A 288,358-nucleotide genomic window follows, 5' to 3' on the forward strand; every position below is an offset into this window, starting at 1 on the left:
AGATCCCTGTCAATAAATAAATGAAAATATCTTCATGGAAATCATTAGTTGCTGTTGTGTAGAAGGCAGTAACAACTGTAACAGAAGTAGCATAGGTAGGAAAATTTGATGCAATTACTGGAACCATTGCTTTGATAGGCTTGACTCATCCTTCTAAATACACAAAAACTTCAGAAATGTGATTCTCCATATAAAACACTAGATATACAGACTCTTCAATTGACCACTCTTTCTCACTGTGAAATCCATAGCCAGATCCCTTTTGACTTCAGTGTCCAGAAGAAAGGATTTACATGTGCAAAATGTCAATGTAACAGCCTTTTTTTGAAAGTGGCAGCTCTTTCATCTTCAGAGAGTAGATGGACAGCACTTGTATATTTGTTCTCCAGTTCAAACAGTTTTAAGTTTGATCCTAAAAGTCTCATTTGAAAGTGTTATTCTGCATTTGTTTGGAACCTTCTTCCAAATGCTCTTTCTTCCTACTTGATGTGAAAACAGCTATTTATGTTCATTAGAAATGGTGATCAAATATAATGACCAAGTAAGAAACCTGGGATTGTTTCATCTGTAGTTTGTAGAACCAGAGTAAAACTTTTTCATTCTAGGGATTTGATCATACCTGTTGAATAGTGGTCAGTTTGAAGTCCTTAAGTTATGGTCAACACTTCCTTGATACAATGATATGCTAGACCTAAAAAAAGGTGCTTACAAGGGAGAAGGTGGAAGTGTGGCTGAGAAGGATTAGGAGACTGGAACAACAATTTTTTTTGTCAAATCAGAGCAGAAATCACTACCTGTACCTAAATATTCATGACAAATCGTATATCTTTATAAGCAAAAGTTAGGTCAAACAGCACAATGTGAAATAAAGATGGGAGTTTTGTTTAGCCTGGCTGTGTTGAAGATGTTTGTTGCTGCTGGTTTGATGGGTAGATCTGCTATATAGGAAGACCTCAGCTGCCTTTGGACTAGACACCTATGTGCAGATTTTTTATGTGTCTGTTTTCTTCCATGAAAGTCTTCTTGTCCCTTATTCTTTCTGCCCTACTATACTTTGAGAATGCAAAGGAAAAAGGAACTCAGCTATTTGAGCATGGGTTTAAGGACACTTATTTTCTTAAAATGATCAACAGGCTGCTTTTTTCCCTAAATTTTATTTGTCCCTTGCCCTATACTGTTTGCTGTCTAGGAGCAGCACATGTGCCTCGTGCCACATGCACAAACCAGATGAAAAGTTAGAGCAGCTGAAATTTTTTCAGTTCCCCAAAAATAATGGAAATAAATATTATACAGAAGGATAATTTCCAGGTATACAATTCATCTGGTTATTGTACAACTCAGTGCATTTCTGGTCTATCTTCCTTCTGCCTGCCTGCCTGGCTGTTAAAAATGAGGCTGGTTTGTACCACTTGGCTTCAGCAGTCCTTGAAACTTGCCTGAGTTGTAAAGCTTTAAACAGTTGCACAAGTCTTTAATTGTAAATTAGTTTTGACAAGACTGCTAGGCAAAGGCCTGGCCCATCCCATCGTGATGCTAGCCGTCAACCCCTTACTGCTCCTGGAGCAAGGAAACATGTGGAAGGAATTGTTCTTTTACATTTCACAGCTTGTCATTTCCTCTGCAGGGCAACCTCTGACCTCCCCGAAAGATCCTGACACCCATAAGGGAAGTATTCCCACTGTTGTAAAGGAAGTGGAAAAGCAGTTTAATGCCACAAAAGGAGGAGAAGTGTGTGTGTCAAAAGAAGCTGGGAGGAAAAGAGAAGAGCTTAAAATGCTTCCAGCAGGTTAGAACTTCTATTGCGTTATTTAATTTACTGAAAGTTTGTAAATATATCTGCTTGGCATATGTGTAAACATCCCCATCTCCCTGCCCCCTCACTCTGTGATTATCATCCCCTCGTTGTTTCCACTAGCCAAAGGAAGTGAAGGAAGAGTTTAAATCACTTGTGAGGAATCAAAAGCAGCTTAGGTGAAAAAGGTATAGAAGTGGTGGGCTCCTCTGTGTCAAAAGTATTGGAAGGCCAAATGTGTTAGTAATTACAAGGTGTGTGTGGAGTGCACTGACAACATTGGATTATGGCTGGTGTTTCTATGACATTTTTACATCCTTTCATTTTATTTGGTCATTTATACCCATGGATCACAACATGTTGCTGTTGGGTGCCTGGCAAGTACTTTTACTTCCTGCAGCATGTTAATAGCAACATCCTTTGTTAATTGTGCTGAGCTAAATTACGTCAGAGTGTCGGTCTGTATTAACATCAGATAGCATTTGCTTCTGGGAAGTGGGGTTTCTTTTGAAGGCAAAGCCCTGCAGGTTGTTTTTTTTTTTGATTTTGTTGTGCGTCTTGTTTTTCGTTTTGTTTTAGTTTGGGTTTGGTTTGTTGGGTTTTGTTTTGTGTGTTTTTGTTTGGGGGTTTTTTTGCATTTTTTAAAAAAATTCACATAAAACATCCAAGTCTGAGAACTTCATAACACAAGCTTGAAATCCTATTCTAAACTCATATACCACCACAATGGACAGAGGCAGATTTATTTTAGGGCATGGATCTGATGGTACCAAGGTTATAGGTAGTCACACACCTTCCCCCCCCAAACACCCCCTTTTCCCTCCCTACCCCTTAAAGACCTGGGCAGTGAACTAGTGAATTGTGCTCTCTGTCCCATGACAGGAAAATGGCTGTGCAGGCACAGAGGCCACTGCTGCCCTTTATCCCCTTTGTGCTCACACCTCTGCACATGCCCTGGGCACCAACCAGGCCTCCTGGTCCTGGTACAGATGGGCAGGATAAATAGACAGACTGAGCAGCTGAGGGTGGTGGTGTGGGCATTGGGAGCTGACCTGAGATATACAGTTGTACCTATTGCTCCCACCCACCACAAGCAAGATGAGGCTCAGCTTTCTTTTTAGGGAAAAGGTGATTCTCACTCCCTTGGCTGGTGTCTAGACAGAGATTGAAGTGGAAGTGAGTATAAATGAATCCCTTCTTTTGAAGAGAAATTGTGGCTCTCCTTCGGTACTATGAGGCTATAGTAGGTCATGTTGAGACATTGAACTGAAAAATATTAGGTTCTAGATAGCTACCTGAAGTCTGATAGCTACCTGAAGTCTGATAGCTACCTCTTACCTGCATAATCAGCAGTTTGTAGTCATCTCCAAGTCTGGGCTTCCTGAAATTAAGCAGTAGAATTTTGGATGCTGATACGAAGCTAACTGGCATGTCAGATTTCCCTTTGCAGCAGCCCATGAAATATGGTTCATAACCCATTTCTTTGAAGCTGTATTTCACTGTTGACTGCCTAAGATGGCTAGGACTATGCATCTGTTATTACAGGTACATTTGTTGAATATTTCATGTTAAGAAGGCACTAATAGAAATGGAAGCTAGTATGGCATTTTTCAGTCAGGATTCATAAACACTGAGTATAGATGACCAACTTAGATGCTTAACAAGCAGAATACAAGAATACAGAATACAATCAAAAATATTGATTTTTATTAAATGGTGTTAGTGATGAAATCATAGAACTTAAGCATTTTTCAGAAAAAAAATAATTCCTGTCTTTCAAAGGTTTTCAGTGTAACTCATCATAATACCAACACTTCATTAACATGTCTTTTCTGGATGTTAGTCCTTCCTAGAATGTAATCACAGCCTTAGCTGAGGCCTACCAATTATGGAAAAAAGGGATAACTACTGAGGAGGAATTTAGGAATATTGTTAAGTCATGTCGAAAGAAAATCAGAGACACAAAAGCACAATGCGAACGGAATCTCGCCACCTCTGTGAAGGATAACAAAAAGTCCTTCTACAGATACATTAGCAGCAAAAGAAGGGGCAAGGAAAATATCCATTCTTTACTGGACACGAGTGGGAATATAGTTGTTAAAGATGAAGAAAAGGCTGAGGTATTTAACACCTTCTTTACCTCAGTTTTCAGCGGAAAGACAGGTTACCCTGAAGACGGATGGCTTCTGGAGCTCATAGAAAGTGACATGAATCTAAACAGCCCCCCTGTAATCCTGAAGGACACAGTCTGTGACCTACTGCGATGCTTGGATCCCCACAAGTCTATGGGACCAGATGGGATCCACCCAAGAGTGATGAGGGAGCTGGCAGAAGAGCTCGCCAAGCCTCTCGCTATCATCTACCAACAGTCCTGGCTCACTGGGGACATCCCAGATGATTGGAAGTTGGCGAATGTCACGCCAATCCACAAAAAGGGCCGGAAAGAGGACCCAGGAAACTACAGGCCCGTCAGCCTGACCTCAGTGCCTGGCAGGGTCATGGAACAGATCATCCTCAGTGCAATCACACAGCACCTGCAGGATGGGCAAGGGATCAGACCCAGCCAGCATGGGTTTAGGAAGGGCAGGTCCTGTCTGACCAACCTGATCTCCTTTTATGATCAGGTGACCCGACTGGTGGATGAGGGGAGGGCTGTGGATGTGGTCTACCTAGACTTCAGCAAGGCCTTTGACACCGTCTCCCACAGCATCCTCCTGAAAAAACTATCAGCCCGCGGCTTGGACAGGAGCACTCTGCGCTGGGTTAGGAACTGGCTGGAGGGCCGGGCTCAGAGAGTGGTGCTGAACGGGGCTGCATCCAGTTGGCGGCCGGTCACTAGTGGTGTCCCCCAGGGATCAGTGTTGGGCCCAGTTCTGTTCAACATCTTCATTGATGATTTAGATGAGGGGATTGAGTCCATCATCAGCAAATTCGCAGACGACACTAAGCTGGGGGGGAGTGTTGATCAACTAGAAGGCAGGAGGGCTCTGCAGAGGGACCTGGACAGACTGGAGAGTTGGGCTGATTCCAACGGGATGAGGTTTAACACGGCCAAGTGCCGGGTCCTGCACTTTGGCCACAACAACCCCATGGGGAGCTCCAGGCTGGGCACAGAGTGGCTGGAGAGCAGCCAGACAGAGAGGGACCTTGGAGTTTGGATTGACAGGAAGCTGAACATGAGCCAGCAGTGTGCCCAGGTGGCCAAGAAAGCCAATGGCATCCTGGCCTGTATCCGGAACAGCATTGCCAGCAGGTCCAAGGAAGTGATTCTGCCCCTGTACTCAGCCCTGGTGAGGCCACACCTTGAGTACTGTGTCCAGTTCTGGGCCCCCCAGTTCAGAAAGGATATCGAGGTCCTGGAGCAGGTCCAAAGGAGGGCAACCAGGCTGGTGAAGGGACTCGAGCACAGACCCTACGAGGAGAGGCTGAGAGAACTGGGGCTGTTCAGCCTAAAGAAGAGGCGGCTCAGGGGAGACCTCATCGCTCTCTACAACTACCTGAAAGGAGGGTGTAGCCAGGGGGGGGTTGGGCTCTTTTCCCAGATGACTTTCAACAAGACAAGAGGGCATGGACTTAAGTTGTGCCAGGGGAAGTTTAGGTTAGATATTAGAAAGAATTTCTTTATGGAAAGAGTGATCCGTCATTGGAATGGGCTGCCCAGGGAAGTAGTGGATTCTCCGTCCCTGGAGATATTTAAAAAAAGACTGGATGTGGCACTCAGTGCCATGGTCTAGCAACCGCAACGGTGGTTCAAGGGTTGGACTCGATGATCTCTGAGGTCCCTTCCAACCCAGCCAATTCTATGATTCTATTCTATGATTCTATAACTCTTATGTTCTCCTTTCTTCCCCTTATCCCCTTATCCCCATCAACAATGCTTATCTAAAACTACCATGTTAAATTTTACTCAAATCAATTATGTTGATTTTGGCAGAGATCCATTGCCAAAAAAAACCTCAAACCAAAACCCCAAAACATTTTAAAGCCCACATTTTCAAGTAAAGAGCATACCCTGAAAAAATGCAGAAGTGGCCTGACTTCAAAAAGTACTGAATTACTGTGACTTTCATCAAAGCAAGGTTAGATTCAAAGGTTTTGCATTGTCAGAGGATCTGAATGAGTATAATCTAAGAAATAATACTATAATCCACTGAGGATTTAAAAACCAGATCTAGTATATTAGGGAGTCTAACAGAACTACAAGATCTCCAGAGCATCCATGGATTTGAGTTAGGTGAAAAGCATTTTTGCTTAACTTTATTCACAAGACAACAGAAGGTCTTCTTGATGAGCTTAGTTTCTGGTAGCTGCTAAATCTATTACATGTTAATTTAATGCAAAACTTTAGTTTCAAAGGGCATGTAACTAAACCACAAGTTTTCTGTGATAGAAAGTTGTCTGTAATATAACCACTAAATTCAGTATCAGCACTCAAAGCCAGGGAAAGAAGCTTTATTTTGAAATCCTCAGATAATTTCTGAAGCACTACATATAAGCTAGGATTCACAGCGTAGCTCATATTTAATTTGGAATTTTAATAGTGTCTGCCTTTTTAATCTCCACGAATGTACATCCCAGCAACCAGCTGGTCCCTATGCTTCCCCTCATAGGAAGCCAATTTCTATTTTCAAAGCATTCAGTTATGCACTACTGAAGAAAATCCATGGAAAGACAGAGTATTTCTCAAAAACACTGTTAGTCAGCCTTTTACAAGTGGCTTGCATTCTGCCCATTTTTGTGGTTTTACACCACTTCTGTTGTTCCTTCAGCCCTCTGCTTTATCTTCTTTCTATGGAACACAGAAGAAATTTTTAGCCTCTGATTTTCAAACCTACCAGCCCAGAAGAATTCTTTTGTCCAATGTCTGTCTTCTGAAATAACTTGGAAATTGAAAATTTAATATTAATATTGACCATATTCTAGATCTTCAATTCACAGCCTTCTCCACATCTGCCAGGAAATATTGGGAAGTGGATAGTATCCTTTTGTGACATAAAAAAACATCTGTCTGAAAAAAGCTTCAGAATAGCATGTAAGCAAAACTGGCTTCCTTGCACTATTTCTCATTATACTACAGGAAGTTCTTCTTTTGACATGCTGTTTGCTTCTACATAACTGTTGTATGCAGACACAAAAATAATTATCTAAACCAGAAAACCCAAAACTGTTCTTATTGGTAGTTCCTCATGGGTGGTGTCACTTTAAAGGGGAAAAAATATGTTATGGATGAGCAATATTTATTTTATAATTTTTCCTACAGGCAGATTGTCAGAGGCTCTAATGTCTGAACATTCTCTTTCTCTGCTGGTCTTTTCCTTCTCTGAGCAGGACTGCACAATGGGTTGGATTGACTCTTGCGGATCAGCTGCAACTCCTGCTTGCAGCTGTTTAAACCACATAATCCAAACTCTTCTTTTTTCTGACTCTTACCATGTAGTTTGATTTCCTACAGGCCCTAGAGTATTACTAGGGAGGGAGTTTATATAGGATTTTCATCTTATTTTCTGTTTCTCTGCTGTAATTTAACAAAGTTGGTGTCTTCTTTGCTGCCTCACTCCTAGATGGCACCACTCTAAAATCCCATTCCTCCTGACTGAAAAAAAGCCATCAGGAGGGAGCACACTTCATCCTTCTCTACTTTGCCTCCATTTAAGTCAGAAGTACTTCTCACTCAACCAATGAAAAGTAATTTCCTAGCTGTGCTGTTTCATTTTGTTAATATTTTTTAGAAAAAACCTTTACATTTTTTCTTCCCCACCTCTCCCCAAAGACAGAAAAAATTCATAGGATAAATCTCTGAAAGTTTCACATCACAGAGAATCTGTTCCCCACCCCTGTCCAATCCCAGCTCTCAAAGGGTGATATCTGCATTAGTGTTAAATTTTTAGGGCACTTGTGACATGAATGCCCTGTCCCACTTGCTGCTCTCTGATTCACATTGAAGAGTGATCTCAGAGGACAAACACTGCACACTTTTAGGGTGAAGCTCAGCCATGGTATTGAGCCTCATGTGTGTGTATCAGGTAATAATGGGCCTCAGCAGCAGTCTAGAGCAACTCTGACATAAAAGTTTTCATAGTGGGGTCACCAGTAATTAGTGGTGTCCTCCAAATCACTGGTGTCACTCACCAGCTCCTCTCCTGTTGCACCACAGTACTTGTCACTGAAGACATAACCAAAGAGGATAACTTCCCAATGAAGCAGCGCTAGTGTTTTAGTTTTCAACCTCTTTCTATCCTTTTTTAAAAACATGTAGGTCCCACGGGACCTGGGGGACTTGGTACAGTTGGCACTTTCTTTGTATCTTATATCAGGTGTGAGCAGTGTAGCATCTAAACAGTTTTTCTGGGACTTAATCTCACCAAGGAATAAGACTGCTCTCAACACTGACAAGGTATGGAAACAAACTTCATCTCACTCTACTTTGCCAAATGGAGGAAATACTTTTCTCAAGACCATGTAAAAAAATGCCATCAATTTGCTTTATGCAAAACGTGCAACATTAAAACTATTCTGATGAACTTCTTATTAATACCTGATCACAGATATATAGCATTGGATTAAAAATCTTATGGTCTTTTTCCAGGATCTGGTGCAATCACATTTTTCTGTTCTTGTGCATATGTTTGTTGACTTCCAAACAAACCTATTAACAGGGATTTTGTGCCTGCCATTGTACCTTTATCATAATTATGTTACCTATCTTTGATCTTTCTTATTTGGTGCTATTTTCTCTTCTCCAAATTGTTCATTTTTATCATGAATGGTATTATGTTTCCCTGTCAGGGAACAAAATGTATTTTGAGTCAATTTACTAAAATAGTCACTGTTGAGTGCTATATCTGGACGAAGTTGACACCTTTGACATTTTCTAAAATGACAAAAATAACTGTATTTAAGGTATGATTTATGGGTACAGCATGTCAAAGGATTTTTTACGTTATTAGAGTTTCTGATGCAGCCATCCCAGCTCCTTCAGTGACCAAATTGCTGATAGGTCAGCTAATTAATGCTTTATTAGTTTTCTGTGGTCAATTATAACAAGTTATAAAAAAGTAAGATGCAATTTAATAATAAAGAACAGTGTGATTCTTGTTTCTTTCTCAGAACTGCTTTGTTTTGTGCATGTGGAAGAAGCAATTTCTACATAGCTCAGTTTTATAAGACACATTCCCCTCACTAACAGCAACTCCTATGATTAAAAAGTAGACTGGAGTCTTTAAATGTCTTTCTGATTGCTGGCCTCTATTAAAAACTTCTTAAAATAATAGATAGGTTTAATTCCTCAAGCCAAAGAAAAATTATATCATGTTAAGTATTTTCCATATTTATTATATTGATGAGACTTGGCTGCAGAGAAAAAAAAGGAAGCAAAATCTCTTGCATTGCAAGTTTTAAATGTACCAGGCTAAGGTTTACTTAATTAGAACCTCCAGGCAATAAAGGAGCCCTCTTTTAAATTCTGTGAATCTTAATATGCTAAATAATGCAAAGCTTCAACTCTTCAAGCATGAGACACACATCTGGCAGCTTAACATTTAAATTACAGAAAAAAAAAACACTTCAGTAATAATTTTCATGAAGAAAAGAATGGGAAATGTATTACAACTAAATTTAATTTCTTTTTAGATTTTTCATCCTTTCTAATTGCAAGCATTTGCCATCTTCTCCTTTATTTATTTATTTTCATGCAGATTTTTTTTTCTGTATTTTTTATTGATCTTTAATTTGAGCAGCTTCTTACTGTTACAGCTATTGAAGAATTGCATCGTGTTTTTACTTAGCAAAAATTGTTTGGAAAAATCTATGAGGAATTAAAGTAATGAGCTCACTTGTACAGAAAGAAAAGAGCATTCAGGGCCTTACAAATAAAATACAAAAAGAGCATGTCATGATCAAATAACAAACTTGAGTTCTTTTTCCCTCCCATTTCTTAAATGTAGAATATTATTGTTTCCCTTATTCTTTTTATTGTGCTGTTTTTTTGGCCAATGCAATAATTGCTTTATTTATTTGTCTCTAAAACCATTTTCAAAGTCTTCATTATTTCAGCAAAGCTATTTGGAAACACATTTCTGTGAGCCGAAATTTTTTAAAAAATTGAACAACAAAGAAAGCTTCATTAACCATATTTACAAAGGTATGTTTATATTTTAACATGCATTTATGGTTCATAAATCAATCACACATATGTGGAGACAATTTGAACTCTTTATAGTGCTTTTCCAATGATATAACCAGCAGCTGTATAATTTACATTTTTCACTGATTTTAGTAGACTTCTTTTTTAACCCTGGATGACATAAATACCTGTAAATACTGAAATGCATGGATGCATTATGAATGCTGAGCATATACCCAACTATGTCAATACATATAAAAAGCAAAAAAGATACCTATAGGTACATATGCAAACACACAGGCTCAAAGCTGTGACATTGTGTATGTGTACATTGCATATCATAGAACTGAAGAATGGTTGGGATTGGAAGAGACCTTAAAAGTCATATAGTTCCAAAATTCATGCATGTGCAGGGATACTTCCCACTGGACCAGGCTGCTCAAAGACTCATCCAATCTGGCCTTCAACACTTCCAGGGAGGGAGCATACAAAATTTCCCTGGGCCATAACACCTAAGAGCAGATCCTGCCTGTACTGTGATTTTACTGCACTTGACTGTCTTTTCCTGAGGGAAAGTGGAATTAACTGAAAAACAAACAAACAAAAAAAGTAAAAAAAAAAAAAAGTGTAAGAATCATTAAGTATATTTTTGGCTTATCTTCCATGTGTTGTTCATTAAGAAGTGTAATAGAGACCTTTATTTCAAAACACCATTGCTTCCTATGATGTGGGAGTATATTTTTCCTCACTCCACAGGTCACTGCTTTTCAGTAGTTTGAGGAATTCACTACTTAAGTAAACACTGTTAAGAAAATGTGAGTACATTGGATCTATGTGCCTCACTCTCAATCCACAGCCATGCCCATACAAGAAAATGAATTTCCTTCTCTTTTCTAAAGAAGACATACTGGAGTGTTTAAAATACCCTTCTTTGTGGTTCTTCTCATGCCTTTTATTTATTAAATTCTACTTCCCCCCCACACTTCTTATCTAAGCAACGTTATTTCCAGCACCACAGTAAATGAAGTCTCTGTATTTATTATCCTAACACTTCTGGAAGGTAGGAGAGAACTGGCCATCTATTTCTAACTAGAATGGAGGGGAAAAGACCACCAGGATCTTGGTAGGAGACAGAACAAAACCCAACTCTTTTCTTCCCAAAGCTTTGTTTTATGCATCGATATAAAAACATTTTGCTTTTCTTTGTTTGCTTGTGGGTTTTTTTGTTTGGTTGGTTGTTTTTTGTCGTTGGTTTGTTTGTTTTGTTTTTTTTTTATACAGAGGAAGATATTTATCAAGATTTCCAAAGCAGTGCAGAGGAGCACTATGGCTTGTTCGGGCTGAAGGAAGACCAAGGAGGACATCACAAGGTACTGGCCTTGGTCTGAATGTCATCATCTCCCTTAAAACACACAGTGTAACCACTGGAGCTTCTTACCTGTGCTGTTTAGCAAGGATTTGTTGGCTCACTTGTTGCTTGTTGTTTTTCTAATCTGTGATTGTGAATTTTGTTACACCTACCATAAGGCTTCACGTGGCCAGGAGTATTGCTGTCTCCTGCATAGATCAATAGGGAGCTAATCTCTCCAGCAAAGGAATGTCAAAGGAGTAGTAGGAAAGACCACACAGTAATCAGACAACAGCTGCAGGATGGTATTATTTTGGTCATGTTTTAACTGAAGATAGATTTCCTACGTATAGAAATACATCAGAAGCCCTTAGTATTTTTATTTTTGGTATCTTGGTCCAGGACATAATTTATTTCTGTCTAAATATTGTGTCATCAGTACAAGTTATGATGAAATAGCATCTGCATCATGACAGCGCTTTCTGTGCGAGAAACTACTTGAGCTTTCCAGTTTAATGTAAATCCTGAGAACTACGACACAAAGAAGACTCTCATTTCCTGAGAATTGTTTCTGCTTGTGTTAACTGTTCTAGATTAGATATTTTCCAATGAAGGATGCAATTTTTCTATCTAAGTGTTGCTCTATTTCCCTTCTTAGATCTCCATGGCTACAGTGAACTGTAACTGCAAACAAGAATTCATTCATATTCAAATTAATCATTCTGGTGATTTGGCTCACCCTGTTCTAGATGTACTAGATATTAATGCTTTTAATTGTGCATGAAAGTAAGTCATCATGGAACGCAGGGTATTCAGAAATTTCTGTACTATGTGTTTGTACTTGTACACTTACTATGGCACAAATAATCAATAGCTGGGAATTACTATTCTACCTTGATGATCCACAGATAAGTATGAGCAAAACCAGACTGCCAACTGTCAATTCCCCCCATTTTAAATGACTGTTTTCAAGTGATTTTTTTCTTTAGGGAGGTAAGGATAACTTTGAGAAACCAGAGTTATATATAAACATAACCACAGACTGATATGTGCATATGCGTATGTGTGTGTGTGTAGCCCTCTATCTATAGGAAGACCAATTTAAGGACTGAGAGAGTGGGTGTTAATGGGTAAAGCAACCCAGCCCATGGGAGTGGCAGAGTTAAATTCATTTCCTGCAATCCCATAATAGTACATTGCCTTTGAACAAAATGCCACGCTCTTATAAGAACCTCACTTGTGGGTGGCTCTCAAAGCCACATTAAAGTGACCTGGTTTCAGTAAGGTGCGTAAGCCCATGTGTAATTCAGCACTGTCTGGTCCCTTTAGACTCAGAGAAATGAGTCATGAGCTTGCAGTTATTGACATGTTTAAATACATTTCTGAACTGAGCCTTTCATGAGAATACTTTTGCACAAAAGAAATGTGAGCTTGTGAAATCTCCCTTCAAAGGTTCTGGGAGCCTCTCTCTTTCAAGGGGATGAATGAACCCTAATGTTCAGAGAAATCCTTGCTTAGGGTGTTCAATGTTTAGACACTTGGTCTGAACTATGGCATTAGGGTCTACTCACATCTTCGCAGTCAAGATACAATTAAAATTATTTTACCCAAGAATCATGTGCTGCAAACAGTTAGAAACTAATGTAAAGAATAGACCAGAGGCAGAAGACAAAATTTTATGTAGTGGATTATTCTCCTCGGCTGTCCCTTTTTTTTGGAAAATAGATTATGTAAATAATAATAATACTTATTTAATCATATTTTTTTTATTTTCTAACAAAAGCAAAAAGCAGATAGACCTTTGGGTATGACCTAGCCTTCTTGGACACTATAGATTATATCAGCAAAACAAAAGCTGTTATTGCTCTGCTCTGCTTCTCTTCCCCCAAACTGATCTATGCTAAGGAGTTCCAAATAGTGTCCCACTGAATATTTTCTGAGTGATGGGCATTCGTGACCACTTAGTTTTTGTTGCAGCGAGTGTGCACAACATTGCGTATATACAAGGTATTGAATGGTGGGGATGAAGGACAGTGCTCCTGGTCAGTGACTTCTGAAGGAAGTAAAATATATTCTGTGGTCTTAATCCCACCCTCATATAGATGACTGAGCTTCTGCTTTTGTACTTCAGAACATATAAAACACATTATTGGAGAAATTCACCCATAATACCCTTTAGCACCTCTGGGATTTATATCTTAATGTTTCTGTATCTACTTTGCATAGGTATCATTTCATGAGGACAATGTCAGGGCAAGCAAAATGCCCTACTTACTCTGAAACCTTGACTTTTTTCCTAACATATTAATTTGGGCAGTTATGTTGCTGGGTGAGACTCAGTTCTGTCTGTAGCTACCTCATCACAGTAATTGAAAAACAGCTTTGAACATGCTACCCACTTCTACTTTGCTTTAACTATTCATATATACATAGAAAAACTTTTGACAATATATCCATTGCTTGTGGAAGCTTTTCCAATGACCTCTTGTTCTGGCTTGATGCAGTGCTGGTTTTGGTAGCAGAGAAGGGGTCCCCTTCTCCAAGGATGGGTCATGTAAGTAACTGGAAAAGCTCTCCCTGCTCCAAGATGCCTGGCCCCACCTTGGGCCATCAGTGAACAAAAAGATTTTTGCTTCTGCAATTAACATATCCAGGAAGGGGAGATACACGGTAGTTAAGAGCAGGGCACAGGAGAAATAAGAGGTGAGAGGAAGAAGCACATGGAGAGAGAGAACACCAAAAGAGAGACCAACACCAGAAGAAATACCAACACCAGAGGAGAACAATGCTAGAGCAGGGAGACCAAGGCCAGAGAGGAAGGAGAGGGAGAAGATGGCTGAAGAGATTTTTCTCTACATCCCATGGTCAGACAGCAGCCTGTCCCCTGCACCCATGGAGAATCAAGGTGGAGGAGCAAACCTTGAAGGACCATGGTGGAGCAGATGTTGTGGACCTGCAACCTTGGAGGGGACTGTTCCTGAAGCAGTCTGTGGCTCTGTTGGAGGCATGTACTGGAGCAGTTTGCTCCTGAGGAACTGTGCCTGCCAGGAGGAATACACATTGGAGGGGTCCTGAAGGACTTTCTCCCATGGGAGAGACCCCACGTTGAAGTAAGGGAATCCTTCTCCCTGAAGAGGAAGAAGAGGCAGAGAACAACATGTGGTGTGTGGACCGTAAACCCCATTCCCTGTGCTACTGTGCTGACTTGGGGGAGGAAGGTAGAGAACAAAGTACTTTGGGTTCTTTGGGCTCAGGAAGAAGGGATGGGGGAAAATTATTTATGCTTTGGTTTGAGTTTTCTCTTTGCCTTGTTTTGATTTGATTAATGATAAATGAATTTTTCCCAAAGTTGAGTCTGTTTTGCCCATGAGTGTAATTGGTGGGTGAAAAACTCATAGCCCTTGTCTTGAACCATTATGTTCTGTGTGGATTTCTCCCTTACCATCCCATACTGGTAGAGGGGGAGTGAGTAGCTGTGTGGTCATTTGTCATTGGCCAGGCTCAGACCATGACACTGCTGAAAATACGATGATTGTATCATGTTTACTGATAACTGTATTTAGCATTATGTAGGTATGGATTTGAACCCCTATCTCTTATGTTTATAAGCCTAAAATTAAAAATGTGGATGAGGTGTATGTAATCCAAGCTTCAGAATACAAATTTGCCTTTTAGAGCCAAATGGTTTACTGAGTTAAAACAAAGAAAAAAAACCCCTGTAGTTTTCATAATTAGCAAAATATACAGTGGTATGACTACATCTAATGTTAATGCTGTGTTTCCTGGAAACTTTTGAGGTGCTTTTGGGGTCTATACAGTGAACTTGGATGTTTTTTTCATTACAGATTTCATAATGGGAAAATCAAAAGGGCCTTAAATCATTTAGGATATCTTCTTGTGGAGGCTAGAAAATTTGAAATGCTTTCTCCATAAAATTGACATCAAGGGATAGAGAATAATTTCCCTTTGTGGTTACCTCTAAACAGTATACTTTCTATCTCCCTGTTCAAAAGGAAGAACAAAAAAGGGAGGATGTAACAGGTTTTAACTTATTTCTCTCTGGGCTCGTTAACAAACCCTTTACAGAATCTGATATTGTGCCTAGGAATCTATTAATAGCTTCACAAAGTCACCTGCACATGTCTGTCTGGTAGGTTGTAACCTCATTATGTCTCTTAGTAGAAGTGATGTTTGGCACTTGGTCCCAGGAGTTCAAGCATGTGAGGAACTTGATGGTCACTCCAGAGACAAGCAAAGCCAGTGCTGAATGGGCATACAAAAATGGTATTCCAGAGATGAGCAGAGATTAGGATTCTGTACTTTGTAGCTCAAGGAATAATTTAAAATAGCATAAACTGGCCACCAAAGCTGAAAAATGCAGTACTGGTACTGTCCTCCCGTGTGCTGGCAGCAGTGCAGGATGGCCTGGATCAGATTGGGTCCAGCTGAGAGCTAACCCAGTTAATAAAAGGAAAAGAAAGAGACTAAAAAGCATTAACTCCCTTCCCAGATCCGTTCCTTCTGTATATTTTACTATGTGGATGTCCAGGTTTTTGCACTGATGGAATGTGGTGTGCAACACAGGAAAATGCAAGCAAGTAGAGGGTGTTTGGATGATGACTTCTGGTGGCATCATGAGCTTAGGCCTTCTTGAGTGTGTTTGTTAAACCCCATCATTGTTGGAGAATAAAGCTATTCACTAAACAACAATCTGTGTGTAATTCTGGGCTTCACAATTTAAGAAGGCCCTTGAATGCATCCTGAGAAGAGCAACAAATCTGGTAAAGGGTCTGGAAGGCTTGTCCTGCGAGTGCCAGCAGAGAACTTTGGGTTTGTCTAGCTTGGCAAGACGAAGGCTGAGGGGTGACCTCACTGCTCTTCACAGCTTCCTGAGGAGGCAGAGTGGAGAGAGAGGTATTGGTCTCTTCTCCCTGCAACACATTGATAGGCTCACGGGAGTGGCTCAGACTCAAAGCTGCATCAGAGGAGGTTTAGACTGAATATTAGGAAGCACTTCTTTGAGAAGAGGGTGATCAAAGCCTGGTACAGGCCCCGGTTGATGCCCCAAGTATGTTTCAGAAGTGTTTGGACAATGACCTTAATAACATGGTTTAATTTGGTCAGCTCTGAATTGGTCAGACAATTGGACTAGATGATTCTTGTATGTCCCTTCCAACAGAAATAGTCTGTTCCAGTCCACATGTGAGAGTTTTGAGGCAGCTTTGCCACTGCTGTTTTCCAGGGTTGTTATAGAATGAAGAGTAAACCTGAGCTAGAAGTTCCATGTACAAGCACAGCTCCTACTTTGCTAGCTGTGCCCAGCTAATTACCTTACTATTCTAACATGGTTTTTCTTTTAATGTAAAGATCAACTGGAGTAACCCACCTGAGCAGTGTTCTCAAGAGAAATCGGGTCCTGGGAATGATGCAAGCCCAGAAGAAGAGAAAGCATCAGCGAAATGTGATTTTTACTTGGAGGACTTAGAAAGCTACACTTTTTCTGTGTGGTAAGTAACCTCAGCATCAAGTAGTGTCACAACCCAAAAGTATGCCTTGTTATTCTTGTATTGTAGCAGTATCTACATTCAGATAAATGTTACTGGGCTGCAAAATCCAACACATATGTTGGCAATTACCTAAGCAAACAGCAGTTTGTCCCCCTTGTGCATGCATGTTATGACATCATATGCTATTTTTCTATAGGATTTATTTTTCTGTGTGTGTGCCATTTATCTGTATAAATATCAAGCATTTTATTTTCTGCTTTTTGGTCACTGTGGTGCCCCTGGCCTTATTTTCAACAGACCCTGCCTGCAATTCAAAATTACTGATTTTGTCATACTTCTCAATAGAACTTTATAAATAAGAGTTATTTTTCTTTGCAAAATCATGGTGAAATAAGACAGAGTTGTTATTTCACTTTCACAGATATATTTTTAGCACTTATAAGTAACCAAAGACTTAGTTTTTCTTTGACTCCCTAGCATTATGTATAATTAAAATGGATTAGAAAAAAATCTGAAGTGTTTTTCACTCAGTTGTCTGAGAATTCAGTTTTGACATTGCTGCATTTCTTTGAAGATGATGTGTCAGGGGAAGAAATGAAAGAGGTTTTCTAGCAGAATGTTTTAAAGAGCATTTTAAGAGCAATATAGTACCTTTCTTGGATGTTATTTTAAATATTATTTCTTTTCTCTGTTACATAATACATATTTAGGGAATGACTTAATACGAAAAGATGAATTCACATGAAATATAAAAGACTGCATCAAAATTAAATCTTTTAATTCGCTTATAATTATTTTTTTATGTGATTTCATCTTCTAAGTAATTGCAAAAGTTGGACAGTTATTTGTAATTAGGAAACAATGAAGACCCAGTCCTTCACTAAATGAAGTAATCTGATTGTCTCTTACATGGCTCTGTATTGTGTTTTGAATGTTAAAACCCCAGCTGTAATGTACATCTCTGGCCTCTAGAGTTTCAAATAAAACATCCAGAAAATGAGCATCAGAATAGGGTGTATGTCTGCAGTGTAACAAGGCAACCAGGTGCCCCTAATTGCCAGGGAGTGGGCATGAGCTTGTGTCAAGCCCACCTGTGCCTGGTTAGGGCGGGCCCCCACTGTGCATGAGCAGAACCAGGGGGCCAATAGAAGGTGAGGCCTGAGACACAGGCTCAGCTCACTCCTGAGCAAGCCAGCAGAGAGACCAGTTGCTCTTGGAGTAGCAGCACTGATCTGGGCTGGTCAACTCTGAGAGCCATAGGCTTAGAGCATTGCTCGTGAGCCTCTGCTGGAACACCTGGTTGGACCTTGAAGCGCCGTTCCCTAAGAGAGGTTTGTCTTGCTACATATGTCTGTGAAAATTTAGTTTAAAATGACTTCCCAATCAAAACATTTAAAAGCAGGATTACCTAATCAAGCAAGCAAAGAAGCCTTCAGTGTCACCATGCCTGTCATTCTATGCTCTCATTTGCTGCATTCACTTTGTGCTTTTAAAGTCTGGCAGAAAGTTAGGTAAAGATCCTACAGACACAAAGTGCATTTTCAATGTAGAAATTTGAACTTGGCCCTAGAGGTGGTCAGCCCTGAGTATTTCAGAAGGCACCAATCAAGTGCAAAAAACTCACACAATTGTATAATTAAACTGCCATAATTTTGCTGAATTAATAGTGTTTATTTTGGACAATTAAGGATTCCCTCATCCTGGCCATAATTTAAGAGTACATTTTAGAGTAGCAGTGTTCATCCAGATATCCTTACTGGCTTCCACTGTTCTATTTTACCTACCTCAATTTTCAAATTATATTAACCAAATTATCATCAGCCCTGTCTGTCTCAAAATGTTTGCTTTCTCTGGCAGTGAACTTCACTGCCTCTCTCTGTGTCTTAGAGATTTATAGTGATACAATTAAAATATGCTGTTTAAAGTCAGCAGCATTTTTCCTTTATCCTTTCCAAAGTTGCTCAGCTTGAAAGTGATGGGAGGGGCCCAAGTCCCCCCTTCCTTAGCACTGAAGCACTCCTGGAGGACATTCTGGTTTTTGCTCACTGTCCCTGCAGCAAACTGGCCCAAAGCTTGGAGGCTCATGGCCTCTGCCATTGCCCAAGGTGCCCAGAGGCACAAGAGGGAACAGGCATTTTTCTAAATTGGCATGGACCTCACTGTCTGAGAAAATGAAGACAGAGGAACCAATAAAAAAAATGCGATTTCTTTCTTTTCCTTTTCCTTTCTGAAGGAAAGCTTTCTTCTTAGGAATTCTTAGGAAGCTCATTTGACTTTGGAGCCCCATGCCTGTGGGGACCCCTGCTACACTAGCATTCCCTGGGGAAACAGAGGTAAATCTGAGCACAGTAAGTTACAGGGCACAAACCATATACTCCTGGTACGAAACAAAAGCTGCAAGGCATACTTCATGGTGACTGTGCTGTCTGTCCTTCTTTGAAGACAGATGAGGATACTATTTTATTATTTCAGTATGCTATTTTCTTTACTGTCTCTGTCATCCTGCTTGAAATAAGGACCAACTTTGCTTTATTTATTACATAAAAGTCCCATGAGGTTAGGGTAAAACAGAAGTTAGAGAGCATTTCTTTGCTTTCTGCTTCACTTGTGATAAAATGTCATCTTTATCAGAAAGAAAAAAACAGAAAAACAAATTACTCCGGTCTTGGACAAGCAATATAGATATTACACTTTGCATGGCATGTAAAGAATTTGTCCTTAATAATATATATCTTTTTAAACTTAGAGTTAATTCAGTTTCCCTCTGTAAATGGAGGAGTATCCTATGCCTTATAAGTTGTTCCATTCCAACATGATGTTTCAGTCCTTACTCACTTCTGTCTGTTTCCTCTCCTTCTCCACTGGTTTCTCCATCAAAGAGCTTCAACTCCTCTTTGTCTGTTTCCAGACCATTCTCTCTGCTAGGATTGCTACCTTTTAAAAAATGCAATGCAAGATAATTAGCTACTACAAAAATTTTTAATAGGACTGTAGATCTGGGGGCAGCTTAGATCTCCATAAACTTCAGAGTTTTAGATGCTCCAAGATGCAATCTGAGCAATTTCCTTGATCTTTTATTGCAGCTGGTAAATCATTTATTGGGCTAGGTTATTTAACAAAAATCCTCTTTAAAAACAAAATCCCATAAAATGTATTTATCATAAAATAGTGCATGACCAACAGTCTTCAAAGTTGTACATAACCTGTATTAATTAAAAGCTGGTGTTGTACTGTGACAAGTTAAAAGTATCTACTCTGTCTCAGTCTTTTTTTTTCTCTCTCTCCCCACCTCTCTCTGTATTTCTTTTTCTCTCCTCTTTCTTCTGTCTCATCTCTTTTCTTGTAGGGATTTCCAAAGCAGAGATTGTCGAGTATGAGCAAAACTGTTCTTTCGTGATCATAAACATTTTTCTAATAATTGTGATATTTTTTGTTTTCCATTGTTACAGCAAACTTTTTCATTACCATTCCTATTAATTAGACATTGTAGGCCACAGCTGAACCTCCTTACAGTGGGCATTATACATATATGTAATAAAAAGATCACTCTGGCTGCAGAAGTCTTCAGCCTTCAGCTTCCATCTTAGAATCACAGAATCATCTGGGTTGGAAGGGACCTCTGAGATCATCCAGTCCAACCCTTAGTCCACCACTACTGTGGTTACCAGACCATGGCACTCAGTGCCAAATCCAGTCTCTTCTTTACCAGCTCCAGGGCTAGAGAATCTACCACCTCCCTGGGCAGCCCATTCCAATGCCTGATCACCCTCTCTGTAAAGATTTCTTCCCAATATTTCACCTAACCCCCCCCTCCCCCCCCGGCAGAGCTTAAGCCCATGCCCTCTTGCCTTACCGATGGCTGCCTATCTTGCAGCCTACATGACTGACTTTCCCACATAGAGCTTTGCTGAAAGCTGCAGGCTTGTGCTTAGGTCCTGTGAACTGGGAAGGATGAGCTCAAAACCGCAGGGTAGGGAGAAGAGACTGGGACAACAGATGAATGTGGTGACATATTACAGGGAAGTGCCCGCTGCTGACGTGGTTACCCATGCTCAGGGCTCTGTAGTTACTAAATAGTCACCAAATGCTTTGCAGACCTTCCTGGAGGGCCAACGCCAGGACCTTGCCTCACATCAAAGTTTCTCTGAACCTCCCTTCTCTCAGAAACTTATGTTTCTGGAAATAAAAGCTTGTGTAACCTGCAGCAGAACATTAATGTTGTTAGTGGTGATTGTCTAAACAAGACAGGTGAAATCTATAACCTTGAGAAAGGAGAAATGTTTAGAGGAATCTTGAACCTTTCTAACCCTTTTATTCTGTCCCTTGAAAGAAGCAAAATTTAAAGAAAAAGTAATCATCATAGATATTGGTCACTATAAAGCCAGATTTTCTAAAAGTGCATAATAAGTACAGATCTGAGAAATAACTTCAACACTTGAATACCTTGTTGCTAGTTTTTATGTGCATTTATATTGGAGATAGGATAAAAACCTTGTATTTCAAAAACTTCTGTCTTAATGTTAATACCGTAATGACATAAACACCTTCTGTGATTCTAGGAATCTTCAGGCTGGAGTTTAAACATAAATAATGAACTAGCAGTTTCACTCAACAACAACTTATCACCAAGCTAGCTCTTAAGGGTTAATATTACACACTAATATAAAAGTAACGATCATCCTTTGTCTCCATGCAATTAGCTTTTTAACAATGTGCCTGTAGCTCATACCCAGGCTAAAAGCTGCTTTGAAACATTTCCTCTTGAACTCCAAACGTGTTAAGCTGACTCAAGACAGCTTCTGTAAAAACAATTTATTGTAGGTTGCTGCCTTTAGTGAGGGAATACCCAGCACTTGGTGCAGTATTGCCACATGATGCCCACGGGAGCTTGGCTGTGGGCTGGGCAGTGCAGCATCCCTGCAGGATCAGGCAGTACCTTGGCAGGAGTTGAGCTGGTGTCCCACTGCAAGCAGGGATCAGTAAGAAATAAATCCTTCTTAGGTTTATGTTCTCACACTTTTGGAATCCAGTGGGATTGCTCAGGCTTTGGTCCTCACTTGCAGCCTTCAGGAGCAGATGTAGCCCCAGTTCAAGAGGGGTAGCAAGTGGAGGGTGAAGAACCAACAGGCTCCTGGCAGCATATGCCAGCCTGGGTAGGGTGGGATGGGGTGAAGACCCCTTTTCAACCTTGCCTCTGTGCATGTAGAATTTGAGATTTTAACTGATGATTATTTTTTTCTCCCCAAAATTGGTGAGGACAGACACTGAGGGGCAGGAAGAGTTAACAGTAAAAAGCACGCTATGTAAAATTGTTTTTTTTAATAAAAACAATAAACCTTTCCTTTATAATACACATGTGATTTGACATTGAAATACATGCATATGCTTCTTTGCTTGGTGTATTCCCTGTTGTGCTTTCTAAAACACCTTCACATATGGTTTGCCTCATTCCTGTGAAACTGCTTGTTGTTTATGTCATACAGACAGAACAGATTGAATTTACACAGACTAAGGAGGATGAATTATATGTAGAAGGAAAATCCTTGTTTAAGTGATTAAAATTTGTTCAAAATGAGTGTTGCCTGTTAAAAAAGTTTCCCTGGATTCACCTTTGAGCTCTTCTAAAGTTTTCATCAAAATAAAAAAAAATAATTCTGCTGCTGCTTATAAATGCAATTTTTTATTCAAATATGTAACATTTACCTAAAATTAAAGGTCAAATTTTACTAGGCTTTTATAGCTGTCCTGGTAGGATCTGCTTCATGCACTATATATAAAATATTGCTATTAAGAGTGAGCATTCAACTTTCTTTGTGAAAAGGTGACTAGGTCTTTATTGATTACTTTAAAAAATGCTAATAATTTCAAAATTGCTCTAGGATACAGTTTCTCAGTAACTTCTGTCAGTCCACCTAAACCCTGTTTCATTGTTTCTAATCATATTTTGAAGTGGAATCTAGTTAATATTTTTCATGATGGAGATTTAAAGGGAGGCTAAGCCTTACCTCTTAGGCTTTTCAGAAGTCCTACTATTTTCCTTGAATGCCTTTAAATGCTTCATGTGGCATTCCTAAAAGTGCTTAAGCTTTGGCTGTGTGAGCAGAGGAGCACCAGGATTGGTCCTGATTCTGTATTCTTTGTGGGAGTTTTGTTTTGCTGGCAAGTCACAGCAGGACACAGATCATGGAATTTTTTTTCCCCCAATGTATTCAGACATTAGATTGGTGTTTATGTTGGTGCATGTCCTCCTGTCTTTGTAGGCTGAATTTTTATAACTGACAGGTACTTATTCCTGTGGAGTTTTTTGCTTTAGTATTAGTTTTGTTGGTTAATTGTCAGTTGCAGGAAAAGTTGACTTTTTGGAAATTTGTCCTGTGGACAAATCATTAAATATAGTTGTGGCATCTTTCCTATACCCTGCAATTTTTCTGAAGCTGTTACTTTTTGTTACATAGTATAATTCATAAGTCAGCAAAGTCCAAATGCATACATTTAGAGAGAATATATTTCTTTGTTTTCTTCTGCAATTGAAGAATTATTCCTGTACTAGTGCGTTGTGGTAAAATGGAGCAAATAAGAAATAAGGTGTATTTCCTGCTGATGATTCAGATGTAGAGATGAACGCTGAAAACAATTTTGGAATTAACAAAAATAATTACATGAAAATTTATCTAAACTGCTGGAAAACACAGGAAGAAAAATTTTAGGTATGCTGAAGAAACATGAGTCTTTATTCAGAACTTTTCTAGGGGTCATTTGCAAAGCCCTTCTGTATCTATTCACACACTTGTGTTTTCCAGAATTTGTTGTTATGGTCTTGGAGAACATTTACTATTGCTAGGACGTGTGGATAATTATGCTTGATAATATTTTTAGTTATATGCTCAGAATGATGAAAATATTGTAGCCACTGCCCTTCTTCCTGCAGGTGCCAGACTTGCAGAACTTCACCAGCTGAGAGCTGGCCTTGACCAACAGATAGAAGAAATTAGTGATAAAAATCACTCAGTTGAGAGTTATCAGTGAGTGATCACTTATTGTAGGTGTTGCGAAGGTGTATTCTTGCTTCTTTTTTTTTTTTTGTTGGTTGTTTGGGTTTTTTTCCCTTTTCCTTACTTTGATTTCAGAAAGGAGCAGTGAGCTCAGTTGCTGAGCAACTTCACTGCAAAAACTGAGTGCTAAGTGATCCTGGGAAGGGACATGTGTGGTTGCCATCAGATTATACGTGGTGGGGCTGAAAGAGCAGGTAAATGCTCCCCAGTGGTGTAGGTATTCACCATTTGACCTAAATCTCTCCAAGAAACTATAATCTCTTCTAAAATGCTTTTTCTGCTCTCTTACCCATTAGAGAATTCCTAACTGGTAAAAATGGAAGAAGATAGTTCAAATTTGGCAAAAGCCAGGGGAAAGCTGGAGATATCTATAGAATGTGGTTCTCATGCAGCTTTTTGACAGAAACTGCTATTTTTTCTTATTCTTAAATGCTGGAAATACTGATTGTTCAGCCACCAGGCGTCATGGGCTCTAAAAGTTGTCGGAGCCTCTGCCACAAGGGCAGTCAAAATGCCTCTAAGAGAGCACTTCTAACCCTTCTCCCTAACAGGCACTTTTCACCATTTGGCCTTGATCCCTGCTCAGTGTGGAAGCACTTTTGACATAGCTCAATTGCTCTTTGGTTTATTTGGACTCATAGGAAGGTAGAAGACTTGGCAAGCTGGCTGTGAAGCGTTGGGTAGAGAAATGGGGTTGTTGTTTGTCATTTAATACACATTTTGTTTTCATGAGCTAGAAAAGATGACATTACTGATGACTAGTGGAGAAAAGCGAGGCTATAAGTGCACCATACACAGTCATCTCTAATGAATAGAATGAATAAAAATAATAAGTGCATTACATAGCTAACTGTCACATCTTCAGGGCACTACAGTAAATAAGTGGGAGTTATACATGTGCATTAGCAGCAAAATGGGTACCACACTTTGTATCCTATTGAGTACAGTGTGGAGAGAAAAATATGATAGATTGCTGCTTTTTATCTGTCACTGCTGTAGCACAGAAGCATAGACATATGTATGTAAAATTTGTTATTTCAGTAAATTCTCTAACTCTTTCTTTTGTAGCCTGTAGCAAAATGAATAAGTAGCTGAAGATCCTGGTGGGGTAGTTCTGAATCTATCAGAATAAAATACCTCTGAAGAGGCATAATTATTATTAAATATACACTGATGTGTGACAAAACAGACAGATAAGTTAGGAGGGTCTCTGCCCTTCCAGGTTTCCAGTACAAACCAAGACATTTTAAACATGGAAACAAGAAGCTGTGATGGTAAACTGCAAAGAGCTGGAGCAAGAAAGCTTTGGCAAATATGGGTCTTGTAACTGCTGACTTTTTTCTTATCTCAGAGGTGATGATAAAGATGTGCATGACCACAAAAATCCTCTTAATCAGTCTTCAATATTTTACCCTACTTATTTTGTCCTTGCTTTTAGGGAAAATTCTTTCTCCTTGGAAATATCAGACTGGGGCAGGGTGGAGAAAAGAAAGGTGGAAAGGAAAGAACAGAGGGTTTCTGCCATTTGCCTGGCCTTGGATCCAGAAATTTGCAGTAGTCATGGTTGAATGTTATGAAGGTGTGGATCATTGTCCTGGGCTTAGTTTTAATCATAGTAGGTAGCTTTCTGGTCTACTTCGTCCTTGTAAACTTCTTGTGCTGGTACCTAGGTCTATCTCAATTTTTAGGTCTAGGTCTTTGCTAAAAGAGGCTGTTTGAAAACATTCCAGACTCTTTCTTTTATGGAATTTGACAGTGAAGAAACTCTTGGCTCATCTATCCTTTCTTGCAGCTGTATTTGCATCAGAGTGCTGTGTAGTTCTTACACAGCAGATGTGCAGAGATGCCATCTCTGTCTACCCATCCTCCAGTCTAAACAATTGCAGGGGAAGAGAGATGGGGGTGGAAATAAAAAAATCTGATTCCTTCATCAGTTCCATGACTCAGAAATAGAAGGCAAGCTATTTTACAGAGCTTTTAACTAACTGCTGATGTAATTTGTTCTGCATTGTTTGCCCATTAATCCAAAAATTACTCTTCCCTTTGAAGCTTGCTTTCTGTAGAGGAAACAATGCTACCCTTAACCACCATGTGTATCATTTTATGCAGGGTAACTGTCTACAGTTGGGTTGCATTTCAGTTAAATGTAGCACAGGAGCCTTCTAGCATCTTTGATTGTTTGGTAAATTATTGTATTTCAAAGTTGAAATAATTTCCATTTCAAAACACTGTACCACGATCCTCATGTTCTAAAAGATGCTCAGATGTTCATGCCTCAAATATTCCGTTTAGCCTTTAGAGGTGGCAGGAATTAAAAGATTCTCTTGTCTCCAAGTGTCTTCCTTTCCCTCTCTGGCTTCAGTGTATGCACATGAGATGCAGAGTTTGATGTACAAAATGTCAGAGGTCGAAAGATGCTTATTCAGTCCAGTTCATCACACAGTCCCACACATTGGTTCTGGAAAAATACTTCTCTGTTTGTACTTGTGTCTGTACATTAAGACAGTCTTCCTGGACATAACTATAAGAACCAGCATCACAACTGTGGTAATGTCTCTTTTATTCCTCACTTCTCAGGTAGAATATGAAAAATGAAAGATTTAAAATCCATAATGCCTTTATTTTTTACTCAAAGGACAACACTGAATATATACCATATTTCTAGATCTGAGGTGCCAAGTGAAGGTCAGTAGCTGGTCCTGGTAACCAAATAATGTTTCAGTGGCTTTAGGTGTAAATATGCTTCCTTTACATTTTTTGTCATTCCCCAAGAAATGAGCAGCTCATATATTAAGATTGTAGCATGACTGTCCAGACTGTGGCCCAAGTAATGGGTCTATCCAGCATCTCAATGGCTTCCAGCAACTCCTTGTGACTGCATATACCCAAAAGCTTAATGCCAGCTGTGCTGCAATCAGAGAAATGTGACTCTGAAATGTGCTGCCACAGATATGTGGAGTCGTGGGAGATTAAAAAACCTAACTCTGGCTCATTGGTAAATTGGCTATTATTTTTAGTTAGTTCCCCAGGTGAAGACATCCATGCTATGCTAATAATCAGTCTGAATTAATTCTGGGAGACAGCTTTCAAAGCAGCATACAGCAGCCTGGTGTCCCAGTGGTAGGTTCTCTCCTGTGTATTTGTGTATAAATGCATTCATTAGAAGTTCTGTTTATTAGACTATCCTGCTTCTCTAAAGCACTGAGTCCATTTAACCTACTGTGCTAGTTATTTTTCTAAATATATCCAGACCTGTACTTTTAAAATAAAAATTAACATTGGGAGAAAAGATGAATGGATGGGAAATTGAGTGAAATCTAACTTGGACCATGTAAGAAATTCTCAGTTATTGAATCAAGTGACCAGAGAAATAATATCCCACCCAACAGTGCAGCCTCTTGTAATCTTTTGCCTTCACTAGGTTTTGGATCAGGCTCTGGAGATACCAGCTGTATTTCAAGGGTTTATGACTATTGCTAACTTTGGAAACAGAGCCAGGCTTCAGGATGGAGGCTGTATTCCACATGCACCAGGAGTAGCCTTTTCCCTACATTGAGTAATGTTACAGGAACAATAAAAAATTCTTGCTACTGGGAACGCAGAGCTCTGTGGGACTCAGATGGGACCTGACATTTATGCAGTTCATCACTACTGTAGATCAAGGAACACTACTTTTAGCAAAGAATGCATATTCATTCCTTTTTGTTAACCTTTGCTTCAGTGCATTCATGACAAGATTGTATGGGTTTGTAGCTGTGTTTTAACAGTTTTTTAATTTCAGTTGTTGCTTGAAGCACTGTGCTGAAAATTAGACACTTTTAGTAGTTCAATTATTGTTGATTTATTCATCCCTCTTGTAGATACAGTGAATGTAGTTACTATAGTAAGGTTATCTAGTTCTGAATGCTAAATGCCAAGTTTCAGAGCTTACATCTTGGCAACTGCAAGACTTATTGGCTTGGAATTTGTCATGCCAGCAGTACTGCTTTGTAGCATTTATTTCACAGATTTTCATTAAATGGGGAAAGACAAGAGATAACAGTGCTGCTGGTGACAAGGTGCATCAAGCTGTTAACTAACATTACAGGGGAAATCAGCTCAAAGTAGCATACTCCAGGCTTCATTCAGCCAGTTTCCTTGACTTTGTTGGAAGAATGGAAGCACTGTACTAAACAGAAAGATATAAAAATGACACATGGGAAAAATATTTTCTTTTTTAAAATTTATTTTGAAAAAAATGGAATGCTTAGGACAGCAAAATAAGCTAAAAATGCCATATAATGCTTTAACATTTGTTAACTTTCTTCTAATATCTCTTTTGGGGCCATGAGTTGTCAGAAACCTGCTTAAGCTCCCCTAGCTTTAGCACCTGCTCTGAGTATTTAGCTCAAGACAACAAATGCTGCAGTAGAACACAAAGGGGCAGCTCCTCAGCTGAGATAAGCTGTTAAAGTGCCATTTCCAGTGGACTGATGACAATTCACTCTGACTGAATTGTAAACTTTTACACTAACCTACTGTAATATTTTCCATCACACTATAGACTGTCTACATGTGAAATATAATGCACCTAATGGCATTTAAATTAGCTATCATTGGAGGCATCTGTCATACTATAATCTTCCCTACTCATTTGTAAGATTCTCCACCACTTAACCTCCCTCTACTTTTCAATTGCATGTCTTGTGGTGATGTTACTCTACATCCAAAGATAGCAGCTCTCATCTCCCCTTGCCCCTACTTCCCCATGCAGCTTTCACATGGCCTTTTTACTGGGGACAACTCCTTATCATACATCTATGAAGTCTTTCCACTAATCCCACCCTCTGCAAAAAGGCAGCCACAAATCACTAACATCAAGCTCTAAGTAGAGTGATGATAACCTGGGACTGCTGTGACTACAGTGATGCTGAATGAAAACACAGCCCTTTTCAACTTACATTTGTGTTTAATTCTCTGCCATGCAGTTTCACTGCTATATTAAAGTCTCTGTGAAGCATGATGTTATTAGTTGAGCAAGCATCTTGGATGCTTCTAGGATAATTAAAGAAAAAAGAAATGCCAATTAATCGTTTGCATTTACCATTTAGCAGCAACAGATCTTTCGCTGAAAGTCAGTGTCATCAAAGTTATTTCAGTGGTTAATACACAGGTTTAGATGTTGATATTGGAATATTTTAGGCAAAAACTGTAGCGGGCATATGAGAATATCTGATCCATAATAAGCTGGTAAATAACATGGGGTGCTGTTATTTTCTCTAAAATAACTGAAACAAAAATTTCAACTGGAAAAAGAAGGTGCATAAACTTTTTTCTACTGTGGTTCTTTCTTTCTAGAGGTTGAGGTTGGTATTCCACACTTTAAATGGGGAGTCTGAACTGAAGTTTTCTTTATAGGGTATTCACAAAAACTTGAAGACTTTGGCTTCATAAAAATGGTGCTTTTTGCACTGACACTGTTGTGTTCTCTGGATGTAAAAAAACCCCAACAAACCGAGCAGCACTATATTTAAGAAACAGCAAACCTAAAAATATATCAAAGTCTTACTTTCTTTTGATCCATATTTGCATTTCCCATTGTCTTTGAATCCTTTCATCAGACCCACTGATTTATTATCTCTTCTTCACTTGGCTAGTTTGTGCATATGAAATATTCCTGGGTTCATTGCTGTCCCCTTTTCCTTGTTAGTAGTTCACAGGTTTTCTCAGGCAGTTGAAAAACACATGCTGTTGCAGGATACTTTATAATCCAGTTTGCCAGTAACTGAATTATACATGGGTGGTATAGCACATATTCAGTCTTTCATCCTTATCTCTTACTTCATCATTACCTTCAAACTGCAGTGAAAAATGTGACTAACATGTTGTGTGGTATAAATAGACACTGCAGGTTGAGATCATTTATGCATGGTTTGAATTTTGATGAAATTTTATACTGCCCTCTGGGCTAAACACTTAACCTAAGTGATTGTCCCAATAATTTTGTTGAATCAAACCTTTTCAGATGGAAGTTTTACCTTTCATTATCTTCTAAATTGTTTACTATAAAGCTTTCCAGGAGTGCTAGGAAGCAAATAAAAAGGACACAGTTGCTGCTTATCAGTGATTCTGTGAATCATTATCTTGACAATATAAATGACTAGAAATAGGACTATAAAATACTTTAACTCAAAAGACTCTGTGTTTAGCTTATTGCAGACCATCCTCAATATGCTTTTTCTTTTATGTCCACAGTATTGGGAGGTATGCAAAATGTGACTTTACCAAGGTAGATCTGTTTCTTTACAAGTATTTGTGTATGAATATATTCGCATTTGGTGCAGTTCAGTATTCTAATTTGTGCTATTCTTTGCTATCCTTTTTTTTTTTTTTTAATTGCTTAATTGCAACAGTTATGTGATCTTCCCATATTTATTTATTTGCTATTAAAATTATTTCAGCTGTATTTCTATTATTTTTAAAAGTTATGCCTTGGGTCTGTATTTGGGGTAATTTTTATTTCAATGGCAAACATTCTCTCCATGTAGTTTTATTGGTTTTGATGTATAATAGTCTAGAATTTATTATTGTGAGCTGAAAGAAATCGTTGAACACTGACATTTGAAGTGTGACAATAATGCAAGTAATTATCATTCACTCAGTTAAGATATTTCTATTTCTTGCAAGAACAAATTACAACACAGTCCTCCCATCTTTTAACTGGAAAAATTATTTGGTTTTCAACTGAGCAGTCTGTAGAGATTTTCACTGTCCATAACCATAGTGAGCTGATGTTCAAACCAACACCCACTACTTTCTGTTAGCCTTTCTTATGCTAACAGCCCTAATTTGTTAACCAAATTTAGGGGAAGGATTTTTTTTTTTTTTTTTTTACTCTCTCCAGAAAACAACAGCTTCTTAATAAAGCAGAATCATCCAGCTCAGAAACAAATGTCTCAGTTCAGAAAGGTTAGCACTTAATTGCATGCCCACTGTGGCATAGGCAGGCCCTATGGTATTCTCCATAGTCCCTGTCTTCTGCTCCACTAGACAGAAATAGGTCCTGGGAAGGTCTCCTACTTTGCCTGTCCTCCTGGGTTTCTTGGTTGGAAACCTGGGTACCTGGGTTGAGGGTGGGAGGGCATTGGGGTTTTAATTAATGAGAAGAAGACCAGGGTGTGCATCTGGGGTCCGTGAGGTTGGTGTTTACCTCTGAAAGCACAAGCTCAGTAGTTTGGCGGTGGCACTGTGTCTTAGCTCCGTGTTTACCTCTAAATCCAAGGCTCCCCAGGTGGGCTGTGTGTGTCCCCCCATGCAGCGGGGTCTCTCAGCCTTTGTGTTGCACACTGTGATGTCTGTCATCGGTATACCCAGGTGAGGTGAGCTGGCAAAAGTGCCTCACGTGGCACTTGGGCTGTGCAAAGGAAGAGCTGGTCACAAATTCTGCTGAGAGGGACTGGTGAAACAAAACAGTTTGTACTTTTCTGCAGAAAAATCTGAATATTTTATTAAAAAAACAAAACAAAACAAAACCCACAGAAAAGGCAGTTTTCTGGCAACCGCTGCTAGTCAGAAGCCTTAGTTCCCTTTCACACAAGAGTTTCAATGGAAAATTTTATGGCTAGCCCTAGTGCAGACTCTTTCAGAGGTGTTGAGCACCCACTGTGCCCATTAATTTAAATAAGCTCATAATGTGGTTTACATTTAATAAAGTTGCAGCCTCCACATGAACCAGGTTTACTGAGTGTTGCTTTCTTTCCTGCTGGGTCTGAATCTGCTGGTCTGGATAGTGTAAGTCTTGGTCTAAGATCACGCCTGCGCCCTTTGTGCCCATTAGAAATCTCCAAGCACAAACTACAGGCTGTGTTTTCACCCAGTAGAGATGACTTGTATTCAGGGATAAACTTGCACAAAAGGGGAAAATGAATAGATTTGTGCTTGGAAGAGCCCTCTTGTTGGTTGCTCTGCCTCTAACTTAGCAGAACTCAACTCTGATAATTCTGGTAAATAAACCCAATGTATTGCTTTAGCACTCACACAGTGCTAGGAAAATAGCTTGCTATTAATTTTGAAGTCTCTAGATACAGTGGTAGAGTGAAAATCTTCAAGTGCATATTAGGAAAATGGGGAAAATGAAAACGGATCACATACGTCACTAGTTGAAATTAGCTTGCAAGTCTGGTGGCTTCAGCAGGGCAGTTGTGTCAGCTGAAAAACTGAAGTTTAGTTGTGCTTTTTTTTTTTTTTTTAGTGTGATTGTGTGCTGAATTGTTCGTGTTTACAGTGAGAGAGCCAAAGTTACTGTAGCTCACAGCAAACGTTCCTCATCTTTGGCATTCTGAATTTCAATAGACTGGTGGTGAATGCTTTTGTAACCAAGTCCAGTCTCGTAGGCTGACTGCACATGTTTCCAACATTGTCATCCAACTCTGCTCATAATAAATGTAACCAGTTTATTGTTCAAGAATCTCCACCAAGCCCTTGTCTACAATCGAGTCATCAGTTATTTGTTACTAAGGAGGAAAAGATGACTTCTGGGAAGAATATTTTTAAAGTCCAGTGCAGACAATTGTCCAGGGGTTTTTGTACTTCAACTTTTCATTTAAATGGATCCATAATCACCTTTTAGCTGGTTGATTTGGGTGGTGAAAATCTGGTTTAGCCTTTCAGTAGCATCCCAGGGGGTGACTTGCTCAGAGCAGAGCTGTCCCCTTCTCTTTCATTCCCAGGACTTGCCAAGCATTCCCCAGTCCTCCCACGCAGTCTCCAGCAGCCCTCTGGCCATGTCAGAACACAAGGAAAGTCCCCAGATAGCTTGGATCACACAATGGAAGATGTATTTTCAGTTTGCACTCCTATTGCACCATGAGTGCAATCTGAATTCTTTTCATGGTCTGCCACGATGCTTGCCAGAGTGGTGCTGGATTGGGTGACACACCAATATTTTACAGTCTGTCTCAAGCTACCCACAGGAATGAAGGAAGCACATGACCATATCAGAACCAAGGATGTGTTGTATTATTGCCATGGTTGAGGTTTGGGTTTTTTTTTGACAAAACACTTTTCACTGAAAAAAAAAAGACTTAAAAAAAAAAAAAAAAAGGAGGAAAATTAAGGAAAGAGCTGATGATAATACTTCTTCCAATTCAGGAAAGGATAACTGCCACAAAGTTCAGAGACTCTTGAAATATTCAATCTTAATATTATGAAAAGAACGTTTGTTTTAAAGTAACTTTTGTTTCACATGCTTTGACATACAGAAGGGTTCATTTTCCATTTAAAAGGTCAAAATAATTTCAAAGCCCTCTAAATGATTAAAAGTTCTTTCATTAACCAAAATATCAGTACACAAACATTTTTGTTTTCAATGTTTTTATCTCAATTTGGGATCAGAATTACCTTTTGAAAACCTTTACATGAAGGGGAAGTTACTTTTCATCCAACTTTATTCTGGAATTAAAAACCTTCATGCATTAGTTAAAGTGAGGTCCCATGCATCCTGAAATAAACAATACAGATTCTCTTTGCCTGCATTGGCAATTACTTTGTGTAACTCCCACATCTCAGCAGCTCAGAATCAGATTCATCATGAAAGAAGAACAAGTGGACAGTAAGGACAGTTTGCCAACATGCTACTTGATTACTTTACTTTGGAGAATATTCTTCCTGTCTGTGCCTCAGCAGTCTCAATCTATTCTTACTGTGATGTGTATCATGGAAAAAATGTTATAGATACAGAGGGTCACACTTGTTCTGCTTCCCATGGATGTTTTTTTACATGACTTTGTTCTTGCTTATGCATACCCTCTGCCATTTTCTGCTCATTCTCTTATTTTCCAGGCTCTCTTGTTTCACTTTCTGTCAAAAATCTACAGAGTTCAAGCCAATAATAGCTATAGTATTCCCTGAATTATTAGTACTGATTGGTTTGAGTGTTCAAAAAGTAATAACTAATAGGAAGACATTCACCCAAATATGTCACTCAGTTTTGTGTTAATTTCTCACCCAGCTCCATAGAACCTCGATTTTTTTAGGTTCTCCCTTTGGGAGATTTTTTCAGCTTCTTGATTTAGGGTTTGAAGAATCTGCTAACGTGAAGTTTTCAAGTGCTGCTTTAATGTTGGGAATCCTATGGACTTCTATGCCAGGCTACAAGCTGTAGATGCAATATATGACCCTTCTTCTCTATGTTTCCTTTTCCTAACTCCATGTAGGACAGATAAACCAACTGATAAAATGTCAGGGGCAGTTTTAAAGATCCATTAAATAAGCTTAGATGAGCCTACATAAAATATAACCATCTTGATCAAAGGATTTGCTGTCAGTCAAAGAGTTGATTAACAGCCAAGTGATTGGAAACAGCTTTTTCCAGCGTGGATTGGGTGGTAATAATATGAAAAGAATGGGAGTGTGAAGAGTAATGCTCTTTCAGTGGCTATGTTGGAGAAAGTGCATAAGATTATCAAAGGACAGAAGAGGCAGTCTCTTCCACAGGAGAGACCCTTGTTGAAAAAGCAGAGGTAGAGAAGATCCTAATGTGCTCAAAGGAACTCTGACCCCAGTCAGAGGAGCACTCAAGATCAGTGCAGACATGCAGAAAGGATGACACATTTAGCCTTTTTTAAGCTTGTGTTTTTACAACCATTCGCCCCAGGACAGATGCATCATTAACACAGATCTGTCGCAAACCAGGAGTACTGTAATCAAGGAGGTTAAATCTGACCTGGAAAGAGGCTAGGCAGGTGGGCTAATGCATCTCTTTTGTTTCTGATGTCTAATACCCTAGCCCAGAAAGTACACTGAGAGAGGCCAAGACAAGAAATGTTAGTTCTCTTTCCTTGCAAAGGGACACAAGATCATCAAGAGAAAGATTGAACGTCAAGGGTAATTTGAGAATTGACACACCAAGGCTTAGAGGCTATATTAAAAGACCTATTAGACATGTCAATTAATTTTTCTTTGCCTCATTAATGAGCATCTTAGCTATGCATCTTCTGTTTGAAGCAGTAAGTAATCATTTTTTCCAGGTTCCTTCATGCTATGACAAGCCACAGCCCTCCCGAGACATACACAAGACAGGGTATAATATAGTATGATTATTATTCCTAATTTCATGAATGACTTTTAACTTTTGAATTGAAGGGAAATTTAATACTTATTTTGAATGTTAAATGATGTCACTGAAAAAAAAAGGAACTTATGCAATTCAACAGTTTTCAAAGCATCAGCTTGTTTCACACTTTTAATTTGATTCTCTTACAGTAAGAGAGTTTTTCCACAAACTCCAGTCTCAGCACCCAATCAAAGCCCCATAAGAAGGAGGGAAAAAAAAAAAAAAAAAAAGGCAACATACACTACAAAACCAAAAGCAGAGCACACTCTTTCTTTTGCTATGGGAACTATGAAGCTGCTGATGACCTTCATTAAATGCCACAGCCAACTTCTGACAGGCTCAGCAGTGAGTCTCATGACCCACAACAGAAAGCCAATCTAAATCACGGAGTGGTTGTATTTGTCTTTTGTGTCGAGAAATCTGCTGCTGGAATTTGCTGAGTACTTCTAAAAATGTAGCAGAAGGTTCACTGACAAAAGGCATTGTCTTTGTCAATTTTACCTCCAGACCTTGATCACAGCAAGCAAAAACTTCAATAAGCAGACAAAAAACCCCAAAACAACACACCCTAAATCTAAACCACCAGATATTCTCTCTCTTTTTTTGTGATGAGTTGAAGTCTTTAAGCTGAAAGAATAACATCAGTTATGACCTGTGAACTAATTTGCCTTCTGTTTAAAACAGAAGCAAAGCAAAAAATGACCCAGTGTGTTAACACAATTCTACGTCTACACAACTTAAATATCACCAATAAGAAACCAGGAGATGTAAAAAATGAAGTTTTAACATAAGAGTAAGTTCTGATGCATTGTGGATCTACTAAATTTTAGGTTGATCCTTAAGGAAATAAAGATTATTAAAGCTACAGAAAAAAAAAGAGACTATAAAATACTGAGAGACTGGGAGAGAGCATTTTTGTCTGAACTGAGGTAGAGATTTTCAAAGCAGTCTGTTATCCTGTAACTCCTTGTAGTTGCATTTCAGCGACTGAGTCCCTTTGGTATCTTTGGAAACCTCACCCTGACAGCCCTGCCTGACATCTTAAGGCTTTTGTATCCACAAAACTGATACCAAACTTATCAGAGCCCATGGGAAGGTGACCAGGCTTCTAAACTAAATTTTTTTAACACTGTGTAAGCATATCTAATTATCAGGCTTTGCAATTAAAAATATCTAGATAGGAAGGAAGGAGTGATAAGGATCCTGCTGCAGAAGGAGCTGTTGGAGGGAAGAGGAGCACCAGATTCTGTAATGCTATTAGCCCATCACCCTGAGTTTTCATAAGAAACAACTTGTCTAGGTGAGGAAGGGATGACTGTCTTGTAGGTGCTTCTAATTGGGGGAGTTATCAACTGTGTTGAGTCAAAGGAGTGCAGCCTACTGCAAGTCAGTGCAATCTTGTCTAAATTCAGATGAGTAGTGGAATACCTTATGGTTTAGACCCTTATGGGTCTAAAATAATGGGATTTTGTCCTCTAGGATTGTGTGGATGTCTTTATCGTAGATCAAAAGGTATTAAACTAGTAAGTGTTAAGGCTGATTGGCAAGCTGACAGCACCTCCCCACCCCAGTAATCCAGACTTTCAACAAGAATAAGTGAACACTGAAGCTTAAATTCAGAATGACCACTGGGGTGACTCTTGAAGGTTATTTAAGTGTTTCATACCTTTATTGTCTCGGTGAAACTGGCTCTTTGAAAAACTGCAGTTATGTCTTCCAGGTATTTGGAGTTCTCTGATGAAAAATCTAAAGCTTCCAAGAAAAAGCAGAATCACATCTTTATAAAAAAGACAGGAAAAATATCCTCTGAGTGTCTTTGCAAAAAAAAAAAAAAAAAAAAAAAAAAAAAGAAATTATCAACAAATGGCATCATTTACAAATACAGAGAAATATACACAAAGAAAAAAACCACAAACATTCAGAGAAATTATTTGTATTATAAGATCAATACCTGCCAACCACCATTTATCAGAAACAGCAAAATAACGAAGCTTTTGCTCTGCCCGAATACATTATTCTTCTTCTTTGGAAGCTTTCCTCCTAAACATCAGTGTTTATTTCTTAGCCAGTTTTTTTGTTTGTTTGTTTGTTTTTGAAAGGCAAGGTATATGCAATAAAGCTACCTGTCACTCTACCTCTAGTAACTTCTGATCCTGCTGGCCAATTTTTGGGAAGAGGGGTAGAGTATAGAGGAACTATCCTTAGTTATTAGCCCTGCAGAGAGAAACACTGAGATGCAACCTAATACAAAGCCAGTTCCCCTGTTCCTGGGAATCCTGATCACACAGGTGAAGTCTCACATCTAAGCCTCTTTTAGAAAGTCACTTCTTAGATGTTGTGTGAGAGAGAAGTAGTATAATACTTCTCTATATTTTAACTGAATGAACAATTTTTTTAACATCCTTAAAAAGTAGGTATTCTTTATTTACTCTTGAACAAAACTGTTTTTTGTTGTTTCTTTGTTTTTCTTATTTTTGTTTTGTGCGTGTGTGGGGTGTTTGTTTAATTGGGGCTTTGGGGTTTTTCTTTGTTTGTTTTTTAATGGGTTTTTTGGTTGTTTGGGTTTTTGTTGGTTTTTTTTGTTGTTGTTGTTGTTAGGAGTGCTAAGTCCAAAATATTCTGCTCCCATTGAAATACTTGACTTTAAAAAATACAGTCTGATGAAATTGCAGTTATCTAGGAATCACACCAAAAGCTCTTAAAAATGGCAAAGATTCACATGGATGTTGATTAGCTATGTATTTTAAAAGTCAATTTTTGTTTTTAAAGGTTTTTATCTTTTCCATGTCCTCTCTTTCTTTCACTCAGTAGATAAGTATTTCTCTGAGGCCAACACACTCTACTGTCTCTCCCTTCTATCTGTGTAGATGGACAAATTAATGTTTTTTGCAGGGACTTGGTTGTAGACATAACCTTGTTTTTGCTTCCCAACATCCTCTACCTACTCCTCTGCTTCTGATTATTCTCTGATGCTGGTGTTTCTCACCGTGACACTGTTTTCTGTTTTGGCTCACACTGGAGGTCATTTAGTCTCACCTGGGATAGCACCTTTGAATGTATCAGCGAGGAAATACCTCCAAAGAAAAACACAGGTCCAGAATACATTTTTAGTTAGAGCACACAGAAAGCACATAATGATTTCTATTGTATTACACTTTTTTATTATGTACTCTCAGTATCTCAAAGGAAAATTTATATCAAGAAAAGGATAGCCCATCTCATTTGAGATTATATCATAGAATCATAGAATCATAGAATCCTAGGGGTTGGAAGGGACCTCGAAAGATCATCTAGTCCAACCCCCCCTGCCAGAGCAGGGCCACCTAGAGTACATCACATAGGAACGTGTCCAAGCGGGTTTTGAATGTCTCCAGTGAAGGAGACTCCACGACCCCCCTGGGCAGCCTGTTCCAGGGCTCTGTCACCCTTACAGTAAAAAAAATTTTTCGAATACTCAACTTGAACCTCCTGTGCTCCAATTTACACCCATTACCCCTTGTCCTATCACTGGTCATCACTGAGAAAAGCCTAACTCCATCTCCCTGACACTCACCCCTTACATATTTGAAAACATTGATGAGGTCACCCCTCAGTCTCCTTTTCTCCAAACTAAAGAGACCCAGCTCCCTCAGCCTTTCCTCATAAGGGAGATGTTCCACTCCCTTAATCATCTTAGTAGCTCTGCGCTGGACTCTTTCAAGCACTTCCCTTATATATTTTTTTTTTACACAGTAAGAGCTATGTATTACCACGATGCTGTGCAGTAGTTAGCAGAAGTTTTCAGGATTTCTTAGCATCAGGCAGAAAGGTTTGCTTCTCATAGCAAATGTCCCCTTGGGAAGGAAATTTCAGTTGAAGAGCATTTCACTGGATCAATAGATGACACCAACAGAAATGGAAGCCTTCATTTGTCTTGCCATGTCTTACATGCAGCTATGGGCAATAGAGGAAAGCATGTTATCTAGAGATTGTCTTTGATAAGGGGGTATCCCTCAAGCTCCCAGAGCAGGTAGCAATTGTACATTGATTTTTGAGAAAGTAACTGTGGCAATGTTTTAATTTCTGTTTTATACTGTGGAACTAGAGGGAAAACAAAACCATCTTTTCACTTTGAAAGAAAATTTGTGAAATTTCTTTCTATGGACAGCCAGGCAGCCTATTATAACACTGCTTGAACACCTTAAATAAAAAGAGTATCCATTATGCCATATAGGATAACAAGTGGGAAGCAGAGCACTGCACAAGAAATTACACAGCTTTCCTTCCTTCCTTCCTTGAGACCTGATTTCTGTAAACAACCCCCTAAAGGTAGTCCCCTACCAATAGTAGTCCACTGTAAAATAGATAAGGTTCTCATTATGTATCTTCCATGTCTTGATCATAATTTCTATCACCGTTGACATTCTGGTCCAGTTATATCAGGTACATTCTGTGTAAGTCCTTTAGAAGACCGGGATAAAACCCTGCTGAATGCAGGATCGTTTTGCCTTGGGGAGAGAGTTAGTCAAAGTGCACATAGTTCAAGGTGGATTTCTAGTCAGATTTTGCAGTACTGGGACATTCTGAAAGAAATATTTTTGAATCAAACATAGCTCAGAAGGAATTAAATTAGTTCTTTAATGCTTGGTCTTTCTCCAGAGCCATCAACACAAATTACTTTCTAAAATAGGCAGCTAAATATAATAACACAGCATTAAACTAAAAAGAAAAGTTAATGCTGTTATTATGTGATGCATTTTGTTTGACTGAATTGTATGGATAATTTCCACCATAATTTCAGTGGTGTCTATAAAGATCTTTTAAAAAAATTTCAGTTTAACATTTCCTATAGCTGTGTTTTTCATAATGTAATTGAATTTAAGATATCTCTACAGTATCTAAGTTTTCTCTTCTTGATAACTGCTTAATGATTTGTCTAATATGATAGTACCCTAGAACATTCTTCATATACATATAACTTCCCTTTTTTTTCCTAAGGCTCTTAAAGATTTAATTAAGCTGGCCTAACATATATACTTTTTTCTTCCAGAAAACAGGTTTTATTAATGCATAAATATTTTTTAAATGTAGTTTTATAACATCAGTCATATGTTCAAACATGAAATTTTTCTTCTTCATCAAAACCTGGAAGATGATTTTTTCTGAAATTTTTCATTATAGCTATGCTTGAACAAAATATGCCTTGTAAATGGTCTAAATATTTCAGGAAATTTTCTGTTTTTTGATGTTTTTTTCCCTGCACTACACTTTCTTCATAGTTCCATGAATTGCCTCATCTGGGCATGTTTAAATATGCAAGGATTTATTTTTAGCTGCATTCTAATTGGTGTTACTTGGGTCACATCATACTTTACTCTCTTCATGGATTGCTATTCCTGTGTCAAACTCTTCTATGCTTGGCCACATTGGTGCACAAAATAATAATAACTTTAAAAATGCAATTGATATAAACTAAAAAAATTAATCCTAATATCAAAATGCTTGAAATACATGTCCCATTGTTCCCTCAGATCCCATCTGTTTTGCCTGCTCAGTTCTTTTCAGTCTCCTAGAATTTTTGTGTACGAGATACAGCCATAGCTTAACTTCTTTTTCTTTCATCTTTATATGCACCTATTCCTATGGTACATGAGTCTTACAAATCTGCACATGAAATGAATGTTGCATTCCATTTAACAATCGACATCACAGCTCCAGAATCTTCACTCAATTTAACTGACTTTAATTTAATTTAAAGTACAATTTAACTGTGGCAAGGGAAACAATGCAAGCATGCAGGAATTCAATTTCTGTTTCAGCCTGTTGCTGAGTAAAACAGATACAGCCAAAGAAGTAAAGCAGCTTTGACTTATGGCTTCTCTGTTTTCAGATAAAAGTAAGTTTCATTGCTCTGCAGCCAGCCAGCAAAGTCTTCCTGAAATGTAGGACCATCCACAGCAACCCATGAGTCTGTCCAGTACTCACTGAAAGAGGGTCACTGGCCCATGCTCCTAGTTTGGTGCTGCTGCAAGTTAAGGCCAATTAAAAATTTTTATTTGTTTGTTTGTTTGTGGGTTTTTTGTTTTGTTTTTTTTTTTTTGTGGGTTTTTTTGGTTTGGTTGGTTGGTTTTTTTCCCCCCCCGTGTATCAGTTTCTTATTTTGAAGCTTCATTGCTCTCCGCTAGAACTTCTGCTGGAAACTCACCTGTTTGCTTGGTGGAGTTTCAGCTGGGTCTGGATTGCCATTTTAACTTGGCAACTTCAGAGTCTTGTTTCCCAGTGGCCTGCCAGCTAAATTGGTGTGTTACAGACGAATGCACAGCTCACAGATGGTGTTTGAGTGTTTAGTGGCTCTCAGAAGTAGATACGTATTTGGTCAGGAAGAAGATTACATTTTTCCTCCAGACAGAGCAAATGTCCTTGGGGATGTTTTCTGTGTCAAGGTAGAAATGCTCCACACAGCAGGTACAGGAGACTCTCTTAGCTTAAGCAGGACTACTACCTACAGATATCTATACATGTTTATATTTTTCTCCCATGTTGCTACTATTAACATAAATAAAAAGTTCTTGACCTTGATTCTCCTGGACTTCTATAGATGTTTTAGGCCTAGCATCTCTCCTCCTTTAGTTTTTATTTTTAACTGAGACGAGTTTGAAGGCTGGTTTATTAGCCTGGTTGCCCTGTAAGCCTCTTCTTCAGGTCCTAAATTTTTTGTTTTACTGTTCATGCACAAGGCTGATAGTTTGTGATAACTTACTGATAGAATAGCTTCAGAAATAGTGCTGTGCTTGTGAGACCTATACCTCCCCTGACATCTCCCATCCTCATGTATATGTGCTGTGTCTTACTCATGCACAGCTATCTCACTTAAAGCAGTAAGAGAGCAAGAAGAAGGGGAGGAGTTCCATGCCTTCTTTTGCCTCTTGACTGGGCTAGTCATGTAGTGAGGATGAATAACAGAGGCTGTCCACTGCCTTTTATTCCTCTCTAGAACGAAATCTAAACCAGAGCTGCTTAGTTCTGAGAGTTGCATTTGAGTTTCCTCATTTTGTGTTTGTTCCCATCCAGAGCTGGAATCAGAGTGTAATATTTTTACAGTCTGTTCTTGTAAGATTTCCAGACTGTTTTGCCAAGCCAATAGGCTCATGAAAATGTAGTTGAGCATGAAATAGCCAAAGTTTTAGTTGCCTACTTAAACTGCTGGCATAATGATAATAGTTTGGGGTTGTTTTTGTCATTTTTGCTTAGTCACTTTCAGATGCTGCTCAAAGCTGTAATGTGCAGAGAGGGGTCTGCCAGCCCCCTACAAGGAACTACATTTTTCTCCAGATCTATTGTCACTCTGCTTAAATTTTGTGAGTCTCCCTTCCTACTCTCCTTCCTTCCCAAGCTTGGTAAGAAACCTATTCTTGTGAATGTCTCAGTGAATTCACTCAGAAAATCCTCTCTTAGCTAAAGGCAGGAGATAAGCTGTTCTGCCAGACTTACACTGCTATGTAAAGGGAGTGCATAGGACAAGAGTCTGCTGTTGTTTGACAATTTTCTGTTGTCATAAGTTCTTTTACAGTGAAAGCTGAATGTCCACCATTTTAAGGCTGGAATGAACGTCTCCAGATGAATAGAAAGCTATCAGCACTTTCTTCCCTTCCTCTTTAATGGACACAACTTGGCCCACTGACCCACAGTGTCCATCCCTCAGTATCAAAGAACATAGTGGTCCCTCCAAGGCAGCAGCTGTGCCAGCATACATCCCCGTGAGCTTCTTGGCATGAGTGGGTTGTGGGAAAAGTTCAGCTGATGTGTGTTTTCTGGCTCCTGGCTATGCATGTGATGCAAACACACCTGGGCTGTTGCTGATCCAGAGCTTCTGTCTGCTGGCCATCTCCTCATGCACTGGCACAGGCTGGACCTCAGGAGGAACTGGGCCACCACCATCCTTCTTCTTTCCAGGCTGGTGGGGCAGCCTGGGTGTTGCCAGGTGCACTCACATACCTGTGTCATATTCTTTGCAGCAACCCAAAAGCAATTTTTGCAGTTATAGGCTGTTTTTCCTGCTTTGCAAGAATATTTAATTCCTAAAGCCTTCCTTCAATGTTTTTTGATTTTGGCATGCTTCTGGCAGTTTCTTTTTTTCTACCACAGGTGCACCTGAAAAATAAACCCATCATGATTTCCAGGATTTCTTTCTGTACCGTGATTTTAGATTTTTCAGAAAGGTGTAGAACAAATTTTGCATTTGTATTTTAAGGAATTGCCTAATGTCCCCTCAGGCTGTCTGCCACCTCTATTACAGCAGATAGCCCCTGGAACTCTTTTGTGGTACTCTTGGTGCTTGCAAACTGAAGAATATGAAGCATAGGTGTGTCCTGGAAAGAGATGAGAGAAAAACAATGTCTTGATCCCTGGCAAATGTTCTCACTGTTTATATTCAATTTGCATACAAATAAACAAAAAAGTAATATTTTATCAGGAATCCAGTGGATAGAATAATGGACTGTAACTCAGCAGAGCTCAGTTCACAGCTCTGCCATTGGCTTATTGGGCAAAGTAATTTGTATTATCACCATACAGTCTGGGATAAAGACAGCCTCTTTGTAATGCTGTATGAGATCTATAAAAGAAAAATATTATGCAGAAGGAATAATACAAAATTCTTCTAATGATCATAAAATTATATGGTTTATATCTATATTTATGTTGTGCACAGCAGAATGAACCAGATTCCACTCTGCCTCTTGCTTCACCGGTAGTGTTTTTAACAGGATTACATTTTAAGGGCTGTATGTGTTAGTGTATTCTTTTTAAATATACCCACAGGTGCAGGTGTGCTTTTGCACTGAATCTGATGTCTGTATTTAATTGTCGTAACACGGGGCAACATTTCCTGCATCTTCATGACTGCTGATATGTCAGAAAGGACTTTATGGCTAAGTTTAAATACCTAGCACTGATGGTGATAATGGGGAAGGGTCTTTTTGTTTGTGAAGTGAGTAAATTCATTACACATATTCTGTGAGGGTTGTGATTCTTGAAAGTAATTTGCATGAAGTAATTTGTGGCTGAATTTGCTCTTTAAGTCATCTCTGGCTGTATGGGTAAAACATTGATTTTGCCTTTATGCAATGTAAATTATAGATATATTCAGAACTAAATCCTGAACCTTAGCTAGTATACACCAGTGTAACTCTGGAGCAAGCAGGGTTGCATGGGCTAAAAAATCTACTCTCAGCACCAGTTGTAAGTGCCAGTCCTGCAGTGCATTATACAAATGTTGGCCGTAGTTTGTCAGCAGCAAAGCTGTCACCCAACAGTACACACAGCCTTCTATCAGCCATTACTTTTCTGTCATCATCATCAAGCCTAGCTTAAGAGAATCCCTGCATCGTTTCTTTTCTTTTGAACAATTTCCACTGAGGTAATTGACCTGGTTTTATGGTAATTCAGTCTCTGCTGTTTGTTACTGCAGCATTTTGCAAAGAAAAATGCAAAACTAATGCCCTAGAACAGAAACATTCAGCCAAATTACTTACCAGTAATCCAAGGAATCATGAATAAATCCATTGCTCAAATGTCTTCTCATCTGGACCCTTACACATTTTACACCCAAGGGGTGAAATTTGTTTTTTTTTTTTGTGGGTGGAGCGGTTGTTTTGTTTTTGAAAGGTAATACTCATGCTCTTTGCCCTAGAGCAACTTTATATAAATCTCTTCTGAAAACTATCTGCCAGCACTGTCACTCCACCCACGAGCTTTCACTAATAGCACCAACTAAAAAAATATTTAAAGGGGCTGTTTCCACTTGTTTGGTGCATTTCATTTCGTGTTAATGCATCTTCCTGTCTTCATTCTTCAAATAAGTCAATAGGACATATTTAAACCCAGTGTTTTTAAGTGACAACCATTAAACAGCCTTATAGCATGATTAGTGAATACTCAGGAACAGTTTGCTGAAACTTATGTGTAAGTTGGAGCCAAATTAATTTGTTTTAAAGTAAAAGAAGAGATTCCATTTATGGGTTGAGACCTTCACTGAGTTAGTAGATATGCTGTATTTTCCACCAGTATCTACCAATGTCTGATGATGTTCACTTAAAGGTGTTACTCAGTCAAAGGGAAGTACAAGCTAGCACATAAGTGACACTCAGTCTGGATAAGGAGGACGTTAATTTCCATTTAAAAGCTAGAAATGATGGTCCAGGTGTGTGATGAAAACCATAAAGTCTTAAAAAGTAATCACTGTTTCAAAAAATCAAAATTAATATTGTTTGGTTCTACCTACTGCTTATATTTTCTTTAGTTTCCTTGACTTCCTGCAAGCTTGGTTTTCTGTGGAGATTCTGGACTGCTATTGAGCTTTTTTGGAGTAGAGATGCACCAAAAATATAGATGTTGCCCTGCAGGTTTAAGCAGGGTCAATGCTGGTGGAAGGCTTCTAGGGTTTGGTAACAGTGAATGTGCTCTGAATTTCTCAAACTTTTCTTTGGAAACTTGTTGAACAGGTGGAATCCTGCAGCTGAGAGCACCAACATCTCAGCAGGGATGACAAAGCTCACAGGTAGAGACATTATCTGTCTTTTGACCTCCTGAAAGTGAAGGTAGTCTGGGGAGTCATGGAATATTGAAGAAACAGGTTCAATGTTTACATTCCTACTGAAGTTTTAGGGAAATTCAATAGCCACAGTTTGCATCTTGTGCTCACAGCACTTACACAAGCAGCTTGCACACAATGAATTACAGAGCTGGAGTAAATATAATCAGGAAACTTTGATGAAAGTAGTGATTGCACTTCCAGATCCTGCCTCCATGAGGAAGACAGTACCTCACCTTCCCAAAGAAGTAATTTGGTCAGTAATGATTCTCAGCATTTCTGGTACTCCAGAACTTCTGTGAATGAAAGAGGATTTGACATTTTTAGCACTCTGGGCTCTGCCCCCTCTTCAATCTCTGTGTTTGGGTTGCAGGAAGGATTTATGTCTTGAAACATTTTACAGATGCTATGTTGAACGTTTCACGCTGGTGTTAGTAGTTCAGAGCTTCATTTAGTAAAATGAGACTAAATAATCTAGTAGCAAATTACTCTTAAAAGAAATAAGGTGGTGATCTCAATCTAGACTTTTGAGGAGAATACATGCTTACTTGTGCTCTCAGCACAGAGGTGAAAGTTGGCAGCAATCCCTGTAGGATGTGGATTTCTGACATGGGTGAGGCTGGGTGGGACATCTATGTAATTCTGCTTGTTTGATGAAGGATGAGAAGAGTATTATGAGCTAAGATAGTATTCCTTTTTCTTTTTTTTTTTTTTTTTTTTTTCTTTCCTTGCCCCCTCAGACAAAAAACTATTCCTTCCAACTAAAATAACAGTGTGCTTAATGTTGCCCTATTAATTATCTTCAAGGACCTAATACTTTAGGAGTAAACTTTGATGAAAGCTATTAAAGATGACAAAGATTTTCTTCATATAAGCGGAAATGTAGTACAATCTAGTTTCAGAGTTTAGAATATCCAGAATGCCCTGTTAATGTAATATAATAACAGTCAATTACATTTCTTATTTTATATTTTCCTTTGTCTCTTTCTCACACAAGCCTAGACCATGATTTCATAATGTTAATGAAATATATTGTGATGTTTCTGTAAGCCACTGCAGGTAAATAATTGTAATATGGGGAAGGTGACTCATGATGTGGTGCTAACCCTGTAGAGTAAGACTTAGTGGCCGATTAGGATATATACAAAAGGGACTTCAGGGTCTCAAAAAGCCCTTCAGAAACCCTGACAGATGAACTTACAGTCACTACAAGAATCACCTGTCTCAGCCTAACAAATGCTTTTGTGAGAATTTTTGGTGATTTGTACTTAAGGACTTCTTAGTGACCCAAAAATTATTTTTTGTGGAGTGTCTCTGACAACTTCTCCTTCTCTTCTTCAGCCAAGTAATTAAAGCTTGAACATTCTCATGAGAAGAGAGGCTTGCTGACAGTGTGTTTCCTCCTACACACACATCCTTCTCAATGCTGAGCATCAGGAGGAACATGATGCCAAGGCTGGTCCCCAAATCCAGACCTATGGCTGGCAAGTTGGGGTTTTTATTTCTCCTGCTCATTCAAACCTAGACCAAATGCAGAATCCTTTTAAGTTCCTCCATTTCTATTTGCAGTTCTTTTTGTGATTGATGAAGCAATAAATGTCCACAGCTACTTAGGAAATTTTTGTGTGTAAGCAGGAAAATGCTTTAAAACTGTATAGAATACATGCAAGTTCTGCTGTCGCTTCTTCTCCAATCATATGCTACTCTTTAAAAAGCCAGCATGTTTTCTGCCACAGAAAGGTCTTTATATTTCTGAACTTTCAGAAGCCTTCGTCAATATAAACAACAGTTTGAGCATGATGACATCATACTTAGTCCTAGAGTTGTGCATCTCAGCTGCTTAGTCATTTAAATCAGTGGAAATAAGCACAGCAGTTAGAAGTTTCAAAAGGTCAAAGAAGCTACTGTCTTTTCAGCTTTGAATCAGCTGAGATACTCCAGTTTCTTGAAAACATAATGCCGAGGCTGCATCTCCATTCCTCCCCTTTGAAGCACTATAGTAATTAGTTTAAAGGGCAAATAACACCACAGTCAGTAGCAGAATACTGTCCAGTGAAAGTTCCTTTCTGCTTTCTCTTTCACTTGAAACTAGTCCACATTGTGTACTGAAATATTTGACTGACAATGTCTTACCCAAGCATCAAAAAGCTCTTCATATTTTTCAGTAAAATGAATATTTTTTTCTGTACAAATTCTGTACATAATTCTTTTACCATTTTCTCAGAAGGAAAATAAGTGATAAAGTGTTCCTCTGAAAGCAATTTGTGAGAAAATTTAAATAAATATGAAAGCAAAATACTTAAAAATCTCAGTTTAAAATGTGATTTTTTTTTTTCTTTCCAAAACTAGCAGCATGACTTCTGGGTGGAAGCCACCTATCATGTAGCCTGCAATGGAAAAAAAATGTTCCTTTTTTTTTTCCTATGAGATGCATAGGTTAATCAAAAGTTACATTTGGAACCTGAGCCACATTTATCTGTATAGCAGGACTCTGCAGTGTTTTAGGGACTGCAATTTCTTGTATATTTTTCTGACTAACTCTTTGTTTTCTTTCCATGTATTTCCAGCCACCATCCTGCTACTGCAGTGACACTGTCCAGGCGGGTTGTTGAGCGTTTCCATTTCGTGGTGTACGCAGCCTTCTCAGAGCTGGGAGCCACGGACTGGCGCTCCTCTGACTTCTGGCTGCTCATGCTGGTGGTATTTTTGCTTTGGTTTGTGAGACTTTACCTGCATTATTTGAGCCAATGGCTCTTCCTTCAGGCCATCTCAGTTCCTGTTACAAAGTAAGTCCCTCTTTCCCTATTGGAATATATCTACAAATGATTCAAATAATTTCCTTTTCACTGCAAAGAGACCTGGTAATAAGACCTGTGCTAGGGATCGGTATGCAAGTCTTGATAGGAGCCTTTGCAGAGACTAGGAGAAAAAGGATTGTATCCAGACTCCAGATGACCTGAGATGTAAATGTGACCCTAACAGAAAGGTAAAGGTTTTAGCAATGTAAATTTTCCTCCCAGAACAAAATGTGCCTAATTGTGCATCTTGTGTCATGCCTACCTCATAGAATCTTAGAACTGGCTGGGTTGGAAGGGACCTCAGAGATCATCAAGTCCAACCCTTGGTCCACTACAGCTGCAGTTACCAGACCATGGCACTGAGTGCCACATCCAGTCTCTTCTTAAGTATCTCCAGGGACAGAGAATCCACTACTTCCCTGGGGAGCCCATTTCAATGCCTGATCACCCTCTCCATAAAGAAATTCTTTCTAATATCTAACCTAAACTTCCCCTGGAACAACTTAAGTCCGTGCCCTCTTGTCTTGTTGAAAGTTGCCTGGGAAAAGAGACCAACTCCCACCTGGCTACCCCCTCCTTTCAGGGAGTTGTAGAGAGCGATGAGGTCTCCTCTGAGCCGCCTCTTCTCCAGGCTGAACAGCCCCAGCTCCCTCAGCCTCTCCTCATAGGGTCTGTGCTCGAGTCCCTTCACCAGCCTGGTTGCCCTCCTTTGGACCTGCTCCAGGACCTCGATATCCTTCCTAAACTGAGGGGCCCAGAACTGGACACAGTACTCGAGGTGTGGTCTCACCAGCACTGAGTACAGGGGCCTCTCTGCCCTTTGAGATACTTAGCTGGTTATGTATCTTCCACAAGAATCATTTATCACATTGGATCAAGTATTTCAAAAGGCTTAGGAATTGCACAAAATTGAAGAAACATTTAAGTCATATTTGATGTTACCAAAGTGATCTATGAGTAAAATGCTTTGAAGAACTTCACTCTGATATATCAGTTTTACTGAGGACCACAATGGGTTGACATATTTTAATTATATGATACATTGTCTTTAGCTCAGGAATCAGAGCTCTCTAAAGAGTTCCTGGAAAATCATTACTTGTCACTATTTGACATTAAAAAAAAAAAAAGAAAAAAAGAAAAAAAAAAGATGGAGAACAAGACCACAAGGTGAAAGATGCCTCATTCCCCACATGTTGCTGTGGGACAGAGAATGTGTTTGCAGAATGGAGAAGATCAGTCATGCTCAGGGGAGATTTCTCCAACAGAAATATTTTATTCTTTTCTTCACTTTAAAGCAAACCTAAATCAGTCAGCAGTAGCCAGTAACATGGTACTCTGTGACCTGTGTCTGCTGTGGTACTGGGATTATTGTCTACAGTTTAGCCAGGGTGTAAAATTTGAATATTTCTGGGCAGCACAGGAAATAGTTAAGGTTGCCTTCTAGGTCTTTAATGGAAAGCCAGCTATCTCTCCCTTCTGGCCTTGTGAAGACCAGGTGTGCTTAACCAGCTGGCATTAAAACTTCTGAGAAGCCAAGCATCAAGAGTCTGTGAAACCAAAGGAACACAGAAGGAAGTAACCTCTGATAGAAAGGTGGCCATGTTCAAAGCCACTAATCACAGCTGTCCCAGGCAGTCAGGTAGATGATGTTCTCAAGCCAAGATGCCCTGGATCACTGTCTCAATCTGTAGCCGTGTGCCTGCAGAACAAGATTGAGCTGAGTGCTCTCTCACCCTGCCAAATACAGTGGTAGCACTCATGAGTGTGCTAGTGAAAATAAAACAGCTTCACCTTTACTTGACTTATTTTTATAATAAATTTCAGCATCTCTATGTAGCTCACAAGACCACACAGTTCCTGTCTCCTACAGTGACAGCAAATTTGTTCATTGTGTAAGATTTTCAAGTCTCACCATCCAATAGTGGCAAGGGGGGCATTTTAAGTCACTTAAAGGGCTACTAAAATCTATGTCTTCTATGTCATATTTTCTGTTTTGTGCAGTGTCCAGAGGTGCTGCATTATGCAGAGAGGGGCCTGTGCTCATACTGGGGTTACTGAGAACTAATGTCTTTCTAATTCCCAGCCTTCATAGTCCCAAGGGCCTGGACATGCATCTACTGAGTTAGAGTCACAGGGGATCAAAGGATGTGGAAGCTGTAGAAAGAAAAAAAAAATTATTTTAGTAGCTTCATACAGGTTTTGGTCAAAGGACTGTGGCCAAGAACAGGGTGCAGCTTTAGAATGCAACATGCAGTATGCATTATTCTATCGCTTTTTAAAAATTGTTTTCCCAGGAGCACATACAAACTCTCTCCTTTTGCTTATTTGCAGATTCCAGCTTTTCCCTCACACTGTCGAGCTATGCTACCAGAACTCCTTGCTGCAAACTGGAGAAGAGTTGGTCATGGTTGTGGTGGGACCCCTAACCTTGAACGCAGTGCTGCTTCTTATGATTCTGATCAGATGGGGCTGTCAGGAGCTGTTTGACTCATTCCCTTCCTTCTTGTCAAAGTTTATCATAGCTCTGGGACTCTGGACAGTGCTAGACCCCTTGGCAGTGTTCATAGTGGATTCAGTCCTGGGGGTAAGTCACTTAAAATAACTTGGACGTGAGACCTTGACGTAGAAGTTTGTTTTATTCAGTGAATCACTGAAAGATATGAAATTTCACCCCTGGCCATGGAACATGAAAGTTAAAAATAAATTAAAAAATAATGTTATACATTACCTTTTTATTAACAAATTCTCATGTAATGAAGTCACTCTGTTTCTGTATAAAATTAAGAGCACTGTACAAGCCATATATGGAGATAAGAAAGTAAATCTACTACTGGAACGATTGTATCTGCTAAGAAAAGGATTGCTGCAATTTTGAATGTTAATGGAGATGGCTTAATGAGAAGTCCTGATTAGTAGCATTAGATTTTTCGAAGAGCTGAAACAGACGAAGTAAAAAAAATAGGAAAATCAAAAGGAGAGTTTATTGTGCACTTCTCTTGACATGCAGCCCAGTTATTATAACTTGCTGGCACACCTAAAATGACTTGTGAGATTGAAAGACATCTTTGAAGAAAGAGCTTCATCACAGAAATCTATGAGAGCAAAACTCCTAACTCTATCCATGCCTATGTATGCATTTTGTAGTCTATCTGTACTTTGATACAAAGCTGGGGGCTTTTATCTCATACAAGGTAATGCCCAGTCTCCCAGAACATGCGTTTCAAATTTGGTTCTCACTGTGCTGGTGATGCAAGGTCCTTTTGATGGGTGCAGGGTGCTGTGAGCTTTTCTTGGGGCAAGGTATTGCTGTTCTGCACTTGTTTGGCTTTCAAGCACATCTTTGGTTCTGTTGCTTGCTCCAGATCAAGCAGCAATTCACAGTCCTTGTTGTGAATCAGGTTTTCTCAGGTCTCTTGGTTCCTCATCCACTAGCCCATGCTCTGCTTTTAAGAAGTCCTGTTTAAAGATGACTTTCCATTGTTTATGTGCTGTTTCCCATTGTTGTGGTTTTTGAAAATTAAAATTCAGCTGTTCAAGAAATACAATTGGAGCTTACCTGGGAGGTAATTGCAATATTTTAAGCATGTGGCAACATACTACTTTTCACTTGGGCAGCCTGCCTTTCAATTTTTATTTTTTAAAATTTCATGGCACATCCCATGTGCAGAATTGAACTTTAATTGTAAGTATTCTGATGAAGATTTTTTTTTTGTTCCTAGGAGAAAAAGAAGTATTTCCTCAATACACAGGCTAGAAATATTAAAGTATTTAAAAGCTTACCCTTGCCACAGTACTTGTGTATTCATAAAAACCAGAGGAGAGGCTGAGGTCTGCCTTGTCTTTCCCACACTTGCTTTCAGAAAATTGTTGCCACTGACTTTAGTGGGACTGTGTTTGATTCTTGTCAGATTGGACTCATTATCTGTTTCAAACAGAGCTTTGCTTGGTCAGAGGGAGACATGAGGTATGCATAAAGTAACTAAGTTTTTCATTACAGCTTAAAAGTGCAACTCTGTACTTCATAGAGAAAATTTGTCAGTTTTACCCACCAAGATTATCTTTGGTAGAAATTAATTTGTTCAGTTATTGTACACTGTGCTGTGCGTATCCTTTCCAAATAGAAACTGCATTTCTTATGTGTGCTGTTATTGCATTTGTAATTTCTTTTTCTCCTAGCGTTGTTTCAGCAACTATTTCAGATTTACTTGCCCGTCTATGTTAGATCAAGCATTTTAAAATGTTGTGTTGTGGTAATACGAGTTATTTTAGTGATGGAATGTATTTTGGTACCCTAAATTGCCTTAATACTTATAAGAGATGACAGATATCCCTGAAGACAGAAGTTCCTCTCTTTAATAATTAATTTTTGTTGTTGTTAAGGGGAGGTTAGAGAGCCAGTTGCATGTTTGGAAGGGTTCAAGACACTGTGTCAAATGTGGGGTTCCAGGCTTGGTTTACTATCCTTTTGTAGAAGGATATTCCAGGGGTGAGGAACTCTCCTATGATTCTGGAGCACCTGGTTCTGGTTGCAGTTCTGCCAGAGCATTCCTGGGACTTAACTGTCTCTTAAGCTTAAAAAGGTAAGGGTAACAGCTCTTTAGCTGCATGGATACATGTCACCAGTAAAAATAATTACAGATTGCAGAGTGTTCACATGACCATCACTTGGTGTTGTGATGATTATCTAAGCCAGCTTGTGACAATTGTTATTTAAACATTTTAAAACTGAGGCAACTTTCTTGATTTGTTTTGTGGAAGACTACAGAAGAATTGATGCAATCTATTTGATAGAAAGGTATGCTTCAATCACACCATTTTTGCCTTGTCAGAAAGAACTGTGTGGATAAGAAAGAAATTTATTCTTATTGTACATTCATAACTCTTCTTCTCTGGAGGGATGTCAGGATGTAACTTCTGAGCAGAGATTCTCTTTAGCAGACAGTCTCTTTGGTAATAAAACAGTGCAGGAAGGCAGCTTTTTTTGCAAGAAGAGAGGATGGAACAGGGAGATAGAACACAACCATAGGACAATGTATTATAATTTTTTATAGGAAATACGGACAGATCTGACCTACTGACTAGTCTTTATATGCCATTACCGGTCTCCCGGGACCTGTAATTTCCATTACAGAAATGTGGCAGTGTTACAAAGAATGAAGAGGGAACAGAAATATATTGAAGATTCTCAGTCCTTGCACAGACCATCATTGGACTTGTAATTCTTTCCTTTACTATGCATGTAACTGCAGAGGATAAAATCGTGGCTCTTCCCAAGGGTTAGTCCAGGCAAGTTGGTCCAAAAGGTGCAGAATATATGAAGCCTAAAGGTCACAGATTCCTCTGATTGATAAATACTTGATTTTTTAGTGGTATAGTTTCACATCCTTGCAAAATATGTTTATGTGATACAGTGTGTATATGGCTGCCACTGTATCACTTCAAAAAGAAAAAAGTGAAGACAAGACTTTATTTGGCTCTAAGCAGCAGAAGACCTATGATACATGGCTGAATTCTTCTAAATTGATCCAGCAGAGGGCAATAATATGTCAATACAGTACCTAGATTTTGAAAATTACACATGGAGAAGAAAAAAAGGAAAATAATAGATTCTTTGGAAAATGTTTTTCCATGCTTTGCTGGAGGTATGATGAAACATAGAGTACTACAAAAACTTCAGATTTCTTTATGAATCTTTACAAAGTACACAAACTACCTTTTTTTCAATTAAATTATTTTTATTCTGTGAATATTAATTCCTTTCTAATATTTAGTACACTAAAGATGTGATTCGTCTGGTAGAATGAAAATCATTATACATGTTTATTTATTTATTTATTATTATTATACATGTTTATTTCTTTCTAAAACATTTGGACAAAAACTACTAATAGCTTAACAAAGCAGGGTATTCAATAGTCATGTGCCTTTGGAGATGCTATTAATGATACAACTTTGTACCATTAATTCCATCCACCCCAGCAGTGGGTTACAGCCAGATCTCGTCAGAGCTATGGGTCTCTTGTGCCTCTGTTTCTTCTCATGAAAGAAAGAAATTGAATGAGAACTGTATCATAAAATAATGCTGATGCTTGTTGGTTTTTCAGTGTTACAGTCTGTCCCTGTGGTTTCCCAGACTTGACTGACTGGACACTAGGAATGAGCTGGAGAGGACTATCTGATTTTTTTTTTTACTTTAAAGTCTGCAGACAGGATTGATAGTGTGCTTATGTGAAATAAAAATGTGCTTCAGAAGAGGCAACTTGTCTCTTTTGCACTGAGGAAAGGTCCAAGACCTTTTGACAAAACTTAACAAAACCTTGCTGGTGTCTCCTGTTGATCTACATAGAGTTGCTTTCTTCATTTTTCTCACCTCATTGGGTCTCAGTGAAGCTTTGTGTCTTTTTTGACTTGTGTTGTTGTGTGCAAGACTAGTGGAAAAGCTATGCTAAGTATCCGCTAACAACACACACAGATGCCTTGATATTTCCATTTGGTATTTCAGATAACATGTTGGTTACATTTGTTTTCCAGTGGAAGCACAAAACATTGACTCGATCTGGACTTGGAAATTGGCATGTACACACCCTTCAAAGTGCACACATTGAAAATGATGAATGGATAACTTGCTGGGTGTAGTGGGAACCAGCACTTTTCCTGTGACAAGGACAAGTCATTGGAAGTTTGGAATTATGCACTGGCACTGGCATTTTCTGCTCACTCAGCACTCTTAACAACAGAAGCATAAATCATTCAAGATTATTCCTCTCTGATCATTGAAATAAGGCAAATTTCAGCCTCCCTGCCTTTCCACTTTCCTTCTAATGTTAGTGAAGCTCACATTGCATACTTGCACTCGATATGGATCTTGTTCTTTAAGTCACTTTAACTGTACTCATTATATACCTCTTGGTTAATTCCAAATCTTGTGTAGCAGACTCCTAAGTCTCAAGTTGTGTGTCCCACAAATTACAGTTAAATCCTTCTTATAAAGAAATTCAAGTTCTTCTGCATCTATAGGTATATAATGTAATCATGTTTGGCATTTTCTTATGTTTATTTTTTTCCTCTTGACAGAGACTTGGGAACAGTGTAGAGAAACCCATTGCTGATGCTGCAAAGCTCTACTGGCTTTTCCTAAGAGCAGAGGACTCGGGCATTCCTGGTGCCTTAATCACTGTGATACTTTATACAGTCCTGTTCATCATCTCATCAACAGTGCTGTATCTGTACTTTTTAAGGTATGTCTCTTTATCTCATTCTCCTCTTAGGAGCTTATGCTCAAGCCTCTTTTCCTGTAACATAAAATAAGGTCACATCAGAAAAGACATGCCAATGGCTCATTTCCAGAGCCCAGAACTGCAGACAAGAGTGGGTTAGCTCCTGCTCAACTTTCAGTGCACTGCTATTCTGTGAGTCAGAGAGGGAGCCACTAATTTCCTCAACAGAAGCACAACATGAACACAATGATTTTTCCTGGAATTGAGAGTCTCTGTTCCTTTGGCTTCAGACAGTGGTGTCTGTGTCAAGGATTAAAGCTCTTAACGGTGTGTACCTTTTATTTAGATACTTTTGAGAGAAATAGGAAAAATTCTGAAAGCTACCTATGGTGTGAAGTGCAAAATCTCTTTCTGAGTCTGCAATGGCACCCAGAGTCTTACAGAATCTTGATGATACCCGATTTTTGTCCTGCTATGACTGAAGCTTTAACCACTGCATGACATGACTTAATACAAATTATATTTCCATTACTTTCTTCCATTATCAATATTCAGTTAATTTTGAAATTTGACCAACTACAGTTCCTGTCACTTTTTTCATAGGCACCTTTAACTGTACTGTCGACAGGGACAGGTATGAGACACTGAAAACGAATGAGAGAGGTTCTCTAATATATTGAAGGAAAGAGTGTCTTTCTTTTTTCTGAGTGACTTATGCATAAAGCAGTATGAATTTTGTAGTGGCCCTCGATCCACCCTGTGATATTGAGTGGTGGCAAGTACGAATAGAAAGCTGCACACAAAGGCAAGATGCCATCAGGTGTAAGAACAGTAAACCTCAGCGTACACCCTCCATCTGACAGAATCATCCCTCAGTCTCCTTTTCATAGCCTCTGCTGCAGCAGGCAGAGAAAGATAAATGGCATTCTAAATTTCTGCAAAGTATTTCAAAGCTCCTGCATTCCTGGAAGCTGTACACAACTCCAGTGTACTGGTAGTCTAGTTAATTAGTTTTTATGATGTTAATGCCTTCTTAATCATTGACTTAATAGTTTTGTATAGCTTCATAAGTTTTAGCTGCTGTCATTTATTACTCAGGAAAATTAATTTAAATTAAAACATTTGTAAGGCAGGTTTTTATGAGAATATTACCAACATCTTCATTGTCTGGGGAACAGGTGCAAGATCATCAAAGGTTCCTTTCCTTCTGTATCAATTTTCCCATAATGTTTTCCAGTAAAGGGGTAGGGGGAAGAATGTTACCAGGGGAAAAAAAGTTGACTTAGTATGACACATTTTAAAATTGATTCATAGCAAAATACAAAAGCAAAAGGAAGGTAACAAAATCTGCTACAGTGCATAAGTTCTTTGAAGTTCTTTGCTTCATAACAACAAGAATAATTCTGAATACTGGAGTCTGTGCAGAATAAAGTTACCTATGAACTTCTGAAACTGGATCACCTTTCACTTCCTTGTACATGCACAGCTATGATTAAGGCTGTTGCTTTCAGTCCACTAATAATAACATTAAAAGCTTTAAAAATGTTTTTAAGGAAAGCATCTCTGAACTTTGTAACATCGTTTTCTGAATATTGATAAAATGGCATTGTTTTCAAGAGAAAATAGTAGTATAACCAAGGCAATAGTATCCTTTTATTTGACTATTTCCTAGGTGTTATATCTCAAAGATATTAAAATGTAATGTAGCTGGACTCAGAAAACATATTATTTACACAGGCATCCACATCCTTCTCTTGTAAGGTAAACCAACTTAAATATTGAGGTATGTCTTCCATGTCCTAAGACACCAGTCTACAAGCTTTGGCTGCTGGGTGGTAGAGTTGGTGCCATTGGTTGGAATTAGTCAGCAATTTGTCATTTAAGAGAAGTGTTCAGCAGAGTATAAAAGTAAAGCAAGTAGGGGAAGTGTCTGATTCTGCCCCATCTAGAAAGCTTTATGGCAGCAGATGAATAGCCAGGAAGCTAAAAACATCATGGAGGATGGATCAGTAGGTATCTGTTTGTGTCTTTATAAACCAGAGCAGCATACCAAATAAATTTGGCTTCCCTTGGGTATCTTTGGACTCTGTGGTACATCTAGCATGAAGAGATATTCTGTGGAAAAATTAAGTGGCACTGGTTGCAATTCCTTCATTTTAATTCCACAAGACATTAGAAGCAGTCAAAAATTTCTTGGTGAAATGTTTCCTGCACTTTGAGAAAATGCAGACCCATCTCAGCTAAAAGCATCTTCTGGAAAGAGTCTAAATTTCATGGTATTAGCATATTTTTTAGGGCAAAAGCTTCAGAAAATCTACATTTTTTAAGTGTTAACAGTAAAATTCTTTTTATGCTTTTAACAGTTGTTTTCCAGAAAAGGATTAGAAAGGCTCATTTGAAGATGTAATAAATTGTTTCAAACCACTTTACCCTTCAACTTTTGGGTTCTGTAAATTTTTTTAGAAGTCCATTTTTGGATTTGATTCTGGATAGCAAATAATTTCAATATTTCTTTCTGATAAATAATTAATGTGCAAGTTATACGGGGTCTTATATCACTAGAAAATAGCATCTGAGTTTTGTTTTGCTCTTTATTGCATTAGCAGTTACTGCTGTCAGAAGAAACCATGTTCAGACACAAGAAGAGGTGTTTTATTAGTTTTCATGAAAAAAAAAAAGAAATTAAAGCAAGTAACAAGAGCAGACTGGGTACTTTGGGGCAAAAGGAACAAAGCTGGAAGACAAGCTTCATGATTGTTAATTAATTCAAAGTTAATTATATTGTTTATAACCATGTGCTTTAAATCTTCCTATAGAAAATGTTTATGGCAGCAAATACACAGTAATGTAACTGCATTAAATTTTACTTCATTTGAAATAAGAATGTTGCATTAAGAGAGCTTAAAAAAATTGCAAGGGCTTTTTCTTGTTTAGGAAGACAAGTGGCAAATTATTTAAATTGACCTGGTATTTCAAAGATGAGCACCATAAAATATTGCTCTTTCAAGATGAGTGGAAAGTAGAAAGCCCAACAGCTTGATTGCTGTTTTTTCAACCAAATACAATATAATTCTGAGTCAGTGTTTGCAAAAACATATCTATTGTGTTGAAAGAACATGTAGTGCAAACCCAGGGATCAAGATTTTCTTTGGAGACACTGTGGAATTTGGAAAAGCACTCCATGATAGTGTAGTATTTATTAAAAATGTTCTCATCTGTAGTATGCCTTAAGATAACTTTAGCATCCTACTCTGTGTTAGTGTTGATTTGCATTTCACACTTAGAGCTTTTTATATTATTCTTGGTAGCCAGTTCATTTATATTTTCAGGATTACCTACACCTCAATTAAGTTATTTTCCAGCTGCTCTCTTCTTCTGATAAGAGGATCTCAAAGTGACATCTTGGAAACTACAGCAAATTTAGGGCTGCAGCTTAAAAAAGAAAGACATGTTAAAAAAAAAAAAAAAAAAAAAAAGGAAAAAAGGTAGAGAGAGATCCTTTGGAGCAAAGCAGGAGATATAAATCACTAATCTGATGTTTGGCCAGGCTGCCAGATTTCAGTTTCAGGGAAGCTACTCCATCACAGAAATTCTTGGCTATATATCTTGACCCTAAGGTACATATTCTCCTTTGAAGAGAGAACTAAAGCTGCCCCTGAGATCAAGTTGTAAAACTGCCTGTTGGTGCTCCTCCTTATTGCTGTTTCACATTACATCTCAGTTGTGGGCAAAAGTATACTAAACAGCACACTGAGTGTGCTTCTTTGCAGTCACTGTGTCCACTGTGGAGTGAAATGCAGAGATGTATAAATGTGAACTTTATTCCACTGCCTTCCACCTGTATGCACAGCGGTGAGCACATACGTGCCAATATGAGACTCAAGAATAAGCATCAGTCACTGGACTTATCTCAGTGCCATGGTCTAGCAACTGCTCCGGTGGGTCAAGGGTTGGACTAGATGATCTCTGAGGTCCCTTCCAACCCGGCTAATTCTATGATTCTATGATTCTATGATTGTGGAGCTGTACATGACAAGGATGGGAGTTCAGAGGGCCAAAGGAGTTGTGTCTGTGCTGTCTCTCTCACCTGCCAAGAAATGTGGGAGCTGTATAGCCTCACAGAAATCTTTGGGTTTTTTGTTGTTTGTAGTGCCACAAAGCAATGCCCACACTCCTCATGACTGCCCAACTAGTCCCTGGGAAGGACTGAGAAACTGAGATCGGCTCCAAGCAGTGACTGAATTTTAATAATGTGTTTTCTTGGAAGAGGGTACAAAAAAAAGAAAGACCTCAGTTCATTTAAGATTGAGATTCCAAATTTTCTGATCTTTATTTTCTGAACCCCTGGTTTTAGAATAAAAAGCAGAATGAGAGAGAAATTAACTTGAAGATGTTCTGTTTGAATTAAACAGCAATGTTTTGAAGTTTAAAGTTCGTCTAAGGCTAAAAATGTGACATGAGGCTTTTCCAAAAGCCTCACAATATTTCTTGGTTTCACCTACATTAAGAAATACCACACAACAAGCTTTTCTTGTGGTAGACAATTTTACTGCGTATTGCTTATTCAGTTCCCTACCACAGCACAGAAATGCCATAGAAAAACAAAGCCAACACACAAAATGAACTTTTCTAACATCAAGAGATGTTTAGATTGTAGAGACTTCAAGCTTGGGGTTGAAAAATATGGTGAGTAGTTCCTTTGTATATGATGTGGTTTGTCCATTATTGAGCCCTGGCACAGCAAGGGCTCCATTCATGACTAACTGAGGTACTCCATGTAAGTACTGGAACTACTTACTCAGCCCAGTTCTAAGGACAGACATTGGGCATTTCAGAAGAAAAGGAAGATCGGGATCTTTTGGGGGAAGTCAGTATATTGAAACAATTAAAAGAAATTGCTGCTTAGTTTTACATTATTTGATTCAGGTATTGTAAAGTCTACAGAGGTTTGGGGAGGGTTGCATGGTGAAGAACATGGGAAAGAAAGGAAATTTTCTACTCATGGGTAAAGAATATAGTCATGAATGGAAAACCAAGCTTTAGTAGACTTTATAAGCCTACTGAAGGATAAAACACCTTTATCTTTTTTTTCATAAAGAGTCCTTTCAAAATAGAGCCAAATGTGTCATTTCTACCCTTAGGCTACATAGCGAAGGTTGGCTTTTGGATGTATTTCAACGTATTCATGGTGAGGAAGACACATTCTTTGTTCCACTGGACTTTGAGATTTCTGGACAGGAGCTGAGCTACATTATGAAAAGGGCTAAACAGTGGAGAGGAGTCAACGGTGAAAGACGGATGGTGAGTGACAAATAGACACCAAAATGAGTCTGTGACATACTGGTCCAAATTCATGCTTTTTATATCTGGGTATTAGCTAAAAGGACCTAGATATACAAGAAAATTATTCTTGGTGTGCTTCTTTGAATGTAGAAGCAAGAAGCATAGGAGAATTTTGTGAGGTTGTGTGCATTATCTGAACATCTTGAGGGGTTACAATTTGCTTAGTATCCAAAGACTAAGTGTCATCACTGACGTCAAAAATTACCTATGCCATCTGATAATTCTTGACTGGCTTGTAGAGACTTGCTACTTGTTTAAATGTCAGTACCATCCCAGATAATTTCTCAGCTAGTTTAAAAAACTATGAAACTCTGTGGACAAGTCAAATTCACTCCCAACAAGGGCATGGATGATGCTGCCTGGAGGAGTGGGTGTGAGTTTGGTGAGTCAGTTGTGACACCCATGCTCTCCTTCTTGGCCCTTTCCTCCCAGGGCAGTCCAGAAGAGTGGTCTGAGTTGGAAATGGGCAGAGGGTGATAGGACAAATCTGAAGTTGGTCTGCTCTATTACTGTTATCAAAAGAATTCCTCTTTTTTATCCCATTTAGCTACTAGCCTCTAGTCCCATATATAGACTTTAAGCTGTGATGTGCAGGAGATACATCTGTGTTTGCAAAGAGTCCAGTGCTGGGGATGCCATCCACATATGAGGCCTCTGGTCATAATTGCCTTCAGAGAACTGAAAGTAACAGTAGTAATGTGGTCAGTAGTCTGTGAGGAACACTGCTTTCCTTCTGCAAGGGTTTTTTTGTTGTTGCTTTCTAGCTTTGTATTATTAATTTCCATTGGACAATCTTATAAAACTGCTGTTGCACAATTGTTAAAATACTCATCAGCTGGATTTTTGTATCTAACGAGTCCCTCTCTGCACAATGGTTTGTTCAATAACTCCTCTGCTTCAATGTAAAAATTAACAGATTCTAGATAGGAAGGAAATTAGTACTAATAAGTATGTATGAGTTATTTGTTTCCCACTGGAACAAGTAATTTCAGATTAAGATCTCTAGGTTTTTCAAATCTGTATAGCTACATCTGAAATAGCAGCAGTTTATAGAAATACCTCATATATATATAGCCTCAGTTGTCACTACTACAAACATCTGGCACAGCTGTAATTATTTTCCACCCTTTTTTTACTGATGACAGTTTGGACCCTGAAAGGGAAAATAAAAATGTGAATATGCCAATTGAATGAAAAAGCAGATACTCAGTAAATTTAATTTTGTGGGAAAGTGCAAAGCACCACATTGCACTTCAACTAAGGGGAAGGAGAAAAGGTTTGACTGAGTCAGTTTGCCACCACAGACACCTGCCTCAGATATTCCCACCTTTTATACAGCTAGCACTTAGTTCCTTTACCACAGTAAGCAAAATACCATTTTTTAATGCATCTAAAATCTTTCTTCAATAAGTCAAAACATAGCCTCTGATGACTGGTCTCTATTACCTTTGTTAAGAGTTAAGTAAGGTCAAAGAATATATATAGAGTACTTCATTTTACATTACAGGACTAGAAGTGCCATATGGAAAAAGTGATGAGAAAGGACACTGCAAACAACTACATTTCTGTTTTAAGTGCTGAATACATTTCTAATAATATTATTAGCATATCATTTCTTGCAGCAGTACAGAACGGGCTGAATGAGGCTGGAGGAAGGAAATGAGAGGAAGGAAGGAAAGAAAAGAAGAAAAGGAAGGAAGGGAAGGATAGAAGAAGGTAAAGAAGGGAAGGAAGAGAAGGGAAAAGAAGGGAAGGAAGGGAAGGAAGGAAGGGAAGGAAGGGAAGAAGGAAGGAAGGAAGGAAGGAAGGAAGGAAGGAAGGAAGGAAGGAAGGAAGGAAGGAAGGAAGGAAGGAAGGAAGGAAGGAAGAAGGAAGAAAGGAAGGAAGGAAGGAAGAAGGAAGGAAGGAAGGAAGGAAGGAAGGAAGGAAGGAAGGAAGGAAGGAAGGAAGGAAGGAAGGAAGGAAGGAAGGAAGGAAGGAAGGAAGGAAGAGGAAGGGAGGAAAGAAGGAAGAAGCAGGAGGGAAGGAAAGAAAAAGATTAGAAAGTTAGGAAAGGAAGGAAGGAAAGGAAGGGAAGGAAAAAAGAAGAAGTTAAAAAATTGGAAAGGAAGGATGGAAGGAAGGCAGGAGGGAAGGAAGGAAAGAAAGGAAGGAAAGGAAGGGAGGAAGGGAAGTAAGAAAGGAAAAGAATGGAAAGAAAGAAGGAAAGAAAGGAAAGAAAGGAAGGAAGGGAAGGAAGGAAGGAAGGAAGGAAGGAAGGAAGGAAGGAAGGAAGGAGGAAGGAAGGAAGGAAGGAAGGAAGGAAGGAAGGAAGGGAAGGAAGGAAGGAAGGAAGGAAGGAAGGAAGGAAGGAAGGAAGGAAGGAAGGAAGGAAGGAAGGAAGGGAAAGGAAGGAAAAGAAGGAAAGGAAGGCAGTATTACGGAAAGGATTTGAAAGGAATGAAGGAAAGAAAGGAAGGAAAAGAAGAAAAGGAAGGAAGGATTATGGAAAGGATTTGAAAAGAAGGAAGTAAGGAAGAAAAGGAATGAATGAAGGAAGAAAGGACAGGAAGGAAGGGAGGAAAGGAAGAAAAGGAAGGGAGGAAGGAAGGTAAGGAAAATAAAGGAAAGGAAGGAAGGAAAATATTGGAACAGAAGGTAGGAAAGAAGGGAAGGGTGGAAGGGAAGGAGGAAAGGAAAGGAAAGGAAAGGAAAGGAAGGAAAGGAAAGGAAAGGAAAGGAAAGGAAAGGAAAGGAAAGGAAAGGAAAAGAAAAGAAAGGAAAGGAAAGGAAAGGAAAGGAAAGGAAAGGAAAGGAAAGGAAAGGAAAGGAAAGGAAAGGAAGAAGGAAAAGTTTTTGAAGGAAAGAAGAAAGAAAGGAAGGAAGAAAGAAAGGAAGAAGGAAAGAAAGAAGGAAAGAAAGAAAGAAGGAAGGAAAGAAAGAAAGAAAAAGAAAGAAAGAAAGAAAGAAAGAAAGAAAGAAAGAAAGAGAAAGAAAGAAAGAAAGAAAGAAGAAAGAAAGAAAGAAGAAAGAAAGAAAGAAAGAAAGAAAGAAAGAAAGAAAGAAAGAAAGAAGAAAGAAAGAAAGAAAGAAAGAAAGAAAGAAAGAAGAAGAAAGAAAGAAAGAAAGAAAGAAAGAAAGAAAGAAAGAAAGAAAGAAAGAAGAAAGAAAGAAAGAAAGAAAGAAAGAAAGAGGAAGGAAGAAAAGAAAGGAAGGAAAGGAAGGACAGATCTGAAGGAAGGGAGGAAAGGTAGGGAAGCAAAGAAGGAAGGAAAGTAAAGAAGAAAAAGAATGGAAGGAAGGAAGGGAAGGAAAGGAAAGGAACAAGGAAATGAAGGAAAGAAAGGAATTAGCGAAAAGAAGGAAAGGAATTAAGGAAAAGATAGGAAAGGCAGGAAGTACAGAAGGAAGGAAGGATGAAAGGGATGGAATGGAAGGAATGAAGAAAAGAAAACTTTGGAAATGAAGGCAGGAAGGGAGGAAGGAAGGCACGAAGGCAGGAAGGTAGGAAGGAAAGAAAAGATTGGAAAGAAAAATTACTTTACAACTTATCTGTCCCATAACGGGAAAATCTGCAGTGCCCACTGATATAATAAGACAATTCAGAGGACAGAACACTGGAAAACATGACCCAAAGCTATGGACATACCCAAGTGTCTCGTTTTTGCTTCCAGTATGTAGCTTGGAATTCATGAAATGCCATATTGAACTGTGGGTACCTGAACTTCGTCTGAAAGACCCCTAGCTCCTTTAAAGTGGGCCCTGTCTCAGCCAGATCCAGCAGCACCATGGGTGCAGCCAGAGCAGAGGGGCAAAATCCCCACACTGCATGTTTTATTTGACAAGGTGGAGTAATGAGCACTTATATCTTTACCCTAAGCCCCCAATTTTCTGATTTCTGGTCTGTCTGCACCTGCATGGATTTCATACCTTTTTTTTATATCAGTCCTAATCAAATGCCAGACTGTGATAGTGTTAAAATTTCTTGTTCTTTATGGGACATACAGGTGCAGACTACCTGATACAAGCAGATAGTAGTAATGAGGAAATAGTGCAAACGTTTGCATCCCTGGCATCAGTAGGATAGTTTCTGTTTACTCCAATGGGCACAGCTTCACAGTGAGGAAAATGTGTGAATGAAGTGCACAGTCCCAAGTTTTGGACAAGTCAGAACACTGTGAAAAAAGAAAACTTACCCGTCAGATCCAATTTCTTGTTTGTACTATATTGGAAAAGAGAATCATCAAACCAAGTCTTGTTAGACCTTCAACAAATTTAATCTTGTAATAAAAGCTTGTTCCATTCCAGCAATATGTTCTCCACATGGAGCATCTCTCTGCAAGACCAGGAACTATGCTTTTAGGTGTTTTATGCTCCTAGGCACTGCAGATACTAAAAGACCCTTTTTTTCTGCCATAAATTTGCATAAAGTACTTATCTTGTCCCTTTCTTTTTGTATGTCTAATTGTGCAAAGTAATCAGTATGGAAGACACATCACTAGGCCGTACTGCGTGCATTATTAATGTGTTAATTTTTAAATAAGATACCAAATTAACCGTGAGCAATTTTTATAAAAGAAAGCATGAGACTTCCATATCTTACATCACTCTGTATAAAAAATATATTTTAAATGGAGATCATTCAAGTAAATAGTCAGTCAAACCTTCTGGAAAAAATAGGTCTACGTTTTTGCAATATTTTCTTGCTATTAACCATGTGCTTCTCATTTTTATTCCCTGGATTAAAAATTGCCCCATAAATGGGTATTTTATAATATGCTTAATTTCCTTTTATTAAATTGATAAATGCAGCAGCAGAGGACACATTTAGAGTATGATGAGAATTTAAGGTTATTGCATTTTATAATTTTTATATTGTTCAGAGAAGCAATTTGTCATTTGTGGAATGACATCCTTGCCATCATTTCAGAGTATTTTCAGTCATCCTTTTGATAGGAAAAAGGTCACTTTCTGTAGACCAGGAAGACATCACTCTCTTAAACTAATTTGCCTACATGCAAATTTTGTCATTTTTACCTCATTAACTATTTATCATAGAGTAAAAAAATATATATATTCATGAAGGGGCAGCTAGAAGCGTGATGGAGCGGGAGCTAATATTTTGCAACTATAATGATTTTTTGCATCTTTAATTAGATAGCATACGGTTGATATGATTAGGTCAGGATGTAGTGTTTTTCATTAAAATACATTTTAGAAGCTATATTCATAATCTGCCCTTGCAATTAAATAATGAGCCTATGAGTTTAATATTATCGACCCAATTATTATCCCATGGAAAAGTATACCTTTAATAAATTTGTGCCGTAGGACCTTCATTAGCAACAAAACGAATTATATTTCCAGGTACACAGATTACAGGGCCACAATCACATTTATGTGGCAGTTTGGAAAGCACTGGGGGGACAGAGCTACCAAAGCCCCGTACGATACAGGAACGCACTTGATTGTTTGGGGAGAAGTCATTTACAGTGTCTTTAATGAGGAAAACTGCAAAGAAGTAAAAATGCCACCTACAGAGGCAGGCAGAAAGATCTGCAGCAACAACCATTTGTAGAAGCAGTGTTCTGGGTACCCTCTCCTGAGAGGAAGAGTGTACCCAGTCCTCAATCCCAGTCCTGGATGCCCAGTCCTCAATCTGCTTTAAATATGGAGGCAGAGCTGGATATTTAATGAGTTCTGTTGGAGATGATCACATGTTAAATGTATGACAAATTCCAGAATCAGGAATAGGAGGACCAGTGGCAGACAGGAATGCCTTAACTTCTCGTTGATAGCAGTGGGTCAGTGGCAACACCAGGACTCTGGGTTTTAGCCACCCCTTTTATTTCTTGGTAGGTGTGATGCAGGTGACAATATCTTGCTGCCCTCAGCAAAGAATCAGTCTCACAAAGTTATGTGACAGTTCAGAGCAAGGTATCAAGTGGGGTTTTCTTTTCCCCGAAGAGAGTAGATTTTAAACAAACAAATAAACCAACAAACCAAAAATCAAGGTTCTGATAAGCCATAGTTTTCTGAATAGGTTCTGTCATGGCTGGATTTTTTTGTTTGGTGTGCGGGGCTCTGTGCATCACCTTGCTCATGGTGAGAGCCTCTGTTTATCAGGTGAATGGATTTCAGCAGCACTAAAAAGGGAAAAATCTGGCCTCCAGAGACTTTACTGGATTTAGCCCTCAAGGTACCACCACTGCTTGCAGTGGGACCTTTTACCTAAGAATACTAATGATGAAAAAACCTGCAAGCTGAAGCAACATTATTAGTATACCAACATAGGCCAAAAAGATCTGCACTTAGAAAGTGTTTCTGTGAGGAAAAAAAAAAAAAATAAAATCCAGCTCTATAGGCAAGAAGATAATGTGAAACTTACACTTGAAATAAAGCCTGATGCACTGCAAAATTCTTTTAATGAGACTAGGGTTAATTTTCTAATTTTAAAATGATATTATAGCAAACCATAAAAAATTACCCGGCAGTAGTTTTTTGAAAGGAAAATATATTTGTAATTATCTTGAACACACAAGATTACTTCAGGGCCTATTATCAACACAATTTTTGGTACCACTTTACACTAATTTGCATTTATTACTCTCAGGCCAACTATTAATATGTTAATAAATAAGTCATTAATACTTGTTATTTAATTGCTATCTATTTATTCCTGTTCAATAATGCATTAATTACTTGTGAATAGTGGAGGGCAAAATCCTGCCCTTGTTAGTGGAATCTGCAGTGGCAGGAAAGGTATATGGTGCTGGGCATATTGGTGTTGTGAGAACTGGCAGGGAGCATCTCTTCTAGCACATCTAGCGTGAGGAGGTGAACTTTACCATCTTGCCTCAGAGGAAGCTTCCTGAGCCCCCAGGTAACCTGCGCTGTGGCAAAGCTGCTCCACCACACGTGCAGACTGCTCAGGACAGGCAGTGCCACGTCTGAGATCACTGTCATTTGCCTCTTCTTACAGTCCTGGCTTTGCTCTTCTGCTGGGGTTCAGACCCTGCTTGCAAAGATGTGTGGGTGATGGATAAGCAGAAGGCAAGAACAAAGACTGAGGTCCTCTGAGAGCTGGTTCACCTCTGAAGAAAGGGTGTTGTGGTGTATAGTGTGTAGGGAGAAATAGAAATAGGCACATTGCTTTCTTGCAGTTGGATACTGGAAACAGAAGAAGGAAAGTCTCTGCCCTGATTAAAAATCCAAGCTCCTTGGTTTCCCTTGTACAGGCAGACCATAGAATAGATCAAAAAAAGCTAAAGAGCATACTGACTCCACAACTGGTCTTCCCTTTTTGAAAGTTTACATTAGCGATTTCTTGCCTCTTTTGGGAGGAAATTTACATTTAGAAATGGGTAGTGAGACCAGGCCAAACGTTGAACATCAGCCTGACTCTGTGGGTCTGATGGATCTAATAGATCTGATAATCTTAAATTTTATCTGCAGTTTCAAGGTGTATTTTTTCCCATTAACACAAATAGAAGTTGTGCGATTGGAAGCTTTCAGGAATCTTGCTTTCCAAAGATAGGTGGAAAGTTTCAGAGGTATTTTGGCTTAGTGGTATTTTTCCCCTCAATAGGCAGCCCATTCCAACATCTAACTGCTCTCTTAGGAAAGAATTTTTTCCTCAGATCTAGTCTAAACCTTCCCTGTGCAACTTTAGGCCATTTCTTCTAGTCCTATCATTATTCACTTGAGAGAAGAAGCCAGCACCCATCTCCCTACAACCTCCTATCGAGTAGTTGTGGAAAGCAATAGGGTCACAGGAGAAAAGAATGGAAAGTGTTTCAGAAATCTGTGCAGAAGGCACAAGGAAAGTGGGAATAAATTGAAAAGTTAAGTAAGAGAAATTGATGGCAAGAAATAGCTGTTCATTCATGCTGCTTTTTGTTCCCCTGAAATAAAGCTGCTCTTGGTACAGTGCTTCCAGAAATTTAGATTCTACCAAGAATCAAAATACAATTTCTTGTAAGATTAGCATAAGAGACTAGAAAGCAGTAGCAAAACCGACTTTAAGCATATCCAGAAACATTAGCAGTAATATAGAATTTAATTCCTTAAGCACTAGTATGGATAAACAAGTACTGGTCTGGGATAATGCACATTTTTTTTTAACTAGTACAAAAAAACCACCACACCAGTCTGGGACAATTCAGCTCAGCATGTTGAGATGACAAGACTAATCAATAAGAAATAATCACCTATCTGCTATAGGAATTGTAGGAGGGAAACCTTGACCCCTTTGTAGTCAACAGCAAAACTTGGAGTGACTTTATTAGGGCCAGAATTTCCATTTGTCTGTGTAAGCAGAGGAGAAGGGAGGAAACAGGGCCATGTCTCACTGAACTTCTATGTGATCTGTGTGTATAAGGTCAGATTCTCATCTGGTATAAATTATTGAAGGCAGAGTCTGTATTTTTTTGAAGATTAAATAGAGATCGAAAGTCATGAGATGAGCAGAGGGAAGGCTCAACCCAGTAATGGGATGTTAGAGAAAACAGCAAAATACGAGGTCAGAAAAGACTGTAGCATTCTGTCACCTCCTAGATTTAAAATGTAATTATTTCTGTATTATGAAACAATGATGACTTGAATTCTGTAGGATCAAATTGGCCAGCTGGTTCTGAAACACTTTGCTTGCTGTTCTTTTAGAAAATCTGGTCCACAAGGAGTGGTGGGTGAAGAGAAGAAAGGGGTAACTGTGGATGGTCACAAGCATCTGGAACAGCCAACTGTGCTGACCATGGCCAGGCAAACCATTAAACCTTGCAGCAGTTAATTAGTAATTTGTCACAGAGTGTGCATGTGTGAGCTGTGGAAAACAAGCAGCCTAGGTAAAGGAAAAACTTTTTTTGCCTTGGTGGATGGGTCTAACAAGTGGAACTGCTTAAACAGATGTTCATACAAAAAGAAATAATAAATTATAACAGTGGTAGAATGGATATAGTCAGCAAGTAAACTAAGCAAAAAGGCATTGAAAATCGAGCCAGAAAAGTAACACTGCATAAGACTTTCTTGATTTGATGTTGCATCCCATCTTAAGGAATGAGGAGGAAAAAAAATATGAAAAATGGATAAAAACCACCAAAGAGCTATGCAAGCATTTCTGAATGTGAAAGCTGCATAACAATAATTTTGGATAACAACAACAACAATAATAATAATAATACACAGAGAAAATATCATGAGCTACTTAAAGCTTTTTTTTCTTGGTTGCCATAAAATACCTCATATGATAAGACTATAAAATGGAAACAATTATTTAGTCAAACTGCATGGAATTGACTTAGGAAAGTTGTAAACACAATAATGTTTTTAGAAAACATGTATTTTGTTCCTGTTTTCCATGAGAAGTTATTTGTTCAAGTCCCCTTTTCTATCCCTATTACATGCACAATATAGTATTTTCGGAGTGAATGGCAACAAATCATTTTAATCATATAATCAATATTTGAATTATATAAAGGTGTTAGAGCAGATGATGAAATTAATTGTGTGCTGACATCCTTCTGATTACTATACTGGCAGAAAGGTGTTAATTTCTATGATACCCCAATAGATATTCAAACTGTTTTGTCAGAGAGGTTGGACAGTGATGGAGGAGGAGTGCACTTAACTGTAATTTTTGTCGTAATTCGTGGGAAGCTTCATTGACATGTGCTAATGGAACTTGATTGCCCTCAAGATGTTTTCACAACAGAACTCTGCAAGTGCCACAACAAGGTTTGCTCAGTCAAATAGTTTTTTTTTTCTCCTTGCATCTAGATAATTTGTGACCACAGGCAAACTTTTGAAAATCCAAGGTGGTTTGCAACACTCCATTGGGGTGAATCTGTCATCAGCCGGCTGGTACAGATTGGTGCATTAATGAAGAGCAAGCTCTTTGGGTTTTTTGTCATTTCTGTGCAAGCAATCCATTTCATTTCTCCTCAGTGGCAGGGCATGTTATACATCTCATCCCATATAATCTGACTTACATTATAATTTGATTCATACACAGCCTTTCCACAGAGATTAATTAGCAGCAGGTTTGAAGTTTGCAAGTGAAAATATGATAATTAGTTTCCTTGCAATGTTAACATTTCAACACTTCAGATTCTCTCCATCTTTGTCTTCAATGAAGCTTCAGTAAACGAGCACTATTTCTCTTCTAAATCAGACTCTTGTGAGGTTTGAAATACAGACATTTTCATCAAGCTGGATAATTTCCATAGAAAATTTACTAGCTCATGAAATATTGCAGGAGTAATTCATACAGTGACTCCCTCCTCCCTTTGGAAGGTTGAAGCATGATGTGAGCAGTTCTGAAAACCCCCAGGACAGTCACTGAATTAGCAATGGTGATTCCTATTTTTTGTAACAAAAATCAGCTGACCCTTCATTTTTGGATGTAACACAATTAGCCAATAGGTTTCTCATCTGGTTGTCAGGTAATGCTGTAAACTAGGGTAACACTGACACCTTTGGCTCCCTGCACTTATTTGTGCTGTTGGAGTGTATAATACAGATAACTCAGGTTAATAATGCAGGTGTAATACATGCAACATCTTGAAGTCAAATAACTGCAGGATTCTAAAAAGAATTATCAATTTATCTGAATAGTGAGAACATTCAAAGTTTAAATAGTGAGTAAAAATGTTTTATGATATATCAGCCCTGATGATTTAGAGACATAATTTAATTGCTAACAGATGACACTTAAGAAGGAACTTGCATTATGGAAAAGTTATTGTGCTGTCCATTCTGGGTGGGTGTTACTGCTTAAAAGCTAGTATTTGCTTAATAATTTGGGATACATCCTCCTCAGTGTTGTACAGAGTTCCTTTTTCCAATGACATGATTTTAAAAAATCTCAGTCCTCTTCAATTATGGGGCTTGTTTTCTTACATCTTTGGCACCAGTCTTCCTCTGAGCTTGTGCAGGTACTGTTGATGCCCATTGATCTGGTCAGGTGAGGGGTAATTAAAATACTCTAAATCACCACATTGTGAGTTTGCATATGCAACTGCATGAAGTTTATCTCCCACTCATGTGTGTAATTGCAAGAATGTTTTTTCAGACCAGACTCTGAATTTCTTCTTTTAGAAGAAAAGCCTTTACTACAGTTGTGTGATTGTCACACAAAAGACTGCTAACAAATAGTGAACTGCTTTAGATGTAAGTTCATTAGAGAATAGTTGAGCTATGTTACAAAACAGAAGCAAAGTTTGTGTTCTAGAAATAACCTTTAAATATGCTGACATTAGATGATACTTTCTTCTTTAAATGTAAAATTCCCACACTGATGGCAGAATGCAGAGAACTCCTGCACATAGCAGAGGAAAATCTCCTTAGCCACTGAATGGGGTTGGAGGGACATACCAAGCTCTGAATGAGGTTTGGCCATGTGTGAGAGCAACTGCAGAAGACTCAATGAGAAGGCTGGGGTCTTGCCTCTCTGGGTCCATCTACTTGGTGCATTTAGGTAAGATGCAAATTTGTTCTCAAGCTAGAACAAGTCCATCCTCCTTTCTATCTTGAGATGAGCTTAGAAGCCAAAGAAAACTTTGTGCCTGACCTTACACATGAGCTTTGGCTCAGCTGAAGCCAAGATGGGCAGAACACACATAGGTCATAAGACTCAGCAAGGACACTTGTCCTTCCTGGTCTAGAGATGCCAGATTTTGGTCTCAGAGTGAGTTACAATGACCAACTCTGGCATGTGATTTTGAGTATTTACCCATTGAAGCTGTATAAAAAAATGGGCTCAGTCAGATTTCCTTTGTTGATGCCTGACAGCTTTGTCTGGGACTTATTTGCTGGAGCTTTCTGAAACGATCACAGTTTTCACCGTGACACATTTGTCAGGGCAGAAATGTGCTCTCACTGTGCTTCACATATACACTGTTTCTTTCTATCTTAGTGATAATGAGGGCATCTCAAAACACCAGTAATTTCCTAGGTCTGTCTGAAACCTGGCACGTGTGTCTCCCTGGCCGGCCAGCAAGACTTTGTTGTTGCACAGAGCCTTGTTTTCTCCTGATTGACAAAGGGGGAGAGGAAGCCATGCCCCAGGGATGCGAGGTTGTAAGGAATTCTTGCCAACAACAAAAAAGAGAAGGAGGCAAATTGACTGTTTTATTAGGAACATGATCTGTAGTGTTTTTCATCTGGAGAGGGGATTGTTGCATGCTGATGAATATGGGTATCGTATCACAAGAGTGCGAAAATGCCCCTGAGCTAGTGTGTTCCTTCAGCTCTCCTTCAGCAGCTCCTGCTATCCCAGCCACTGACCTGTGAAATGTGGTCGTGTCCTCTGGATTTTTCCCTCTATTTTGAAAGCTGTTCTTTTCATCCTGCAAAATATTACCCTAAACAGTTAAATGAGAGTTGCATTTGCAAGGATATGTGTATTAATATTAATAGAAAATCTGACAGGTCAGATGGTCACAGTGGGATAATCATGCCATTCAGGTGACATGTAAGTACAGCGGGTTTTATGGATTTATTGTTTTTGAACTTACTTGTTTTTGTTCAAAACAGAACATACTTTTAAAAATCAACTTTTCTGAAACATTTCTGCAACCTTTGAGAGAATGTAGAAAAATGATCAAGAGAAAACGGGGGCACTGGTAACCTTGGTATGTTTTGATGAAGATGCAGCCAAACTTTGAGTTTCACAATACCTTAATCCTTATGGGCACTGTTCAGATGGTCTACTTTCCAAATGAATCCTAGAGCCTCCTCTCCTGCTGGCTTTGAGCACATCTCCATGTGGCTAACCTAAGTATTTGGAATAACCTCAACAGATCTTCTGAATTGTTTATCTCCCTCCACCAACTGTGTGTTGGGGCTTATTCACACATTAGGCTCCCCGAGTATGACCCTAAATGTGGATAATTTATCCAGTGACACCGACATCAGTATGTGCTACCATCAGGCACTAGGACCAAATTCCCATTTCCTCAAAATGAGAGTGGAAAAAGGAAAGGGCAAAGCCAGGCAGCACCTCAGGGAGCTGGGCTCCTCTGAGCCATCCCCAGGCTGCAACAGTGGGAGCAGCCCATCTGTTTTTGCAAGGCCTTTCTCTGGCTAACATAACCATGAAGGATTATTTAAAAATAGGAAAACTACACCTGGTCATTTAAAACATCTCAGAAGGGTTTGTTGCGCCTGTCAGATGAACAGCCATTGAAATTGGCTTGTTGGCCATGACATGAGTAATTCTTTGATGAATCAGTCTTTTTGCATAGGAAATTATCCCATCAGAACCACTCTGAGTAGCACTAGCCTGCAGGCTTGAAGCTTAAGCTCAGTCACAGCATAAAATCCTCCCCAGCCTTGTTTTCTTTTGCAGCTGAGATTACCCATTTAGGACTCGTAGGTCAGACTTCTCTCAGATAAACCCCCTTTTGTATTAATGGGTCTTGCCTGAGAGAGCAAGCCTGCCAACTGGAGCTTTACTTCACTAGTTCACAAAGAAGGATGCTTGTTTTAGCTTTATTCAACACATTTGGGCTTTGCATTTCCATTTAACAAGTGGGAAATAAGGTAGTAAAGGTTGAAAGCTCGTTTCTTTCTCTTTCAAAGTCAAAATAGATGGAGAGAAAACATACTCGATAGTGTCTTGTTAAGCTTTTTAAGATTACTCTACTCTTTCCCTTGATTAGTTCCTCTTTGCTGAAGTCTGATGGGCTTCAAATAAACTGAAGGCTTGTGAACCTGGGAGCCTAAGCCCTCCTGCTGCTAAGGAAAGGTTTATAGACTAGTTTCTTTCATTATTGCTTTATAAATGGCATTGTTTGAAGCAATGTGTGCTGCAGCTTGAATAACAACTTGGAGAATGTTAGTTAATTTGCTGTTTGGGAACTAGTTTCTTTTCAAGTGGCTTTTGGGGAATTCAGGTAATTGTTGGTATTTCAGAGAGATGGGAAATCTTCTATCAACAAATGTTACCCCACCTCTAGGGTACGTGCTCAAGTCTGCTGAGTGCATGCAGGCCTTCAGGGTTACAGATATGCAGTGGGTGCCTTTGCTTCAGTAGGTAAGTGTCACACTGATGTAACTTATGGAGAGCCCTGCACAATTAATCAGATCCTTCCAACAGGATGAGAGGCAGAACCTTCCTTAGCTCTCCCAGCTGCAGCCCAGAGTTTGCAGCAGACCTTCATGGATCACTTTTCCCTTCAAACAGCCGTGCCAGGATTGCAGTAGCATGTTCACATACAGCCTGGTACAGCCTCAGTGCCTTCCTCTATAGGGTGATCTTGCACAATGTGACATTGGCAGTGTCCCCTGTTTCAGAATATCTGAGTCTGTGGTTTCCACAATACCCAATCACTTGTCCCAGTGACAGGGGAAAAGAACTTTTGAAAAATGAAAAGTTCCAGGGTGCCTGACTTTAAAAGTATCTTCTTAAATGCTCTTTTTGCCATAACCCTTCCACTGTTATCTTCTCCCAAAGTAAATTTGAAGCAGCTTACTGCAGAATCTGTGTGCATGCATTCTTCAAGGTTTAGGACACCTTCTTCTGTACCATGTCTTCCTTGTTCTTGCTTGGCTGTATCAGCCATCTCTTGCCCCTTAACTGAATGACAGGCAGCTAGGGACCTGGGTGGCCTTTTTGTTCTGTACCTGAACAAGCATGTCCTGATTTCCGTGGTGGTACCAGTTCAGTATGGCTGTACAGAGGAGAGCAATTTTAGGACTTGAGAAGCATCCTTCAAAGAAGATAGTTATGCAATCGAATAGCCAAAGAAAGATGAGCACCCTCCGTAGTCAGGATGAGTTAGGCTGCATGGGGAGAGCAGAAGCACATTGCAAACCAGGTTGAAATGGCAATTTCTTATGAAAAGAAGAACCTTAGCTGTGCTGGGTCAGGGGCTTAGGTGCCATAGGTCTCCATGTGTCTTGCTTTGTGGCCAGGGAGCCCTGTGCCACGGACACTCTTACAAAGCAACTTGTGGCACATAGCTGAGTGTTGCACAAGTGACTGAAAGAAAAGGAGGCCAAGCAATAGCAAAGTATTCAAAATATTTTCTTTAATTTTTACAAGTATAAACACATGTGAGGGAGCGAGAACGATATAACAGTGGATTACAATTGTTTTGGAGTCTACCCTCAATTTCCTCTTGCCACATTTACACTCTGAAATGCATGTATGTGGACCAGGATTCTTGTCACTTATATATACATCCAGCCTGAGGAACTAAAATAAGCATTTAAATATTACAGGAGCAGTTTTTACACTGACTGCAATATCTTGTTTGTGCTAGTTTATTTGTATGCAGTGTTAAATACTTTAAATCATCCTTCTGGGCAGCTTCCAAATACATATTTTGTGATGAAAACTAAAGGCAGATGGAATGGGCTTTTGGGGGGACAGAGAAAGAGGGGGAAAAACAACAACAGTGGCAAACAACAAACAACAAGCCTCAAAACAAATGTCAATAACAGTATCTTTATGTAAATATAACATTCTTCTGCAGCTTACAGTCCAAATGCTGGGGCACCAGAGAGGGTGAATTGGAAATGAGGCAAAACTTCTTTCAAAATTATTTATTATAAATGTTTGTTAGTTTTTACTTCATTGTCCACGCTGGATGCAAAACACCATGAAAATAAGTAATTAAAATTTACCAGAAAAAAAAAAAAACAACCCACAAAAATCCTTTTGCTTTTGCACTGGTCATGGTACAAGTAATTGTGTCTGTTCTAAATGTCTGGGATCTGATTCTCATGCTTCTCTGACATCTTGACAAAACTGTAGCATGGGTATAATGCTGTGCCAGAGCTGTGTGAAAGAGCCTGAGTGTATGAAGAGAAAGGATTTTATGATTTTTTTAACCTGACAGGGACCTCTAAGCTAACCAATGAGGAACTCTGCTTGTCCTGGATTAAGCTAACGTTTTGGCTTAAAAGTATTTTTAGTTCTGTTTTGGCTTTTTTTGGAATTTTTGTTTACCTGGAACAAGCCTCTTTTCTCTATGTACAAAGGAGGTTGTACACTTTAAACAAAACCTAATGGAAATTTGTCAATGAGGCAAAGATGCTGCAGTTCAAATACATTAATTCTGGTTTTGTGGTAATGTCGCATCATCATTACTAGAATTTGTTGTTTATTTTTCTGGTTGATGTGTAGCCAGGCAAAGATTCTGATTTACAAGCTTAGGATTCAAACTCCCAGCCCAGACGTTTTTGAGAATCATTATCACTGCAACTGGGCAAGGAGACACTTTATGTAACAAACATACCAACAAAAATAAACAGAAAACTTACAGTATTTTTTCATGTTTTCAATCCCATGGCATTTTGTTTTTCATATCTGTATTAAGCATCTGGGTTTGAAAGTTACCATAGGTCATAGGCTTTTTCTTATTTCCTGTAGGACTCTAATACTCTATTTCCTTTTTTTCATAAGGAACTAAAAGTGGTTTCAGACGGTGCACAAGAAACCATTTTCATAGACCCCTAAATTCAGAGTAATAATGATCCAGCCAACTAGGTTGTGTCTTAAATAGATTACTATATCATGCTTACTATCACAGTAATTCTTTTCTAAATGAAGTTTTTTGCAACTAGAAGTTTTATTCTCTAGACTGAGCTGAAATTTTCTCACTTCACTGTGGCTGGGGAAAAGACAGAAGGGACACTTCTTATTTCTAATAATTATGCACACACAATTTGTTTGTGCCAGGAAACTGAACCCGCTGTCCCAAGAGTTTCTGCTGCCTTGAAATCACCCCCAGTCCCTTTTCTCATCCTTTGAGTGGAAGATTACCAGGACAGGCTCTGGGCAGAAATTTTTGTGGCCAGGCTGGCACAATGCTTTATAACCTGTCCCTATCGCATGATTTGTGAAACCAGACATGATTCCCATTATCTGTTCTTTTACCTCTGGAAGGCATTTTCATCTCGCACACAATCCAGGGAGTTGTTGCATTTTGACTGAAACAATCATAGAAAATACAAACCAGAACCATATCACTGCACTGCGTTATTCAAATGAGAGGTCAAATTACCCCCATTGATGTAGATGGGGTTGCCAAGGTCTAAATGAAGACACAACTTGGCCAAAGGTCTGTTTCTAATGTGAGGTTTGAGGGCTGGTAGGTCTTGCATCTAATATCAAACAGCTGCAAGACAGCACCAGCTCCACTGGAAAATACGCACACATTTCTAAAAAATGCCTCCCCAAACAAAAAAATAAAACCCAACAACCCCAAATCTTAATATATTGTTTAAGCCTTGCAAGTATAAAGCTGAAAGTATAGTTGCTCGTTTTTGCCTGCTATTTTAGCTTCAGCTCCCTCTAAGAGATTATTTAGGGGCATTAAAGCATACTAAGATATTTCAGTATAATGTTCATGCTGCTTCTCCCCCAGCTCCCACACACCTCCCCAGATCCCTCAAGGGCCTTTACAAAAATACAAGTTCAATTCTTGTATTGTTTGAACCCCTGAAGATCTGTGGCAGTTTCTCTTCATTTGCATTCGCTAACAGAAAGCAAGCTTGAAGTGTGAATTTGGTGTACTGTTAGCATAAGCAAAAAGACAGCTCTTTTATTAGTCCTTAGCTTCATTTTTCAGCTTTTGGTGTCCTAAGATTACATGAGGAGACACTTTTATAACTGTAATCGCTCAAGAACTCAACTGCAGTCATACATAACAAATATGACTACATTGTTCAAAAATTGTTAATGGACAGCAAAGTATTCTTTTCCTGAATTACTGCCAAGTTTCAAAACAGCATGTGTCATCTTATCACGTACTATACATTAAGTGTTGGTCATGTAAGTCAGTTCTGCCCTATGGGTATATTTAAAATTGCAAACATAACTTTTTTGGAAACTATTGTAATGGTTTTTATTTGGCTTGGTTTCTAAATCAACATAGTTTTTTCATACCAGTTGAAGAGCTTTTTCTTTATTCTTTACCACTTCTTAATCCTTTATCTGAACAAGAAACAAAGATAAGTAATTTGTTAGGTACCTGAGCACCTAATGATGTCTACAGTCTCTATAAAACCTGTAGTAAATTTGTGGTATGCACTTTTTTCCATGTGTAACAAGGTTAGAAGTTGAACTTAATACAGCTTGCAAGTTATCCATCAAAGAAACATGATTTTTTTGCCATCAGGTATTGGTAACAATAAACTTTAAACATAACATTTAAGATCATGATGATGATCTGAAACATTAGGGTTTATGCATCTTTGTGCTGTATAGTTGTAGTTCAGCTGCTACCCTCCTGCCATATCAGGTATCCCTTAGCTTGTATGTAGTCCCTTCCACTGGCTGGGCTGCACTGAAATAGGGCTCAGATCATCTTTCTGTGTTTTGTTCTGGGTTTTTTTATTATTTTATTTTTTTTCTCCCACATAGTGAGTGAATCTATAAGCAACCACTCTCTTAATTGCCAAATCACCAAGAGGAATGTAAAGACACACGACAGCGTGGTGCACCAGAACTTAATCAGTTTTCTTCTTCATAGGAGACTTCTTGTTCAGGGACTCAAGTGAATTTTTTCCTGTGTTCCCTGTCTGAGTAGCAGAAACGGATCTTGATGTGCAGATGGAAGCTTTGAGGGTAATGGATCAGTAAAGGGTCATATATTACATCCAGAATATATTTATGAGATAAAAACAAGCTGCAAGGAAAACAGAAGTATAGAAAAGTTGATTTGTTTTAGAAAAGAGAACTGCAACTTCTCACAGCACAAAAGATTAAAGTAATACTTCCCGCCATTCTATTTCAATAAATTATTGTATATATAAATTCATTTGTGCTGGAATTTGGAGAGGCCATTTATTTCACAAATACTAATGTTATTCCAGGAAATGGAAACAGGATTGTAAAAATAATTAAGCATCACACTTCAGCAGACCTCAAGATAGCTACATTTCTAAAGGAACCAAATATTATCTAATTCTGGGAGGCAAATCAACTTTTGCTTGAAACTGCTTCTGCTAGATGGGACATTACAGCACTGGGCTGCTTTACACTACACCCAGAAAAACAAACCTTGTTGCCATCAGTCCACATCCACAGCATGTCAAAGTCAGTATTTCTTTGTAGCACAGGTAAAAAGGGATGCTGCTGTCACAGGAACAGGGTGATTTCTGCTGCTGGTTTTGCAGTTTTGATGGAGACTTCCAAGATATTTCTCTTGCCATCTCTGGATGAACAGCCCCAGGCAGGGACCCTCCCTAGCTGCATCAGCAGCCATCATCCTGTTTGTTTGGGCACTGCTGCAGGGGAAGTAGACAGAGAAGTAAAACTCACCTTAATCTCCCAGGCACCTTCCTGCTTTGCTTATGATAACTTACTAACATAGCCTGATCTTTAATTTTTTATGTTAATTAGAAATGCAAGGTACAGGTGGCTGGAAACTGATTAAATAAGGGGAGGAACCAAGAGAGATTGCTGATCTTCTTGTAATGATGGGAAGCGAGTCCTTACTATGAATGGACAATGACTCATGAATATCACTTCCCCAGATTTACACCTATCAAGGATCCCAAAATGCTTTTTCTCAATAGTTTTTCTCAAAGTATTTCAACTCGAGTAAAAACAGAAGCATCCCCATTCTCTGCGTATTAAGACTTTTGAAGTCAACGATATTTCCATAAAACTAAGCTATCAAAACATATTTGAAGAAGCAGATGTGCTTAGTGTTCTGTGATCACCATCCTCATAAGGCATGTAATAAGAAAGGGAACAACCAAAGAAAAGATACCTGTGAAAAGGTACAAAATGTCCAGTTGGAAACTCACATTTTTACATGTACCAAATACCAGGGTGGTCAGTTGAATCAATTTTAGATAAGCTATATACAGAAACCAGCTTTTTTCTTGGTTCATTCAGTCCTTGAAAACCATCAACTTTTTTGTTTGGTAACTGCTGAATTAAGGCATTGTTCTTGGGTACACCTGTCCCTTCTTGAGTACTAAAATAATTTGGCTGATGTTTTTCTGGATTTAGGATTATCTTGATATGTTGTAATGCTAAGTTGGGGAAATGTCCTGATTACGGTTAAATATCATAAAATATATGGACACTATTTATTCCTGTGCTGCTGTCACTTACTCTGATTTTATTTGATCAAGGAAGCTACACCTGTGTAAAAGCAGCAAGGTTGCAGTGGATCAAGCAGAAAATGTAATAGTTTTTAATGAGATATGAAATTACTTTAGTGTTTTATCTAAACTACTACAGACTGTATATTTTTCATTTAAAGATGTACATAATGGGATAAAAATCCCACTGTAAGAGGCATAAAATTTACTTAGAACAAATGATGAAAAGGTGTTAGATTTATATTGTTTAAGCTCTGTTGCTGATTTTACTATAAAGTTCCTCAAAATTTATCATTTTGAATGGAAACATCCCACTTACAGGTGTTCTTTTTTGTATCCTCCCGTGGAGCGTAAACTGAATTAACTTGCTTTGACTCAGGCCAAAATAATTTTCAGCATTCATCTTTTTAGTATCTTCAGTACTTAACAAAAATACAGCATAAACAAATAACATCTCTCAGTAGTTCTGTTAGTGGAGAAGAATCCTGTCATCTATTAAGCTATCAAAATTTTAGCAAAGTCATTAGGGAGTAAACTGTTACCTTTGCTGTATCCCCTGTCTGATATAGTGAGGACGGTGTGCTGACATACTCCTTACATTCCTTACCTGACTTATGGAAGGAATCATTAGCCAAGTAGACGAAAAACATAGACACTGGTATAAAACTATGTTAAAAGTTAAACTTCCAGTATTGTTCTTTTTGCCAGCCCAACATCCTGCCATTGTGTTTCTTTGCTGTTGTAGTCTTCTACACAGTCTGAGCTGGCTTCTAATATATTAATTAAGACTAAGCAAAGTAATTCATTTAGGTTTCTTTCCCATGCTTTACCAGTTTTAGCTTATGATGTATGTCTTGTGGTAACATTTGAGTGAAATATAAGGTGCTTTCACATGAGCAAGAGATACTACATCCCCCTCAGTTGTGGGCTACTGCCTCATGTGATGCCAGTCCTTGTCTTTCCTGGTACTCTCTTTTCCTGGCCCATGAGAGGCTGCTCATTGGTGCCCCCAGGGAATTTCATCTGGTCTACAACTCATTCCTGTAATCACCTAAATTAAACCCATGAGAGATAAATAGCCTGGGCAGCAGCAACCTTGTCTCAGCTGCCCATTTTTCAGAGGCTTTCTAGAGTTAGACCCCCTGTTGTATGTCAGGTCAGAGGTTCAACCACATGCCCTGGGAGGGAAGACAAGATAAAAACCTCTGCAGGTGGGAGAAGTGGCATTGTCCTCCTACAGAAAACATGGTCACTAAGTAATGGGAGGAAAATGGGGCAATGACTGTTTCTGAAGCTTATTAAGACACAATGTTCGGGCAACATGCAATTTAATATAACTGGATCTTACTATGAGTAATATTTCCTAATTAACCACAGGGATGCATGAGCTTTGCAGACTGAAAGACTGAGCATAAGAAATGTCCTAGGTCTGTTTTTAATCAGATTTATGTTGTGAGTTGCTTGCTTTTGCAAAAAGTTCCAGGGGTAGCCAGTTCTAGGAATTACTCAAGGGGCATAGAGATAATCCCTTACATCCTTGTAACATCTCTGGAGCTGTACCTGGGTTTCTTAGGAAAGAATTGTTGCTACAGAATTACAGCATGCTTTTGAGTGGGCATAGAAATGGTAGATGATCTAGTTACCTCTGTCCTCCTTAGATCTCTTCCAAGGCTTTTCAAGCTGACCAGGGTCTGCCTTCTAGTCTGTGTAGACCCTCGTGGGTCATGAATCTGTAAACCGAATTTTGCACACAGATGAGGATGGACTTGTAATAATGAAAAGCTTCAGCTCTTTAAAAAGTAGTTTTTTTTAAAAACAATTACCTAATGGAAAACACAATTTTTTTCTTGTGTCTGGATCAGGCCAGACTTCAACTGTGTAGACACACACACAACTGAGGAGATGTCAGCATATGCACTGTGTTACAAATGTGACAGAAGTAGATATATAGGTAAGTACAGGGGAATCTGTGTGCTGGTACAGATGAAAATACCAAGGAGGGAAGAAGATCTCTGGGTCAGACCAGGGCTAGGGGTCAGTGAACCTCACAGTCCAACATAGAGCAAAAAAGAGCAGCATTTATCAGAGCTAATGCTGCCTTTGTCACAGCAAATCTATGTAATAAACCTGTTGCATCCAGGGGGTGCATGTTTTTCTTATTTGTCACTATTCCATAACAAAGCATATGTCACCCATTTATGAAAGTTAGGGAATGTCTACTTTAAATACGATTACAGTAATCAAAAAACCCTTATATGTGAATATTTCTGCAGATATGAATTCTACATCCACACAGAAAAAATAAATTCTAAAGAGATCAGTGAAATCGGTTACCTTGGCCAAAAGTCAAGACAAAACTGTCACTCTGTTGATGGGATATTAAAGTGTTTGGCAGGATTTGTTCTTGTTTGTATGTGAACTGTGGGGCATAGCTGTCTCTTTGTTCTGTATATGAGTTCTCACGTAATTCTCCAGAAGACAGGTCTCAGCCCAGAGCTGTGCCTGACATGAAGATATTACTGAGGTATTTGGTGCAAGAGGCTCACTGCTTTGGCCCATGCAACAATTACCATTACTGTAGGAAGCCTCATGCTCTGGAAGGAAGGTAAAACAGACAGCACAGATATATTGACTGGGGGAGACACCCTCCAAGGGCCCATTCCACAACTTTGTGCACTATCATTTCTTTCCTCTAAAACATACAACAACAGAAAAACAGCCAACCAACCAAACGGGTTATTTTTACTTGCTTACTTGTATTAGTGGGTGAACCAGTGGTCCAAATCCACATTTCTTGTTCTGTCTTGGAGCTATTGATTGTACCACAAGTCAAAATCTCTATGCATATGCAGCTGTGATGATGCACCAGTGCTGTGAAGAGCTCTGTGTAGTAGGTACCTGCTGAGCCAAAGATCTGAGATGAATAGCACCCATATTGATTTGCCTATAATGGAGTGGAAAAGAAAAATGCCCAGGTTTTGTTGCAGGTATTTTCATGGGGTATTAAATTGGGGGATTAGTTGCAAACAGCAGTACTGATAAAGTCTCCTGTCCATCTTGATGGTTGGGTCTTTCTATTAAAATGACACATAAATAACCTATTATGTCCCCCACCCATGGAAATTCAAATGCACCTGTCAACTTGATAAAGCACTTGCCTGGAGGGAAGCATTGTTTACATTTTCACTCCATTCTTCAGAAAAAGTGAGATTCTAATTATTTTTCCCACTGTAAATTAATGCTGACTATGATGGTTAGCATATCTCTGTATTGTTATATCTATGCAAAAGTTAAATAATAGAACTGATCCATCATGTATTATGCAATGTACATTTTTATGACAGGCTTCCCTCTGATCTTATTATGCCTTTCTTCATAAATACTTTTTTCCCCAGCAGCTGGGGGAATCTTTGTTGACTGCTGGTTCAGAAGTTGAAATCTGTCCTGTGTGAAAAGGAAAATGCAATTTACATGTTTATCGGATGCTGAACTCTGATATCTTCCAAGGAAGAAAAAATAATTATATAAAAGTACATTCTATTAGTAATAAGCTTCATTATAATTGGTAATTGGTCACAGTGCACTAAAACATTTTTCTCCAAACCAAGCACATCAAATTCAGTAATGCAATACAATTTTTTTCCCGATAACTTGGACAGTAACTTCTAATTCAAGAAGGACAAACTGGATAAGATGAAAAAAATATTACTAGAATCTTCCATGCATAAAATCAAACCATAGCTTTGCCCAAATCTTGAAATCATAAACTGTTTGTTAGGGTTCCTCACAGTCAGTTTTGCTTTATTTGTAATTTTTTTTTCATGATTTCTGCTTGAACTGAAGGCAGAAATGCCACAAAGGGGGCTGTTTTTGCAATACTGTGCTACAAGTGGGAAATTCTGTTGTCAGAAGAATTTTTGCTATCTGCTTTCTTAACTCAAGCAAGGAAGAAGGCATTGCTCAGAGGCTCTTGGTACACTCAGAGAACCCCAGGAGGCAGCCTGATATTACAAGTTTTTTCGAGAAGTTTTGCAAACTGATCTGGTTTGGATACCCTGTTGAAGGCTTATGCAAACTGCCCTGAACCTTTGATCTTTTGTCTACTTGCTACAGTAAGACTCCTACTTCTAGATTTCTAGAGAAGCATCAGTGACAGGCATGTTTAAAATATTTGCAAGAGTGAAAAATAAAACCCTGGTGCAGAGAAAGGAAAGAGTAAACTGACAACAAGGCAGTGCCTTAGTAATTCAGGAACTTTTGGATTAGTTTGCATTAAACTTACCATGGGATGCTGGCCCTGTGGAAGCAGAAAAAAGATCCTTGGGGTGAAGATGGCAGAGGGGATAGAATAAGAATGCAGAAGTCCAATCTTGACCTCAAAGGAAGAACTGAACATTTGTCATTTTAATTTTATTTCTTCCCTTCTTTTCTACAATGAAACCAACATTTTTTTTACTACCACAGAGCATCAGATTCTAATGCAAATACATCAGGCCCATGCCACTAATGTCTGTCTCTCCTGGAAGGTGAGTGTGAAACTCTTCTCCTTCAATACTCCTGCATGGCCTACCTCTGCAGTGATGTCTGCAAGAGAGCAGCTAATTGCTGGTGATTACTTGGAAAAACAGATAGGATAATTTAGGGACAGCTAAAGAAATAGACACATATATGTGCTAATACAGCTATTGCTCTGATCTTGCCAGAGGTCAACTCTTTGTTCTGCAATCAGCCCATTTCTACCTGTCTGAATAGCAGCTGGAACAATGGGGCTACACTGTGAGTACCCTTTTGAGATGTCTCTGTGGTAAATCTGCTTGCTAATAATTAATTTCCACAATGCAGCCGTCAGTATACTCATTAGTACTACTGAAAGATCAGAGAAAAATTACAGTATTTCTGAAGGGGGACAACCAATCTCCACCAGTTTTCATGTAAGTTTTACCAAAAGTATTGAAGTTTGCTTTTCTCTTTCTTTCACCTTCTTTTTCACCTCCCATCTGCTTGAAAAGAAAGCTGGGTCTAAGCAGGAAATTAGGAAAATTTTGGTTCTTAGAAAAGCATAGCTAATTTGCTATCATTTGAAGACTATTCATAAAGAGAAAAAGAAAAAAAAAAAGAAAATATTAAAAAGTTATATTCCTGACTTGGTCAGGTATCCAAAAAAAGACACCCTCCACAAGACTGCAGTTTGCACTATGGCCACTGGCACAAGGACACACAATTGCTCTGCCTTCACAGGAGGAAATTTTCAGAAGGTGGAGAAGATGTAAATAGAAGCCACCAGTCCAAAGTATTTTAGTTTTAAGTTCTCGGCTTATTTAGTGCTCATGTAGTGTTCCAGATTTAAAAATGTTGTTTAGCTGCCCAAAGAGATCTGTCTGGCATACGTCAGTGTCTCAAACTGTGTCTCAAACCCAAACATATATCTAGGATATGTATCATCTTGGCCATAGTGAATGAAATCTGTGAACAGACCTATTTCCTCTGTCTTTTCTCTATGCTTAGTATGTTCAAGTCAGTAAACGTCTAATAAAAATGTTACTTGCAAATGGGCTAATTTACAAACCTAGCTCCTTTGTTTTCTGTTTACAGATTCGTTTTGAACCATGTTGTTTTCCTAAAAATGTGTTGGGGCATTTTCATTAATTTTTGCAGAATTGTCTTCTGTGAGCAAATTTTATCCCATAAGATGAGCTGCTCTGTTTATCTATTTATTATTTGTTGTTTCTAGGGTATGTTTGGTCGCCAAAGTCATATAGTATTATTTCTGCTTTCTGACTGCATTACATTTGTAAACAGATGAGTAATGAATAACAAATGTTGATGAGCAGATAATGAATACCAGACACTCTTATTTACACAGATATGCCCTTGTATGCATTAAAATCCTGACTTCCATAGGGAAAATAGCTTTTCCTAAACACTTTTGTATATAAAATCCTGTCTGTCTGAAGTTACTGAGGATGCTTTCTTAAGTAACTGATTCCAGCATCCCTTATAAATTTGGGAAATGAGGCGTGGAGGGAGATTTCTCTTGCTGATCTGAACCAAACCAATTCTGGGCTTGGAATACAGCAGGATTCTCTGGAATAGGAAGGGAATGTATTTTATCTACTTTCCTTAGGGCAAATCAATGGACAAAGGCACTGCTATGCACAAGGAAATGCAAGAAAGCTGCAGTCTTTAATTTTCATTCACTAAGGTTTTCGCTGAACTGAACATCAGTCTTCCTTGACTTAGTACTCCAGATGACAACTTTTGTTATTGCTTGGACCACAATAATAAATATGTTTCTACATTTGTATATTAATTAAGGATAACTCAAGTGCAGAAACTTAAAACCATGTAAGGTTTAGATCTGAAATGGTAGGATGGTAAACAGCAGACTACTCTAGCAACTGGGTGTACAGTGGCTAAGAAATATGTGGCTGCACTTTGTATGTAAAAGCAGGTGATCAAAATCATCCCCTAGAAAAGATCTTCATCACTGTTCATTTGGATGCATCCATAAACGTGATGCTATAGCAATTCAGAAACAAAAAGACCCTCCACCATTCCGTGTTGCGATACCGAGCAGCTTGCCATAAATCTATTCTGGGATTTCTTCTCAGTCGTTTACAAGGAAGTTATTCTATGTATATGGTTATTTTCATCATTCAGTCTGTCCATGTGAGTTTATTAAATAAATCAAGGAAGACTGTAACAACAATGCTTCAGGCGTTCATAATTTGACTGAAATAAACAATTCCCAGATACTACTGGTCCATTATGTTCGTCCATTACATTCATAAATAGGACAATTTAGAAACAAGTTATCTATCTGCAGTTACTACAGGAAGCCATAGGTGTGGATATCACACTGGTTCCAAGGTGTCTGCTGCCAATCCGTCTCTGTAGGTCAGAGTAGGGCTTTTAGTCCATGTATTCCTGGCAAAGGAATATATGCCAGTTCCTGCCAACAGCAGACCAAAGGCCTTTTCTGACCTGAGGCATTTACATGCTTCATTATTGCCCCAGGTGAGAGAGCACATTCTGCTGTGCCCCACAGGACTCTGTGTGTGTCAGCATGTGTACATACTTATATTTATACATTTAGGGATTAAATATGGGGGGTATTGTAACTAATCCTCACTTTCTTATAACAGCATGACTTTTGGCAGCCCTAATAGCTTCTCTTGTTTGTGCCTTTTCTTCCCATTTCTCCTATTTCACGATTTATTCAAACCAAAATAATTTTCACTTCTTGTGAAGTGCCCCATTTCAAACCCTGCAGTGGTTTGAAAACCTCCCCTACTCTCACAGCGAGTTCTGCCTGAGGTTCAGCTGGAGCCTCACCTGGATCTGAATGCCACCAAGGTGCCTTTGACATGGGCAGCAAGGGTGTTTTTAGGTGTGTCCGTGTACATCCTTCTTCTCCTGCAGTTGGCAAGGCTTTTAGTGACAGTGTGTCAGAGATGGGGTTTGTAATACTGAAAGGGGTGCTGAGCTTCCCTCGGAGGTTAATACTAGCCAGCTTTTGTTTTTTTAATTGTAGAGCTACGCTCGTTTAACAAAGATTGCCTCCAGGACAGCAATTCCCATATTTACAACTCTTACCACAGAAAATGCACTTGCCATGTTTATGAAAGTTACTTGAAGTAAATACAGCACCCTTGACTTTTGATGTCTTTTTTTCCCTACAATTTCAATACTTTTGCCCTTTTGCCCAAAGTTAACAGCTTGTAACTTCTGCTAATTATTTGTCAGGACCAGCTCGCATTTCCGCCTATTCTCAGCTGGTTGGTTTAGTCCGTATTGCTCATTTTATGCGTTTTCTTTTAATGATGTTTTCAACATTTTTTACACATTTTGCAGTGCATGAAGCTGGAATTGATTCACATGAGATTGCTAGTAATAATGCTGCAAGCAGTTAAGAATAACTACTACTCACAATGAAGTGTTTGGACAAACAGGAATATTCCTACTTCTCAACCTTTTAAACTTTTTTTTTTCTATGCAGATGTCTTTTTCTAAAGACACTAAAAGTCAGTCATCTTCTCATTCCTACTATAGCTCAGAATTTGTAAGGAAATATTTTTTCCTTTTCTCTTTTCAAAAAGCTGACAGTCAACAGAAAACCTCTTAACACCTTTACACACTAGCTTGTCATTTTCTTTACCCTGACCTTGGACATATTAATCAGCTGTGTATCATGTGTGTAATATATTTACAAATATACATTTCTTCATAAATTTGTATTTAAAATGTTACCACATTCTTCATCAATAACATGTTTCTATACACTTGATATGGCATGACAGTTATACAAAAAAGTACATTTGTATTTGTACTTACAAATGTATTACAAGAATACACTTTTGTTCTAGGTTATGTACTGCAGTTTACAAAGGGTGACATAATTCTCTGTACAAGAAACTTGTTCCTTTCCTTTAATAGTCCCTGTATTTTCACGTCACACCATACGTTAAAGAAGCAATGATTGAAATCATTGTTGTCAAGGAAGATTGTATTAAAATTATTAATAAGACTTAAACCCACACGAGACTTACTGAATCATCTGATCTGACCTAAATTTATGACCCTTCTTCTCAGTTCTTTCCTTCACATACTTGCACAAAGGCAGGAAGATCTGAGAGAAAAAAAACCAACACAACGAAGACCAGTGAAAACTGTGTATTTGCATTAGAGTGACATAATATTTTGTGATTAAAATAATATAAACAAATAAAATATAAGGGCATTCACATCAGACTTCATTTCAAGCTGAACTATTATAAAGTGATTAACCGCCTCACACTCCTGCTTTAATTAAGTTACGTTGTGAAATGTTCAGCATTTGAACCTGTTCCGGCCTGCCTCTTTTATCATTGAATTACCATCCTTAATGTGTTTTTCTGCTGAAAGATGAATTTCATTTAAGGATTACTGTACACTACTCTGGCATTTTGTGGTTTCTTGTCAGCCCTTGTGAATCTAGATCAGGGCTAACTTCAGTTCCTCTGACATGTCCTATATGCACAGTCTCTTGACTAGCCTGTCTTGGTGGATTTATTAACTCATATTGTATTCCTGTAGAAACGAATGGACATTTGTTATTAACTTAATGATAGAAATTCCGGATGACAGTAGAGTTTACTTTTGGAGCTTAACTTCAGGTTATGTAGGCCACAGAAGCTCTCTAGTGACCTACCACTTCACAGAAATGTGTTTTGAAAGTTTCAAGGCAATGGACATCCATCTGCCAAATACTTTAAGATGGTGCTAGCAAGGAGGGAATCAAGAGGTCTTTCAGAAATGGAGTATCTAAGTGCCACCTCCAGCACTGCTCTTTCCTTTCCCAGGGCTGGTTTCCAGCCATTATATCTCAACGTATGTTGCAGTGTTTGTCTTCAGGCAAATTCATGCTAAAAGATGACTTTGAGGATGGGTCATTGAGTGATGATCCAGCCAAATGACCCCGTTCCCTCCATTCTACTTGTGCCTATGCTGGACAAAGGCACAGAACCAAGAGTTTTTGTGGTGCCTTTTAACTCTCAGTTATCTGATGGTCAGGCTGTGCTTTTAGGGAGGGTAGGACATGCCAATCATTATTGCCATGTTCTCTTGGTTAGTCACATAAATCTCCTTAGAGGCAGTTTGCCAGATCTTGAAATGTGATGACAGGTTGGGTGGGTTTGTTGACTCCCACTACCCTGCAGATCTGTTTGCTCTCAGGGTGGGTGGCAAGGCTGAAGCTTCTGATGCCAAACTTTTTCCAGTATGGATAAGGTGCCACATAGGTGACACTCAGATCTAGGAACTCCAGGTGTTTTTCACCCTGGCAAGGCAACGTTTGTTCAAGCACAAAGACAGAAGTCCCGTCCTTGTAGCTGCTGTGTGTTCCTAACAAGTTATTCAGCCTTTTAACCCCAGATACTTAGGTGTGGGAAATGCATGTTTTACCTTAAATTTCAGATGACTTTTCCTTGTTTCAAAATATATGAAATCATTTAGGGCTGATGCAAATGAAATCTGGCACTAAAATTAAGTTTGCTATTATCCTGTTGTTCCTGGAACAGAGTTGGAGATAATTTCCAGTGCATGTTCTAGCTTTCTTAACTCACCTAAAACCACTCCCCTCCTAAGGCAGTTGCTCAGAATAGCAATGTGCACGTCAGGATAGTGGTGTTGGCACACTGTGCTAGTTATGGGATTCCTTGTTATGCGTAAGAAAAGCTGAGGAAATGAGAACTGGAACACAAGCAACCTGAGCTAAATCTAACTTTTCCCAAGTGGGGGGAAAAATTTGTATCTGGTGTTCTTGTAAGAATCTGTGCTCTTTCATTTCAGCAAACAGAAAAGACTAAGCTATATGAAAGAAGCTTTTGATCCACCTATCTTAAATTAGAGTTTTTCTATGACTAGCTTCATGGATGAGTTCCAATCATTTCAGCCAGTGCAATGCATTTTCTTGAAAGAAAGGACATGGGCTCGACCAGCAAAGGAGTTATTTCCTCTGCATTAAGTAAAAATGTTTGGGAAGAGCATACTGGTATATCATAAGGATTTAATAATATTACCAATCCCTTCCTACTGTAAGCAGGAGTAGCATCTCATGGGAACAAATGAATGACACAAAGGTCTTGCAAAAGTGAAGGGTTAAAAAGCTAGCACTTCAGTGGGAGTATAAAAGTAATTCTTCTCATCATCATTTCTATTTAAGTATAAGAAGTGCTTAAACTGTGTGCTGTGAGCCATCTGAACTCTTGAATTCTGCTCAGCCTGCGTAGAGAATTAACACGAGAAAGGTTAAATGGAAATTCTGACTGATACAAGGAAGTGCAAAAACTGCCCAAGCAAATGTGTTTAGAGCAAACCAGGAAATGCAATAACTACATCAAAAAACTAGCTTTATATAACGCACTAAAATACACCTTATTTACGCTGCTTCATCTACAATTCTGTTAGCAGCAAGAGGTTATTTTAATACTATACAGAGATCAGAGACTAAAAAGTGCTTGTGGGTAGAGGCGCAAAGGCTTCTTAAAGAAAAAGAAATACAAATACTCGTTCACAAAATTCTTGGGAAGCTTTCTTTTTTTTAATCAGCATTGCCATTTTATTGTTTAACCTACCCTGCTTGATCTCCCTACTTTTGGTTAATACGGGAGTCAATTACAGCTTCATCTGTGCAGAATTAACTTTATAGAATATACACTAGGGATTTGTCTATCTCTTCTATTTAGATCTATGTCATAAAAAAATATGTAGTAGAGAACTGTGTGCAGGCACTGCATATGGCACAGGCTTTGCAGATTTATTGTAAAATCATTTTAAATCGGTTAAGCTCTTGCCAGAAGTTAATTAAGTATGTTCCTTCGGTGGGGGGGGAGGGGGGGGAAAGGGGGGAGGAGGAATCTCTGTGTGTGCTTACGTGTGTGGTTGTATTGGGGGGGGGGGGTTTCTGCCTCACTAGGTGGCAGTGTGTGATTACATCTGGAAGGACCATGCCAGCCAGCCCAGTGTCTCCAGCTGTGACCTCCAGCCCCAGGGGGAAATCCCTGAATCCGCGGCTGCCTCGGGAGGTAGCATCACCGTTCACGTCTCCGTCTACACTCTTCACCTCAGCGGCTTCCAGGAACTCTACAGGCACTTCCTCAGGCTCCCTGATGGGGCTATCGTTGAGGTAAGTCCCAGCAGATTTTGAAGGCGAAGGTGTGCACCTCAGAAGTAGGTCAGTGTCAAAACAGGAAAATAAGGGTTTCCCCTTATGATAGACCTGTGTCACGGTCCACATTACAAGCTGCCTGACCCTGCACAAAATACACTCCGAAACCTTCGGTAGGAAGACCTCCCTCCTGAACAGTAGTATAAAATCAATGAGTTAATGCATTTGCAGTGCAAAGTAGCAATTTAGCATTGTTTATAGAGCCATTTAAAGGCAATTATGTAAGATACACATTGAAACTACACGCAGCTATTATTATAAATGTATATTGCTTAGAGCCTCGCAAGGCCATTTTGTACAGGGATTATTATATATAAATATACAATCTAAGTATTATCCACATTCATTATACAGCTAGAACTTCAGGAATGGTCATTCACTTAGTTTTTTTCCTCAGATACACAGAGCTAAGGTGCAGTTAAGTTAGCTACTGGGATCTCACAAGTTTTAGACTGAATCCTGGGTGTTGTCAGATTTTTAGCAGCTTGGGCACTAAAATACAACACTGCAAGGTGTTAGCAAGAGGTATAGCCCATTACTTGTTTCACAGGCTGCATTTTGATCATTGCATTGTCACTTTAGTTCAAAGTGCTTAAAAGAAGTACATTTCCTTCAGAAAGAGCCCTTTAAAAAAAATTGGCATCTAGGAGAAAGTACAGCGAAAGAAAATTACCTACCCATGTGAGATTTGGAAGCATCATCAAGGGGGTCTTCTTACCATAGAAAACGGATGTAAATGATGCTTAAGTCCAAAGTTTTCAGCTGATCACTTCTAAGGTGAAGGTTCAACTACATCTTTCCAGCATGGGACAGGTGTTGGTTCTGCTTCTTTGGTTGATGTTTCAAGTCTTTTTTTCTTCATTAAAAGATTTTATTTTTAATGTCTGTGCCCTACTTGGCTTTAAAAAGAAAATTTAATTTAAAGGAAGCTGTCCTCAAGGAATCCAAACATAATTCTCTGCCCTGGGAACTTGTGATTCACCAGAGTGAAAGACACCAGAGCCTTGGAGCTGGCCAGGCAAAACAAGAGAAAGCGTGTGGCCTACATGAAGTAGGGCTTAATTATTGAAACAAAGAAATCAGCTCATCCAGGTCCATGCATAAGTCTTCTAAAGGCAGCTCCTCATGCAAATCATTGGTTAGGCCTGTGCTAGAACATCTTTTCCCTGTTGGAGGTCAACAACACAGTTCCATTCCTACTTTCTGCCTGCTGTGAACATTAGCTTTTTGTAGAATGTTTTTTTCCAACTGAGTTATTCTCAGCTTTTCAGTCATGAAGTTTCACTCAGCTTCTACAAGGTTGTGGAAAGAGGTGTCTCAAACACTCAAGACAGTCTCAACCTAGTGCACTTGTTCAGTTCAGTAATTCCTTATGCGTTTCTGAGAGAGGATAAATGCATTTCCATTCAATGTAATTTTGTCTTCCTAGGTGAGCTTCCCAGAAACTTCTGGCTTCTGAACTAATGCTGATCAGCACCCAAATTGAGCACTGCACAATGTGGATGGCTCAAGCCACTTCTGTTTCCCTCTCCAGATCACAGCATAGTCTGTCTTTAAATTCTGCATGGCTGAGTTTTATGTCATAATCTTGAAAGCTGCACATTTAACTTAGGAGATCAGTGTGTGCTTTACACATAGAACTAAATACAATTACTTATAAGAAAAGTACTTAATGAATAATTGCAGTAGAACTTACATACAGATCTTACATTTAGCTCATAATGGATGTAATTATACATTTGTGTATTTTTTAGGTCAGAGCTTTCTACTTTAGTTCCAAATTATATATATAAGTTAATGAATTTTAAAACTATACACTGACTTGTGAGGTTTGTTGCCATGGGGCAAATATACCTAATATTCACCACTTGCTGCTGTTGCTGGCCCTCAGAAACAACTTTTTTTCCTCTGCTGCAGCTTGACAAGCAGCAGTACTTGAGTGGGGTTAGAAAATAATTTTAGAGATGAAAGGTTACACTGCAACCTTAAGGATAGCTTTTGAGGTCTAGGAAATGAAAACTACAGGGGCTTCTTGGAATAATCTGTCCAGTTTGCTGCTCCTGTGGACAACTCATCTTGTAGAAGCATTTTCAATTTTAATATTTAGAGCTAGTCCTAAAGGTTTAGCCTACTTTTAGGTTTAGGCATTTTGTCCCCAGTGGTTCAATGGCAGGATTTTTCTGGATCCTCACACTGTATTTGGTCAGAAGACTCTTATTCTTCAGTCTCATTTTATTCATTGCCAGTTTGCAGGTATTTATTTGAACCGTCCACTGGTGTAAATAAGACTTCTCTTCCAAAAGTTTAGCTATAGAATCTAATTACTTCATCTTATCTGTTCTTATCTGGTGGTGAGGGCAGAGGTTGTCACCTTTTCTCTCCCTGTTGTAGGAATGACAGCTGCTTCATGATCAGCAAACCTTTTTCTCCTCACCAATGGTATTTGTACAAATGCTGTCTTGGCACGGTAGGAACATTGCCTCTAGGAACAGGGGAGGTCTGTGGGATCTGTTTTGTGCCCTACCTTTATATTTATATATATATATATATATACCTCATCTGCATAGTCCACAGAGCAAGAAAAAGACAATTTTTCACTTCTTTCTCCTGTGTTTTGGGAGAAGTACTATTGTAGAACTGCAGAACATGATGAGTAATTCAGCAGCATCTAGGAACTAGGCTGCATGACTCCTCTTCCCTCAAACCAATCATATTTTTTATTATAGTCACAGGCCAAGGGTAAGAATGTAATTATTTCAGTGTAAGTTTTTGTTTCTTTTTTCACTTTTATGAAGAAACTCTGAAGGTGTGTAACTCTGAAGACAGCAAATTGAAAAGGCTTTGACTTTTTAATTTCTGTCTTTCAGGACTCACACCTGTAAGATCCATAACACCTTTTCCTAGTTACTGCAATGGCACCTCTTATTCAAGCATTTGGGGGCACTAAGATCTCTCCATTGGATGTGTCATGCTTTGTGCCATTATAGCATGATGGTTGCTGGGAGTGGTAGCTGTTTTTTATAAATCATGAGTATAGTGGGAGGAAACAAGCAGTTTGGCAGAAAACAACACAGAATAGATATACAATAATAACTTTAAAAAGAATGTGCAAATGTAGACATTGTTGAGAGAGCACCACCATCATGAATAGTAGGTTCTTAGCATCCTGCTAACTGAGGTATGTGCTCAGGCTGGTGAACTTTGGATCATTGGGTTGGAGGTAGATTCACATGCTATATTCACGACCTCATGCTACTCTTTTTTATTTCAGTGAAGACAAGATGTCACGGTTTAACACTGGTCTGGCAATTAAACCAAATGACAGATGCTCTCTATTAATCCCCCTCCCCTCCCAGATAAAGGAAGGAGAGAGAATAAGGGAGAGAGACTTATGGGTTGGAAACTAAACTACACAACTTTAATGAAACAGTAATGATAAATAGGAAAAATTACTAAATATATACAAATATACAGGAAAATTGATACCGTGTTCCTGCCCAAACAAGGACACAAGATTTTCTCAAAGCCCTAGTTCAGCAAAGTGTGTGAACTTTAAGTGTGTGAACTTTTAAGCCAGAGAGTCAAAACACTCCCTTTAATAATACGTTTCTTTTTTTCTTTTTTGTAGGAAGTCAGTCCAGTTTGTAAGTGCTGTGTACAAGAGTACAGTATCCAGAAATAAATTTGTCTCTATGCCATAATTTCTTTAAAATACTTATTTAAATATGGTATTCTCCATTAAAGATCCAGCTTTGCTGGTATAACTAGGAATTTTATGTCTGGTGTCAAGGGTACTTTTATAGGTTTCATAAGCATGAAGCAAAAATAACTGTTTTGAAAGGGACATTAAGTTACAAGGTGACATGTATAAATTGCCCAAGAAATGTTAAATAAAAAGATTTTTCCTTAAATGTGCAGCATAAAAATTATAGAGGTTAAACTTGTAAGTGCAGTCCTTTTATCATAAGCATTGTAAAACTCAGAGAATTCACATGCAGTAAAACCCATTTCCTTTTTTACTTATAATATATTTCTTCTTTATAGTATTCAATTTAGGTATTAGCTAACTGAGGAATGACCTTCCCAAAATAAATCACTTTTCATGCTTGCTCTTATTCATTAATACTATGTTATTGTTAGCATACAGGAAATTACTGACTTTTAGCATTTTAAATGTATTTGAAATCCACGTGGAGAAAAGTTAATGATAGTGGTACATGTTTGCTGTCTACATGGTGATAACACCAACTCAGTGATTTTTATCTCGACTTTTGCTGACTGGAGCTGATTTCTTATTAAAAGGGCAAAGATAAGTCACTTTAACTCAGCAAAAAATCAGTTTCTTATTATAGGCCCAGTAAGCCTCAGCACTGTAGAGAAAGGCTTTGTATAGTATGATTTTATCTATCAAATAAACCTACACAAATGTCAAGGATTCATCCAATTTAAACCTAGTGGATAAAAGAGATTTGTTTTCCCTAATTACTTGAAAAGTACCTAGTAGTAATAGGATAAGACAGTGTAGGTGACTAGCCAATTACTTAGTTTAAGCTATTTACATCAATCCATATGCTATAAATTATGTTTAAACTCTCTTGCACTTCTGGAAAAGTGAATAAAATCATATAAGTTTATTTTAAATACAAGATCAGATATGGTATGCTGAGTGACACTTAAAAAGAATGAAACAGTAACCGTAGCTTATTTTCTGAAGCAATCTTGACACTAATGCTAAATTACAGCTTGGAAACATCTAGCATTTTTACCTTTATGAGAAAAGGCTTTTTACATATTTAACATAATTCTAGGGAAAATATACTGGAATTATGTATAAAGATATGTACACTGTAACCAAAGGGCATTTATATTCCCCAGTAGAATACTTACAACAATTTTATTGCCATTTGGTGTCATTTACTAACAGATATAAAATACAGCCAGTAAACAAACTAGACTTTAGATTTAAGCTGACAGCTGTTCCTTCAGAAGCAATATTCAGATATTTAATCTTAAGAATACTGAATATTTTACAGTTGTTTGAGCAAACTATACTTTTAGCATGTGAAGGACTGCGTGCTTTTATATACAGTTCTCAGATCTGATAATGACAGTAAAAAACAACCTTAGAATAATCTACACATTTGTCGCTCCCATATATTCCCTGGGCAAATCAACAAATTGCCTCATGTTTTATTCTTAATTCCACAAATTCTTTTTATATACACAATGTTACTATGAATATTGGGACCTATTTTTTTTTTCCTGTATGTGCAGAAGCCATGCAGTTGACTCCAGAGCAGTTTACGGATGTATCTGAGTGCAGTTTTTTCTGGCTCTAACTTCATTAAGGAAATAAACTGTCCAAATTTACTATAAAAGCCCCACACAGTTTTCATAAAGAGTCAGACTTCATTGATCCCTAAAGATTTATGGAGAAGAGAAAGTGGGAGGATTGCTCCAGCTCAGTGACTGAGGGTGATACATTACCAAATGGCTTCATCATGACAGGGCTTCATCCTCACCAGACCCTACAGAGCAAATAGGAAAGCTTTGGTCTTTCCAAACCATAAGCTGGACCTGCTGAGGTGAGTGGGTGAGGACTTCTTGGCTGGAGAGAGGCTGGGCAAAGGTTGTAAACTGACCCACATTAGCTGGCTTCATCTTCAGGAGCATCATTCCAGGTCATCCACAAGGATGGCCAGTTTACAAGAAGTCAGTTTTCTGGAGATCACTGTATAATTAGGGATTAGGAGTAAAGATTTGTCCTCTGCAAGAGCAATTCCACTCACATTAACGCACATATGTGTGTACAGACTCCTGGACTGAATAGGCTTCGCCACATGCTGCCTGCCTAACTCTGAGATCTAATCTTGTCCCATTGAAGAGAAATAATATTTTGTAGCTGCCTTCAGCAGGAGGATGATCCCTCTCAACATGCATTGAGATTCAGCTGGGAATCAGGCCTGGCAATATGTCAGCTAAGGGATTCCATCATGGACAAAGGCAATTAAATCAGTACAGCCTGCAAACTCACAGCCCATTTGCTGAGGGTTGTGGCAGTATTGCTAGTTCCTCTGCAAATAAACCAGACTGTTTTAAGTTTTCTTTACCGGTATATATTTCTCCTTTAATGCTATAATCCAATTAAAGATAATCAGTTTAAGAAATCAAATAGTTGTCCAGGCGGCTCCTTCCAACCACTGAAAAGAAGAGAACAAGAAAAAGAGCCTTCCTGGAGAAATCTTGACTTTGTATTCTTTTCTCTTAAGTTGATCCAGCTGATCTCATGTGTGATGTGAATCCCATCCTGAAATGGACCCAGTCTGCTGCTCTTTACTCTTGTGAAGGGTATGCCAGTCCATTTGTGCAGAGGAAGAGGGTGCACACATGGTATCTCAGCTGAGAAATTACATGTCCATACCTTCTATTTTCTGATTTTTACCCTTAAAAGTATAAGATTAAATCCTTTTTGTTTGGTTGGTTGGTTTTATTTTGGTTTGGTTTAGGTTTGTTTCTTTTGTTTGGTTGGTTTTCTTCTTCCCAGTAAATTGAGGTACAGTGTTGAATGGAAACTTTGTCTATTAATTTTTAATCTATTAAGATTATCATCTAAAACTAGGGGCTGCGATGCTGCATGCAGCAAGATGGAAATGTAGGAGGCAGCCTTGCAGCATGTGGACTTTTCTCCCCTCTCTGGTGGTCTCCAAAATCCCAGGTTCAACCTACTGTGAGGCTGGAATCTAATAGAAAGATCAGGAAAGTGATGAAACACCACTCTCAGCAGACACACAGGCTTTCAGATAACCAGAAAATGACTGAAATAACTACATTGCAGAATTATAGCCTTGTTCCATATGTGAATATGCCATTTCAAATCATGCTGGTTTCTTCATCACTGTCAGAGAAGATGAGGTGAGAAGCAAGGGCTACATACCAGGCCAGCACATACACAGACATTCAATAGGCACGGATTTTTGCACAGGGAGGTGGTGGAGTCCCAATCTCTGGCAGTATTTAAAATCTGTGTAGATGAGGCACTTCAGGACATGCCATAGTGGACATGGTGATATAGATAAATATATTTTATTTGTTGGGAGAGGGGGGATGTTGACAGTTGTATGCTGTGATTGTAGAGGTCTCTTCCAACCACAAAAATTTTGTGAGTCTGTGATTTTTTTTTTTATTATTATTTATTTTTTTTCCCATGGGCGCCTGAGAATTTAGAGCTGTTTCCTTTGGTTGTTCACAGAAGAGACAGGAGCAAGTTCAAGTGTATCCATTCAGTCTTAGCCAATGCTCATGGAAAAGAAATGTTGTCATAGCACAATATTTGTGCTATATAACAAACATCAGTGTTGATAATTAAGGGATACTTTAAAAAGTATTATTTTGTATTGAAACACTTCCTTTTCAGTTTCACTTGTAAACATCCTGATTTGCTGTATTTTCAGTGATTTTCTAAATGATTTTATGCTGCGAGGGTCGAGCAACTAATTGTTGCAGAAGGTTATTTTTTACTCTTAAAAGCTTACAAACTTTATTCATCTATGACATAGTTTTACCTGAATCAGCAGTAAAATCTCTGAAGTCAAACAATATTTGCCCAAACAGCATTTACTTATTTTACTAAAATAAAAAAATAACCTTTGAAAAAGTACCTTGCAGCTACACAGATTGACAAAATGCATCAATTATATTTTTACTCATTTTATAATTACACTGCAGTAACTGAACAGTGAACTTTACTATGTGGTTGATTAGCCATAAGGTTACTGCTATTAAGTCACTCTCAGAAACAACAGCTTGGACTTTAATTTAAGAACAGAACTCTGCACAGCATCTGATCAAGTCTAAAATCCTGACATATCCATACAAGCTTCAATTTAAATTACACAAGTGGGGTGGTGGCACTGTAAGTGTTTCTGTTGCTTCTGTCAAGCCTGCTGGGTTTCAAAGAGCTCTTGTTATGTTTTAATCAACACCAATGGAAAGGATTTTCCAGTGAACTCTAGGTATTGCCTGTATCCTCTTTTTTGCATAGAAAAAAGTCTTGTGAGGAGCAGCTGAGGGAACTGGGCTTATTTATCCTGAAGAAAAGGAGGCTGAAGAGAGACCTTTTTGTTCTCCACAACTACCTGAAAGAAGGTTGTAGCAAGGAGGGGGTCAGTTTCTTCTCCCTAGTAAACATGATATAATAAGTGGAGATGGCCCCAGGTTGTTCCAGGGAAGGTTTAGATCAGATACTGGTAAAAATTTCTTCACCAAAAAGGTTATCAAGCTTTGGAACAGGCTGCCCAGAAAAGTGGTTGAGTCATCATCCCTGGAGGTGTTAAAAGACATGTAGATATGGCACTGAGGGATATAGCTTAGTGGTGGACTTGGCAGTTGTAGTTTTATGTTTGTACTCAATGATCTTAAAGTTTTTATCCAACACAAATGATCCTCTGATTCTATGAAATTAGTGTTCCACCTTCTAGAGAATTAGGATTAAATCTCCAGGTATACTCTGACTGTATTTCCACATTTTTCTGCAGATTATTGCAACAGCAAAAATATTGCTGTTTCTGTTAGCTCACTGATGCTATAGTTCCCCTTTTTGTCTTCTGTCTTCCTGACTTCGTGTATTGAAAAACTGTTGCTATGAAGCCCTGCCATGATGTTGCCCATCTGACTGGCCCTGAAGATAACTTATGCCATGACAGAAAAAGTTTAGGACAGTATAAAATTGTAATTTCTCTTATTGTAAAACAATAAAACTGAAAAGGAAGTAATAGATGTTCTGTGTAAGTGGTACCTAGCTAAGAAAGAGTAGTCTGATAAGAAGAAACTTCCCTGGGAAGTGGGATGCATAAGACCACTGTTCAGAGGTAACAGCACTTCCCAACTTCACAGGGTATCAAACCCAAAGTATAACAAAGATTTTAAGATGCTCGATCAAACAGATTATAAAAGTGCAATAATAAAATTACAATAGAAATTAGAGGTTATTTCTCTACATAAACCAGTGTTTGTATAATTTCTTACAGCTGTGCTAAGCCAGGTTCAGAATAGCAAATTTCATTAAAACATTACAGTACTATTGGAGCAATTTGCTTTTTCTCTGCTAGCATTTGAAGACCAGCAGCTAGACAGAGCTGAGGGTTTGTCACTTCTCAGTGTCTGAAATTTGATTTCTGATCACAGTCATCTGAGCAAAATTTCTCTTATATGGGCCCTCCAGAATGTGAAAACAATCGGAGCCAGGGCACTTTTGTGCAAAATGCCACCCACATGACACAAGCTGAGGATCTGACATGCGATGTGGTAACTGCTAATGAACTGAGCTGGATCTGATGCAGTGTCTTGGCTTTATAACCAGTTTCTAGTCCTATAACACATCATCTCCGCCTCATGGCCATGGTTTGCTTCTTTGAAGGTCTATTCTTTATTCACTCAAATCTTCTCCATGTGTCAAGAACATCATAAGAAGAAATTATTAAAAGCAACGGGCATAAAAATCCCCATTCCACTGTTTTACTAAAGCGTTTAGAGTCTGAGAAAAATTAGGCGAATTCACATTTCACATGTGTTTAAATTGCAAATCTCACTGCTCTATCTGTATTAGTGAATACATTTGCAGTAACTCTTCCTTTATAATATTTTGGCAGAACTGTTAGAAAAATTGTTATAAGCCTAGGAGTGGAACTGAACCATGAAAGCTAAACTGTAAGCTGCTGTAAAGCTGGGTTATTAGTATGACAGAATAAAATTTCACACACGCAAAAGCTTCTAAGCTGCAGTATTTTGAAAGCAAGAGGAGAGGGGTGGGTAATTGCAATCAAAGTCATCTACATTCCCTCTGATATTTCACTGAACGCTGCCATAATAATACGTTGGGTTTTGTCCGTTCTGTGTTTCAGGCCTTTGGTGATATTACTGGAGAAAGTCTTTTGTGTAATGAAATGAGCACAGCCAAGGAGCACGTAAGCGGAACGGACAGCGTGCTGCATACATCTTCATGCATCAAGCTGAGGGAGAGGAAAAAGAGTATGGCAAGGTGGAAAGGTATTATTTTCAGTTTCTATACCTAGCTGAAAAACAGTGCTGACACCTAAGCATAAAACCATGGGAGGGATAGAAAAAAACAGATAATTTGAAAATGCAGTATCCCGTTGGAAGGCTAGGGTTTGGATTGGTTAGGGCTGAAATTTCACAGTTGTGTTTTCCAGTGGGTCTTTGTCCTTGGGTAGTTTCACAGGTATATTGCAGGAGTCATTCCTGCATTCATTCACCCAAACACTGTCACACTCTCCATTCAGAAGTGTAGACCAGTGACGCAGTCCAGAGCAATCCATCTGGAGCAAGGGCCAGTGTTTATGAGGGCACACTTAGGTGATTTAAATCAGCTACTTCATATATAATTAGGTATGTGCCCACACATACTAGTCTGAGTGCAAAAGTCCCAGTCTCTCAGACTTGTATTGTGTTTTCAACTGTGTAGTCACAGCCACTGGACCCCTCCCAGTGCCTAGAGTTGTACATGAAGAGTGGGACATGCCCATTTACACCAAGCTGCTAAGTGAAGTTGCTGCTGATCAAAGGTAATATCAATGTGTTAGATGACAGAGAATTATGGAACACGGTGGGTGTCCTTAGAGGTCACTTTTATTGCAAAACATCAATGTCTTCTCATTCCTTATACAGGGTGTCAGTACCAGATCTGTGTCTGCTGAATTCCTGCACTTAGCTGACTCCTATTGGTATCAGTTTTCTGAAGCCATCCAAGGAATAAAGTTCAGCTAAAACCACCTTGTATTAGTTTAAAATCCACAGTAATCTTGTATACTGACAGAGAAACCATGAAAGTTAACATGAGCACACAAGACATATTTTTTTTTTAAGGAAAACTGATAAATTTAGTGTATGGGCTCTCACTCCTGTATCACTCTTGTTGGGGTAGGGTGGTCATTTGTACACTGTTGCCTGTGTATTTACATCATATCATTCTCTACATCTCTTTTTCTGATCTTCAGGAAGCCAAGTTGTCTCTGACATGAACTAATTACTGCAGTAATATGTAGTCCACAGAGTTATTTACATCATGATCCACATCCATGGTATGGTTACTGTCTGACAGGATTTACAGTCCTGACAGCCACACATCTGTGCATACAGTGTTGTCCTGCAAATGCTCCATTCATAGCTCTTCTGTGGCTTCAACAAGCTTTTCACTGTGGTGAGTTCACTGAATCTGATCACAGATTGGATCACACAAATATAATTTTTTCATTTTTTTCCTCTTTCCAAATAGTGGAACATTCCTAAACTTCTCAGGTTTGTTTGTTTCCTGCTCGTGGTGGCAAGGAAAATGTTGCTGGTTTGCCTTTCATGTTTCATGACAAAAGCACTGACAGTGTTTTCTATAAATGTTCAAAGCACAACACTATTGTAATTGCAAGGCTGCAAGAATGCCCAGAAGAGGAACAATGATGGCTTCATGCCACCAGTTCTGTAGCCAAGTCCCAACAGGCTGCAAAATTTACCAGATCCTGGAGAAGATCATTTTGCTGGGGTTTTAACATTGGTCAGACCTGCTTCCCTGGGAGCTACAGCAGCTTTAAGCAACCTGGAGATTTTTCTCTTGCTTTCTTACTATTGCTCATTAATTCAAACCAGTCAGTCCCTACTCTAATTGGCTTCATACAAATGTGTAAGAAATGAACTTCATGCCCCAAAGGCAAGGACTATAAGAGACAACAGAAGGAGAAGATGGGAAAGGGATCAAAGGCAAAAAAGGTGAAGTAATTTGTCCAAGGTCACCAAACTCAGAGGCAAATACAGAAATAAGGGACAGAGTACCAGTGCCCTGACTCTTAGTCATGCATTAAGACTTTTTTTTTGCTTGAAAATGTTGATGAAAAAGTTATGCCTTACTGCTATTTTGAATCATTCATGTAGAACACTTGTAATCAATTAGTATGGTAATAATTTTTCTAATATGCATGCTCTTCTGGTGTTCCTTTTTTTCACACTGGTGTAGTAAAACTTTTTTCAGATGCATTTACCTTTGCATGATCTTTGCCAATGTCTTGAATAATGCAGATTCATTGGGGTGCCTAAATCTATGGTTCTCATCCATCTCAGTAATCATTAGATGACATTACGTAGTAAGCTGGAGGTTTAAATATCACTCCTCAAAAAGAGTTTTTCTTTGGGTTTGCAAGATAACAGTTTGTTTTCCACTTTTTTTTCCTTTAATTACCTTTATGTATGTGCATTTGTGTGTGTTTGTGTTGCACTCAGAAAAGGTGTTAAATATCTTCTGAATATCTGCAAGAAGTTATATGATTTCTGTGGGTTCTTTTGCATCAGGTACCACTTTCATGACTTCTGGCTGTCATAACAGAAATAAAATGGCCTTTTTAATGTTTGCTTTGCCTGTTAACCTTTTATTGTACATAAAATAGAAAATGAAACTAACTGAAGATAAACTCTCCAGCCCCTGAAAAAAACCTGCATTTTTTCCACCTGAGCAGAATGGCACATTTCACTGGTCACCCAAACATCTGGGGTAATGCCATTTACCTGCCTGAAGGACACCAGCAGTGCAGTGGAAGCCTGCAATACTGCTTGTGCACATGGCTGGCCTCTGCTGTGCTGTGGGGGTGACTCTACTGCAGACGATGGGTGACTGTACCAAGAAGGCAACATGGAATGGGCAGCATCATATACTGTGCCTCTTCTGGGTCTGAGTTTTGTCTTTGAATATGACAGAATGCAATGGTAAAAATTCCTTTGGGCAGTATTATATCCTAAGTTTCCCATCACTGAGTTAAGATATCCTAGTCTGGTTCTGTGAGATTTTGTCTTCAGTGTTGGTAACGTGCCCTTATGTAGTCTGATGACAGGACTGACTTTACAGATGGAGCCACCACACCTTCATTTCTGATAGGAATATGCTGACTTTTAAACAAATCCAGATTCCTGAGACTTTGTTCAGCATGAAGGAGCTGATTCACAACTATTATTCCCTCAGTTATTGTTGGCATGTCTCCACTTACTTTCATCTGTACAATGGTACGTATGATTGTTCATGGATGTACAGTTCTGCAATGGTACATAATATTAAAAGCTGATTTTAAACTATGCTTAAAGTAAGTAAATTTATATTTTGCTGAAAATGTACACTCTGATCTGTTTATTTTGGTTATCACATCCTATGAGTTCCTGTGGTGTTGGTCAATATACACAGGTTGGCACAGGCTTTAAAATTGTTTTCTGAAGTGCTCTTACCCTCAATATTATCCATAATGCTCATTTATAGTTGGATAGTAATTGTCTGTCTATGCAGAGTTCCCTTACAACAATTTTCTCACATGTAGCTATATATATGTAGTCATTACTGAAAGTGTAAATAAAGAATCCTTTTAGTGGTGTAGTTTCCCTAGGTACCTACTGTGCTCTTATTATCTAAAACATACTCCCCATCTGTAGTTCTGTTCTATTAAAGGATAAAGACATAAGTATGAATTAAAAATTAAAATGCTTGTTGTAGATTGGAGGGCAAGGTCTACTAGAATATATCTGGTGCTAGGCACACAGTACAGTAGATAGATTATACTGAGCACCAGTTAAGCAAGGGGATGAAAAATGAGTGATTTTCATCATTCAGTTAAATATAGTGCTAAGTGGTATGTGCTAGCATTAAAAGCAAATTACTTAGCACTTCACCAATCACAGCATGAGAGCATTCCATTGGAAGCTGTATTTCCAGAGATGCTAAGTCCTCAGTTTTATTAAATAAATCAGCTGTTAATGCTTAAGGAAGCAGCTGAAGACATATTGCTATGATAATAAAAAGATAGAAAATGTAAGAATAAAGGAAAGCAGTATCTCGTTTTATTGAAATGCCCTAAGAAAACCTCCTTCCCTCTGAACAACAAAACTCCAAAACGCTGGTAGATCTGTAATATTTGCATCTTCTATACCTTATTTAGATCTTCCTTTCTTACTAATGAATATGACCTTTCTTTTTATCTTTCTTTCTTTTTTTTTTTTTTCTTCTTTATCATGACATCTTTTTTTCTCATGAATCTACCGCCATGTCACTGCACATTTTGATGAGCTTTCCTGATTCCCTCTTATATCTCGTTGAGAGAATATTGTTATCCAGTAATCTAGAGATGGGAAGCCTAATCCTCTGCACAGGTATGTTTTGATTGCTCAGTTAAAGATGATGGAGATGGGAGGATTTACACCAGAAGAAGTTTTGACATTGACACCTATGTATTGCACAGTAATATTATTTCCTTAACAACAGTGCACGCTGGGAGACGCTTAAATCTGCTGCCTCAACATGTCATATACATCTCACAATCAGTTGGTTTCTTTGGTCAGAAGAGGAAGGCAATCAGCTTAAACTTGTTGCAAATTCTATTTATTTCTGGGTTTAGGTTTTTTTTGGTTTGATTTTTTTTCTTGGAGGGGTTGGGTTTTTTTTTTTTTGTTTAGTTTGGTTTTTAGACAGGCCAAATAATCATAAGCGAGGGGTAAGCTAGATACTTCATTTATTTTAGTACCAAGGTTGGTACTAAATGTACCAATGTTTAGTACCAATGTTTTGAATTTTCTTCTAGTCCTACATTCTGAGGATTTGTGAAAATTATGAGATCTGGCCAAAACAATTACCTTTTCCATTTGTTCCCAACTTATGCTTACGATTTAGTGAAATTAGTGTAGTCTTATAAAGTAGAAATCTCACCACTAATGACGAACAGGGATGTTGGACCTGAAATAATATTTTGTAAAATACTCACTTATTTTAAAAATATTTCCTTGTGAAAAAAAGTGTCAATTTTTTAAAATGTATTTTCTAAAACAAGGCATCTAAGCAACGCTTCCTTATCTTGCTGCAGTTCTGCATTCTCATTTCCATATCTTCTTCTACTGAGATATGCACTCAGAAGTTTTTGTTGTGGTTGGTTTGGGGGTTTTTTAATTTTATTTTTATGTTTTGTTTTGGGGTTTTTTTTGTCATTTGTTTGTTTTGTTTTGTTTTTTTCTAGTTGTACAAGATCTTTATTTGAAGTACTTCCTTATTCCTTAAAATAACACACTTTTTTTTGGTACAAATTCAATACTCTTTTTTCTCAAAATACTTAAGGACATGATATTTAACCTACTTTTCAAAATACAGAATTCCTTTTCTACATTTTCTGGGCTGACATGTAATGGTTCTGATGCATCTTTTCTGGGTATGCCAATCCTGTCATATACACTAATATGAAATAATGACACAAGGTTGACTTAACTAGACATAATAGGGCACATCTCTAAAACACTCTGCATGGGAGTTATATGCACAGATCTTGCTACTTGTTAATGAAATTGGAGAAGTCCTTCATCTGCACTACGACATATATTTATAACAGCCTCCTACTTCAAAGGCACAGAGTTCTTAGATAATAATTAGAATTAAAAAAGGACCCCACACAACATTGTTTCAGCTAATTATTAGAACTCCTCTGTGCAATGGAAAACATAACCACACTGAATTTGGTGCAATGGGCAACTATCTTTGCATCTCAAACCAGTGTATGAATGTGTGTGTATGTGTGTGCTTGTGTGAATAGAACAATAGCAGGACAGATTTCAGTGGCAAAGCTCTGTATCTGAAACCTTTTCCAGGGGTGGTCTGTTGTCCATGCCATTTCAGTGTTTATTTTCTAGTTTTTGAACTAGGAGTCAGTGTTTGAAGGCTTTTGTCTTTTTCCACAAATGTTATCTCAATATGGTAGAGAAACTGTAAAGCATCCAAGATGGTATATTAACTTTTGTAGAATCTTTCAGATTAGAGATTTAAAAGTCTAAAATTTTTAATAGTTTTACCACATTACATTGTTTCTTTAAGAAGTGGTGGACAGGCATTTGCTATAGCATTTTATTTTTCCACTCTTTTTTTGATGTTTCTAATAAGAATTGCTCATATTTTGGATCACATTACACTGATCTACAAACAACTGTTAAATGATGGCTCTTTCCTATATATCAGTTGCCTCATGCACATGAATGCAGCTTATCAGGAATGTGGCATTTTACTCAAGGCTGTACTTATAAACTAAGGGCTTCCCTGTGCTCCTTCAATAGACAGAAGGATCTTACAGGGACTGTCAGAAGAACTAGTACAGACACAACTTGACCCAAAAAAGAAAATAGTGAGACCAGATTAAGAGCTGTGGCATTCAGGTGTCTAGCTTTTAGCCATCCTCTACTTCCCTTGCTATTGTTGTGTACCCAAGCTCCGAGTGCAGCTGTGTCACCTAAAGACACCATCTGCAGCTGCTTTTACACACAGGAGTAGTTCCCATGGGGGATCTACCTTACCTGTTTCAGGATGAGCAGCAAATACCTTCTGTTCCAGCCATGCAAGCTTTACAGGTCCATTTTAACCAAAACCGGGTGAGAGCGGTTTTGAGCGACATGAGCAACTCCCCCAGGAGTTCTGAACGTGTCTTTGAGAGAAGGGTGGTGAGGACAGGTGGGGGTGATGCTGTTATTCCTTCATTCAGCACAGCTGCAACTGAGGTGTATTTCTACTCTCTGTCTGTCTGTCTGGTTTAAAGGTTTATTTGTAAGTCTTGTATTTCTTATTTGACTACAGATGTGAGTGGTAAGACAGGTCTTTGAGGTGTGAGTCCTCAAAGTTGGCTACATGGTTGGGGATGAGACATGGACTTTAGTGCTTGTTTTAGACTGTGACGAAAAAAGTGCAAGAAATTTATACTATAAGAATACACAAGGAAGAAACACTAAGAGTCTACATCTACGTAGCAGTAGTGCAGGACTGTAGGAAAAGATATGTAGAGGAAATCATCTAGAGCTGAAGTTGTGATAGCCATGCCACATGGGTTGTGGGGGTTTACTTCAGACTAGTTTTTATCTAGTTGTGTGGAATTAATGAACATTAGGCATTAGATTTATTCCTTGAATAAATTCCAGGAATAAATTGGAATATTCTTTCAATCTAGTTTCAAATAAGGAACCCGGTGAATGTGCCCCAAGCCTGGCACAATGTGGAGGAGAAAGCACTCTAAGTGGGGTCATCAGGAAAATTTACCCCAAAAACTCATCTAAGACACTAATATAGTAACCTCCAAAGTTACCCATGCCACCTGGCTTGGGAACAGTTAAGACACAAAATGTCCATCTAATGGATCAAAGTAGATGGCTGTCTGCTAAAAGAACTTGTTCAGCTCTATAATGGCTTACTCTCCCAGCACTCCTAGGATTGTCAGCTAAGTCATTAAGGAACTATATGTTTTAAAATTCATAAATAATCCTAAAGTATTAGTATTCTATCTAGCATCACCATATCACTGTGATGTGTGCCCCCTTTCAGGTTTGTGAGGATATGTGGGAAGGACAAAGTGAGCGTTAGCTCTTTTTAGTTCAAGGCTTTGTCCGTCCTTGAATGTGACAACCATATGTTAGATAAGAATGTGTGGAAAATATGCTTTATTTTTAACCACATAAGCATATTTTCAAAAAGAAAAAATCATCTGTATTTCATAAGGTTTTTAAGGTGCTGCTATGATGATGATGATATTGATGATGATGATTATTATTATTGGTGGTGGCAGTGGTTTTAATGCTGCCGTTTTCATAATTCCTTTTGTCTGCTCTGAGGGAGAAATTCAACCTGTGCTTAATCTACAGCTCATATACCTTGGGTAGAGAAGAGCACTGAAATAGATGTCAGCCAGTCAGCTTCAAACTAAACAGCACTGAAGTAGCTTTTGCATCCTCCAGGAGCCCAAGACACGTTACTCTAAAAAGGCAAACAGGCTCTTGGTTATGCTTTCGCCTCTCTCTAGGATGCTTCCCAGCTGCTCTCTGTGTCTCTGCCCAACTATGTGCAGAGTAGATGGAGAGTCCCATTCCCTCCACAGGCTGCAGTCCTCTGCTGCCTTCTCAGCTGGGGCTTGCACAACCCATGCTCTTCTATTTCTGGGTCAGATGAAACAAAAGATGCTGTGAATGATGCTGCTTCAACTGAAGGATCAAATTGGAGGATTTCTCAAGTCTTCTGAAGGGGAGAAGAAAGGGGCCTTGAACAAGGTCAGAACTTCATCAGAGAGGGCGACAGTGTTTTTACTGGCTTCACAATGTTTCTGAAAGGGGAGTGATTTGCCTGGATAATTAGGTCAGGATTGTAATAGTTTAGCTTCATTTTATCCTTGTTATGTGGATAACTCGTATTTATTTTTTCTTCTGCACAGACTCAGCAATACAATTTCAAAACTGACATGGTGCTTATCAGAAGTTAGTAATTGGGTAGTGCAACCCATTTGTTTGATAAAGCTGAACTGTTCATTTTTGGTTTCTAAAAGCTAATAGGCATTGTTCCTTCTTTGACATTTGATTTTAATGGCTGTAATGTTGCTCCTGTCTCAACAGCTGTATGTCTGGGTGTTTTCCTTGACTCCAGCTTGCTCTGCAGTCTGCAGGAGACTGTTCTTAACTCTTTATCTTCTGCCATCTGTGGTAGTCTCCTCACTCCTCCAAATACTGCTGTATCCAATGGAGCTGTCAAAGGAGAAGTGCTGGGATTCAGTGATGAATTAAAGCTGAAAGCAGAAGTACTTTTTTTCCAGGACTGCATAGCTCTAGTCACTTTGGAAAGAAATGTAATTGTAGGAAAAAAAAAATAAATCTTCATTACGGTTTTGAGCTAGTGTGGTCCTATAAAAGCTGGTGAGAAATTTTGGTGAAGAAGAGGTATGTAAAACTCCTCTGACTGCACCGGTTGCCTCTGATGGAGTTCCCCAAGATAACACTTTTGTTACCATAGGACTGGCTTATTGCAGCTCCTTTTTCTTTGGCCTTCAAGCAAAATCAATTCATGAACTATGCAACTTTGCTTTTAAGACTCTTTTTATGAGACTAGCCTAATCTACATATGGCATTGTCCCTACTTTACAGTTTTTTAATTGACTACAAGCAGCTTACCATATTGATTGAAAAATTCTTCTTGTTACATTTAGAGCTATAGCTAATTATGATCTTTCTTCTCTCCTTGTCTTCTTGATTTGTAGTTCACATTTCCCTCTTAGAAGCTCCTGCCTTTCTCTTTTGGCCAAGAGCCTCCTCTACTGGAAGTCAGTTCATGCTGGTTTCATAAAACCTCATATCTAAGCCACTGTTATTAGTGAAATACTGAATAAGATGGACTGCAGCTCTGGAGCTGGATGGCAAATTCTGCTTCCCAAATAAATAGTGGGCAGCTCTTGATTCGCTAAGATTGGATGTTCATAGAGAATATTTCAGTACCAAAATATAAAATTTAAATTAAGTGAAGAAATTAAAATGGAGTTTAAGTGTTTTGTTTAGTTTCATGGGGGCTAGAGACAGGTTACACAGAACAGTTCAGTCTTTAAATAAATGCATTTCAGTTTCATTACAGTTAAATACAATAGTGTCTTCACTGAAAGGGCTGTTAAAAAGAAGAGTTGGCATTCCTGATAACTGCAAATATGTAGCAAAGTTAATTTGTTAACTTATTATTATGGAAAGAATACCAGAAGAAAATGCTATAATGAAGTATTACTTTCCACAAATGTGACTATAGTAATTTCTCCTAGATGATGATGTGGTGATCCATAAATTTCTAACTCCTGAACAAAAAAAACAGATAAATATTGCAGAATATCCATCATATTTTTAAGACTGCTTCGTCAGATTTCTGTGTAGTCCTCACTGCTGATGTAATCAGTGGCAATTCTGTCTAAGAAGGATGTGAAATACCATTCCATACTGTGTCATGAGCAAGCCGATTAAAAAAACTCTACTTGACACCCCATGTCACAAACTGGGGGCAGAAATTTTAGTATAATTCAGGAACTCAAAAGGGAGTTATTCCAAGATCTGGAAAATGTCATCAATCTCTTTAGAGTAAAATGTGTGAATGATTTTATCATTCCATGATTAAATAACCATATTTACTTCTTTCATGCCTTATTTTATGCATTTAATTCAAATGACAGCAAATGTGTTCTGGCTGAATGTCATATATATTTTGTATATAATAGAACTATGATTAACTGTATGAATAATTATCAGCTGCAGCTACACAATTCAGATGGATAGTTTCATTAAGAAAACAACATGGGGTCATTATTAGGTTCTGGTCAGTGCCCCCAGTCTTAGAAAAAAATATAGTTCTCTGAACCACCAATTTGAACTGGTGATAAAAAATCCCAAGTAGGCTCACATTAAGCTGGGTAATATGCAGGCTGCTTGATTTGTATTGAATATGTGTCTGGTGGCTGGAACCCACTGTAATGAACTAGCCCACAAATCACAGCTTAATGGGAATCTACTTATACATATTGCTTAATTAAAAGTTGTGAGCTTATTAACATGTGTCTTTGGCACTGAGCTTTGGGGATGTAATCTCTGTGCAAATAAGACTAGGTTGTAAAAGTTTTATAGATTGACAATGATATTAAATTCCATACCTTAATAACCCATCATTTTCTCAAAGCAAAAAGGTTTCCAGTCTGTATTTATTCACTGCTTTGAAAAATCATTTGTTTGTAATCCTTTACAGTGGAGTATTTCCTCTACTTGTTTTATCTCAGAAAGTTAGTACTGCTGATGTTTCATTTACTTCTGCCTAATTTTTTTGTTTGTTTTTTGGTTTTGGGGGTGGGTTTTTTTGGGTGTTCCTAGCTATTCTGGCTGGCATTCAGGCTCACAGACACTTTATTTATTACAGAGGCACCCCATGGCACAACACCATTAGTTAGGATTGTGCCAGTGTTTCCATTATAAACCTCTGTTCATGGGTTTATAACTCTACTGTAAAAATTTGCTTCAGGCTCAAACTTGGACTAGAAAGTCTGAAAGTGGGAGAGAACATTTTTGAACAATTAGAACAAAAATTTGCAGTATGTTGCTCTTGGTTACATGACTTTCTTCATTTCTATATAGCTAGTTTCAGAAACACTTCTGTCTAATTTTTTTATATATTTTTGTTTGCTTTATATGACATTTTAGCTGGCCTGTTTCTCCTTCATCTCAGTTAATTACATTTGATGTTCATTATTGTTTCCATATAACTTTAAAAAATATAGAATAAAGCAATCTTTTGTAAGGCTCTAAAAACATGACTTCTGAATGAGGTACCTCTTCTTTCTCTATGGAAGTACTCACTCTATTTGGCACCTTCCCTTTGAGACTTTGTTGTAAGATGGTGCTACAGGGGAGAGGAAGGGAGAGAACTGGTAAATGGAGATAGAAGGATAAGCTTTCAGAAGTTTTTGCAGATCAGATATTCCAGTGGGTTTCATGAAGACCATGTACACCGTGGTTATGTTCTCATAAGAGAATCCTATGTTTTCACATTACACCCTCTGAATCTCAGACCTGTGAAAGAGCAAAGAAAACACAGCTCTATTGTCAGTAGATTTGATGGCTTCCCTTTCAAGAACTCTAAGGTGTAGATATGCCTCTTCCCCTTCATGTGTTGTTCACTATCCTCTTGCCCCAGTGTCCCACCTGAGAACACACATGAAGTGCTTTGATTTTCTTCAGCTGACCTCTTGGCCAGAAAAGGGTTAGGAACCATTTCAAACAGATGTGATTCTTCATGCAAGAAAGTTGTCTTTGTTGCCAGCATCAGATCGCTCTGAGCAATTGCACATGAAACCAGATCGCCTGAAAGGACTTGAAGGTGAGAGGTGAGGACTTGACTCTCGACGAAGGACTTGAACATAAGAGGTGAGATTAGTCTGAGATGAATTTCACTCAGTCATATAATGTCTGTCAGAGGTCTACATAGTTCTTCTAGCCCTTAGGAGACAGGTGAGAGTGTGCTATACCTTTGCCACTGTGCTTAACTATCTCCCAGGTCCCAAAGAATGTATCTGGAGGACAAACAGGACTGATTGTTCAAACAAACAGGGAAATGTGGTATGACAGATCTGTCAGACCTGACATAGATAGTGTGAGACCTGTGTGGCTGAGTCCAGCTTTAAGTTTCTCTGCAGCATAATAAATACTGAACAGCACTGTGATCTCTTCCATAGTGTGCTGCCACCAAACCAGGATGGTTACATATCTTTGGATATGGACAATGTGGCACAAAGCAGAGCCTCACATCTGGGGTGCCCTATGAAAAGGCATCACTTCCAAGCTGGAGCTTGTGTTCAGTCACTGTTTTTCATGAGGTCCAAATACTGCTGTGCCCTCCTAAAGCTTTGGGCTGAAAACTTTGGGTTGGGTCATTACTGGGAGCCTACCTCTAAGAGAGATGGGGTTTTTTTTAGGAAAAGGTGGGAAAGAATGATCTGTCTCTGGAGACTGTTTCTGAATGACTTGGATCTAGTTTCTGACAAGGTCCTTGGTATCAAGCTGGATGCAGCAATAGAGTTCCATGGCAATGAACTGAGGTCCAGCAGTCAGCTGACTGGGACCAGGCTGTGGTATTGGACCATCTCGATCTGCACTGAGCCTGACGCAAGATGCAGTGCCTGTGTGTTTTTACAGTGAGTGTTATACAGTAATGAAGTATTAATCACAAGTGACTAAAAACTAGATATTTCTTCCCAGAATGGGATGCAAATGAATATATTGTAGTTGAAGAAATGTTTTGTTTTCAATATACGTGTTGAGATAAACTACATAACTACTCTGTATTCACCACGGTTAACGTAACTGCATATGACAACTGAATAAGCTAAGTTATAATAAAATATCCATGTAGGATTTTATTTTTGTACCCCACAAATTTTGAGTCCTGTACACAGACTGCTTTTATTCCAGTTGCTTCATTTTTGCAGTCATCAGCAGTTCTGACAGTTCAAAAATAATTATTTCAGTTTGGCACACAACTCAGTTATTTTGAACAATTGGTTAGAAAAAGATCAGGTCAGCTGCGGTTTTGATTTCAGACTTCACGTCTGTATAGCAAAAAGGAATTTTGAAACAAATTGTTTCAACCTAAATTGTCAAAATTTTAAATTAAAAAATGAAGCCACTGATAGAAATTAATATTCTTCAAGGAATTATTTTGATAGGATGTTCAGCAACATTTCTTTCTTTTCATACATCCATTTGATGGCACCTTTTTGTCCACAAAATTTTCCCCTGCTTTAATCCCAAAGCCACAATCTTAGGACCAGCCTAAAGAAAAAAATTAAATGCCACTGAAGTCTGTGGAACTTGAGAAAGCATTTGAAGTCTTGAACATGCTAAATTCCTGGCCTGATTCCTTCTCAACCTCATTCTTTAGCAACCCACTCCCTCTTAATTAATTTGATTGAGTATCGTTTTGTCTGAGACACCCTCCATTGTGAAGAAAAGGAAAGTAAGAAGAGCTAGTTGGCAGTTAGACTAATGAGAAAATTATAATTTCTCTAATACCCTGCCAGGGTCCAGTAAAATACTACTCGCATTAAAATAAAAGTTATATTTCCCTAATCTTTTAGAGATGTGTGATTCTTTCAAAATGATATTCAAATCAAAAACTTATTACTGTCCCAAGCTTCAGCCCATTTGTTCTGAGAGGTATGTTTGAATTCTAAGGAATAAGGAGGACAAGGATTAATTGCAAACCTGTCTTACATGCTTTGGTACTATATGCTTTTCACAAGTTTTTTTGCTTTAATTTTATAATAAAAATGAAATTTCTGAATGTCCTCGCTCATTAGGCAGCCAAGCAATTGGAAGCAATGCCTCTGTATTATTAAAGCTGGTTAAGAAACCCAGAGACAATGACCCCCAGCCTTTACTGCATAATTACAGACAGCTGAGCAGTTGACCTGTGAGCATCCTCCTTTAGTTGCACTTCTCATGCTCATGTTGGCTGTGAAAAGGCCTCCAAAAGGGCATCTAGAGAAACAGCAAAATCAGTGTCAGGGTGCTAGGAGAGCAAAGTCAACCAGCAAGCATGGTACCATACAGGAGGTGTCTGGGGAGCATCCATGCCAGGCAGACACCAGACACGGCCAGACTGCCCAGACACTGTCACAGGGATGGAGGCTGTGATTCAGCTGCTGGTGGCAGTGGTGGAGGCTCCAGCAGCAACAGTGCTGCAGTGCCTCTCTTTTCCAGGAGGAACTCGTCTTGGAACCAGGAATGTGTCTCCCCACTTCTGGAGCCAGCTGAACCTCACTCTCCCACGCTGCCACCCTCAGTGGCTCACCTAGGCACTGAAGGAACATGTGCTGGTTCCACAAAGGTAATATTCTAATTCTGTATCATCTGGGGTATAAGTGACAACACAATAGGCAAGAGCTGAGAAAAGTCAAGGTATTGATGGGGATGACTTAGGTAGGAGATTTCCTCCTGCTGATCCCTCTGTGCTTCAGAGGCCAAGCACAAACTGATATGCCTAGACCAAAGGAAAATCCAGACCTAAGCAGGGATCACAGACTTCCCTTAGCCTTTACACAAGTCACACCTAGACAAACAAAGGCAAGCTGAAACCATTAACTCTATGCTTTTCAGGTCCTCTGCATATGCGATTCTGATTTTCCCCAGTTCTGGGCAGTATGAATATACTTTCTCAAAGCTCCAATTGATATTAAGACAGAACTTCCTTCCTATTAATGGAATTCACAATTAATCTTCAGGAAAAAACCCCAGCATTTTTATGTGAAATTAGGTGTATATTTCTTAATCAAGGCTTTTTCAAATTAATTTACTAACAATAAGTATTCATGCTTGTTCTCTTTCAAAAGTCCCTTTGTTTCAATAGAGCCAATAATTTTTACACAGTTACAGCTAATTATCAAAGAAAAACTAATGAGGCTGCTCATGGCATAGTGCAAGAAGTATTTCTGTTAGACATTATACTAATTTCTTGTTGAAATGCTGAAAAATATTTTATGTTTTTCTTCCATAATATAGGTATGTCCACTGACTACCCCAATGCTTCTTACAAAGATGAGACAAATCCTTTCTTCACTTCACAAGTACCGCATGAGCTTTCTGCCCAGACACTAGCCCCTACAGAGAAGATCCTATGCAATCCAGACCACAGCAGCAGGCACACGAGTAGAAGAGAAACAAAGCAAGAGAGGTGAGACCAAGAAAGGCATGATCTGGTTGGTAGCAGCCCTTATAGACAAAGTTGGCTTTGACCATTTGGCTTTTTAACCATTGCACAGCAGCCAAATAAAAGGGGTCTGTCAGTATCATGACACTTGATCTCCTTTACCTCACTCAGCCAAATAATCAGCAATTACTCAACTAAGGCAGAGTTAAACTTCTTAAGTAGTTGAGGCAAAGAAGAGAGGGCTGCTGGTGTCATGCTCTGAGAAAAGCCACTTGTGCTAATAGCTGTCATGCAAAAAAACCCCAAGCACACAAAAAATATAGACAGGGTAATGATTTTGATTCTGGATGTCTGTTCCTGGATAAAAAACCTGGATCCTGACTGTGTTATCTAAACTTAAGTTTACAGAACATGAACTGGAGGAATATATGTAAACTTTAATTAATTTGATCATGGTCTCAGAGGAAGTCAATGCAGTAAAGAGATAAATGAAATTGTTTACATTTTAGGCTTGAATTGTTAAAAAATAATAATAAAAATTACTCTGAAGTTAAGCAGACTTATGAAAAAAACAGAGAATCTAGTTTTAAAGTAAATCCACACACCCAGCTTGTCATAACTAGAAATTTTACTGGAGAATTTACATCATAATGCTGGTGATTTCATTATTCTTTCTGGCTTCTCATGTACGTGCCCAGAAATGAAAAGTCTCTATTTACCACAAAAGTACAGCTGAAGTTGCTAGTGCAAGCTTTTATGCCTCATCCTGCTAATCTGTGTAGGTGGGATGATCATTCATTCTCTCTGTTCTAGAGCACTCTGGACAATGATACTAAGTGAGGTGAGGACTGTGTGTCCTATTTCTAAGGAGTGAGAACCAAAACACCAGTATTTTGCATTGGCCAGTGGGTAATCTCCCAACAGTAAAAGTCCCCAAAGCCTAACTCTGTACATAAATGACAAAGAGAATTTTTCAGTTAGCTTCATTTGGGTCCTTTGTGCTCTTGGGATTGATTTTTATCAACTAAAAACCACAAAAGAGATACCTGTGCTGTAAGATATTTATCTTTTCCCTTTTGGAGCAACTATGTAAAATTAACTCTCCCATAAATATTTGAGTGACAAACTTGTAACTGAATCCTTAAGTTGCAGGATGGTATTTGCTATGCTCAAAGCCAAGCTTAAATATATAGTATGCTAGATATTCATCTGTATTTGCAACCATGGCAAGTGGTTTCTGAGGCTGGCCTTTGGGGTGCTCTGTTTAGTGTGCTAAAAAGTGCTGAAAATCTGAGGTAACCAGACTCATTGGCACCTTTTGAAAATGTGGTACTCTCTGGAAAACACTTTCTTATAGCCATAGTCAGGACTGAACTGAAGCTGCCCAGCCCTGTGGAAAAGTTAGGTCTTGTTGCTCTAATTATTCTTAGCTCAAAGTCTGTTTAAAATAGTGAAAGACTTCTTGCCAGCTTTTTAGATTAAAGATTGCAAACAAACCTTAGGAATACCTATAATTAAATCCTTCTGAATTAGCCTTTCTAAAAGCAAATATGTATACTTGACTCAGTATTTTGCTCTTTCCAAGCTTGGAAGTGCCAAAGAATACAGGAAAAGATTTTTTTTGTTATTTCTTTATTTTTTGTATTTGAACTCAGAACTCTTGGCATTCACACATCCAATTTTAATGAAATTTTCTATCTGACAGTGTAGAATCAGAAGGTTTGAATAAGCATTCTAACATCTTAAGCATCTAAAATTTGCTAATTGCTGGCTATAATGAGCACCTGATCCTCTTAAGACAGCATGATTCCTTTTCACCCTTCCTTTATAAGGGCATATTATGTTGTGTTTGTCCATGCTAAATGGGTAACAAAGAGTAACTACTGGTGCCAGAAGAGATAAAATCAAGATATCTCTCAATAACTTGAGAGACAATATATGTCACTGCTCTAGTTTCCTCTGCTCTTGACATCATTTAAGGAGCTCTGTGTGAACCCACCTGGGAATGACAGAGAAACACAGCAATCAAGACAGTCCTGCTTGAAGTAGCAACTGTACATCTGACAGAGAAGGAGTTTATTTACTCCTTTGCTTCTTCACACCTTCACAAAGCCATCTGGGAATTACACCAGGACAGATAGGTCAATATGGACACTATGAACTCTATATACTGGATGAAATTTCTTACATTTCTTATTGCACACACTCAGTAAATGAAACTTCCGTGGAAGTCTATGATATCAGGGATTTACACCTGGTCATCTCAAAATGTAATGAACTAAACACTATGATAAGAAGCAACCTACATTTAGGCAATGAGTTTGCTTAGTGCTATGGACTCCATCTTTCTAACTCAGGGGATCTGAAAGCAGTAGTTTTATGAGGAAGCAAAGTCTGCGCTGGATAAAGATTGGAGTGTTCTCTACAGTTCCTTAGCCTGGGAGAACAGCTGGGCTTTCAAGACAGAGAGAACCCCTCCTGCCTTACCTTAGTCTTCATTCATATTTGATAACAGAGGTCTTGATTTAATAATTAACAGCACTGGAATGAATGTCATTGCTGTTCAGGAATGCTGGTAAGATTGAACTTATGTCTTTTGTGTGTTAACCTTTTCACATGTGGCAGCATTCAGCAGCACTGAATTCCATTGGATGTAACCTATCAAGTAAGTAACTTGTCATATCAGGTAATGACCAGCTCCAGAACCTGAGGATTCAGCAATTAGATTTTACACAGGAAGGTACAGGCAGAGCAAGCCCTGTTGCCTCCACACCAGCCTGGTAGGAGCATTCCAGCTCCTGTCTGGGAACAGTAGCTTTCTGGGAACAGAAGAGCTCAGTGCTATGTCCATGCTGAGGTGTCCTGTGTATACTACACAAATATAGCATGGTGCTGACTCTACCATTCTTTCCCTGCTTAGTGCTATATTTGCATGAGACTGATCCCACAGGAAGCCACTGCTCAGTCTGAAAATGGGTGGGATAATTTATTTGCACATGTTTATCTACGGGAGCATATTTTGTTAATTTTTTTGTTTGTGACAAGACTTTGTGCTGCTTCTCACACTGCTGTTTACTTATTGAATTGATGGGAGGATGCTTTTTCTGGTTTTAATTATTTTTGAACTGTATATCCACTAACATTTTTGATTACAACATCAGGATGAAAAACACTTAAAATGTGGTATGGATATTACTGTGTGGTTTTGGTTGCTACATATTTAAGCCTCAGTTAAGACTCTACATATGAGCTTCTGAAACAGTTTCCAATTGGTCCTTAGCATTTGGTCACTGACTTATTTTCTTCAAGCTTTCAACTCATGTGCAAAATGAAATTCAATATGAATTTATCAGTATTTGTCACAATTTAAAAATTTCAAATGAATTTCAATGGCTTTTAGCAAAAGCAGTTTGTTCAAGCATAGTAATTTTAGTGAATTTGTGGGAGAAAAGAAAGGATAAACTTATACATTCAGCATAATAACTACTACAGATCTTAAAAGTCTGATGTTGTTAAAAAGCAAAATGTTCTCAGCAATGAAAAAAAAATCTGATTTCTTCTTTACTAAAAATTCAGGCAAATCATAATCTAAATGTTTCCAGGTCAGTGCTTCTTCAGTTTACTGTTTTTAATTTTTAACTCTCTTGTCACTCTTTCAATACCTCTCTACCTTAACCAGGGCCCTTGTGCGCGATCCTCTCTGTGCTTATTTCTGAGTGCTGTCAGCACAAGAACAAACTCAGTTCCTTTTGCTCTGCCATTGACTCCTGTCACTTTCCCGCCTCCTTAGACTTGTTTCCTCCCTCCCTAAAATACCAGCTCCCCTCCAACTCTGCTGTCTCTGACGCATCTCTGAAGTCTATTTGTCTGTTGCTTTCACTGTGCTACTCTCCTCCCATACTCCCCTCATTCTTCTGTATCAGGCAGTTCTGTTGGCTTCCACACATCTCTCTTTTCTTCCCTCATCTTACACAGAAGACATTAAGCCCCATTTTATCCAGAATTTTGAAGCCAGAATTTTTTGCAATGCTCAAATGCATTCTTCCTTTTCTCACAGTTCCTTCATATTCTGCCTCGACTCCTTTAAGTTCCTCTGTCAAGGTCTTCTTTTACTGTGTTGCAAAAAACCAACCAAACAAAAAAACCTGGGGTCTGCAAAGTGCTCAAGCAAGAGCCTAACAAATTGAAAGTTATTCTTAAAAAAAAAAAAAAAGGTTACTTCATTATCTCTGTCCTCCCCTGTCTGTCTGCTTGTCTGACTTTACCTCTTGTGTCTATCAGTTACTTTCAGAGCCCACATGAAAGTTTTCTGTGGCCGAGGATGCACCAGGTTTGTGTGGATACATATCCTCCAGCAGGAAAACCTGATCCTGGGAAATGCTGAGCCAGCAGCAGAAGGTGGTGTTTGGCTAAAGGTCCTTGTTGTTCTCTTCTGCTGTTTCTGGACAGTCTTGAATTTTGGGATTTTTTTTTCTTTCTTTTGCATTGTTTTCTTTTAAATTTGATTTGATTTTTTTATTAGGCTAAGAATGACTTTGAACAGCAGTGACAGATCCTACACTAGCTCTTGGTACTTATCTGTCTGTGGAAAGGTTTATGGCATAGAGGAAGGCAGAGCACAACACAGCAGAAAGAATCCTAATGTTGACATCTCTGACTGCCTCTTAGTTGGCAGAATAAACCCTAACAAAGTAACCAATGCTGCCATGCAATATTTACATTTAAATCTAAAACAGGACACACATATGGAAAAACTATATATGATGACATTGCAGATTGCCTTTTTTTTCAAAAGAAAAAAAAAAAAAAGGTCCTTCAGGGTAGCATAGCAGCTGGATTGGTTTTAAGATAGGAGCTTCTTAATCCAGGCAGATGTAGCTCTCATCAGAAGTTAATTTGCAGGGATATTCACATATGCAAATCATGTCACAATGCTGAAATGCAACCACGTAATGACTGGAAAATGTTATACCCATAAATCATACTACCACGATCATCAAAATTTCCACTCAGCTAGGACAAATTCAACAGCATTTATGTCTTTCCAGCTTTTAGCCCATAAAAATTCTGTGTTTTTGGAGAGTGTGTTACACTGGTGATCTTAAAACTCCCAAGTCTGGTATAATGAGTCCTCAAGTGCGTTATAACTTACCAGTAATTACATTTCAACATTTCTGCTTTCAGCAGTTAGTGTTTTATTCATAAACATTTAAACACTGAATTAGGCATAAAATAAGAATGTTGGCAACAACCCGGCTTAATTTCATTAACTATTAGGTAAATGTAGAATTGCTTCTTCAAATAATCCTTGGTTAGAATGCTAAAGATGTAATGAACTTCATGGTTCATAGCATCTGACATTGCTTAATTAATGGGTGCATTTATAGTACATAGGCCTCGGTAATTGATTTATATGCATGATTTGCACATACAGCTGTTAGTTCCTGTAGGAAAGTCATAATTCAAATGTGTGTATATTTTTCTAGATACGGAGAGAGGGGAAAAAAAAACCAAAACAACTTCTCACAAACTTGTCAAGTTCCCAAAAAACATGATAACAAATAAATATCACAGGGAAAAAACCTACCAGAAGAAACATTAATGTTATAGCTTTGGGTTTCCACAGCTCACACATTTCAAATGGAAAACATGACAAAATGCTTCTCAGCATTTTTTTTCCTCTTTATAGTAGATGTAGTTAAGTCTATATATGGCCACACACCTCTCTAAGTCTGTTCATATTACAGCATATGCAGGGTGAATGGAGTCCACATTTTCCATGCCTGCCTGAGACTCTCACTCACTCACATAAATATAAACACACACAAGGTATACATAATTTAGATTTAGGAGCAAGTATACTAAAGCTAAGAAAAGGTTATGCTTAATATTACATATGTTTAGTCTTGGGGCAAATCTTCTCCTAACCAAAGCCAAACATTGGAGACAAGGGAATTCAGCACAGATTTCTCAGCCTGTCCAACAGATTACTTATGAAAGCCAAAGTGGTGTGTTGAGAAGTCGATGCTGAAGAATAACTGAGCTCTGAGTGGAAAGAGGTCTCCTGTGGCACTTTAGAAAAGGTTGAGGAAGAGAAACAGCTGTTTCTGGATTATCCATTACCTTGGAGCTGAGATTGCATCCTTCCTAGTCTTTCTCTTGCTGTTTGGTGTATCCCAAGCAACAGTCCCAAACACCAAAGCTGATGTCCCCGTTCTAGTATGCTGAGTTCCAATTCCCCTATCTTTCTTGCATGCACTGGTGACTACCCCACATGAGCAGCAGACATTATTTCAAGGGTTGTTGCAGGAAGTGCTTGCCATTTTAGGGTTTTGGGTTTTGGTTATTAAAGCATTTCATTGTACATTAAGGAATGCAAAGCACAGGCAGCTTGATGGTTTTCACAATCCTGGCTCCATTTCCTGGTGCTCTAAGTCAACACAGCTTTTCACTCTCCAACCCCTTATATACTCTACATCTGCTATTCTAATGCCTGCATTCATCAGTAGACTGGCAATAATAAATTTTCTTCTTTCCTTTCCAAAAGGCCTCTCTTGTGCACACGTTTGTCATTTCTTTGCTATTGACTGCTGACTGGCCAAACATCCATGAACAATAATTCCATTATAATGTGAGCCAGAGGCATGGTTGGCTTTATGGTTTGACTGGAGACAGGTGAAAGGGTGGAAAGGAGATTATTTTAAACTCTTAATCATCACTCATCTTTTTTTCAGTATTCATTGACAAGCTATAGTGGAAACTATATTTTTTTCTTGTGAACTTGGGCACTCTTCCAGACTCTTATTCATTAGCCCAATGCCTTCCTTCTGAGGGTGTTACTGCAGTCTCCTGAAAGCAGATCTTTCTCACAGTACTGTTGATTACCACCACGAGGTATAGGAAGGGCTTGCACTCAAAGAGGCAAGAAGAGCAACAGCTAAGGACCTGAACTATCATCCTAGTCCCAGCAAGGTGCAGATGAGTTTATGCTACGTGGATTAAAAGTCTAATACTTCAAGTAGCACTTGAGAAATGTTGCTGAGAAATGCTGAGACAATCCATTTGATTCAGAGAGCAGACAGGTTAGTTTAAAACACTGATGGTGGTGCAAGGTACACATCTGTCTTTCTTGCTGTTGAAGATACACCCGTAGTCAAGTAGAGAGGTAGTTCATGACTCCACAGTGTGGTAAGGACCAACTGGAGTTGTTACCAGCTCCAGTGTAGCACTGATGAGCACAGTAGAGCAATGTCAGGATGACTGAATCTGAATAATTTAACTGCAGGGGTAAGGTGAATTTTGGCATGACAGAGGGACCTCATGGTTGAGCTCAGAGCCAAATTGTATGTCTATGTAAGTATACTGATGTTCATTTTAATGGTATGTTATTAAATAGTATCTATGTGAAATTGCACACACTGTTCCAGCTTTCCTGGAAATTAGCATTAGTCAGAATGTAGTCCATGGAGTTGCTTTATCTTTTACAGTGGAGGAAGCAGACAGGCAAAGAGTTAAATTGTGTTTAGAAGACATTATATTGATATTGATTTATTAATATCCTATGCATTAAAAAGGAAGTAATTTGAAATCACAAACCTAAAGAAGATGTAAAGGGGGCCTACAGGGAAGAAGAGAAGGAGCTTTTTATAAGGCAGTGTAGTGATAGAACATAGGGTAGCAGTTTGAAACTGAAAGAGGGTAGACCAGGAAGAAATTCTTTAGTGTGAGGGTAGTGAGACACTGGCACAGGTTGCCCAAAGGAGTTGTGGATGCCCCCTCCCTGGAAGTGTTCAAGGCCAGGTTGGATGGGAATGTGAGTAACCTGATCTGGTGGGAGGCGTCCCAGCCTATGGCAGGGGTGGGATTTGCACTAGATGAACTTTGTGATCCCTTCCTATCCAAATCATTCTATGATTCTGCATTGACTAAAACTGGTAGAAGAAAATAGAATAAATGTTTTCTCTCCTGTACTCTTCCACCTGTTTTTGCTGACCTGAGACACTGTTACAAACATTTTGATCATGTGTTTGGATTTTCAGGGTGTTTGTCCTCTGAAATGATCTTCAAATCATTACGTATTTTTTCAGAGTAACAGAATGGGTCTTTTGGAAGATATAGGCAGAAATGGTGATTATCTAAGATAACAGATACTCAGTAATAGAAACATTTTCTTCTAAAGCTTCCTCATCTCTTGCACATAATACAGTTCTCATTGATTTCAAAAGCAGTTGTGTTTCATCTGATCGCTAGTTATTAAACAGCTTCTGAAGTGATAAAAAAAGACAAACAAAGCTTTGCTAGAAATAACCTTTTTTCCCTGGCAGACTGTAACAATAATAACAATTATATATAAGCATGTATATAGACACATTTCCTTTCCAATTTATATCTTCAGTCATCTGGAGTTCTTCAAGCATTTTATGCAGGTGAGTAAAAAATAATTATCTTTGTTTTGCAGACACAAAAGGAAGGTATGGTTAAACTTGGTAGAAAAAAGGAAGGATGTTGTGAATTTTCCACTGAGATTAAAAAAATCACATTGATATGAAAACTGCTTTGGGCTTCTTCGACCAAAGCAGGCTGTGTTCAGCACTTCTACCCTGTCTTTCATCTTTCCCAGCATCCTAGTCTCTTTGAGACAAGGCTTGAACTCTTGCAGAACCCTGAGCAGTATTCTTGATGTTAAATTGGATGATTGGTAGAGTATATCTAACAAGCCTGAGTTCTTTCTCTTCAGGTAGGACCATTTTTAGGTCTGTCATTTCTAAGAGTCAAATTCCAATGCCCATGCTCCCATCCAATGTGCTTTTTTGTGCCACTCTGGGTGCAAGTTGGCACTGCTAGCAGGGGCTTGTCCCTCACTGCCTGTGCCCATCCATGCCCATACCTGTGCCCCTCCTGTGCAGACAGGAAAAATTCCCATGCAAAGGCAGGCAGAAGTGGAGCACTGGGGTCTGCAATGCCCACGAGTTCCTGTTTGGTTTCAAGCTGTCCCCTGCCATTTGCTCACAGGGCACACATCCTTCTCACTGCTGCTGGGCAGAAACTCCCCATCCACAGTGATGCTGCTACATTCCTTCCTCTCCCAAAATGTGTCCTTAACCATACAGTTAGTGGTGTCTGCAGGGATGACTGCAGATAAGAAAACAGGCAAGACTGAAGGCATTAGCTGGTTTTGTAATGTTGCAGGATGCTGATTAGTATGCATCAGATAGCACTGGCCACACCTGATTTTTCAATCAGTATTAATGTTTCTTACTTGAGGGGTGAATCTTGCTGTGCACCATGTCCTTCTGACTTGTTCTAGGACTTGTTTTTTCCCGAGAAATTTTTTGCAAATTTGTGGGTGTTTTCACAGCAAGGATATACACTCAAATCGGCTTTGTTCTCCTTTGGACTATGTAAAAGTAAATGGTTATGATTTTGTGATTGAAAACAAAGTTTCCTGTAAATGATTCTAGGGAAGTATTCGTCTGCTCTGCAAAGGGATTACAGCTAATTCTGACTAAGGAACACTTTAAAACTATTAGGAGACAGTAATTTTAGCAGTTCTACAGATGATTAAAAAGTCATTTTCTAAAATATTCTCACTGGAGAGTTTTTTCTTTTCTTAAAGAAAACCTTTAATTGCTCCAATCAACCATAAATACTTTCGGTTTATGGTGTAATTTGTATACCCTTATCACTAGGTATATGGCTATTTTTCATGTTTGCTTATGAATGTATTCCCCTCAGTTCCTATCAGTCACTTCTAATTGACTGTAACTTGCTGCTCATTAAAGGAGGAGAAACTAAAATGTGATGAAAAGGAGAGCTTTCTGGTTTTGCAGTACCAGGACCTGACTCCCTTTGAAATGCCCACCTGATAGCCAGAGATTTTATTATTTTTCCCCTCATATGGCAAGAGCAGCTGTAGACCCATCTCACAGCTCACTGAGGTAGGCTTTGGTTTTAGCTCCAGAATTTGCTCTGGCATTCCCCACCCATGTACTGGAAAACCAATCTCAGTAACAAGTAGAAGAAAGCCTCGCCAGCAAATGTTACCAACACTTGTCGACACTTGAAAAGTAAATAGCTCAAGTGATCAAAGGGTGGGACTCCTCTTCCCATCCTAGATGCTGAAGTTAGACAGCTCCTCCACCATGGAGAAAAGAAGGCTGTTCCCCACAAACTACTTCTTGAGGGAGTGGAGTGGTGAGTAACAATTGTGTCTCTGTGTTTGAATGTGTCGTTAACATCCCATCCAAGCTCTCAGTTTTCCCTGATGAATTAACATCAGGTCTTAGCTGAATAGTGACACAGGTAAGTCATGTATCCAGCCAATGCAAGGCCATTGTCTTGCTTGCCTTTATATCCTGCCTCTGTAATAAATCCTGAACAATTGATGAATTTCAAAATCACGGTGTTGCATACAACTAAATGCTATTGATTCCACCCTGCAATTTAAGCTGCTATTGCAGCTCTTTTTCTTTGCAGCATTGAGAAGCAGTCAAATTAAACAGTTTCACCTGGTCACTTTGATTTGGCAAGTGTTTTAGCCATAGCATTTACACATGCACAGAAAGGCATCCAGGCTGTCTCCTCATTGTAGTTTCCTTGTATAAAGAGTTTGATTTCACTAAAACAAAGTGCCACTATAGAGCTCTGAAGTTCATTCAGTATTATGGGTCCACATTATCTGATGTCTCATACATGGGAGAGCAGTGCCTTACCATCCACTTTATGTTCACTTTCTTTTAGATTTGTTTCCTCCCTAGAGTAGAAAACACCAGGCACATTTTCCATGATATAACTCTGAATCATCTTCTCTTTTTCTGAGAGATTTTTTTTCCCCTAAGGATAATTGCAGCAACATTAAGCTTCTGCCCACAGTGGAGCAGCTCCATAAGTGAGCCTTTGGCTTGGTACCTGACACATCTGCACTGTGAGAAAATAGTTGCCAGTGCTTTAATCACTAGGAACATTCCAAAAATTTTTTTTTTCAGGGACTCAAAACTTCTCTCTCGGTATTTTGAATTTTCAGACCTTGTGTGGGAGCCCACTGAAACCCCAAACTTTGGTATGATTTCCGCAAGAGTTCTCACAGATATTTAGATTTTTTAATAGTAGTTCACAGGAGTACCCTAGTGTCATAAAACCATGAAAAAACAGGGTACCTGTAAGTGAAAAGCAGCCATGGTGCTGAGCATCAGAGCACTGCAGAGCACTGGCAGTGATTTTTTTGGCTCTCTCTGCTCATATTTGTGCTGCCCAGAGTGGCTTGGTTAGGTCTTTGAACTAGGAAAAAAAAGATCTGGTGCTGCCCAGGCTTTTCCACAGCAAGCCTGGTCCTGCCAAGTTCAGAGTCTGGCTTCCCCTTCACTTGTAACCTTGGGCTTCAAGGGGTCACGGTGTTCATGCTGACGCCCTAACCTGCATCCACCTTCCCAGGTTTATTGAATGCTTTCCCTACATGCAGCAACCTGTCCAGTCTCCAATTGGTTCTCTAAGAGAAACGGTGCCCAAACCTGCGTGGCTGTGGCCACAGCTAAGCTTCTGTTGACACAAGCAACATCGTCTTTTTGAGTCACCATGAAAAAGTTACCTCACCCAGGATGACAGGTACCTTTAGCATGTCTAAATGTTAATAGAGGAGTCTATTGTTAGTGTGGGATTTGGCCTTGTTTTTTTTACCTTCTGGCTCAGTACACCACATTCTGGTGGTCTCCAGGAAAAGGAGAATAATCAGGACACCCTGTTGTTAGTCCTTTGACCACTCCTCATCGTTGTGTGCTCCAGGGCTGCCCCTTTCCCATGACACATTAGCTTTCAGGATATTATAATAGAGAATATTACATCCAGAAAGAGGCGAAGGCTAAGAGAATCATTCTATTGCTGTGTAGTCCCCTCCTTACTGGGTAATAATAAAACACGGTAATATCTTGTGACAAATAAATAGTTCATTTGTGCAGCTACTTAGTAGCTCCATTTTTCTCCCTGGAGACAAAGTAACTAATTCGATGATCTCCTTTAAACCCATGCTTTTGACTTGGACTGCTGAATCTCCACTAATCTCCAAACTTTCAACAAGTTATGCTCTCTTTGCCATAGCTCCTTTCATCCACTGTCACCAAACAGTTACGCCTTTCCCTTGCTCCTAGACATCTTTCTTTCCCCTCAGCAGTTAGTCTTGGCCTCACACCAGTTGCAGACACATACCTGACTAATAGGATGTGATACATCTATAGAAAAGAAAGAGCTGAATATAACAGTGCTGCCTCTATAGCATGATGGAGTGAACTTCTGACTTTGCTGAAATTAGTGGCAAAACATAATGAAAGCAGGATTTCAGTTTATAGGCTTGAAAGAAGAATGACATCCATTATACAGATTTCTTAACTCTTCCCATGCACTTCTGTACCAGGCTTGTAATTTGCTATTAAAGTTTACAGTATGCTTCAAAAAACAAACAAACTGTAGAACGAACATTGATCTTTTATGTTAACAGCTTTTCCATGAAAGAATACTGGATTCCTTTATTCACAATTTCACAGTGGCTTTCAAACACTGTATTTGAATAATGCTGACTTACCTCTAAAAAAAAAAATTTAAAAAGACAAAAATAAAGAAGAAAAATCTTATTGCCATACTTATTAGAGACGTTGCATGGTGATTAGGTGAATCTATAAAAAGGATATAATTCTTGAATAATTTTTATGTCCGAAATTCCAACTTTAAGATTTGTCATTTGTGTCAATGGAGAGACTAAGGTAAGAAGTTATCTTGAGTCAGATATGTAGAAATACATTGATCTCATTGTCACTTACAGCCAGGATCTGGGACAACTGGCAGTTTTAGTATTGTCTAAAGTCCATATCAGCCTAGTGTGTGGTCCAACTCATGTAGATAATTTAGATAAACTCTGTACAAAACGAGCTGTAAGGAGAATCATGGTCCTTTTCCATTTTTCTTTTTGTGTCAAAACTCTTTAGTTTCACCTCCATGAGCAAACCTAAGTCCATCTAAATAGCTCACAGTTCAACCTTTCACAGCAAATGATCAAATAGCAGAAAGTTAAAGTTTCTCACGAAGAGTGGTGTATCTTGGACCTGTACAATCAGAGATCTGCCTACAGATGAGGTTTACAGAGATGGCAGTAATAGAGTTTACTACTCAAAAAATCTACATTATCTGTATTTGGTAAGAAGACTCACCAAATCCTCTTTTGAATCACACTAAGTACCAGAATAGACACATGACCAGATGACCTGTATGACCTGTACACACTCATCCCACCCAGTCTGACCAATAGATGACCAAAGACAATCATAGAATCATAGAATCACAGAATTGGCTGGGTTGGAAGGGACCTCAGAGATCATCAAGTCCAACCCTTGAACCACTACTGCTGCAATTCCCAGACCATGGCACTGAGTGCCACATCCAGTCTCTTTTTAAATATCTTCAGGGATGGAGAATCCACTACTTCCCTGGGCAGCCCATTCCAATGTCTGATCACCCTCTTGGTAAAGATTCCTTTCTAATATCCAATCTAAACCTCCCGCAGGACAACTTGAGACCGTGCCCTCTTGTCTTGCTGAGAGTTGCCTGGGAAAAGAGACCAGCCCCCACCTGGCTAATAAAACAAGCCTAAATCCTCACTCTTTGCAGCATCTGTTGGTGACCAAAGCTGATAGGGAAAACATGAGGCAAATATGTAGCTCTATGCCATCCATGGCAAAGGCTCTGTGAAGTTATCTTGAAACTTTTATGCCTGTGCCTTCCCAGCTCTGAAATCTCCTTTGCAGAGCTCCTCAAGTCCTTTAGCTGAGTAACTTCCCCTGAAAGCTTAGTGTTATAAAACTTACTAACATCATCTCTCTCTATTCTTTCGAGGTATGGCAGGCTGCCTTGCCCATATCATGTGAGTCCTGGAGGAGCATTGCAGAGGAGTGAGGAGAAAGGAGGAATTTCAGGACCGAGCAGCAGAAGGGATGCCCCAGCCCCATGTCCTGCACTGAAGCCCATCTGGCAGATGGCCTTTGGTAAGTACAGCATACATGAAAATTATCACCTGCTTTCTAGATTGCATCATTAGGTAAACAATCAAAGACATAAAACTGGATATTTCGTTACTGTCATCTCCCCTTTTGCTTTTTCACACACATGTATGTATGAGCTCTTGTGATTATTCCCAAAAGGTGTCTTAGTGGGAAAAGCCCCTCCAGAATTGTGGTCAGTGCATAGCAATACAGTCATTTACAGACAGGCCTCCAAAAACTGCCATAAATGCACCAGTTGCTTTGCTACACAGGATTTTATAGTAGCTGAAATATTTAAAGTCTTTCAGCTAGGACACCCAGACTTTTGCTTTATCAGCAGTGTCAAGAAAATGTTTCAAGAACACTTAGAGCTGTTTTCTACACAGATCAATCCAAACAACTCTTAAACTAACCCGGTATGTTCTGTCCTGGGGAAATGTGCTAAACCAAGCCTGCACTTAAAGAAAAAAAAAGCATTTGATCTTAAAAGGTTATTGATGTGTGTTGACTCATTTCTGTCCCAGGCATGGAGACAGAGAGTTTTTTTATTTTTCTGAAAATCCAGATTTTTCAGAGCTGTGCTAAGCTAAATACTTTTCAGTTCACTGATCCTAGCATTCAGCACTATGCCCAACAAAAGGCTTTAGGTAGCCAGAGACTGGTCTGGCTTCACAATTGTTGGTTTCAGTCATCTTTACAGTTGTTTGTTTGTATGTAGACTAGGGAGCGGTGGAATTATGCCAGCCAGACCCTCTCCTTTTTCCAGAATGGCTGAAGGTTGATATATTTGATATTAAACTACGTCAGATCTTGCCATCACTGAGAAAACCCAGAAGGCAGCTGTGTCCAGGAAGTCCTCCCTTTGCCCAAAACACTGCTGGGTTCCACTCTTCAAGGACGAAATGAATCAGAGTAGAAAGCTTATGGCCATATGGGGATGTATATCCACACTAAGTCTTCCTGAGAATACAGGTGCAGTCTTCTGTGAATTTTTATCAAACTTATCCAAAAACATCATGTTCAATTAAGAAGCAAGCAGTGTTATAGCAAGGGATAAAAAAGGGAAGCAGGTAATGAAACAGAAATAAAATTGAAAGGAAATTAAGTTTAAAAATTCTGTGCATCTCAGCATCACTGTGGTAACTTGTCAGACAAATATTAAACAGTGCACCACCTTACTGAATTTTATGACATTATAGTAACAGTGTTATTAAACTTGATATGGCTTAATATTTTATTTCAATGAAACATATTTCCTGATCTTTTCATAAAAATGACCTTTGGAAGCTATAGCAATCTAGACTTTTCTTTATTTATCCTGTTACATCAGCAAATACATCCAATCAGAAACTATATTAGAAAGCCCATGGAAACCTTCATTTGATACCGTAATGTTGCAAGCTACATGTTCTATTAGAATATTTTAAAAGAAAAAGCTGAAAGCTCTCTTTTATGAAATTACTTGATGTGTTACTCTGAACAAGATATTGCAAGTAGATATGCAATCTGCTTTTGCAAAGGTTGCTCTATACTCTTTTCCTTCTTTTGTGGAATTTGATACCTATTTTTTCTGTCTTGAAAACTTTCCTTTTTATAATACGTTCTTTTCAAAGTAAAAAAAAAAAACCACAAAAAAAAAAAGCCAAAGCAAATGTATGTATATATTATCTAAGCAAGCCATTCTTTGTCTTTTAAATAAGAAACAACCAAAACCTTTTAGATGGATTTCCGTTATCTAGAGAGAATGCTGCTAATACTTTGTACTGTCAGTTTAATTTTATATATGGCTATAGATTATAAGAACTATCCAATTGACAAGAAATTGTGCAAGAATCACGAAAACTGATTGTTCCAAAATAGCTCAGTTTGTAGTTAAACAAGAGAATAAGCCTGAAGGATCTCAAGGACACTGAAAGCCTTGTTTGTGCTTCAGCAGGCTTTGTGAATTCTCTTAATATCTGAAAATCAAGGTGTTTTCTAATCTGGACCCACAAACTACCAGTTCTTCAAAAATCATGGGCAGCTTCTGAAAATACAGACTTTTAAATGTGGGTCTTCAAATTCTTTAAAAATCACATCTCAAAAGAAACCCACCCCAGTATTCAGAAAGTTTTGGAAGTGGAAAACTTCAATCAGAAGTAATAATAATTTGTGTCAGTTTTGAGTATTCATAAAGTGAGAAGAAAAACATTAGAAAACAGAAAATAAATTATCCCACCTGTATAGCTTTCAAGGCAGATGTAGGCCAGGAGCAAAAGGGCGACTGCATTCCACAGGAAGCATTGCAGTGTGGACTGGAAATAGGAATAACTAAATAATACTATAAATATATAGAAAATATAATTTATTTATGTTTTCAAATTATTCTGTTAATGTTGAATAAATATACACTAGAGTAGTTGCTTTCTAACTTAAGTGACTGTAAAACTGGGAACAGTACTGGCTAAAATTAATGTATGGCACTTCTATTTATCTATTGCATTTCAGGGTTTAGTGGAATTTAGTATTAGCTAAAATCTAACGTATTTCTTTTAGGAGCAAGGATATAATTCGTTTCTTGCTGGAGTTTTTCTCAATGGTTGTTTTGAATGGTCTGTGTGACCACAAACGGAATTTACTCTACTGGAGTTCTGACTAGAAAATGGAATTGCTTTAAAGAAGGTAGAATAGGACAATTTTTTCCTTCATTTATATTATAGAATCACATTTCTGTGCCTACAATTTCTGTGGTGAAAGTGTAATAAAAGGAAGAGATAGACCTGTACTACTTTCCACGATATATTTTTACAGCATTATATGATTTTTGGCCTGGATCTTCTTTAGCACAAAAAGGCAATTCATTTCACTGACCACAGCACTATGCTTTGGTTCAGTCTTATTTAGCAGCAAGTTTTTAGCTTATTGCTGACCTAAGACCATTTTAACTGCCAGGTCAAGCGAGGAATTTGGAGATCTGAGGTACATGAACAGTTGTAAGTATGGAAATGCATATGAAGATGTTAACTGAAACTAATCCTAATCACAATGCAGTTTTCAGATATCACTATGTACAAATCAGATCCATTTCAAAAGTAAGTCTTTGGATTTAAAGGTTTGTATTTGCTTATTTTGAACTAAGTTTATTCCAGAACATCAATTAGAGTAGGCAGAGCTGATGTTCAGCCTTGCTAATGTCAAAATGAAATGCTGAGAATCAGCCCATTTTTTCAACAGAGTTGGCCAAATGCTGCCCTCTGTTATATTCACAAGCCTCAGATAACATGAGTGTAATTGAAAGCAGTTTTGGTTCAATATTTCTTGTATTTTAGAAGCTATGGAGCAATCAACCAATATGACCTTTAGTGGTCCACCAAAAAATCAAGTTCTGCTATGTATGGGATCCAGACTAATCAATAACCTATTACAGTCCCAGCCTTTTTTTTACAACCGAGATATATTGGGAATAGCCTGGACAATATATGTATCCTTGCAACAGCAGAGACTCAGCACATTCACAAACTATTATCTTGTTAAATCTATGCTTTTCAATAAAATGACATGGAAGTTTAAGCTGTATTGTGCACTATGGTACAAACATACCCAATCTTAATTCATTCAAGCATTCCTTACTAAGCCAACTCTTCAAGCAATGTCCACAAAGACATTCTGGGAGTTTAGAATGCTGCCTCAATTTGTATAAATAAATAAATAACAAGCTCAGATTGACTTGTCAGGTATAATAGGGGTATAACAATCAGAAGCATGGGATAGAGTCAATATTGGTACGAGGTCTGATTTTTCTCTTGGACAAGAGAAGACAGAATTCACTGAAGGAACTCAGAACTCCACAAGGGAGCCAGTGACTTGCCATGAGTCAGGATATCATCCCTTGCTTTCAAGCAGCAGGGGTGACTGATAGCATCTTTGATTTGAAGGAATTTAGAGTGAAATCCTGACATTGAAGTCAGTAGAGTATCTCCAGCTCACTTCCATGTGGTCAGACTTGCACATGTGAGATCAGTACAAAACCAGTGTGGCACTACAAGTGAGCCTGAGCACATGTTGACAAGTAGAGGGGAAAAAAGCAGTGGTCTTCTTCCTATTTTTACAAGACCATCTCCAAGGAAGCAAAGCCAGTTTATCTCCTGTGCACTCAGTTGTATTTTAATTCAGGAATAAGGAGGAAAATGTACAAACCCTGTTCAGGGTACCTTTTCCCTTCTTAAAGCAAAATAGCCAAGGGCCCTGTTATTAAAATCAATAATGAACTAAACTGAGGTCCTAGTTGTCCTTTTATTTTTAAGACACCCATTTTAATGTTAAATGGTTCCTTTAACTAAATCACTGAGTAATAAAGTTAATGAATTTGTAGGTCAGTTTAACAAAACAGTTTTACTTGCTTGCACTTGTCTCTCAGCTTGAATGTTTGCACGGTACATTTAAAAATAAAACACTAGCTATCATGGAGACAGAGGAACGAAGTAGAAAAGTTTGCTGCTTTTTCTGAGGAGTTTTCAAGTCTCTATAGAGCCCATGTTAGGTTTTCGGAAGGAAATTCGGTATAACTAGAGTAAGGATATGGTTCTGCAGTGAGTGCATTCCTCTTGGGCTTGGGTTTCTCTGCAGAGACTACAAAAAAAAGAAGAACCTCTGGAGTTTTTTAAACTCCTATTTGAACTTGTTAATGTGCTAAGGAATCTGTATGAGAGAGTAAATGTTCGTGGTTTGGTTTGGTTTTTTCCCCTTTCAAATACATCTGGGAAATCTGTGGAGTATTAATCTGTATTCTGCATCTACTTGATCAGCCTTTGTTATGTTTAGGAAAAACTAATTGATATTGATTTAACTGTTTAGAGAGGCAGGAATACTAATGTAAGAGTAAGTAGAACCTACAACAATGTTTTAAGTCCTAATTTGTGTACCTAAGGCCATGTCTTTAGACCTTATGAGCCAAGAGCTTACACTGTAGGCATACTTAAAACTGAAATAATGGGAGGTCCATGACTGTTGTGGCATGAGCACATTGGCTCTAAGTATCTGAATGAAGCTGACCTTTTACGTATTAATGTTCCATTGTCACTAATAAAATAAAAGAATTTTTTCAGAGATGGGACTAGGAAGAGATATTACTAATACTTCAGTGAGATCTATGTATTCTAGCTGCTGTGAAATGAGAAGGGTCAAATTTTTTCTCATATCTTTTTTTTTTCCTTTTTTTATTTTTTTCTGTTCTCTAACTTCTCACTCATCTTTGTTGTACTAATGAAATTAAGATATCCTTCATGATATAACTGTGAGCTAGGGGGATCTAAATTACCTTCATCTGGCATCATTCCAGTATACTATAAATGAGGTAATTGTCCTTGACTATAAAATTTGCATTTTCAAGACTTAATTGCTATCATTACATCTTTTTGTAATTCTATTAATTTAACTGAATGGAGCATTTGGTTTTATGGTAAAAATTTGCATTAAAACATTGTACATCTAAATAGAATTTTAATATTTGTGTCAAAAGCTCAGTACAGTTGTCCCACAGGACCTAAATAATTTCACAAGAAGAGAATAAGAAGCAGTCATACTTTAGGTGAACAAACAGGTTTTCCTTTGGTGAATATCAATAGAACTTGCTGTAACAAGCATTGTGTGCTGCAAATCACTCCTGCCTAAGCCCTGCAAAAGTCTTATTAATCTATGAATTCCACACCATAATTGTTAACAGGAAATGTACATTCCCAGATACAGTGCAGGTAGGATGTATGTTTGTTTTGTCTCGGAAGGATGAACAGGAAAGACCCCTGTCTTCATGTGAAATCATACCTTCCTCCTCTGTGTCCTCCTACCCTTGCTAGGCTACAGGCTGTGCTACTGCTTGATAAAGGACTGATACACAAGGAGCACTTTCTCTGCAGTCTTAGGTGTGCAAGTAGTCATCTAGCCAATAAATTAATTAATTTATTTGACCAGTATGTGAGTATCTGCTAGGGAAGTATTTTTATCTTGTGAACTGGACCCCTTCAGCCATTCCATAGTAAATACTGCACAGACCTTTTAGACTTCCTCTTTTTTTATTCTTCTTCCTTTCTTCATTCTTTTCTGGCAACACAAGGTACTTTAGTCGTGCAAAGAATATGGACAAGAGGTTAAAGCACTGTGAGGAATTTGAACTGGCTGAATGCATTGCAATTGCAATGATGCCACATGCACTCTTTTTTTTTATATGGGACCCAGTAGTAAGTTTTGCATTCCTGATTTTAAACAATTTGAAACTAAGTCAATCTTTTTCTAGTGAGTGTACATGGTACTTGGTGCAATGGTACCTCATGTCAGGTCTTTGGAGGCACTTAAACCACTATACCCATTGGGAAGCAGATCTCATGTGAGTCTTAGGCCCAAGTCTCAGCCAGACACTTCATATAAGCACTGACACATGGATGAGTAGACAGTATTCCACATTGATCAGAAAAGTTTATGTTATTTCCCATGCCATGTTAATAAATATTGAGTTTTACAGCATTTTTTGTGGAAGTAATCAAGCTAGATTTCTAGTCTGCGTTTTTCTTTTGAAAACTTTTTTTTTTTTTTTTGCAACATGTGTGTAATATTTCACAAGAGATAGACTGAGCTTGTGACAGAAATCTCATTATCTACTCTTAATATATGTTGTATTTACTGGACTTCATAATCATCGTGTAATTAAGCTTCATAACCGACTTGTGAAGCAGAGAAGATGAAGGATGTCTCCATTAAAGAGATTTATGGGATGATGAAATTAAAGATAGATTTCTGAAAGTGTATTGGTACCACTTCTCGTTGGTTTCAGTGCTTAAATACCTCTGTGGGACTGAAGTTCTTACAAAGCAGTGCAGTGAGACACTGGTGCCAGGTGAGACCCGAAACTGGGAGCACAGGATGAAGGCTCTGTGTGAGATCACGAATTCTGGGCAAGTGCCACAATCTCTTTTTGCCTTCTGCCTTTGTGTCTTGAATGTGAATGGTGCTTCCTCATTTCAGGGACTGTGGTGCTGAGGTGTAGTCTGGAAATGCAATGTAGAATTGATTAATGGAAGATTGGGTAACTCTACAGTTTCTTCCACTGTCATTCACACATATGCAAAATTTCTGTGGGGGTCTGGGCCTTTATTGGAAAAGCTTTAATGTCACAGATGGGGTGAAACTTGTACTGAGAGCTACAGCTCAGTGCTGAGTCTCCCGGTCCCCCAATCATGCCATTGGAGTCTGCTGTTCTAGGCAAATGCACAGCATAAGAAGGCTCACATGGTATCTGCTCTACACAAAGACTCATTTTTTCCACTTCAAGAAGGACACTGTGCATGTTTTTTCTTAATGGGTGACATGATGTGAACATTATGCTAAGGCTGAATTTCTAGACAGATTATGTGATAGTGCATTAGAAGACGGAAAAAAAGAAAAAAAAAACCCAAATCCAAACCAAAATGCATATTCTTTTGAAAAATCCAGGTATAGTTGTTAACATCGATTATTTCAAACACCTACTGACTTTTCTGGCACATCCATCTCATTGAATCTTAGAAGAGATTTTATGTGCTTTAAGCGTTTGATCACACAATCAGCTTCTGCAAAGCAATGCAAAGGATCCTGAGCATTGTCCTGGCAGATAGTCCCATCAAACCTGACACAGAAACAAACATAAAGGAACAATCGTTGTTAAAATACATTGCATCACTTTGCATGCTAAAGCATTTGCTCTGGTAATCCACCATGCTGACGTGTCCCTCCACTGATGCCATCTGAGCGGGGACTACATCCTTAAAGTTGACATGTGCATCACATTACAGCAGTGAATTTGTTATATATCATTGGCATAATGGATGTTCAGAAGAGATTCATAATCTTGAAAGGTGGCTTGAATCCACAGATCTCATCCATGTTCTGGTGACTCAGAGCATTTTGGAAACTCATTTTATAACATCTCACGCTGGCTTGGGCAAAGGCAAAGCAAACAGTTGCCTAGGGCAGCAGACTTGGGAGAAAGGCAGTCCAGGTCTCATTTCCTACTTGCTCTCTGCTGACGATGACAGAAATACAATCCTTTAACCTGCCTCTCTGCCATCCTTCCTGCTCCCCCTTCTCCACTTTAATTTTTGTGGAAATCTAAAGACATCTTTTTGTTTGCCTTCTCCCAGTCTTTTTTTTTTTTTTTTCCTCATTCACCCTCCCTCTAAAACTCCTGCTGGCTTCTCCTAGCTTTTCTCTTCCAGGGAGACTCCACTGCTTCCTACTTGGGCAGATTCCATGTCCCCTCCCAGGCTTACATCTCTTTCTGTACATAACTACTCCTCATTTTTTGCCACCTTTGCTGAATATCCGCAGCCAGCCTTTGGTTCATGGTAGCATGAGCTATGTGATGAATACACATTCCTGTCTAAAAGTATAGCAGATCATCTGCCTGTTGATAGCTATTGCTTTAAAAAGAGCTTTTTTTCATATTGGGAAAAGAGCAGACAGATGTGGAAATCTTTTTTGTATTGCTTATGATTCATGAGATTAAACAAGACAAAAGTAAGATGGTGTCAGCATGTTACTGAATCCCTGGGAAGGAGTGGCATGCTCTGTTGGTAGAGCTATTCACACAACATAAAATTAGATTGCAGAATTCATTGCCATGGGATGTTATAGAAGCCAAAAGGCATAAGCGGCTTCAAAAGGGAATTAGGCAAATTATTCCATCAATGACTGATAAATACAGTTATCTAGATGAAGCAAGGAGCTCAGGAAACCCCTAGAACAGTGTATGCTGGAAGGTATTTGGCTATACCAGTGCAACGATCACTCTCTCCTCTGACCAAGAATTCCTGCTTTAACTGTGTCACAGCTGAGCTTTCAGTATGTGCCTCATGGTTAAGGTGCCCTACTGTGGACTTAGTCATCTGAAAGTTAGGTCATTTCGTAGTGAAGTTAAAGGAAGCCTGTTGCAAGTGGCAGTGTCTCCTGTCTGTGTTGAAAACAATTTAGGATGACATAAGTTACCAAGGCTAGGTGGCTTGTACTTCTCCTGTGACTGGTACTTTTGCCTAATGAGCTTCGTGGCTTTGTCTGTGAAAAAGAATAGAGTTCAGAAAAGACTCTGCTCTTCCAAGCAAGAAAGCAAGACATAAGAAAGTCTGTGTGGGTGTTGTTCGTACATGTACTCTGTGTCCTTCCATATGGATTTATTTTTCCTCTGTCTCACAGCTTTGAAATGCCTTAACTTGCTTGGCTTGGCCAATTCCACCTCCTTCTGGCTCACATAATATACACTCATTCCTTCAATCTCTACTGAAAGAAGCTGCAGAAGTGTGCCAAGCTCTAGAATGACAAAACAGCAACATTCTCTTGAGAGGATGGCAAGTTCCTGATATCAGTAAACTGGCAATTTGAATTATTGTTTACCTGAGGAATGAAAGAAGTCTCTGGAAGCCTTCTTGCACTCTGGTGTATGTGCAACTACCATATGTAAGAGAGCAGCAGAGCCTTCACCCATTTGACTCATTCTTTTTGCCTGAAGGAAGCAGAATTCACCTATGTAGGCATTTTTTTATTTGCTGCACTCACTGTCTCAGATCCCTCCTGGCAATGGTTGTTATCAAGACAATCTTGTGAAGGGAAGCAGGGAACTGAGTGATTTGCCAAGTGTGAGGTCAAACACTATGTTTTTGCTTACTCCTCTCCAAATCTTAATTAGTACCATACCTCCACTAAGTGTTGGGATCCCTCCAGGAGTCACTAAGGTGGTGCTTGTGATGCCTTGGTGGAGGATTTACAAAGGACAGTGAGAAATATGCCACCTTGAAAGCTGATAGTTGGAAATGATGTTCCTTTGTGTTCTTTTAATGCTTCTAAGGTAGATCTTATGGAGGCTCTGGAAGCATGACTGAGAATCAAATTGTCACTGGAGTTAATAACAGTTTACTAGTGCCTTCTGGGTACAAGGAGAATTTGGGATTCCATCTGCCAGGAAGGTTCAACAGGGTTTCAAGGTCTAAACAGGCAGAGCTGCAGGGAACGAAAGTGATACAGGGAAGTATTACCTAATTTTGACATTGCAAACCTAACTATGCTTACTGTTTCTGGTAAGGGCACATTATTCCTTCTGTTCAGCCTGAGACTTTGGTGGGATTGGTATCTCAGATTCTTCTTTCTTAACCTGTCCTCTGTTCAGTGATGTAAAAATTGGACTGAAGCTCTCTTCGTCCTTTAAGAAATAAGCCTTTGTAGATATAAATCTCTAAAATAAACCTCCAGACATTTGGAGGCTTATCATAATTGTATACAGCAATCTTTTATTTTCTAATACCTTAAAAATTTTACTTATATGAAAGGACGGGTTTTAGATTTTAAGTAAGCTGATAATTCTGCATGTAATGAACTGGACTTTGACAGACACTTAGCAAAGAGCCTCTGGATGTAAAAATGAAACTAGTGATGTGGCAGAGTTACCTATACTAACCACCAGAAGTAGGCTGCAAAAATTCAGGCTACTAAACAGTGCCTACACTGCAAAGGAAGAATATGGTCAAGTACAACAAACCCTGTGGTCCATATTCCTTCTCTCCCCATGGGAGCCTGTTATCTCTCCTGTAGCTGAGATTTAGGTCAATTACACTACATACTGCTGAGGTCATGGTTTTTGCTAACATACAGGTTTGCATCCTACTCACTGAAAACCATCTCAGCTACGTTAGCAGCTTCAAAGGCATTAAGAAGTGTGCAAGCCTGACTTTCTTCTTAGCCTCAGGTGAGCTTGGGAGAAATTTTTTCCACTCTGTGTTTGTGTGTGGACAACACAGATGGCAGGTGAGCTTACATGGCACCTATGAATAAAGCTGGATTGCTTTGGGAGCTATGCAAGTGTTGATAAGTAGGAGGCACCACAGTAGGCTGCACGCTAAGGCACACTGAATGAGAAACAAGGATTTTTGAGATGGTGTTTATAGAAGCTGTCTTTTCAGACTTTGATAACTGATCTCTACATGTAACCTCCCCATGAGTCAATTTATTATTTGCTCAAACAGCATGAATGCATTTTTTTTACCCCTTTATCTGAAACTCTCTAACAAAAGTGTTTATATTGAATGTAATTTTCTTAATATATTTGCCTGTGCATACCCTTTTTAAACCATTTCATATTTTTATTTTTATTTTTTTCTTAATGCACTTGTCTTCTGGAAGGGCCTGTAAGTTCATTTTAAATTGTGGTGAAACACCAAGCAGTTACTTGTCTATCCATCTGTGGCTTATCCCCACTTCCTGAAGTTTTCCTCCCATGTATGTGTTTCTGATGTGTTTTTCTTTTCCCATCTTTCACAAGTGCTCTGTTTATTATTCTTGCAGCTTAACATTTTCTTCTTTCCTAGCTATCAGTTTGTCAGTTATGATCAAGTGTCAAAATGAAAGCAAACATAAGCATCAGTTATCAAAAATTACAGACTCTGTTTACATACTCCTTAGCAGAAAGGATTTTTCTCTTCATGCATACCGGATGTGAATTGTAACTAGACACGTGAGTTGTCTCCATACTCATTTTCACATCTGAAATGTAACTGCTAGGTTGGGTAATCCTGTATTTACCTGCTAGGCATGGAGTTCTTGCAATATCTGAGCAACACTTTTAAATCTTTTCATACTGGAGGTTATTCATATATTTTTCAAGTACTGTTTTTTCTGCCTGAAGAATTTTTTAGTCTCTTCTCGGTAGGAAAGCCATAAAAGCATCTCAGGTTACATGATCTTCCTACTTTAAATGATTTTTTTTCTCTCTTTCCACCCCACTTTTTTTTTTGCTGAACAAAAGTTTAAGCATCCTACAAAATTAAGTTTAAAAAAAAAAAGTGGCAGGAGCACCCTACTGAAGAAGGTCACCTTTAATTTTGGTACTATAAAATACTTCTACAGACTTTACTGTGGGGAAAAATAATCAAAACTGATATTTTAGAGTTTCCTTTTCACTTTACAATTAAGGGAAACTATTTTTTGCAATCCACCATTTTTTCAGTGTATTATCAGCTTTTCCCTTTCAGCACAGTTGTAATGAATGATAGATAAGCATATTCTCTTCATTAGCAGAAGAAACAGTAAATGGGGTAAAATGGTAGTTCTCAAGAATCATTGTTTTATTAAATCACTCTGAAGATTTCCATCTGCCCCCTCCCTACACTCATTTGTGGAGCATATGCTAGGGATGCTCTGGTGGTGCAAGCCTTCCTCCTTAATCTGTCTATTATGAAGTATTTTTTAACCCATTCATAAAAACAGAATTTGCTCCCCACTGAAATATTCCTGCCCATTTGATGCCCACCAGATCTGCCCAATGGTGCTGTGTCTGCCAGATGTGAGAAAATCAAACAAAAGCTTGGCTACATGTACCCATGGGTTGTCTCTTTCCACCTTGTCCTTTGTGCCACTCTATTTCAGCATCAGGTGAGCTGAAGCAGACCCCTGAGTTTACAGTAAGACTTCAGAAAGTTCTTGGAGGCTGTTTCAGCATAAAAACATGGTTCTATGGATTAGATGGCAGGAATGTGAACTTAGACTATAAACTTGTTTAGGCCATTATTCTTTTACTCAGTGAATGGTGATTCAAATCATAAGCTAATGCGTTCCACATAGATACTAGAGAGAACAGCTGCTGCCTTGAGGAAAAATCGAAACATTCCAGTTTTAAAATCTCTTGATAGAGGATATAAATATATTTTCATTTTCTGACCCTGGAAATATTTAAACCCAAGCAGGGTTAGGAGGAGAGCTGCTGAAATATTGCAGTCAGAGCTGTCATCAAGTCCTTCCTAGTGTTTGGGTCACTTTGGCACCTGCAGTTTTGAGATTTGAAAGCTTGCAAACTCAACTCAACCTTAGTCTGAATGCAGACTGAGTTACTCCTTTAGAGATTTGCACCTCTGACAGGCAGCTCTGTTGAGACTGGCAGCAAGCCTGCTAATTTTTGCCAGCCATGGCAGATTGTTTCAATATTTTTTTACCCTTAATGTAAAGGTGGGGTACCGGAATCTCTGGATTTTCATGTTGGATGCTATTGTACCTTTCCCCCCTGGTAAAATAATGTAAAATCTCTCTGCTATTTTCTTAAAAGCTTCCAGGTTATCTGCACATGATTGCTCGGCTGCTCTGCACAAACCTGATTTCCTTCTGCCTGAAAGTCACTGAAATGTCTTGTTATACGTTTTCCTGCCACTAAAATATCTAGAGCTCTTCTTGATAGCATCAGTGAGCTGCATGTGGAGCTGAGCTCCATTTCCTATTTCTCTGCTGGTGTAAAGGATTGCAGAAACACCTAGATGTGGACAAGGGTGAGGTCAGAATACTGGCAATCCCTTTCTGGGTAGTGGCCCCATGAAGGTACTGTTACCATCCAGGGTAATGCAGAGCAGCCTGTAATAACTTGTGTCTGGTTTGGGTATGGAGGCAGAAGAAAAGGAACATACAACTTTCTTCTATGACTTACCGCTCTGTAAAAAGACTGTAAAGAATCTGTAAGGAAAAACTTAGGCCTCAGAATCACACATGTGGATCTCATTGATTTCATAGGCGGCCATGTGAGTGTACACATTAACAGACAGAATATGGGTTTTGATCTTTAAGAGCAATTAATTTAAAATATGGAATTACACTACTGTGTAATAGGATATTTTTTACTACTTTGTTAAAAGTACTCCCCAAACTCCAATACGAGACAACATAACTTCACAGTCTGCAGTCTTATAATAACAATTCTTCACCAGTGTTTATCACCTGATGCTTTTCCTGTGTGATTGGCTGCTCTGCTTTGAACTTCAGTAAAACATTTGTAAACATGAAAACGCAAGACCAAGTGTGTTCCTCTCCTCATACCTATCCACACTGGGGCATGGTGTTAAAACTGGAAGAGAAAGGAGAAATGGTTGTCATGTCTATCTGCAGGGATGCCCCCCATGATCGTTTCTTTCCTGCTGCCTTGAGAGACACAACCAGGAAGGTTAAGCCCTCATTCCATGCACCTGCAAGCACAGAGCATTTCAGCACGTGCTTACAGATACGAATGAGTCTGTAGGTTGCCAAGTACCTCTTGTAGCTGATATGTCAAGGAGTGTGGTGGATTAAAAACCTCAGCAGGCATAGACCCTGCAGGGGCATGTAAGACTGGCAGCTTGAAGGTGACTCCCCAGGGTCTACACAGTGAAACTGTTGCGGTCACATCTACCCGTGAGTGGGTGGTAATAAAATGCAATGAACCTCATCTGGAGGCGTCTTTGCTTTCATTTTACCTACCTGAAATTCTCAGTGTGTTGGACTGAGAGATGTATTCACTGTGAAATCTGAGGCAGCTTCTGCCTGGAAAGATTCCCACAAATATTATATCAGAAAAAAAGTCCAAGAGTGAGCAAGAGGCTTTGAATGAAGTCCGCCTGCAACAGGCTCCCAGTGGAACAGCAAACTTCTCTAAGTGTTTCTTCCTTAGTAAAATGGCACAATGTGCCTCTTGAAGCCGAGGAAGTTAATGTAGGTCTTTTTTATTAATCTGTTGAATTGCAAATAAAAGGGAGCTAAACTGTAGGAGTCACTTTGTGAAGGTAACAGTCTGGGGGGTAAAGAAGTGGAGTTGTATCATCTTAGAATGAGAATTTATATGTTCACATTTTTAATTAGCTGTGGTCTTGTTCCCTGGTCCCCATTCTGTGCCTCACACAAGAGGTCTTCCTCCTGAAGGGTTTCCACAAGTCTCCCTAGCCATAAGACTGTTTTTGTTCCTGATTTCATATTTCAGTGCTTTTCATATTTTCATATTTCAATCTTTTTTTCTCTAAAGTGTTCAGTACATATACATTTTCACGTATAAAGTGAATCTAGAAATTTTCCCTCTGAAAATCTTCTAGATTCCATCTAGAAAATTTCCATCTGATGTTTTAGGTGAGAATTTAGGATGCGGTGAACAATAAAAAGGGGGGTAATAACAAACAGGCATGCAGCCCTAGCCAGAGTAGCCCTTGAATTTCAGCAATATGTATCTTTTCTGGTATTTCTGTCTTGCTCAATCTCTAAATCCAAAGGACTGATTTTTTTTTCCTATTAACTTCATAGAGTACAGATGAAGTCATAAAACTCTGTGAAAAACCATCTCTTTTGATGACTTTTAATTTTGTAGCTTTACTGTTTATTTGATTGTACGAGCTGCTATCTATCCCATCCAGATCCACACCTATAAAGCATTTAATATTATTGTTTATGAAACTAATTCACTGTGTCAACCCACTTTTTCGTTTCCCTTCTCCTTCCTTCAAACAACACTGCCTGTAAATTTTTACTGAAAAATTAAAGCTGCAGAGATCTTTTAAAAACAAGAAACAGAACAACCCACAAAAAACCTCAAAAATCCAAACCAAAACCAATCCACAAACAAAAACTGAATCAACCAATCAAAAAAAACCTTCTGTTTTCTCATTCCCTGTTATACTATTAGAAAATATTTATTTTGAAGAAAATTGCTACAAAGATACAACATAATACTATAGCTGAAAGAAAAGTATTGACATAGCTGGAGACCATACAGTCCATAGCACCCATCTGCTTTGCTCTTCGTAGTGGGAAGAAATGCCTGCAGTGGTCTGGAGATGAGAACAGCCAAAGCTAAAAGACTATACATAATGCTATATTACAACGAACATTTGCAGTGTGTAATACAGTAAAATCCTCTATCAGCTATATTCTTCAATTACCATAACTTGTGATTCATTTAAATGGGAGCCACCAAGATACAAACTTGCAGTGTTTATTAATGTACTGGTTAGTGCTTTCTTTCTAGTCTTATTTACATAACCTGCATCATGATCTGACATGTAAACACAGCAGGTTCAGTTCATTTTACCAATTCAGTGCAAAATATCTCTTGCGCCAAAAAATAGAGTCAAGATAGACCTCAGGGTAAAAATCTGAATTTATGTTAACCAGACTTCGTATGTTCAAGGTTGGAAGTATATCTTAACAAATTCCTCAGAGAGAAGAATAGTCAGTACAGATGAAAACTGAAATTATTATCTGTTTTGCAGCACATGTAGAAGTCAAGATATGATCTCCCTTCATTCTTTTCCAGCTCCAGGAAGATTCTAGATAGTATTTTGGACTTGTTCTTTCTTCTATTTATATTAACAGAGTGGAGCAGAGAAAGTCTTCAGGCAACTGAAGCCCTGTGGTAAACTGACTGAAGTAGATACAGATAGATGATTTGTGAATTTTGTTCCTGGTATTAAAAGTGAGAGAGGATGCTGAAGGTAGCTTTCTGAATATCAAAGGTGCAGGTAAAGTTTATTGTTCTGTGGGATAATTTAGCTGGATATAGAGAGCTCCTAAAAGATTAGGCCAGCATAATTAAACAAGGGTGTACATTGAGCACTTAAATCTACAGCTTTTGCCTGCCTTTATACTTCACTGAATGCTTGTTTCATCTTTGGGTTTAGAGCTTGTTCATGCAGCTAAAATTGATCTAAGCTTTTTTTCTCTGGAGGAAAATGTGTACACTGGAGTCAAGAATGCCTCACACTCTTTTTGGTGCTGTTACCTCCTTGCTGAGTGGCAGGGATGGGAAGGGCCATAGATATTGTCCCCCTCCCTGTAGAACGAATTGCCTATGCTTGTTTTTGCGAGGGGAAAAGAAGTGTCATCCAACCCTGGTTTTCATTTTGCTCCTTAGAGATGACATAGAAGCTGGATCCTGGAGGGGGGGAGAATATCCATTGCGGGGGAAGGAACCAGCCCTGCGCTTGCTCCTCTGTGGTTGCGACTGACGGTGTTGTTGCTGGGTGGAACAGCCGAACGCTGTTGCTGCTCCTACTCCAGCACTGTGATGTTTCTGTTCCAGATTGTGCTGACTCACATTCAGGAAAACATGATACACAGACACAATGCACTGTAACTCTTTTCCTTTCCCCCACTAACCTTGGTAAGTGTTCGGTTTCTTTTTCCTGTCTATGGCTAGTGTGGTGCTAATATAGCTTTACTGTTAGAATTAATAGGAGGGGGAAAGACAGCCTTGTAAATAAGCTGGTAGCAGACAGATTAGTCTTGGGGAGGGCATTTAAATGCAACCTGCTGTTTGTGGTACATTCACCTCTCTTTAAAGCTGATCAATCCTGATAACTTGCCCATCTCTACAACCTACACTTGTTAGAGCTGTGTTCTTAAATAGGAGAACTGCTTACAATGCCCATTTAGAACTGTGTTCTGTTTAATTAGTCAGCACAGCCAGTGCTGCAGGGATAGATCACTTGCCTTTAAAGATTTGAGAATGTTAATAGTACAGTACATCATTTTAATTATTATTGAATTAATGTTGTGTCTCGAAGAACACCTAATGCAAATCACGAGAAATGGCCTGAAGTGACCCAAGGGTTGTGCTTTATTAGAAAAGTAATAGGTCCATTGCTTAAATATAAAGAGGGATTCTTTCTTCAAATGTCACTTTGCACTGATCTTCACTGTGTATGTGGGAATGAAATGCTCTTGCTTCCACTTTGTCCACAGAAAGTTTCTGTAGCTCATTCAATAAATGGCTGAGACAGTAGGTGTAATACCAAGAGATGAAGAGGAGATCCAAAATGACAGTGATGATGAAGACCTGTTTCTGAATCATGTTGTAACAGCATCCCCTGGTTGCTCTGCCAGCCCTTCTTTAGACAACCTTCATGAAGACAAGGAAATCTCAGCAGTGCCAGAAAGACTGTCTGTCACCTCCAGCAAGGCTGTGGCACAGGAAGAAGCCCTGACCAGCCCAGAGATGGTTAGTGGTGACCAGGCACAGAGAGCAGCCTTGGAGTTGGATGAGCATCATCTGACGTCTGTAAATGCATCATTAGGTGGCTTATTAGGCCCAGAAGTAGTCAGTAACCTGCAGCCCGTGGGCATTGCCTCCCTGTTCTTCAGAAGATCCTACTGCAATAGTGACCCAAGTTTGGAGGTGCCACAGGTCCCAAGGGTTCCTGGTGGGGCTGATGAACCCCTACAAGCTGCCATTGCCCTGCCTGAGACCGAACCCAGGAGTTGCCACATGCAGCAGGCAGAAAGCACTGCCAAGGGTGATATAGTTCCTTGTAGTCTGGGTCGGGTCATTTGGATGAAGACCACAAAAGTAATGGACACCTTAGAAAGTAAGAAAAAGGAGGAAAAGGAAAAGTACCGTCTCCAGCTAGCTATGTACCGACGGCTTCTGCTGTTGCGCTCAATCAGGAGCTTGCATAAGCAGCTGGAGCAGCAGCAGGCCAGATTGCAGGAGTGCTATGGCATGGTAATAAATACCAAAAAAGAAGTGTTGAAACACTTTTGCTCAACCTCGCCCTCACCTTCACCATAATCGTGTTGCTGCATGCAGAAATGAGCTTTGTAATGCCACCAGAGCCATCAGTAAGCTTGCATACCATAGGGGTGGTGTCTTCATACCCAAGAGTATGTGCCCATGTGCACCAAGAGCAGACAGGAAACAGCAGTAGCAGAGCAAGAAGAAAGGGGAAGTGGTGGCTCCTGAAGTTACTTGGAGGAAACTGGAGCAAGAATGTACCCGTGCAAGAACCTGCCTTCTGATGTTGCACTAAAAGCCTCCATCTGAAATAGGATTTTTTGGCATATGGGCTTGTAAAAAGAAAAAAAAACCCACAACTAGGAACCTGGTCTGACAGTGGTCTGTAAAGGTGGTCAGATGCAAGAGTTGCTGCTGGCTGACTATGTGATACGGCACATCGCCCTTCTACTTTCAGCACCAACAAAACTTGAGCAAAATTAAGGTTGGTTTGTACCCAAGGACACGTGAATCTACAAAACCAGGATGTCTGCAATTCTTATGCTCAGGCTTGATTATATTTACCTAGCTGCCTGTTTTTCACAAAACTGCTGAGGCCGCTGTCCATTTGCAGCCCCTGCCCTCCAATAAACTGCATTCAGCTTGACCAGAAATTATTGCAGGAAGGTAGGACAGTCAAACACATGCACAGGGAAAGAGTGCAACTGCCTAAATCTTATTTCCTTAGGAATGCAAGCTAAAAAGAAAGGCCTAGTAATCTGGCGTTACACTGGAAAGCCAGACTGGCAGTGCCAGGGGAATGCTTGAGGTCTGCACAATTATTAATCTGCTGCTAACTCCCAGAGGCACCAGTGTCTGCAAATCAAGCATATTTTGTGCCTTACTGCTGTCGCTTAATGGAAGTTGGTGACAATTAGAACATTTTATCCAGGTGTATTAGACATGTGGAAAACCCTAGAGCGCTCCTTCTCCCATTGCAAGGTTAGGAAGCCTGCAGGGAATTTGATGTAAGTAGACAACAAACACACAGGGAAAATGAAAGCAAAAGGATGCAACTTTTTTGTATGAATCGAAAAGGCAATGTGAATCCCTGCTGCTGGACAGCAAACCAAATAGTTGAGTGTTCTGTTTTAGGATCTGAAGCAAAGAATTATTCAGGAAGAAAAGATATTGAAAATTGAAGATATTGAATATTGATGATATTCCTTTTCTACGATTTAAAGTGATAGGTAAAAATCTCACTTTTTCAGATACTTAGTTCTGATGGTACCACCTTTCTTTTTTTTCCCCTGTTGTGTTTTCATTGTCAATATTGAGATAGATGAACAATCAAACAAGTTTTTGGTGTGTTGAGGGTTTTTGTTTTTTTTTTTTTTGGGTGCTTTTTTTCACATGAAAAGATGAGTCTCTTATTAGAAGTCATCTTTCTGAGAAAACTGTGCTATACATAGCAAACCTTTCATCCTCAGCTCTTGCATGTGTGCAGACAGAGGGTGTGTGTTTGTGTACTCATGCACACACACATCCCTGCATACAAGGGGTATGAAAAGCTGGTGATTTTTTTTTCCTGCAGCAGAAGCAGGAATCATATCTCAAAATAATCTCTGCTGTCTGCAAGGAGTTTTGTTGATTAGATTCACATGCACACATCTGTGAGCAAGGTATTGAAGTAATTCAACAATTGAAGTGCAGCACAACATTGTCATTATTCTGTCTTTGTATTTCTGCACACCCAAAATTATGGAAGCCCCCTGGGTATGCACAACCTTAGATAGGTTCATTCATCTCCTTGGGCCCTGCTATAGCCTCTCACGCAGCACGAGCCTGTAATTTTGAATGCAGAATTACCATAGAAACATCCTTGGCATCAAGGAGATGTTTGAAGAAGCATCCTCTACTGCCTCATTTGGGGAATTCGGGTTGCCAGGGGCCTTTAGTGGGCTGCAGAAGAGAGCTGGGAATCACATGTGACTGGGAGACACTACTACTGAGCTCTGATAGCATCCAGCTCTCTGCTCAACCTTGGGAGAGATGTTTTCTGTCAGTAATGCAGGTTTCCCCCCCAAAAATACTTAAATATGAAACTCACCTGAAAGGTAACCTGGTCTGTTTTAATATGCCTTCCAAAAGGAAAGTTGATTGTGGCCAAAAGGGCTATGCAAAGTTGTGGAGTTTTTTTTTTTCCCTCTTTTTTTTTTTTTTTTACTTTCTAAATTTGACATCATCATTGTTTAAGAGTAAGAATAAGTGTTCTGTTAAACCACATGCAAGCAAGCCACTATTAGATCATCTCTCTGGGGAAAAGAAATGTTGGAGAAGGGACATATCTCAAAAACATTATTGAATTTTGAAATCAAATGTCATATTGTTCCCATTATGGAAACAGTCAAAAATGTATAGTTTTGTTAATTTTGGACAACTTTTTTTGTTTGTTTGAAAAATAATTAGTTTCTAAATTAGATTCACTATAGTGCACAATTGTCATGGTTGGAAAAGACCTCTAAGATCTCCACATTTAACTGTCAACAGCCCCTCTCCCGAAGAAAGAAAATATAAATAAAATAAATGCATATATATATCATCATGCCTACTAGACCATATCCTGAAGTGCCACATCTACACAGTTTTAAATACCTTCAGGGGTGGTGACTCCACCACCTCCCCATGCAGCCTGTTCCAGTGCCTGACTACTCTCTCATTAAAGAAATTCTTCCTAATATATAATCTACATCTCCCCTGGTGCAACTCCAGGCCATTTCCTGTAGTCCTACCATTATTTACTTGGCAAATAAGGCCAACACCCAGCTCACTACAACCCCCTTTCAGGTAGATGTGGAGAGCAATAACATCTCCTCTCAGCCTCCACTTCTCAAAATTAAACAATGCCAATTCCTTCAGTCTCTTCTCATAGAACTCGTTCTCCAGACCCTTCACCAGCTTGGTTGTCCTTCTCTGAACTTGCTCCAGCAAATCAATTGTTACATTCAGCTTGACAAATACCATAAAACCATTGGATTTTCCACTGAAATAAAATATTTTCACAAAAATATATATAAGAAAAACCCAACTGGTAAGATGCTGTGGTTCTTTTGGCTCAATAACTACTGAAGTAGAGTACTGCCCTGCATTTGTTGCAAGTTGAATGCCCTCCATTACTGCATAGAGCTGCCTAAAGTGTCATATTTGCATTTATGGATGACAGAATACTTGCATAATACACAGTGCAGCAATTGCGTTGTCAGCCTGTCCAACTGCAAGTGCTTTGTGGCAGAACTGTGACAATGTTTATTTTGTACAACACCTCTCATTAAATGTCTTGATCCTACTTGGTGTCAGTAGAGGTGTCTGCGCTATAAATATTAAGTACAAAAGATTTGTGTATGACCAATGCTGTCTAATAGCTGGCAAGAAAATAAAGCCAACACTCGTTCTCTATGTGCACCCTCTTTCCATGTAACACTTTTAAGAATACATGCAAAATAAATATTAACTGAGGAAGTAACATTGATCTTTGTTGACAGTTTGCTGTTCTAGTGGTTCTAGTGTGGCTACTAGTAACTGGAGTTGGGCAAAAAAATGAAAAGTTACAGGATTTTTTAAATGAGTTTAGTTTATGAGTTTACAAACTTTGAAAGTATGACTTAAGAGGTAAGGTTGTTTCCTTGTATGTTTTTGTATGTTGTGAGTTGAAAGACAGTAGAAAGTACCATAATGCCATGGGTAACCCATGGAGGCCTGAAGACATACCAGACTGAGCAACAATTTCAGGTTTAATAAAATTGTGTCCTCTCAAATCTTCTCAAGTGTTTAAGAGATTTTGGATGAGGTTCAGCTAAAATTTTTTAAATCTGTCTTTTATGTGAAATCAAACTGCATGGGCGTAGTGATAGCAAGATTTACAAGCTTGAACTACTGAAATTTCATGTGTATGTAAGAGCTCACAGGTATTGGGTAACAGTTACAAAATCAGTAGTTTCATTTGGGCCTTTCTCCCCTTTATCTTACCAGGTTGTGAGAGCCTGTCAAGCTAATGATGTCCAGGACAAAACTCTGGTATCTTATTGTATGTGTTACCTACTTTTGACAGCAAAGGTTGAAGGACCTAGATCTTAAGGTCTTGCTGCTCACCTAATTGCATAGCCAGACTGACGTGGCAGGAAAAAATCATGGGTTTACCACAGATGAGTGGGATGTTTAAAACGTTCAAGGTCCCTTGGAGTCATTGCTACCACTAAAAAGGTTGTAGCTTGTGCCAACCTAAACTGAGAAAAGTACAGAATGGAGCTATGAACAACTTAAGTGATAAAATGAACTACTGAGATTTTTTTTTTTAAAACGCAAGAGCTTTTATTCTGCACCTCCAACATTTCAGTTGGCTGAACTGCTGCCCTGGAGACTGATCAGAGCTGTGCTTTTGCTGCTTCTGTTGTTAATGGCTAGGAGTTAGACAAGATAAACAGCCCAGCTTAACATATTCACTTGTTACCTCTTGTGATGGAGCCACATGTCACATTGCAGATTCATTCACTTCCTCCTTCCTGAGATTTTCTTATATGCCTATCATATTCCTTAACTAGGACAGTGATGGTTTTACCAATGGATAGTAAATATATGATATTGTGGTAAACAATATGGTAAAGAAAAAGAGCCAAGTGTTAGTTACCCTGTATCATTCACAGAAAGATGAAAATTACGAACAACCTAAGTTAACAAAAAATAGATTTAAAGACAAGGTGATTTAAATCCTTCATGGTTGATGAGTAAACTTAGAGAACTTCTTTAGAGTCCTTGTAGTTTGTTTCTATATGTGTTATCAATGTAGGATATAAATGCATTGGAGTGCACCTTTTGCTTATGACTGATGAAGATAGCTCTACTGTAATGCAAGAGTGGGCTTGGAATGTGCTTGAATGGGATTGTGCTCTAAATGCACTGGGCAAGGAGTAAAAGCCCCTCAGTCTTGAAGTTCAGAGATTCATATGAGCATGATAGCCAAAATCCTGGGTAGTGGATGGGGAGTAAGAGTGAATGGAACTGCAAGGTAAGATATTTCAGAATTTGGTTATTAATGCAGCATGAAGAATGGCACAGTAGAGAATTTTTTTGCTTAGTTAAAGATTACTTTTTTCCTTTTTCTCATTCCCAAAGCAACTCATTAGGATCACTGGGCTATGTGTGTGCTAAGGGGTGCTTGTTTAACTGCAGTACATGGGAGAAGATACCCATCTCTGAAAGTAAGTGACAATAGTTATTATGGCCAAAATTTGCTAATACCACTGATACCCCTAGACCTGGCTTTTACTTAAATTGAAACACAGTGACATCAAACATCATGCTGAATTTCAATGACATTTGATCAGGATTTCGATGTGGTTCACCTTGTTCTACTCTTTTCTCAAATCTGGTGCATTTCTACCTCTGTCTTGGCTTGTACTAATCTTTGTTGACCTGCAAAAACATTTGGAAGATTTGGGAGAGAAGGAAAAAGGCCTGGCTATCAGTTTCTTATGTTATTGAAGAAAGGGGGATGTCGTTGTTTGTTTTTAGTGAACACTTGTAGCAGGGAAGATGGCCCTATGAAAACACTCCTGGAGAATTTACTTAAACATCTTGGAAATTACAGCAGTTCCTACAGGAATAAAAATACAGCTGCAAAGAAGCTTCCTTATTTATACTGATCATATTTGCACAATATCTTAGCCAAGTCTCCAAAACAAACAAAAATGTTGCCTCCATCCCTGACAAATCAAGCCTCTAAGTCCTCAGCCCAAAGTGACTTCTCTGTGTATGAGAGGCAAGGAATTCCTGAGAAGCTCAGTAGAAGTTACATTTTCCCTTTGATGGGTGGGGGTAGGAAAGGAAAGGGAATGTGTGACCATTCATCACAGCTCCAGGCTCATTAGTACCCAGGAACTTTCTACTCTACATGACAAAGAGTTCCACTGTCACCAAAGAGAAATTGCTGCTGACCTTAGACCTCTTTTTGGAAAGTAAAATAATGGCACACAGGAGCAGAGTTTGATATTTGACCGAATTCTACACAATTATCATGCATGTGTATATAATAAAATTAATTCTGTGTCTCTGCATTGTAGCCTCGGGCAAGCAGCATACAATCAGTTTTGTATGTATAATAGATCACAGAGTTGTTCATGAATAATACAAATGCATTGAGCAGATACTAGTGAGTGAGGATGTTTGTCTTTGCATGGAATCGAAGTGAACATGTAATATTGTGATAATATATATTTGATGAATTCAGGTCTGACTTGCCTTTGCCATAGCCTGCTAATTCCCCGACAAGGGTTGCCACAATAATTGAGTTTCCAATAACATTATGATTATTTCCACATGATAATTTAATTGTAGGTATTTTTTTAATATTGTAATAATGTAGATTTGTGATTATTATGCATTTGCATGCAGATTTTCATGGTGACTTGGAGCACAATCTTACATTTATAACTTAATTTCCTATATTATTGCATATATATTTTGGGATGAACTCATTAATGCAAACTAAAAAAAAGTAGGTCTTTTTAGTCGTTTTGCTCTTATTATAAATGGCTGACAGCTCTGCTCATTTTTTTTGGCTAGTCTAAACAAGTGAATAAACAAAAGACAACTGTAATTCACGGATGGATTAATTTAAAATAATAATGTAATTACAAATCATGGCAGATTTGTCTGAGGTAATTGGGATGCAGACTGGTACAAATTTTGTTTTGCTGATACAAAACTTGTTTAGATGAATCACCAAGCTTAGTAGGGGCTGTGTTCAACTCTTCCAATTTCTGTACATAAGGTGTTGGCAAAGTAATATTGGTTCAAAATTAATGGGTGCCTCTATAAATGGGTATAACAACAGGGAAGCCTGAGCATCTGGACTCAATGAAATATTATTTTGGCAGGCAACATGCCCAGTAGGAGAAGAATCGGGTATACAGTCATGACAATAGCAGAGCTTTTAATCAGTTAAATTGTCCACTCTGGAAAAAGGCTGGTTTCTTGCCTGGTAACAACCTTCAAATTGCATTAGCAAACTTCACCTGAAACTCAGTGGGGCTAAGAGAGGTATTCCATTCCCCAGAAATAAACTCTGTTCCTGTTAATTGGAGCAGATGTTCTTAAGATCCTGCGAGCATCCTACTTCAAATAGAGGTCTCTTCCAGGCATATCCAAAGAGGGGGGAAGGTTTTTAGCTAAATACTTGTGTTTTAAAAAGAAACTTTCCAGAGAAACTCTCACAAGGTTTGCATAGTGATTATTTTTTCTGGCTTCTCTCAATTATGTGTGGTTGAAGGAATGTCTCCTCTATTTTTCATCTGCAAGGTCTCCTCAAATGAAACTGGAGTTCCAACAGAGGCAAAGTTCTTGGTCTCCTCCAGGTTATCCCTAGCTGGCATGCTGTATTCCTGTTACCCACATGGAAGGCATATGACATAGGAGCTAGGAGAACAAGCCTGGTCCCAATCTTCAGATTTGGAAGACTAGAACTAGGGACTGGAATATATAATTTGCTGCTATTCTTTCACATTGTTCCATGGTGCATGTGTATTCTGTTGCTACCAGTGTATTTAGGTGCCTGCTACTACTTTAATTTATACTCCCCTAAAATAACAGTGAACAAGATACAGTGATTTTAAATCCTTCCTTCTTTCTTTGCTCCATGGACCTAAGAACTGGAAAGAGAAACAGAAGCTTCATTTATTTAGGCAGCAAAGAGAGCAGTCATGATTCTGCTGTATAGGGTGGCCTTTTTTACTTGTATAGCTAACTCAGTTTCTCTCCTGAAACCCACCAAAGCTATTTTAATTCGTCCTTTTTAAACACAGTCTCTAGCTAAGAAACACTTAGGCAGCTGACTCTACTAGAAGCAGTAAAACAATCAAGAGATGAAGGCAGTTCTGTTGGCAGAATCTGTACCTTGCTGAGAGCAAACAACAGCTCAACACAGGGGACCTGAAAGATCTGTCTGACTGTTATTTTGTTTTTTAATGGGCCACCAGCATAAGACTAAGAATGTATTTTACATTGTGGCATTAGGTCTTAAATGACAGACATTATTTTGCACACAGCAACCATCATAGAATATAAAAGTATCATTACCTCAGTAAGTCCTCAATTCAATGTGTAAATCCTGCTTGTTGTGAGGAAATCTAGGGTTGTTTCAGATGCCAGGTGATTTCTGATCAGATGATTATTCACGTTACAGTATGTTCCTGATGTTACTCAGACAGATATGGTAAGCTATCCTAGATTGATACACATAAAATTAGAAGCAAGCCTGCTGAAAAACTCTGATTTGTGTCACATTCCTGTGTAACACATGCTTATGAGTAATTTTCTCTGATGAAAGAAATCAAGACTAAACTTTCATAATGCAGGGGATAAAGCTATCCTGGCCTCAACTTTTCCAGCATCACAAAAGTTAAGACTTGGAAGAGCTCAGTTCCTTTCCTACCTTTCTTGTGTTGCCACTTCAGTGCTTCCTGTTCTTTTTTTTTTTTTTTTTTTTTTTTTTTTTTTTTTTTTTTTTTTTTTTTTTTTCTTTCAGTATGTGAGCGGAGAGTGTTTAGCTTCAGGTTAAACTTGGAATTCTTCTTTTGACACAAAATCATTTGCTGAAGCCTTATTCCTTAAATCACCTCTTTTTTTTTATTATTATTTTTTATTCCCAATAGTTTTTTCCATTTGTAATTATCTGTGAAGCACTTAGTACCATCTAATTTCTATGTGAGGCAGGGGTATATTCTCTTGTGCATAGACCATTCTTACACTAGAAAAATAGACCCAGACTATTCTTAAGGAAAATATTACCCAAAAATATTTTAAGTAAGGAGTTATTTATGTATTGCTCATCTCTAGTGCTTGCAAGTACATATTTCCTAGCCAGTAGTTGTTCTTCTCATAGTGGAGAAGGTTTATTGGCCATAATCTTGGAAGCCCTCTCTGTGTCAAATGATCACTGATTGTACTGGGAAAGGATGCAGTGACAGCAGGCAGCCCCAGGGTGGAAAGAAGTGTCCCTTGTCCCTGAGCAATAACCTGTAAGGAAGATTGAGACTTGTTGATAGACTTCCATAGAAATCTTACCTAGTAGTCAGGGCTTAGCAGTGTCTAACTCAGTGCAGGATCCTTCAGTGCAGGATGCTTGGACTTGAGTTTTTTACTCACCAAGGAGGGCTTAAAAGCAGGCAAAAACTGAACATACCTTTAGGCACAGGCATATGCAGCTTTACCACACCTACTGTCTTATGGGAGAAAAAAAAAAAAAAAAAGGCTGCTAGAGTTTACAAAATCAAATGATTGTCTAATTTCATCATCAGCAAAACCTGTAAGAAACCAGTGATGTCTCTCCTGAGAGACTGGTGGTGTCACCTCACGTGTCCTTGGGGTGCCAATTGGTACAAAATGCTCACTTTGCAAGTGCTGCACAGTGTTAAGCTACAACTCCCAAGGGATGCATTGTGTGTACATTTTGTTATATGTAATGACACACTGAAAGGGCAATGAAGCTGTAAAGGAAAAGTCTAAATGCATGTCTAAAAAGAACTTATTTTTCTTTCAACCAATAAAAAAAAGAACGAGTCTTTCAGAAAAGCAGTTAAACTAATATAATTCAAATCTAACAAGTGATAAAATACTAGTGAGAATTCACCTGTCAGATGGAGAAATTTAAAACATGAGGTTTTCTGTGAAACATATATATTTCAGATATATTTGTTGGACCATTTTCCTAGTAAAGCAAGAGACCTCTTCAAAAAGCTTTTAAAACAGTTGATATATATACAAAATTTTAAGGCTGACAAAACCAGCATAATAGAAGCAATTATTTAGAACTGTGGATTTGAAGAATAAAGCATAAAACGTAGTTATTTCATGTCATTCTAGACAATGTATGTGGTGCTGTGAGATTTAACTAGACCAAAGTTGGATGTGAGACTCTGGGAGTTTTTCAGCAAAGGTGATTTTGTAATAAAACAGTTCAGTGCATATAAAAATACCCCTAGAGATGTCTACAATGCTAACAACGATATTTTTGAAATTAAACTAAGAAAGACTCATGCTTCCTTCAAGAAAATTCCATGTGGACATATTCAATAATTCTGTGCGCCCACAGTGCACTGGGGCCCATTTTCCAATAGAAATACTTTTACCTACAAAACAAATGGAAATGTATGTGAGTGTTTTCTTGTGTTTCTAATGCAAAAGTAGTTGCTTTCTCTGAAATTTGAAGACATGAAACCCCAGTCAGCAAGGTGACAGAACAGTTGAGCAAATGTTTTTCAGATGAACTTTAAATGTAAAATTCAAATTGGACAAATAATTAATTCTATGTTATTCCAAAATAAACGAGGACTCATAAAAAATAGAAAAGTGAATTGGATAGAATGTTGCAGTTGTATCTTCTATTACTTCAGTACCAGCCATCAATCACTGTCAGTTAATTATCATTAAGATTGCATAAAAAAAGGCCCCAGTGGGAGCTGGATAGGCTGTGAGCTTCATTCTTTCATTAGAAACAAGATAAACAATATAAGCCACCTTCTTTTGTTTTGTTTTCATTTAGTTTAGGGGTTTTTTGTTTGTTTGTTTGTTTATTTGTTTGTTTTATACAAGGAAATTATGTGGGAAGGTAAATCTTGAAATGCATAACTGTGCTGGGAGTCACCATATGGGTGGCAGAGAGAAGATAATAGAACAAGGAATTAAAAATCAAAGTTGTTACTTGTCAGGAAGAATTTAGATTTTTAAAAAAATTATTATCATTTTTCCACACAAAAAACCCCACATGGTGGGGTAGCTCTAAGTTGCAAAATGTGAGGGATTTTTAAAAGAAATGCTCACTTCTTAATTAACTGTGCTATTTTTAAGCCTGTAGGATTTATACTTTGATGCACAGCATTCAGTTTGGAAAGTTAGTTTTTAAAAAAAAGGATAAAAAGCTAGAGTCACATGACTCCAAAAGGCAATTCTGCAACAGAAGACAAGCCAGCATGAAATTCAGTATGAGCTGAAGATGCAGAAACTTTCAGAGGTTATGAGCTGCTTTGAGGGGCCCATAAGCACTCAGCTAATGGCAGAAACAGGACACGGTAGCGGAGCAGAGCAGCTACTGCTATTTCTAGGGTGCTCACCCACACTGCTGAGAGGAGTGACTACAGGTCACTCTCTTGGAAGTGTTGAGGTTTATTGGGTCTGCTCATTGGCACCACAAACGGGCTGGCATCTTAGCTCTGTAATTTCTGCCTTTGACATCAAAATGATTCTGAGTCACCTCGTGCTTGCCCAGCTTGAGAATGTCAAAGCTCTGCTGGCTTAGTTATTTCTCTGCAGAAGGAGGCTACAGAGGTTAGAAGAAGCCCTGTAAAATTTTTAACATATCTAAATAATTATTTGTCATGGGGAAATATATGTGTTATGGACAGAATTTTTCGTTTGTTGAGATTTGCATGGTTTGAGTTTTTTTTTGAAGTGAGGCTTTGTTGCTAACTTCTTTCTCAAATGACAGAAGAAGAGCCTTATGAGCATGAACAATTTAAAGGCTGAAGCCTTCAGGGCCAAATGCCTTTCTGTATAGGAAAATAATAATATTTTTTTAAAAAGCGTTACACTTTGAATTCACCACTTTCTGGCCAGTTGCCCAAATAAACCTCAGAGCTGGAGTCATGTAAATGCAAATGTTCCCACCTGGATGTCAAGAAAGCAACAGGCCTTTAAGTGACACAACCTCAAACCAAAATTAAGACTTTAGCATTGATGAGCAATGGTTTCTAACAAGGAGGAGTAAATGACTTAAACTAGAGCAGATCTGGCCCATATAGGGCTCTTCAGGCTGAATTCTCCATCTGCTCCTCATCGACCTCCTCCTGGGAAAGCCTCTTTGCCTTCGTGTACCCAGACTTAAGGCAACATTTAGCATGATGAGCAGCCAGGTGGTCACAAGATAGAGAGACTAATGTTCAGATCAGGTCAGGTAGCTCTCACTGTCCATGAATATCACTTTTCTTTATTGGATATTTCCTGATCTGTCAGTAAAGATTATACTCTAGATAAAACCTCATCAAGTAAGCTAATTTCTCTTATCTTTCTTCCCTCTGTCGTGTATTGAGTTTCTTTATTCCTATTTGGCTGTTTCAGAAGGAATATCCTCCAGTGCCCATTTTATTTTGCAAGGGTTGGGTCAAGGTTAGTATGTCTGTAAACCTGCAGAAAGGAGAATTAGGCCATAGAAGAAAGGGACAGTGCATCTTGAAAGAAAACTAAGACGGAAACCCTAACCTCTTCTAATTTACATATGGTGACATTTTGCAGAAATATTGTAACATTAGCAGTGGCATAATGAAATTCTGCCTATCAGCCGTGGAAGGAATAATGTTACTGTAAAGGTAACCTGTCCATAGTTTGTTATCAAGAAAATATTCATGGCAAGAAACATACATTTACCAATGAGTGTACAGAACAGTGGTTTTTTCCTTATATTTTTCCCTCATGGGCTATCCATCTTTCCCTCCAGGTTTACTGCATGATCACTCCCTTTACATGCTAATTACGTGCAGCTCTGGTGAATTTGTTAGTAGTGACACTTCGGGCACCCAGTGGGACTGCAACTCATTATGTGGCAATGTCCAGATATATCAGATATTATTAGCTGTCATTAATCTGCTGTGGAAACATTGAGTGCACAGCCAGGAGAGAGACCAGGAAATAGAGTAAAAATGAAGTCTGCAGCCGCCCTGGCCCCCAGAAGGTCAGAGGGCAAATCAGCAGGGGAGAAGAATACACCTTAATATGGCCAGTGCTTAGCAGCCGACTTTTAACCCTTTGGAAACTGGCACTTTCAAGAGTAGGAAAGACAAAAAGAAATTATACTGCTTTAATGTTTGCATGACTATGCTTTGCTGGAGGAAATGGGGATACAGTCTTTCAAACTGCTGCTTTCTGGTGAAATTTTGTAGAACTGCCTCTCAGTAATAAAAGTGTGTGAGGAGGAGGAGGAAGAGAGAGCAACGTGCAGCATCTGTCTCAGCATGGATAGCACAGAAGCATAAACCTTTGAAATTTGGCAATGCATAACACAGAACACCCACCCACCCCCATTTGAAGGTCACCTTTTGTAGAACAGGCCTGGCAGTAGAGAAAATCCTGCAGGAATGAAGAGCTTGCTCTTGCTATTCATCCAGGTCTGTAATTTGCCTACATAAGCAGGAGGCAGGATTTTGCCTCTCGACTGTGGGCAGAGAACTGATCAACCTCTGCTTAAAAACAGGAATCACAATAGGTTGCATTTTTAGCATCAATTCTGAAAAATCAGTCCCTTGGAGTTAGTTACCTGTATCTGCACTTCTCCATCATTAATTACATGGCTTGGAGTGAGTGCAAAAATAAAAAAGTAACAAAGATTCTTCCCAGAAAGCTCCATAGTCTTTCTGATTTCCAAGACGATTTGCATGGTACTTCCCAGGACTGCAGGGAGTCCTGTCTCCTTTACTTCATCTAACAAGGCTGGAAGAAACTTGGCAGGCTTTAAAGCAAATGGGGTCTTCTTCACTCTGAAATAGAAACAAAGAACACCAAAGTGGAGGCTAGGAGTCTCTGACTTCAGTGGTGATGCATTAATTAGACAATTTTCAGGTTAGGGGAGAGGTAATGTTAGTCTGTGTGCATTGGTTACTTATGGGTGACTTCCTACTGTTGAGGGGCAGCCAGAAAATTTTGTGACCTTAAAAAGAAAGTAAATAATGAGATAGAGGGATTCTAGATAGGAAAAAAACCCCATTTTATCAAAAAAGTAAAAATTATCTTTTGTTTCCAAGGTTTCAAGGACCTATGCTCATTTATCTAAGAGCTGCAGTAATTTGAGAGGTTTATTCAAAACCAAAAAGAAGGATATCAGTCTAAAATTGACACTTCCATTCAACAAATGACAGTTTATACTTGTAGAGGGAAGCTGGTACGAAGTTCTTCAGACAGTTGCTTAAAAATTTCCAAGTAAGCCACCCATCCGAATTTCCCGAAGGAATCTGGGAAGCAATGGGTTTATTCCCATTAAAGGGGTGTAATCTAATGCTTCACAATTTTTCACATACTATGACCTTTGTGTGATCTAATCTTGCCCTAATGAGGATAATAACAGGAAAAAAAAAATTGCCTGATGTTTTATTTATGGTCCTGTCTTCAATTAGATAGACTCTGATAAACCCATGAAAAAATAACCATGGCTCAGTCCTAAATTCTGCACAGTCCCATGAAAGAGAAAAGAACCTTAATATTTGGTCAAATGGCTCCCAATAATACTTCCTAAACTAATTCATGAACTCAGGTTCTAGGGAAACATTTAGAAGTCATTTTAGTGGCATTTTGGGTTTTGGAGAAATACTGAGAAGTGTTACAGAGTAGAGAAGGTGGCATTGGGCACTGGGACAGGTGGCAAGCACCCTGGGAAATACAGAGAAAGCAGTTTTATCATTGGTCTTGGGCCCTTACAATTTTGGTGCTACAGGAGGGTTTGTTTATTTTTATGTGAGAGCAATGCAATATCAAAGAAGAGTTACAATCTAACGTCATTAATGTGGACAAAAGAGTATGTAAAACCATTCTGAGTGCTGCATGAATATATTCAATAGGCCAGTTACAGATTTTATTTTTTTATTAACCATTTTCTAGTGTTTATGAAATTTTGCAAATATGACATGCCTTGCTCTTTTTCCAGAGTAGGGGAATAAAAATTCATTCCAGTTCCTTTGATTGTTTTGAAAGACTGAACATGAGGTGAATACTGTTTTAGTGGTAGATTAATGATTTACAGGTCAAGGTTATAGTGGAAAAACTGCAGTCAGCCTCCATATTGCTGTCTACCAAATTTGCATCGATGAAGCTATTATGGCAAGCTCACTTTTCTTTTTTTTTCTCTTTTTCATGGAGAAACATGTTTGTTATTTCCCCATCAAGATTATGCTGTCTTTTCAGGGCCTGTGTTGCTCCTTATGATCCTGCAGGCACTTGTTTTCACATTTAACATGGTACGCATGAGTAACCCTCTCTCAGCTGGTGAAGCTACTCAGGTGTAAAACTCAGATGTATGTACTCTGTAGGGCTGGGGCCCGAGCAAATTCCACAGAACACAAAAATGTGTTATATTTTACAGAAGTCTGCATTGTTACTCCATTGTTCACAGCAAGCTGAATAGCTAGGTCTTATCCAGCTAAACCTGTAGCAGCAATGGCACCAAGCAGATCTGCACAGCTGCCTGTGATCTTTGTTGTACCAAAAACGGTGTGTTAAGTACTGTCAGGTTCAGTATTTTAAAAGATGGTCCTGCAATATATGTACTCGCAATAGTTTTGAAAGTAAATTCCTAGGAATAGGTCTAAAGTGCTTGTAAGCTGTAACATAATGGCAGAAGAAGGCCATCAACTTGAATCTGGAGTGTGGAGAGAACCAATGAAGAGAAAGTACTGTATTGTTCTTTTTCTTGTGGCTTGGAAAATTAGAAAGCATAGTGTAAAATCCCTAACAACAATTTTACCTTCTTGGCATGTATACCTTTAGGAATACCCCAGTAAATGATCTTTCTTTTTTTTCATCATCTGCTTTCTTTTTTTTCATCATAAGCTAATCCTAGTTATAGATTTTTAAAGTGTGCAGAGTTAGTACTTAATCAGTACTAACTTTTTCAAAGTTAAGAAAATATGTCAGCTCTGAACCAATGTTTTCTCAGGAGCTGCTTTGGTGTGTGAACTATTAGAGAAGTTAAAATATTCTCAGCGGCTGTGGGAGTGCCTTACCTCCCAAATTTTAGGGTCATGACACCAGGATCTGATTCTGCAATTCCTCTGCAAATGCCCACAAGTGGAGGGGCTCTATCACAGCTGGGCTCTCCTCACCTCATACAGCACTTCATAGGGTGTAACATTGCCAGCAAGGTAAGTGCTAAGTGCCATAAATTACCCTACCTGATGTGAAGGGTAATCAATATTTAGGGTAATTCAGTGTTTTGTGATGTGTACTGGGAAAAAAATGGAAGGGCAGAATAGTTAAGGTTTAGATTCATTGCAGCTTTCCTGATGTTCCTGGTCATTTATTCATTATCATCATCACTCATTTAGGTGACTTGGGCTCTTGCAGAATGAGGTACTAGTTAGCATCAGTGAAGAGGGAAGAATCTGATCTGAAATTACTGAGCTGTGAGTTGCCATTAACATTTTATTTAAAAGGGTCCTGGTGCAGTTGAACCAGGAAGGAGAAAATACAACCAGAACAATAACACCACTAAAGCTCAGGGCAACGTTACAAGACTATAGTGTGAAAAATCTAAACATTTTTACAACAATCTAAACATTTTAATATGTTGATATTTTTAATAATTAATTTTATTTTTATTTCATTAGCAGTAGAAGAATGGTAATCAGAGTCCTTTTCTGCTGTTCTAGCTAGAAAAAAAAGCACGAGTTTGCTGAACCCCAGAAAAATAGAACTGAAAATTAATAGAAGAGGTTAGAGAGGGACTGCTAAAAGTATGCAGAATGATGAACATTTGAGAATTCATGCTTCACTGCCACAAACTGTTGCAGAAATTGGCACGTGCCTATCCATGTGTCTATGTGTTTGTATGTGCTTGTTGGATCAAGAGTGAGTAACAAGTTCACAAGTCTCCACTGGATAGTTGTAACTTCATCTCAGCTGCAAATTATTTCACAGCATAATACAGATAAGTGAACTTTAAATTCTCTTTAATTTCTTCTACTGAAGAGTTACCTTATGCTGTACAAAACCATAATAGTTTCCTAGATTTATTGTAATCTGTGTCTAGATGTATCAGGTGATTCACTGTGGTTTTGTTTCCTTAAAAGCATTGGAGCTATGCATTTGACTTTTAAACCTTGTTCTGCAGAGTGGTATAGACCCCCCCCACCTCAAAAAAATTTTTTTTTAAATCAAAAAGCCCAAAATAGTAATAAAAAAAAACTAAAGGTGAAACACCACTAAATTTTTTTCAAGGGGGGGGAGGAGGGTGGAAATTCAGAGGTTCACAGAGAATTTGCTATTCCCCTTAACAAAACCAAGGTTGGTGGCCTGGACCCAGATCTAGCATAACACTGTATTAAGGTAGATGTTGGCTCTGGATGTGTAAAAGATCTTAGTGATCTCTCTCACTTTCTTTCTCCTCTGTGCACCTGAATCTACCCTTAAATGTGAATTTTGACAGCATCTCTTTTGAACAGCTTTGTATGATTGCTTCCATCCACAGGTTACTTAATTCGAGTGGATTTGTGACAGAGCACTTGCCCATTAGCAATCTTTTCTGCAGTCTGCTTTAAAATCTGCTTATGGTTATGGCCAGATAAAAGCATGTGAGGTCAGTTTGGTAGAGCGGAGACAAATACTTTAACATAAGGTTTTCTATTCTGTGCAAGCAGCTAATAAAAGTGCCCGCAGGTGTTGAAAATTATCCTTCTCTTGGAGATTTCTTTACAATCTGAACCTAATCTTGGCAAAAGCTTTGGCAAGGATATCTGGCACATTAATTATATCACTTTCCCTCCCCCACAGGTCTTATGCTGTAACTTTGATTAACCACTTCTGTGCCCAGGAAACGAACAGCTGGATAGGCTTTATCAGTTTTGCAGGTGTATGGATGTTAGAGATAACGTGGGATTCCTCCTTTATCTTAATGGATGCTCCTTACTGTTTCAACACTACAAGGCTTTTCCCCTAGTAGCTACAGGAAACCTGCAGGCATGTTATGAGGTTTTCATATGAGGACCTTTTTATTCAGTGTGTATCTCTGGATAGCCTCTGCTGAAAAGTTTCAGATCCTTAAGGGAAAAATATCTGACTTCTCCAGAGCTCCCCCTCTATTTAAACGGCTTTTCCCTTCTGCAGTGTGGCAGCTGTGACACATCAAAGCGAGTAGCTGGTGTGGCAGGACATGCATTCCCAAATCAGCCTTAGTGACGAAAGGCACAAACACAGGAGATTTGCAGTGACAGGTTCCGTATCTTACGGTGTCATTTTCATGAATGACTTGGCTAATTAAATTTAATGTGGAACAAGAGTTTTCTTACATTTTTCCAGGCTTAAGATGTTCTTACTCACACCTTGCTTAAGGAACAATTCCTACTGTTGAATAAGGGCTCCAGGATTTAGCCCTCTGTTAGCAGTCTTCCATAAACCCTTTGTTTTCCTAACATGTTAAAAACTAAGGCTTAATGGGTTCATGATGACATCAGTTATCAAGATTTGTGTGGTGTTGGCAGATGTTGAATTTTCAGTGGAAAACCATTAAACAGATTTGAGTCAAAGCAAGTTTCACAACATGCACGTATTATACCGGTGGTTACATGTGTTGACTTCAGCTTTATTTATTACAAAGGAAAACAGGCCTGTACTTATACAACAACAGCAATGAGAAATTAATCTTTCCAATAGGAAAGTCAGTCTTGTCTTGTTAAAGGAACTCAAAGTTACATATTGAGAGTGCTGACCTTGCAAAAACAATGTCTACAGCTTTCAGGTTTAATAAATCTAAAATTAAATAAAAAAAGAAATTAAAAAAAAAAAAAAAAAAGAGTTCTTTATTTTTGGACGTCCAGTATAAAGAAGGCAAAATTTCATAAAGTTTTGAGTTCTGAATGTCCGTTCTTTGGCAGCTGTTATTTCTGACATGTATCCAGTTGAGCAAATGTTCATTTTCATATCTGGATTTGTCAATTCTGAATGCTGATTGCCCATCAACTCATAACACATTAAATTTTTATTAGTTCTAATATTCTTCAACATTAAAAAGTTTCTTTTTGTCATATGACTGCAAGTTTGCCCAGTGGTATTATCTAGGCTGTTGATGGCCTACACATTATGTGACATGTGCATAGAAACATGTGTCAAGTACTGAAACCAAATAGAAGGGAGAAATGATTTTTAAAACAACACTAACTTCCAATACAGCAAAACCCACCCCAAACCTAGCAAACCAAAACAACAGCAAAAATCAGAGAACATCTGCATTATATATATGTGTATCTATAGCAGTAACTTGAAAGGAGATGGTATCTTCTCTTTAGTTGCTGCAATATTCGGTTCATAGATTAATTAGGACTTCAGTTTGGAGACATACCCATGCAGTGCACCAAAACAAAAATGAACTGTGTCTCTCTTTCTACTCAACCTTAAATGTGCTGAAGACTTTCTATTTTCTTGCAAACTAAACTTGACACAGTTGTTATGAAATACTTCTGGTTCTGCTTATTCATCAGGAGGCATCTAAATTTGGTCCTTCCTGTTAGAAGCTACAAGCAAAGTTGCACCTTTTCTCTCCCTGAAGTTTTGTTCTAAATCTTTGATTGTTGATACTGCTATCAAGACATGAAGCTTTCTGAATGCCAAAATTCATTGTGTGACTATAAGGTTTCAAGGTGTAAATCAATTCATTTTAGTCATATGGTGCACTGCATACACAATCAGTAGAAGTGGGGATATTGCACTTTGTGCTTAAAAGTAGGTAATTAAAAGAGAAAAAGAAAAAGTGCTCACATACTAACTTTCTTATAAAGTAGCACTTAATTTTCTATTGATTTTTTAAAGATGGTTTAAGGTATTTTGAGGAAACCTTCCTTTTGAAATGTTCAGATTTAAAAAAACCTGAAATTATTTGCAGTACCATTTTTAATCAGAAAGCCTTAAAAATAATTTAGTATTGAAATATTGCTTTGATATTTTGGGGATTCAAGCACATTTTTAATTTCCAACAGCCTTTTGCTTTATTTTCTCTCAATTTGTCTTATTTAATGTTATAGCTGCACAAAATAAGATCAACGTGTTTTAAACAAGCAGTGGAATTTTCCTTCAGAAGCAGCCCCAGTGTTCTGGGTTTTGCTTCAATTTGGAATGGGGCCAATTTTTTGGGTGTTGCAATCCTGTGTAAAGCAAAACTTTAACTTCAGAAGAGCTCTATTTTTCATCAAGAAAATGAACAAAAAAAATTTCTTTGCAGGGTGCATGCAAAACCATTGCTTCTTCATCAACAACAACTTTTTCAGTACATAAAACTGATCACCTGATAAAAAGGATAAAGGAGATGATAGATTTTACATTAGTTTTCACTAGCTAAAGAACAAATGATCATCCACAGATGCGAGCATGCAAAAGGAAAACATTTCCTCTCAAACTTTTCAAGTAAAAAACAAATTATGAAATGTTGGGTAATCATGATTTCATAGTTATGAGATCTCCTAATTATTACAAATGGGTAAACAGAAAGCCTCTGATTATTTACACTGCTGACCTGCTCCAGTTTTATGCCATTCATTACAGTCAGTAATGTTTATAGCATTTTTTTCCCCTAACAATAACATTTATAATATTTTAATGTGTGTGTATGGAAGGAAATAGCACATGAAAGAATTTCGGTGCCAATGAGCCTCAACCATTTTACATTTGGAACTCTGCTGTATTATTTTAGGACCCCAGTCCTCAAAACACTTATGGTTAACTTTATTCACACAATTCCAATGGGACAACACATGTGTTTAATGCTAAGTCTTTTCATAAGGGTTTTCTTGAACCCTTTCCCATCCCACCCTTCACTTCCTAACATGCATGTGCACAGGGTGGGGTTGATGTGTCATAACAGATTCCTGTACACACTGAACTCTCTCCATTCTCTGGAGTGCATCATTTTAATGGTTTCACTGTACAAGGTTTTGCGTATGGATGAATATACAGATGCTTGCATAAGTATTAATTAATTTATTCCATGGGCACCAAGTAATTATCTATTTTGCTGCAAGGGCAATTAGCTGCCACACTAAGCAGAAGGTCTTCTTTTTACCAAAAAAGAAAAAAAAAAAAATGAGCACAGCAGCATTCTCAGCCATGTGCTGAAATGTGTGATCAGTATTAAAATGTGTTAAGAATGGCATCATTATTGTAAAGCAGCCACAGAGATATAAAATGCACTGTGATACTGCAAACTGGGCACAGTTTGATTGTAGGACACCCTGGGTAGAGGGTTTTTGTATTAGAATGTACAGCGCATCTATAATGCCTTCTTCTCTAAAATGTAATTAGGTTTTTTTATGAACTGGTAAAATATAGTACATAAAGGACTCAGGGGATTTCCATATAGCCACATTTATTCCCACACGTCTTTCCAAATCATAAATGGTTGTCTTCCTTAGAAATGGATTAGGACAAATTGCATTAGGACACGATTGTGAATCTGATTAAGGTGGAACCATGATCAGGTTTTTTCTTTTGGGCACCCATGTTTTCTTATAACAACCAGAAGACAAAAAAGCCTTTGGCAAGATGTTTCAAAGGCCTTTCTCATATGCACATAAAAGCAGTTTTCATGCTAATTCAAAAATTGGTCCACACCTATAATTTCTTTATATAGCCAAGACAAAGCTTTGGGCAAAATTTTGTAGTAGTATATATTTCAGATACAGACTTGTGGTTTCTGTAAAAGCTCGTAAAAAGGAATTTCCATGCATAATTTCCTTAAGAAGAAGACTCTGAAGGCAAGCTACAAAAGAGGCACAAGATCAGGCATTGATTCTAAATGGGCTCAGTGAGAAGAAGACAGAGAACAAAACCGTCGCCAGTGGAAAACTGATTTAATATATTGAATAAACACTTTTTAAAATTAAAGGCCCCAGTCCCTCCTCTTTTTCTGTTAGCATCTGACACGAACCAAAGTGCATTGCATGATGTTATTTGACATGGAAGGAAATTAGTCCAGTTATTCCTGTCAATGTCCAGAACTGCAAATCTTTGGAAAAAAACCCAAAACTTGGCAAAAATAGCTGTTACTTTTTTCCCCCACTCTTCAAACTTTTTTTTTTTTTTTTTTTTTTTTTTTTTTTTTTTTTTTTTTTAAACAGTATTCTCAGCCCCATAAAGCTAAGGATAACTTTAGTTGCAGTGTTGTTTTCTCTGTGTTGTAGTCAAATCTGTTTGTGCTCAGCTGCTACTCAACAGAAAACCTGACTGAAAGAGGTTGGGAAACCCATTTTCATTTGCCTGCTTCTGGTTCCATTGCATAGGAGTGTTTTGATCTCTCAAATTAATGTATAAGATTCAGCTGAGAAGTAGGACTACACTGCATTAGAAACTTGAGATCTGTATTAGGAGAGAAGATCCCTGTCTCTGAGGGGTAACATTTGGTGTATAAAAACGAAGAGAACAGGTGGGTCTAATGAATAAATTCTGGAAGCCTGAGGAGCTCCATAACCTTTTTGCTTAGTACAGTAAGTATCAGTGATATTACACAGCCCAAGTAACTGCAAGCCTTGCTGGGTTTTATGTTTTGGTGTTTTTTTATCCAGTTTACAGCAAGCCTCAGTGATGTTTATTATAAATTTTTGATGTTTGACCTGATTTTAGCATTGTTTTGTCAAATATAAGCAAGAATCTGAATTCTTCCTGTGTCTCCTGCAGGCAGAGACCAGACAAAATAAAAACAAATCTTACCCGTGGTCCAAATTTCAGGGTTTACCCATCTGAACTAGATTTTTCCTGAGGCTGGAAAACATCTAGTTATCTCTTGTCTATTGTTTGTTAACTTATCCTGGTTTCGTCCAGACACTGAGTGCCTGACAGAAATGTGGTTGGCATCTTGAGATAGTAACCCAGCAAGTGAAACCTCGCCATTTTTCAAGGCTGACAATCCTTGTGTACCCCTCCAGACTTGGCAGTATTATTTTATAACCTAGTTTCCATAAGAATGACCAAAGAAATGCAAAAACTTTGTCTTTTTCTTCTGCTGGCAGTTCTGAATGGATTTGCTCACATCTGGGACTGTCAACAGAGGAAGATCCCATTCAGAGGAACTTACAACCAGCAGCAGTGGGGCAGATTTTCAGATTTCTTGGCTAAGCTACAGCTCAGTTCTGAAATATAAGTATGCATTTTCTCCCCTGGAGACTTCAAAGTAGATGTTCAGCTACATTTCAGAATGGTAATTTTCATCTGAAACAAGGAAGGTGCAAAAAAACCTACCCTTGTGTTCCCCAACCCTTTTCTTTTACAATACCCTTTACAAGCAGACACTTTGGTCCATGCCCATACAGTCAGGGCATGTTGTAGATTTCAATTTACTAAAATATAGAAAACACAAAGTGAAAAATAATTACAGTCAATTGGAAAAAAATTGCATTATTGAGAAATGAAACAAGCTGAAAAGGACAAAGGAAAGGTTAGACAAAACCATCACCCAGAGTTTTCTTATCCATTGGAGTTTGTCTGAGACTTGTTCATAAAGTATATTTTTATGCATATATATATAAATAGCATAAGGGGGAGAGAGAGAGGCATGTGCACACATAGATATGTTTATAAAGAGGAAAATTTTAAGATCACAAATCCAAAACCTAAAACTAAATTATTGAAGGATGTATGACATTACTATTTGGTAAATTCATGAGTTGGATGATAAACCTGTAACAGCAACTTATTATTTTCAGGAAATGTAGTCCTCCTTATTTCAGTGACAACTAGTCTTTCCAGTGTAAATTTTAGTACTTTTTAGAAGATTAAAAATTTCTGTAAAAGTAGAAGTGCCAGGAAATCAGATACTGAAAAAGTTCTATGAAAACAGTTTCTTTGTATCTATTTAAAAGGATATCCAGAGATTTTCAGAATCTTCACATCTCAAAAACTAACTGAGCAATGTACTAAAATAGAGACAAATTTATACTGTGTTTCTTGCATTTATTTTGCATTACCATTTTAGCTTTTATTTTTAGTTGTCAATGAACACTTTCAGTAGAATCCAGGCTTGGTTTGGTTTTTGGGGTTTTTTGGTTTGTTGTTTTTTTGGGGTTTTTTTTTTTGGGGTGGGGTTGTTTATTTGGTTTTGGTTTTGTTTCCAAATGGAATTTTTGTCTAAATACTCAAATGAAGAAAATTTGAATTACTTGTCATGTATATAGTGTTCATTTTTGATTTTTCAACAGATTCTCTGCTTGGAAAGTTTCTTTGAGAATTAAATAGTTCATACTGTCAGAGAGGTTGTCTAAATCATGCAATTTACATATTTTTTCAGATTGTATGAGGTTTTATAAACTGTTTTCTATCTGAAATAAGGTTTATTTCTTTAAAAAATTATTTTCATTTCATGGATGAATTAATCTCATCTGCAGACATAAAAACTCAGTCTCTTGACATTGTGCTCACATTTGTGGGATGTAGCAAAGATGAAGTAAATTCAATGTTTCTTAAAAATATCATGTTTGGTTACTTTTGCTGTTTGTTCACTGGTCCCTTGCAGCTTGGTCATCACTGCGTATCTGTTCTTTAATTTCTCTAGAGAAAACAGCAGATTAGTTACCAGAAGGCCCTGCAATTCAAAGTATGTATGGAGAGTGACTGGAAAACCTGACTCCCGGTTGTAATTACTTATATGATTTACCTGCAGTCATGGCACTTTTATGGCACTTAAAGATATGCTATATCTATTTATTCAGCTTATTGTCCCAGTCAATTTCTGTGACAAATTTACTTAAATCTAACAAAGTTGGGTGCTAGATTCTTAGTTAGCTTAAAGCTTTATGGAGTTATGGAAAATCTGGCCAAGGACATGGTAGAAATGGAACAGACCAGGATGCTCCTTGAGACCTTTGTGCATTTTATTCTGGTTATATTTTAAATAATTTCTAGTGAAGAGAACTACCAGAAAGACTGACAGAGTCATAGAATAATTCAGGCTGGAAGGGACTTGTGAAGAGCATCTAGTTCCACTCCTATGAACAACTACAGTAGAAAAGGCCTTCATCAAGCCTCTCTTAAGTTCCTCCTTCTCTGTCTGGTACTTGAGGGCCAAAAAGTAGATACATTAGGAGACCTCCTTTTTCAAAATTGTTAATTTCCATCTCTGACAACTACAGTAACATAACGATATTTTGGTTAGGGTTATTTCCTTGTATAGACTTCAGACCATCTAAACTTTTTGCCATTACAAAAGATTTCCTAAGTTTTCTCTGCTTTCTAACTAAGCATCAATAATTCGTAACATTGGCAAGCTCTGTCTCTGTAGATACACACTTGAATAAACAAGTATAGACTGTGAAGAATATCTTGGAAATAGGTAACTAAGGTAGCAGGTTTTTGGTTTTTTTTTTTCCTGCTCCAAATGAGTGTCTGTCTGACCAGACAGACAGGCCAAGGGCAAATTTCATGAACAAGCCACCCACCATTCCCTTTTGCTGGCAGGTCATCCTCACCATTAAGGAGTTCTTACCCTGTCCTCTCAGCATCTCAGACTCTAAATTAGTTCTCTAGCAATGTCTGCTATGAGTATCTGCATGATGGTGGATCTAGCACATCCATTGGAATTGGGAATAGACAAAAAAAAATCCCTCAGGAAGAAAGGTGAAGTCCTGAATTAAAAGCCTCAGATGGTTGACCTATAAATTTAGAAAGTGACTGGAAAGAAAACATTCTGCTAAATGACTCAGTGAAGGCAAATCCCAAGTATGTATTAAAAATAAGTGTGTGTATATATATGCATGTATATACATACGTGTGCATGCACCCGTACAATTTGTTGTTGTTTTTTTTAATTCAGTATTTCAGCAGTTTGTTTCAAAAAACCCAGAAATTTTGATCAGCAAGTACCCTTTGCTTAATTGTCCTGCAATTTCACAATTGCATATCTTAAAATTTAAAAGATAAGTCACTCACATGGGCCAAGCTGATATGTACAAGAGTTTAACTGAAGTAATTCACACAATGTCTTTGAGCTATAAATTGTTAGAAGCAGTGGAGTTTTCTGACAATACTGTTGTGGAATAATTATGAGATTACAGAGCTGAAATAAGGTGATTTCAAAACTAGCGTAAGGTAATGCGAGCCAGAACTCTCAAAGTCCCTTAATAGGTGTTCTTAACTCTGTGTTAATACTTTATTTAACATAACGTGCTGTGCACTCTTTAAATTGTTAGCTTGGAACGTATGATTTATGTTGCTCTTGCATACAAACAAGAATTAATGCCCTTATCCTATTCAACTGGAATTGTTAAGCACTTTTGTTCTCAGACTTGTATCAGAATGATAACAAAAACATAAAATCAGCAAGCTTTTTAATGAACATGGAGTTAATTTGAAGTGCCCTGATTTACAGATATTAGAGTAATGCTCTCTTTCAAGTATTTACTGAGGTGTTAAAAAGTTTGTGTTCCCATCCAGCTCAAAGAGTTAGTGTACTGCAGTTTCTTTGTTTCCAAAATATGAGAAAGTGGCAGTTAATTCCTACAAACAATACTATATTTTATTATGTTTTGAGGGAATCTGAAGTGAATGCCACAGCTAATTTGTCTGATCCTACTCAGATCTTGGTTTTGCAGGTTTCTGTTGTTTTTCAGGCATTGCCTTTTTTTTTTCTTTTTTTTTTCTTTTCCTCTCCCCTGATAGTTTAACTTATTTCTGAGTATTTCATACCCGCACCATAGTTTACTCATCTGCTTTTATTGCTTTTCTTGGCTAATCTCAGTACAACTGGATTTTGCTAGTGTAAAAGGCAGGTAGTGGAAACAGTCACTGAAACGGTTGTGTCAGAGAGAGGTATGCAATTTTATATTTTCCATGGAAGCAGAAGACTTTCACTCCACTTCATTTTGGGTTAACTGCTGGAACAAATGCAAGTACTTTTCTTTTCTGGTTATTGTCCCCATGTTGGGTTTGCTGGTAAGCGCAGCAGACACCATAATCCATTGTACTGCTGCTGGTGCTTAGATCCGTTCAAAAGACTTGAAGAAAAGTTTAATCAGAAGTCTGTTATCGTTTTCAGTTTCTATGAGCAAATCTTTTGTCCAGAATTTTAAGAAAATCTAAGCTGTTTTTCTGATCTATAACATAAAGCGAGGCATATTTTGACCTTGGCATAGTTTTGACTTAACAGAACGTCTATTAGGAGCTATGTAGAGCATTTAAGTGATGACATGCTTACACAGATTCTTAAAAAAGAAAGAAGAGCAGAAGAAATGCTAGCCAGTGAAAGCTTTGTCTGCATGTGACTGAAAGGAAGAAAGTGGAAAGTTCATCCTGTGATAATCAGAAATTACATTTCCTATGGGCACAGTAAAAAGTGGAAAGATTCCACTTCATATGGTTATGAGAATCATAAGATGTCATTACTGAAATTGTCTTGAGATAAATATTAGACAACATCTAAGGTGAGTGGGATGAATATAAAAAGAGAATGCAATGTCTTTCCAAGTCCTGTTAGGGCACTTCTTCTTCCATTGCTCTACCAGACTTAATATACATCAGAATATACCAGACTGAATATACATCAGAATGTGATTTCTGATGACTGTGAAAGTTGATAGCCCACTTCAGCCTGAACTTGGGCAGGAGATTGGTAAAGATAAAAAGGAAGTGAGCAGCCTATTTGCATCTACTACAACAGCTAATTTAACTTATTAGAACAGCTTTGGACTGCATTTATAGATTGGATTGACCAATCCTAAAGTATACACTATTTATTTAACACTGAAACAGAATAAGATTGCAATTACTAATTTAACCTGGATATCTGGGTTTGCTTCTTCACATCGATGCATGTTGCTAGCAAATGTAGGAAGCACTTTTTATATAAAGCATAAGTATACAGAATATTACTTCCTTCAAGTATGAAAGCCATCAACTAGTTCAGTGACTGTCTCCTTAATTCTTCTGCCTCAGCCATTCCAGAGTAGCTAAACACCTGATTTCAGAGCCAAGAAATAAGGGAGAGATAGAACACACATTTCTTGGTGTTGTGTCTTTCATTTGTTAAATGCATAATTTCACGCACACAGAAAGAAATTAATTTGGAAGAGGACCTGCTATTCCAGAACTACTACATCTCTCATTGATTCTCTGTATGACTTAGCTGTCTCAAACTGGGCTTGCAATACTCTAGCAGTCCATAAAAACTTTCTATAAAATCCAGTTTTGTGGGGAAGCCCTGGAAAAAGCTAACAAATCACGCCATACATATATTACACCAAACAGCTCAGAAGCCCTGGAAAGATCTAGGTCCATAGATTCCATAAGGTCCATTGAGACATTTACTTTTGCTATTGGTTGTACATACAAAACAGCCAGATCCTAGGGGGATGAGAAGTAGAATGAAAGCCTGAGGAATCAGCACCTATTTCTGAAAACGTTACGTTAAGTGACTTTGCCAAAGTCACTGAGGGAATGGCAGTCAGACTGTATAAATCCAAAATTTTTAGTCATGTTAGCCCTCCAAAGGCAGCCCTTTCTTTTCTTTCATATGGAGCTTCCCAAACTACATTTATATTCTAGATGTTACCCAAAAAAGAAAAGAGAAATGAATTTTCAAATTTTCTTTCTGTTGCATCAGGTTTATTACACACAGTGTTGTTGCATATAATGCCAGGATGTAAAATGATTCAGGGACTAACGTCTTCAGTCATAATGTGGGAAAACAGAGAAGCAGTTGGAGAGTAATTTCTCACACCGTTCTGTTATGGCAGTTCTTTCTGCTATGATTTAAGTAACTACAGGCAGTGGAAAAGGTTCCCTTTGAAAGTGTTTTAAATGTCAAATATAAGATTCATTTCTATACTGCTTTAATCCAAATGCCAGAGTTCTGAGCTAAGCTATCAATCTGACCAGCCCTTCATAAGCTTTGCCTATCCAAACAGCTATCTCTTGAACTGGTAGGCCCACTAACACCAGTGCATAATATCAGGATAATTTTTAGGAAAAGATGACCTTAATTTCTTAGTCATCCTGTGCTGTGGCATCCTTAGTCTCATTCAGCAGGGCTGTTGGATGCATCTTAGCTGCATCTTGCCTGTGTGCTATGCACCAGAGCAATAGGGTGGTAAACCAAGACTGTGGGAAGGACAAGACCCTGGAATTACTCAGAGAGTGGAAGAAAATTGGTGGGGTCACAGATACTTCCTGTAGAGATGTGAAGACTAAAACTGATCACTGCTGTCATCAGATATAGCTTCTGATTCTGAAGCTGACTCCGGTGCCTTTTCATCTGCTGATGTTCTTGAAAAGAGCAAGTCTCTGAGACAACTGTTCAGCTGTGTCTTGGTGGATGGATCTGCTATTGAACAGTCTGTGTTTGTTCATTGCAAAGGAATATATACCCTTCCTGTGCTGAAAAACTTATGCCCTTCTTCAGCTTAAAATATAATTATTCCCAGCTTTTAGCCAAGAGTTCCTAGTTTCTTTTGATACTAGGTCATTTCCATCAAGAGGAGTTTACAGTCTTCTCTCATTTTTCATCGTATTTTTAGTCCTTGTGATACTTTTCTTAAAATTTTCCCTATCCTTTTAGTATGGCCATCAAAGTATATTTCATTAGCAATTTTCTCATTACCAGATGTAGAGGTAATATCACCGATTTGCTTCTCCAGGATATTGCCCTGTCTGTATCTTGAGTTAGTGCAGTTAAGCTACTGCTGCTTACCAAGAACCTCCTCCCCAAGTTGTTGTGGCCTTTCTTCAGAGCTGCTGTTTCCCATCTCTTGTAAAGGCTACCTCCTTTAAAAGGAATTTTCTGAAATCTGTTCCTGTGAATTTATGGGCCTTCTCAGAATAATTTTTTACTAGATCATCTGTACTTCTTAGATTTCAATGGAGTGAAAACTTCAACAGAAACACACCACCTTTCTGATCAGTGTGTAGTCCTGGAGCAAACAGCTCAACAGCATAAAGTGATTCAACCACAGAAAGGGTTATCTGACACTTCTAATAAAACATAAAAGCCTGTCCAACAGGAGTCTGTATTTTCTAATGTAAAGTAGAAAGATCCCAAAAATATTGGAAAGGCTGTCCAGACAAGTACTGATGAGTTACCTGAAATCTTTGTTTAGGAAAAAAAAAACCCAACAACAAAAATTCTAACTGACTTTATGATTTACTTAAGTCCTAGTGAGTAGGTTATGTTTAGTCACCCATTCTCCTTCCTGGAAGGGCTGCTCACTAGTTTTCGGTTGCAGGAAGACAATTATACTCTGTGGGAACCAAATATTGAATCAGCAGTGTGGTTAATGGTAAGGCAACATCTCCAGCTACATCTCACTGAACTGGTTCTTCTCAATGCCTTTACAGTGTCTCCTGTTTCTCAGTACATACCTTCTAACCTGGATGTCCAGGTATGATTATTTTCACAAATACCTGATAAGGGATACATCCTAAGGCTATGTTGTGTAGAGTAGATGGTGTAAAGCAAGCATAGACATTTGTTTCAGAAGAAACCTCAATAGTGCTCCCTTGCTCCCATTTAACTCCCAGGTATGTTCTGTTTCCCAGTTGATACTGCTCAGTTCTGGGCCCACAAAGGTGTTGCATACATTTCCTCACCTCCAGCTACACCCTACTGGTGGTAATAAGTACTTGGGATGCCAGCTCTAACTATCTTGCTCATCAACCCCAATACCTCTTGTAGCTGGAATAGGTATCATTTCCACACATGCCAATTTGTTTCAGGTAAGCCAAGCTGTTCAGGTATTGGATAATCAAAACTAAGATGAATCACTCATCTGAAACTACATGGAACACTAATGGCCTTGCTTTACTTAAATTATTTAAAAACTTAAACTAGTGAAGTTAGAGTATCCACAATTTATAATAGGGTCTAGAGAGACTTCAGTCAAAATACTGAGCAGGATCACTTTTACAGAAGACAGTGGCACCAGAAGACCAAACAACACTCTAGGCAGAAGCAGATGTGCTTTGCAGAAAGATGTAAAGTGAAAGAACCTTTGTTCTTCTTGAACAGGACTACGCATGTACAACTATCTATAAAAAGCAGTCACAGATTTGGACAGCTAATATTGTAAGAATTTGCTATTTTTCTTTAGTGAAATAATAATAATTAAAAAAATAATTAAAGGTTCCCATCACCTTCAAGCACTTTTTAATAAGCAAACAAAAATGCCAGTAGTAAAGTTCTGTGTAGGCATGGTTTAAAGAGGAAGGGAGGGATCAGGATATTACACAAGCTGTTTGAAGTTTTCTTTTGACCACAGCTAAATTCAAAGAGCCAATCACTGAGTTTTATGGAGCAGTGGGAAATGTGTCATCCTTGAAAATTAGGATGTGAAATACTGATCTTGTAAAATAACCCTGAGCACTTCAAATGATTTCAGAAGGTCAAATATTCTTCCTGAGTAACTAAATTCATGTTATAATGTCTCCAGTGCACAATTTAAGATTGGGCATTTGTTAAAGTTCTTAATTTTTTGCTGATTTAAGTTTAGGACTTGGTTTTGGAAGGGAGTGTAACCCAGTGACTAATTTTTATGTGTGCTTTGGAGTAGGAATAGGTGATCTGGAAGTTATTTTCTATTTGTTGTTTTTGTTATTTTTTAATCAACGCTGATAAAAATGAACAGACAATTTACAGAGATCTGCATTTATATTTCCTGCTGCTAAGCATGATCCCTTATAGTCACGTTTAATGTGGTATGAAACAAAACCACCAAGAATGTAAAGATTATCATTGTTGAGCAAGTACAATAGTACATTTATGCTCTGTTAAGTTTCTTTCCTCTATCCTAGATATCTATTTGGAAAGGATTTTTATATTACTTTCCTTTTCTTCCCCATCTTCCTCACCCCTTTAGGCAGGGAATTCTGTAAAACAAAATACTAAGTGTACTTCTTCACTGATGGCACATGGGCCCTGTATGATTCACAGTTTAGTTCTTGTGATCAACAGCAGTTAAGACTTTGAAGCATATGAACTCTGGCAGGATGCACAAGTTTAATTTTTATTTTTTTTTTTTGTACTTTGTTTTAACATGTCCTTTAAATGCAATGTGGTATTTGAAGAGCCAACTGATCCTCGGAGAAATAGGATTTTGGGGGAAAAAATTATTCTCTCCATGCATTTGGAATGGAAAAAACCCAATCAGAAATATTTGATTTTTCAACAGAGAAATTCTCCTATCAATCAAAAGTTAAACACAATCTAGTGGGAGATTTAAAGGGCCCTACCTTGTTGATTTTACACACAGAAATAGTTCCATTTAGCTGGTGAATAGACTATGTCTAAATAGGCTCTCTGTGGGAGGGTGGTGGTGGGGGTGTTCTTACATGCTCCTGCTGGAAAGCAGTGTAATCTTTGGCAATAGCAAGAAGGGAATCCAAATTTCCTTTCCAACAGGCAGGCTAATCAGCAGCAATTAAGAGGCAAAGTAGCAGACTAATAAAGTACACTTGTCACCAGTTGTCATCTTAGTGATCAATTCACACCTCGGTAACAATAACATCGACCCTTCAAGTGCTCTAATGACCCTGAATCCCTAAAGTGACAGGAGGATTAGGGCAAAGATAATGTGCTGGAAAGGTGCTAATGAAGTAGTGGGATTACAAAATGAGCTTCAGCCCTGATAGACAGTGAAAAGGAGTAATCAGTCCCACTCCAGCAATGAGGTTCACATGGCTAAGGTCTCATTGACTTCCACATCAAGTCGGGATCAGGACCTTAATTTAATTAATTAAGACTTTTCTTAGTTAAATCTGAAACATGCAACTGTGGCAGCTCTCTGTTCCCTGAAAGCAGCATGTATTTCCCAGGTAATCAAGTTTATTTTCCTATGTTGTTTTTTATCTTCTCTGTGTAAGTTGTGTTTTGCAGACATAGCTTGCTTATGCCAATTAAAATTTGTGACATTATAGTTTTAATTTTTTTAAAAATAGAAAATAACAACTCCTTTCCCATGCACTGATTGTTTTAAGGAATGAGAGAGTGAATTATTTGAATATAATGTCAGGTGTTCAGTAACAAAATGGTGTCATCTCCTTGCTCAGCATTGCAAGTACATATATATACAGAAATAATGTTTGGCAGTAGCATTCTGAGGTGCTGATATGGAAATTATATTCTTGTAGATATGTTGAATATGCATATTTTAAATGTCCAAAGTGTTTATAACCAAAATGATTCCTTATTAATAATTCCTTACTAATTCCTTCTTTCTCTTGTTGACTTCCACTTGAGCTGTTTCTCTAACCCATTTCAAAGGAATATGTCAATATTAAAGAAGAGGGAAAGAATACAACAGGACACTTCTGGCATTTTAAGACCTGGTCTTCATTAGATGTTACTCTACTGCTTCATTAGAGCTAATTAACTTGTATATTGAAAACCCTTTATAATTATTTGATACGGAGAGATGTGGGAATACTTTGTGCTGGGATTAGCAGATTTATATTGCTGTAGCTGTGCCTCTGCTGTTTCGATGCTGGGAGAGGGAGCTATTTACAAATTTAGCAGTATTAGAATAATCTTGGAATTGTATAAATTCTACAGATAGCCATTTCAATAAAATCTACTTTAGTGGAATATGTACAGATGGATAACTTGCACAAGAATGCAGGAGCCTGCTTTGAAAGATTAGTCTTGAGAAGCTTTATTCGTTATCATTATTTTGTGATTTTTGAGAAGTAAAAAGAAGAAAAATAAAGTACAGGCTACAAAATACAGGCATTAAACAAGTTAGATTTTGAAGCAGGAATTATAAATACATCTGTGTTTTGCCCGCCCCTCCCCTCAAAATATTGAATTTCCTGATTTCTTGCTTTACACTTAAATGCTCAAATAGCTGAGTGAGCATGCTGTACAATTTTTTCCTTTTATGTCCTTTATACAATGCATTAGTATTTATAAGTCTGTAAAATATTGCACGTGTGCCAATTAATTAACTCTTCACAGAAAGCTTAACTTTCGGTGGAAAATTGGATGCCAAATCTGGTGCTCAAAACTTTTTTTCTCTTTGCATAAAAAATGAAAATTCTTTGTAATACAGAGCACAGGTGTGAGCTTCCAAATGCTGAATTCTAGCCAAAGAACATGACTCGGGATTTCAAAGAGAAAAGTTATGAATGATGTGTTTAAGCACCAGCAGCACATCCATGGAGTAACATGAACTTCAACTAGGAATGAATGACATTTTCTAGCTTGTCATTAAGTAAATCTTTTTAATTTTCTTAATGACATTATAATACATATAGGGTTATCCTAAAAAAAGAAAAAAAAGCATTTCTGTTCCAGACTTTAACCCTAGTATACTGAGGAAGTTCTTGTGAAATGTCACTTCTTCACACCTTGGGAGAGAAATTGAGCTGTAAGACCTGTTTTTGTGTAAGTTACAAAACCATTTTTGGAGATAGTCGACTTCTTGTCAGTGCCAGACAGGGGTGGAAGAAAACTGATGCTCACGGCTAGAAGATGGAGTCAATAACTCCATGTCAATTCTGCTCCACAAGCCAATGCACCCTATGAGGGCTAGATCTTGAACTGCAGGTGTTTACTGTGAGCAAAAAGCCTTTGGTTTGTACAAAGATGAGGTCAGACCCTATAATTTCTGCAAGGCTGTTGAGTTTGGTGCATCCTGAATGAGAGGGGCAGTAAGTAAAGGTGAATATGCAACAGTAATCTTTAAATCAGGAATGTATCCTGAATTCAATACTCAGTTCCATAAACGTGAACAGGGTTTAGCTCCCTGTAATTTTCTATTACAGGCCAGGTTTTGAGCTTGCTTCATGTTTGCAGTTTTTTGGGGTAGAGGCACTTTTATTTCACTTTAATATAGCATGGCAAGCCATTTTTGAAGCAGTCCTTGCAGTCAGTGCTTTATTTATTACTTCCTTTTGTGCTCAACAGATTGTCCATTCAAAATGGAAAGACATGAACATGGTTGCCGCCTCAGTCACCTTGCTGTGAAGTTGTAATGTAGCAAATGGCTGATGTATGCATACACGTGAGGACTCTTTTAACTAACATTTCACACCTCCATAATCGATTCATTGGTTTTGAGGAACAAAACCCAAAACAACGGCCCTTGTCCAGCTGCAGCCGGCAAGAGCTAGGACATATGCTGGTATGAAAGAGGGGGTAGGACAGAGACCCCTGCCCAAAACGTTGGAACAAAGGCAGCACAATTGCTTTGGCAAAGCGTAGGATGAGTTAAATACCCTATTGTATGAAATATGAATGGATTTGCATTGTGAATCGCAGCATGGGGGGCTCCTCCGTGTTGCTGATTAGCCACATGGTTGCCCAGATTACACGGGGAAATGGTTAAGGTAAATAAGGCCAGCCTTCTGCCACCTCCTTCCTGGGGCAGGGAGTCGGCTGCTTGATCCCTTCCTCTCTGCCAGGAGCTGAAAGGGAAGGGGGGGTGGAGGGGAAGGGGAGCAAAGGCATAAGCCCTGTGGTTAACAAAAGTAAGGATTTCAAGGGTAACAGCGTGAAAATGTCTTTCTGGTCAAGTGATGTATGGCTACTATTCCTTGTTACCACACAATGGGCCAGTAAACTGCTTGGCCAAAAAAGATCTTGTATTCTCTCCTTTCTCTGTGTTAAGGGAGTCCAACTGGGTGATGGTCACAAGGAGTGTTATAGGCAAAGTCTGTCGTGAAAACTTCTCTCCCTCTGTAATCTTGTGGGCAGATTAGCTCTCCCCTCACACTCCCACCATGCAACTCTTACAGCCATAGGTAACACTGTGAAAACCATTTATCCAGCCCAGGTCAGGTCAACGGAGTAAGGAAAGATTATTTTCCTATAATGAAGTCTTAAGGTGCATATAAGAGGCTGTGATCCAAAATAAGCATCTGCTCTGTTGTGAAAGGTCAGGGTGGAGAGATCACAGTCAGCTCCCTCAGTTTTCAGTCTTAAAAACATTTCTATTTACTATGCTAAGAAAATCAATGGTAAACTGAACCACAGTCCTGACACTTCCGAAGTCTCAGCTTCTGTGATGTGGTCACAAAAACAAGCTGTATCAGAAGAGAACAGCAATGCAGGTGTATGTGTTCATAGTATGAAGTATCTAATGTGAAATACACATGTATGATATATGTATAGACTTAAGCTGGCTTAAAGGTGAAGACCTTTTTTTCTCAAAAAAGCTGTGTTTTATGCTTAGTTTTTCTGTAGAAAAGGCTTTTAAAGTGTGTACATCTTGTAGCACCTTTTACAACCCTGACCTCTGGCTCTATTATCCTGCAGAGAGTTAAGTTGGAGATACTGTGCTGTGTCCAACCTCACTGCAGTGTGGGTACTTAAGCTGGGATGCAGCATCCTTGCAAGGAGGAACCCTTATACCAGCAGCTCTTTGGCACAAGTGATGTATCCAGGTGCAAGGCACTCAAAAAACAGTTGGACTCCCAATGGGGACTACAGTTCTCTGTGTTATTTTAGGGAGATTTTTGTGCCTGAAGTTTCAGGTGCTCAGGTATTATTTAAGTAAGTTAAACTGAGACCTGGTTGTCTCTGGAGCAGTAAGGAACCAGTATGAGACAAGTGGAATTCATTTGAGATACCTGGAAGCTTGGTTTTGAAATGACTGGAAAGGGGCAATCCGACTTCTCTGAATTTTTTTTAATTTAGTTTCGGGTGACCTACTAACAAAATTCAGCAGAAGTTGATGAGTACTTTGCCTTGGCCCAAATTTGCATTGTTACCAAAATAAAATATGCACCTGAAGCTTTTTGCCCAAGACTAATTTGGACTACAACGTTGAGATTATCAGTTAATGGCAAAATCAGTTAAGAAACAGGCTAGTGAATGAGATGGTAAACTCATTAGTATTAAATGGATTATTATTATTATTCCTAAATATTCAAATTGTGCTCTAGTTATGGAAATACAAAATCTTGAGATCATCTAGAAAAAGGTGTAGCTTTCAGTTTTGGTTTGATAATCAATTTGAAGTAAAAAAAGTATTCCATATAGAGCTTCTTTGTTGCAAAGACCAATCAAATGAAGTGGAGAAAAAAACATCAAAACTGAGTGAAGATATTCAGCAGAACTTTTTGAAAAAAATTAAGTGAAGATCCATTGATTTTACCAGTTCATATTTCAAGTCTTTAGATTTCTGAATGTTGGAGACAGCTCCCAAATATAATCTCACAAAAATTATTCCCTAATCACCATATCGAGTCTTTCTGTAGCTTGGTCTAATTTTTCTGGAGAAAGTGAGCTCCTTGCCCTTTCTTTGCTGTGAGTACTGATATCAGCATCCTAATAAATTTGGCCAATTTTTTGTGTAATCTGAATTTCCCCTATTTTTCACTTCTTGCCCTAATGCTTAGAGAGCATTGCCCCTTTGTCTAATTATATGTTAACTGTATTTCACCCAGGGTTGGATGCCTGCCCATGCTGAAGCATTCTCTGGGTTATTGTCTGTGTAAGCTTTGTATAAAAGGGGAAACTTCTTGGATAAGCTTGTGCTTCTTAAATACTGTATTTCATTCTGGTTTCGATTTGAAAGACATCTCCAATGTACTGAATTTCACTGATGATTTTTGCTGAAGTCCAATAAAATGTCCCTGCTTTACAATCATTCTTTAATACTTTTTTTCTTTTTCTTTCTGCACAGCTGTCTCCATTTTCAGAATGTCCAGAGCTTTGTGGATGAGCACTTCTTATTGTCTTTATCAGAACAGTTCAGTGGGATAAAATAGCTCACATAATCTGTATATATTATCTACAAAGAGTGTAGCCTGTGACTGCAATCTCAGTTTTCTGTTTTTTCTTATATGGTGAAATTTTGCATGCATTTCTGGCCTGATGTGCAATTTCACTGGCTATCCAAACAGCTGCTACGTTATTGGAAGTAAAAGATCAGTTCAGGTCTTTCTGTTGTCTTCAAATCCAGCTCTCTATATTGTTTCAAGCACGTGGATGTTTCTGTTCTTGGGAAATGCCCAGTAAGTCACTTGCATGTATGCATTTCAAGAAGTAAAAAGAGAGAAGCTTCCTGGGCAGGTTTCTTTCTACTGACTTGTTTGTTATTTAGGAGATGCAGAGGAGGAGCATATCGATTAAGCAGTGAGAAGGAAGGGGGAATTGATCTGATAGTGAAGTGATGCATTTTTTGCTGAGAGGGGAATTTTTCTGATGGGGAAGGAACAAATTGAATTATTGGTTAATTGAGGGAGAGAATCGACTGGAAAGGGAGTGAGGATTTGGTGAATGTTAACTGCAGGAAAGAAGTGTTTTTCAAATATATGCACTAACATTTTTTCCCTTGTTTGCCTGATTTTTGCTTAATGTGTCATATAGAGAGGTGACTTCACTGTGACTCTTTTGGTATGCTTCTCTTTCCTTGGACTTCTGCAAGATGGAAAGGCCTGGCTTTCTGTGAAATGTTTTCCCTTTATAAATATGGAAATGTTCCCACATTAAAGCCTGCAAAAATTTGCCTCTGCTTTTTATTTTTTTTGCTTTTTCTTTTTTACTTTTTTTTTTTATTTTATTCTCTCTCTCTCTCTCTCCCTAAAATTGTGGTTTGCACCTAAGTTTATTGAGTCTGCCAGTAAGTGTTTTTGTCACTAGCTGTATTGCCTCATCCAGGCCTGGATGTTAATGCATGTTAGGCACTAACTCCCACTAAAATCAATATGAATGAATACTTTTTTTCTTTAAATAATATTTCATATTTCACTAGGCAACTCTTTGTACTGGTAAGACCAGAGCTGCCTCCAAAAGTACAATCATTCCTCCTAAACCTGTTGGGAGAAGGATTTTGATTTGTTCTGTTTGGCTGGTGCAACAGCAGCCTTACCTGTGACAGTGGCTTGTAGGGTAGAAGTGAACCATTAAGGTTGGAAATGACCTCTAAGATCATTCAAATATTAGCATTGTAAGTGCTACAGTAATAAAAAAACAATTAAAATTGTAAAAATAGCAACAACAACAGTAATACTACTAGTAATAAATAGTCACATATTGGTGCCGCATACATATTAATTACTCCAGTGATTAATTTAATTTCTAATTAATTTAGAATTAATTTCCTAATTTCTGTCTGGATGAGGCTGCCATAATCTTCATGTGGGTCCTTTAGAAGCCCAGAAGTGTTTCCACTCCCATTTTAGAAAAATGTCATAGAAGGGCTCAATATACTAATGTCTTCTGAGGACTCCAACTCCTAAAGCGACCTCAAGGAAGCTTCTGTCCTCTCCTTGGGAAAACTATGTTTTTAATGGGGTTAGGGAAGGAGCCTATTCAGGGATTTTCTGTGTTGTGGGATGGCAAATGAGAGACTCTCCAGGGGTCAGCATGGTTATTGGAGCTCGGTGTCGTAATGTTATAATAATTTCCCTCTTGCAATGGCATTACCCTGGGGACTGTGGGGAAAGGGAATGCTATGGACTGCTTTGTCTTGCAAAGAAGCAGTGTGTGTCCCTTTCTCCCCTTGTACCCCTCCAGTCCTCTTAGACATGCCTCAGCCTTACTTTTGTCACCGTTAGATAAGATTCAGCTGCATTTACATCAGGGATATTGTAGTAGTGAGCTCCGTGAAGAATAATATTAGAAATTTTAAACTCCCCAGGGGAGGAGGATGGACCTTTAATTAGCAAATAATAAGTTTAACCCATAAACTGCCCATTAAAAAAAAAAAAACAAAAAACAAGGGAAAAGAAAAAAATCCCCATCCATTGAGAGGGAAGAGGAGAAAGAAAAAGTCTTGTCTTCAATCATTTTACACATAAGAAAGAACTCTTGGGTGAGGATGAGGGGTTGCATTATTTTGAAATGCATTTAGCATTTTACAAATGTAGAAACAGTTTGTCTCAAAGTCACTGGTGCCAGGCAATCACACTTACACCTGTATGCTGTTGAAGGAACACCAGAAGGAGGTGAGTGGTGGAAAGGTATTTAGGGAAGTTTGTGCAGCTGGAAGAGATCTTTACATTTTAATTCTTAATGGGAAACTTATGAACACACCAGAGCTGAGCAAATATTTCAGTATGAATACTTATATGACAATATTACTAATTAGAGCAGGCTGATGCAATTCACAATACAGATAGCAAAGTTTGGCTGACAGAGGAGAGATGTAACTTTCATAACTGTTGCCTTTACTGTGTCTTGCACTGTTTAGGATTTTGCCTTGGATTGAGTCAATCCACCATTCTGCTAAAGAAAAGAAAAACAAAACCAAACAAGCAGCAAGAAAAAAAAAAGCCCCCCCCCCCCCCCCCCCAAAAAAAAAAAAAAAGAACAACCAAAACCAAACAACTGGGTTTCTCCATAAAACAAAAGACTGTGACAAGGATTAGGTTAGATATTAGAAAGAATTTCTTTACCGGGAGGGTGATCAAGCATTGGAATGGGCTGCCCAGGGAAGTAGTGGATTCTCCGTCCCTGGAGATGTTTAAAAAGAGACTGGATGTGGCACTCAGTGCCATGGTCTGGTAACTGCAGCGGTAGTGGATCAAGGGTTGGACTTGATGATCTCTGAGGTCCCTTCCAACCCAGCCAATTCTATGATTCTATGATTCTAAGGATACTTTGCTCCTTTTTCTTCCCGAATAATTTACAAGTTTTCCTTGTAGAAAGTGGAACTTCAGAATGTTTCTTCCCAAATCAAAAGCTTGCTCACAGATTGACTGTTAAGTGCATTTGTCAGGGACGCTCTAAGTGATACAGAAGCTGACAGAATACAAGCAGGAGCTGACAGCTTTACTCCGTCTGCAGCTGATTAAAGGCTGCAGGGCCTCGGGGCCCCATCTTGAAAAGAGGACCACTGCAAATTCACCACAGCACTTCCAGTCTGCATGTTTTACTTTGGCTGGCACAGAAGTACTCTGGGTATCACTAGTGTTAATCAGCTTAGATGTCCAGTTTTGGAATGCTTGATAACAAATACAAGCAAGAACTTAAAAATGCAAAGGAGAGTTACTTTATGCTATGTATGTACCTTATGATAAACAGCAACATAGAATATAAGCATTGCATGTGTTAAACCTCAGTGAACATCTTAGAGCCATTTGTGTCTCTACAGCATGACTCAAAGCCTGAGGATGGGTCCTCTTCCAGGCTTCTCCCCATTTTCATGCTGAGCAGAAAACCCTGCAAGGTCTGAGTATTCTGGCTTCAGTATGGGAGCTCAACCCCAGGTGCAGTACTCAAGATGTTCAAGCATAGATACGGATCCAGTCTGACCTAACCAGAACCATTAGGAAAAACATTGCAGAATCAAAATGTGCTTAGTGTTGTCTTGAGATAAGACAGAGAACACATCTCCTGCCCTTCTGAATGTTCTCTGTTACAACTTCCAGCAAGAGTGTGCTGCTTGTGTATGCTGTACATAACTTGTGCCTATGCTGAGTGAAATTCTATTGGGGAACCTCTCATGACTCTGTCCCAGGTCAATTTAACACATCAGGTATTTTTTCTTCCCTTCACAAATGAGAAGAGGACATCCCCAAAAAATATCTTCTCCCAAGCTTCAACAAAATATCAGTTCCACCTCCCCTGTTTTACTAAAATGTAGGAGAATTTTACTTGCATTAATTCTACCATGAGCTTTCTATTAAGCAAATGACCACATTTTGCCCTTCTGCCCTAAATTTCAGTCTTGCTTTATTAGCACCAGAGGGCGGATTCTCTAAGTTACTGATTTAAAAAGTGCACAAACTTCAGAATGACAGGCACAAAATATACCATGTCAAGTAAAAGACATTTGTTAGCATTTTTTCTACCACTAATCCATTAATATATCTTTAGGATTGCTAAATATTTAAAGCTCCAGAATGAGAGCTATTCTTAGAGTGGTTTCTTTGCTTAAGTTGAGCTCAGGTAATGCTTTTAACCTCCATATTCATTCAGTTAACAGGAAATTAGTTTTTCAAAAGTTGTTGAGAGGAAGGCTTGCAAGATGTTATCTCAAAAAGAATTAAAAGAATATATTTGTCCTGATTCCTTGGTGCTGAGAACTTGTTGGCAACTAAAATAGATAAACCTTACAACAGTGTACCAGTATAGCAACAAAACATATTATATTCTGAGGTTTTTTGTTTTGATTTTTAAAAGGCAGTCAGTAAAACCTGGGCATTTTTACACTGCAGAAATGAAGCAATTTGCTGATTTCTTCCTCCTTCTGAGAAATAACAATCTTATATAGGCACATTTCCATAGGTATGCATGTATATATGTGTTGGCCTGTATTTTTTCTATATACAGGCACAAATATGTACATTTATTTTTTAAATAGACATGTGTGTGTATATATCTATATAAAATTCATGTATATATGAAATACATACTATGAATGCAAACATGCCTCCTTTTCTTCCCCTTTTTTTGAGACTGTCTTTATTTGTTTTACATTACTTTTTGGCTCAAATCTTTGGACACACTAATTCTGCCTCTGATGGTGTTTCAGACTTATTTTAAACATAATACAAAAAATAACATAAATAACAGCAGAATATAATTTCCTTTACTGGAATAGTTTATCTATTATTTCCAAAAAAGAGAAGGTGAAGTGAGGTTATGTGAGAGAGACTAGAAAAGAGAGAGCTTAGAAAAGTAAATGTGCTCTGTAGAAGTAGTTCAGTTTGCATAATTTATTTTAAATATGGATTCTCTCTGGTGTGTGAGCGCTCCCTCCCTTACCCACCCCCAACCCCTTTTTCTTTTAAAAAAAAAAAGGAATTTCTGTGCTGCTTGAGTTCTAATTTTCCAGCTCAAACAGGGTGCCTGACAGTAGCTCAGCACCTCTGCACTTGACTCCTTACTGCTGATGAGCCCTGCTTGCTGGTAATCTAGATTTATGGTAAGTCTACCCTTTCCCTTCATCTACAAGGTCCAGGGACATTCGGGTAGCCAATCTGCCCTTAAATATGTCTCTGAGGAAATGGTGCTAATTAGTATTGGAATTTACAGCCTTCCATTTTATTGACTTGTCCTACTTTCTCCGATAATTAACTAATGAGTAAAGTAATGAGCTATGTTAGTCAGTCATGATGTTCAATTAAACAGCAAATCAATTATTGAAAATAGTTTCGGACAGCTCTTGTGTCGTGATGGGGAGTTTGTGTGTGTGTGTGTGTGTGTGTGTGTACATGTGTTTCAGATGTGTGCCCTAGATGGGGCAGTAATCCCTCTCTGGTGGCTACTTGGGCTGGGGCACCCTAACCTGACCAGTGATCCCTCTTGCCCTCGATGACCACCTTCTGCTCAGCTTCAATGAACAGTACCCTGAGGCTGCACCTTCCTGAAGTGAGCTTCTGTGCAAGGGGTCCCTGAAGCCTAGGAGAGATGAGATTGCCCTAAAGTAAAGAGTGTTCAATGGGGAGGCTGGTAGAAAGGATGTTATGGGGCAGGCATGCCTGTTCACTTCTGTGATCCCTCTGCCTCTGCTTGTTGCACGCAACTTTTCCCACATATGAGCAGGGCAACATATTCCAGAGCTCAGCATTACAGCATCAGAGACTGACAAACAAATATTCCCTCTCTTCTGGCCACAGCAATGCCCAAGGGCAACAGAGATGACAGGATGGCAAGGAGCTGAAGATATTTCCCCTGAAGGCTTTTCATACCAGCCAGAGCATCAATTGTCCATGGGAAGAGGCTTCAAGGACCATTGTGTCATGAGGTCCCTGCACTGTGCCCACACCGTGAGGTGGCACCAAACTTGAGGGGGCACTGCACATACACTGCTGTGTGACTACTGACAGGTCAGGTCATGGTTTGCCAGGGCAAAAAAGTGACTCTGGACCTGGCCCAATCCTTACAGAAGAAAATGCTTCATTTGTTGTGGGCTTAGCAAAATCTTTTTCATCGGGTTGTGAAATAGATGCTTGTGAATGCAATTTTGCCTAGGAAATGGGAAGGGCAGTTTCAGCAAAGCAAACTGTAGCTAATGTGATCATTCAGTAGCTTGCCAGCTCTTCAGGTTTAATTATTCTTCCATTTGAACTTTTTACCCTCCCTGGTTCCTTCAGGTCTTTTCACTTCGTCTTGTCTGCTGCACTAGATGAGAGTGCTCATGCCTGCTCCATGTAACGTTGTCTGCTTCCAGGCTCACCGCCCTGGTGACACACAGATTTTCCCATTTGCCCTTTTATTTCTGCTTTTGGTGTTAGAGCATACCACAGCAATATTCCCATGTGCAGCAAGAAAACCTGTCCTGAAAATTCATCAGTCCAGGAACAACTTTAACTGTCCTATGCTTTACTCATACAAATAAGTTTTGACTTGCATCCTGTCAAAAGACCACTTGCTGTGGGCAGCAGCAGCAGCTTTAGAAATTACAGTAATATTGCATTAAGTTGTCTGATGGTTTTAAAAGGAAATAAGGATGTAGAGATTATTAGATGGAAAATTTGGGTTGGGCTGAAAATTTTAACCTACCACTATCTGTTACAGCACTCCTAAAGCCTTCCTGTGCTCTCTCATAGTTCTGTTTGAGGACTGTAATGGCACAAATAATGCTGTGCAAGTCTTATAAGTTCTGTAGTCACACAAATTTGGCCTATAATTATTCATTATTAATAACAGTCACCATATGATAATTTACTTTGTTTAAATGTAGTAAGCATGTAGAAAGCTCCCCCCACCTTCTTTCCAAATTCAGAAAGAAAAGCAGGACAGTGAGCAAGGTGTCTAAATGCAGAGAGGAAACTGAATACGTGGGTCTTAGCCATTCAATTGAATCATGATTCATTAGAGAAACAACAAGCTAAAACAAATCAAAGACAGTTCAAAAAAGGCAACATAAAGTTTTCATTTCCAAACAGTTTTAATTCGCTGTTTGTGCTCTTTACTGAGAATATGCAAGGAACACAAACATTCCCATATGAATTAAATTACAATTTACATACGAATTACATTAGAAATATGAGCTACACTAAAGAGGTAATTAGTGCTGTCCTGGGTTATGTGAGCACAAACAAAATTAAATAAGAACAATTTCAAAGCCAAGTTTTGCTTTGCCTTTTCAACTAAGCTGGTTTAATCAGTGATAATGACTGAAATAAATACACTACATATAAAACAATGCACAACATGTTGTACTTTGTGAAATGCAATTACAAATTCCTGTGCCTTGGTAGATCACACAGTCAAACAGGGCTACAATGTCATGAGTATGATGCCACAGAAAATTTGCCACTGCTGGGTGCCTGGCACTGAAGGTGGTGATCCCTGAGGCTTGTAAGGAAGCAGGACCCATGACAGGCCAGCCTTGATGTGCTGCTCCAGAGAGACTAAGGGGGGCAGGAGGAGGGAATCTGTGGGGTTATGTGTTGGGAATTTTTTTTTAAGCCTTACATATGAATGAGAGATAGCTGCCAGAGGAAAAAACATGCTAGTGCTAGTAGATAGCAATGAGAGGGAGGGGAGCTGGACAAGCAGGGGTGAGGAGGGGTTCAGGAGAAAGTGAGAAGGATAAAAATACCAAGCAGAAGCAGACTACCTGTGCATCAGTGCCTCAGCCCCTAAATAGAGCTATGGTTTATGACTACCTTGCCTAATGAGCTAAACTCTAGTGACCATAAAACTGAAATATAATTATGACATTAAAGATGCCTATATTTGAACTTAATTATTAATTAATTTAATGAGAGAATAGGAGGCTGTAAAATTGCTAATTAAACGGCTCTGTAAAACTGCAGACGGCAGAGGATTTACCAAATGATGAATCCCACAACAGTATTTGGGCTATATCAATATTCTATTAATATACAGTATGCCAGAGGTACTGGCTAGTACGCTACTCACAGTTAAGCCGATGTGACAGGCATACAGAGCGAAAGAAAATGAAGGACATAAAATTCCAGATGACAGCAACCTTGAAGACGATCTCTGCCCCCCACCTCTGTGGCAGCTTCTGGAAATCAGTTAAACAAACTCAGAAATGCAGGATAAAAATCAATCTTACCATCGCAAATGTGAATAAATTGGCTTGAAGCGAAGGACCCACCTATGGTCTTAGGCACCGGGGTGCTGTGCCGCTCTCCGCTCGTGTGCGGGAATGGTCAGAGCTAATCTGGACTTAAGTGCAACAGCACAGGAGGGATGCAGCACGAGTGTGTGTGTGTGTGTGTGTGTGTGTGTGTGTGAGTGCCTGCATGTGAAAGAGAAGCTGAGCGAGAGCAAAAAATAACTGTCCCCGTGTGATTAGTGAAATTAAACTCAAGTGAACCTTCAGGGGCTGAATTCGAACCTACGGGGGACAATTTTAGAGATTCCCACGCTGCGATATCAGCATGCGAGGAATTTCACTGTGCCATTAGAATGGCAATGCCATTTGGATGACATTCATTTAAAAATATAGAGGAGGAGAGCAGGAAAATGTTTTTGTTTAGGATTGAGCCTAATTCAAGGAACGTCAGATGAACAGCCATGGGGATGTCTCCCCCTGCATGTGTCTAAATGTCAGTTGTGCCTAATTACTGGAATAAAAGCAAAAGGAAAAAAATTAAGTATCCTTTAGTAGGAAACAATGGAATACCACTGGGCAATGTAGTAACAGAAAAACAACAGTAACACCAGGTTAAATGTGGGAGGTAGTATGTTCACAAATCCTTAGAACTGTTGCTTTTTATACCTGCTATGTGGCATAGCTTTTCCTTTACATGTTTTCTTTTCTAGGTGACCTATAAACAACAAAAGGAAGTGATTTGACAAGAAAGATCAAAGATACAAGATCAAGAAAACAGGGTGGGAAGAGGATCATCCCCTACTCTAGGGACTTCAATGTAGTCATTGCAGTAACCTCTCCCATTTCAGGAAAATGGATGGAGGATGTTGATGCTAAAGACAGGAGCTGTATTTCCCAGTCCTTTGTGAGTGCATAAACTTTCTGTCCCTAAGCTTTCTAAGCTAGAAATATCGGCCGTTTCTTGACACCTATCATTCGTGTTTCAGAAAACTAAATGGAAGCTTACAAGTAATTTCTGAGAAACTGATCGCTAGAAGTCACTTTTTATTGACTGCTTTGGGATAAGACTTTAGAAAATGTCACTTCTTGGTTTTGTTTTCTAATATCCACCTGGGGACATATGAACAAGGTATTTTTAAAGAGCTTTGAGCTTCACATGATAGTCTTGTTTACCTTATCTCAAATACTATCACAGTCTGCAGTCTCTCTGCTCAGAAACCTCACTGGTGGGATTTCTGTGAGAATCTGTAGCTAAAGGAGTTGCTGCTTTAAAAATCTTGATCCCAATTTAGAAGACTACTCTGGCTGGTTTCTATCTTGTAATATCTGCAATTAATAAATATGAAAGCTTCTATGCATTTATTATCATTGTATCATGCCCTGCAGTTTTATAGATCCCATTTTTCAAAAAGTGACTTTTACCAGAAATAAAACCAGACAGATTTTTTTCTATCGAGCAACCAGCTATCAAGCCTACCCCTGGACCTGGAGGCTTTTTTGAGATCTGAACTTTTTTGAGATCTGAACTGAAACCCACTCACTTGGGTTTCAATCCTAGCAAGACAGAGATTGAGTTAAAAGTTGCATCTGGTGGATTTCTAGTAAAAAGAAAATGCCACATGACTCATCATCACCATGTTGCAGGTTACACATTTCATGCATCAAAGAAAGTGCTTCTCCTTCCCTCAGCGCTACTACAGGGTGAACTTTATTATTGGTAGGTCATGCTCCTTGCTACAAAAATTTAACTTGTTACACAGTGGCTTGAAACATACAAGAAAGAGGGACAGAAAATCTGGAGATGTTTATATCTCCAAATTTCCCTTGATTCAACGATTGCAGGCACCTCGCTATGAGAAGGAAATATTTGAGAAAGGGTAAATATTGGTGAGAGGAATTTTTAAACCAAAAACCTATTTATTTCTGTGATCTGGCTGAACAGCCATCCAGTTATGAGGAGATCCTGGAGACCTCCTTGTTGCAAGGAGCATGAGAAAACCAGTCAACAGCTCTGAACCTGAAGTTCCTGATCATCTTCGTAAGACTGGTCACTGCAGACCCTTGGAGAAAATTACTTTGCTGTCTTGATTTGCTGTGAGGATAGCAAGCTGGTCACTGTCACCTGAGAAAAGGTGAGTTGTGTCTCTCTGGATAACAGCAGTGCTGCTCCCAGCCCGGTGCTGCGCATCACTCCGAAGTGTTTCATAAGCTACTACTAGCACCTAGGCTAGCACTGATGTACATCACAGTTTGCAAAACTCTGGGGCTGCATATTTGTTAAACATGATGGGCAAAATCCAGCTGTGGCCCAGAGCTGAACCATACTGTTGACAGGGGTACCTGTCAAGCTTGATCACCAGGAGAGAGTTCCAAAGTAAGAACAGAAGTGATTAACTATTGGCACTGCAGATGTATGCCAGGTTCTCACTTGAATACATGTGAAAAGTGTGTAGAAACCCTTTCTTAGTTTTCTTAGATTTCATTTATTTCTTGAGGAATCAAGTCGTTTGTTTAGTTATGATATAAATAATAAAAAAATGTTGACTTGGTTTAAGGCATCTTTTATTTTTGTTCGCTTCCTTCTTTTTTTTTTTTTTTTTTTCCCTCTTTGGAAAGTTTTCCCTTTTTCTGTCATGTTTTAAGCTGTAAAATAAGTGCTAAATATTCCTTTCAAAGTAGCTGCATGGAGTTAATGTATTTTTCACTGATCAGAACTCTACATTATATCTTTGTACATTTAACCAGCCAGCTTTTCAGTTAAGTGTAATTTATCTTCTTAATTTTTTACGCAATGTTAGAATATGGGGAATGCTGTACCTCTGCTGCATTAGGTGAACACAGTTTCTTCTTTTGTATTTGTGTTAAGGCCTATTTATATAGAACTCAGTATCTTTACTACTTCAGGAAAAAATAGTTCTTGCTAAGTAAATACATCTATCTTGAACTTGATGGATGTCTAGAAGGGAAAAATATATTTATTTGAACAGATTCTTTTTTTTTAATTTAAAACAAGTATATTAAATAAAAGAAGTGGTGTAATGACATATTTAAACCAACTGTTTTGTTTATAATGTCCACCAAGGCCTTCAAATGGCATAGCTCAACCTTTTAAGTCTACTATATATAGCATAATTGAAAAACAAAACCAAGCACTTTACTTTTAACTGGCAATTATTTTCTAATGTTAATTGAAATGCACATTGACTAGAATTAACTGAACACTTTGAAACAAATACAAAAATTATTTATTCCTGAAAACAAAATCCCCAGGAGCAAAGATACAACAAACTTCAGTTTGTAGTTCTTTACCAGTGATTCCACAGGACTGGTGTTCTGACTTGTTTTTAAAACCTCAGAGTAAGACTAGCACTTCTTAAAATCATGTGATATTGCAAAGCTAAAAAGAGAGAGAAAAGACAAGGCCAGGTTGATAAATTTGCATTAGTTCCTGTTATTGCAAGCTTTCTGTAAATCAAAGAAATTATATGTACTTAAGAAGATAGGAAATAGATGGAATCCACTTTCCCCCTCAGAAAAACATTCCAAGTATTACATTTGGTCTGAAATCTAAAAGCTGAAGGGTGTTCTCCCAGGTATGTGCATTTTCAATGTGCCAGACGTCTGAACTGAAATCAAATTCACAACTCTGTTTTTGCAGAAAGTAAAAGTAATCAAGCTAGCTCCACAAACTAACTGAACTAGGTTAGCAGTGGTGAAATACATAAATATTTTTGAACCCACAGGAATTAGGCAGATCTGGGCATCAATGAGATCCTATTTTTGACAGATGGCTCATGGTTACACGATATTGGGAGAAGAAGAGAGATCTCTTTATTTTTTTATTCGTTATTCCTAAGATCACAAGTTCTTCTGGAAGAAAGACAAAGGAGGCCGTTCTGGGGTCTGCAATCTAGAGTAAGCTCATGCTTACTTTCTACTTGGCCACTAGATCACACCTTTGTTTTAATGTCTCTCCTCTCTTTATTTATAATATATAATGTCTCTCTCTCTTTATTTATGTAAATAGCCTGTGAACTTTTCCATACCCCAAATTCAATAATTATCATAAACCCTCCTCCAAATGCAAGTGTGTAGAGGTCAGCAAACAGATTTTGACTGCTGAAGCAGGCTGCCATGACCTCTGTGGATATTTTGCTGCAGGGAATTACACAGCCTTTCAGATGATGTCACAAGGAAGGTTGAAGCCTGGCAACCCTTCATGCTTGGCATGCGTTTGAAAAATCTAGCTGGATACTTTTCTTTTATTCCAAATCACAAACCAGGCAAGCATCATAAACAAGAATGAGTCAGCTTTGCTGTTTCCAAACTTCAAATGTGTTAATCTTTTCCTTACTCTGTCTGTTTTGATTTAATTCTAGATGAAAAGGGAAGGTAAGAAAGCAGCCTGACTGAGGTTGCTTTGCTCTACTGCAAAGCTAAAGAGCCCAAGGTCTGATCTCTCTCTCCCTCTCTCTGTTTTCTAGCATTTCAGATTTTTCCCATGCAGGAGGCAAAGGCACATGAGCCTTTGCTCTGGAATTCAGAAGTGGTTTTCCTACAAACCCTGGGTGCACAGCAAGATGGTCCACAGTATGCTTTTGCCACTTTAGCATGCCTTGACTATGGTTTGTCCAACAGAGGGTAAGCATTAGGAGTAAAATTACTCTACAAGAAACTCAGAATAACAAATAACTCTAACTCTAGTTTACTTTTTCTTTTCCTTTTTTAATTTTTTCTTTTTATTTCCTTTTTTTTTTTTTTATTTCTTCTTCCCTGTGGTTGTTAATCGTGTTATGCTTGAACGCAAATCTTGCTACAACCCCAGTTGGTCAGAAGAGTGTTTAAAAACTGTTCTAAATACAGTTTCCTGTCCTAGATTTCAGGGGAATATTGGTATAGTTAAAACTACGTGTGTGTTTAAATGCTAGACTCCGTTTATAGGCAAACTGTAGCCTTTAACCCCACCTTAATCTTAAGGACATTTTCCTTTTCACTTTGTCAAATTAGGTAATTCTTATTTGTTTTATAAAAAGCTTCCCATATATATCAAAAGCTTACATAGAAAGCCAGAGCCATGCATGACAAATATGTTGAAAAACACTACTAAAAGGAAAGAACAGTTTAATATTGAAAAATATAAAACCTAGATACAAAAAAATAAAAATAATTTAAACATAACAAAGGCACCTAACCTGCATACACATACAATTTAAGGCAACATTTTTTTCTGAAAGAGACATCAGAATATAGACTTTATGCTATAATTTAAGTAAATATTGTCTGGAAAAATAACAATCTGTTTTCATCAGAACTACTTGAGAAACTAAGAGTAAAAAGAAAAAGTTTAGTAAAACATCACAGAAATGTAGGTAGGATAGCATTTAAAAAAAAACAACAAAAACCAAACAAAAAAACCCCCAACAAACCTGTGAAGAATTAGCAGAAGGAATTGCAATACCACCTTTTTTCTTATATATAGAGATGGCTTGAAGGTAAGGGAAAGCAAAGGTAAGTATGTCTTCTGTTGAAGGCTTCTGATGCCTGTGATATGAATGATTTATCTGTAGCTTCAGTTTTGTGTGTGTGAGAGAACTCATAAGAACTGGGAAATAAGTCACTTTGTGTTCTGGGATGAGGAAGGGGGAATGCTAAAAGTCTTGAGTTCCTACTATTAGCAAAAGAAGAGATGCTTGACATAGTAAATCAATTTGGAAGGATTAAATAACAATTCAATCTTTGCATTATGAAAAGTAAGGTCCCATCTGGTATGAGTTTGCTTCTTGTTTACAAATGCCTTAGTTTGGATGAAGAATAGAAAAAAGTTATTGCTTACTCCCAGAAGTAAATGAGAAACCTAGCTGATGATGGTCCTCTATCAGAGGGGTCACCAGGATGTCATTTATAGATGGCTCTGAAAGCCTCCTTAGATAGTTCCATCTCTATACACACAGTTGGCCATGCCAAAGTTTTTTGGGTAGTGTGAGCTCCTCTCATTTCCTTTTGATGCATCCTGTCACAGTAGCGTGGTCTGTCAGGGCATCACCAAATTATATTGGGACACATGACAACAGCCACCCAACTGGATGACCTCACTCTTGCCCTACTTAGATCTAGTTCAGTCACTTCTGGTGACTCAGGTGTATAAAACAATTCTCAGGAGATGGCTGGAAAAAAAAACCTGCTGATCACATGGGTTGCATGTGCATCTGAGAGTACCAGCTGCAGTGAATAATTGGGCAGCACCAGTTCAAGGTAGACAAAGGATTTAAGCCATATACTGGAAAATACATTTCCTAAGACTGAACCAACCCTAACCACAAATTTAAAGGCATATTTTTTTCCCATGCTGTCTTCCTAAGGGCTCAAATTTAAAAATGCAGTCCACAAACAAAACAGCAAAGATAAAATTGGGTCAATCTAACATCCTCCTTGTTGTAATCGAGGAGAAGGAAAGCTACATGTGTATACATGATGAACAAGCACAAATACTGTAATTATAGCTATGCTAACAGATTTTCCCTTTCCACTTATGTACCAGAGATGCCCATACATTTATAGACACATTTATATTCAGATACATGTAAGCAAAGGTTATTCTAATAAGGTAAAGAAGATAATGAATGAGTGGTATCAGCTTCACATTTGGGTGTCTATTATTTAAGCCATCTTTGGGAGTATTTTAAGAGCAGAAGGTCTGATTCTTATTTACATTAATAGAGTAATATTAAATAACTTAAACAAGTGTGTAAATTATATTTAATCTGCCCAGACTGATACAGAAGACACAGTAGTATAAATAAGAAGCTGTTCCAGAAGCTATCCTTCTGCAAACTGATTAATGGTAGCTGCACTCCAGTTATCCTGTAAACAAAAATGAGTAGTGTTGTAATAGAATCAAAGTTTCTTTTAAACTGCTTGACATGAATACAAGGAAAACCAGTAATAACTGTATTTCCTCTTCTTTGGTTTTTTTTTTCCACTTATATTGGTTGCTCTAATGAGAGACATTGCCTTTCACAACATGCCTGCCCCCTCTTCAGTCTCTTTACACCAAGGCAACAAGAACATTACTACCATAAAAGTATGTGTTACGGTTCAAAATTGCAGCAGGAGAGAAGATTTTGAAATTCTTTTTTTCCCTTCCCCTGTCTCCTCGTGCTCCTTAAGCTCTTTTGTATTGTTGCTTTTTCCTGCCCTGCTTATAGTGAGGTTTATTTCTGCTCCAGCAATGCATTTTAGAGGTGGGTAGATCACAGTTGTGTGCTAAATCATGAACAAAACCAATCTGTCTCTCTCTCTCTCTCCTCTCCCCTTTTCTTGTCTGTCCTTTTTACTTAAACATAGCTTCTAGGTTAATGATTCATTCTTCTAAAAGGCTGCTGTGCCTACCAGATTATACTGTAAAATCTGTCATTCTGTTTATGTTTAAAATAGAAGATTAAAACAGTGGTCATGCTGAGGGAAATGGTTCTCACACATAACAAGAAATGATCAATCCACGTCTGCTGAACCCAGGCTGTTTTCACAGAGGCTGCTGTTTTGGTGTGCTGCCAGGCCCCAAAGTGTGAGCTTTGAAACTTGGTATCCTGAGCACAGCACGGACCTAAAATAGGGCTTATCACACACCTTTGAAAGTTATAGCAGCCTAGCTGTCTGTAAATGGCAGGGAAAGCACTTGAGAAATAAATTATTCAGTCCTAATGGGAAGCAAAAAGGTGCAAAAATTTATTACAAAGTAACCTGTATTGTACCTATAAAAAAATTTGGGGCTAGTAATATAGAATTTGTACTGTGGAATCAATGACTAGGTCAAATATATCCAAATTATCAGTGGCACTAATGCCTTTTTTTTTTTTTTTTAAATAGTACATTTTTTAAATGTTACTGTGTACATTTGCAAAAAAGGCAAACCAGAGCCAACATTATTTTTTTTCTTGCTACAGTGTGACTTATCAGATCAAATAGGTTGATCCATAAAAACTAGTTGGGTCTGTAATGTTAGTCAGATATTAGATCTGAGACTTGTATACACTTGAAAATTTACAAAAATAGCTCATTTGAAATAATTGCTCTGGAACAGCTATTTGGGCAGAAAACTGTAGGGATATTTCTCAACCATTTTAGATTAGTTATCTCAGTAAATTTCTAAGTATAGACAAGCCCTCATGATGTATCCTGCCAAATGAAGGTTGTTCTATTCAATTAGGTCTCATTACAGAAGGCAGAGAGAGTTGAAAGTAAATTCTCATTAAGTATATTTTCATATTTATTAAGCAAAAGTGAGGATACTCAAATTCAATTTTGCATGTACTTTTTACTCATTGTGTGAAACAGGCCTTGTAAAGAAGCCATGGGGCTACTCATTGGAGACTTAAATGTGCCTGAAAAAGTTTTGTGTTTGAGGGACCCAAGCTGATGAGCACACTGCTGTTGTAGGTGAGATTCTGAATAATGATCATCTATCATGCCTATGAATTCTGATTATTTTGAAGAAAGGTCATTGTGGAATTATTTTATGTTTGGGTGATTTTTTTTGTGTGTCTCCAAAATTTCCACCTCCACTTTTAAGCAGGACAGGGAGTAGTTTTAAATACAAAGCTATACTTTCCAGGGCAGGGAGTAAAAACCTATGTCAGATGTCAGCTTCCCCATAAAAGTCAGAGTTGCCCATAAAATCCTGACATCTTTTCTAACTTAAGAGTCTCAAGTAGTAGTGCATTTAAACACTGAGAAAGCAGCATCTGAGTAAGAAATGAAGATTTTCACCTGTTACACCTGTGAGTACAAAGTGCTGGGGTTTGATACTCAGTGCAGTCCTTGGGAATGCTGTGTGGACCCCCCTCTCGGTGCTTTGCCCTGCTGCCCATGACCTTCCCCTGTTCCAGAATACTGTGACTTAGAGAAAAAAACCCCAACTTTGTAGTTCTTTCAAAAACCCCATGAATAAAGAAATCTTTACATGCATATGGTTTAAAAGCTAAACTGTTTATTATACATATTTAGATCCTAATTGGACATAGATTACTATCCAGTCCAGACCGAAGACTTTTAATTTACCAAACCAGTGCTGGCTATAAAGAGAGGGTGAAATAAATGTTTAATATATCCTATATCATCTTTCCCAAATTGGTTTCTATTTATCATCCAAGTACCTAATCAATGCAACTACACATAAAATCCACAGATTTTATAGTCCAGTAATAAGTAAATTCAAATTATGTTGTCATATAAGCACACTGGCTCAAAAAGATGTATAATACCTATCAGACTAGTTAGCCATTATCTTAATTATGAAAGGATTAGCCCTGTAAAGGCAAGGCCATAATATAATAAGAATTCTGAAATATGAACAATCTCTAGCTATGTTTACCATTAATTCAGAAATTCCCATTTCCCCTTTTCTACTGTTTATTTTTGTGAATGTTTATGTGTCCCTTTGTAAGCAGCAATATGGTACAGCATCCCATCAAATGCACTATGAAAGCTCCAAAGAGTCATCCTAAGTATATTAATACTCCATAAAAACAAATAAGCTACATGAGAGAGAGAATTTCTATAAGACTTGAGCATTAGTACCAGCAGCTGGAGCATGAGGTGATGAGAACGTTTGTGCCAACTTCGAAATTCCTGCATGAAAAACCTCTTTGTAGTATTTTTTTCTGAGGTGGATTTTGTTGGTGGATTTTTTTTTTCCTCCTGGTAGAGATTTGTCCTTAATAAAGACACCGTCTTTATCCCTCTTTCTGTGGAAGTCAAAAATGCTCTTTCATGAGCTGGAAAAAGATAGGGGAGTCTGAAAGAGACCAGGTCACACATGAAAAATGTTTCACAGTTGGGACTTTGCAAATACAATATAGAAAAAACAATAAATATAAGAAGTAGAACCCCATCTCTTTCTAACATTACATTTGCTCTGATGCATTTTCTGAAAGCCGCCCAAGTATAACTATTTATTTTAACTAAAGTAATCAAGATTAATGTCAGCAGTTATGACACACGCTGTTTGCTAAAGAACACATAGAACAATTGCTCAAGGCAAGCTTCATTAAGAAATCAGATAAAATTAGTAAAACTGATTATATTTCAAAACTCAGCAGCGGCAGCAGCTCAAATTGCCATTCAGGAGTCTCCAATTAACACAATTGGTCTTGTTCACAATCAGCTTTGTAATCTCATTAGCCTATTATATTTTAATCATTGGGATAACTGAACAACAAAACTTATTTTTGCACTGACTGCTGGTGGCATAAGTGGACGTGCAACATACGTTTCTTTCTCTCTTTTCTTTCTTGATTTTTTTTTTTTCTCTCTCTTCCCCCCCCCCCCCCCCCCTTCCTTTCCAGAGAACAATGCATGCTCCTCAGAGCATTATCCTGGTTACAGATTATTACCATACACTCTGTCAGTGCTAGGGAACTCTTGACAGCAGGCATCTAATTTGGCATTAATTGGCAGGGGACTAATTGCATAACTGACATTGCTAGAGAAACTTAGCACAAGGTAGGGATGGTACAAAGTATCAGAAAAGGGGGGGAAAGAGCAAACAAACCCCTGCAGTCAGCTCTATGGACGCATGCATATAACTCGTTTGCCTCTTTGGTGTGTTGCCTTGTTTCATAAATGTGTTCCAGAGATATTGGCCCTTGTAAAAACACAAAGTCTTTCTGTCCTTTAGGTACTGGCAGTCTGCAAATACCTACAATACCAGTGTTTCATTGATATTGAGTATTGCCTGCTGCAATGAGATTATGTTCTATTGACGGGAACTGGGGTGTAACATAGCCATCTACAGAAAGCAATAGGTTGCCCTATTTTCAAGCTGAAAATGCTATGTATTTTATGAAGTGCCTCTATCTTGCACACCAGGGATGTCTCTGTGGCTAAAGCCATAATAGGATTTTCCTAAATGATACAGAAATACAAATATTCTGACTGAGCACTTTTCTGGGCTCATCTTATTTACCAGCAAGCTTTGATACAGTATTTTGCTTCCATCTTTTAGAGGACGTTCTCAATTTCCCATTTCCCTTCTAAATGCTTCCTGTAAAGGTGTCAATAGCCACTAATTGCGTTCTGCTTGGCCAGTCTGCAAATCAAAACAGCAGAGACAGCAAGCCAATATGCATTCAAATCCCGTTACTTGGCTGCTTCATTCTCAACTGGAAAGATAGGAGAAGGCAAATATTCATACAACTGTATGCTGGGAAATTCAGAGTTGCTCCTCTGATCTCCAAAGGTACCTATGTGGCTGCTGTTAATTCCCAGACTTTTTTTTTTTAAGGGGGTTAGTGCTGGGGGTATTTCAGTGTTGCTTCTTTTATCTTCAGGCCAGGAAATGGCGTGTCTCAGATCAGAAAAAATGGAAAAGGAAATAGCTCTGCAATAAGAGCAGAAGGTATGCAGTAATTAAATTAGGAGCCTGCTTCCAAAGGCAGGCCAGTGACAGAACATGGTGATTTTACTACATTGGTAGCCTAAGCAAATGATGGGTGGGATTAAGCTGCTCTGAGTATATCATGCAGTGAAAGAAGTCATTGATTTGATTTTTTTGCTCCAGTTTTAGGACTTATATGACAGCAGAGTGTTGATTTTCTTAAATTGATTGGTCATGCCAAAGCGTTAGCTACCTAATTTCTGCTACTAATATTCAGCCTGAACTTCAATTGAGAGCAGCTTGATGTCAGCACTTGCTATTGTGGTTCAAACTGCTTTGATTTCACACTGTCATGAAGGCTGGTTTCCTTTTCTGGTTCAAGGAACAAGCTTTCCAGGGTGGCTGTCCACAAACAGGAGTTCCCAAAAACACTTTCCACAAGTATTTTTCTAATGTCATTTGTCATTGAAAATCTCCAGCTACCAGGAGACCACATCATCTTACATTTTGGGTGACTGCAGGGATGACCTTTTGTGATGACACTGGAGAACTTCCAAGTCACAGATTTTTCTCTTGGTCCCATGAATAGAAAAGGAGCAATTTGTCCCTCTTTCACAAAGCATGTGATAAGTTGCATAGCCAGGTTCAGGAAGATAAATAAGCATTGAAAGAGAGTGTGAGAGGATGAGAGATCTTTCATCTGCTAGCTAGCATTTCTGGCCATTTTCATAATAATCAGACACTTAGAAAAGATGAAAAGGTTATTCCTTCATCTTTTGAGGGCAAATAATTTAAATAGATGATGGATTTTGTTATCACTTTGCCTAAGAAACTTCTACTGCTAATTGCTTTTACTTCTGTAATCAACTTATCACCTTCTATCCTCTTCTGCTAGTTTGCCTTGAAAGATATAAATTACACTTATGAGACTGGAGAAGCAAGTGATATGATGCTTGTTCTCAAACTGAATATTGTAAGGAGTGCAGCATTAAGATAAAAACTCAAGTTCTTGATTACCGCTTCTGAAAATCGCAGATATTTTTGGTACAAGCAGCTAAAGGTGAGGCAAATCTGGGATAACCTCAATATTATGAGATATTTAGTGATGTTCCTTTTGTTGCCATTTCAGATTTAAGAGTTCTTATTGGCTCCTTTCTTCACACTGCTTAGCTTTTTGAGTGAAAGCAGGTTCAGAAGGACACTGATGTCTAGACTGATGTGGCTAAAAACATCCATGTACTTGCTGCCAGAAACACCCCCCCCCATACCCTGGGTGTTCTGCATTATCACTTCATTTCACAAGTCAGCTGGTGAGGATTTCTACTTTCCTGTAAAGGGTTGCTGGGGTGGGAGCTGAGGCCAGCTCAATCTTAGTAACAAGTGATTCTGTGCTACATAGATACTGCAGAGTGCTGGCCAAGCCAAACTGATTCAGTTTAATTCTATAAGTCATGGTTTCTGACAGCTGATGGCTTATTGGTGAATATTGTTCACCAAGCATGTTTTTCATGGTTTGCAAAGGTGGAGCTATCAGTGGAAGTAAGTGGAATCATGATGGCAGGCAGAAATGCACAGGCAGGCAGCAGAGCACTGGGGCAGCAGGAAGGTAGGAGAGGTAGGATTGTGGGGTTTAAATGGGTTGAACTGTGCTTCAGAATCCGTGATTGGGCATATCTGATCTGTAGAGACTCTGCTGCTGTCACTCACATTGACCATACCCTCTTCTTTTCCTTTATTCCTGGGGCTTAACCCTGTTGTTGACTTCAGTGAACCTTGGAGCAAGCTGCTTGCCAGCAGCTGCAGTCAGAGAATGTGTGAGCCTGTTCCCTCACTGAAGCTGCAGGGTGTATTGGAAGGAAAGTCGATGAGGTTAAGCTATCACCTCCTACATCCACCCATGAGACAAGCAAGCTACTCCCAGGCACTAGACTAAAGCATTCAAAGCCATGGTATGCCATGCCTTCATACAAACACATACACTGGGCCAGCTGGGAGACAACTGTATTTATCTTGATGTGAAGCACTGCTATGATGAGGTGTCACCAGTCACAGGGGGTTTAAGAGTTAAAGTGCATTCATTACTTAGGTTTTTTCTGAAGAAAGTATCTGTGGAAATTATGAAAGGTCGTTGCGGTTAGAAATACTCTTACAGATGGTTGTTTATGATGCTATAGAAAGAAGTGGCTTTTTCCTTCATGATCAAGACTAACCTATTCATTAATTTCTTTGCCCTGTGCCAAGGTAGTTCACATTTTCTTTGGATCGTGTTCTTTGCAGCACCAGACAGCCATTTCAACCCTGGGAACACAGTAAGTACATTGCATATGGCCAAGATGGCTTTTAAAGGTTGCCCACACCTTGGGAAAATCATCACGTTTCTCTCTTATAGGGCAACTTCTCCCTTCAGACCTGGGGCAGTGGGGTATGGTGCACCCTAGAGGCATGAACAACCACATGTGTTGTCTGCCATGCATGCCAAGCTCTCACACTGCTGTTGAGAAGCACACACTGTCTGTTTTTTTTTTTTTCCTGCCATTTTCCATCCTTTTCCTATCAGTCTGGACACACAATGACGATAAGCAAAGCAAATTAAAATGATGTGCCTTGGATTTTGCACCAGTGAGCCTCAGTTCAGCTTCAGAAGTTCATTGTTAGTCTTTCGGTATGATATTGACTCCCTCAGCAGCTCAGACAGCAGCAGCAGATGGGCCTCAGAGTTATGTTTCTGAGCATGCCTGCGTCTCCTTGCTCTTCCTGACTGTCTGTGCCCTCACATTTTGTGCTGTAAAATCACACAGCATGTATCCCAATGCCACCCCCAGCAGCAACAACAGAAAAACCCTGGGACTAGCAGAAAATGTATCTGTGGGACTGAAAGATACCTCAGGATCCCAGGATCCTGCTTTCTGCAGTCCCAGGTTGCATTCCCTAGTTAAGCACCATCAATATCAATACTTAATGGTATTCTCTAAGCTCAGGCAGTGAAGAAAATAGGGTTGTTATCTATCAAAGCACATTTTAGTTTTTGACAAGTAAAAAGCAGCATGGGGAATGCAGTAAGTCTGAAATGAAAGCCTAAAAGAAAACTCATATAACATCTGGTGTCATTTATCCCCTGTTGGCCTTTCATAGTGTGATATGATGAGCTTGTTCTGATTTAAGATCAGATTATTTGGTTTGAAAGAGGGGAGTGGGGGATGCAGCCAGTCTGGCAGCAAATTGGGATACAAAATCTGCTCAAATAATTGGAAACACGACAGATTTTCCTTAACTGATGCCAGTGGCATCTTAGTTTATCCATCTCTCTCAGCTGAATTTGTTAAGTGCATTATCTTATTGGTTTTAAAGTTTTCATCTCACTTATTTGCAGGGGAAAATGTGAGCAAATCAGTCATGATGGATTGCCTAATTTTCTGGGCTGAATAAACCAGTTTTATAAGACTGTTGATTCCTGGGTTATTAGTTAATAGAAACATTTATCAATTTCTTTATAGAGAAGGGGAAAAAAAAACTTTAACCAATGATTGCATTTTAAAACTTTCATTAATGTTTCCACATAATGCTTAGTGTTGGACATGAATATGGTAATCACAGATTTAGGGTTGGCTTGAAGCAGATTTTTTTTGTCCTTCCTCCCTTCTCTTTTTTCCTTAGAAATTATAAAAAGTCAAAGCAAAAGGATGTCATTTGATTGGTAATTATATTGAGTGTTCTTTGATCAAGAAAAGGAAAAGAGGAAGAGAAAGATCATTTCCTAGCTAGTAAATGTGATACCTGTTTCTATTACCAATTTTCTTTACATAAATGGCGCCTGATTCTCTGATTTTGAACCCTAATGACTTAGTGGTCTCTGTCTTCTTGGCATACCCAAACACCAGATGGAGGTTAACTTTGACTCCTGTGTGACTTAAACGCATTAAGTTATCTACTATTCCATTAATCCCTTGAGGTTCTTTGATCCCAAATAAATACACAGATTTTTGTGTGGTTCACAGTGGAACCTCTGAAAAGGTTGGTTTATTTATAGAGATCCAAGTGGTACAATCTATGAAGTGACCTTATTTGGGGGAAAAAAAAATTCTTAAGGAGAAGGGTTCTCTTTTCAGTTTTGTGAAGTGTCAGGTCTGAGTTTCATAGAAATTCATTTTTAAATGCAGTGTCTTCAAACAGATGAGATTCAGTATAAAGAGAGGGGTGATAAAGCCAGTTGACCACAGTAGGTGTTGTACTACACACTGCCCCAGCTGATGCCCACAGTGAAGGAAAAAGGTCTCCTGTCCCTCACCCAGGGTATATAGCTGTGCCTGTTACCTGCACATTATAAAGCCCTTTGCTTAAAGAGCCTTAATATAACTAAGAATCATTGCACATTGATCAAACCGAAGTATCATTTAAAAAGACATCAAGTTCAGAGCAAGAATACATCATGTGTAGACTAGTGAATAATGAACTCATGTTCTAAATGAGATGCAGTATGTCCATTAAATTTTTTTAACACCTTTATTTCCATCTCCATCTTCTTTTTAACATCTCAGATACCTGCGTTGAGCCTTGGTTCCAGAAGTGCAAAAGACATTTCCTTCAGAATAAAAATGAAGGGAGTTAAAAAACTTTTATGCAAGTAGACTTTGCTGTGAAATGTTATCTTTTGTTAGTTCAAAGGTTTCTGAAGATATAAATTCTTCACAACTGCCCTGAGGTACTGAGAATGTAAATTGAATACTTCACAATTTGTAGACTGTTCCTGCAGTAATGTGTATCTCCTCTGTGAGTGAGTGTTTAGGGATTTTTCAATTACTGTAGTCTGAAAATTCTCTGAGATTCTTTAGGGCAGAAAAAGGCTTCCTTCTCAAAGTTGAGTCACTGATGTTCAAATTAGCTGCCAAAAGCATTCTAATGATCTGTGTTCCAGATTTTGCTAAACAGGGAAAAAAAATTGGCCCATTTCACCAGGGGAAAGAAAAAAAAAAAAAAGACCCAAGCCTTTCCTCCCCCATTGTAAGTATTCAAGGGTTAGGCATTTTGCCAGGGTCAAGAGTGAGATGAATTGTTGACAATAAGTACACCTTGTTCAATAGGTCAAGGTCATTATTAAGGGATTCAAGTGAACTTCTTTACATTTCCAGGGCTGTAGCATATGTGTGGCCTCCAGGCTCGCAGTGTTGTTTAGTAGCTTTTGCGAAGCCATAACTTAAATGATAAATCGGTCAAATATGTCTTTAAACTTAGTGCATTTCAAAACTGTATACAGTACTCACATTTTTATGTACTGTGATCAAATACATTTTACAGAGCATTGTGCAAATCATCAGAAATACCCACATTGTGCCAGCTGATTATGATTTAGCAGTGTTTACTGTGGGCCACTCTTGCTGCAGTTTATTGCTGCTGAGGTCAATAACTAATACAATTTAACAGCTATTGCATTTCTAGTAAGTAAAAGATCCTAGAGTATTGCTAAATGCAACGTACACTGAAAATAGTAGAGTTAAACACACCCAGATGCTGGAGGTGATGGAACTCCATAATATTAATTAACTCCTTAAGACATAAGGAAGACCTTTATAGGTTGCAACAGGGGATGTTGAGAAGGGATGTTAGGAAAAATTTCTTCACTGAAAGGGTCTTCAGACATTGAAAAAGACTGCCCAGGGCAGTGGTGGAGTCACCATCCCTGGAGGTATTTAAGTTGTACAGGAACAGTATTTAGGAATACGGCTTAGTTCAAGTCTTATCAGTGTTAGGTTAACAGTTGGACTCCATGATCTTGGAGGTCTTTTCCAACCAAGGTAATTCTGTGATTCTGTGACAGCCAGAGAAGTAACCATCTCAATAAATATTTATTGTCTAGGACTGAATTGCTTCCTTGTTTGAGAGTGGAACACTGCAGGAGGCTGGCTCACATGCGGGATTTTTTGCTAAATCAGTACATTGGTCATCTGTTGACAGATGCAGCACTGATGTAGTTAGCCCGCCAACAATTTGATGCAATTCCCTTGTCTGGATTTGGGCTGCTTCTGCACTGTGATTGATCATATGGAGCCAATTTTTATTCAAAAGGTGAGGGAAACCCTCTCTAAAATTAAAAGGTATCAGATTAAAGTCTGACAAGAGGAAGCATTTCTTGCTTGGCAAGAGAGGTAACAGACAGAATTTCCTGTCATGAGGTGACATGTTCTCAGAGCTAGAAAGTTAGAAATGAAAGAAAGTTAGAAATTTCAGTGCTATTGGAAAACTGAAGTGGTAGCTGCTCTGTGGCTAGCATTCTCCATTACCACTCCTTGTTTTTATTCAGATCCCACCTGTTGCAATCCTTGTAGATCTTGGAAGAGGACATCTACCAAAGGTTTACAAGGTTTACTGTTTCCTATGCCATTACTTCCTATCCACCAGTGCTAGTTTTCTCCACAGCTTGCTTTACTATTTAAATTTATGTGACTTTCTAGTTGTCCCAGAGACTTCTTATTCATTTAAATTATGCATAAAAATGTGTATGCTTTGGGGGAAAAGAAAAAAAAGTACACAGCCTCCCTTTTCTAGTTGGTTTGTAAAATGTTGCTATTATAAATGAGACCCACAATTTTACAGTGGGAAAATTCAGTTCACAGTTACTGGTGAACTTCTCTTCCCCACCTCCAGCTCTGCCAGCAGCTCCTTTTTACACCACAGTGGGCCAAGCTGAATGTGACACCTACCCTTCTCTGCAGATCTGCCAGGGATCAAAAGTCCTGTAGTGTGCTCTTCCTAGACCATCTGCACAATGCCTGTCTTTCAAGTGTGTGATTTATCAGGGAAGTGATTTGTCAGGATAGGAATTCTTTGTGTGATACTATAAATGTATAATGAAAAGGGATTTTAATGCAAGGAAGTATCAGAAATATAAATTTGACCATCAGGTCAGGGTCTAGGCGTGCCAAAAGTCTTTCCATGACTTTAGTGAAAAAAAATCACAACTGCTGATCCTTTCTTAGCTGATCACTTTTTAAACAAACTCCTGTGATAATTCTCCATCAATAATGTAGCTTTAAAACAGGGAAATAAGGACACTGACAATTAGGTTGTATGCCACAGTAAAATCTCGTGAGACCTAGGAAATAATGAGTCAAGAGTGGTTTGGTGACCACACAGCAGGGAACGAGGCTATTTTCCACTCAGGTTTATCTGCAACCCAACTTTTTACCCCCGGGTCTATGATTTTTCTCTAGCACTATTTAGTTGCACAAATTATCCTGGATAAACTGAGTAAGTGGGACAAATTATGCCATTTGATGTGTTTATTACTGGGTGAACAATTTCTGGGATCTGTTAATGTTCCCTGGTCGGATTACGGAAGCGCCGACTTTTCCCCTTTCCTGAGCATGTCAGTGTTTTTCCCCACTGGTCCCTCACCGGCGAGGATGACATAAGCTGCTGTTGGGCCTGTTCCCTGGCAACCATCCCATTTCTTGGCTCTTTCAGCTTTAGCTGAAAGCCAGTTCGAGTCACCCTGCACATTTCCAGTGTATCAAGCAGACATAGGCTCAAGTTAATCTTGTTAGCACAATGAGGCAGTTTTCAAACATTGCAGCAAATCAAATCATCCCTAAGGACCAAGAGGGAGGGAGGAGGGGGAGAAGGGAGGGTAGGGGAGTAGGAGGCAAAGGCTAACCATCAAAGATAGAACTAGCACAGAGGGAGTCTGGCTGCTACCTAGCTGTCATCAGTGAGCTCCTTTGGCGAAGTACTGCTGGGTCCTGCTCTACCCAATGCTACCTCCTTCCCTGCCAGTCCCAGCATCTGTGCCACACTCGTGCTGCCATGAGTGAAGGCAGCAATGGGCAGCAACAGTGAGGGAGCTCATCTATCTGCGAGGAAAGAAGCAGCTTTGATGGTTCCCTGGTGGATGTAATTGTGCTCATTACTGCCCATTTACATTTCATCACTCGATTATCGCAAATGCCTCATTACTGTTGATAAGGGTTTGCTGTTGAACTACTTGCTAACTATTCATTCCTGAGCTTTGCTGTCATCAGGCAGACCCGTTTGAGAAAGAAGGGGACTGGGGAGGGCTGGGGAAAAAGGGGGGGCACGGAGAAGGCATGGGGTGGGGGAGGAGAGACAGGAGGTGAGAAAGGTCTTCTATCAGATTTGATTAAAGGCTGTGATTTAAATCGATATTTAATAAAGTGGCTGCTGCCACATAACGCGTGCAATTCCCCATGCAGGCAGAATCATGAATCCGAGGGCCTTGCTGCCTGCTACATAACTCAATTGGGTTTTGTGCACTGGTCTGGCACCTGTGTCCCTGAGCACAGCACCTCCGAGGTAATGGGTTTATGAGCTGATGAACAGAGCTGATAGGTTCTAAATGGATTAACTAGGTGTCTATAGCCTAGTGATGAATACATCAGGAAAAAAAAAAGAAAAAAAAAAGAGAAAGGGAAAAGGAAAAGATATAATTGTCTGCATAAACAGAGAGTGATAGAATGTGTTGACAGACACTGTGGCTGTCATGAGCCCCACAGGGTGAAACACTGCTCAGCTCCTGTCAGTCAAGTGCTCTCCAAATAACAGGTGAAGGTATCAAGCAGTGGGGCTTCACAAGCCTCTAGGTGCCAGGTAGCATCACCCTACTGTTGCTCTGATGACTGCTGCAAAAGGCTAAAGAGGTGCATGACTCATCTCACAGCTACAGCCAGCTTGCAAGAGTTTGTCCAAGGTGCAGAATCACCTCTTCTGCTTGCAGGCCTGCCCTCCTTGATGACTTAAGCACATGCTCAAGCCAACCTGCTTGTGTATTTATATCACTGGAAATGGGTTATTGCTGCTATTATTGTGGTCTCCCAGTGATTCCTTAGGCAAGGATGGATTTCTGCAGTGCTGAGCCCTGCACAAAGGCATCTACTGTGGGGCAGTTCCTGCACTTAAGTGCTTTTTAAGTGAATAAACCACAAGAGTGACGAAATAAGTATTATCATCTTCCCAGCTGGAGGATAGGAACTGACAGATTAAATAATTTGACCAAGATTCCATAGGAGAGGTGGAAATTGAACCCAAATCTCTTAAACTCAAGCCTAATGCCCTAACTATGAAGTCATCCTTCCCTCTGTGGAAGGGGCCATGGAGTCTCATAGTCCATGATTGATGTCCAGAATATGTGGTAAGTGGAAAATTAAATCAGATAGACTTTCATGCTGACCTCTGTTTACTACTATTAAGCTACCAACAGCAGCTACCAACAGTACAGTGGTAGGATGGAGAATTTAGTGGAGTTTTATGTCTTTCCTACCACGTTCCATGTTGGCTAAAAAGAGAGACATGCCATAATTTTCCACAGAAAACAAATACAAGTCATGTTTACTATATGCAGATGCTACACAGAAAAATGAGCTGGTGTCTGTATGTAATGTCACAGTTACACAGGAGTTAACCAGACTGGGTTGAAGTAGGCATCTGTTCTTTAGAATATGTTGCCTTCTCACCAAAAAATTGAAAACTGAACATTTTTGTTTGAAAAATACTTCCAGAGCACCCATGGGAGTTATATTTTGGATCTTTATCCCACCATTGTTCTTGCTGTGTGAGTCTCCCTGAACAGATTACATTGCATATAGTTTTCACCTCTTGCTGAGCTGCTGCAATGAATAATGGAATACACTGGGTTCCCATGGGAAATGAAGTCTGAAATATCAGTACCCAAGATATTCACAAATTGAAATCTCTATTCTTTTGTTTTTGTTTTTGTTTTTTTTAAGGTATGAAAGAACCCTTTTGCAAGAAATAGCATTTTTTCCTTTTTTTAATTGGAAAACTGATTAATTTTAGTTTAAATATGTGTAACGTAGAGAGGGATAGGCACACCAGATAGCTGTTTACTATGTTGTTGCACAAAAATCAAAATTTAAAACCATTGTCTAATCATGTTAAGCCATGATTTGAAAAGTCTGCCCAGTCAAGATGCCTCCAGGAGAGCAGATTCTCTGAGGATGTTGAACACCACCTCTTTATTTGAGGTATTACTGTACTCCCACATTTACTTGTTGCTTTTGAAATTCTGTCCCAGTTTCTACTGTCTTTTTCTGAAAGGAATTAAAAAAATCAGCGGCATGAGTTACTTTTTCTTTTTTCTACAAACCAAGATCTACAACAAAATTGTATCTAATTAGAGTGGCTGGATTCATTCAGTGTTATTCAGACCACATGGCTGAACTGTGTAATGCCATCCTGGCTATAGGAAACTGCATTCAAAAGTACTGGGTGAAGAAGTAGGTTGGTTGGGTTTTTTTGGTTTTTTTTTTTAAGGATACTTTTTGGAAAAAGAAAAGAAAGCTACCAGTGGATGATCAGAAAACAGCCAGCTCTGTGCAAGATAATGCAAACAAGCTCCTTCAATCATAATGCTTGTCTGACACAATGAATTTGTAAGGAATAATTTTCTTATTCACTTTGAATAATTCAGCTAGATCTCAGCCACATAGGTAGCTGGAGATCCTGGACATAAATGACCTTTCTGAGTTCTCAGGTCTCCAAATGATGCCTGTAACTGGTAAAGATTCAATAGATTCTATGCTTATACAGACATACCATGTTTTCTCTAGTTCAGGCCTACAAATCCTCTCAGATTCCTCAGCCAGGACTTGATTCCTCTTGCTCACCCATTTCTGCAAGGAGCCTTAAATCACATCTCTTCTGGTTTCACCTTGCAAAAGGCTAAGGGTACACATATATGTGTGTTGAGAAAGAGTCCACCAGTAATTGCTTTTGTAGAGAAATTCTGCAGCACTTAGGTATGCAAAGCTGCTTCTAGAATGACTTAGGGTGCACAACTGGCTAAGAAACCCTTTGGAGTGCCAAGCACTCACAACTCTTATCACAGGAAGAACCGTGCAAATGTTCGGCTCCTGTGGGGTCAAATCATAGGAGAGATTTACTTATACCTCAGCTGAGAAACATTTTGCAGACACAGCTCAGTGAAGGCATCTGGACCAAGGAAGATAATTAAACCAGGACAGAAAAATAGACAAACTCCTGTCGTAACTTAAAGAAGATTTGACCAATTGAGTCTCTTTGTTTGCATCAGCTAAACATTTGTGCACAGAAAACCAATGGTTAGAATAAATATTTGGTGCCTACTTGGTAATATTCATGAAATGCCTTTACTTGTTTAGATTTTTCCAAATCTTCATACCTAAACTTTAAGCATATGTGCAATCAGCTTCAAATTTTCCAAACAAAAATAGATCAAAAAAGGGAGGGGGGGAAGGGGAAATAGCATCTGCTCCTCAGCTCATCAAACCACCCAAGGAGATTGTCCATAAACATTGTAATGACCAGGTCCTCATGCTGCTCCTTATTCCTTACATATCACATTGTTTAATGGATGCTAACTGAAAGCAGATCATTAGAGATGTCTAAAATGTGGTTTTCAACCCCGGTACAGCAACTACAGCTTTCTCTGTAGAGTGTCATATTGTTCAGTCTTTGAATTTCAATGACTTGGATGGCAGCTAAAGTCCATGTAAATTGAATTTACCCCCTTGGAAACTGCTGAAATCCTGGCCAGCTGCTGCAGGTGAGGCAGGAAAGGGCTCTCATCTACACCAGCTGAGCACCTGGCTCAGGTGCAGTTGAGGTCTTCCCTTCTGTCACAGTTTAACACTGGCCCGGCAATTAAACCGAATAACAGACGCTCTCTATTAACGTCTCTCTCCTCCTTGATAAAGAAAGGAGAGAGAATAAGGGAGAGAGACTTATGGGTTGGAAACTAAACTACACAACTTTAATGAACAGTAATGATAAATAGGAAAAATTACTAAATATATACAAATATACAGGAAAATGGAAACCACATTCCTCCTTCCTTTCCCCCAATAACTCTCACGTCACCACTGAGGCTGTAGGGCAGCCCTGGGAAAGTCCAGGCTGGACTCCTGGAGTCGGCAGCAGTCGAGAACCGGAGGCAGGAACACACAGATATGGGCTGGCATGGATCAGGACCACAGGCAGACGAACGGACGGGATCCTTCCAGGATGCCGGGTGAAGGAAGGGAAGCAGGAAATCAGGAAATCCCGAAGTCTGGAAATCTGGCTCGGCCCTCGTGATGCCTCAAATTTATACTGAGTGTGACATATATGGGATGGAATACTCTATTAGGTCAATTCTGGCATCTATCTTGTCTGTTCCTCCCCAAAGGGGGGCTCAGGTGGGACCTCTTTATCCTCTTGGACAGTAAAATGTTTTCCTCAGAGCTGAGCAGTGTCCTTGGCTCTGCACACCAGTCTCTAGCAGTAACTATAAACATCAAGTGTTATCAATCCTAGAAGTACACACTGTCTGAGAAACTTGCTGTTAATTTCAGCAAGTGCAACTACTTACAAGAGACTTAGCTAAAAGCAAAAGTACAAGACAGGAAATCACCTTTATCCTGGCCCAAACCACCATGGCTGCAGACAGACAGGTCTCACTGTTCAGTGGCCTCTGGGTCCCTGTTGCTGCACACAGTCATAAGAGACCTTGTCTTTGGGGCAGGAGCTGGGCACAGATGGTTCCAGCTGCCCCACTGAAGAGCTGAGCCCCTTGGCTATGGGCTGATGCCTCAGGGAAAGCCTCTGTCAGAAAAGGCAATAGTTCTGCTGAGGAGTGAAGAAAAAAGTGGGAAAAACACCTTCCTGAGTATCAAAGTGAGAGAAGGAAAAGAAAGAAGAGGAAGACGTTCTCTAGGTTTGAGGGCAGAGTCCTGTGTGGTCCCTGGAGAAACTCTGGTGAGCTGGGAATGAAGGAGTGCAAGTAAGAAGGGGTCAGGAGAGTGAAAGTGTTTTACTCTTTTTTGGCCTCTGTTTCTCACCCTCCAACTCTGTTTTAATTGGCAATAAATTAAATTAATTTTGCCCAAGTCAAGTCTTCTTTGCCTGTGAAGGTTACCAGTAGAAGTCACAATAGTTGAAGAGGATTTTCTTGACGAACATAATTTGAATGTCAGGAAGCAATATTGTTTATAACAAGATAATGGGAGCAAAGCCATCCATTGTGGCCATAAATGGATGCTTTGTGCTAAAAAAAAATACCAGCTCTTCCCTGTGTTCCTACATATTCTGTAACAGGAATTACCTGACATCTTGTTTTATAGAGGTTTACACATGTTTGAAAAAGAAAAAGTAATTTCTATTCATACTGTTATCATGACATTGAGTTTCATGGTTAGAATACTGATACATTGAAATGAAAAATATTGTAGTGTACTATATGGTCAATGCCACGTGTTACTTAAACTGCATCTCACATGGGACTAATGGGAAATGGAAATTTAAAAAAACCCCATGTTAATAGGGGGAGAGGAGAGGAAAAAGGGTGTTATGAGAGCTAGCTGGTTAATCCCTTACAATTTCCAGTTTCATGCTACCAACAGCTACTCTACTCACTGGTGAGTTTTGGCTGTTTGCTTCTTATCTCTATTTGAGATGGGACTCTCTCATGGTCTTGTATAAGTCATAACAGTCTGTCAGCTTTGTGTTAGGTTTTCCTCTTGAGTAGTCTTACTGGTAGATGTGTTTTCATGCTAAGACTGGTAGTGAGAAAGGAACAGTCCTTTCTTACTCTTGGAAATATACAGCGTGAGCAGGATGGAACATGGATGGGGTAGACTTAATGTGTATTTCCTGAGCATAATTGTTGCTGGGGCTGAAAAGCCAGTAAGAAAATGATGACAGAAAAAGGCAAGAACTGGTTCCTGAGGAGTACAGGAGTTACTTCCATTTTTTCATTACATCATTTCTTGTACTGAGGATATGTGGTGCCAGAGGTGCTGCGGTAGCCCTGATGCTGATTATGTGACCACTGTCAAGTGCGTGGGAGTACAACTGTGTCCCTTCACAATCCCATTTCCATCAGATTGAAATATCAGATTGGAAGTATCAAGTCAGTCTTTCCTTAAGTTGCAGTGTGCTGAATCACACTGAGGAGGTTGAGACACAATCCTCATGCGTGCACCCCTGCCCCTGTTAATGCCATACCATCTCCTGACTATAAACAGAATTTAAAGCAGTAGCCAAGATGCATAGAGAAATTACTTCATATTTATTTACAGAGACTCACTTTGTTGAACTAGCAGTTTTCTATTGTGTCAGCAATTTTCTAGTGCATTTATTTGTTGCTGTGACATTAGGCAAGAGTACAATCCTATTAAACCTGTACATTACATTTCACAGAATTGTAAGCCTTTTCTATTTCACAGAATGAGAAGAAATATGAATGCTAACTGCTGAAAATTCCTAGTACAACAGTCAAGACAAAAAATATGATCACTATCAGAGTAAGAGTTAGATTTTTATTTCCTTTCTGTTCCTTTTTTTTTTTTTTAACATCTATATTATCTATAGTAGCTTTATTTCTAAAATAATATTTATGGTGTTTTTTCTGTTCATCTGGTTAATAAGGAAAACACTGAGCCTACTGAAGAACTGGAGAAGGAAGCTATCACTCCATTTTCTCCAGATGGCATCAGATTTAGCAAAGAGTTTCATTGTTTTAATTTTACCCTCTGTTTTGCAGATAGACCACTGATACAAGGTTTCAAAAATCATCTGTTGAAAATAGAGTTTAAAATTACAATTTGTTCTAAACACACAACCTGTAGACTTTCTGTGTGAGTAGATGGTTGCAGAAGGATGATGGCCCTGGTGTTTCCCACATATTCTTAGAGCCAGCTGAATGGCTCTCTCTTACTGATTCTGCAAAAAGACCAGGGATATCCCTCAGAACATCCTCAGCCAGCAAAAAGGAACCCAGCACTGGTTCAGGAATGATTTGGGTTTGTTCATGGACAGCTAATATTTTCACAGCAGAACTGCAGAGCCTTTGAAAATTTTATGCAAGGGAATGACCAAATATTGCAGACTAACTGCCTTCTCTTTTTGAGGGTACCTTAAAGCATCTTCAACATCATGTGTTGAAATCCAGTGTTTCATGGAAGGAGGATGTAGTTTTGTCACACTTTACCTCATTAAGAGTATGAATAGAGAGAAAATAGTATTAGTTTTTGCAAATTCTTTCCAAAAAGGGAATGGATGTAGAGCTGGCTATGAAAGTTTCCAACACTGTGGGTAGAGTACATGAGATAAGGGCCTCTATATGGAGCTCTAATAATTAATTATCTTGATTAATATGATGGATTCCCTGGAACTTATAAAGAAATAAGAACCTGGATTTCACTGGAGACAGAGGGCTGTGCTCAGGTTTCAGAGGCAGGGTGGGGACCCAACTTCATTTCTAGTTCATTTCTTGTTTATGCCACAGTTGACATTTTGTGTCAACTTGTTGAAATGTGTCTGTAAAGCTGGTTTATTTCTCATAAAAAGAAGATGGTAACTCCTCCCTTTAGAGGTATTTTGTGAGGAACTTCAATATTAATGTAACTGATCCTATTTAATTTCTGGGGATGAAAAACCTATTCGCAAAAGATTATAACACCTGTTCAAATACGTCTTTACTATTTTATCTGCTATGATACGAATGTTTATAATAATTTCCCTCTACCAACAACTTCTATCTGTAATACATATTAGTGCAAAGTTAAGTTATGATTAATTTTGGTTTTAAAAAAATGAATTTTAAATTTTTACTTGAACTTCTGGTTGTGAGATTGTGTATAGCAATGTGAGTTTTCTGAGGCAAACTAAGCTGGCATAGAACTACATAGTTCTAGGGACTGGATCTCTACACCCCATGAGGATCTAACCTGTTGTGTCCATGCTAATTATTTTACCTGGTTACATTAATTTTAAATATTAACAGCAAAGTTATTTATTTTCCACCATGCACTTATATTTAGCAGTGCCTGAATATTTGCATCTTTTCTCAAGGGGTTTATTGTGTCAAAATGTTGTTTTGTACGTAACGTTTAACTCAATATGGTAAGAATTTTCTCTTTTAATGGGTGAATAAATGTGCAAACTGAAATGACTGAACATGTGGTTTTCTTATTATTGTTAATTTTATTCCTTTTAAAATACTTAGACAATTCAAATTTTAAATCCCAGACGGAGTAAATATTTATATCATCATGCAGGTAATTTGCAAACATAAAGGCTATGAATGATATGTACTAATGTGACAATGTTTTTCAGATATTTAAATTGTTTATATTAGATAACTATCAAAATCTTAACTGGTGATGAAACTGGTTTTCTGTAAAAGCTAATTAGGCTTATTAGGGTTCAGTGTGAAAGACGACCAATGTCATGACCAACGTGAATGTAAGATGACCGATATTTATTTGAGATAGTTGGTATTTTTTCATTTGGCCAACTATTTGCACCACAACCATACTTGTTTTCCTGCTTCTAAGTGAAGATTTTTATCCATCCTAATTTTCTGGTGAGATATAAAAAGGTCTGAGGTAATTATCAGTGTCCAGCTCTGGTGTATTGCCTCGGATAGAAGTTCTCTGTGGAAGGATAAGTGTAGAGGTCACCAGAAAGGAGGGATGGGGAGAGAAGTAGGGTTCCCAGGGCAGGCCCAAAGGCAGCAAGGGTGCCAGCAACCCGGGCCATTCTTTGGGCAGCTGGTGAGGTTGGCACAGCTGAGACAGGATTAAGAGACATGTCTGGGGCATGGGCAGGGTTTTTTAAGCTCTTAAGCAATCCAGTATCACCGAGGTCAGAAAGCAATTTCTGAGTGAAGAACATTGCAGGGCTTCTGAACTCCTCCAGAGGTGAGGCTGAGGCTGCAAAGTGTTTCCCATCCTGGCATATTTTTAAAAAAGGGAGTCACAGTTGCATGTGCACAGCATGAGACACCTGAAAGATGCCGGATTCCCCAAGACTGAGTGTTTGCTCTATTTGGCTTCAGTCTTCTCAAGCTGGACAAGAAACGTGGAACTGGGAAACTGTTCAGTTTCTATTCATGTTTGAAAGGGTAAAATTCATAATATATACTTTTTTCCAACCCATGATATACATATCAAGGCATCCCCAGTTCCTTGCATAACAGCCCTATTTTCATGCACAGAAATGTCGTATCTTGAAGGAGGATGTATTTAATGGCAAGTACTACTGTAGGTTTGATGTTATTAAGAAATGTTTTTAAAAGTGCTTTCTGTCATTCATGTTCTTTGATTTAAAGTATATGTTTACCTATTTTACACTGTGATATTTTACAACAGATGTCCTGGGTAATAAGGCAAGTAACTTTAACTATATTTGTGTGTTTGTGTGTGAACACAAATAGACCATTGATCTATGTTTAAAAATGTGAAGCTATATAACAACAATGTATTTTCCCTTTAGAGTAGTAGTTTTTTTAATACCTCCATCAGTCTTAGAAACTACCTGTAGATGGCAGCTGACAAGAATGAGACATCCTAATATGGTCCTTCATAAAATGGATCTTTAATATTTTTCTTTTCATCATTTAGCACCATTAGGTACTGTGGTGAAAGTTACATCTAGCAAAAATAGATCAATATTTAAAACATTGTAAAAGACTAAGCCAAAAGCTTATATCCATGGTTAGACTCGAGATGCAAATTTTCTTTTGCCTAATTTGTCATCTACCTCTCCCTCCAAACACTGGGGCTTTGGGGTGGTTTTATTTTTGTAAATATTGTAAATTAAATGCTAAACATGATTCAGTGTAACTGGAAAATAAACAACAACAACAAAAAAACACAAAGCCAAAACCAACCAAAATCAACCAAACAAAAACCCAAAACAACCTGGTTTACTTTTCAAGGAAAACCTTGTGTTTTCTAAAAAGTTAAGCCCATTAGCTACTGATGAGTAGAAAAATATAATGTGATGTGTAGGGGACTTTTGGTAAATTATGATGGCTGTACTCTAAGGTTTTAATATAATAACCAATGTAACATTGTTTTAAAATGTTTTGCAGAATTTCTTAGCTGAGGGATAAATTATCCAGGGCTTAGGGAAAACAGAAAATGTCTTGTGGTACAGCAATGTAGTAAAGCCAGTTTAACATATGTGATTGTTAAAAGTTCTATTAACAAGTATTTTGTTTCCAGTGCTTGAAAAGAAGTAGCAGATGAGTTTGCTAAGATTTATAAAATAAAAATGCCATCTTGGTTTTGAATACAAAATCATCTATTTAAAAGAAATTTAGCATTAAGAAAGTCTCAGAAACTTTAATCTGACCACTAGTACATATTGGTCATCTGCAAAAGACCAGCTCTTGCTATTGTTTTTTATGCAACAGGGTTTGAGGTCTAGCTTTAATGCTACAGTTCAGAAACCACTTTGTGGTGACAGCTGGCAAACACCTTCTTTCTTAGCATCAGTCCCAGTGATACACTTGGAACATATGCTGGAAGATGAAACAAACACTGTGTGGACAGCTCAGAAAACACCCAGTTTGTAATTTATTTTTCAAGACGAATTCAATTTGCTTGCTACATCAAAAAATGACCAAAAAGAATAGCATGAAACACAAAAGAAGTGGCCAACAACTGCAGTGTGGAAACAGTGTAATTCCCCTGTGTATCGCTCAAAAAATTGTTCTTTTCAGAATAACAGTGTTGTATCATCAGTCCCTAAGAATCACCATAAAGCTTCTGAGGTGATTGGTTCTAAGTGAACATAGTTCAAATGAGGTAATGAACTAGGTTTCTGTAATGATGGAGTGGCATCAGGAACACCCAAAAGACTGCAAAGGTTAAGATGATCTGTCATACAATCACAAATCAGCTCATTCTAAACTAACTGTCATAATGTAATGTCAGAATTAATTTTTTTTTCTTTATAGCTTTTTTGCATTCTCATAAAAAGCAAGGTGGGAATTTTGTAAACATTGACAAGTATCAAAGCTTTCCAAAATGATTCCTGTTACATAAAAATCATGCCACAAGGAAGGTATGTAGCTGCTAATTGGCGTAATTTCTGTGCCACAGATAACACGGCTCACTCACATGTCCTGTGGGCCTACACCAAGGACATCAGAAGATTTCCTGTGCTTATCACCTTTGTCCAGAGGTATTTCTTTTTAAGGCCCTTTGTCCTGTCTTTCTAGATCTGCATTGACTGATGTGTGATTCTAAGATGTATTCTCCCTTCTTTATTATTTTAATCCAAAATACATATGTGCATGTGTGTGTGTAAAAAAATTTAAATATTATTAGTTATAAAATGATCTTTGTAGATGTGTTTCAAAGTTTAGAATTCCCAAATAAAACAATATTCCCAACAGCATTTTCCTAGTTTAAAATTATTCATATGCATTCCCCAGAGTACTGGGAAAGCAGATAGCAGAGGCTTTTTATATACAGGGTATAATTGACAAAATCAGGTTCCTGGCATGCAGATGAAAAGGTGTCCCACTTCTGCTGTATGCACTTTTTGAAAACTTGTGAAGTGTTCTTTGATTCACTGACTGCAATGCCTTGGGTTGGGCTGGGATAGTTTTGGGGAGGAAAGAGACTGGTGTTTCAGGAAAAGTGATTACTCAGTATCCAGAGATCATCTGGGAACCAAGCGAAGGATTATGTGTGTGGTCTGAGGTCGAGTGTCCCCATTGTTCAACCCAGTCTGTCTCTCAATAATGAACAAGTCATTCTGCAAGCTCTGCTTTTGTAGCAGAGCCAAGGATAGAGGAGGGGTTTAAGTGAGCATCTCGCTGATGCTCACATTTGCCCCCGTTGAACTTCATGGATGCATAACTGTTGCATCTGAAAGTGCTGCTTACTTTTTTTTTATCTCTTCTTCTCTCTGAGGCACAGGAAAACCAGGGGCTCCCCCTCATGTGAGGAGGGATGATTCCTTTTGCTGGGGAAGTGTTGGTAGGTCCAGATCATTAAGAAAAGTTTAGACTGAGGAGCCTGGCTTGCATGGTGCTGCAACTACCAACTGCTAATTTCCCTTCTGAGGAAACAGACACCATACCTGGGGCTTAGCTTATATTAAGTTTTTAAAGGGATATTCCTAAACTTTTACTTTTCTAACACTCTGTTGTTTTGGACACACAGTGAGCTGTGAGTAGAAATATGTAACAGTTTCTGCCAAAAAATTTGGAACAACAATGGCTATTTGACCTAAGTAGTTGAGGGATTTGTTTGGTTTTATTTTTCTGTAATATGTTTAGAGGAAAAGAAGTTAATGTTACTTGATAACTGTTTTCCTTCCATGAACAGCACTTTGAAGGGGCTAGGTTCAATTTTGAGCATTAGCTCAGATATTTTTCATAAACAGATTTTGGGAGATGGTGTCTGTCTGAGCTGCTTTAATTGGAAAATACTATTTTCTTTTTGTAAGACTTTATTCCAAATTATAGTTTGAACATCTGTATTAGAACTTGTCATTCTAAGGTCTTCAGGAACATAGAAGCCTTTCAGAACCAGAGAAGTCAGCACATCTTTTGTTTAATAGCCCTAATAGACTTTTCTTCTAGGTACACATTTAATTGTTCTTGTAACCTTTTTATTCTATTTGGCTCTAAAATTTCCTGTAGTGATAAGCTTTATATTCTAATTCCATGTTAAATAGGAAAGTATTCCCTTCTATGAATATTCATCAGGCTGTAATATTTTTCTGTTTCTACAGAATGAGAAAGAATTGTTACGAATTCATTCTCTCCGTGCCATTTGTGGTATGCTTTACTTCTCTAATACCCCCATTTCTTTCTTTCTGATGTGATTGACTGCTAATCTGCTCTGACACAGAAGGTCTAATGCATTACTGATTTATCTACATGATCCTTCACTCTCTTAAGAGAGAGTACCTTGGTGAAGTTTGCAAACAAGATCTTTGCACCGTCCTGGTCAGGACTTAAGCTTGGAGTGGCAAGCAGAAGCAACTTATCTGATTTCAAGTGTTTTAATGCAGCATAAGAAAAAAGACAGTCCAGCATGTACTTTCTCCTTTACTTTCAAGTTTTTAATGCCTTAGTGGAGCATTGCAGCTGTCCAAAAAGAACGTGGGTCTGATTCATACACACCTGTCTGAACAGTGAGGGAGCAGCCACCTTCTGCAACCACAGCAGCTTTCCACCCAACTTCAAGGGAATCTTGATGATGACCAAACTGCAATGATCTGGTCTGTGGTGAGTGTACATAAGGAAGTGTACCTTTATATGGGATCTTTTATGCCAGATTCTGCTTAGATTTAAGATGACGTTTGAGTAAAGGTGTGTGAAAGGAGAGGCAGATCAGTATCAAGGAACACTGAGAACCTTGAGGAGCTCTCCCCGTGCCACGTTTCACTGTACAAGGATTTGATTAGATTTGGGTCAGGCTGCCTGCTGTCACCTCCAGTGGCCACCCAGCCTCCAGTCATACACCTCTGGAGCACTGTACCCCAAATAATACATGGTTTTAGGGGAGCTACAAGAGCAGGTGAGAGCTGGCTGACAAGCAGTAGGCTTAAACAGTAGGAACAACTGCAAAAAAATGAAAGAAATGAAAGAAATCTAAAACCTGACACACACAGATTCACTACCAGCACAGCCTGCTTAAAAGATCAATTTCTGCTCGCTTTAAAGCAAAAACTGGTGTCTTTTTTATCATAGCTGTAGGTCTGAGACAGAAGGTAAAAATGCTTAGAAGCTAAGAATGCTGGACAACTGCCATGTAAAGAGGTGTTTTCAAGAACTGGGTTCATAGTTTATTTTCCAATTATGTATTATTATCACAGCTAACATTGATATTGCAGTTACTAGGTTCAGCTAGTCACTTTGTTTTCTACTATGTGCTTTCAGTGAACTAGAAACATCAGTTCAAATATTTCTTTTGGAGACATATTCTTTTACAATTAATACACAAATCACGATGTATTCTGGTCTTTTTCAGTCATGGGGGGAGGGAGATGTGGGCAGTAGCAAAAGGTAAAGAGGAGGGAAAGAAGGAAGAGGAATAATCAGAAGTTGAAAGTTGGATTATAGTTTTCCCTTTTATCAGGGAGAAAATGAAGAGCTTTATTAAAATTAGCATTTTCTGTCCTAAGATTTAGATTTTATTTAGGACAGGCCTTTTGTCTTGATCTATAGCAGTGAAACAAACCCAGTTCACATCTCCCTGCTTCACCACACTGATCATTATGCAGACAGAAAAATGTAGTTGCCTAAGAATTAAGTCTGACTTAAGAAAAGGTAAAGGAGTGAGCCCATGGACTGAGACAACTCCCTAAGTTTTTCTAGAGTTGTGGTTCCCTGTATTTTTGCATTGTATGTAATTTCTCCAGCCCACACAACAGACTAGACAGACAAAAGAAAAATTAGATCTGCAAGAATGTCATTGTCTAAGGAAAAATACTGTAGGTCTGCCCTCTTCTGGGCAAGGGGGCTCCAGAGCCTTTTGTGACAGCAGGTTTTTGGTTTTCCTCAAGCTGATTTTTAAAGCCAGTTGTGTACAATTTGACTACTCAACAGTTCACAGGTCCTCATGGGTACCACAACCAGACCCCATGAATACTGCTGCCTTCTCCTATCCTTCCTGTTATCCCAAACTTCTAGGCTGTCCTTCTCAAGTCTATTAGAAAATAACAGAAGTCAGGAACTGGAGCTATGAGGTCATCAACTCTAGAGGTTGCTGGGAAAGGATAAGGTCTGTCCTCCTTCATTGTGAGATTCTATGGTACCTAGAGTGCTTCTCAGGAAATGCTTTAGGACATGGCTAACACAAATCCCAATCGCTCCATATGTTGCATGTTCTGCACAGTAAATTTGATCTTGAATGCCATAATACAGATGGCATAATACAGGTAACATAGATATCTATATTAAGCATGAATCAGAATGAAAGTATCAGAAAGAAAGGAAAAAAAAAGGACAAAGAAGGAAATCTACAAGATCTAGCATAAGGAAATAATCTCTTTAATCATGATGTGCAGTTTCACCAGGCTATACAGAACTGCATCCTGAAACTCAGAATAAGCTCTGGCTCAGAGCCAACAGAAGTTAACTCTTCCTGTCTCTTCCATGGGTAAGTGAAGATGAAAGCATTTCACTGTATTTTTATTTTGGAATCGCAAACTCAGTCACTTTGCACACTTGGATTCTCAGTTGCAGCCATTTTAAATCTTGAGTGGTTTAGTAAACATAAAGGTTTTTTTTGTGAACATTTCCCACTTGGGATCACCTGGACCCAGCCATATTTGCATGGCTCTGCAGTACATTTAGGGTGCAGCCCATGCTGTGAAATGGGATGGTCGGCCTGCCTGCGTTTGCTGGGAGGGACATTTTTTGGGGCCTGATTGCTGGATTATCCTAGCATATGTGAGGAATGTTTGCCATTTCAAATCATGGTCTGACATCTTGTTATAATCTACCTCACTTCTGTGTGTGTGTTGTGAAGACTTGGCAGTTTTCTTCTCGCTGAGACTGTGTTTGTGGATTAGACCTCTAACTATAGATGTGAATGTCTGGAACTAAGAACATTCCCACCCCTCATTTTGCTTTTGTGAAGCTCAGTTTTCATGGTTGCTTTCCAAAAAGACAATTTGCATATTTCATCCGTTGTTAGTAAACAGATTATAAGGCTCTCATTTGTGTGCTAAATCACAGCAAACTGCGCTTTGTGAATCTGATTTTCATCTCCCCTTCATCCTATCCTGGCTTAACTCCATTGATTTCAGTGGAATTACTGCTGATTTATGCTGTGAAAGTGAGAGGAGAATCCAATGAGCAAATTTCCCTTTTGCACATGAGCACGCCAAAAGAAGTCCTGATTTACCATTGTGAATCTCTTCCAATATTATCCTGGCTTAACTTCTTTTGAATTACTTCACTGGAATGCTACTGCAGTGAATCAAGCCCAGGATCCATATAATTCTCTTTATGTGCTTCTTTCTCCTCAATTTTTTTCTCCATGTATATTTCTCCACATAAAGACTGAGCTTTACTATCTACTTTGCAGGTGTCTTTCATATGACTCTGTAAGAAAATTAATTTTTGTTTTGTTTTGTTTTAAAAAAAAAAATCACAAGATCAATTCAACAGAAAATGATTACTACAATTGAGAATTCCACAACAATCTTTGTTTCTGACTGTGTTGGAACAAAATAACTATTGTAAAAAGCCTGGGTAGAAATTACAGGTATCTCAGCGTGCACTATAATTACTGAATGTTTTTGCTGTAACATAACTTTAGTAATGATGCGAAAATGCTGTTCTGCCTGCCCTTTTATCTCGAGAAGATTGTACAAGCTAGTTAAATATAGATAACTGGTACATACCTGTATCTAGTGATAACTCCACAAATTTTAGATTTCAACATCTCTTCAGTTTTTTTCTCCTTAGATAGTTGCCACAAATCCAGTCTGAAAATTAATATAGTTATGTATTTAAAATGCACTACAATAAAAATCAGTCCAACTTATAAAAATCCAAGTGAAATATACACACGAACTGATTAATGCCTTACTGAAATCAACATGAGAAGCTGGCAAGGCTAACTGAAAAATTCATATGTTATATGCATATGTTATGAATCTTTGGCAGAATGGAGAATTTTCTGTTTGTATGAGCAAATTATAGTTTTGTATCATGCTGTTTGCACTTACTCGAGGCAACTTACAAAAATAATATTGATGAAAAAAATCTTTCCATGATCCAGGTTTCTTAAGTTTAGTAGTGGATTTTGCACACTTGGCGAATCAACAGAGTTTAACACTCCTACATTACTGAGGTGCTTTGAAATACTTGTTCTCTGTACCTGTTTGCCATATAATCTATATATAAAACATAAGATTAAAATCAGGTTGATGGTTGTGTTTCTGCAGTTGAATTAGATGGAAAGCAGACTATCACATGTAAAATGTTCCCTCGAGTTCTGCTCTGCTAGGAGAGTGAAGAGGACAGGAAAATGCCAGCTGAGAGTTTACAATGATGGGTGGTTTGAATGCACCTCAATTATAATCTGCACATGGGCACAGTGTTGCTCCACACACCCACTGCTACCTGGATATGGCTGTGAGGCACAGTTACCTGGATCCATGTTTTAAGCTTTCATAGAAAAGTAGCTCTCGAGGTTCCTCCTTCCTATGAAAAGCTGAAGCACAAGAAGTTAAAATGAGACCCCATTAACTTGGCCATTACAGCACATACACTAATGATGAGAAGAAAATCTGCAAGCCAGGAAAGACTATGAGCACATTCACACACAAAAAGAAAAGACCTGAATCATTTATAACTAATCATCAAGGCATCAGTTCCATAGAACGTCAATGTTAACATTACTACAATGAAAAATAATTAAACTAGAGTGATTTGAAAACAATATTAACATTCTGCCTGAACACCGCCCAGTGAGTAACTAATGACAATTATTGCCACTTCTTAGTCAAGCTCCACACAACAGAGCTACTGAAAAATAATTTTCATGCAGCCCACTGTAAGAGCCACTAAAATAAACCCCCCAACGTTTCACAGGAGAAGGCAATGTGAACACCTTTAATTTAAAGTTTTGAATCTTTAATTTTATATGCTAAGTAGGGAGAATGAAGATACATTTGAAATGTTTAATACTTTTAAGCATTTCTTAATGCAACATGTCAACAGTGTTTTAAATACTGCATCACATTTTCAAATGAGCAATAATGTGGTTTGTTGAGTTACACCCAACTTTGTACATGAATATTTTCTCTCTCATGCCCTCGTAAACACATTTGAATTTAAACATGCCAATGGATGGACGAATGGATGGATATCTGGCTCTCTGAATGGCTTTGTATAAATCGCATGTTTGTAAAAGAAGTGGAGGACACAATTAAAATGAGGACCCAAATGTTCCTAAAGAAAACAAACACTTTCTGGTAAGCTTACAGCATCAGCTGCAACATGCTGTTAACTGTATGTGCCCAATGCCTGGGAAAAAAAAATTAAAATGACAAGATAGAAAAAGAGAAGTAATCGCAGCAACATTTTGAAAAGTCTGGGCTGTTGTCTTATGGTACATTCCTGGAAGGTGCAGGGCAATGCTGTTCAGTTTTTGTCTGCTCCAGGACAGCATCTGTCACATTATAGGACTGGGCCATCAGTGCATACAGAGGATAAGCAAGAAGCAGTCCAAGAGAAATGAAATTGGTCTACTGCCAGTTTTGCAATGATTGAAAGGAATGAGCTACAGTGCAAATACAAAATCAAATGCTGGGAGCTGCCATGGGACAACAGTGAAAGCTGGAGGGTAACTTTTTTACTCCCTTTTTACTAGCAGAACTAATTATACAGATATAGAGCAGGTTGTTTATTTAACATGGTCACTTTCTGCTTGACATAGTTACTGGTAAAAATTTCAAATTATATTGTCCCCTAAATGTTCAGAGTACTACCCCTTGTGCTCCTTCTGTTCCAAGACCAGTCATAATCAATCAGGTCGATGAATGCAAGCGTCTTTTCTCACAGCATCTAAGGTTTTATTGACTATTTTCCAAAAGAGAACAAAACATGTAACTATGAGTATGACCAAATGACACACTGCAGAGTAAATGGGCAGTGGCCTCATGAGGTATTCACAACACCAACTTCAGTCACTGACTGAGTTAGCTGGTGATAAGTCCCATACTCTTTATCTAGTCAGTGAGGAGGGAGAGAGCCACTGTAGGGTGATTCAGAGGAGCAAAGGAAGTCTCCTCATCTACTCTATTGCTTATACTAGGTAATTTGATTTGGGTATTAAAAGTACTCTCTATAAAATAATAATAGAACAGCTGTTGTAATGACTAGAATAAACATCACAGCCCCACATCCTATTGTTTTCCTTCTAAATTGTGGGAGAAATACATTTTAATTCAGAGAGTGGTCCTAGTTAGAGGAGAAAATTCTGGGAAATACCTCCCTGTCAGTGCTGCGGTGGATTAAAAAAAACAACAAAAAACTGGGCAAGGACAAAAAATCCTCAAAATATTTGCAAGCAGTATTTATACATGGAAGAAAAATTACATCCACAAGAAATCCACAGTGTCATAATCAGGGCTTTGTGATAGCTCTAAGAGCCCAGGCTTTATACCACAAAGCTCAAATATCATTGTAAATTGGATCACTATTTTATGTTAAATTGAAACAGGAGCCAGTTCTACGTTGGACCAGAAGCAGAAATGTTATTTTGTGCCTCTTATATTCTGTCCTTATCAGACGGGCAGTAACATTCTGACACAACGCATAGGAAAGGAAGGGATAAAAAACCTTGGATTTGAGAAGTACAAAAGGGCAAGACTGTAAGAGTACAGGTGTTGGCCTTTCAGCATGACTGAGGGAATTTTTTCCAGCACTCATGCTTGTGATTCCATCTAAGTAATGAAAAAGAGTGGAGAAACTGCAGGAAGGGTTTTGCAGAAAGGAGAATCTAGAATGAGGATGCAGCAAAAATTATCTAAGGATCAGCTTCAGTTCTCGTTGCTGATAAGTAATAATGGTAATAATTTAGTGAGAATCTATGTAGCTGCCTATTTCTGCCAACCCTGCTTTTGATCCAGACTACAATACTGGCCAGTGCTTTAATGGCACAATCTGGCCCAGGATGGGCATAGATTCAAAACAGCCGACTCAGAAATGAAATACATAGAAAGGGAAAAAGCAAAACAAAACTCCATGTGAAAGCAAAAAGATCCAAACAACTGATGGTCTTTTTGATCTCTGAATGGATGCCAGTTGTCCTGAGGCAGTGGAGTAGCCAACAGATAATCCCAAACTTTGAAAGGTGTCCATATCACCACTTGGTCAGGCAAGGGAAAAAGAAAGAAAACAAGAAAAAAAGGGAAAAAACCCAACCCCAAAACAAACAAACAAACAAAACAAAACAAAACAACAACAAAAAAAAACCAAACACAAAAAAGGGAAAAAAACAGCCAAAACCCATCTCGGTGTCCAAAGCCTTTTATAAAAATGTCTCATAAAAGAAAATGGACCTCAGGATAGATTTCCATTCGGTCTGCCAAAACCACCAGGTCTGTTCCCTGCTCAGCCTAAATTTACTGTCCCTCAGCAATCCTCATAACTCAGGAGAGCCAACAACAATAACTAATGAAATTGCACTTAGGTGAACTATGACAATAAGCATGTGGGGTATACTCCATAGAGGAATAAGTGGGAAAATCGTGCTTGGCCACCTTTGCATGCTTGTGGGGGAAAGAGTCTCAGTCATCCGTATTTGCAGAGAGAGTCAGCAAGCAACTGGCTTCTTCATGAGGAGAGCAGGACACGAGCCAGACATGTCACTCTCCCTTTCTGCCTCTTTTATCTCTCGCCACAACGAGGGACTGCAGAGAGGAGATTGTTCTGGCTGGAAGCTGAGGGACACAGGTGGTACCAGCAGCTGCAAGCTCTTTAGCTCTCACTGGCTCCAGTTATTAGAACATGCATTGTATGTTTAATACATTGCATCTCATTGTGTGGGAAGCACTGTCTGCTGCAGGAAAGGTCTCTTGTCTTGCTGGGGAGGGAGGGAGGGAAGGTGGAGGATGCTCCTAGTTAGGATAATTATGAGCTGGGGCTCCTGAAGAGAATTTGGTAACTCCAAGAAAACCAGCTGTCCATGATCATGGTGATGTATTAGTCACTCTAAGGTAGCTGTGCCAGTCAGCATTTTGTAAATAGGAAACAACGTAGTGATATTTTCAAGGTAGCTATGCATGGGAACAAAGTTTTATTCATGATTTAGCTCTGAAATGTGTTGATTTTTTTTTTCTATTTATTTTCAAATTTCTGGTCATAAAGAACAAAGGATTTGGGGAGGTATGTATCTTCCTTTTTTTTTTTTTCCCTTTTTTTGGGTATATGATATCTTCCTGGTTTTTTGCTTTTTATATGTAAGAATCACCACATTTTTGCTCTTGCCAAACTCACTCTTTGTGTGACAATGCTGTTCACATATAACACACATGGAGGAGGTTCTTCCAGGAATGGTATGATTTGATTCAGTTTAAGTTATCACATGTTCTGATACCTACATAAAATTTTATGAACAGCTATGGACACCTATGGGAAATTGTCTTCCATGCTGCTTATTTCTGGAACTATTAACTTGAAAATATTTTTTCTTCTAAATATTCCTTACAATCTTCTTTTTGAAAAAACACAGGTTCATGATTTTTTACTTTTGTTCAAGAAAGTTTTTAAAACAGAAATATGGGTAGTGACAGGTCTAGTACATTTACTTTGGAGCATGCAAGTCTCTGGAATGTGTTTTTGGAGAATAACATAAAATGCAGAAGGAAATGGAAAAGGGGAGAAAAGCTCGCCACAGGTTTATCAGTTTAGATGGTTATCATGTTAAACTAATATTACTTCAGTAAGATTTTCTCAGACAAATGAAGTATAGGAGTTTTTCTCTGTCTGGAGTTTCACGAAGCACTGACAAAGAATTACTGAGGTATAAAGGGAGGATTTGGTCAGGCACTTTAAGGTGGGGCAGAGCAGGTTAAAGGGAATATGGCAGCACTTTGTGCTGAAAGGACAGGAACTGCAGATACAGGTTCCTGCAGGATCAGTCTTAGGACAGGTTTTACTTAATGGTTTCATGACTGACCATGTCATAAAAGTAGGATAGCACTAATGAAACTTGTTGAGGTTTCTCTAATGTTGGGAAACCTTGTCAAGGCTGAGGAGAAATAGCATGCATACCAGAGAGGCAGTACAAGAGCCATAAAAAAAACTGAGACAATGCTACATGAGAGATGAGCAGTGACACAAAGTGCTTGGTCATTCACCGGGGAACCAACAACAATTTCTTTTTGTTAGAGCTCCTCGTTTAGACACAGCACTGAAAGGAAAGAATTGGGTGTATAATCAGCCAATCACATTGATGACTTAGACCTGTCAGGCTAATTCTGTGGAAAAGGCAAACATAGTCCTAGGATGTATTGACAGCTGAATATAAGCTGCATTCTCAGCAGAAAATCTGTACCTGTGTCAAATATTTGAAAGTCATTCTGATCTATACAGTGTGTTAGACTTCATTGACAAGAAGATGAAATAATATCCAAGTTTCTGAAATACTTGAAAATATCTATTCAAGCACCTGCAAAAATAATTATTGACAATTTCTTTGGATCATTCTCCACTTAGCCCAATTTTACCTGCACTTCAGTTGTTCTGGTAAACCTAAGTATAACCTAAGCACTTTTTCATTTATTTTGCATAACGAGTATGAATTTTCTCCAGACTTCTTTCCCCCTCCAAGTTCCTTGTGTGTCTAACTGGCACTCAGGGAAAACAGTTGGACAGTTGTAGAGAGGAAAGGTATTCATAGATCCCAAGAAGAAAATGGTGGTTTTATTAAGCAAAGATGTATTAACCAAATATAAAGCGCTGATGGGGACTGGGAGAGTTTGTGCAGTACCACAGTACCTCCCTCTCCTGTAAACAGGACCATACAAATCCCATGAGCTGTTTTAGACTCTCCATATCTCCCAACCAAGCTGCTTCAGGACTATACAGTTTATTTTTCCTTTCTGTTTTTCAATGTGATGTGCAGTTGTGTGGTGGCATAGTTAACAGTCCTGAAATCTACTGTGTTTCTCTGGGACATGTTGAGGAAATGGTACTCAAAAGCTTGCAGTTTACCCCAAACAGGTAACATTATGATCCACCCTCATTATTGCAGTACTTCTACTATATTTTGTTACCTTCAAGAAACAAAGTATTTTCCTACTCTGCTGAACTCTGAAGTATACAAAAAAATACACTGCCAGGCTAGGGTACTTCAGGTCCAGTGCAAAAAGCCCTCCTGTGCAAGTTACACCCAGTGTCTTTGACTTGCTACTGGGCTTTGTTCATGTTTTTTTGTCTGTTTAGTACTGTTACCATCCTGACCTAGAAAATAAAAACACTCATTTACTAACCAGCTTTTCCACTACCTCTGTTAGCCCTCCCTGAACATAAGATTACAACAGAAAAAAAGAAAAGGAAGCATGAAGAACTTTAACTTTTTATCCAATGTCTGTGGATCATACATTCTTTAGAACCAAGCTTTCAATGTGCAGATTAATGTTTCCTGAGACATTAAGTCCAGTAATTCTGAACACAGCTTGATTACTAGATGTAATCAAAGCCAGGCTTGCTGCTTTGGACCAGTTTTTTCCAGCCAGAATAAGCACTGTTATTACCAAGTCTTGCTTTTCCTGGTTTTCATCTCATTTACAGGCTGGAAAAACAAAAATGTCATAAGCAACTGAGGGAAAAATAGGCTAAGTAGAAACTTGTCATGGACTTGGCCTCATTTCACTCACACCCTTTCCCAATATTGCAAATAAGACTCCTAAGAGCAAGCATCAATGCCATGCAAACCTAATTGGAAAAGTAATAAACAGAAACCTACTTGGATGGGTTTCTTGTTGCTTATAACCCAAGAAGCCACCTAAAAATTGAATCAGTTTCACTGAATCTGTAGACATATTGAGAAATAGGAAATAAGGAAAAAAATAGAAGTAAAATCATGCCTTTTCTGATGTCCCCAATTTTTGTATTCCCTGTCATTAGAAAAATATTCCTAGTATCTGCAACTTCTCTGCATTTCCCTGTGTCCTGTTCCTGTGCTATTTTATTCCTGAGGAAGATAAAAAATTAGCAGCCTGTAGATCAAGTAATTATAATCATGAAGCCACAGGTTGATAGGGCCTATGGAGAAATGTCTACCTTTAAAAATGTAAGTATAATTACTACATTATTCCTTGGAATAAATGGTAGAGAGGGGGAGCTGTGGACTTCTATCATGGCTATTGAGTCAAAAGGAAGAGGAAAGGAATCATCAGTTAGGGCAGAAATAAAGCAAAAAAGGAAGGTTTAAAATAACTATGAGTCAGATCCTTGATCTATTTTGGTTCATTACCCACCTCCTTTAATATTACTCCTAGCATTTATATTATGTAGAGTTCTATAAGCTGTGCAAGGCTAAATGATTTTGCACCTCCATGTCAATTTCCAAGTAAGAAATGTTATCTATGATGATACTGTAAGAGTGCATCCCCTTGCCCACAGATACAAATAAGTCAGCACTGGGGTGAAAGTTTGCCTCCCTCCTCCACTACCCCACAGCTGGCTGGAACCACTCAAGGTCTAAGCAAGAAGCTTTTATTTGATCCCTGGAAGTCCAGTCTGTAAAGATAAGATGTTTAGTTTTCTTTCCTCTGTTAATTTTCCTGTCCATCCTAAATTTCCTTATCTGTATGAAGCCCCATTTCCTCTATTCTGTCTAGGAAGGGAATGAGGACATTTTACATAAAACTGTTATGTTTGGAAGCTACCACTTGTTATCTCCTGGAGGTGTCTTCCTGGAATTTGACTTAATGCTAGAAGGGACTGGGAGATTGAGCTTTTCTTATGTAAAAGTGAGATAGAGTCTTCCTTTCTATAAATGCTGCTGCATTTATGAGCTTGCTAAAAAGCATTTTACAGCCTGTTGCCATATTATTAAATGCACCCTTTGGAAACCTGCACACATAGACACACAAACACACCAAGGTATTCTCATCTGAAAAAGACTCCTCTGAAACCTGCAACCTTGGCTTCCTGCTCAAAAGCAAGACAGGGTATCCAGAAAGCTGAAGCAGAGTGGAGTCAATGGAGCAAGTGAAGGAAAGAGGAAACCTGGAATAAATGCCCTTAGACATCTTAGCAACCTGAACTTCTACATCACAGCAGGAAGATTGAAAACCTGTGGGCTGTATGTATAAAAAACTCAAGCTGGGAAACACAGTGACGCTATCTGCTGGAGGTAAGGAAGAGATTTTGCATGATGTCATACTAGAAAGATTTACTGCTGCTGTTAATTTCATTACTTCTTTTGCCTTTCTTCTGACTTGTTGGGCAACTTTAGAAAAGGCATGTAACATACCAAGACCTCAGTTTACTCATTAGTGAAGTGGGTATAGTAACACCACCTACCTCAGAGGTTAAATGATTGAAGCTTAATTAATGCTTCCTTCTTGTGTTCTCTGTTGAAAGATACTACACAACTGAAATACTCCTCTGTAAATTTTATTATACTTTCCTAACCTTTAAACTTCAGTGTCATCATGCTCTTTTAGTATTTATTTTGCAAAAGCAACTTGAGAACTCTTCCAAAATTAGTAAGGAGGAGGAGGGGGGTAAGTCATGTAGCAATACAGAAGCAATAGTATTCTAGTAGAAATATTGCCTGCAGTGAATTCCAGCCAAATATGAAGTCTTTCATGGTGAAGCTTATGTGGAATATCAGCACATAGCCCCTAGAGATGAGGAAGATTTGTCCTGTTGTGCTGCCTGTTAATGCAAACACAAGTTGGCAAAGCTTGCCATAAACTAAAAGCTCAGCTTTGTCTTGTTGTCTTGGATGTAAATGTTCACGAGAAAGTTTGTTTTAGATACCACCAAAAAATCCCCTCATTGACAATCCCATCCAGTAGCTTGAGCCCTGCACTCATTTTTGTCTTCATTGCATAAAATGGAGAGCAGAGTGACAAAGAAATCAAATATTTGGAGGGGAAAACAAACAAACAAACAAACAAAAAAAAACATAGCTAAATGGCTGGACTCATGCAATATCGGGCCAGTTTGAGTCTAAGGGACAAAATTCTGGGCATTTCTTATAAAATCTGGAAAAAAGGAGAGGGCTTTACACCACATGATCATTTTCTTTCCTAATGGGACTGGAGGCCTACTGGTGCTGGATCAGCTAAACCTGCCTGATCAAGCATTTCTCTGCCAGAAGCCCTGTTCCTATCAGCATCACACCCCTTTGCATCCTACATTAGGGAAATAAAGGTCATCGTTCCATAAAGCATGGAACCCCAGCTGAGTGATGTGAAAGCCAGTGGATGTGGAGAATTACTTACTGGAGAGCAAGGTGTCCACAAGCCTCACCCTTCACCCTGAGTCTGTGCTTGAGCAGAGTTGCACACTTGCCTGTCTGGCACCTGTAGGGATGCAGACCGAGTTAGTGAAAATTTGTGGTCAGGAAGATCCATCACATAAAGAGAAATTTAAATGGGCAAGTGAAATCCTTCTTGCTCTATTGGGATTAATAAAATTAAATAATTGCTTAAAACCAAGTGGGAAGGAACATTATTATTCTATTACCAGTATTAATATTTATGTATTATAGAAGGTAACTGCATCTTGGAAATTAGGTAGCTTGGATAGAACTGAAAGAATTTTTTTTCTTTAATTTCAGAATAAGTTTGGGAAAAATTAGGCTTCCAGGTTTTGAGCAGTTTTTTATCAACAGCAGGAGCAGGTGAAAACAAAACAAACCTCATGGGTTTTATCTTTCATCTGGGCCTTTGATTTCTGGAATATTTTTGAAAGTGCTTTCTGGCTACTGATGATGCATGAGGCAAAGAAAGACAGTGTGATTTTTCAGTCCTTGATTGAGTTTGCATTGTGCTGGCATTGAGGAAACACCTTCCTTTGAACTGCGTATTGAACAAATTTCATATGAAAGTAACAGAGAAGGAATAAGCAGATTCCCATAGTGTCATTTTTTTCCCAGACACTCAGAATATAAATGAATTTAAGGATTTCCAGGAAACAGAAATGCTTTGCTGCCATTTCTCTCTTTACATGCCATATTAAAAAAACACAACCTTACTCTTCTACAATTTACCTATATTCAACTTTCTGGTGATGATTTCATTATTAAGTCACTGATATAAGACATGGGAGATCTATGTCAAATTTCTGGCTCTGCCATAGATTTTCTGGGGCATACCAATTAATACTTATGTGATTTCATGCCCTGACTATAAAATGGAGATGGTACTGCTTTTGACTCTCCACAGCAATACACTGCTAAGTACCATTTCTCAGCAGAAAGGTGAATTTTTGAAAGGAAAATTACTACATCCTTCCCACTCTTCATCTTCCAGCTCTTCAGCTCAAAGCGTTGAGCTGCAAGTGTGTGCAGTATCTGGGTGACAAAATAAATAAATAAATAAATAAATAAATATAGGGATTAGATTTCTAAATTGGTAGATTCTGAGCACAGAAGATAGTGCTGAGACCCTGGAGTGAAGCAAGAAAGCTTCAGCTCAATATCTTTACTAAGAAAAAGCTAAATGGAATGGTACCCCATCTTCTAGTTGCATATGAGCCCCACCAGCACAGTTGTTATATACATCAGAGTAGCTAGACAGCCAAATTGATATTGGACTCAAAGTGTGATACACTCTAGAAATGCAAGGATTTGTTAAATTATTATTTTCATGAGCAGCTACTATAGAATTAGATATGCTGAACTAGGAAAGCATCTCTATGTTCCAATAGAGACAGTGAGTACAAGGTAACGAAGTAATTTGTTGACAGCTGAAATTGTGGCACCACTAGGAACTGAAATCAGTTCCCTGAAATCCACGCTTAGTATTATCCTCCTAGGAGTCTCCTTCCTCCCCCCCAGCTTAAAGATTACGCACATACTTCAAATTAATTCAAACTGTAATTCCACTTTAGTGATATTAATGGATGTGTTTTACAGGAAAATAATAATCTCAAGGGAGTCTGGTTTGGACAGGGCCTTGTAGTATCCCACAAATGCAAATAGTAATGATACCAGTGCGGCGTTATAAATCAGAGGAAATAAATCTTCCCTGACCCATAAAACAGAAGCATTCCCATTTTGCAGGCCAGCACCAAAGGAGGGCAAATAGCCAGGAGTGGCTTTATCAGGGTGGAAGTTTATGGTGTAAGCAGTCAGCACCTATCCCCCACCCAAGAGTCCCATGCCCGTGCCTCTGAGTCCCAGTCTCGTGCCTCTGCCACTGTCCTTCATCCACACCAGGGCTGTTTCCGTCCGTCTTGCTGCACTGCTTAAGGAAGGTGCAGGGTTTCTACAGCTGCAGAGGGGCCACCTCTTTCCATGGGCTCCCCTCAGTGTTCCAGGCAACATTTATACAGCCTTGCAGAGGCACCAAGACCAGTCCTTCTCCCCTCCAAGCTTGGCTGTACCTTTGCTAAGGGGGCTTGGCAGAGCCCTCTGGGGCCAAGCAGCTGGGAAGCTGAGGAGTGGGTGAGAGGCACCCTGTCTCAGGCATGCATGTGATGTTAATAGCTTCACTCATCACCATCTGTAAGTGAAGAAATAGTTTTGCCAGTTGATTCCAGACATCATTATAGAGCCAGTGCATGGCACCTTCTCTAGTGGAGCACCAGAACCTACCTGTAGTGTTATTAGTATCTGTGTATGGCTGTGTGCTGCCTGCTGAGGAAGACATCCTGCATAAATTTAGGACATCAATGATATTATAAGAGAGTTTGATGATGATGTAATTTCTTTTGATGTTTGTTGTTATTGGATATATCAGCTAGTTTTGATACCATAACACAACCTTTCATGTCCTCTCAGGGAGGTTCAAGGGGAAGAAAGAGGGTTGTAGCAGGCAGGCAGGCAGAGGAGAAGGGGAGAGGAGCAAAGAGAAGTAATTCAGCCCCCACACGATCTGCTATTTGGAGTGAATGATAATTTCTTACTACAGCAAAGCTGGCAGCAGTGCTTTTGCTATCAGGGTTTTTACCGTGCTTCTCTGCTCATCTCTCAGCATGACCACTGAAATCTGTGAGATCACACTACGAACTGTGGTATCCTGCCAGGTTTGAAATTATTTCTGACAGGCTACAAAAACAATTGGGCCCTCACTTTGCCTGCTTTTACACTAGTTGAAGTCTAATTTATAAGATAGATCATTCGCTTCACTGGTTCTGTCCTTGATACTTTTAAAGCTATGGCTGGTGTTGGTGACTTTTGTTTTGCAATTCTTGCATTCTCTGTAATTTTTTTGGTTTTGTTTTTTGGGGTTTTTTTGTGTGTGTGTGTGTGTGTGTGAGCATGTTTGTTTTTCCAGCACGTGTGCCTATTGGATAGGCACAACTTCTTTACCCAAATGTATTGTTCTCTGCAAGTATCTAGTTCATTGTTCATATCAGCTTTGACCTTCACAATACATCACAGCCTGCCTGAGCTGAGATTTATTTTATACTCTCTAGAAAGCTCTTGAGTTAGATTTTAATAGTATTTGTTCTACCTTTGTGCATGAAATAAGAGAATGCCTGTTTTCCCTTTAGACCACAGAGCAACCTACAATTAATGCTACGGATAGATAAAGCATTAGACAGTAGTCATTTAAAGCTACAGTGTTTTTGAGCCTATCAGACCTGTCTAGTTTTAAAGTTATGTAAAATCAGATATTAAATTGAACTCATACTTCATTTCAACTACATATTGAGACTTGGCTTAAATAAACTTGCTACTCCCACCAAAATGCCTTTGAAAATATGACCTCTGACTGTGGGATGAGATATGAGAATTAGATATTCTTTGTTATCCTTATATCTCTAGTGTAGAAGATGAGATTGCTTTCAGTAAAATACAAAAAGTTAAATCTTGCAGCCTTTTCATGTTCCTTTGTGAACTGAAAATGGGTTGTATTTTTATGACTACTGAAACATGCCTGTACTTGAAAAATCTTCTTACTGAAGTGTAAGATATTAAGAACCCTTGTGATATTAAGAACCCTTGGCATGTCAGATAGTTGGGACTGACACCCATATAGGTATAACAGCTTTGTTGAAATTAATATTCCATCCTCTTCACACCTTTACACCTCTACTTTCTAAAAATCCAGGGACCAATCCAAAATACAAACGGCCGAATTCTTCGTACTTTACTTCTTTCAAATATTGTGCAGTCGTGGTGGCATCATGTTGGCTTCTGATCCTGCAGTACTGAACCCCAGACTAAAATGAAGCATCCCAGCAGCCTTCCTGCATCTCTTGGTATGTGGAACACTCAGTGGAATGAGCCCTGTGCTCAGACTCAGAAGATGGAGGTTTCATTCCTTTTCCTATGTTTCTGTTGTGGTTTTCTGGGACATAGGGCTCAGCTCCACAAAGTGTGTTATTTATGTGTGATGGATTACTGCTATAACCTGATCGTGTTTCTGTTTACCATCCAGAAAATAAGGAATACATTACTCAGCAGTTTAGTAAAGTGCATGGACAAGTTTTTGCCAAAAAAGCAACACACAATATGTAGTTACTATTAGAAGCTGGCCAGATCACTGTGTACTTTGTAAAACTCTCCTGGCCTAACTCTAAAATCAATGGGAAGACACAGGAGCTTGAATTTATTCTGTGCTAAGTAAGTTTCCTATAACATAGTTTTTAGTGCTTAATGGGAGCAAACTCAAAGCACAGAAGATGCCAGAACATTGCTGCTGTGTGCTATTTTTGCAAATACACAGCATATGTGCCATCCTGAGACCATTTCTCTCCATGGCAAAATTGTTCAGCAGGAGAGACATGAAATTTTTGTTTCAAGACATCTCTGTCTGTGATCCCTCTGACTGGTTCCAAGGTGACAGGCAACTGGGTGGCAGAATGTGTGATGGATAGCTTGATTATTTTAACAATTAAATATGTAATGAAGAGCTGGAATGGTTCCATGTAAGTCTCATTTTCACCCTGGTTAAATATGGTGTGCATAATTAATTTTCAAATATGAACTGGCTCCAGCAAGGAAAGAAATGAAAGTAAGTTGAAGAGATAGTGAATATTTCATTAAACGTCACTCATTCAAAACTCATTAATATACATAGTCCAGGAGTAATAATCTCCTATAAAGTTAAAGGCAGTAGTGATTATTTTCTTGGAATATTATCCGGTTTATTGTTGAATGTAATAGTTTAATATCACCTATGGACCAAACCCCAGCTTGCTTGCCTCTGAGAGGCCATCAGAAGGTGAAAAGTCTTGCCTGGAGGTCAAAAGCAATGCAAATTTCCAAGAAAGGAGACTTTTTTCTCTGAGTCTTGGTCTACAGGAGTCTCTTTGACAGCAATGCCATATTAGGCACTTTTCTTCAGCCACGAGGGATTAATCTTGTCTACCTAGAGCCACCTCAGAGCTCTGACCTAACAAGAAGAGCTTCCTCAGCACTCAAGGGAGTGAAACAGAAACCTCCGGGGAGATTTTGACCTGCCTATGTTGAGTGCACATCTTGTGCATAAATCAGTGTTTAAATCCTTCTCCCTTTGCCCACTGGCAACCAAGTGTTTGTGAATAGCCTCGTGTTTCCATTCAGGCAAGGCGCATGTATGCAACTGAAGTCTGGGGACACAAATCCCAGCACTGATCTTTTCCTATTTAAGAACATAATTTCCTGTGCTTGTTCTTCAGCTGGGTGTATCTGGAGACAGTGGATTCCTCACTTGGTTCACACAACTGCTGGTTAGAGGAGAGGGAAATGGTAAATGCCCTATCACAGTTTTGGACATAATAGAGCTGATGTGGTCATTATATTGAAGGAAATTCCCTTAGTTCAGAATATATGTGTTCTAAATTACAATATTAAATACACCTGTCTGTGCTATTTTTTCCTGTTTTTCTTTTTTTTTTTTTTTAATTGTCAAAGATTTTTTAATAATAATCAACTAAATATACCATTTCATTTTGTTGAACCAAGTCTACATATTCCTTTATGGCCTAACTCAAAATTATCTGAATTTTGAGTACAACAAGTGGACACATTATAGTCCTTGTCTTTTCCTGAAGGAACCAGGTTACTTTGTTGGACTGAATACTCCACATAATTAGATTCAAATATGAGCTAATAGGAGCTATGCCTCTCCACATAATCAAATTAGGATTTTTAAAAACTGTTTTCCTTTCAAAAAATTAACATGGAAATCCTGGCCTGTTCTATAGTTTAACTCGAAAGCAAGATGATTCATCATTAAATAATGCTTTGAAGATATAAAGCATTATGTAAATGCACAGAAATAATAATTATCATAATTACAATATTAACGATGGGAGGACAGAAGACTAAACAACTGGGCTTCCTTATGAAATCCATTTGAATGAACTAAGGATGAGGATATTTATTAAATGCAGTGTCATTCCACTGCAAGAGACATCACTGCTCCTGCACGCAGCTTTCTGATTTTAGTGCACATCCTTACTCTTTCAGCATGAATTAGATGTGTACACAAAGCCTACCACAAGGAACAAAATGAGAAAAACAGGGGCACTTTTTCATTCTTGCTGCCAAGAAGAGATTGCTTTCATTCTCAAGTATCCAGTCATGGTTGGCTACCAACTTGCTAGTATGTAATCCAAAAGATTTGAAGCATTTCAATGCAGCAGAAAGCAAAATCCTGGTCCATCTGAAAAGCTAGAGTATAACTGCATTCTGAATTGTCTCTGTGTTATTTCTTCTCACCTGACACCATAGGCCACAACTTCAGTTTTCAAGAATTCCTTTCTGCTTTGTTTTTATGAATATTCAATCTTTCAAGAGGCACCAGTGGTTGCTATGATTATTATTTACTAATTTTATTTGCTGTAGACCCTAGAAGCTCCACTTGAGCTCAGAACACCACTCTGCTGTGTGCTGGCCAGCTTTTATTTAGCATTTCACCAAAGCTCAGATTAATTGCTAATTATTTTCCAGATTGAAAGAAAACTGATCTTTATTACTTTGCCAAAATAAGGTTTCCATTTAAATTAAGGGAAAGCAGTAATATCTCATTCTTGTGCAATCACTGCCATCCTACACATTATGGACACCCCAGCTTTGGCTGTCAATCACAGCTATAAAAGGGTCCTGGTTAGAATAGGGTTTCTTATGCATCTCTGGGCACAGCTGCCAGAAGAAGGTAATTCCACCAAAAAGGGGTGAGCTGGAAAATACTTCACTGACTCCTGTTAGTCCCAGTTTACCCCAAAATACAATGCTGTTGAAGACAGAAAGCAGAAGGGTGAAGAAGGAAGCCTCAAAAGCTATTCTGGTTTGTGTAGACAACTGTGACTGCATGAAATACAGTCCTTGTGCTAGTCAGTGGCAGCTTCAATGTTGAGTTCAATGGACTATAATTTCAGCACAGATGTTTGTTGTGTCATATAGCCCAGATGTTCATTGTCTGTGGCTGATGTACAGAGATCCAGGCTGGGTGTGGTGGGCCCAAAGGAGACAGAACTGGAGCAGAGTGTGTCCAATGGCTGCTGTGGCCTTATAGCTTTATCTTTAGTGATTCGTCTATTTTATGGCAATCTGTGGTTCCATTCCTTATGACAGTTACTCTATCAGGAAAGTAAATGGAGGTTTGGGGTTCTTTTGAAGCTATGCTATTTGTGTGATAAACTAGATGAGTAGTTTTTATTGTGTTTGTGTGACTGGTTAAGCTCCCAATTTGTGTCTTTGTCCTGACCGGCCTTTTTCTGCTCCTACTGAAGTCAACATTGAAGCTTGTGTTGAATTCACAGGCAAACACCCATCTTTTAGATGAGCATTGCATGTTAGAACTTTTGATTCCTTTCAATCATTTTAGGTAATACAAGAAATACTTGGTAGTGCCAGTAACTCCTTCTCACTTTGTATCCTCATGTATTACTGAATCAGATCTAGTGATCATTTGCTGATATTCCACATATTTACCTAGCATTTCTGATGTTCTTCTCTTTATAAGATATGTTATTATTTTTGGCATGCAGTACATTTTATCTAAAATTTTATTAGTCTTTGGTACATTTGTTTTCTTTAAAGAAAATAAATCTTCAAATACATTATTTACATTATTTCAGCCACCTTCGATTTACTTTTTTCCAGTTCAGAAAAATCTTCTGGTCATTATAATAGCTTAACATCTGCTAAACTCTCCAGAGTCAGTTGATCACAAACACTTTACTTTTCTGTTTTCCCAAATGGGAACAAATTTATACACAGATTTGCTGTTTCTTTAAATTCAGGACTAGTGAAGCTTAAGTTTGGTCTCCCGCTTTCCATCTTTGCCTCTCATCCAACTCTATTTCTAGCATACTTAACAATTTTTGGATTATTTTGGCTGTATCTGAAATGATGGCCCTTTGCAATGTGATAGTAAAGTCACTGTTTTTTTCCCAAATATTTAAGCTGATTTAAAAGAACACTATAGCTCAATTCACAATGAGGATCTTCTACTCTGCCATGAACAGAATGTATGAGAAGTTACATTAATTAGGGACAGAGAATAAGCAGCCTTCTAAGACTTGGAATGAATTGTGGGATGAGAAGATCTTATAATTATGTGCATTAGAAAGTGTGTTCTATCTAGAGACTTTAGAAGCTACTTACCCACATTTCTTTTTGAAAAAAATGTACATGATACTTGAATAAAAAAATTCAATGACACCACTGATCTCCAAGGAGCAGCTTTGAATGATCGTTTTCTGTTTCCATCTATTTGTTATGTGACAATAAGAATAATCAGCTTATACCTTCAAAAATATGTTTTTATTTGTCAGCATAGCTGACTGCAATGGAAAGCCAGGCTAGGTTCTTTTTGCTTGAGCTAGTTTCTGTATCTCTAATGTCTGCCATGCTCTAAAACCCACATAACTTTACTTAATACCATTGGTTATAAGCAGCAGTGCCTTCCTTGGGCTTTTGATATAGTTGCTGAATTGCAGTGGAGGTGTAATAATAAATGTAGAGAATTTGTCTAGAAATAAAATCAGTGCATTCTTCTGTTGAATGGGAGTAGCCAGCAAATCCAGCTTGCTCTCATAGAGCAACCTAGACTTAGTTCTAAAAAAAAAAAAAAAATCTTAATGTTGCCAGTAGAAAAAACAGTCAGTCTGTAAAGGAGCTAATTTCTCAAGCAAGACAGTGCCATTTTAAAAGCAATACCATGTGCAGCAAGAGACTGTGCCATATCAGCAAGAGACTGTGCAGCCACTGGCTGTTGATAAAACGGAGATCAGTGACTTCCCCAGTCAAGGTCACAGATGATTTAATGCCAACGGCCCAGCAGCAGGGACAGAAGGCCTAAACATCAGATCAGGTTTTGTGTCTTTCAATAGCAAAATAATTTCAATATTTAACTTCTTTTTCTGCCAGAGCCTTCGAGGTCCACAGAGGGTAACAAGTCACTCAAGTTGCCGTCTTTGTCAGTTTTAAATCATTCCAAGAGATGCAAATTGCTTCCTAACAGGGACCCCTCCTGAGCTTTGTTTGCATTTTGCAGAATAATAATAAGGGCTTTTTAAAGCTTTTCACTTGACAAAAGGGCTAACGTCTTCTGTTCTCTTTGCCAAATTCCTTTTGAAAGAATATGCGATACCTTTGGAACACTAAAATGAACTAGATAATAATTTATTCTGCAAGAATTTTGAAACCAAGATATTGCAGATTAAAAGGAGAATCTTGAAGAGATTTGCTGATATGAGACTATTACAAAACATCATTTTTACAGACCTTGGCTCCTGTCATGAACAGTTTCTTTACAATTATTGATCTATTCCAACAATGCTTCTGGTTTGTTTGGTGGCTTGTTGTCATTATTTTTAAAATATTCAAGTTCTTCCCAGTCCTGACTGGATGTTCATTTAGAATTCAGTTGTCATTTTTTTTAACTAAATATGTGTTTTAGGGCTGTGCCAGACAACAAGAGGCAAGCATTTGTGCCAAGGAAAAAAGTATACCTAGAGGTATACTGAGTGATGTATCTGCTCTAGATTCCATTTAAATAACTATATGCTTAATCACAATGACAAAATCCCAACTGCTTGCTGCTTACATTTCTTCTTAACTGAAACTGGCAGTGGAAGGATAAGATCCAATTAACAAGAGTTTCCTTGTCTGATGGAATAAGATAAAAATTCCAATAAAGAATGTATTTTCCAGCAGCATTTATACTAATTGTAATAGGTCTTTTCCAACTGCATCCCAAAGAAAGATGGCTTGCCAAGAAGATGATGGAGAAAAGATAGGCTGGCCAAAACATAGCAAATTCTTTTTAACGACAGATTTTGAACTCTCAAGATCTGTTTTCATTCTGTTCTGAATTGATGTGGTGCTGATTTTGGTAGAGGGAGAGGGGCCCCAGGCATGGCTCCTGTAAGAAGCTGCAGAAAGCTCCTCTGGCTCCAAAATATCCAGCCCCACCTCTGACTAAATTTGAGGCCATCAGTGACAATGGATGTGCTCCTACGATTTACATGTTCAAGCAGGTGAACCGAGCAGCTATAAGGCTGCAGGCAGAGGAGATGGGGAGAAGAAAGCAACACCAGGGAAGAGAGCAATACTGGAAGTGAGAGAAATACTGGAGCAGAGAGACCAAGGTCAGTGAGGAAGGAAAGGGAGAAGGTGCCCTGAACAGATGTTCCTCTACATCCTGTGGTGAAATGTCAGGCTGTCCCCCTGCAACCCATTAAGATGCACAGTGGAGCATCGGCCATGGAGGATTTGCCAGAGGAGAGGACTGTCCCCAAAACAATAACTCTGTGGGAAGCCTGGGCTGGAGCACCTGAGGGGCTGCAACTCACAGGAGGGCCCTATGTTGGAGGGGCTGGTGGAGGATTCTCTCCCGTGGGAGGAACCCCATGTTGGAATAGGGGTAGACTGTGAAGAATCTTTTTTCCTGAGGAGGAAGGAGCAGAAAACAACCTGTGCTGAATGGACCATAAACCCCACTCCCTGTGCCACTGAGGGGGAGGAGGTAGAGATAGTGGGAACAAGTTAATTTGGGTCTGGGAAGAACGGTGGATTCAGTGGATTTCCTCATCACCATCCTGAAACAGGGGAGGAGGACTGAGCAGCCTCATGGTTCTTCGTTATCAGCTATTCCAACACAGAATGAAACCAAAACCTTCAGGAACTGTTCACATCCACTCACAAAAGCAATGACTGCACAGTGGTCTCTACCTTGACAATTAGGACTCTCACCTGAGATGTAAGAAATGAAGCAAGTACAGAGCATTAAGGAATAAAAGGGAAAACAATGTAAAAGTACCATGAAGAAGCAGACAGTAGTGTCTCTCCCTGTCCTATACTCTGAAATTTGGTAGTATGTGATATCTTCTGGAAGCTTTCTGGTCCTGTACTGTCATTATGAGCCTGAGGGTTAGTTTTCTATAACTTCATCTAGAATTCATTCTGTATAGATGTCCTGACTGTGGGAGATGGTTTAGCGACACCTCGGATCTGGTCCATCGGTGACATCATCACACAGGCACCATGTCCTACACCTGCCCTGACTGCGGGAAAGGTTTTAGCAGGAGATGGCATTTTATCCGGCATCAACGGATCCATACGGGTGAGAAACCCTTTAAACCAGGCTGGTGAAGGGACTTGAGCACAGACCCTATGAGGAGAGGCTGAGGGAGCTGGGGCTGTTCAGCCTAAAGAAGAGGCGGCTCAGGGGAGACCTCATCGCTCTCTACAACTCCCTGAAAGGAGGGGGTAGCCAGGCGAGGTTGGGCTCTTTTGCCAAACTACTTTCAACAAGACAAGAGGGCACGGTCTTAAGTTGTGCCAGGGGAAGTTTAGGGTAGATATTAGAAAGAATTTCTTTACGGAGAGAGTGATCAAGCATTGGAATGGGCTGCCCACTGAAGTGGTGGATTCTCCGTCCCCGGAGATATTTAAAAAGAGACTGGATGTGGCACTCAGTGCCATGGTCTGGTAACCGCAACGGAGGTTCAAGGGTTGGACTCGATGATCTCTGAGGTCCCTTCCAACCCAGCCAATTCTATGATTCTATGATTCTATGATAGATTCTTAGATGTCAGCAAAGACATCTGGCTTCAGGATCTGGGTCTGTGATGATATGTGACAGGTATTTCAATTAAATTAGTATTTTCTAGTTAAAAATTCAGTCTGCAGGGCTTGAGGACACAGAAGATAGGCTGAGGAAGTTGGGGTTGTTCAGCCTACAGAAGAGGAGGCGCTGAGGTGACCTTATAGTGGCTTTCCAACATCTGAGGGGGACCTACAAGAAAGCTGGGGTAGAGCACAGGAGTGTAGCAAGAGAAGGGCCAATGGTTTAAAACTTGAAATGGAGATATTTAGATTAGATATTAGGAGGAAAATTCTTCACTATGAAAGTAGTAAGACACTAGAACTGGTTGCCCAGGGAAGTTGCAGATGCCCTCTTCCTGGAAATGTTCAATGCCGGGTTGGATGGGGCCTTGAGCAACCTGATCTAGTGGAAGGTGTCCCTGTCCATTGCAGGGGAGTTGGAACTAGATCATCTTTCAGGTCCTTTCCAACTCCAGACATTCTATGATTCTATGATCTTGGTGACACCCGAGAGCATGGTTCATGATCTGCGGTCTGCAGACTCATAATCAGTGAGTCATATTTTACAATAATCCTGATGATGAGCATTATTAGAGATTCAAACATAATTCTGAGAGATGCTGGTGAATTTATTAATTTATGGCTTAAAATTTTAAATGCTACTACATATTAGTGCTTTCTTAAACCCTGGTAAGAAAAACAATTGCCACATAGTCTTAGAAAAATGCACCCTCTAACTAGAAAAAAGTTTTATTGCATCACCCTATCAACTATTTCTTTTTTGTGATATATAGGTTGTAAGTACTTTGGCATAGGGATTTTTTTTCCTCTAATCTCTATAAAATGCTCAGCACAATGTAATCCTTGTTAGAGCCTACTGCCAAAACTGACACCAAGTATGTGCAGATAGATTTCTTGCATGAATGAAAATTCCCAGGGAACGGCCTGATATGTCAGTAAGTTTTATGTGTATACACAGAGAAATATAGATATATATTAAATATATACCTATCTGCATGCAAGCTGGACATTTTCTGTATATATTCGAAGAAAGAGTTATGCAAAAAGAAGTGTAGTACATGCATTTGTCTCTGGTGAGGAACAATACCTAGAATTTACAGAAGGAAAGGCTGGCTTGCCTAGCTTAGAAGAGAGAAAATAATCCATTGGCTCTGGGAGACTCAAAGGTCTGCTGCAAACCAGAGGAAGAAAGAGGATTTTAGAACATGTGTCTTTTCATCCAGTCAAAAGGTTTCTTCTGGCTACCTGTAATGCAGACATAGCTGATTCTGGAGGAGGGTATCTTTCCATCTCACTTAGGACACTGACTGTAAAATACAGGTTGCCTGCTCACCACTGTTGCCTTATAAACTGGGAGAGCAGAGGGATGGGGTAAGATGAAAGAGACAACTTGATCTGAGTAGAATCATAGGGTGAAAAATTAATTGAATCAAGTAGCTGATCAGCTGTCTTCACATCATCTCAGCTTCTGATGGCTCTGGTAGAGTTAGGATGCTGCAGTGCTCTACAAAAAACTCCCTCATCTCAGTTTTAAAAGGCTTTGTTGCACCTTATCACATCAAAGCAAAGCATCTGCATGTTTCAGTTATGGGGCATCATGTGTCTGGCTCCCCTCTGGCTCTCACTAATCCCCCAGCTTATCACAGCTCTCTAAAGCAGCTCTTAAAAACCCTGTGAAAATAAGACTCCAAGTGGGTGTGTGAGAAGCAGGGACTGAAGCAATAAGGCTGCCTGCACCTATGGAATTCATATAATCATGGCCTATATTACCCCAAAAAAGGTGTTGAAATGTCTGCCTTTGCACCAGCTGATCCCAGACAATATTGGCTCTCAGTGAAACAAGGAAAGATTTAGTCTGGTCCATTCATTCACTGTGACACATCTGAATGGCTGCTGCTACTTACAGCTCATGCTAAGCACACCCATAGGTTGCTCCTGACCCATCTTCCATCATGCAGTATTTTGCTCTTTTTTCTGAAGCTGCCATCCAGAAGTCAAGTAGTTTTGCAACAGGATGCACCACAGGGCTTCTGCAGTCCATGCAGAGTGGACTTGAAGAGACTGCAGAGGGGACAGTGAACAGGAAAGACTTTTTAGACATCTAAGTCCTTCCTCTCTGTTGTGGTTGTCTGTCCTTTCAGATCTACAGGAAGCAGAGAACCTCATGGGGCTGCCATCCCAGCAGTTCAGGTATGAAAAACAGAGGGCTTCAGCCTGTACTGTCACTCCAGTACTTTTCAGAAGCCTCAAATCCACCTCAGAGGAGATGAGCCAGCTAAGGAAAACAAAAGGAGAAGATCTCAGTACACAAAGAAGACAAGAAATTCATGCAGGCAGCATGGATCTTCCCTGTCTTTGCTCTGTTGGCTGCTCATTTCCAAAGGAAAATGTAATAATCCCCATGAAAGTCATGGTATTGAGAACTAAATGATTGTAAAACCTAAAATCTTCAGTAGTTCATGAGATATTTTTTTTCCTTTTCTTTCATTTAAAAATAAAAAAGATTACGCATGTCTGACATTGACATCGAGTCTGGAGAACTGACCCGTAAAGTAATTAGAAGAGGAATTCACCCTCCTCTCTGCCCCCCTCCCCAACCTTTCCCATCTCAAAGCCAGATCAGATGAAAGGCAAGCTCTGTTTACTTCCTGATCTGTCTAATTTCAGTAACAAGGACCATCCCGACTTCATCTTCCTGCAGCTGCTAGAAGTGAAACTCAAGAGGCTGCCCCAGGCACTGCAGCACCTTCTCAGAACTGCTTGACCTTAATGGATTAGCTTTTCCACGAGCAGGTGGCAATTTAACAAGAGGAGACAAACTTTTTACACTTAGGAGACCTCTGGTGAATGGCATCAAATATCAGAAGGCTGAAACAGAGCAAAGAGACTTATGATGCCTTCCCACCTTAACCCTGTGCCACCTTTAACCTTCTCACTATGCACATAAGTTACAGCTTTCCAGTTAGGATCCCAAGGACATTTATTAAGGAATCAAAGTTTTGTTTTTTGTTTTTTGTTTTAAAAAAAGGTTTTATATTCTTAATATGTCATGCCCTCACAAATCCTATTGAATTAAACCAGACCAATTGGTGCTTTGATTTCAGTCTGCTTATGTCTGAGTGTCTGAATAGGGTGTTAAGAGTATTACATTAGGCTCTTCATTTTTCAAGTATGTGCCACAGTAAATACATCATAGTAAAAACAGTAATAATACCTTTTGTTTATGAAGGTGTAATTCTACCAAATAACTCACAGTTTAAACTGGAACTGCCAAAGAAATTGTGCTGTATGCTTTCTGTAGGTAGAAAAGTCAAATGAATTGCTGGTTTATTTTTAAAAAAGGTATTACTGTTTGCTGATTCCTGTGACACACATCAGCTCTAACAGCAGACCAGGTTCTATTTTGCTCTAGCGTGTTTTCCACTGTCTACTATAATCTGTTTGTTTAAGGATTTATCATAATAATTACAAGCCAGAGCTGTCAAACAGATGCCCAAGATCTGATAGCCAGGTGTCAGATATCATATCAAAAGCTAAAGATAGAGATACCTCTATTTAGGCTTCTTTACACTAGCTCTGCATTTCCAGAGGAGCTCAGCACCTGCAGCTCCCACCATGATGACTTAAAAGATCAGATTGTGAATGTTCTGGAGAAAAAAAAAAACATTACTGCATATTACTAGATTTTACAACCAGCAGCTAAAAATGTGAGATTGGATTTTACCACAGTATGAAGGAACAGTTCAGGGAGACAGGCAAGACGGTAAAAAAAGAGCAAGAAAAAAGAATTGTCATAAGTATGTGTTATAAGTAAACATGCTGCCCTCTGAACGGTTTGTTCATGTCACCAGTCTGTAGGAATATTATGTAAATATGCATGTACCTCTGTTTATGTATTTTTCTATATGGATTTGTGTATAGCTACCTATATATCCATACGTGTATGCATGTGTGTATGCGTATATACGTAATTCACATATCGTGCTACTAGATATATATTTACCAAGTATTTATTTCTGGTGTCTGCTAGTTTATGTATCTCTTCATCAGTAGAACACGTTTTGCGTATTTTAAAGTTGTCATGTCAAATGATTTCCACGGAAGGTACTGACATATTGTTCCCCTGTATTCGGTTAAAACCTCCAGTCATTCAAGATCAAGGACGTTATCCCTGTAAGAAAATAATGTTCTGAGAAGCATTGCTTCTGGGAACATGTTTATATGTTTATCCAGTGACATCCAACTTTTCTGAACATATCTGGCTCTGTATTGTCCTGTCTTTAAAGAGCTGTTTACACATATACTATTCATGAATATTAAAAGCACGATTATATATTTCACCCCAGCATAGCTCATCTGTCTTTCCAGATAAGTATGACAGCTATTTTAACTGAAGCTGTCTCCCTGACTAGTACCTCACATACTTGTATAGTATTTGCATGGCTTTCTGAATACATCAAAATTGTAAATCTGCATGTCCTACATGCACGTTTCTGAAGTTTTTTAGTAAAAGTGAATTCCCTAGGGCCCACGTAGAGCACAAGTATAAGGAACTGGCTGAAAGAATGATCAGCAAAGATGAAATCAGAGGAGTTGTCTCCCAGTATGGTGGGGACCTCTTAGCCAGCACTTGCTGATACTGTGGCCATGATCATAGGATCGGCTGGGTTGGAAAGGACCTCAGAGATCATCAAGTCCAACCCTTGGTCCGCTACCGCTGCAGTTACCAGCCCATGGCACTGAGTGCCACATCCAGTCTCTTTTTAAATATCTCCAGGGATGGAGAATCCACTACTTCCCTGGACAGCCCATTCCAATGCCTGATCACGCTCTCGATAAAGAAATTCTTTCTAATGTCCAACCTAAATCTCCCCTGGCACAACTTAAGACCGTGCTCTCTTGTCTTTCTGAGAGTTGCCTGGGAAAAGAGACCAACCCCTACCTGGCTACACCCTCCTTTCAGGGAGCTGTAGAGAGTGATGAGGTCTCCTCGGAGCCTCCTCTTCTCCAGGCTGAACGGCCCCAGCTCCCTTTGTGAGCAGTGCAGGTAGTGTGCATACCTAGCTTTGCAGGTATGCACACACTACAAAGCCTCCCATCCTTTAGCAGAAGTACTGCAGAGCTTAGCAACAGAGGCCAGTGGTTTCCAGCAAATTGTTTTCCCTCTCTGCACAGTGGATCCACCCTTGCCCCCAGTGACTTCCTTTGTGAACATCCCAATGGGTGCGTCTTCTGCCCAACAGGTACTAAGGCTACCACGTAGCACAGAACATCACAGACAGAGCTCATTGGGAGGGAGGGTAACAAAGGAAAAAAACAACTCCCCACATGTAGGCTCAAACAGCAAACAACTTTTTATCTTTCCAAAAGAGGAGAAATTAAAAATAGTTCTTCCTCTTACTCCAACCAAATTGGTAACCAAGAAGTAGTTAACTATAAAACAGGCAAGTTTCAAAATGATGCACAGTGTAGCAAACTAGTGAAGACCAGGGTTGTTTTGTGTCACTCTAAACAGTAACTAAAAATATTCTGTTGAACTTATCCTGGAATAAAATACTATTTCAAGAAAGTAAAGAAATATATATAATACATATGCAGTTCCAGAATAATTTTACCCATAAATTTCCTCAGTACCTGTGAGACTGGAAAAACCTCAGTTATGTTAGACTAAGAAGCAAGGTGAAATTTCTAATCAGCCAGTTTGTTCTCCAAAATGTAAAATCAATCAAATTCTCATACACTGAGAACCAGTATTTTATTTTTGTTAATTTTAAAATTTTGTAAATTTTAAATTGTTTAATTTTAAAATCAAATTTGTTAATTTAATTTGCTTAATTTCTAGCAATTAGAAAGAGGGAGAGATTGTGTAGTGAAGGGAGAAGCATTCAATCAAATATTCAACGTGTATCTTTTGATCGCATCAGAAATTTCATTTATGTTCTAGCAAGATGGATTTAGGGAAATTCTGGAAATTTTGATACTTCCTTAGTTTTCTGGGTCTATAAACTAATTATGGATGGCATCATCTCTACAATACAATAGATAGATTTGTTATTTGTGGCAGATATAATTATGATAGTTTCTTTCATTAACTTTTTGTAATAATCTTTATTTAATAATTAATACAAGTATAATTTAATACAGTACAAATTAAAAGTATTCTTCATTTCTCTGTAATGTTTCAGAAAGTCCTGTCAGAGGACAAACGATAGTACTTGCTTACAAAATACATACATTAATGAGATTGTATGTAGACATCTGCTTTACAGTACCTAAGGGCCTGATCTTTCTGACAGTTTCATGAACTCATAGAATCCTTTGGGTTCAAAGGAACCTTAAAGATCAATTAGTTCCTTGCTATCCCTGCCATGGACAGGGGCATCTCCCAGTAGACCAAGTTGCTCAGAACCCCATCCAACCTGGCTTTGAATATTTCCAGGGAGAAGGCACCCACAGTCTTCCTGGGCAACCTGTACCAGTGTCTCACTACCCTTATAGTGAAGATTTTTTTCCTAATGTCTAAACTAAATCTGCCATTTTCCAGTTTAAAGCCATTACCCCTTCTTCCATCACTACTTGGCCTTTGAACAAGTTCCTCCCAGATCTTCTGTAGATCCCTTTGGTACTGGAAGGCTACATAAGGTGTCCCTGGAACCTTCACTTCCCTAGGCTGACCAGCCCCAACTTTCTCAGTATGTATTCACTGAAGAGGTGCTCCAGCACTCTGATTATCTTTGTGACTCTTCTCTGGATTCATCCCTTTTTTTGTGTTGGGGGCTCCGGAACTGAACACAGTACTCCAGGTGGTGCCTCATGAGAGCAGAGTATAGGGAGTCACCTAGGGATAAGGTTGGCTTTCTAGGCTTCAAATCCACATTTGCTGGCTCATATTAAACTGCTCATCAATCAATATCAACAGTTCCTTCTCCTCAGGGTTGTTCTTAATCCATTCTCTGCACAACCTATAATTATGCCAGGGATTGCCCTGGCCCACGTGCAGGACCTTGCACTTGCCTTTATTGAACTCCATGAGGCTGACATGGGCAAACCTCTCAAGCCTGTCAAGGTCCCTCTACGTGGGATCTCTTACCTCCAGTTTGTCAGCCACACCACAGAGCTTGGTATTGTCAGCAAACCTGATGAGAGTGCACTCAATTCCACTGTCCAAGTCCACAGCAAAGATGCTAAATAGCACCAGTTCCAGTACTGATGTTTAAGGAAGTGTGTTTACAACACAGTTTACTATTACAAATAGTAATTTTTTTATTTGTCGAAAGAAACCATACAGATTCATCCAGTAGCCTTGCATATTACAGACTGAAATGTTGAATTATTTTTATCTTAACAATGAACTTCACATTAGCCACCAGTCAGATTTCACCCAACAGTCCTTCACCAGTCACAGTACATCATTGTAGTGATTGTGTGGAATAAAATCTCAGTCTTCTATAGTTAGATAAACAGTAAGAATTTTCCCATGAAGAGCTGAATAGACACGTTCCACTAGCAACTCAGTTGACCAACATGCCACTAAGTGTGGTAGATGTATTCCCTAGGTATTTCCAATGTAGTAGTACATTAACACATCACAGTTTTGTGGTGTTTGCATTAGCATTGCAGATAATGCATTCTTCTGCTGTGAGACTGATGCATCTTTCAGTGGCTACCTCTGGACCAAAATGAAGCTGCTGCCTTCAATGAAAGCTTCAGTTAAGCCAAAAGCTGGTGACAATAAACAGCAAAGCTGTTCTGACATGATCAGTTAATAAGGCCTATATCCCTTTTCTTAAACTGTGGTTTGTTATTAACTCATCTTCCAAAATCATCATGTAATAGCAGTTATGCTTTCCTAGTGGTTTATGATTCTGGCAGAGGAAAGAGAGAATGATTTATGTGGCCAACTCTTAGCATAAAGAAAATTAAACATTACGTTGTATATTCATTCCAGAAGTTAAAAGGCAAAATATCAGTACTTTTGCAGTCTTAATTTAAAATTCTCATTGTTCTGCCTTACAAAGTAGTCTAAAGAATATGGTGTATGACTTCATATATAATATTAGGATGGGTCTACCACTGCATGTGAGTACTTGAAATCTGTAAAAGTCCTAATAATTAGAGTGCATGTATACTGAAATATTTGTTTTTACACATAACCATTGGAGACCATGGCATTTTCAGTTAAGGTGCTTCCTACCCACAGATAGTACCTTGATTTTGGCTTTCTTTTCAGCTAAACAATTGAAAAGAAGTGGTAAAGAACACTGAAAATTTAATAAAACAGTAACAGCTTTTCATATTCCTTACTCCAAAAATGCAAAAGCTTGAAGCATCAAAGAAATATAGGAAAAAAGATAAAGTATGTCTAGCAGGGGAAAAAAGAAGAAAAAAATCTTTTAGCCGTCTCCTTAACAGGTGTTCTGTTTGCCAGATTCAGACCCAAATCTTCAAGTGGATGATGAGCTCTATATTTGGTAGAATAACAGAGAACCTTCTTCAGTAACACCATTTAGCTAAGGGTGCAAAATTTTCAGGCCCTTTGGATTTCAGCCCACAGGTCTTGCACTGGTCTCACATTTCTTTAATTCTTGCTGTTCAGAGCAGAGAAAATTACTGAAAACACTGGGAGCCCATTATAAAGAAGTATCAATTTGGAAATAGAAAAGAGGTTGGAATTTTTTATGGAATTTTTTTTTTCAAGGCACCTGACTGTATTGCGTAAACTTCAAATGCTGCAAAACCGGCTGCTAAAGTCAGTGTTTGTGGGGAAAAGACCTGACTAGGGGAAAAAAACCTGAAAGCTGGTGAAAGCTTTGTGAAATAAACCTCTTTCCTCACCTTGGGAAAGATGCTTATTGTGACATGAGCTGGCGTTTTGAGTGCCTTTGTGTTACACCATATTTGCACACCTGAGCTGTTTGAGCAAAAAAAGTGCCATCTGCATCATGTTGCTGAGGAACTTGATCCCAGGCCTATGAAATTAAGAAAATACCTACTTTGACTACCATGGATGCAATTGCAGGCACTCTATGTCCTGTGGATCAATATTATAAAACTCATGGATGTAGTTCTATGAACTTTAAACCAAAACATCATTCCTTAAATTTTTAATTCCATAAATCTTGGCTTGCATCAGCAAGAAGGTGAATATTTTTATAAGAGACTAGCACTTATCATAGAATCATAGAATTAGCCGGGTTGGAAGGGACCTCAGAGATCATCTAGTCCAACCCTTGACCCACCGGAGCAGTTGCTAGACCATGGCACTGAGTGCCACATCCAATCTCTTTTTAAATGTCTCCAGGGACGGAGAATCTACCACCTCACCGGGCAGCCCATTCCAATGCCTGATCACCCTCTCCGTGAAGAAATTCTTTCTAATATCTAACCTAAACCTCCCCTGGCACAACTTAAGACTGTGTCCTCTTGTCTTGTTGAAGGTCGTCTGTGAAAAGAGTCCAGTTCCCACCTCGCTACAGCCTCCTTTCAGGTAGTTTCAGACATTGCAAAAGACACCTCATTGATATTCAGAACTAGAGATTTTACAAAACTTGGTAATTGGATATTTCTCCAAAGTAAACACAAATACCAAACGACTTGTCACTGGTGGGTGTGTGAGACCTTAAAATGCTGCATCTAAAAATAGTGTCTTCAGTAAACCTTAAGACGTATTTAGTTGGTTGACATGCTTAGAGAGGTACAATACTCACTTATGGGTTGTGTTTTAAAAAAACTTTATTCTGTTTTTTTGCTGTTTCTGGAAAACAGTCAAATAACTGTTTTGCCAAGAAAATTCGAACCAGATGATCCTTGAGGTCCCTTCCAAGCTGGTGGTGTAGTACATGATTATATTCTGTGACTGCCTACCTTTCAGAATTCCCTCTAAATTTCCACTTGACTGTAATAGGCTGCTTTACTTCTTGTCCTAAATTCCTGTATGATGCTATGGCATGTTGAACAGCTCCAGAAGTTGTCCTTGTTCCTGTCTTTTGATAGATTATGCCAGTGTTTTGTACAAGATCTGTCCCTCAGCAGGTTGATCACATCCTCACATGAAGATGTACGGATCACATTTCTCATTGCCAAAACTTCAGCTAAGAAATTTAAGCTGACTAAAGATATTTTAAAATTATTATTTAATTCTTTTTTTTTTCTTTAATTGCATCTGGAGTTTTATTTGTAAAGCTTTTGGGGGGAAAAAAATCAGAGAATCTATCACCATACTGATGGATGGAAACACCCTCAAGACTGTTTTTCTTCCTCTTTTTAGAAACATTTATCTGTTGATTTATATTCAACTTGACTGAGGCTTCTGAATGCTCAGTGAAACTTCTTTTAAAGAGATTTTGCTTGCTTTGGGTTTCTTAAACTCTCCACGCCATCTCTGACTCATTTCATGTGGGAGTATTTGCAAAATTCTTTGACTCACCCAGTCTTTGATTGACATTACCATTGTTTCCTTGCTATTTTTATCCACCTTGTCAGGGCTAGTAAGTACAGTGCAGCATGTCAATTTTGAGTCAATTTTTCATCAATGTTATGCAGCTTGAAGGTTTTAGTGATGTCTTTAAAGCTGCTTAGTTGTGTGTGGAAGACTAAATAAATGCTGTTTGCATTAGGATTGCTAAGTCCGAAAGATTTCTGTTCCTCATTCTTTGCCACCTCACCAGCAGCAAGGTGCTTTGCAGAATTTCAGCTGGTGCCTATTTGTCATTTATTCTTATTTATTTATGGGTATCCTGATTCATCATAGAAGAGGGGGGTGGCAGGCAATTTGTGAGAAAAAAGATGAAATAGTAAAACTTGACTTTGCCACAGTTTTCACATATAACCTTTGGCAAATCACTCTTGTCTTTCCAGCTGTGCAGTCTGGGTCTGTAGCTGGAGATTCAGCACACATTTCTCTCTGACTTTCAGAGCTCAGTTGATGCCTGATGTCGAGATGCAACAAGAGCAAAGTTCAAACAAATCCTGAGGGAGAACCTGAAAAGTGGGGTTAACCTCTATTCTGTTGCTGTCATCAAAAAGAGACCTGTAAATATATAGGTTACTATTACGTTTAATTAACTCTGAAGGCTCCAGGCACTATGGCCCAAATCCAGCTTCCACCTCTGCAGGCTTTGAAGTGCTGGAGGAAGCATGTCCTACGGTAGAGTAATCAATTTATTCTCACAAGGTGAGAAGACTTTAATGAAGAAAAAGATGATCAGTGGATTTTTGCCAGCATGCTTGGCTTTGCTTCACAAATGTTCTCATTACTGACATTAAACCAAACCAAAGGATCCATTTATCCACGCAAATGCTCCTTCCTCATGGTGGGAGGTAGACGAAGACGGTAGAATGCGTAGGAAAGATCACATTTCCTCAGTTTTCCATCCCAACACGTTATCTCCTATTCCACTTCCCAGTGTATGAGTCTCACCAAGATTTCACTTTTTTCTGGGACAATAAATTCTCTTTTACCTCCTCTATTTTAATAAAATCTATTCTAATAAAATCTATTTTACCTCCAAATCTACTTGCACTCTGGTCCTTCTACAGAGTTGCAAGTCATTTTGCCCCCAAAATTGAGCTACCATCAGAGTCTGTGTCATCTGATGCCTGGACTAGTCTAAAAGCTCAGGAACCACTTGCTGGAGTTCTTGCTTAGACAGCTGGTTGGTGTGGTCAGATAGCCTCAATCAGCTGCTGATTGCTGCTTGAACTCTCTTCTGTGCTTATATGTGGAGGACTTCCTATTAGACAAGTTTTATGTTCTTGGCACGAGAAGCAAATGCTGGAGTGAATCTCTTCCAACTGATCATACTACACTTAACAACTTCCGCTCCTTGATTACTGAGGAAATTATTAGAAGAAGAAAGTGCGTAGACCTTTCATCGTGTCTGCCTTAACTTAAGGGAGGTCACAATTGGTAGGGGGAGGAGAAGTTTGAGCAGTCATTTACCTTTCTTAAGAGCTATTCAACTATTTTCTCTATCTCACTTACTGTCAGCTAGCTAATTACTTCCATATCAAGCTCTTTAACTCAGCATGCACCCTCCCGAAGGCTTTTAATGCTTTGTACAAATCTGCATCTGAAAGCTGCTGTTGTGAGACCTTGTTTTCTCCTTTCACAAACATGGAGTATGTCGATTCCAAAAACAGATGCATTACTGCTAAGTCTTTCATCCACACTTTATGTATTCTGCTTTTGTCCTCTTGATGTTAAGGAAATTACACAGAATGCTCAGATTCACTCACTACAAGCATGAGTCTTATCCAAAGCTATTCACTAATGTGCTTGTTTGTGATCCTCAGTAAAACATTTGCAACTGCAATAAACAGGGTTTAGATAATTTCAGGTACATATTACTGTGACTTTGGCATTTGTAATGTATGAGGTGGGAATCAGGTTAAAAGATACTGTCTAGTAGGAAATGAAGAAAATCTTCAACAAAAATAATGAGAATGCCATACCCATACTCACAATACAACATGATGACTGTTCTTTGAAGGAAATACAAACTTCAGTTACTATATTTTAACTCATACAGAAGAATCCATTCAGTAGAAAAATGTGTGGACAGTGGGAGTTTCTGTTACTGTGGAAATTACAATGAGTCTTCACTGCAAAATCTCTTTGACTAGGTCTCAGTCTCTTGTGTGGTGCTGAATTAGACAGCATTGTAGTGAAAGAAGCAAATACAGAAACATTTATAATCAGTGCCCACTTTTAATAGAGTTAATATGTCAGATAACAGAATTGTTGGGCCACGTAAATAGAACTTAAGCCATATTTTCAAGTATTGTTGGCTTCCAGTGTCTTTGACTTTGACTGTTGATGTAGGCAAAGGCTCTATTTCATTAAGGCATCAGAGCCTAATCTTGTATGTGTAGTTTCATGCTCAATATTCAATTTGGGCAACACTGGGAGATCTAATATTTGGAGGTTAAAACAATCTTTACACATGCAAATCAAGTAGTTTGATAGCTAAAGGCCAACAATTGTATTTTTAACTGGTGACACCTACATTTCTTCAGGCTAAGACCAACACATTAAACCCTTAGGCTATGATTTTCAAAACGTTAAGGATTTATATGTATAATTTCCAATAAAAGAAAAGTAAGCTGGGTATCCAGATCCTATAGTCAGTGTCAGAGATACTAGCTCTTTAGAAAATCCACTAACTTTTTCCTTATTTTCCTTATTTTACCAATGCAGCGAATGAGTGGACACCTTTTGGAAACAATACCCTCAAGAAAATGAGCATTTTAATTAATAACTGTGATTAGTTGAATGAACTGTGCTGGTCACTGAAGGAGAGAAAAGTTGTCCTCTGATGTTAAAGTAAGGAAAAAGACTGATCCTGAGGAAGAAGAAATGATAGGATAGGGCTAACGGAGTTCTTCCCTACTCCCACATACAAGCTAAGTAAGATGATCTGCCTCACGGACTTGCAGTAGTTTCAGGAAGAATGTGTCCCTTGTTTTTTTATTTCTCAGCAAAGTTTTCCAATAGCATGGATGATGTTCCATCAATTTGGGGTTTTTTTCCTGACTATTTGCTATTGCAGCATTCCATTTTATTTCATATTTTCTATGCCATGTAATTTGGGCCTTGTACACAGTGTTAATACATGCAATAATTATAATTCTCCTTGACTGCATCATATTTAAAGGTGTAAGCTTCTCAATCCATCTCCTTGAGGCAGATTACCCAGGAGACAACCCGCACGTTACAGATGGAGCTGCTCTGATCCCATTAACTGAACAGTAAGGAGAGCATTTGAATCACAGACTCCAGAGCTTACTGAAACCCTGATCTCATTAAAAGCAAAGCTGGCAAGACTGTACCATTGGGGTGCCACTTTGGATCTACCTTTGAACTTAGAGGCTGCATCCAAGAGGTAAGTGTTGAGTGGCAGTGGGACTGAGACATCTGGATGAGGTCCCTCATACCTTATCCACCTGTGCCTGTGAACTTCTGATCCTTCCTGCCAGACACCTCTCAGCGATTTCTGAAGGTGCCAGGGGGCTCAAACCACCTAAGTGAGGCACAGAAGGAAAATAAAAGAGCAGACAACTTAAAGCCAAGTGGATTAATTAAATAATCTATATATTTACCAGTGATAATTCTACAGTAAAAAGCCTCCGGGGTTAGACATTTTATAGGGATTTTAATTCCTTAATTTGGAAGGTTTGAAGCCCCGAGGACTGTTACTCTTTTTTTTTTTTCTTCTTCTTTTTCTTTTTTTTTCAAGTGCTTTTGTGGAATTGTCATGGTGCAGGCTTTGTCTTTTGGGCTGTTTGCTGTCAATACAAACATCTGTCAAGGACAAGCTGTAAGACAGTCTCATTCCCATATTAGATTATGTAGTTCATTGATTTTTGTAGTGGCTAATGGTCTAAACGTACATACACACTAATCTCAAGAGTTAGGTAATTTGGATTATATTTTCTGCTTTACCAACAAAACCTCCTTTTTCTATAATTAAAATAAGAGACTTGTTTACCAAACTTTGCAACTAGTTGTGCAATCTATTGCTATGGGTAAAAATATTCTGTGCAAAAATTAACTACTGAGTATTAGTAGTGCCATGTATTAATTCTAGATGTGGGTCAATTCATTGCACCTTTCATTGAGTAACAGTAATTCTGAAGATGCACCAAAAAAAAAAAAAAAAGAAAAAGAAAAAGAAAAACACCATACATCTCCTTTTCCCTCCTTCTTCTTTGTTCCAAATGATCTCTTAAAAAAAATAATTCCTGCCCCAAATTTTACATCTTTATCATTTTGAAACACAATTTCAAATATATTTTCTTTTTCTTTCCCCTTTCCCTTTCTTTTCCTATTAAAAATCTCCCTCCTTCCACCCTCCACTCCCTTTTTAAATTTTTTTTTACTGTATATGTCAGAAATGAGGGACTAATATCCTATTTGACTGGGAGACTTTTCAACACATAGCTTACTGGAATCCTAAAACAATGAGAACAGATGCAGAAGCATCAAGATCCTCATTCTCTTGTAAGGAATATAGAAATGTTCAAGCTGAAAACATTAGTGAATCAACTGTTTAAGTAGATACATAAGCTGTATTCAAACTCCAGACAGGCAGTTTTTAATGGAAAAAATGGCAGCAAGGTTAGAGACACTCTCACATTAAAAGTTTTTCTTGAGCCTGAGGAAGTTCAGGTTTTCCTTGACATGCTTTTCCTTCTAGTTGCCCCTATGAACAGGTTTTCAGTCTTCCAGAACAGTGAAAAATCACAAAAGCTACAGAAAAATAAAATGGTTTTTCATTCCTCCTCTTCTGCTGTTTGGATCAAAATGCAAAGATCTTTCTAAGCAAGAAGGGAGCAGGGACACAGCATTATTTTTTGCTTTTGGACACCTTTAGGGAAGGAAAAAAATACAGGAAAACTAAACCTAGTTTAACTAAGAGTTAAAGTTACCTTAGGGAAAAAGGGAAACAGAAGCTAAAAATGTTTGGTCTAAGCAGTGATGTGATATAGAGATAAAACTGTTTTGTCCCAGCCTTAGATAAGTCCTCTGTCCTTCAGTGCTCCCGCAGGACAGGAGGAGTATCAGCCAAATAAGTAACATCTCCTGTCATTTAAATCAGAAAACTTTTGCACAGCCAAGGTGAGGTGAAAGCACTTTAGAAAGCTGACAATATCAGGGTGCTGTAAAGAAGAGTATTTGTTTGATGTATCTGTACTAAGTTATATATTCTTGTAAGAATAGGCCAGGTGGGCTCTGGGTGGATGGGGGAAGTTGATCTTTTCTAGAGCAATCTGCTGAGCCTACTCAGGGGAGGATGAGAGCCATGAGGAAGATGAGAGCTGTCATCCTGAAAGGTGAGGGGAAGGCTTTCCCAGGAGATAGAGCAGGGTGAGCTGTTGGACAGTGAGACACTGGAACCCAAACATAGAAACTGCAAGGACAAAGTGGGCAAGACCAGAGTGGGCAAGTTGGGTTTAAACATTTTCCTTTTGTTTTTTATTTAATAAAAATAAATATCTGTTATCTGTTCAGCATACCTGTTTTTAAAAGCTTCTGGGTTTTATTCAAATCAAGTTCTGCTTTTTCCCCATCTTCTTCAAATATTTCAGTAGAAGAATAGTTAGAGCGACCTCAGCTGCAGCTACATTTTCTGTCACAATTATGCTTTCCTAGAAATAGATAATTACTTTTTCCTTAAAAATGTGCTCTCCTTTGACAGGAACAACACAGTAGTATTGTACAATGAGTGTCAGAGCTATCAGACCCTTCAGAACCTGTAAGCATGCCAGGATACTTTAAAAATACCTGCCATTTGATGCAATCCATCTCATTATAAGGACAAAAATTATTTTAAGTGTTATTATTATAGTACTTTGAAAAAGGCAGGGATAAGTCATTGCTCACAGCAGTGTTGTAGCCTTCATCCAGAGTCAATGTCTGTAAAGCAAAGAAAACATAAAATCATAGAATCTGCCGAGCTGGAAGGGAGCCATCAGGATCATTAAGTCCAACTCCTGTCCCTGTGTAGGGCATCTCCAGGATCACACCATGTGCCTCAGAGTCTCATCCAAACACATCTTGAACTCAGGCAGGCTTGGTACTGTGACCCCTTCTCTATTGAGCCTGTTCCACTGCTCAGCTGCCCTCTGAGTAAAAAACCTTTTCCTGGTATGTAACCTAAACCTCCACTGATTCAACTTCCTACCATTTCCACAAGTCCCATCTTTGGTCACTTTTGGTCACTTTGGTCTTTCTTCACTTCTTTGAGTGAAGAAATCAGTACCAGTCCCATCACTTCCCCTTGTGAGGAAGCCATAGACTGCAATGAGGTCACCCCTCAGCCTCCTTTTCTCCAAACTGAACAATCTAAGTGATCTCAGCCATTCCTCATAAGTCATCCTGTCCAGACCCTTCACCATCTTCGTTGCTCTGATTTGGATGCTCTCCAATATCTTGATGCTTTTTCTATACTGTGGTGCCCAAAACTGCACACAGCACTCAAAGTGAGGCTGTACCAGTGCAGAGTACTGACAGTCACCTCCCTTGACTGTCTGGTGACGCTGTGCTTTATGCACCCCAGGACAGAGTTGTCCCTCCCAGCTGCCAGGGCACACTGCTGCCTCATGTTCAGTTTGCCATCAACCAGGACCTCCAGATCCCTCTCCAACACGCTGCTCTCCAGCCACTCATTCCCCAGTCTGTACTCGTCACCAGGGTTGCCCCATCCTTGGTGCAGAATTCAGCACTTGCCCTTGTTAAACTCCATGTGGTTGGTGACTGCCCCTCTCTCTAACCTGTCAAAGTCTCTCTTCAAGGGCCTACCTGCCCTCAAGGGGGTTGAGTGTGCCTCCCAGTCTTGTATCAACCACAAACTTGCTTAAAATTCCTTCCATTCCTGCATCCAAGTCATTGAAGATACCGAGGAGGACTGGGCCAAGGAGAGAGCCCTGTGGGCCTCCCTGGCTGCCAGCCTGATGTTACCCCAGTCACTGTCACTCTGTGCTCCATCTCTGAGCCAGTTCCTCACCCCTCATATAGCACGGCTGTCCAGCTGTATACTGGACTCTTTGTCCAGGAGGATACTAGGAGAATACAGTAAGAGACAGTATCAAAAGTTTTCCTGAGATCTAGAAATATTATATCCACTGGCTTTCCTTGATCCACTAGGTGGGTTATCCTGTCATAAAAGGAAATTATGTTTGACAAGCAGGACTTTTCCCTCATAAAGCTATGCTGGCCTCTCAAATTTTCCTCTACTTCGGTTGCAAAATTTTAGAAAGAGCCTGCCTAGATCTAGCCTTAGCACTTCAGATGCCCTGGAATGTCTGTATCTGAATCATGGGTTGTTTTATTCATTTTCTCAGGGAAATACTACAGAGCTGGGTAGGAATGCCATGTAACACTGCTGCTCCCCATATCCCAGGCAGTCTCTCAGTTTAGAGACAGTCCCAGCATCTTCCCTAAGGTCTTCAGAGGCCAGAGAGAAGAGCTGTTGTGGGTCTGACACCTTCTGTGCATGGTAGGGTTGAGTTTTGTGGAAAGTGGCTCCTTCCCTTTATGCAGCAAAAAAGGACAATGCAGGCCAATAATAACATGCATCCATTGTAAAGAATGAAAGAGGATTCTCTGCAAAGAGTGTTGTTCGCTTTCCTTTGTGTCTTCTCAGTTGCCAAATGCAGACATCTTCTGCCCTGCCTCTCTCATCAGCAGCTCCCACTCAGTACGCATCCTTAGCACACTCTGTGATGGTGACACACACTCCATTGAACCCTGCTGGAGTCTGAAATTCCCCAGCATGAGACAAATAAACAGTCTTTTTGTCTTTTTCTTTTTTTTTTTTTCTTTTTTTTGTCTAACTTCCCAGACTGACATGCTGTAAAATAAAATAAACAAGAATTTTGAAACCTACGTTGATCAACACTAGTGTGGTATGCAGAAAATATGTTGTGAAACAAATGCTTTGAATTAGGACAAATGCAAAAGCTTAGGGCTGATTAATAGCTACTGAAGTCAAAGACTTCAGAGATATTTTCTTTTTAGTGCTGTGGGCCAGGATAGAATTTCAAACATATTAACTAGCAATAGTGTGCATGTTTGTTGTTGAACTACTAAGCAAAGCAAAGTGCTAGAACAAGCTAGGAAATACTTTTGGATACTCTGTCACAAAGAAATCAAAGCAAGATGACCACTGTCAGCCTCTAGAATAATTGGTCTGTAGGACTGGGTTACTTTGAATATAGGAAGAAATGAAAGGATTCACTTGCTAGTCTCGGATCAGGATTTGAATGATGGATTGATTCAGTTTGACTGATGAAAAGATCTATCAACCTTATGCTGCATCAAGATGCAAACATGTCCAACCAGGTAAAAATGTTCATCTGAACAAAATAATCAACATAGAGGTGTATAAATGGGATCTCTACAACTGCTGGAAGAATCTTTCACTGTAGAAATAATAATTTTGTCGGTACTGAAATTTTCTATATTTATTTGAGAAACACAGATTTTTTAAGATCGATTTATCCATTAGGAATGGGTTGGATAGCTATCCTTTTTCCTACTTCTTGGACTGGAATCCCACAGGATGAAGACAGAGAAAACAGCAGAAGTTAGCTGAGCCTCTTATTATCATCTCTTCACTCTAAGTTACTCATAGGTGAGGAATTGGTTGCCATACCAAAAAATCACCTTCCCCTCATGAGGTGGTAACTGAGTAACTGATTATCTGACAAAGAATTCTGGTAATTATGAAGGAAAAAAGTTTTCTGACATCTCTTTTATAGAGACGGAAAAGAGCTCAGACACGGAGGTGGCTGCAGGAATAAGATACGAAAGCCATACAGATTTATATGCAAGGGAAAAGGCAAGATAATGACAGCCTTAAAAGATTCAAATGAATGCTCGAGAATGGGGACAAAACTCAGGTGAGTTCATATGCTTATTTAAGTATTTCCTTTGTCTTCATTTACATTTTCTTCTAAAGTATGGGTTAATGGCATAAAAGTTCTTCGAGAAGGTGTTGTGTTCCAAGCTTCACAGCATCTGTGAAGAGCTGAACTTAAAGCCAGAGTGTTTACAAACTGGTGAAAAATGGTAAGATTTAGGAACTCGGTTACAGTCAGGGAGCGACAATGATCCCACTTCCTCACTTTACAGTGTATGTGCCAAATGACTGGGACCAAAAAGCCCAAATTGAAAGACTACTGAAATATGCTCTGGTCAAGAGAATCAGAAAAGCATGCTTGTCCACTATGGTGAGACTGTGGACTTAAAACTGTTTATCAAAGGACAATTATGATTCTCCTTTTTTCCCTAATATTGGCTTCACCAAGTAAAATAGGCTTCTGAAACTACTCTGCAAGGCAGTCATGGCTGTGGAAATATTTTCAGTTCTGTCCATATGGTGCTGCTAATTCTAGGAAGTTCTCTAGCTCTTCAGAGCTGAAAAAAAAAATAACCTTGTCAGAAGAAAGTCCAGGAACAAAGCTGCTGGCTCATTCAAACCAAAGGTAGGCAAAGAGGCAGAAGTTACTAAAGATGCATCCAGAAATTGTATTGTTAAAGCTCCATCTCCTGGAGCCATGCGATTATACAAAATATTCATGGTTTACTGCTTTATTATTTAACATATTTCCTTATTGTGGTCGAAAAGACAAGTTGAAAATATGAAGAGAGGGTTCTAAAACACAAGTCAAGTGAAGGGAACTCCAGGGTTCATTGACTGACTGATTTTCAACCATGTGGTTTGGTTAAGGGGGTAGAGAATTTGAGTGCTTCTCTTTAATAGTGAGAGCTTCCTCTAGAGGAATTCTGTAGCAAGCACCAGTAGCAAATTTGATGGTGTCACAGCTCCCTTGATACTGTGATACCATTTTGCTTCATAGCAAAACTGGGTGAATGATTAGGATGTTTGCAGGTGTTCCAAAGCCTGCAGAGCCCCATGGTCCAAGTCTGAATTCTGTCATGGGAAAATGCTTTAAGTGCCAAGTGACTACCTACTGAGAATATAATTCTTCACTTCTGTTTCCTTATGGAAACTGGAAGCCAAGGCCTCTTAAACCACAACTTGTTCTGGAAACCCTCAGCTATGCAGCATACAAGTCCATACCCACTGGCACGATGCTCTCACATGGTTCTAAGTCCCAAGCACTGTGGATGCATTTTGCATTGGTTAACACCACACTCATCAGAAAAATGAAAGACATCCTGCAGTTACTCCAGTGCCTAGAAGATCATACTGAGGCTCTGTAAGTAAGGACAGTGAAGTGGTAATGAAATCATAAGTGGTACTTGAGGAAGTTGTAGTTTCATCCTAGTGGCAGAGGTTTCTCGTATTCTCTGTTTTAACTGGTACACACCATAAAGCTGGTTGATGGCTGTTGGTTTCCTGAAGTTTTCTTTTATAAACATATTACATGCTGCCTTTTTCCTGTGAGAACTGATTTCACTAATTCTGAATATTCTCCCATGAATCTTTGAGCTGGCTCTGCAGTTGTTAACTAGACCGATTTTTCCAGCAGCAATTTGCAATCAAGCTGCAAGAAATTGAGTCCTAATCACACCTTTTCTCCACCAGTTTTGAAGTGTAATTTCAAATAGTGTTTTGCTTTCTATGCTATAAAAGCATTTTTTAAAGTTCAAATATACTTAATCCATAAAACTAATTTATGGCTGTGCAAGTAGGAGAAACAAAGGTTACCAATTAATGGCCTGAGTTATTTAAAAATGTCTGAGGTAGGCACTTTTCCTCCTGATTTTTGATGACTTTTCACATGCAAATGTTGGCTTACATTGTACATGAGCTTGCAGAAAGTAGAGTCATTCAGATATGGAAATCCTTGCCCAGTACTGTAAAGAGAAATTTAACATGCACTCTGACTAAACTGTAATTCTGTGGTAGGGAAAGTACATCTGTTATGTGTGTGCATTACTTTAACCATGTGAATGGTTGAGAAAAGTCTTGAGAAAAATTCTGTGCCTAGTTAAGTAAATGCCAAAACTTGCTGTTGACTTTGGATGAGGAATAGTTTTCTACCACTTCATAATTTTTAATGACTGGTACTACCAACATTAGATAGATCAGGAGCTGTTTCATTTAATCAATAGTGTTACTTCAGGTACCTGAAGGGGTATTTTCTTCTTACTTCTTTAAACAGAATTAATTTTCCCCTCTATTAAATAGATTTTTTCTTTTTGGGACCTAATTTAGTGGGACATCTACATATGTGTTTAATATCAAAGCCTACTGAATCTGATCTACTGAATAGCAGTTGACTGAAATTCTTTCTTTATTTATTTTTTAAATTAGGCACATACCTAAAATTTGGCTGGATCATGGCCTTACCTGTCACAACACTGATAGGGCATAACAGTGCATTTATTTATGATCACACAATGATCACTGAAATTTGTCTGAACAGTCCGATTCTACGGAGATATTAGAGAAGAATCATATCAGAGATCACACATTGCAGGAAAAAAAGGAGAGAAATTGTAAGAACTCTGTGTCACCTGTGTACTTCCTCAGTTTGTTTCTATTATAGAAGCAGGAGAGCTCTACTGAGGAGTAGTTAGCAATATGGAATGTCACAAAATGGAAAAACAAATCCCTGCTAACAGGTTTTCCTAGATGTAGTCAAGAAGAACATTTGTGACCTCAGAGAGTGGGTTAAGTTCTCTCTAATAGTGACATTTTATGTGAATAATTCTGAAGAGTTCAGCCTTGGTCTGGTCATATAAGCTTGATTTTATTCATGAAAATGCTACTGGTTTATTCTAGTAACTCTGCTAAATCTATTCTGGTTTATTCTGGTAACTCTAGATCACTGCCCAGAAAAGGGAGGGGGAAGCTCTCTCTCCATTTCCCTTTTCTCTCTTTTCCCCCTTCTTTCCCTCTTTATTTTTTTTTCTATTTCTTTCCTTATCCATCTGTCTTTTTTTTTTTTTTTTTTTTTCCCTCTCACTTTTCTCCCCCATTTTTAATCTACTAAAAAAAATATCTCAAAATATTCTGGATGGACTGAAGCTTCACAAGGAGAATAATAGGCATAATAACTACCATACAGCTAGAGAGGAAACGAGGCATGCTGGGTATATTTGTCTCCCTATAGATGCTGTTCCATTTTTATTCAAGTGGAAATTGCAAGAGTTGTGTAGATGGGTCCTCTGAAGCTCTCTGAATCAAGCCAATTTTAATTAATCTTATCAATCATTTCAGAATAATCAAATTAATGAAAAAAATGTGGTTGACTCTTTGATTCCAGCAGCAGCTACATTTTATCATATGAAAAAATGGCTTTTCCCTTTGTATTTTAAATGACTGAAATTTGAAAAATAGATTTGTTAACTTCATAAAGGGCAGTAATTGTTATTACAAAAGTGGTTGGTTAACTTGTCACTGCTCTGTTCTGAGGCTTAGAGTAACACCCGCAATGGGATTATTGATATAAATAGCATTTTTGGTGGAGGAGGAAGGCAACGTGTTCCTTTGCAGAGGTTCATTTATTAAAACCTCAAGTAATCTTCACCTTTTCAAAAGATGGGAGCTCCCTGAAAATATAGGGTATATTAATGAAGGCCATATAACTCTTCGACCTTAGAGATATTATATCACTCTTCAGGATATAACTATGGATTTTTGATGGAGTCAAGTATATGATGAAGAGCCCCGCTAGCTGTGTGGTGCACTGCAAGGCAATGGGAGTACCTAGCCCATCTGCTAACTGCAATCTAATAGCCTGACTTCTGACACATTGCTGGCAGAAAAAGTGACAAGCACTGCTTTATACACTGAGCAATGTGCACTCTACACTAGTTCCATTTTATTTAGATAGCAAACTCCTTGGGGCAAGGTATCTTTCTGTGCTGTGTTTGTCAAGTATGTCGCATTCTGGGGTTCTGGTTTGTGAGTGGATGTTTTTACACTGTGCAGAAATGCTCAGGCCAGCAACACCTGAGCTCCTGCTGGGAACAGCAGCAGCCCAGATACAGCAGCTGGGCTTGAAAAAAAGCACCAGGCTCCCCCATGTCTCTGAGCATCTTGGTGCTGTGCCAGTGCCACCACATTGCTTTGGGATCCACGTTGGTGGAGCTGTCTGGCACGGAGCTGTGCCACACAGATGTCTCAGCCTGGGTTTCCAGGCTTTTTTTATGGCACTTTTGTGCCATAGCTCATAGCCCAGGGCAGACTAGCACTTAAGCTCCAAGGCATTACAGTAATGTTGATAATAAACACAACCCTACAGACACTTCTCTGTGACCTCAAGCAAGCCTGCACAAGCGGATCCTTCTACCATAATCCTCCGAAGTATCCCAGATCTCCTGCCAATTTGGGACTTGGTGCCACCATATGCCTTATCCTGCTGAACTCTTATGCCTGGAAGTAGCACCAGCGATTTCACCAGACCAGGTCACCTACCTAATCTTTTAGCTGGATAATGCTGCTGTCTTGACTGTAAGCCTGACCCTTTTGTTCTATAAAGGGTGTTGCTTAAATTTGTTTCAGTGGGATATAAGGGCTTTTAGAAGTTGTTTCTATAGGACTTTGCCTCATTTTATTTAGGTGTTTCAAGACCTACCGTGGTCATAGCAATTTACTGATGTCCTGCAGATTGGGGGGATGCCAGTTCTCCTCTCTGACCTTGTGTTTCAGGGTTGACCTACATGTTTCCAGTGGCACATTCTGGATTTTAATTCTCTGACTCCACATTAAGGGTGCTTCCATCTGAGCATTTCACCAGAAAACAAGGTATCATGATGCCATTGACTATCACTGTGCTCCAAGTCCTTGGGCAGTGAGTTTGCAGTGCACCATGTGAAGAAAGGATCTTCCTCCTCTGCTTCATTCCCAACCAATCTGCTCCTGCTGAAGCCCGGACCTGTTTCCAGGGGACATCACCATGTGCACTATTGCCCACTCCGCAGTAGTGCAAAATCTTGGAGGGCTTATAGCATATTTTCTCCTTCTCTTAGTTGTATATTTCAGTTTTCTTCTACAGAAGGAAATGTGGTGCACTGTCAACTTGGAGGAAGAATTTCAAAGAGGATGCTCAGAAGGTTAAACACTGACTTTTACCATAAGAGGGCACAGGCCTCATCTTTAGAAGCATTTAAGTCATCCAAGACACTAAGGTATAGAGCTGTAATATGTAGACATGGATCACCTATTTTTCTGCTTAGCATTTTTTTCTGAACCTTACAAATTTTGCTGGTTTGGAATCATCTGACAGCTTAGGCAATGTAGTAATGACAAGTGACAGTGAAGTGTCGTTCTTGATTCTAAGTGCTGGTGACAATATTATGATGTTAATACTACAGCAACACTCACAGCATTACTCTTGTGTCCTACTCTTTTTCTGGAGATGTTTCTGCTTTCTCTGGTTCTTGCCATTCATGTTACCTCTCTCTGTGTTCCCTCACTGTTCTACCTGCACTTATCCCCAGTGAAAAAAGGAGAAGGAAGAGGCTGGAGACAGCTACATTCTCCTTTTCTGTGCATGGCTCTGCAGATGTTCCAATTATGAGTTGCCAACAGGTTGCAGAAAGAGAGCAGGATAGGGAAGAGGGCCATGGTAGGGGGAAAGTCCTCTGTCACAAGGGACTTGGGTGGAGAAGAAGGTCCAGTTACCTCTGGTAACACATTCCTAACATCTTTTCCAGTAAACTATGCAAAAACTCAGTATTTAAGTTGAACGATTTTTTTCTTCTCTTAAGACCTTAATATAGCTTAGAAACACAGTGTCCTATAAATATCAAGAAAAAGTAAAATAAATAGTTTTACCATTTCCAATCATTATAATTGAATGTGAAAGCTGTGTATAGAACGGTAATTCTGTCCAGAGGCTGCTTGTCAAGTCATGTTTTTATTGTAATTACCTGATTTGTTCAGCTTTAATCGTATTTACTTTTGAAGGTCATCTGTCCTACTCTGAAATGGTTAGTGAAGGCTGTGAGAATATGCAACACCCATAGGAAAAGAAGCAAAGAGCACACAAACTCTTTTAATTTGGACTTCATGGCCTAAGAAGTAGTGTTTTCCTTCACTTCTTAGCAGTCCATATTTCTTCACCAAGACTATTTATTTGTTGTTCCATAATGGCTTTTAAAAATGCTGCTTGTGACTGGGCTCCTGGGCACACTATGCCCATAATCAGCATCAACTCATACCTTGGACATCTCCTAATGAGGCAAAAGAAAGCATGAGGAAAAGTTTATTATTCTCTTCATACCACTGATGTATCAGCAACGGCACAAAATTTGGTGCTTTAGCCTAATAACTTAAATTTAACACGATCATCGCAGAGTTGTCAATTCTCTCTGCATCACAGAAGCATGTAGGCAAACAAATCATGTTCAGTACCCCCTGCCCCAAATAATTTCTATAGACTTGAGAAGATCAATGCCCATTAAAAGGGCGTGGAAAGGCAATTAAATATACAGCATGGGTTTCCACAGTTGCTCCAAAATTTATTTAATTTATTTACATTTTGATGGTGTCATGAAGTTACCTCTGTGAAAAAATACATTTGTTTTTTAGATGAAGAAAATAAACCCGTTTCCCTGTGTAAGAGGTATTAGAGGTGGCATGCCTACACCTCAAAAATAGTTTCAGGTTTAAAATCAAACTCTGAGGCTCTAACCACTGGTGTTTGGATGCCCTGCAAAACAGAGCTTTATGATTCAGCTTCCACATGTTATGAAGGAGAAAGGGCAGCCTCAGTCTTTCTTTTGAAAAAAACTTTTTTTGCTTAAAAAAAAACCAAAAACCACCACCAAAAACCAGCTCATTATTTTCTTTGTTCAGCAGTCCTCAAGCCAGTTTTTCAGTTCAGAAACTAAATTTGGGAATGCAATGGAAGACCACAAGTGTGAGGAGTGCTCAGTGGCTCCCCACCTTCGTTTTTTTTTGATGCAACTGTTCATTCTGTGTGCATCCTGCTGTTTAATTGAGCTACAGCATTAGTCCACCAGAGGAAAATTCCCAAATAACAAAATCACCTAACATATAAAAAGAGCAGTAGATTTTTAAATACACTTAATTACTTTTAAAGTCCTTGTGTTCCTTACAATTTGAAAGGAACATTAATATATTCACAAACACTAACCTTAAGTCAGTGTTGCATGCTCAAGCATAAATTCTTTTATCAGAGGATCTACTGCAACCCTCAGAAGAGAGAAAGTTGCTGACTACTGACATTGTTGGCAGCTTCTTGTTGAATATAAACACTTCCCTAGGCCTCACCTAAAGAGAAATGCTTAAGTCACCTTCATTTCCCAGAGTATCTTTTCCCATATCCTAACCATATCTAATAGCTGCTTTTCACAGAATCACAGAATATCAGGGGTTGGAAGGGACCTCAAGAGATCATCAAGTCCAACCCCCCTTGCCAGGGCAGGATCACCTCATGTAGGTCACACAGGAACATCTCCAGGCATGTTTGGAATGTCTCCAGAGGCCTTTAAGTTAAAATGTCTAAAAAAGTGAGATTTCTGTATTAAATTTATCTTTCAGGTCTGCACACAATGGTTTTCCCAAGTAAATAATCTATACTGCTTTGGTTTTGAGTGGGTGGGTTTGTTTGGGTTTTTTTGCTTCTGAAGTATGTTGGATTAGAGTAAATTTCTGGATTGGCCATTCATTTTATGTAGCTGGACACTGTGCTACAGGGTGGCAGAGTGGTAAACAAGGAAATGGAAAATCTATCCATTTTGTTCCTCTAAAGTGAACAGGGTACTAATTACTCTTCTATCCAGTTTAGAAATATTCCTGTGACTGAATTGCTCAGATGAGTGGCCATTTCTGGAAAATTAAAAAGTGCTGCGATAGAATCTCCATTTCTGGCTTGCATCAGCCTCATGGACCCTCTGCACAAAGACAGATTTTTGCAGTTCCCTGTCTATCTAATGAGGTTCTCGGAGAACTGGAATAAGAATTTTGTACATTGTCAATTTGCATTAGCAAAGCTGAGCAGAGGGAATGACACCCCACTTCCCTATGATAGCATACTACATTTACATAGCCACACCTTAATGGCATCGAAGTATAACCTGAGAAAACTACAGGAGATATGGAACAGGGAGAATTAGATCCATCATGGTTCCCCCCAAGTCTTGATAGTAACTCCCTGGAGCAGCTTGATGTCTATCAGCAGAGTGGTTTCTTCAGCACACACAGTGATACATCTCAGCTGTGGTGTCTTCTTGCACATGCAAAATTAATCCTACCAAACCATTGGACTCTTTCACCTTCCATTAAGTGTTTTACATGTCAAAGAATTATTTACATAAAATAGAAACACCAAGGTTATTATGCTGACCAGGATCAAGGAGATGCACGCAGAACTCCTTTTCTTAGTGGCATTTTATCATTAGCCCGAGGTTTACAGGAATATGGTACCAGTAGGTGATTCCATAATTCTGTAATAGAGCAAGCTAATCTCTAGGAATAAGAATTTTTCCTTTCACTCTGTGAAATAGTAATGCTGGAAACACACACACAAACTTTTCTAATTAGAACTGAGGTAATTATTTTTTTCAGGAAAATTCTTTTCTTAAATTTGACCTGTATCCAGTAATACTGCAAAAAGTGAAAGCAGTGCCAACACTCAACTTTCTAACAGACATAATTTCATCCCAAAATCTGACCCCATGAAACACTTTTACATGTGAATAACAAGGAGTTTTCTTCAGGTTAGATACTCCACATTTCATCTCTCTTCAGCGATAACTGCTTTTTTAATAAGGTGCAATGCACTATGCTTAGATTTGGGATTATGGAGTTATTTTAGGCAAGTTCTTAAAAAAGTTAATTCTAATTGTAGACACTTGCTTATCTTCCTATCCAACTGTAATCTTACATTCTGTTCACAAACTTGGAACTCTTACTCTTCGCTGTATTGTAGGGTTAACAATTTCAGATCATACCATGTCTCCTTCTGCACTTTTGTTCTCTGCTTCATCACTATCTACATGTAGAGAGAGGAGTCTACATGTAGACTTCAGTAATAATATCAGATTAGATAATATCACCAAATTAACTACATGCCACAAACACATCTGAAATTTTCCATACTTCTGTACTACTAGGAGAATAGATAATATTAGGAATATTAGGAAACTCCTCTTTGTTACAATGGGATCTGGCTAAGCCAAGAAAAAATGCTTTGCATGGAAAACTTAACACAGCAAATGTGACAAAAAGGGACCAGGAGGGATGAAAAAACTGTGACCAGAGATAGAAGTGGCAACATGAAATTAGGCCCAAAAAAAGAAAATTCAGTACATAGTCATAGTGCTGATCACTTCAGAAGGCAGGATTTCATTGAACCCTGACTTTGGCAGGTCCTGAATTTCTGCTAGAAACTTCCCTGACTTGAGTTGTCGTAGAATCAAGACCGCTAAAATCACGAAGTCCAACAAGAAAGTTGCCTTACTTAGCATTTGTGTTGTACATGGAATGGGGGAGATGGAGTGTTTTTTAAAAGTAAGGGTTAACCACTGAGTAATGATCCAGTTATTTCCCTTCTCAGCTCATGTTTTTAAGAGGCTCTTACAAATCATGGCTGTTGGCATTTTTTGTTTTACATAAAATAAGCTCCAACCAAAAACACAAAGTCACGTAAGTTTACAAGAGCTGAAATTTTGAGTGCAGATTCAGGCAGACCTCTAGAAAAAGGAACTTCTTTTCTTCAACATCCTAGGCCCTTGCAATTCACATTTATTACCTTGTCTCCAAATCAATTACTTGTGTTTGATTAAAGTACATTTTCAAAAAAGACATAAGGTCTTGCTTTGAAGATTCCCCCAAATGGTGTTTTGTTGTGGCAATTTATCCCTCCATACTACTACTGTTAAAGCTATGCACCTTATTTGCTATCAAATGGGTCTAGTTTCCAACTTTGGCCCCAGTTATGCTTTTCCCTCTCAATGAAGTAGTGCTATAGTACCAACATTTCTCCACTACCTGTAATCAAATCACATGACATTGTTCTAATCAGCTAAAGAGAGTCCTCTCATTATTCCCTCACTTTTGGCCTCAGATAATTTTTCTAGTTCTTTCTGAACTGTTTGCAATATTTCAGCATTTTTTTTTCCCCTAAAACAGTATGGCCATGAGAATTCTGAGTTTCTCCACACACATTTCCATTGCCATCTGTAAATGTGAGGGAGGTCACATAGGGAGGTCATTTTCCCATTCACACGCACTATTCCCTTCACTTCCACCAGGATGGAAGGAGTTCCTCCAGGCTTTCAGTTGTTCTGGAAGTTTTCTGAGAGCTCTTTGTCTCATGTGCCATATTTCAGCTGCATTGTTTCCAGGCCACGGGCTTTCCCTACTCTCTTGTCTTGTCATGAGCTCTATTTTTCTTCTTAGATAAGACAAATTAGCTGTATTCAAAATAGTTCATTTGAATAATCTCAGCTCCAACTGATTCAGATCACTGTGTGTGCCTGCTTCCATGATGTCTCAGTCACCTAGAGTCATTATTTCCCAATCCCTGATTCCCAGCATTGGAAATGCTGAACAATACTGGCCCAGTATTGATCCTTACGGTAACCTCCCACCACTAGGACACAGCTACTCAACAGCATCTCAGCATTGACCATAGATGACTGCAATTTTAAGAACTGTCATTTGGCCAATTTTTAATCCATTGAACATGTTCCTTATTGATGTTGCGCAGCATCGACTCTGCAATGAGATTATGCACCACTGATTCAAAAGCCTTGCAGAAGTCCATTACATTTACAGAACATCCTGTCAATCAAACCTCAAAACAGAGTAGCAGAATCATTCTTTCTTCCCCAAATTTAAAAGGTGCTTATTTTCCAGGAGCTGCTATTTACTATTCTATTAGCGGTGGAGAAGGCTGGTAATATACCTCAGCATCTTCATCAAACAGAAAGATATTATTCCCCTTATTTCCAAATGCAGGGACAAAAACATTTATTATTAACTTTCTGTCCTTTTAGCATCCTGAATAATACTGCCACTCCCTGTTTGCTGTGTTTTGTTGTGAGTTTGATGGGAGAAAACTTCTCAACATCACCAGCCACGCTATTCTGTCTGATGTTTTTAGCCATCAAGCTTCTATTTTTAAAAATTCTATTTTAGATCACCCAATATCTATTTGTCTAATTGTCTAATATCTAATATGTTTTCCTTACTTGTAATGACAAACTGAGATAAGTACAGTTTTTCCTTCTCTTCCATCAAACCATCACTTCTGGCTACGGATTGTTTTCAGAGATTTGTAAATTTTCATTCATTTAATTTCCATTTTCTTTCTAGATTTGTTTATAGTTTTACTAGCCTTTTTCTCCTTTAAATAGTGGTGTATTTGTGTGCATATATACATCATTATCATTGGTTATTGTCAATGTGAGAGTTAGTGGCATGAGAGACAAATCTCTTCCAGTTGTCTCTCGCTAATCTTGTTGACTGATTGACTGGACATCGGAAAAATTTGTATGACAAGAGACCCTAAAATAAGGAGAACATGGTTAAAATGATAGTCCCACAGAAGACAGTCTTTAATACATACAAAGGGATGTCTGAAAGGAAAAAGAGTGAATGTGTGTGGACTGGGAAAGGGACAAAACACCTAACAGATCACTGTGGCTCTTTCATGCTACCGTGAAGAGGGAACTTTGAAGGTCTATTGGTTCTCTTCCAGATCCTGCTTTACCTTTGTAAATGGCTAGTCTCTGCACAATTTCCTTCAGAAATGTGATTCTTTTCCTTATTTGCATTCAAGCTGAGCCTTCAGTTCATAATGAACTCTGATTCATTTTCAATTCATTTTCAATTTCCTAGATCTGACTTAATCTGGTCTAATTTTTTCTGAAAATCCTATTCACGTGCACTATCTTGACTAAAACTCTACACAGAAATGAGCTCTTCACTTATCTTCGCTTATTCTATTCTTGCTAAGAACCCTTTGTGTTGCTTGGCCCCTGTCAGAGATACAGTCCCAAGCCCCAATCCTGTAATTCCTGTGTGAATAGGGCAATCAGTACTTTTCCTTAAATTATTAATAAGCCTTATGAGTATTTTACTTTAATTTTCTAGTAGTTCTTTGTGGCCACCTCTGTTAGTATACTACAGGGATAAAAAAAGAGCAAACCTGCTACCTTACCCCTTTATGGAGTACAAATCACTTTTATAATACCTTCTCACATTAACATGCCAAATAAGTCTGTAATGTGTCAACTCAAGACACTGGGCATTCCATCTTCAATTCAAACCTTTTTTTTCTCCTAATCAAATGCTTTAAAATCTCAGCTAAGCAAACATATAATTGGCACTAGCCTCACATCTCTTATCTCTTCTGCCCCTTTCTAGGTCTGACCACTATTGTTTTTGGAAAATGTTTGTAATTCTATACGTCTTTGGTCTTCACTAGATATTCTTTTGTATAAGACAACTGAAGGAATGCTTGTGCTCTCCTCCCAGCTAATTTCCTGTGCTACCAGAATGTGGAATGATCCTACCTACTAATCCAATTTAGTCTTATGTAATATAACTATGATTTGCACTGAGTAGACCCTATATTCAAAGTAATCAAATTGATTTCACTGATCCTTAGATAACCATTGGTAGTTCCAGTCTGAAACGAATTAATTTTTATGTTATAATGAAGTCTAGTTAGGTCTATATATTTGAATTACAGTTCAAAACAAAAGCATTTGGAAATACTTGCAATGAACACCCCCTTGACTACAATAGGACCAAGTTTTTTTCTCTGACCAACTGTTTGTTTCCATTTGGAAATGCTGAAGAATGGATAATCCATCAGTACTGTCTGCACAGTTCAAGAACTATTGTCAGGACATATAAAAATGTCTGAAATGTGAAGGCCTGACACAATGCACATTCATGTCAATAACAGTGCATTTTTCTACAGAAGTCATGGACTTTGGATCAGATTTCATCACAAAGGAAATGATAAAATGCTTGAGAACTCAACTCCTGTTCTGTTAAATTAAATGCAATTGCTCTGGATCAAAGGAAAGCCCAAATAGTTAGTATGGAAAACAATAGGACTGTGCATTCTTAAAGAAAATGGAAAGCAGTAATCAAATTTGGAAGAAAAATGCAATAAAGAAAACAATTTGACGTAATATTCTGTTGGCAAAAAAAGATATCTCATTTTCAATTTAATATTAAAAAATTGCTCACATTAATTCTCTTCAGTTTTCCAATATACATGTATGAGCTGCAGATTGAGCTGTGCAATTCATCATCTGTTGTTTGCCAATACAATGTCCAGACTACTGACTCTGACAAGATGAAACAACTTACTCAATACTTTACATTCTTTATATTCTCAGTTCCTAACTCCCTATGTATGCTACAGTGTAGTATAATTATTTAGTTCATTTAGAAAAAGAAATAAATTAAAAGGGATGGAAAACTGTGGATAGTGCCTGCCAGTGTCATAAGCAGCACTGGTAAGAGTACCCAAAGTCCAAAGTGAAGGAACAGCAGCAGCTTGGAGTAATGCAAGCCAGTGTTACACTATGACTAAATGTCAGTCCATGAAATATGTATGCTACTGGGTTTTCATCAGTTCACTTCTTTATTCAAGTAGTTCAGTTCTTAGTATAGTACAGGTAGGTAAGTCGGAAAAATGGAAATACCACTTTGAAACAGGTCAAACAAGTGTCAGCGATGGTTCAGGTGGAATCGATCTGAAGAAAATGAAAGAAACAATCTCTTCATCAACTACATCATCCAGGATGACTTTTATCTTCAGCTTTTCATGCAGGATCCAGGTTCTCATAATCCTAGCTCAAATCCTGACTCTGCTGTCTACATATCTGGGGGAAAACTTGAATAGAACATGTCTGTTAAAAGCCCACGTTGCAGAGTGCTGAGATACAGTTTCATGGAGGAGACCCCTGCATGTCACCACAATACAACTATATATTATCTTTCATAATAGTGATAGGAAATTCAACACAGATCTCTTTGGAAGAAAAACTGCTTCTTTTCTTTTCCTGTAATACTGTGAATTTGCTCTTCCACAGCTTATCTGCCTCATATGTGGCTTCCCGGTGTGTCCTTTAGGTTAACATAATCACAAACATTGATGGAAATTTAGCTGAGATACTATAAGTGAACACAAGTCATTCTTTCCCCCCCCCCCCTTTTTTTTTTAAATTGTTTTAACTGAAATGGGAAGCATATTTGAGATTAAGGTTTTGGTGTAGAATAATGTATATTGATAGCTGAGGTTCTACAGAATGCAAGCTAAGTTTAGAGTTGGGTTTGAGGGGTATTTTTTCCTCACTTTAGTGGTCTTTCTGTTTGGTAGAACCACGATATGAACTTAGCTCTCCCATATCACAGGCAATACTGGGCTGTTTCAGTAAATGCCACAAATATAGCACTTCACTGGGCAACAAAAACCTGTGTAGAGAAGATGGAAGACACATGGTGACATAGGCATAAAAGTCAGATTCACAGGGCAGAGGGCTGCTACAGACACACTGAAATGACACTGCCTATTTCTGCCTGTGAAACACAGCTGCCCACTGAGAAGCAGAACCCAAATTTATGGGGGAACACTGTGATCTGACTCACCCACCTCCTTCTCTTGCCCAGGTCTTACAGTTATTGTTCCTACCCCACACTTCTGGATAAATAAAACTAATTTTCTGCTGGCTCTGCCACTGCTTAGATCTTACCATTTCAAAAACATTATGAATATTTGGGCATATAAATCACGCTACAGCCTGGGCAGCAATTTGCTATTTTCTGGGGGGGGGGAGAAAAAAAAAGAAGAAAGATAAATATTTTATTTTTTTTTAACCTTATGCTGGTTTCCCAAATACAAAGCAATTAACTGGAAATAGAACTAATTTTTTTTTTCTGTTTTTTTTTTAAGTACTTTCATCCTTTACATTATTCAGAAGCTAATCAGAATAATGGGGAGCAACCCATGTTCCCAGAGTAGCTCCAGTAAGCATTCATTAACAGGACCTACATATTGGTATCCTTCCTCAAAAGGCAGCCACTACGAGGGAACATTTCCTTCTGGTAAGTCTTTTTTTTTTTTTTTTTTAATTCAACCAGATTGCTTCTGAGGTCATCTTAGGCAGCCAACACTATGTGAGAGAAGAATGAGAAGCTCAAAATCATCATAATAATACCAAAATAGTCCAATTTTCATATTACGTAACTAAGTGGGAAAGGAAGGAAAAAAGATAGCACTGGATGAAATCAACGTAGCTGCAACCCTCTGTAGTCAGAGTAATTTGTCTGCCCTCATCTTGTGTATGATCTAAAAAGGAGAGGGTGTTGTATTTTTTGTAATGGCTTCATCTGCAAGTAATTGTGAAGGAGCTAAGTAGAATCAGTAATGATGGTCTAGGAAAGAAGTAAATGCTGTTTGTTTCTTCCTTTCTTTCTTTCTGGGAGGAAATGAAGTAACAAAATGTTTCAGATGTTAGACAGACTCCATAAACAGAGCACTTTTCCCGTGTATTTGCTAGGATGCCACAAACCAAAAGGCGAGCTCAATACAAGACTATCAAAGGGCAAAAGGGTAAACAGAAAAATTAACTTACATTTCATCATAACCAATCATCACCTCTGGCATTCCTCAGTTCAGAAGGAAAAGAAAGCTTGTTCAGAGGATGATTCAGAAGAGGGATTTTATCTACCTGCTGTGATTCACATCCTCAGATACCCTGTGTTTCTCCACTTCTAGCATTTACCCACTGGGTTATCCCTGGTGACTATCATTCCCTTTTCACCCTCAACTGCTGCAGAAATTAATCCTGACAAACCTCACATAAACCTTCCAGTTTATGAACAAAACCACTCCTCACTTTTAAAACCAGCAAATAATAAGACCAAGTAGGGCCTAACAGCAACAGCCATCACTGCCCAAATTTAGAAACCAAAGCATCTCTTGGTTAAATTTGAAAATATTTCAGCCCTTTTCAGGCTGTTCAGGCAACTGATCTCCTGTGTATCATATTCCTGTATTGAAGTCTTGTTGCCACCAGGCAATTATCTACCACCTTGCCTGCAGTATACATTTACCCATCCCTCCAGAAGAGGAGGTGAGAGGGGGGAGAAGTTGATTAATTCTCCCCAGTAGCTGTAGGACATTGCTCTTTTTACCCCTCCAACTGAAATAATTTTAATCCTGCATGGAGAGGTTGTCTACATCAACCCAGCCATAAGGACCAAATGTTGCTCTTTAGTCACACAGAACTGTCACCTTTCCTTCACTGTCCTGTAAAACATGACTAGCTAAAGCCATAAATGCTTCTTGTTCAACAGGCTCATGTTTTGCTCTTTAAGGGGAGAAATTTAGCTGTTTGCCTTGGAGATTATTAATTTTACTCCAATGTTCAAAAATTTAAAATGTCACAAAATATAGTTGGCTGAATTATTAGACTGCTTCTCCTCAAAGCACTTGTGACTTCTCCAAAG

The 288,358-nt window shown here is 38.7% G+C and overlaps 1 protein-coding gene across 1 annotated transcript; it reads left to right on the plus strand.

The window, feature by feature from the left end:
• The first annotated feature begins 149,184 nt into the window (after nucleotides 1–149,184).
• LOC115597813 lies at nucleotides 149,185–149,985 on the plus strand. Its single transcript, XM_030444657.1, has one exon. The coding sequence runs from the start codon at nucleotides 149,185–149,187 to the stop codon at nucleotides 149,983–149,985; it is 801 nt and encodes a 266-aa protein (XP_030300517.1).
• Nucleotides 149,986–288,358: the final 138,373 nt, after the last annotated feature.

Source organism: Calypte anna, chromosome 2, assembly GCF_003957555.1.
Source record: "Calypte anna isolate BGI_N300 chromosome 2, bCalAnn1_v1.p, whole genome shotgun sequence".
NCBI classification, from domain to species: domain Eukaryota; kingdom Metazoa; phylum Chordata; class Aves; order Apodiformes; family Trochilidae; genus Calypte; species Calypte anna.

Bases quoted from the DNA above. Each gene is read 5' to 3' on its own strand.
- LOC115597813 (XM_030444657.1), top strand. From the start codon at position 149,185: ATGGCTGAGACAGTAGGTGTAATACCAAGAGATGAAGAGGAGATCCAA.